This window comes from Thamnophis sirtalis, unplaced genomic scaffold, assembly GCF_051295495.1.
Source record: "Thamnophis sirtalis isolate CommonGarterSnake01/CBP01778 unplaced genomic scaffold, rThaSir2_p1.2 scaffold_14, whole genome shotgun sequence".
In the NCBI taxonomy this organism is placed as follows: domain Eukaryota; kingdom Metazoa; phylum Chordata; class Lepidosauria; order Squamata; family Natricidae; genus Thamnophis; species Thamnophis sirtalis.
The window spans coordinates 29,258,288-29,533,287 of NW_028261394.1; the positions used below are offsets into that span (position 1 = coordinate 29,258,288).

General features: G+C 42.4%; 7 protein-coding genes across 14 annotated transcripts in view; 5 read left to right on the forward strand and 2 right to left on the reverse strand.

Moving 5' to 3' along the window:
- Positions 1 to 14,503, forward strand: part of LOC106555210 (cytochrome P450 2J4) — a 15,047-nt gene extending 544 nt beyond the window's left edge. Inside the window, exons 1-11 of one of the 4 annotated variants that reach the window (XR_015698486.1) lie at positions 1 to 1,170; positions 1,489 to 1,689; positions 5,396 to 5,558; positions 6,862 to 7,014; positions 7,364 to 7,524; positions 10,418 to 10,591; positions 11,864 to 12,002; positions 12,224 to 12,411; positions 13,178 to 13,258; positions 13,292 to 13,455; positions 14,179 to 14,317. The exon at positions 1 to 1,170 is cut by the window's left edge and continues 544 nt beyond it. Coding sequence is in view for 3 of the 4 variants with exons in the window: in XM_087729447.1 (XP_087585573.1) it covers positions 1,531 to 1,689; positions 5,396 to 5,558; positions 6,862 to 7,014; positions 7,364 to 7,524; positions 10,418 to 10,591; positions 11,864 to 12,002; positions 12,224 to 12,411; positions 13,314 to 13,455; positions 14,179 to 14,357 (1,458 nt within the window). In the remaining variant the exon portion in view is untranslated. Of the gene's footprint in view, positions 1,171 to 1,488; positions 1,690 to 5,395; positions 5,559 to 6,861; positions 7,015 to 7,363; positions 7,525 to 10,417; positions 10,592 to 11,863; positions 12,003 to 12,223; positions 12,412 to 13,177; positions 13,259 to 13,291; positions 13,456 to 14,178 lie in introns of those variants that run through there. The other 3 variants (XM_087729447.1, XM_087729448.1, XM_087729449.1) reach the window with 3 other exon arrangements.
- A 6,276-nt stretch (positions 14,504 to 20,779) lies between these two features.
- On the forward strand, positions 20,780 to 33,102 carry LOC148042764 (cytochrome P450 2J5-like). The gene is made up of 9 exons (XM_087729446.1): positions 20,780 to 21,129; positions 22,388 to 22,550; positions 23,115 to 23,267; positions 24,109 to 24,269; positions 24,644 to 24,817; positions 30,403 to 30,541; positions 30,767 to 30,954; positions 31,164 to 31,305; positions 32,638 to 33,102. The coding sequence occupies exons 1-9, from the start codon at positions 20,971 to 20,973 to the stop codon at positions 32,826 to 32,828; spliced, it is 1,470 nt and encodes a 489-aa protein (XP_087585572.1). The 5' UTR covers positions 20,780 to 20,970; the 3' UTR covers positions 32,829 to 33,102.
- Positions 33,103 to 53,693: 20,591 nt separating this feature from the next.
- On the forward strand, positions 53,694 to 92,988 carry LOC106541579 (receptor-interacting serine/threonine-protein kinase 2). Of its 2 annotated transcripts, XM_087728454.1 has the most exons (13): positions 53,702 to 53,798; positions 57,364 to 57,528; positions 71,046 to 71,219; positions 74,524 to 74,677; positions 75,432 to 75,587; positions 76,167 to 76,315; positions 78,521 to 78,570; positions 79,638 to 79,799; positions 80,710 to 80,795; positions 81,733 to 81,801; positions 84,044 to 84,191; positions 90,235 to 90,429; positions 91,994 to 92,988. In XM_087728454.1, exons 3-13 carry the CDS (start codon positions 71,068 to 71,070, stop codon positions 92,284 to 92,286), a joined length of 1,614 nt encoding a protein of 537 aa, XP_087584580.1. In that variant the 5' UTR covers positions 53,702 to 53,798; positions 57,364 to 57,528; positions 71,046 to 71,067; the 3' UTR covers positions 92,287 to 92,988. The 2 variants fall into 2 exon arrangements, with proteins under 2 accessions (XP_013912546.2, XP_087584580.1); XM_014057071.2 differs by lacking the exon at positions 57,364 to 57,528 and having other exon boundaries at positions 53,694 to 53,798.
- A 17,641-nt stretch (positions 92,989 to 110,629) lies between these two features.
- SLC7A6 (solute carrier family 7 member 6) lies at positions 110,630 to 165,242 on the forward strand. Of its 2 annotated transcripts, none has more exons than XM_087729083.1 (11): positions 110,630 to 110,839; positions 120,644 to 120,742; positions 126,639 to 127,209; positions 135,532 to 135,657; positions 144,709 to 144,853; positions 148,389 to 148,512; positions 156,298 to 156,401; positions 157,143 to 157,239; positions 158,302 to 158,451; positions 160,488 to 160,671; positions 163,107 to 165,242. In XM_087729083.1, the coding sequence occupies exons 3-11, from the start codon at positions 126,681 to 126,683 to the stop codon at positions 163,196 to 163,198; spliced, it is 1,551 nt and encodes a 516-aa protein (XP_087585209.1). In that variant the 5' UTR covers positions 110,630 to 110,839; positions 120,644 to 120,742; positions 126,639 to 126,680; the 3' UTR covers positions 163,199 to 165,242. The 2 variants fall into 2 exon arrangements, with proteins under 2 accessions (XP_087585209.1, XP_087585210.1); XM_087729084.1 differs by having other exon boundaries at positions 120,644 to 120,717.
- On the reverse strand, positions 163,008 to 176,779 carry SLC7A6OS (solute carrier family 7 member 6 opposite strand). Of its 3 annotated transcripts, XR_015698467.1 has the most exons (6): positions 176,484 to 176,779; positions 173,013 to 173,366; positions 169,408 to 169,608; positions 168,718 to 168,832; positions 166,983 to 167,469; positions 163,008 to 163,163 (listed from the first exon to the last, which is right to left on the reverse strand). XR_015698467.1 is itself a non-coding variant. In XM_087729085.1 (5 exons), exons 1-5 carry the CDS (start codon positions 176,772 to 176,774, stop codon positions 167,339 to 167,341), a joined length of 1,092 nt encoding a protein of 363 aa, XP_087585211.1. In that variant the 5' UTR covers positions 176,775 to 176,779; the 3' UTR covers positions 166,819 to 167,338. The 3 variants fall into 3 exon arrangements, 2 of the variants coding, with proteins under 2 accessions (XP_087585211.1, XP_013910126.2); XM_087729085.1 differs by lacking the exon at positions 163,008 to 163,163 and having other exon boundaries at positions 166,819 to 167,469; XM_014054651.2 differs by lacking the exon at positions 163,008 to 163,163 and having other exon boundaries at positions 166,819 to 167,469; positions 168,724 to 168,832; positions 176,484 to 176,773.
- A 1,672-nt stretch (positions 176,780 to 178,451) lies between these two features.
- Positions 178,452 to 220,693, forward strand: PRMT7 (protein arginine methyltransferase 7). The gene is made up of 18 exons (XM_087728664.1): positions 178,452 to 178,537; positions 185,667 to 185,840; positions 188,144 to 188,180; positions 188,579 to 188,728; positions 194,453 to 194,561; positions 198,517 to 198,629; positions 200,780 to 201,021; positions 202,357 to 202,537; positions 202,975 to 203,102; positions 203,651 to 203,795; positions 205,331 to 205,414; positions 208,302 to 208,349; positions 208,713 to 208,802; positions 209,371 to 209,532; positions 210,221 to 210,295; positions 214,795 to 214,955; positions 219,451 to 219,547; positions 220,443 to 220,693. The coding sequence occupies exons 2-18, from the start codon at positions 185,677 to 185,679 to the stop codon at positions 220,602 to 220,604; spliced, it is 2,148 nt and encodes a 715-aa protein (XP_087584790.1). The 5' UTR covers positions 178,452 to 178,537; positions 185,667 to 185,676; the 3' UTR covers positions 220,605 to 220,693.
- Positions 220,694 to 247,599: 26,906 nt separating this feature from the next.
- Positions 247,600 to 275,000, reverse strand: part of SMPD3 (sphingomyelin phosphodiesterase 3) — a 191,279-nt gene continuing 163,878 nt past the window's right edge. The window contains exons 5-9 of the mRNA XM_087728656.1: positions 266,512 to 266,667; positions 261,782 to 261,871; positions 260,944 to 261,007; positions 249,979 to 250,141; positions 247,600 to 247,837 (exon numbers count right to left, since the gene is read on the reverse strand). Of these exons, the coding sequence (XP_087584782.1) occupies positions 247,736 to 247,837; positions 249,979 to 250,141; positions 260,944 to 261,007; positions 261,782 to 261,871; positions 266,512 to 266,667 (575 nt within the window). The 3' untranslated portion in view covers positions 247,600 to 247,735. The remainder of the gene's footprint in view (positions 247,838 to 249,978; positions 250,142 to 260,943; positions 261,008 to 261,781; positions 261,872 to 266,511; positions 266,668 to 275,000) is intronic.

Below are 275,000 nucleotides of genomic sequence, written 5' to 3' on the forward strand. Positions count from 1 at the left end.
TCAGTGCTATTGCTATATTTTATATTCTGATGTGAATTTTACGTTTATAATATTTTAGGTTTTATATCTCATAATGATGCGGATTTTCATCTCATGGGTTTTTATCAAAATATGAATGTGAATGGCCATACGATAAACAACAAATAATAATTTTCTTTAAGCCTCAGAGTCTTCCTTCGTTGGGGGTGTTGCATGGTACCCTGACATTAACCCATTCACCTCTGTCACCTTCTCAAGACCAGATTCTAATCCTTTTACCTTGCATCAAAGGAGAACTAATGTTCTCCAAGAATCTTCAGCTCTTCTTGTAGTCAGTTGTTGGGTAAAAGAGTTCTTTTCCCACAGCTGAGTCTCCACACACTTAAAAGTTGGGCTTATAATCTGTCTTTTATCTCTCAGGTATCTAATCTGTAGTTTTGTCTCCCGAGTTGATTCTTACATTCTTTAAGAGACCAACTGGAAGAAAAGGTTTTCCATCCTCCTTTATGAGGAAAGAACTGGGGAAAATGACTCAGGATTTAAACTCATAAACAAATATATGGATAGGATAGATTCTTATCTAGGTAGTCCTCGATTTACAACCATAATCGTGGCCAACATTTCTGTTGATATGTGAGACATTTGTTAAGTAAATTTAGCCCCATTTTACCACCTTTCTTGCCATAGTGATTGAGTGAACCGCTGCAGTCGTTAAGTTAGTCACATGGTTGTTAAGTGAATCTGGCATTGACTTTGCTTGTCAGAAGTTTGCGGAAGGGGATCATGTGACCCCAGGCCACTACAGCCATCATAAATATGAGGCATCTGTGTTTTGATCACATGACCATGGAGATGTTGTGAGGGTCGTAAGTGTGATAAACGGTCATAAGTCACTTTTTCCCATGCTGTTGTAACTTTGAGCGATGACATAATGAACGGTTGTAAGATGAGTTGTACCTGTGCTTTGATAAAAAGCTGATATTGTGTGGCCACGACATGTCTGTACTGTCTTTTGGCTTTGATTGTTGTGCAACCTTTGTGTAATTAACTCAAAGCTGGATTAAAGTCATGATTGCTTCAACTGATCTATTCTTTGGCTGATTACACTCTAGAACATGAAGCATCGTAGCATGAAACATTCTATATTCCAAACTAGCCTGAAAGTCGCAGCCAGAGCTCAAAACAAATAAGGTAAAACTTTGTACTCTGACATTGTAGATGTCAAGCCTTCCTATAGAATCTCGCAAGTATAACTTACCGTATTTTTGGAGTATAAGATGCACCCTTTCCTCCCCTAAAAGAGGGTGAAAATTTGGGTGCATCTTATACACTGAATGTATACTTAATTGTGGTGCCATCTTTCTCCAGATTCGTAGATGAAATATTTTCTGACATTTTAGACAAGTATGTAATGCAAAAACCGATTTTGCCTGAGGTTCCTGTTGCTGATTTGCTGCTTGCCAAAGTACAAAATGTAACTTGGCAACAACTCTCATCTTGATTTTAAAGTTTAGGAGAACAACATAGAACAAAGTGTTCCTGCCTGTCAACATGACTGCTTTCGGCTGGCTGATCGTTCTTTCTCTCCTATTCCTCTGGTTCTGGAAGAACCAACGTCCCAAAGGTTTCCCCCCTGGGCCATGGAGGCTGCCCCTGCTTGGGAACCTGCTTCAATTGATTAAGAGGTTCCCTCTGAAGGAGTTAGACCAGGTAAAGCTCTTTATCTTCTCTGATGTTAAACTGGACAAGGTGACTCCGTCAACATTTTTTGCTGCTGAGGAAGCAGACTGAAAAGGCAGAGGTGTGTTTGTTAACTTTGCTAGGCGAGGTCTGAACTTGGCTTGGCTCAGGATTTAGAGAAAAACATTTAGAATCTTTGGGACTAGTGAACAATGCCTGCCATTTGATGTAGTGGAATCCTAATTCCCTTTTTCCTTGATTTTTCCCCCTTGTTACATTCCACTTGTCATTAATTAGAGTTGCTTAAGATATGTTAGTTAGAAGAAACCCGAAGGAAGCAAATCTCTTCAGTATGTTTTTAGTTTCCATTTCACCCTTGTAATCTCTTTCAAAGGGACAATCTTTTGAAACCAAAATCCAAATTCAAAGTGTGTGTTTGAATGGGTTCATCACTTCTCTGCTTTCTCCTTTGTCTCCAAGTTGTTTAAAGCAAATGGCTTTTGGGGGGCTTGTGATTTGACCCTCCATTTTCCCCTTTCTTTCTACCAAAATCCTGATCTGTCCATCAATATTATTTATGCTCTCAAGGTTCTTTGCCTTTTCCAAATTCTGATTTGTGACTGTGGGTTCATTAAATCTGTTAAACCAGCGTACCATACAATTGTACAGTATGTAAGGATATGTTCTCTTGTAGACCGGTAGAAAGAGGTAATCACCCATTGTTCCACCTGATCCTTTCACAGGACTCTGAGGAAATGAAGTCCCTGTTGAGCTTCACTAATCACCAGGGACGTGTTGTTTTTCCAGATGAGGTCTTGACTAATAAGCACTATACACTATAGGGCAGTGATGGCTACTTTTTCCCCATCACGTGCCAAAATCAGGGAGAGTTTAGGGGGGTTGTCCGCAGGCGTGCCCACAGCCAGAATTCTATGTGCGCAACACCCTCCATGCGCATGCATGCGTGACCTCCCATGCATATGAGCGGGACTCCTGCCCTTCCCCCACTTTTGGCATGCGATGGACCCATTTTTCATCTTCCCCAGGCTCCAGAGGCTTTCCCGGACAGGCTCCTAGGGAGGGCGAAAATGGACATGGAGGACAGGGAGAGTGAAAATGGTCTCCCCTGCCCCAGAGGCCTCATGAAGACTCTGGAGGGTGAAAAACGGCCTTACGGGCAACCCAGAAGTTCGGGAACAGACTTTTGGGTTGACCGTAGGGCCGTTTTTTACCCTCCGGAGTGAAAAACAGGTATGTGCTCAAAGGGCGTGCACTCAAACCCTTCTGATTTGTGCATTGGGTTGTTTTTTGTCCTCTGGAGCCTTCAGGAGGCTTCCCTGAAGCCTCCGGAGGGAGAAAAATGGCTGAAAATGAAGGCTGAAGTCACCTGGCCAGCACGCACATGCGGGCTGGAGCTGACAGGGCAATGTGTCTTGTGCTTCGTGTTTAAGGTTCTTTGCCTTTCCCAAATTCTGATTTATGACTGTGAGTTCATTAAATCTTCTTACAAAGCTTTTCATCCCGTCTCCTACACACTCCTGCTCAGTTGCTTTGGCCAGAAGACAGCTTCTTGTGCAGCCATGTTGCCATGCTACCTCCCTGACGTCGATTCAGAGAGCAAATTTCCGACCTATGAAGGGCCTGTTGCACTCCCTCTGGGTTTGATGAGATGCTGCCTCTTCTTCACCCCCCTTATGGTTTACGGTTTATTAGGATTTGCATGCCGCCCACTCTCGAGAGACTCAGGGCAGCTTACAGATAAAGGCAGGAAGGGGAAACATATAAAAATTAAAAGAACAGACATTAAAATTTCACAACATTCATATAGCTTAGAATGGGGCTGGATAAATCAACAGCCCCAGGCCTGCCGGAACAGCCAGGTCTTAATCGTGTTGCGGAAGGCCGGAAGAGTAGTAAGGGTCCGGATCTCCATGGGGAGATCATTATATAGGGCTGGAGCAGCTACAGAGAAGGCCCTCCCCCGGGGAGTCACCAGTCAACATTGAGAGGCGGATGGAATCCGGAGGAGGCCTAGTCTGTGTGATCTTATAGGTATCTGGGAGGTAAATGGCAGGAGGCGGTCTCTCAGGTAGCCAGGTCCTAAACCATGTAGGGCTTTAAAAGTAATGACTAGCACCTTGAAACGTGTCCGGAGACCAATGGGAAGACAGTGCAGCTCGCGGAGGATAGGTGTAACGTGGGTGTACCTAGGTACACCCACTATCGCTTGCGCGGCTGCATTCTGGACTAACGGAAGTCTTTGAACACTCTTCAAGGGCAGCCCCATGTAGACCCCTCGCTGCAAGGAGGTTCTGATCCAAAAGGATCTCGGCATTGGTTTGTCAGACAGAGTTCATGTGAGGCTCTGAAGAGTTCACACCTCCTTCCTCTGTCCAGCTGAAGAACATCCGGTCGAATGGAATCCAAATTCCTAATTGAATCAAACTTGTGAAAGATTGACCAGCTGATAGAGGGGGAATTAGGTTTACCTTTGAAGTTTTCAAGCAAAACACTCGCTTTCCAAAACCTGCTGGAGAAATTTAGCAATCTAGAAGGTTAAAGTAGGCCATTGTTCATCTGCATCAATCAATAATGTATGATTCAGGTAATTGCCAACCAAGTCAATGTGAATTACCAACCAAGTCAACCATAAGTGAAGGGATTTATGACATTCCTTGAGATTGCAGTCACATATTCACAATTCAACATTCAACAAGTGCCTCATAATTATGAGAGCCACGTGGTTCTGTGGTCACATGTTCAACCTTCACTGCCAACTTCCAACAAGCAAAATCAATGTGGGAAGATAGCAGGAGATTGCAAATGGCAGTAACGCTTAAGGGTTGCTTCAGTATTATTTGCTTAACAACCACAACTGGAATTGCTGAAACTGATGTTGTAAATCAGTCCAGACACCTGAAATTATATTTTGTGTCAGTTTTGCTAGGCGATGGAATTTCTGCTCTCAATTGCCATTCGATCTAAAAATGTCAGTACGTTTTTCAGTGTCGTCCTTGATGACATACAGCTAGTCCTCAACTTACAACTGTTCATTTACTGACCGATTAATGTTATAACAGCACTGAAAAAAGTGATTCATGAAGGTTTTGTGACTATTGCATCATCCCCATGGTCGTGCGGTCAAAATTCAAATGCTTGGCAACTGACTTATATATATGATGGTCACAGTGTCCTAGGCAAGTATGCGCACCCATAATATAATGCCTGTGCAACCCCCGCCCTGGCACTCCCACCTCCTGTGCACTCCGCCCTCATGCATGCACACACACCCTGCATGCACCCCGCACATACGCAAGTGACCCCCCCTCACTTCCCCTGCCCCATGCATGCATGCGCAACACTCCAAATGCATCCCACCCCCTGTGCATGTGTGCGCAACCCCTCACCCACATGCATGCATGAGCAACCCCCTATATGCCCCCCCTGCCCCCATTCATGCACATGCATCTCCCATATGCATCCCGCCCCTTGTGCATGCGCGGCAGAGATCTGAAAACCAGCTGGCCCATGGGAGGTGTGCGTGCATGTGCAATGGAGCTGAGCTGGGGCGACTGAGAGAGGGCTCTGCGTGCGTGCCTGTGTGTGTCATAGGTTCACCATCACAGTCCTAGGGTCATGGGATCACTTTTTGTAACCTTCTCACAAGCGAAGTCAATGGAGGAGGCAGACCACTTAACAAATGTCTAGGCTAACGATCCTCGCTCCTCCGTTTCAGCTAGGAAAAAAATATGGCCCTGTCTTCAGTCTTTATGTTGGAAGGACCCCTCTGGTCTTGATTTATGGGTTTCCTTCAGTCGAGGAGGTTCTCGTGATACAAGGCATAGAATTTGCTGGGAGAGCATCCTTTCCAATAACGGATGTCCATACTAGGAATAAAGGTAATTGAATATAATTTCCAATCCCCATCTCCTACTCTGTTTATTCTTGGTATTCTAATTTTCTGCAATCTGGAGGGTTGATCAAAGTTTCCAGCAAGAGAAAGAAGAATCTCTTGAAATTTTAGAACTAGCTCTCTTCTCCTTTCTTTTGTAATATTTATTATTATTATCCTATCGCCAATGTGGAGTTTTGTTTAGCATGTGGCCAGAGAGAGAAATATCTGCCTTTACCTAGGATTGAACTCTCAGCCTCCTGATTGCAAGGCAAGAATTCCACCTCTAGGCCACCACACCACTCAAATTGTGGTCCAGTCTCTTCTTAAAAAATCCCAATGTTGGAGCACCCAAAATATCTGGGGCAAGTCATTCCATTGATTAACAGTTCTGTCAGGAAATTTCTCCTTGGTTCTAAGTTCCTTCTCTCCTTGATTAGTTTCCACCCATTGCATCTTGTTCTGCCCTCAGATGCTTTGGGGAATAGCTTGACTCCCTTTTCTTTGTGGTAACCCCTGAGATATCGTGAAACTGCTATCTTGTCTCCCCTAGTCCTTCTTTTCATTAAACTAGACATACCCAGTTCCTGCAACCGTTCTTCATATGTTTTACATGAGCCGAGGTGGCGCAGTGGTTAAAATGCAGCACTGCAGTTCAGCAGTTTGGCTGTTCAAATCCCACTAGGCTCAAGGTTGACTCAGCCTTCCATCCTTCCGAGGTGGGTAAAATGAGGACCCAGATTGTTGTTGGGGGCAATATGCTGACTCTGTAAACCGCTTAGAGAGGGCTGAAAGCCCTATGAAGTGGTATATAAGCCTAACTATTGCTATTGCTATTAGCCTCCAGTCCCTTAATTATCTTTGTTGCTCTTCTCTGCACTCTTTCTAGAGTCTCAACATCTTTTTTACATTGTGGTGACAAAACTAGATGCAATATTCCAAGTGTGGCCTTACCAAGGCATTATAAATTGTAATTTACATTTCTCGTGATTGTCTCATGAAAGAAAGAAGGATCTCTTGAAATGATAGAATTATCTTCCTTCTTTCTTTTATAACATTTACAATAACAATATAGGATAAATGTGGACATTCAGCTGAAAAAAAGAATCATAATTTGTTCATGTACCAGAAAAACAACTCAATGTATTTTTCTTGGCATGATAACCGTTCATTAGTTTAGCATTGGTGGTATAATTTTAGTAATTCTTGGTTTATTTACTGATTTTTGTCATATTTGAAAGTACACTTTTGCTTTAGAAATAAGTAAGTAAATAAATAAATCATGTGAATGATTGTTGGATTTTTTTCAGGTTTGCTGGCATTAAAATATGGTGAAATATGGAAGGGGCAAAGAAAGTTTTCACAGATGCTTTTCAGAAACTTTAGATCGAGCAAAAAATCAGTGGAAGAAAAGATCCTGGAAGAAACATCTTATTTGATTCAAGCATTCACTGATAACAGAGGTAGGTTCTCCTGGGATGGGATGGTTGGGAACAGTGGAGGGATTAAAAAAATTTACTACTAGTTCTGTGGGCATGGCTTAGTAGGCGTGGCATGGCTTGGTGGGCGTAGCAGGGGAAGGATACTGTAAAATCTCAATTCCCTGCCCACTCCAGGGGGCAAGCACAAAGGCCAGCTGATTGTCATGTGCTCATGTGTGCCAGAAACCTGGAAACGGAATGGATGCTGCTGCATGTGCCAGGCCACATGGCTCCGGGCACCACTTTGGGCATGCATGCCATCACGGGCTTAGAGGATTGCATCTTTATGACTCTCCTAAATAAACAAGCAGGGAAATGTTGTATTTCACAGGCGTTCCTCTCGATACTTATGAGTTTCTGGACACTGCAGTCGCCAATATAATTTGCGCCATCATATTTGGGAAACGTTGGGAATATGGCAACGGCTTCTTCAGGACTTTCCTGGATCAGATACATCTAGGTTCCAAAATGGCGACAGGACCCTGGGCCTTGGTATGCTTATCAAGAAGCGTGATGAATAAACTGCTTTAAAATAAACTTAGGAAAAACCAAAATATTAGCTATAAATATGAATATTAAACAAAAGGAAGAATTAGGAGTGATGCTAGGATGTGAGGTAGTTAAAAAAGTTAAATATCTTGGAGTTAACATTTTAACTTCAAATGGGAAATTATATAAGCATAATTATGAACCACTTTGGCATAGCATACAGACAGAGATGAAAAAATGGGAGAAACTGCACTTATCTTTGCTGGGTAGGATAGCGGCAGTGAAAATGAACATTTTACCAAAATTTTTATTTCTCTTCCAAATGTTACCTATACTTAAAAAAGATGCGAACCTTTTAGAATGGCAGAAGGGTATCAACAAATTTGTGTGGGCAGGAAAGAAGCCGAGGGTAAAGATGAAAATAATGCAAGATGTACGTGAGAGAGGAGGATTGAAACTACCTAATTTAAAAATATATTATGATGCAGTGGTATTATCTGTAATTAGTGACTGGATTCACTTAACCAATGATAGAATATTGAACATTGAGGGACACGATCTGGTATTTGGTTGGCATGCTTACCTGTTATTCAACAAAAAATTGGATAAGAACTTTAAAAGTCATATTTTAAGAAATGCTTTATTGCGGGTCTGGAAGAAATATCAATATAAATTAAATGACAAGATACCCATGTGGGCAATTCCTAGACACGCAATTGAAAATATGAATACAGCACAAAAACAGGACAGAATTACCTACAGACAGCTTCTTACCTCGGAAAGGGGGGTATTACAATTAAAATCTTTAGAGGTATTAAAAGAGGAGAAGGTAGTTCAAACATGGTTCCAGTATGGGCAATTACAGGCTAGGTGGAAAATAGATCAAAAAATTGGTTTTATTCAAGTTGAGGATAACTTGTTTAAACAAATAAGAGATCAAAGCTTAATGCATATAAAGAGGATATATAATGTATTAATACAGATGGATTCGGAAACAGAATTAGTTAAAGATTGTATGATAAAATGGGTTCAAAATATTGAGGAACCAATAATGTTGGATACATGGGAAAGAATCTGGGTAAGAAATGTGAAATTTACACAAGCTCAAAATCTGAGAGAAAATTTTTACAAGATGTTCTATAGATGGCATTTAGATCCTAAAAAGTTGGCTTCTATGTATCCGAATGTACAGCCTAAATGTTGGAGATGTGGTTCTCTCGATGCTACATATTATCATATATGGTGGACCTGCCAAAAGGTTAAAGCATTTTGGATAAAAATATGGTGGGTCATGCAAAATGTTTTTAAAAGAAGGATAAAGTTTAGTCCTCAGCTATTTTTACTAGGTATATGTACTGACTTTACAGTGGTAGAGACCAACTTGACTCTTCACCTGATAACTGCAGCAAGACTGTTGGTGGCGCAATATTGGAAGAAGGAAGACTTGCCTACAATTCAAGAATGGACATTGAAAGTAACAAACTTAGCTGAAATGGCTAAAATATCGGCATATCTCAAAGATCATTCAAATGAGAGATATAAACGAGACTGGAAAAAATGGATTGACTATATACAAAATAAATACGGGACTAAGAAATTCCAGTTAGCCTATGCTTAAGATCAGGAATGATTTAAATTGTTTAAAGTTAGTTCAGTAAGAAGAAGCTAAGGTCAATCTAGAATGTCATTAATTTCTTTATTTCTTTTTTCTCAATAGATTTTAGACTGTGTTAGTTAAAATTCTATACCGTGTACGGGTTCTGGGAAGTCGGGGGGGGGGAAGGAGGAGGGGGGGTGGGGGGGTGGAGGGAGGGAGGGGTACACACACAAAAAAAAAATTGTACTTCAATGTTTTAATGATTGACAAATGATGACATATTTGTGTTTTTTTTAAAGAAAAAAAAATAAAAAAGTTCTGTTAAAAAAAAAAAAAAAAAAAAAAAGAAGCGTGATGAAAGATTCACATCAATGCACAAGTGGCCATTTAACGTTCCATAGTTCACACATTTTGGAAACTCTGTGAGTTTCCTGAAATTAGAACAGCATCTCAGCAGAGACCAAGGATACAGTGGGTGAAACAACTTGTGTGAGTGATTTGGTGGAAACCTGCAATTATCTCAGTTTCATTAAGGGCCAGTTTTTGTAGTGAAATTTAACTTTAGTTTAGAATAACAGATTTAGAAGGGACCTTGGAGGTCTTCTAGTCCAACCCCCTGCTTAGGCAGAATATCTTACACTACTTCAGACAAATGATTGTCCAACATCTTCTTAAAAACTTTCAGTGTTGGGGCATTCACGACCTCTGGAGGCAAGTTGTTCCACTGATTGATTGTTCGAACTGTCAGGAAATTTCTCCTTAGTTCTAGGTTGCTTCTCTCCTTGATTAGTTTCCACTTATTGGGACATTTGATTCTCAATCAGTTTGGGAATGAGAGATGTTACCAGGGATTATTTTTCCTTCTGTGAGGAGGGTTTGGGCCCTAGACCTATCCTCAGGTGTCTGCAACCAGCTCCCCACCAAATCGTGGGGCCCCACTTATTCAACCACGCTAACCCAAGTACCACTTGCTTGGTGGTAAAAAACCAAAAGCAAAAGTTAGAATATTTTGCACATGTTGTGCAACACCCAGAAAAAATACGGCATCCTTCACTTAATCCTCCAGGGGAAGATTGAAGGCAAAGGAGACAGAAGAAGGACATCATGGCTTCAAAATCTAAGGGGCCGGTTTGGACAAAACTCAACAGCACTTTTTCATGTGGCTGTTCACAAAAATAGGATTGCCAACATGATCTCCAACGTCCGATGATGGACAGGGCACAAGAAGAAGAAGAATTGTATAAATTGATTACCATGATCGAATTCATCAATGTTGGTTTTTCTTCTGTTTGCTGGCAGCTTTACAACGAGGTGCCCTTGGTAAGAAGTCTCCCCTTGCCCCACCAGACAATACTAAGAACTGCAGAGAAAATATATGTTTTTATTCAAAAGGAGGTGGAAGAACACAAGGCGACCTTGACTCCAGGAGAACCTCGTGATTTCACTGATGCCTACTTAGAAGAAATACAGAAGGTAGATGGTTCAATTTGCAGGCCTTTCTTTTCCTGTGGTTTTGACATTGTCCCTTATGAAAGTGCCACAGACACATCGATGCAGTGACTTTTCTAGAGATCTACTTTCTCCCTGGTGCTTTGCACGTTGTATAGCCCCAACTAACTAGGACAGGGGCCCCAACCTTTTGCACACCAGGGATTGGTTCCGTGGAGAAAGGTTTTTCCATGGACAGGAGTGGGTGCAGCTTTCCATGCTGCCTGTATCCCATGGATGGCCCTTCCCTTATCTGTGCGGCCCAGTGCTGGTCCACAGACTGAGGATTGAAGCAAGGGTGAATTGCTCTGAAGTCTGCTACCGGTCATTAGAACTACTAGTTTGCCCAGTAGTTCTAATGACCAGTAGATTGTAGTTCCGACAATCAGCTCTGTGACAATCAGCTATTCTGTGCAATTTCCCATGGCACAGCTGATTGTTGCACAGCTGATTGTTGGAACTACCAGTTCACCCAAATCGGTACCATTTTTTAATTACCGGTACGGGCGAACCTGTCCAAACCAGTAGAATTTCACCCCTGGATTGGAAATCCTGAAGTAGATCTTTAGACCAGGACTGGGAGGAAAGTTCCTATTGCCAGCTGTGCAGGATCTTCATTATCTTCCTGAACTCTTTCTATCATAATTGGTTTGTAGAGATTCTCAGTCCTACAGGTGTTGGTTCTTTTTTAGGAGGCAACTGGACTTTCTTGTTTGAAGACATTTCACTTCTCACCCAAGAAGCTTCTTCAGCTCTGACCTGAAGAGCTGAAGAGCTATACAATTTGGGATGAACACCCCTTGAATGATGTGGGAGTAGGAATGGATTTCCAGAGGAAAAAATTGCAGACTACAGGAACCATTTGCACCACTCAGGTCACCCTGAAGACACAGTCAAACCTCCCAGTGCTTCAATGACCCTCTAAAGGAACACAAATGACCAGCTGCCTGCAAGGAATATAAATCCTTCCATTCCCCACCCTCCAGTCAGAGCTGAAGAAGCTTCTTGGATGAGAAGTGAAACGTCTGCAAAAGAAAAAAGAAGGAAGTCCAGTTGCCTCCTGAAAAAGCAGCTTTGGAACAATCATATTGGGTTGTTACTGGAAGAAGTTACTGTTACCCTTTTAGCCACAGTTTTCTGAGTGAATTCCAGTTTTTAAACTGATGTTATCAACTCTATTAAAAAGGATGCACAAACTGGGAGGAAATCCGTTCTTTCTATTTGATATTCATCTTTGTTGTTTTCACTGACAAAAAGCCAGAGAAGAAAAGTTCAGGCTTTGAAGAAGAGCAATTACGAGTCTTACTGGCTGATCTATTTCTGGCTGGAACAGAGACAATGGCCGCAACACTTCAGTGGACAATGCTCTATTTGGTGGCCTTTCCAGAGATTCAAGGTACGGAATTACGAAACAGTTTACTTGTCCTAGTCATAATATCTGCTCTTATTGTGGAAAGTAAAAAAGGGATCCTGAATTCCTTTTCACGGCTGAGAATTCAGTCAACTGCACTCTGCTCACATCTGATGGGCACCTGGTTGGGTAGTACACCAGATAGTAAATCTATAGGAAGCCGGAGAAAGGCTTTCCAGAAGGTAACTGAACTGTTTGTTCCTCAGAGAAATGCTGGAAGGAAATAGACACGGTGGTGGGAAACAAGGCAATCTTGGAGTATGCAGACAGAAAAAAGTTGCCCTACACCAACGCCGTCATTCATGAAATCCAACGCATTTCAAATGTTGTTCCTTTTGCAGTTCCTCATGTCCCCATAAAAGATGTGCAGCTTTTTGGATATAAAATTCCCAAGGTAATAAAAGCCCTGGCAGAAATCTTTAATTGTTTCCCATAAAGTGAAGTGTTGATGGATCTGCATGTGTCTTCCTGACCTGAATCTCAGTGGTGGGATTCAAAATTTTTAACTACTGGTTCTGTGGTTGTGGCTTGGTGGGTATGGCAGGGGAAGGATACTGCAACATCTCCATTCCCTCCCCACTCCAGGGGAGGATACCCCTTCTGATGTTTCTATGTAAGAGCAAGAGAAAGCAAGAATTGCGATCAATTCTGTTCTCTCTTTCTTTGGAGCCTGCCTTTATAAAATCAAGGTAAAGGTTCCCCCACCATATGTGTGCTAGTCATTTTCTGGCTCTAAGGACACCTCCGGGGTCATGTGGCCAGCATGACTAAATGCCAAAGGCACACAGAGCGCTGTTACCTTCCCACCAAAGGTGGTCCCTATTTTTCTATTAGCATTTTTTATGGACTAGATTGGCAGAAGCTGGGACAAGTAACAGGAGCTCACTCCAATACGCAGCGCTAGGGATTCGAACTGCCAACTGCAGACCTTTCTGATCGACAAGCTCAGCGTCTTAGCCAGCTTTGTATAAAAGTACCATAGACCTATTTACCCTTTTTTCTGTGGGGTGCTTTGCAAGTTGACACCGTTTCAAGGTTTTCTAAAGTCCTTGCAGCAAATATGTTTCTTAAATCTCTGCCATTCTCATTTAGGAATGGAGTACTTGGGAATAGAAATATTTTTTTCCTATTTCTGAGTTCTGCTCTGCTTGATCCAACAGTGCTCCTCACACTTTTTGACCTGCATCTGCCATTCTCCAACCACATCTCAATCGGGTCTATCTGGAAGCTCATCCAGAGCCCTGTCCAACCACAAGGACTTTCCTCAATATGGCCTATTTGTTTTGACTTCTGCAGGACACCATGGTTTATGTCAACTTGCAGTCTGCCCATCATGATGAATCCCAGTGGAAGTTTCCCAATGAGTTCAACCCCTCCAACTTCCTGAATGAAGAGGGAGAGTTTGTGAAGCCAGAAGCCTTTTTGGCATTTTCAGCAGGTGAATTTGTCTCTGTCTCCCTGTGCCTGTCTGTCTGTCTGTCTCTCTCTCTCCCTGTCTCCCCCCTCTCTCTGTCTCTCTATCTTTCTCTGTCTCTCTCTGTCTCTCGGTGTCTCTCTGTTTCTCTCTCTTTGTCTCTCTCTCTGTCTCTCTATATCCCTGTCTCTCTTTCCCTCTGTCCTATCTGTCTCCGTCTGTCTCTGTCTGTCTCCGTCTGTCTCTGTCTGTCTGTCTGTCTGTCTCCCTCTCTCTGTGAGTCTCTTTATCTCCCTGTCTCCCTCTCTCCCCCTCTCTCTGTCTGTTTCTCTGCCTGTCTGCCTGTCTATTTCTGTCTGTCTGTCTGTCTGTCTGTCTCTCTCTCTCTTTGTCTCTGTCTCTGTCTCTCTCTCTCTCTGTTTGTCTCTCTGTCTCTCTCTCTCTCTCTCTCTGTGTTTGTCTCTCTGTCTCTCTCCCTCTCCCTCTCTGTGATGGAGAAAGAATGAGACAGATAAGTACCTGATTTCTAAGGTCAGAATGAGAGACAAAAAGAGGAACTGAAGTGAGAGATGAAAGAAGTGAAGATTGATTTGAGAAGGTGAGTCTTTTCAAGAATAAAGCGAAGCAAAAAAAACCTCTTTAGGATCATTTTGTGAAGGTCCAAGATGGGTCCAGTGGTTGGAATAATTTGTCAGTCTTCAGCTGTCTGAATGGCTTCTCTCTTTCTCATTCCCTTTGTTGTTTCAGGACCGAGAGTCTGTGTAGGGGAAAACCTGGCTCGGATGGAGCTCTTCCTCTTCTTCACCAGCATTCTCAGGAACTTCCAGCTATTGTGGCCAGATAAATCTCAAGCTCCAGATTTCACACCACACTTTGGGGTTGCACAATTCCCATCGCGCTTTAAGGTGTTGCTGAAAAGTCGCTAGCCCTGTGAGTAGGTGTAAGGGAGGATCTACAAAACAATTGATTCAAGACGATTCCATTCTCTCCAACAGCCAATGGCCACCTCTACTTCAAATTCAGCACAAGATCATTTTCTAAAAACATAAATAAAATGCTATCCCATGCAAAACTATGATGATGAATTTCATTTTCCAAGTCTCTTCTCAATTTCTTTAAGATTACTGTCGCAAAGGTGCTTTTTTCAAGAGGCAACTGGACTTTCTGGTTTTTCTTTGAAGATGTTTCGCTTCTCATCCAAGAATCTTCTTCAGCTTCTTCTTCTGACAAATTAGAGACTAACAGAGTTGGAAGGGATCTTGTAGGTCATCTAGTCCAACCCCCTGCCCAAGCAGGAGACCCTACACCCTTTCTGACAGATGGCAGTCCAGTCTCTTCTTGAAGGCCTCCAGTGATGAGTGATTCTCTTGGATGAGAAGGGAAACATCTTCAAAGAAAAAACAGTTGCCTTGAAAAAGCACATTTTGGACAACCAGTACCTGGATGATGGAGACTCTCCATAGATGTTTAAGATTACTGGAAGGCAGAATGGAGAAGGGAAGGGAAGAGAAGAGAAGAGAAGAGAAGAGAAGAGAAGAGAGGAGAAAATAGAGAATAGAATAGAGAATGGAATGGAGTGGAATGGAAGGGAGGTGAATATAGAAGAGAAGAGAAAATAGAGAATAGAATAGAATAGAATAGAATAGAATAGAGTAGAGTAGAGAATAGAAGGGAAGGGAGGTGAATACAGAAGAGAAGAGAAGGAAGAGAAGAGAAGGGAAGGGAAGTCAGATGAATACAGAAGAGAAGAGAAGGAAGAGAAGGGAAGGGAAGGGAGGTGAATACAGAAGAGAAAAGAAGAGAAGGAAGAGAAGAGAAAATAGAGAATAGAAGGGAAAGGAAGGGAAGGGAGGAGAAAAGAATTAAGAAGAGAAAATAAAGAATATAATAGAATAGGGTAGAATAGATTAGAGAATAGAAGGGAAGGGGGGTGAATACAGAAGAGAAGAGAAAAGAAGAGAAGGAAGAGAAGAGAAGAGCACATTGCTTGTTTATCAACTGGCTCTTCCTGGCATGAGAATCTGAGGCCCACACAAAGTGGGTGAGCTGTGCAGGGGAGATTGTCAAAGGGGCTCTTGATTTCTGAGGGCCCACCTGGCTTGGTCTTTGCCAGTCAACCAGACAAATAAGGCCAGGACAAGTAGAAGACAGCAGTGGGATTATTGAAAGTCTCTTGAAACCCTTCATTTTCTCTTCTGAGGCACAACAAAGAGTCATTCCCACACACTTTCTCTTTTCTCTGATTTACAATAACCGTTCACGTCTTCTATCGCCTTCTCAAGGCTGGAGCCAAATTCTTCTGCCTTGCTCCAGAAGAGAACTGAAGATGTCCAAGAATCTCCAGATCTTCTTCTACAGAACTGCTGGATAAACGGAGTCCTTTTCCTGCATGCAAAGTATTCCAAAAGTGGGATTTACATGCTGTCTTTCAGGGGATCGTAGAAGTTCAGGCAGATGTGATTCTAGCTGTTTATCTTCCAATTGTTTCTGAGTTTTTGTGCCACTAAAGGCATAAGTCTGGGCAAGAACCTTCTTGTATTATTGGTAACCGTTATTGTGCAATCAGAACCTGAGGGAATTCTGCTTTTTTTCTTTTAGTCAAAGGGAGAGGAACTCTTAAGTCGAAAGAACCAGGAATTTCCATCTCGCCAAAATAGGTTTAAGCAGGGCTCAGCAACTTGTGGCTCTGGAGCCACATATGGCTCCTTCATTCCTCTTCTGCGGCTCTCTGTTGCCGGTCAGCACCACAATTTTGACAGGAGCTTTCGGTTAGAGGGAGGGAGCACAGCAAGCCAAGAGAAGACTCTATGGCAAGGGGTGGGTTTTCTGCAAATAGAAAAACCTTTGGTGGGAAAGTAATAGCATTCTGTGTCCCTTCGGTGTTTAGTCATGCTGGCCACATGACCACAGAGATGTCTTCGGACCGCGCTGGCTCTTCGGCTTTGAAATGGAGATGAGCACCGCCCCCTAGAGTCAGGAACAACTAGCACATACATGCGAGGGGAACTTTTACCATCATTTCTTTCACTTGTTCATCTTCCATCTTAATACTTAGCAAATAACTATATAATAATTTTATTAATTTTCATCCTTTCCCAAGAGTATAAATGAACTGTTGCAAGTCAAGAACTATCTGTATTTTTGTACGCTCTTATCTGATTGCTGCATTGCTGCAGGGCAATGAATTTCTTTCAATTCAAGTCAAAGAAATGTACTGCGGTAGAGATAGGTCCCTACCAGTTTGGCTCGGTTCAGCCGAACCAGTAGTGGCATGCTGGCTGGGTTGCAGAACCAGCAGCGACCCAGACTGGCCACGCCCTTGAACCAGTTCCCCTGGTCACCACTATCTTTTTTTTTCAGTTCTGCAAATGCGCAGAACAATTTTTATTGAACTGCGCATGCATGTACGAGAGTGAACCAGCAGTAACACCAGCTGAAACCCACCCCTGTACTGCAGCCATAAGGCCAAGAAAGATAATAAAACTTAAAAAACATTTTTTTTAAAAAAAATGCGTGTATGGACACACAAACTCAAACAGTCAAACAGATATGCAATAATTCACAAGTATGTATTGTAAGGTTTAAGAATACGTTGAGACCCATAGAAGTTTGAGAATACATCCAAGTCACAATGAGTCAAAAATGAGACCATCACTGGTCTATGAGAAAATGTTGGTGGTTCGCAGAAAAATTATTTGCAATTTTTATATTGCACTAAATATTATTTATCTTTTTAAAAAAATCATATTAGTGGTCCACGAGATTTAAAATTATGAATTTAGTCTCCCTGAGGTCTGAAAGGTTGCGAACACCCTTTGTGAGGCTTTGACAAGCCAAGTCAACAGGGAAACCAGATTAATTTAACAACTGTGCCAATTTAACAACTGCAATGATTCACTTTACAAAATGGGGCAAAACTCACTTAACAAATTTCGCACTTAGCAACCTACATTTTGGTCTCAGGCATGGCCGTGCATTGAGGACTACCTGTATAATATGCGTAAAAAGAAATAAAAATGAAAGGTAGAATATAAATATGTAAGTGCAGGAAGAGCAACGCAATAATAATGGTAGAATAACTAGAGCATTCTGCTTTTCTGCTAGGGAGCTGAGGTGGCACAGTGGTTAAATGCAGCACTGCAGGCTACTTCAGCTGACTGCAGTTCTGCAGTTCAGCTGTTCAAATCTCACCGGCTCAGAGTTGACTCAGCCTTCCATCCTTCCGAGGTGGGTAAAATGAGGACCCAGATTGTTCTTGGGGGCAATATGCTGATTCTGTAAACCATTTAGAGAGGGCTGAAAGCCCTATGAAGCGGTATATAAGTCTAACTGCTATTGCTATTGCTATTTTCAATCTCAAGAAAGTAGTAGGAAAAATTTGAAATGGGGTTAAATCTGATGTCATCTTTGGTAACACTGGAGTAGCAGAGAAGACCAACAAAGTTGATTTGGTGAAGTGGGGGAGTGCTGACGGCTAAAATATATGAAGAACGGTTGCAGGAATTGGGAATGGCTAATCTGGTAAAAAGAAGTGATATGGGGTGACATGCTAGCAATGTTCCAAATTTTTTTTATATAAAGTTTTTTATTTTTTCATTTTCATAACATATAATCACATGTATACTATTGTATACAACATCGTATTGTATTATTGCATGTTTACATCAATTCATCTTACCATCAGCTCCCAAAAACAATTATTGGTTCTTCTGCTCTCCATGCACCATATTTGTCACTTTCTTCTCCCTCTCTCCTCCTACTCCCTACCTCCTTTCTTCCCTCTGTCATCCTTCTCTTCTCTAGTTTCCCTTCCTCTCTCCTTCTCCTCTTTCCCCTTTCCACTCCTCCTTTCTCTCCTCCTCTCCCCTCCCCCTGCCCTCTCTCCTATCCCTCTCTTCTTCCCTTATCTCTCTCCTCTCTTCTACACTCTTCCTCTCATTTACTTGGTGTATTTCAGCTTCTGAGCAAACTCCATTTTTTGTTGATGGTATTTATAATTCCTTTTCGATATACATATTTAATTTTAACATATATCTTCCTTCTTTTTAAAAAAAGAACAAAGAAGTATACATATATAGTCATTGTGCTTTTAAACACCACTCCCCCCCCCCCCCCCGCAGCCTAATTTTGGCCGAGATGTAGACCTGGTTACAATTCCCAGCTATTTTTATCATTATATTTATATAATTATACATCCTTCCATGTCCCCAATTTGTGATTGTCTTTAAATCTCAATAATTTCCCATTATAAGTATATTTCATGTTCCCTCTCCATTTTTCCATATCTTAGATTAGATTACCCTTAATTATCTATAAATTGCAATCCTTACTGTTCGATGTTCACTACAATTCCTTTAATCTACTATATAGAATACCAAGCCGTAAACATCTCACTTTGTTCATCATCTTAAAAGTTCTATATATGTCCATGTTTCATATATTTTAACCCATGCTTAATTGTCCTTCTATTGTCATATTCAATCAATTAGCAACTCAGTTTAATTATCATGTATAAAAGTGAATCACAAACCTCTACTTTACAGTCTAGCGCCTTAGCACCTTGGAGCCATACAGTGGTAGGAAGGGACTGTGATAATAGTTGAATTCTATTTTAATCCACTCACACTTTATAATTCTATGCCTAATGTTAATCTTTATTTATTCTCAATAACACATTAAAACCTTTAAAATGCTTTTGTATGAAATCATGCTAGAAAGAATCATGTGTCTCTAACAATTTTATTGACATTATAAAACAGGCAGTGACATTTTAATAATTTGAGACACAGTTTACAGAAAGCAAAATTGATTGGGGTTATTATAATTCCGCATTTGTTACCAGAGTTTACTTCTGACAAAAAACAGGACGAAGCCCTAGGAAGGGCTATTTTACACATTCCTTGAGGGGCTTAATAGTTAAGGCGCTGGACTAGGATTTAAGAGACCTGGTTCAAAACTATCCTCAAGACACAGCCACTTTTTTTCGCAGGAAGGGGGAGTTGAGCTGGTGCTCTGCAGATTTTGATTTTAGAAAAAGAAAATAAAGGCTTCTTGGTCCACCTGGACCGGAAAGTCAAAATCCAGAAAATTAACCTTGTTTAGGAAAGTTTTGCACTGATGGAAAAATAGTGTTTTCCAGTGAAAGTTTTTTCCCTACTTTTCCTTGTTTGCTTTTTTGGCCTCTATTCCTTCTCTTCTCTTCTCTCCTCTCCTCTCTTCTTTTCTTTCTTCCTTTTTTCTTTCCTTCCTTCCTTCTTTCTTCCTTCCTCTTTCTCTCTCTTTCTTTTTTCTGCCTCTTTTTCTTATCCTCCCACCCTCCTCTCCCTTTTCTTTTTCTCTTTCTCCTCTTTCCTTTTTTGTCTCTCCCTCTGTCTCTGTCTCTCTCTCCCTCTCCCTTCTTTCCTTCCTCCCTCCCTTCCTCTCCCCTCTTTGTTTGCTTCTTTAAGTGCTCCAATTGCTAATCTACATCAGTTGGTAATTTATTCATAACTTGCTAATATCACTGCAGACTATTGGATAGTAAGGGGGAAAGTATAGTCCTCAACTTACAACAGTTCACTTAATGACTAAAGCTACATCAGCACTGAAAAAAGTGAATTACAGCTGTTCTTCACACATGATCATTGCAGCATCCCCATGGTCATAGGATCAAAATTTGGATCTTTGGCAACTGCCTCATATTTATGATGGTTGCAGTGTCCTGGGGTCACCTTTTGCAACCATCTGCCAAGGAAAGTCAGTAGGAAAGTCAGACTGACTTAACAATCAGGTTACTGATTTAACCGCAGTGATTCACTTAACTGTAGCAAGAAAGGTTGTAAAATGGGGCAAAACTCACTTAACAAATGTCTCCCTTAGCAATAGAAACTTTGGGCTCAATGATGGTCGTAGATTGAGGACTACCTACCTGTATAGGGAGATTTCGTTACTTAATGGATATTTACATGGTAGAATTGAGTTTCAAATAACACTAAGTTCGTTGTCTTGGGTGACATCTATGGAAAAAATCCAGGTGCTCAGGTATGAAAATGTGCTGCTCAAACACTATACTTTTCCGCTCACACGGAAAAAAAATTAGAGGGAACATTGCCAATGAGTATAATGGGAGCCAACAGAAAAGCTTGCAAAATTGGCTTACAAACATTATGAGAAAAGTTCGTTGTGTATCCGGGTTTTCTATCACAGTTTTGTGGGGGAGTGGTAGGAAAAGGAGCCTAGCTATATTTTTGCAGCCCCACTGGGGACGCGATCAGGAATTTTTTCCCCCTTTGTTTTTCTTTCAATAATTTTTGCCTTTCGTTGGCTAATTGCATCTTCTCCAGATTCATGGATGAAACATTTCCCGACATTTTAAACAAGAACATAATGCTGTAATTTGGCAACAATTTCAAATGGGGCTAATGTTAATTTTCTGCTTATGAAATTTGACTTAGGAACACCGTGTGCCCTTTATCCTAACTTTAAAGGGTTTATCTTTGGCTGGTCTCCGAGGTACAATAGCCAGAGAGAGAGGCAGAACAAGATATTCCTGCTAACAACATGGCTGCTTTCGGCTGGCTGATGGTTCTTTCTCTCCTATTCCTCTGGTTCTGGATGAACCAGCGTCCCAAAGGTTTCCCCCCTGGGCCATGGAGGCTGCCCCTGCTTGGGAATCTGCTTCAGTTCATTAAGAAGAAACCCCTCAAGGTTTTTAACCAGGTAAGGCTTTTTATTCATTCTTCAGAGAGTGAATCTGCGGACATTTTTGTTCCTGCAAAAAGAAACTAAAAGGATTGGTGTATGTTTCTGTTAACTTGTCTACATGAGACACAATGCTTGTTTCATCTAGAATTGGAGTAAAATATTTAGAATCTTATGAAGATATGAAAATATTCGTCATTTGATATAGAAGAATCCTAATTCCTAATTGCATTAAACTTCCTCTGAACGCTTCATGAGCTCTTTACCAATCACATTTGGTTTCCCTTCCAAGTTTCAAAAATGAAACATTCGTCCTCTGTAGATTCCTGGAGAAATTTGATATTTTAAAAGTCTAAAGGATGGTGTTGTTTATCTTCATGAATGAATAGTTTATTACTCTGGTTTTGTGGAATTCCAAATCAGTCCAACTTTTTTCTTGTCCTTCCCCTGCTTTTAAGTTTTATACTTAGAGAGAATATACCATTTTTCTTGGAGTATAAGACTATACCTACCTTTTGGGGGGAGGAAAACAAGAAAAAAAATCTGCCTCCCAGCATCCATCTGGTATTCATCTGGCCCGTTTGGCATGGCCCCTTCACCACTGCGGCTGTTTGAGATCACTGGAATAAAGGGATTTCTGTCTCTTAGGCAGGCTTGAAAGAGTTATTTGTTGGAGACTGTCATTGCAACACGGAGTTGCTTGGACTCTTGCCAAAAGGTGAGACATAGCAAAGGGAATAATTTGCTTCCATGTTCTCCTTTCTTGGAGAAGATGTTGGGAAAGATGGAAGGTGAAAGAAGAAGGGGACGCAGAGGATGAGATGGTTAGATTGTGTCTTCAATGCATTGAACATGAATTTGGGCAAATTATGGGCTGGCCTGCTGTAGTCTTTGAGATTGCAAGACCTACTTAGTGACTGAACAGCAACCGTGGACATGTTTGAGAAATATAAATTGGCCAACTAGTCTCGGTGTCTGCTAGTGACCCATTTACCAGTACATTGATAAAATTGGGTCAAAGTCACTGAACTCTTGGAATCCTTGACAATCCTGACAACTGAGCCACAGTGGCAGTATTACAGGTTAATTCTTCTGACTGCCATCAGTACGATCATGACTGGCTCAAGGTTGACTCAACCTTCCATCCTTCCAAGATCGGTAAAATGAGGACCCAGATTGTTGGGGACAATAGTCTGATTCTGTAAATCGCTTAGAGAGGGCTGTGAAGGACTGTGAAGCGGTATATAGGTCTAATGCTATTGCTACTTCATTTCAGCTGGGGGAAAAATATGGTCCTGTCTTCAGTCTTTATCTTGGAAGAACCCCTGTGGTTTTCACTCATGGGTTTCCTTCAACCAAGGAGGTTCTTGTGGTAAAAGGCACAGAATTTGCTGGGAGAGCATCATTTCCTATAACGGATGTCCTCGCTAGGAAGAAAGGTAATTGTATATAATTTACTTTTGTCTTTTTCAAATTCTTGTTTGTTCTTGGTAGGGCTCTAAGTTACCCAGCTACCAATAATCTTTTTTCTCTACATTCTGGATTTCTGACCCAAATTTTCTACTAAGAGAAGGAACAATCTCTTTAAATGTTAGAATTAGCTGTAATAAAGCCTACTCAATGTAGGTCCTTGGCATAGTTATATTTTATTGTCTGAACATGAATTATATAATTATAATTATATAATTTCATAATTCTCTGTTCATGCTGAAGGTTGACTCACCCTTCCATCCTTCCCAGGTGGGTAAAATGGGGACCCAAATTGTTGGGGGCCAGAGGCTGACTCTGTAAACTGCTTAGAGAGAGCTGTAAAGCCCTGTGAAGCGGTATATAAGTGCTAAGTGCTATTAAAGTGCTATAAAATAAGTAAATTGCTATTTACTTATATTACTTATATTGCTGTTTATGAAAATACACTTTTATTTTTTTAAAAAAATAAACAAATAGTTTCTGATAAGCAAGGTAAGGGTAAATAAGTCCAGGATGTTTTTGTTTTGTTTTAGGTTTACTGACATTAACATATGGTGAAGAATGGAAGGAGCAAAGAAGGTTTTCTTCAATGCATCTCAGAAACTTTGGAGTGGGCAGAAAATCCATGGAAGAAAAGATCCTGGAGGAGGCAACTTGTTTGATTCAAGCATTCACTAAAAACATGAGTAAGTTCTCCTGGGACAGGAAGGGATGGTTGAGGGATTGTCATTCCAAAGTTGGTTTTGGTTTCCATAGGGCCCAATTGAGTTGGTCTGTCAGGTAATGAGAATTTAATAGCTGCCAGCTGATGTAAGGTTGTAAATTGTAATCTGTAAGCTGATGCAATGAGGATGATTCAGCAATACAGGTATCACCTCTTTGAGACTCTGGTAGGGTCCACACAAGTCATTTACCTTTTTAAGAGGTGTCTATATAAGTGTAGCCAATAGGGGACGTTTCTCTCTCTCTCTCTCGACGTGTACCTCATTTCTCTCCTTGTGTTCGTAGGTGAGTGATAAGGGATTTATTTCCATGTATATGTCTGTATATATTTGTATATAAACAACTGTTAATCGTCGTTGTCAAACTATTCACTAAGGCTTTATTACTATTACTATTAGTCTTCTCATCATTCCTATCACCCATCTCCTCCCACTGACGACTGCAGGACTATAACTTTGTTGCTTGTATCCTTACGATTTATATTGATATTGCTTGTTTTCTGATTGCTTATTTGTATCTAACGACTATCTTCAAATGTTGTACCTTATGATTCTTGGCGAATGTATCTTGTCTTTTTATGTACACTGAGAACATATTATGCACCCAAGACAAATTTCTTGTGTATCCAATCACACTTGGCTAATAAAGAATTCTATTCTATTCTATTCTGTTCTGTTCTGTTCTGTTCTACTCTACTCTACTCTACTCTACTCTACTCTACTCTACTCTACTCTACTCTACTCTACTCTAAAGGAACATAAAGGCAAATGATTTGATAGGGATCTAATTTCTTTTCTTTGACAGATGAGCCTTTTGATCCTTATGAATTGCTGGATGCTGCAGTTGCCAACATAATGTCTACCATATTATTTGGAAAACATTTTGAATATGATGACAGCTTCCTCAAAACTTTGCTACATATGATACATCAAAATTCCCGAATACTAGCAGGACCCTGGGCCTTGGTATCCTTAACAAAAATCCAAAAGACTATTCAAAATTAATGCGCAATTTGGTGGTGGGAATTTGAGTTTTCATGTCTCACCTATTTTAGAAACAGTCCGGTTTTCTTAGCACCTAGAAAAGCCAATTTTCCTTGTAATTAGAATATTATCTCATCAGAGTTATGGGAAGTGTAGGTGAAGCTTCTGTGTGAGTTATTTGTTGCTATCCAAATTTAATCAGGGTGAATTTTACCGCACTGGGACATTTTTTGAAATTTATTGGGCTATTTGACTCCCTACCAAATTCTTTCTTTTCCTGCTCCATTTATCCCATAAAGGAAGATATATTAATCATGACCAAGTTAATTAATTAATTTCTTTCTCTTTGCTGGTAGCTTTACAATGAGGTGCCCTTAGTGAGAAGTCTTCCCCTGCCCCATCAGGAATTATTCAGAGTGACGAAGAAAATACAAGCTTTCCATCAACAAGAGATTGACGAGCACAAGGCAACCATGATTCCAGGAGAACCTCGAGATTTCACTGATGCATATTTAGAAGAAATGCAGAAGGTAGATTCCTCAGACTTTTCCTGTTGAATTTGCAGTGATTTCTCTTCCTCTCATCTTGGATCTATTTTTCTGACATTAGCCTCTTGAAAATGTCGCCAAAACCTTGATAGTGATTTTTCTAGATTTTGTTTAAAATCCACTTTCTGCCTGGGTGACACATTTTGTGAGTGAAGCAATGTCCCTTTGCTTTCTTTGCATGTTGTAGAGACCCCACCACTTTGTTGTTGTTAGTTGCAAAGTCATGTCCAACCCATCCCAACCCCATGGACAACTGCCTCCAGGCCTTCCTGTCCTCTACCATCTCCCAGAGTCCATTTAAGCTCACGCCGACTGTTTTGGTAACTTTATCCAGCCACCTCATTCTCTGTCATCCCCTTCTTCTTTTGCCTTCAGTCTTTCCCAGCATGAGGCTCTTCTCCAGGGAGTCCTTCCTTCTCATTAGGGGGGCAAAGTACTTGAGTTTCCTCTTCAGGATCTGGCCTTCTAAAGATCTCCTCAGGGTTGATCTCTCAAGGACTGACCGGTTGGATCACCTTGAAGTAGCACTGCAGGCTACCTCAGCTGACTGCAGTTCTGCTGTTCAAATCTCACCGGCTCAGGGTTGACTCAGCCTTCCATCCTTCCGAGGTGGGTAAAATGAGGACCCGGATTGTTGTTGGGGGCAATATGCTGACTCTGTAAACCGCTTAGAGAGGGCTGAAAGCCCTATGAAGCGGTATATAAGTCTAACTGCTATTGCTAGCATGCCAGAAACCAGGCTATGCAAACTAGCAAAGCCCCATCTGTGGAATGCAGGCAGCAGATGAAACCACACCTCCTCTGGACCATGGAGAAACCACCCTCTGACTCAGACGGAAAACGCTGGAGACCTCAAAAAAAATCGATTCGAATTTCCCGTGAGGGGGTCCTTGGGGATGTCCGGAGTCTGGGGGATCCGAGGAAGCCAGACCTCTGCGGGGGCCGCCGTTCTCGGGCGCCCCCGGCTCGTTCAAACATCGGAGGTCTGTGTGCTGCCTGGCGGTGGGGGAGGCGAGGCCACGCTGAGAACAGCGGTGGTGGACTTCGGCGTCTTTCGCTGGCGGCGACGTCCCTCGGCGTTTTTTGAAGGTTTTGGTGCCCTCGTGTTGCTAGCTGCACCTCCTGGGGACTTTCTCTGGTTGCCATCACCCCGGAGCGTGGGCGGACGGACGGAGGAATTGTTGGAACTGTCGGCGGCGCTTTTTGGGGGCTTTGCTCGGCCGCCATTACTTCGGAGAGAGAGCGGACTGATAAGAACACTGCTGAGGGTGAGCGTGTTGGCTGTGTCTCCTGGGGGCTTTGCCGGACTATTGCTGCTTCGGAGGGAGAGTGGACGATCACTACTTTTGGGACTGAGGAAGCTGGGCGGCTGGCTCTGCCTGGTGCCGCGGCAGTCCCTCTGGATGGCTCTCCCCCCCGTACGGCCTCGTCTTCGCCCCGTTTTTGCCCCCCCCTCCTCCGCTCTTGTCTGGTCAGGTGGCCCCATAGAAGCGATTCCATCTTTGCCTGCCCCCACTGTTGTGAGGTTTCCCCCTGTGTTCTCTGTTTGGCACTGGACTATCTTTTATTGTGGCACTTCAACTTCCGGCCTTTTTTTGCCACGGCCTCCGGATTCCTAGGCTTGTTGGCACATTTCCATCTGGCCTGGACTATTGTCACTATTATTACCTTCTGTGGCTACCTTGTGGCATCGCCCTAGACAGTGCCTGTACAAGAAAACCCTTTACCATCTTGGACTGTTCCGGCCAGTTGAACTTTTATAAATTTACAGAAGAAGAGAGGGGTTATAAGACACTCCCCCATATATTCTACCTGAACTGTAACTGGTCTCCAGCCACTTCAACCTTGAACACTGAGAGCCAGTTATGTTATCTGATCTCGCATTTTAATTTTTAATCAACTGCGCAATTTATTCTCCTTTCCTCCTTTTCTTTCATCTTTTTTCTTCTCTTTGTATGGGATATGCATGGGATACGTATGAGATGAATGAATGTCCCACTTTTTACTATTATATTGTTGTAATTTTTTGTGTTTTAACTTTTACGTGGGGATTGCTTGGGGGAGTGCATGGGTATGTATGATTCGGAGGACCTGCCGGGGGATGCGGGGGCCATGGGGGTGGTTGAGGGGACCAGAGACACGGGAGAGGGTCGGAGTATCACGGTCGTAACAGGGAGGGGCAGATATGGCGGGGACTTTAGGGCAGGCCATTACCGGGGAAAGAGGATTCGCTACATTACAGAGATCCCTCCTTCCGGCCCTATGAGTCCCACTCCGAGACCAGATGGCGCAAGTAATCAGGACCCTGGACTCAGGCTGCTGTCGCTAAATGCCAGGTCTGTGGTACATAAAGCTCCTCTCGTCCGGGACTTAATTTTAGACGAGAGGGCAGACCTGGCATGTATTACTGAAACCTGGCTGGGCCCAGAGGGAGGAGTCCCCCTCGTAGAGATGTGCCCAGAAGGATTTCAGGTGCTGCACCAGCCGAGAGCCCAGAGAAGGGGTGGGGGTGTGGCTATTGTTATCCGGGAGTCATTAGCTCCTCGTAGGGTCCCTGCTCCGGAGCTTCTCGGGTGTGAGTCTCTGCTGGTAAAGTTGGACCTCAAGGGTCAAGTGGGTCTGCTGTTAACGTACCTGCCTCCCAACAGCGTTGCAGCAGCCCTCCCCTCGCTCCTCGAGTCGGTAGTCGAGCTGGCAATTGAGTTCCCTAGGCTGATGGTCCTGGGGGACTTCAATTTGCCATCGCTCGGTGAACACTCTGATGGGGCGCAGGAGTTCATGGCTTCCATGATGGCCATGGGCTTGACCCAAGTAATCCGGGGCCCAACCCATTCAGCGGGTCACATGCTCGACCTCGTATTCCTCTCGGAGGAGTGGATTTGTGATCTTGGTCTGAGGGGTAACGACATCATACCCCTGTCGTGGTCAGTCCCCTGCCTACTGAGGCTTTACTTCCGGAGACCAAACCCCCACTGTAGGGAGGAGGAACCGACCAGGTGGTTCCGCCCCAGGCGACTTATGGAGCCATTAAGGTTCCAGACGGAGCTTGGGGTCATTCCTGATACTTTCGCCCACAGTCCGGTAGAGTCTCTGGTTGCTGCCTGGCACTTGGCAGCATCGGAGACCCTTGACCGGATTGCGCCACTACGGCTCCTCCGAGGCGGCGGATCCCGGAGACCTCCTTGGTTCACCGAGGAACTCCGGGAGATGAAGCGCCGGAGGAGACGCCTAGAGCACCTATGGAGGTCCGATAAGTCCGAATCGAACCGAGCAATGGTAACCATCAGCACCAAGGAATACACCAGGGCACTTAGGGCAGCGAAAAGATCTTATATAGCCACCTTGGTTGCATCCGCTGAGTCCCGCCCAGCCACCCTGTTTAGGATAACCCGCTCCCAACTAAATAGGAGGGAAGCGGGGGAACCCTTGCAGGGCAGAGCTGAGGACTATGCCCAATTCTTAGTGGACAAAATTGCTCGGTTTCGGTCGGACTTCGACTCCATTCCTGCAGTTCCAGCCGAGGCACAAGAGGATGAAGTAGACCACCTCTGGGTTGAGTTTCAGGATGTTGCCCCTGGGGATGTGGACAAGGCCATGAGGGCAGTAAGTGCCTCCACCTGTGTACTGGACCCGTGTCCCTCATGGCTGGTTGCTAACAGCAGTGAGGTGACACGAGGCTGGATCCAGGCGGTTGTTACCGCCTCTCTTCGGGAGGGGAACTTCCCCACTGCGCTAAAAGCGGCGGTGGTAAGACCCCTCCTGAAGAAGCCATCCTTGGATCCAGCTGTTCTTAATAACTACCGTCCAGTCTCCAACCTTCCCTTTCTTGGGAAGGTTGTTGAGAAGGTGGTGGCCTTCCAGCTCCAGCGGTCCTTGGAGGAAGCAAGTTATCTTGACCCCTTCCAGTCAGGCTTCAGACCCGGTTACAGCACAGAAACCGCTTTGGTCGCATTGACCGATGATCTTTGGAGAGCCAGAGATGGAGGACATCCCTCCATCCTGGTTCTCCTTGACCTCTCAGCGGCTTTCGATACCATCGACCATGGTATCCTTCTGCGACGACTGCGGGAGGTGGGAGTGGGAGGCACCGTGCTGCGGTGGTTCTCCTCCTACCTCTCGGACAGGTCGCAGTCGGTGTTAGTGGGGGGGCAGAGATCGACCCCTAGGCCCCTAACATATGGGGTGCCTCAGGGTTCGGTCTTATCCCCCCTACTATTCAACATCTACATGAAACCGCTGGGAGAGATCATTCGCAGGCACGGGATAAGATACCATCAATATGCGGACGATACCCAGTTGTATCTGTCCGCCCCGTGCCAACTCAATGAAGCGGCGGACGTGATGAACCGAGGCCTTGAGGCCGTTATGGACTGGATGAGGGCTTGTACTCAACCCGGAAAAGACCGAGTGGCTGTTGTGCTTCCCTCCCAACAATTCGACCAGTACTCCATCGCTCAGGCTGGGGGGTCAAATTCTATACCCCTCAGAGAGGGTTCGCAACTTGGGAGTCCTCCTGGATCCACAGCTGTCCTTTGACCACCATTTGACGGCTGTGACCAGGGGGGCATTTTCCCAGGTTCGCCTGGTGCACCAGTTGCGACCCTACCTGAATCGGGAGGCTCTCACAACAGTCACTCGGGCCCTTGTGACCTCTAGGCTGGAATACTGCAATGTGCTCTACATGGGGCTGCCCTTGAAGAGCATCCGGCGACTTCAGCTAGTCCAGAATGCGGCCGCGCGAGTGATCGTGGGTGCACCTCGGTTCACCCACATAACACCTATCCTCCGCGAGCTGCGCTGGCTACCTGTCAATCTCTGGGTGCGCTTCAAGGTGCTACTAGTCACCCATAAAGCCCTCCATGTTAGTGGATCTGCGTACTTGAGAGACCGCCTTCTGCCAATTACCTCCCTGCGACCAATTAGATCTCACAGATTGGGCCTCCTCCGAGTTCCATCTGCCAGCCAGTGCCGGCTGGCAACTACAAGGAGGAGAGCCTTTTCAGTTGTAGCTCCGACCCTTTGGAACGATCTCCCCGTGGAGATTCGTACTCTCACCACCGTCCAGGCCTTCCACATAGCCCTTAAGACCTGGCTAGCCCGTCAGGCCTGGGGACAAAGATAATTGCCCCTCCCGAATGATGAATGAATGTTGCTCATTATTTTACTTTATGTTTGTCTACGTTACTGCTTGTATTTCCCTCCCCTGATTTTATGTAAGCCTCCCTGAGTCCCCTCAGGGAAAAGGGCGGCCTATAAATGTTAATAAACCTATAACCTATAAACCCTCTAAAGAACCAATTCCTGGTGCCCAAAAGATTGGGGGCCACTGCTCTAGAGGACCCCCGCATCCCCTTCCCCAACTTTATTATGATATGTGATGTGATGTGTGATCACCAGAAGTTACTTGTTTCCAATCTCCCTACTTTCTTTCTCTTTTTAGTCCTATTTACCAGAATGAATTCCTGCTTTCAAATTGGAGTTATCAACTGAATTAAAGAGTGTGAGAAGGTCCTTTTTCCATTGGATTGTAATTGTAATAATATTCTTTGTTTTTTAACTATGAAAAGCCCGAGAGGAAAGGTTCATATTTTGAGGAAGAGCAGCTACTGATCTTACTGTCTAACCTGTTTGTGGCTGGAACAGAGACGATGGCATCAACACTGCAGTGGGCATTGCTCTATTTGATGGCCTTTCCAGAGATCCAAGGTAAACAATTGCGAAATAGGACTCTTGACCTGTAATAGTAATAACTTTATTTATTATGTAATTAAAGAAGGATCCTGAATTATCATGGCTGGAAACTCAATCAGCTTCATTCTCCTCACTTCGGGGGGGGGGGGGGGGAGGACACCTGCTTGGAAAACAAACCATTGTCTACTTAAAGTCAATGAAAATATTTCCCAAAAGGTAACCAACCCATTTGTTCCTCAGAGAAATGCTGGAAGGAAATAGACACGGTGGTGGGAAACAAGGCAATCTTGAAGTACAAAGACAGAGCAAAGTTGCCCTACACCAACGCCGTCATTCATGAAATCCAACGCGTTTCAAATGTTGCTTCTTTTGGAATACCTCATGCCCCCATAAAAGATATGCAGCTTTTTGGGTATGAAATCCCCAAGGTAAAAGCAGAAACCTTTAATTGTTTTACATGAAGTGGAGGTTTGGTGAATCGTCAGATGTCTACCTGTGTCTTCCTCACCTGAGGCGGCTGTGTTTGTATATGAGAGCAAGAGGAAGCAAGAGATTGAGATCAATGGGAGGTTTCCTTTTTGAATCTCATTTTATGCCATAAGGTTGTATGCCTTTGTTGTGTGCTTCTCTTTTGCAGGACACCATGGTTTTTGTCAACATCCAGTCTGCCCATCGTGATGAATCCCAGTGGAAGTTTCCCAATGAGTTCAACCCCTCCAACTTCCTGAATGAAGAGGGAGAGTTTGTGAAGCCAGAAGCCTTTTTGGCATTTTCAGCAGGTGAATTTGTCTCTGTCTCCCTATGCCTGCCTGCCTGCCTGCCTGCCTGCCTGTCTGTCTGTCTGTCTGTCTGTCTCTCTCTCTCTCTCTCTCTCCCTGTCACCTCCCCACTCTCTGTCTCTCTATCTGTCTCTGTCTCTCGGTGTCTCTCTGTTTCTCTCTCTATCTCTATCTGTCTGTCTGTCTCTCCCTCCGTCTGTCTCTTTCCCTCCATCTGTCTCTCTCTCTCTCCGTCTGTCTCTCTCTCTGTCTCTCTCTCTCTCTGTCTCTCTCTCTATCTCTCTCTCTGTCTCTCACTCTCCCTCCGTCTCTCTCTCTCTCCGTCTGTCTCTCTCTCTCCGTCTGTCTCTCTCTCTCTGTCTCTCTCTCTGTCTCTCTCTGTCTCTCGCTGTCTCTGTCTCTCTGTCTCTCACTCTCCCTCTGTCTCTCTCTCTTTCTCTCTCTGTCTCTCTCTCTCTCTCTCTGTCTCTCTCTCTTTCTCTCTCTGTCTCTCTCTCTCTCTCTCTGTCTCTCTCTCTCTGTCTCTCTCTCTCACACACACACACACGGACACACTCACACAAACATATACTTTTAGTGGAAGCCTTTCTTTAGGGTCTTGTGAAGGTCAGCTCTTGGGCTCAGTTTATAATTCAGCATCCTATAGGAAAATCAGGTTTAAAAGAAGCACAGGTAATCATGTTGAATGCGGTCAGTCCAGAACACCTGGTCCTGGACCATAAAAGGTGTGCTCAAGCAGGAGACCCTACACCATTCCAGAGAAGTGGTTGTCCAGTCTCTTCTTAAGAACCTCCAGTGATGGAGCACCCACAATGTCTGAAGGCCAGTTGTTCCACTGGTTAATTGGCCTCACCGTTAGGAAATTTCTCCTAGGTTCCAGCTTACTTTTCTCCTTGATTAGTTTCCACCCATTGCTTCTTGTCCTGCCCTCAGGGGCTTTGGAGAACAGGTTGACGAAGGCAGCCCTTCAAATTTTGGAACACAGCTATCATGTCCACCCTAGTCCTTCTTTTCACTAGACTAGACCTACCCATTTCCTGCAACCATTCTTCATTTATTTTAGCCTCTAATAATCTTTGTTGCTCTTTTCTGCGCTGTTTCCAGAGTCTCAACATCTTTTTAAAGTTTAAACAATATGAGGTGTGTTGCATAGAGTCTTAGAAGATAAATCTTTTGGCGAAGCGAAGAATGCAAAAGAACTGTTACCAACTTTGGAAATCTCATGAGATTTGGGGTCGTAGTTTCAAGAAAGAAACAGATCCGGCATTTGCAATTGGTTGCCAGCCTTCAGCTGCCTGAATTCTCTCTTTCTCCTTCCCTTTGTCTTTTTAGGACCGAGAGTCTGCTTAGGAGAAAACCTGGCTCGGATGGAGCTCTTCCTCTTCTTCACCAGCATTCTCAGGACCTTCCAGCTATTGTGGCCAGATAAAGCCCAAGCTCCAGATTTCACACCACACTTTGGGGTTACACAATCCCCATCTCGCTTTACGGTGTTGCTGAAATATCGCCAGCCAAGTGGGTAGATCAAAGTGAGGATCTGCAAAGTAACCCATTCAAGACAACCTCGTTCTCCCCAAAAAGCCAACAGCCATTTCTACTTCAAATTCACCGCTTGGAATATGTCTACAAGTACAATACAATTTAAGGCCAAATCATTTAGATATTATAACAAAGAAATGATCAGATGATCTTATACACACACACACATACAAACACACACACACACTGCCACATTTGTCTCCAGAGTTACAAGCTATGATTTAGAAGAAATAAATTTATTATTTAAGTCCTCCGAGATTGGGCGGCCTATAAATTTATTAAACAGTTAAACAGTTAAGTGTCACATATTTTGTCCTGCATTTAGAGATCAAATTTTTCTGGATTGCTGAACAATTTGAGGGACAAATTCTCAGATTTGTAATCCAATTTAATAGGACCATTTTTTAAACTAACTAAGGAAGGAGAGAAACAACCTAGAACTAAGGAGAAATTTCCTAAAAATTAAAGCAATCAATTCATGGAATAGCTTGCCTTCAGAAGTTGTGGGTGTTTCATCACTGGAGGCTTTCAAAAAGATACTGGACAATCTATTTGTTGGAAATGGAATAGGGCAGTGATGGTGAACCTTTTCGGCGGCAAGTGCTGAAAAGGGAGGACATGCGTGCATGGAGCACGCTCGTTGGGGCTGCAACCTGGAAGGGGAGCTGCCAATGGGGCCCTGCATGCACCAGAAAATGAACTTCCACTTTCCGGCGTGCGCATGAGCACCTGAAAGTTAGTTTTCCGGTTACTGATGTGCATGTGTGTGCAACGATCAGCTGGCTCATGCCAGAAAACAGGAGACCAGCTCTTCCCATTTCCAGCACTGTTGCAGGCACGGTCCAGCTGATCATCATGCGTGCATGTGCCCCAGAAACCCGGAAGAGGAACGGGCGATGCCACAGGTGTCAGGCAACATGGTTCCACCTGCCACTTCGGGCACGCGTGCTATTGCTTCACCATCACAGGTAGAGGGTCTCCTGCTTGAGCAGGATGTTGGACTAGAAGGCCTCCAAGGTCCCTTCCAGCCTGTGACTGCCGAGGTAGAATTGTAAGCGAAGGTACTTTCTCTTCCATAAAGATGAAGTCAGCGCTCCATGCTGCATGTGGCCATTTATCTTTCATCACCTCCAAGGGCAGGTGAACAAAGGTCACCACGCGATGGCCTCGTGGTGGACCTCTGGGAAAACAAACAATGCAGAGAGAGACAAGAAAAATATTCCCTCCCCCTTCAGGCTGGGCTACTTCAACTGGGGAAGACAGTTGCTTCAAAGAAACGTTGGGGTTTCCGTTTGAACATTAACTTTTAAATACTGTTTGCTTCAATCATTGAGAAACTGAAAGTAAGTTTGAAGCAGTTTATTCTGGGAATTCCAGTGGTGTAGACATATTAATCTGTTGAAGCAACAGAGCTTGGTGAGTGACCTGCAATCCAAATCCCACCCTTTTTAATAATTTATTATGACATCACCAATGGGTGGGAAATCTGAAAACGTCTCAATCAGAGGTGCCCAACCTTAGCAACTTTAAGACTTGTGGACTTCAACTCCTAGGATTCCCTAGACTGCATGGCTTATATATTTATATATAGAGACTTATATATGTAGACTTATATACTGCTTCGCAGCAGGGACATGCAGGCAGGGAAGGCAGAGCCTCACCACTATCATGAAAAGAAAAGAAATGTAAAAGGAAAAAGGCAAGAGCTGAGGTCAGGCTAAGCTAGTTGCTGCCAGAATCACCGTGGATGACTCTGCTTAGTGCTTAACTGTTTAAAAAAGCCTCTAAAAAGCGCCCTGTACAGGAGAAGGCAGGAGAACGACGTGCCTCATCTAGTCTGACTTTGGGCATTTTATGATCACTCAAGCAGAGTTAAGCAAGGGTTAAAAGCCGAAAAATTCCTGACGCAGTTGAGGCACATCGTTCTCCTGCCTTCTGTAGACGGCACTTTTTTAGAGGCTTTTTAAAACAGTTAAGCAGAATCATCCACGGTGAGGCAGCAACTAGCTCAGCCTGACCTCAGCTCTTGCCTTTTTCCTTTTACATTTTTTTTCTTTTCATGATGACAGGCAAGAGCAGAGTTGAAATCCTCTCTGAAACAGCTGGAAAAGGAATTCAAACTTCATCCTCAAGTGTAGATCCCTCCCCAAGATTAGTTTGATTGCAGGCAGAGCCATGTTGCCTTTTCAAACACACACACACACACACACAGCTGGATACAACTATATAAGCCCAGCTTCACAGTTTACAAGTTTGAAAAGGCAACGTGGCTCCGCCTGCAATCAAAGGCTTGGATCGGCTACCCTCTGGCTTCTCTGCCTCTTCTCTCATCCCAGCCTGCAAGCGCATGTATCTGTTTGAGAGGGGGGGGGGAGGAAGGGAGAGAGGGAGGAAGGAGGGGAGGGAGAAGAAAAAGAATGAAGGAAACTTTTTTGCAAAGGAGAAAAACAAATGCTGTCGCTTTAAATCGGAACCGAGCATGTCTGGCTGTGGAAGTCTGGGAGTTGAAGTCCACAAGTCTAAAAGAATTTGAAACCCACCACATTGACACCACTGTGTCAATGCCTCACCAGCCATAAACCTCACCACATGTCACTGTTTCACAGTGCTTTAGAGCCCTCTCTAAGCAGTTTACAGAGTCAGCATATTGCCCCCAACAATCTGGGTACTCATTCTACCGACCACGGAAGGATGGAAGGCTAAGTCAACCTTGAGCCGCCCAGAATCGAATTCCTGGCCTTGAGCAGAGTTAGCCTGTAATGATGGATGGATGGATGTATGGGATGAAAGGGCAATAGCATTTAGTCTTATATACCACTTCACAGTGTTTTACAGCAGTTTACAGAGTCAGCCTATTTGCCCCCAACAATCCCTCATTTGACCCACTCGGAAGATCGGAAGGCTGAGTGAACCTTGAGCCTGGTGAGATTCAAACTGCCAAACTGCAGGCAGACGGCAGTCAGCAGAAGTAGCCTGCAATACTGAATTCTAATCACTGCACCCATCACGGCTCTTGCTAAATGTTGCTAAATTGCTATTGATATATTACAATTCCCAGCTGTCTCAACCAGCAGCTATTGGATGATTATTGTTCTTATTCATGTCTTTATTATTTCAACTGACATGTCTGCCCATCTCAAATTCATGATTCTAGCATTTAGCTACATTTCAATATTATGAGGTGGGTTAAATGAGGACCCAGATTGTTGGGGGCAATAGGTGACGCTGTAAAACTGCTTAGTGAAGTGGTATATAAGTCTAAGTGCTATTGCTATTGCTATTCACATTTTCACGGTGGTGACTGGAGTCTAAACCCTGGGATGAATGGTTGCAGGAATTGGGAATGTCTAGTCTAATGAAGAGAAGGACTAAGGGATCACACAACTGCTCTCCTGTCTTGCCTGGTCCTTCTCTTCACTAGACTAGCCATGCCTGGTTCCTGCAACCATTCACCACATGTCTTAGCCTCCAGGCCTTTGATCATCTTAGATAGATTCAGATTAACAGGGTTGGAAGGGACCTTGTGGGTCATCTAGTCCAATGTTCTGCCCAAGCAGGAGACCCTACATTATTTCTGACAAAGGGCTCTTGTTGAAAGCTTCCAATGAAGCTCCCACAACTTCTGAAGGCAACTTCTGTTCCAGCCATCCATTCTCTCCCTCCCTCCCTCCCTCTCTCTCTCTCTGTCTGTCTGTCTGTCTGTCTCTCTCTGTCTCTGTCTCTCTCTCTCCAGCAAGCCTCTCTCCAGCCAGCCATTATCTATCTGCCTTTCTCTCTCTCTCTCTCTCTCTGTCTGTCTCTGTGTCTCTGTCACTGTCTCTCTCTCTCTCTCTCTGTCTCTCTCTCTCTCCATTATCTATCTAGCCAGCCAGCCAGCCTGCCTCTATCTATCTATCTATCTATCTATCTATCTATCTATCTATCTATCTATCTATCTATCTATCTATCTATCTATCTATCTTTCATCTATCTAATTTATCTCTATCTATTCATCCATCCGTCTGAGAGAAGATTCTCAGTAACCGAAAATGGGATGGGAGTAATAATAAAGAAGAAACATGCGGGGGCTTCTGGGGGCGGAGCCTGTCGCTGAAGAGGGCTCAACGGAGCTCTTCTCAGAGATCTGGTCTGTATATCTAAATAAGATCATAGATATCACCCCTTTTTGGCTAGAAAGGGGCAGGGAGAAGCTCAGTGGCTAGGGTCTATTCGTAGTTCACAGCCTTTTTCTTTTTTTTTGGCTGTGGACGGAGATTAGATCCAGCGTAAGCTGAGCTCTTATCTCCAGGCAGTTCTTCTCAGCTGTTTTTTTTTTTGCAGCCCTAGACAGGTGACTCCCCCCTCAGGACAAAGCAAAGTTGTTTGAAGCTATGATTAATACGAGCGGGTCCCACCCCTGAGAGATTTTTGCTTTTATTACTATCTTAAACACCAGCCTCATTTGTCCTAGAGGCTTCTTTGTTTAAACGCACTTCAAAATGGCGATTTTTCTCCGTTGGTGACTGATAGGGGATGTACTTAGCCGGCTCTACCTTCCTGCAGACCATTCCTTATTAATTATCCAAAATCTATAAACAAAATATTTTTTTTGGGGAAACAGAGGGGAGCGAGAGCGCTGTTTATTTGTTTATTTATAATGGCTCCCAGGTTAAAGCCGAAGCGTTTCTCTATGAATGTGCTTAAAGAATCTGTTATGAAATCGCTGCCCTTGTCTCCTACGCCCTCTACTGGAGAATTCTTAAGACAGGAATTTCTCTTTCAAATGCTTAATGACTTTAAACAGGAAATTAAAGAATTTGTATTGGAGCTATATGATAATTTAGAGACTAAGATTGCCCAAATGAAGGCGAATACATTTGTAGCCGTGTCTGCTCTGACAGATTATACCGCTGAAATGGAGAATAAATTGGAAAGTTTGGAGGAGGCTAATTCTAATTTGACTACTAATATCCAAACATTACAACAAAAAATTAGAGATACTCAAGAACAGCTCGTTATGATAAATTTTAACAAGAAGGCATATGCAATAAGAGTCAGAGGATTGCGCGAAAAGGAGCGAGAGAATTTGAAACAGACCTTTGTTGAGGCCTTCAGCCATGCGGTGGGAAGCCCGGGATTTAATTTTGATTGGCAGATTCGGAAAATCTATCGCCAGAATTCGTTGGTAGCGGAACAGCGACAGCTCCCGAGGGACATAATTATATATTTCTCCACAAAAGAATCCAGAAATGCGATCATACAAAAGTTTTACAATAACAGGTTGCGAGTTGATGGGCAGGATTTGATTGTCTTCAAAGAAATACCATCCCAGATGTTAAAAGCAAGAAGAGACTATACTTTCTTAACTAAAGAGCTTAGAAACCACCAGATACAGTATAAATGGGAAGCACCAGCCGGCATTACGGTCACATTTGAAAATCAAAGATTTCGTCTTAATTCTGTTTCGGAGGCTCGAGATTTCTACTATAAGACTTTGAAGGCGGGACTTCCTGATTCACTTGGAAAAGAGGAAAGACAAGCCGAAGGAGAAGGCAAGCAGCAGACCACATGGCTGCAAGATGGAGGGGGTAGCTCTCCCTCTCTCGGAGAAGCAGAAGAGTGGAGATCGAGGATTTAGACATTCCAAAATATTCGTCAAAGTTGTGGATTGAATGGGGGTTTGCGATCTCTCTCCGGTAGAAAAAGCGGAATTGGATATTGGTGGTGTGATATTGGGACTGAATTATGTGGATGCTGAATGCATATTTCACGGGACTTGTATGTCTGAACTTTAATTTAAATTGTCCAGGACTCTAAAGTGAAGAGAGTGGAGATGGTAACTTTACTGAACTTTGGTTTGGGAGGAGGGAGCCGGGTAACGCGGGATAGGTGGAGGGGGAGCGAAAGCCTGATCAGAGTATTTCGAGTTAAAAGGTAAACTGACTCTTGTGTGAATTATTGTTCGAAAATAAGAAAGATTATTTGGAGGGACTATGGGAAATAGTGGTAAATATCAGAGAAGCAAGGGACGAGGGTAAAATGCATGCGGAATGATTTACGTTGTTTAAATCCTATTAGAAGGGAAAGCTTGATGAGATTATTTTAAGATAGAATGCAAACTGATTCTTGTGTAAAGTATTATTTGAATATGTGGAATGATCCACACTGCTTAAATCTTACTAGAAGGGAAAGTTTGGTGAGATTATTTTGAGCTAGATTGTAAACTGAGGTCTGCACAAATTTGTATAAATTTTTATTTGAATATAAGGTTAAGGAAGATGAACTGGAAAGTCTACAGGAGGTTGGGGTAAATAACAAAGAAGCAAGAGACGAGAATAAAATACATATAGAATGATTTATACTGTTTAAACATAAATAAAGATGGGGGGCTGAGCTTAATACAAAGAGTTCTTTTTTTCTTTTTTTCCCTTTTTTTCTTTTCTTTTCCTTTTTATAATTTGTAATTTCTTTTTATCTATTTTTTTATATTACTTTTATTTTTAATTCATACGATCATAAGATACTTTAGAAGGGGTTTGACAGAGGGCAGTGCCAGGTGTGGGCCCTGGGAAGTCGGGGGGACTAGGGATGGGGATCTACGGGGGGTGGGTGGGTGGGTGCTAATATAGTTTCAATAAGAAGAAGAATGCACTTGTATACTGTTGTTCTTTCTTTTTTTCTTTTCTTTCTTTATATTTTTTTTCCTTGGTTTATTTTATTTTTTATTTTTTATCATATTATAGTTCAATATTAATAAATAAGAGTTGAATAAAGGAACACACCAAGGGGAGAGGTAGAGGGAAAGAAGAGGGAGGAGTAAGGAAGGAGTAAGGGGAATGTAAGGAGGGCGTAAGGGGAATGCTAGGAGGAAGGGGAGAAAGGAAGGTTTGAGGGGAAAGGGAAGTAGGGAAGGGGAGTGTTAGAGGGAGGAAAGGAAAGTTGGAGGGGGAAGATGGGGTGTATGGAGGATGGAAGTGTCAGGTGGGGTTGTGAATGATGATGAGTTGTGTTTTCTTTTTTATTTTATTTTATTTCTTTTCTTATAGCAGATATCCAGTATATAAGTGACTGTAAAATGGAATGTGAAAATGAATAAAATATATATTTAAAATAAAAAAAAAGAAGAAGAAACATGCAACAATCCTGAATACAGCATTACAGAATTGACAGGGACCTTGGAGATCTTCTAGTCCAACCCCCTACTCAATCAGGAAACTCTATAGCATTCCAGACAAGGGGCTTTCCACTCTCTTCTTAAAAACCTCCAGTGTTGGAGGACCCCCACCTTCCAGAGGCACGCTGTTCTACTGATTAAGTATTCTCACTGTCATGAAATTTGTTCTTAATTCTAGGTTGAATCTCTCCTTGATAATGTTCCCCTCCTTACTTCTTATTCTGCCCTCAGGAGCAATGTTTTGTTTTAGCTCTCTAGAGTATTAAGAGTTCCTCCTTCTATGTTTTGCATTGTAATCTGCTACACACCCTTTTCCTACTTCTGTTCCCCCCCCCCCACCTCAGAGGTTTTCATTGTATTCTAAAATTAGCTAAGAATAGTCTTTGGGAAGTTCCTCTATTGAAACATATCCTGCTAGGAATGAAAGAATTAAATGGTAAACTGTTTTGGCAGAATATTTAGCATTACTGGGGAAACTCCCTTTCTCATATCTCCCTCTCAGCTGAGGTCATTTGAAAAAAATAAATAGAAGTCAGTTGCTTTGGGCCAAATCCATTTTATTTTGAATTTGAAATCCCCTTCGTTCCTTGCCTTTTTTTTTTTTAAATGTGGCTGAAGCAAAAAAAAAACCTATGACAGGCAGGATAGTAAGATTAATTTTTTAAAGATATGCAATGTAATGTCTTTTATCTTGTGCTATCTTTACGGGTCCCGCTAATCACCAGGGTAATATTTTCATTTTCATGTTGTGTTTTAAACAGCATTCAATAGTCCAGCATTCTCCCTCCCGAAGATCTCAGAGAGATTGCTCCCTCGAAGTCTTTTTTGCCCCTTTGCACAAGCCTTTGGGGCAGAGAACGGAAGCCTTTGGGGCAGAGAACGGAAGCCTTTGGGGCAGGGGTGGGTTTCCAATTTTTTTACTACTGGTTCTGTGGGTGTGGCTTATTTTGTGAGTGTGGCTTGGCAAATTTATGTTTCAGATTGGGGGATGGGAAATAAAATATGCCATACAACATTTTTTTTTTTTAAAAGGGCCAAAGAAAGTAGCAACCCGAGCCGCGCCAAGCTGAACGCAGGAGAGCTGGAGAGTCTGAAGAGTGTGTGGTTTTGTTCACTGCCTGTGAGCTCCAGGGGGCGGGCAGCAGCCGAGCAAGTAAGCCAGCAATTTGCCAGCTGCCGAGCACCCTGCTCATGAGTAAACTTGCTCCTGGGTAAACTGCAGATTAGAGGCAGGTGGCAGATCCTGGCATGCTCGCTTGGCTGCTGCCCGCCCCCGAGCTCGCAGGCAGCAAACAAAATTGGTGCCTCCTGCATCGTGCGTCAAGGAGGTTGGGAAGCTCAATCCCACTTAGGAGGAGGCGGTGGTCGCTCAATCTGTGCTCTCACCACTCCAATGTTGGAGCATTCGGAGCAGGTGGCTTGGCAGCCCGGCTGTTGGGAGAGAGGGGAACTGGGCCTCAGAAGCTGCATGCTGGTGGGCATGCATGAGTGCGCAGCTCCACTCACCCAGGCACAGTTTTGGTGGCCTAAAGGTGGAGTTCTTGCCTCGCAATCAGGAGGTTGTGAGTTTGATTCTAGGTAAGAGACAGCTGTAGGGTCTCCTGCTTGGGAAGGGGGTTAGACTAGATGACCTACAAGGTCCCTTCCAACTCTGTTAATCTGTTACACAAGGCATATGATAATCCTTTGGGGTGCTGCTCGTGCGAGTGGAGTTGTGCGTGTGTATCCACTGACCTGCCTCTTGCACGACCCGGTTCTCAGTAGGTCCGGATCTCAGTAGGCCGTGGCCCAGTAGGGATTGGGGACCCCTGGTGTACTGCATAGCTGTGGTCTTCACGTAACAACCAGTGCAAAAAACCACAAATAATGGGTCATGTCACCAACCCATTTTTGTGACTGTGATGACTTATGGAAACCCGCCATCCTGGGCCCAACGTTTGGGAAGCCAGGCTCTGCCTGTCACAAGCCAGGACGAAGGGTGAGTGATGGAGGAGTAACATCTCCTTAAAAAACCTTGGTCCAACTGGCCTGGCTGGTAGCACCTCATAAGGGCCCCTTTCCAGGGTTACAGGAGAAGATGGTCAACGGTTTTGAAGGCGGAGGAGGGCTCTACACCCCAACGGCACATAAAACGGCAGGACCATCTTCTAGGAGAAGGGAAACTCTAATTAAAAACCGCCACTGTCTTGTGGCTACATCCACTACTGGAAAAGGCTCCAGGAGTCAATCTGGAGGCAAAATCAGAGCCGGAGTCCCAGAAGCAGTTCGTGACTGTATACAACCACGTTCTGCTAACTCCTGTGACGTAGCTGGAACCCATCGTATCAGCTCTGCCGTTCCAGTGGATTATTTCAGCGATGTGGAGAGGGAGGATCTGCTGCTTGGGTAACGCTCTATCCCCCATATTCATCTACCCAGGCCTCGTGCCCTGGAGACGACACTCCAGCTTTATCTCTTCCCAGAGCATGATACCATCGTCTTTTGAGACTGAAGGATGCCAATGAATATGGCTTATGGCCCCAATAGGCAGGTTGTATCTCAAAGACTAACTTTAAGGCTAGTGTTCAAAGAAGGTCCCTGAAGCCAGTCCAAGATGGTATTTTTGGAAAAAGAAAAAGTATTAGACCCCTACAAAGAAATGGCAATTTACATCTGTGAATTGTTCAGCCTGTGACTGAATAATTAGACTTAATGAACAGGGAGAACCAATTTTTATCCTGGCCGTGAAAAATCCCATCCCTGTGTGACAATCCATGCCTAATTTAACAGATTAACTGAGTTGGAAGGTACTTGTAGGTCATCTAGTCCAACCCCCTGCCCAAGCAGGAGACTCTACACCATTTCTGACAGATGGCAGTCCAGTCTCTTCTTGAAAGCCTCCAGTGATGAAGCTCCCACAACTTCTGAAGGCAACTTCTGTTGATTTTTCTCACTGTCAGAAAATTTCTCCTTATTTCCAGGTTGAATGTCTCCTTGGTCATTGGTCTCCTTGGTTTTACTAGTGTAATATTCTAGATCATGAAGAATTTCCCTACAAGATCCTTCTGACCAAGTTCCAAACTACTATTGTGAGGAAAGAGATCCAAGAACTGACATAGAAGGAATATCCTGTAGCATAATTTAGCTGTCTGCATAGATATATTTATTTCCTTTACCATGAAAAGCCAAGTATGAATCTCAACCCATCTGCACCCCATGAATGGCCTGAAGATCTGTGATGTCTATAAAAGAGCAAGTTTGGTATAGTGGTGGACGCATCAGGTTAAAAACCAGGAGACTGGGAGTTCTAGACCCACCTTAGGCACAAAGCCAACTGGGTGACTTAAGGCAGTCCTTCTGTTTAAGCCCTAGGAAGGAAGCCCTGGCAAACCACTTCTGTGCCCAAATCTATTTGAACAAAAGCCTAACCCATGTTAGAAAGGCAGATTTGGTATAGTGGTAACAGGTTAAAAACCAGGAGACTGGGAGTTCTAGACCCACCTTAGGCATAAAGCCACCCTGCTGTCTCTTTTCCACACTAACTTCAGCCATGGCTTACAATCAGGTTTGCCTCTCCCTGTGAATAGCAATAGCAGTTAGATTTATATACCGCTTCATAGGGCTTTCAGCCCTCTCTAAGCGGTTTACAGAGTCAGCATATTGCCCCCAACAACAATCTGGGTCCTCATTTTACCCACCTCGGAAGGATGGAAGGCTGAGTCAACCCTGAGCCGGTGAGATTTGAACAGCCGAACTACAGAACTGCAGTCAGCTGAAGTAGCCTGCAGTGCTGCATTTAACCACTGCGCCACCTTGGCTTCGTGAAATACAAATACAAAATACAATACAAAATACAAATACAAAAGTGAAAGTCAGAAACCACTGCCTGCGAATTGTGTTCAGCCAACCGAGAAGGCTGTTATTATGATCCACAGAGGAATAACAAGCTCATTGTGCTCGTGCAAAACTTTTTTCAGACTTCGTGGGATTTTCCAGCTGCATCACGAGCAGCGTTTCCAAAAAGGAAAAAAACAACTTGTCAATGAGGGAGAGGAAAGGAGGGGAAATCAGAATAATAAAATTGGGGAGAAACCCGGATCAACCGCCCTGCCTGACCCATGCTTGGCCAGTCACAAGATTCTGGGGGAGTTGAAGATGAGAAGTAACAAAACGGAAGTAGAAGACAGGAGGAGGAAAATATGTGTATGTGGGGGTCCTCGGTAGTGCTCGCTGGGTTTGTTTTTTTTCTTACAGATGTTTCAATACCAAACTAGTTAACACCAGCAGTGCACTGGGTTTATTTATCTGGAAAATGTATATGGTTGTGCAACTTAAGTGAATTATCTCTGGTTGAGGAGGAAGAATATAAGCTATTTATATAATAATAATAATATATATAATAATATTTATATAATAATATAAGCTATATTTAGCAAGCAATAGAATCAGTTTCTGAGTTTCTAAGAAGCTGAGCTTGTCAGTCGAAAGGTTGGCAGTTCAGCGGTTCGTATCCCTAGCACCGCATAATGGAGTGAGCTCCCATTACTTGTCCCAGCTTCTGCCAACCTAGCAGTTTGAAAGCATGTAAAAATGCAAGTAGAAAAATAGGAACCACCTTTGGTGGGAAGGCAACAGCGTTCCATGAGCCTTCAGCGTTTAGTCATGCCAGCCACATGACCACGGAGATGTCTTTGGCTCTTTGGCTTTGAAATGGAGCACTGCCCCCTAGAGTTGGGAACGACAAGCACATATGTGCGAGAGGAACCTTTACTTTTAGAATCGGTATATAAGAATGGTTTCTGCGTTGTATGTCCTTGAATTTGAATCATCTGAAGAGTCTAACCTGGGACTGGATGACTCTCTTTTAAGGATAACAGAATAACAGAGTTGGATGGGACCATGGACATCATCTAGTCCAACGTCCTGTTCAAGCAGAAGACTCTATATTATTCTGGACAAATGGGTGTCCAATCTCTTCTTAAAAACCTCCGGTGATGGAGCATCTACAACTTCTGAAGGCAATTTGTTCCACTGGTTAAATGTTCTCAATGTGAGGAAAATTCTCCTAGGTTCTAGGTTGGATCTCTCCTTGATTCGTTTCCATCCGTTGCTTCTAGTCCTGCCTTCTGGTGCTTTGGTAAATAGGTTGCCCCTCTCTTCTTTGTGGCAGCCCCTCATGTATCAGATGTACCCATTTCCTGCAACCATTTTTCATGTGTTTTAGTCTCCAGGCCTTTAATCATCACTGCATGGTGGCACAGTGGTTAGTGTGCAGTGCTGCAGGCTATTTCTGCTGACTTCTGGCTGTCTGCAATTCGGCAGTTCAAATCTCACCAGGCGCAAGCTTAACTCAGCCTTCCATCCTTCCCAGGTCGGTAAAATGAGGACCCAGATTGCTGGGGAAAATATGCTTTGAGAGAGTTGTAGAGCACTGTGAAGCGGTATATAAGTCTAAGTGCTATTGCTAGTTGCTCTTTCTGCACTCTTTCCAGAGTCTCACTGTCTGCTGGTATTCTTTTGAATTGTTTTGGTATTATATGCTGGTATTATTTTGCATTTCTTCAAGCATCTTAGAGGGCTTGAAGAATATTGTGCATCTAAAGAACAATCCTGAAAGAAACAGCCGCTGTTGGATTATAAGGGGTATCTGCAGTGACTGCTTGATCCAAGCTCTTCCCCTTTTTACCTGCATTGCATGGATGATGCAATGAAAAAAAGGAAACAGCAGGTGGCCCCTGCAGGTTGCTTTAGCTTTTAACATTCCCCGATTATTACGATTATTGTTGCTTTACCTCTTGTTTTGCAGACGGGAAGAAAGTACAGTTTGACTATATCCTCCTAATATGAAAATAAAGGTACGTTTTGAACTGGGAATATTTTGTTCTACAAAACCATTCGTAGTCTGGCTTTCCAGCTTCTAACAAGTCACCTGCAGTTCACACACTGTGCAAAGCAATAAATCATTTAGACACCCCAATTGCTGGGTTTCTACCGTAGCCTCAGCAAGACATTTCTGGAAAAGGCATCCTGATTTGTGCTGTTCAATCACAGGTGAAAAACCCAGGTACAGGTGTCTGAAAACCTTGGCAACGTTTTGGGACGGTGTTTGGTCCTTGGCATCTTCTCCTAGGGTTAGAGAGAGAACGACTGGCCCAACACCACCTAGTTGGCTTCGAGCCTAAGGCAGAACTGAAACTCCCAGCCTCCCAGTTTGATGCCTTAACCACTACATTTTCCCCAAGGGCAAACAGTTTTCCTTGTTGACTTAAGGACTAAGTTGCCGATCTTAGGTTAGGTTTTATTATTTATAGGCCACCCTTTTCCCTGAGGGGACTCAGGGCGGCTTACAATATATAGGGAGGGGAGTACAAGACAGTAAGACATAAAACAATACATAAGTAAAAATAGTACACAACATTCATCATTCGGGTGGGGACGGATTACGATCTTTATCCCCAGGCCTGACGGGATAGCCAGGTCTTGAGGGCTGTGCGGAAGGTCTGGACGGTGGTGAGGGTACGAATCTCCACGGGGAGATCGTTCCAAAGGGTCGGAGCTACTACTGAAAAGGCTCTCCTCCGTGTAGTTGCCAGTCGACACTGACTGGCGGATGGAACTCGGAGGAGGCCTAATCTGTGCGATCTAATAGGTTGCAAGGAGGTAATTGGCAGGAGGCGGTCTCTCAAGTACGCAGATCCACTACCATGAAGGGCTTTATGGGTGGTAAGTAGCACCTTGAAGCACACCCGGAGATCAACAGGTAGCCAGCGCAGCTCGCGGAGGATAGGTGTTATGTGGGCGAACCGAGGTGCACCCACGATCACTTGCGCGGCCGCATTCTGGACTAGCTGAAGTCGCCGGATGCTCTTCAAGGGCAGCCCCATGTAGAGCACGTTGCAGTATTCCAGCCTAGAGGTCACAAGGGCCCGGGTGACTGTTGTGAGGGCCTCCCGGTTCAGGTAGGGTCGCAACTGGCGCACCAGGTGAACCTGGGCAAATGCGCCCCTGGTCACAGCCGTCAGATGGTGATCGAAGGTCAGCTGTGGGTCCAGGAGGACTCCCAAGTTGCGAACCCTGTCTGAGGGGTATAAAGTTTGGCCCCCCAGCCTGAGTGATGGAACACTAGCCAAATTATTGGGAGGGAAACACAACAGCCACTCGGTCTTCTCCGGGTTGAGTACAAGCTTGTTAGCCCTCATCCAGTCCCTAACGGCTTCAAGACCCCGGTTCATCACGTCCACCGCTTCATTGAGTTGGCACGGGGCGGTCAGATACAACTGGGTATCGTCCGTGTATTGGTGGTATCTTATCCCATGCCTCCGAATGATCTCGCCCAGCATTCATGTAGATGTTAAATAGTAGGGGGGATAAGACCGAACCCTGCGGCACCCCATATGTTAGGGGCCTAGGGGTCGATCTCTGCCCCCCAACTAACACCGACTGCGACCTGTCCGAGAGGTAGGAGGAGAACCACTGCAAAACAGTGCCTCCCACCCCCACCTCCCGCAGTCTTCGCAGAAGGATACCATGGTCGATGGTATCGAAAGCCGCCGAGAGGTCAAGGAGAACCAGGATGGAGGCATGGCCTCCATCCCTGGCTCTCCAGAGATCATCTGTCAATGCGACCAAAGCGGTTTCTGTGCTGTAACCAGGTCTGAAGCCGGACTGGAAGGGGTCTAGGTAACTGGCTTCCTCCAAGGACCGTTGAAGCTGGAAGGCCACCACCTTCTCAACAACCTTCCCTACAAAGGGGAGGTTGGAGACTGGACAATAGTTGTTGAGAACAGCTGGATCCAAGGATGGTTTCTTCAGGAGGGGTCTCACCACCGCCGCTTTAAGTGCGGAGGGGAAGTACCCCTCCCGAAGGGAGGCGGTAACAACCGCCTGGATCCAGCCTCGTGTCACCTCACTGCTGTTGGCGACCAACCAGGAGGGACACGGGTCCAGTACACAGGTGGAGGCACTCACAGCTCTCATGGCCTTGTCCACATCCTCAGGGGCAACATCCTGAAACTCAACCCAGGGATGGTCTGCCAATTTATCCTCTTGTGCCTCGGCTGGATCTGCAGAGGTGGAGTCCAAATCTGACCGAAACCGAGCAACTTTGTCTGCTAAGAACTGGACATAATCCTCAGCCCTACCCTGCAAGGGGTCCCCCGTATCCCTCCTATGTAGGAGGGAGCGGGTTATCCTAAACAGGGTAGCTGGGCGGGACTCAGCGGATGCAACCAAGGTGGCAATATATGATCTTTTTGCTGTCCTAAGTGCCCTGATGTACTCCTTGGTGCAAGTTGTTAAGAGTGCTCGGTTCGATTCAGACTTATCGGACCTCCATAGGTGCTCTAGGCATCTCCTCCGGCGCTTCCTCTCCCGGAGCTCCTCGGTGAACCAAGGAGGCCTCCGGGATCCGCCGCCTCGGAGGGGCCGTAGTGGCGCAATCCGGTCAAGGGTCTCCGATGCTGCCGAATGCCAGGCAGCAACCAGAGTCTCCACCGGACTGTGGGCGAGAGTATCAGGAATAACCCCAAGCTCCGTCTGGAACCTCAAGGGGTCCATAAGTCGCCTGGGGCGGAACCACTTGGTCGGTTCCTCCTCCCTACAGTGGGGGTTTGGCCTCCGAAAGTCAAGCCTCAGTAGGCAGTGGTCTGACCACGACAGGGGTATGATCTCATTGCCCCTCAGACCAAGATCACAAGTCCACTGCTCCGAGAGAAATACGAGGTCGAGCATGTGACCCGCTGAGTGGGTTGGGCCCCGGATTACCTGGGTCAAGCCCATGGCCGTCATGGAAGCCATGAACTCCTGCGCCCCATCAGAGTGTTCACCGAGCGAAGGCAAATTGAAGTCCCCCAGGACCATAAGTCTGGATAACTCAATTGCTAGCTCGGCAATAAATAAATAAATAAATATTGATTTATAATAATAAAGCAATAAATCATTTAAATAATAATAAAGCAATAAATCATTTAGACACTCCAATTGCTGGGTTTCTACCGTAGCCTCAGCAAGACATTTCTGGAAAAGGCATCCTGATTTGTGCTGTTCAACCACAGGTGAAAAACCCAGGTACGGGAGTCTGAAAACCTTGGCAATGTTTTGGGACAGTGTTTGGTCCTTGGCATCTTCTCCTAGGGTTAGAGAGAGAACGACTGGCCCAACACCACCTAGTTGGCTTCAAGCCTAAGGCAGAACTGAAACTCCCAGCCTCCCAGTTTGATGCCTTAACCACTACATTTTCCCCAAGGGCAAACAGTTTTCCTTGTTGACTTAAGGACTAAGTTGCCGATCTTCTTGGAGTTGTGGCAGAAAGCAAGAAAAAATAAAGCTGTATAGTTTGATCTCTTGGTCAGATGCTGCCAAAGAAACATGTCCAACCTGATTAACTAGACTGGTGTCCCAGTTGTTCATCGACTCATTAGTCTAGGCCTTGCTTTCTGGATATTGTAATGTTTCTGGTATGTAGGTAACCAGCATGCCTTTTATTAGTGTGTTTTTCCATCTGATACTCTGACTCAGTTATTGCAATTACTCAGTCTGCATTGCTGTGAGCAACACCATATCTCATCTTTGAAGGATTGGGATAGGGCAGCATTAATCGAGCACACATGGGACACTTTTGTGATATTAACTGACCCACATTTGGTACACTTCGTTGCTCTCAGTGCAGATGTGATCCCAGATACTGTAGTTTGCAAAGCATGGTATAGGGCACCATGTTGAAGTGCCATGCCTTCAACAAAGGTGCCATTTTATACCGCTTTCACCAAAGACTTCTACTATGCCCACTTTCCACCATCGGCTGGTGCGCATGCGCACACTGGAAACTGGAAGATCATCTTCCTGGCGTGCGCATAACTCCTTGAGGGTTACCAATTTGGAAGAGATTAGAATGAAATGGATAAGAAATCTGCCTGTTTCTTCCCCTCCCCATTCAAGTGGCAGGTCACAGGCCCAGTCAGGAGACAGTGAGTGATATACTGTAGGAAGGACTGCCCTCCCATCCTCATCATAATTTCTTGGTGCCAATGTCCAGCAACCCAGATTATCGTTTTTGTCAATTTTTTTCTCCAAAGCACCTGAAGGTAGGACAAGAAATAATGGATGAAAGTTCATTAAACAGAGATCCAACCTAGAGCTAAGGAAAAATTCCCTGACAGTGAGGACAATTAATCGGTGGAATGGCTTGCATCTGGAAGTTATGGGTACCCCACCACTGGAGGTTTTCAAAAAGGGACTGGACAGCCATTGTTCTGGAATGATAGAAGGCAGTGTCGACAAACCTTTTTGGCTGAGTGCCGAAATGGGAGCGCACGCTGGAAACTGGAAGAGCAGCCCCCAGGTGCACATGTGCATGCTAGGCGGTTGCTCTTCCGATTTCCTGTGCATGCATGCACTCTGGCCACCTGGTCTTCTGGTTTTTGGTGCCCATGTGCATGCAGAGACCAGCTGGCTGGTGCGCATGCGTGCACTGGAAACTGGAAGATCATCTTCCTGGCGTGCGCATGCACCTGGGCGGCTGCTTTTCCAGTTTCCGGTGCTCCCGTGTGTGTGAAGACCAGGTGGGCAGTGTCCCGGAACATGGAAGAGGTGACTTTGTGTGCCACTTCTGGCACGCATGCCATAGGTTTTCCATCAAGGCTATAAGGTCTCTTCGGTACTTTCAACGTTCCTTCCCACACTATTATTCTACTTTCTATATTCTATTTTTAACACGCATCTAGCATGCTTCTGTGATAGAGCTCAACCCATGTCCAAAAATAGTGTATTAGGTCAGGAGGGTGGAGGCCTGAAAAGCATGAAAAGTTGTTGAGAAGCATCAGGAGATTCCCTCTTGCTTCACTCACCACACTTCCTCTAATTGGGCTATTTGTGGACATAGATTTAGCATATTTCCAAAACAGTGCTCAATTCTACCTTCCAAAATAACCTGAGTCACTAAGCACAAGATATCTCTACAAGTCGGTCTCAAGGGGCAGAAAAACTGCCATGCAAGCAACTTTAAAGCTGGCTAAACTTTCTACCCAAGGATACACACGTTGTGTGTGCCCAAGGAAAATGAACAATGGTTGGGTTTCCCTCTCGCTAATGAGGTTGGCAAGAAATGCAACTGGAAAACCATTGACCGTATTATTGTTCTTAACTTGTCCCAAACAGAATATTCATCTATCCTCATCTTTCCCATTTTCATCTGGACTTCCAGGGGCTCCCCAAAATCATACAAAGGCTGGGTTTGCCCATCCCTCTTAAGTATCTTGAAGAGCATTTGTACAACATGCCAACCTGGATTAGTTTTTGAGTGGTTCAGTGTGTTGTGTGAACATGGATGATATTTACAAGGGTGGGACTCAGCCGATTCGGACAGGTTTTAGCAAACTGGATGCTAATTTTACATCTGGTTCTCTGAACTGGTTGTTGCAAGGACTGGCTGGCCCCATCCCATCCCTCCCAAGAGTCTCTGTGTTGCCTGCTTTGGGTGCCAGGTAAGTTCAGGGCTCATACAGAAGCTCTGGGAGGGTGGAAAACAGGCTTCCCAGAAATTCCAGAAGTCTGGAAATGCGCCTGTTTCCAGCCTCCGGAAGGCCTACAGAGTCTGGGGGAGACTGTTTTCACCCTCCCAGAGGCTCTAAGAAAACCTGGGGAGGGCAAAAACACCCCCCTAGTGCCGGAGGCTGAGTAGGCCACGCCCACCATGGCCACACCCACCTAGCAACTGGGCAGATAACGGTTGCTAACATTTTTGAACCCACCCCTGAAAATATAGTTAGTTTGCCATTCCCTAAAACTCTGAGAATGAGTCAGTTTCATAACTAAGTTAATATACTAATGGTAAAACCAGATAAGGAAAACACAATTATTGTGTATGTGTAGCATGTATTTGTATACATACTTCAACACAATTGTCTGCTTCTGTCAACATGACGATCTATTTCACCTAACACACTAAAACGAACATCTTGTCCAGAACACACTGATCCCTAAATTAGTCAACCCAACAATCTAACATCCCAACTAAAGCAAGTCAATGCATTATCTACCACCATATAAATATTAAATTCCATCTGGAACAAATGCACAATTTGTTGCGCATAAACAACAATGAACGAAAGCATCCATTTTTGACATTCTTTGCTTGGAAAAGATGCTCTACATGAGGCAGCCCTTGAAGAGTATTCGGAGACTTCAGCTTGTCCAGAATGCAGCCGCGCGAGCGATCGTGGGTGCACCTCGGTTCACCCACGTAACACCTATCCTCCGCAAGCTGCACTGACTGCCTATTGGTCTCCGGATACGCTTCAAGGCGCTAGTCGTCATTTATAAAGCCCTTCATGGTATTGGACCTGGGTACTTGAGAGACCACCTGCTGCCAATCACCTCCACTAGACCGATTAGATCCCACAGATTAGGCCTCCTCCGAATTCCATCCGCCGGCTAGTGTCGACTGGTGACTACCCGGAGGAGAGCCTTCTCTGTGGCTGCTCCGACTCTCTGGAACGAACTCCCTGTGGAGATTCGAACCCTCACCACCCTCCAGGCCTTCCGCAAAGCCCTTAAAACCTGGCTGTTCCGACAGGCCTGGGGCTAAAGAACTGTTGCCCCCGTCTCGAATGGTACGACTGTTGTGAGTTTTAAATTATACATTCTCATGCTTGTTTTTTTAAAAAAAATTGTCTGTATCCCCCTCCCCCAGTTCGAGTTGTGAGCCGCCCTGAGTCCCCTTCGGGGGAAAAGGACAGCATATAAATATAATAAACTGAACTGAACTGAAGGCTGCGCCCTTTTGCTTCACTCACTGCACGAGAGAAACACTTTATCTTCTTGATATCAAAAGATAGATATCAAAAGATTGAACGGCAGGTAAGATGATTAAAGGCCTGGAGATTAAAACATATGAAGAACAGTTGCAGGAATTGGGTATGGCTAGTCTAGTGAAAAAGAAGGAGTTGGAGGTGACATGATGGCAGCATTCCAGCATTTAAGAGGCTACCACAAAGGAGTGAGTGTCAACTAATTTTCCAAAGCACCAGAAGGCAGGACAAGAAACAATGGATGAAAACTAATCAAGGAGAGAAGCAACCTGGAATTAAGGAGAAATTTCCTAACAGTGGGAACAATTCACCAGTGGAACAGCTTGCCTCCAGAAGTTGTGGGTGCCTCAATACTGGTAGTTTTCAAGAAGAGACTGGACAGTCACTTGTCTTAAATGGTATAAGGTCTCCTGGTTGAGCAGGGGACTGGACTAGAAGACCTCCAAGGTCCCTTCTGGTTAGGTTAGGTTACAGGAGTGAAATACAGCGGAAATTTTGAGTACTTCGGAGAACTGGCAAACACCACCTCTGGCTGGCACCAGAGTAGGGTGGGAATGGGGATTTTGCAGTATCCTTCCCCTGCCACTCCCACAGAACCTGTAGTAAAACTTTTTGAAGTTCACCTCTGTTAGGTTAGGTCAGGTTACGTTAGATTAGATTTTATCCAATTTTGAGAACAATTGTAGATGTTTGGGACATCATACGCTCCCTCCAAGTTTTCAGAAATTACTGAAAGTAGTAATTGAGCTAAGCAGGGATGTTACTGGATTTTTCATTCATTGATGTTCTGGAGACTTTTACAACCTTGGTGGAAAATGAGCTGCAATCTTCTTAGGCATGAAAGAGTTACAATGAGAACTCGAATTATTGCCTGGGGAAATTTTGGGCCTCGGTCAGCTGAACAAGGAGGAGGAGTTTTACTGTGCAACTGACTCATTGCTGTTTTGCTGAACGGCTGCTAGAAATCCCGTCCGCAAACTTTGGTTAAGACCATTCCTCTGCTTGGATTCTTGGAGGTAAGTCCAGATTTTTCCTGCAAGGAGTTTCCTCTGCATTCCACAATTCTAAAAGCGGCTTGGTCTGCCTTGTTTTACGATCAGCCATCCGACTGTTGCAAGGGGCAAAATATACGTTTGGGTGTTTTATTGCTCAGAAAAGTAAATATTTTTGCAAACTCTGATAAGGGAAAAAGAGACGTAAACGAGGAGCAGAAAGAATGACGTGCAGTTGGAAAACTTTTTGGGTTGATTAGTTGAGAATGAGAGATGGAAAGTTATTATTGTCACATCAGGACAAATTATATCATCTATCTATCTATCTGTCTATCTATCTATCTGTCATCTATCTATCTATCATCTATCTATCTTTTTTTCTCTTTCTCTCTCCCTTCTTCTTTCCCTCTTTCCCTCTCCTTTTTTCTCTCCAAGGTATCTGTGCCACTTCATTTCAAAGTGGTTTGTGTAATGGTCCAATCCCTTTTATGGTTATTACTCTGACATATATTGTTGTATGATTTTTCATGGATTTTTTTAAAAATGTTCAGGAGAAAAAAATCACCTGATAAAAAGATTCTTTTAAGGTTTCCCTTTTATTCCCCTAAAGGATCCCCCCACCCAATTCTTCTTTACAGTTAGATTTGAAATGGAATGTAATCTTTTCAATCCTTTCATTTTCTGCAAAATAATAACGACAGCAACCACAACAACAATAATACTGCAAATGGTTCATCCCGAACTACATTTAAGAAACCATTATGTGGCCATTTACAAGTTGGTTTTACAAGTAAAAGTAAGTCCTATAGAATAGGGTGGCTTTACTTACAAGCAGGCATGTTTACTCTCTGGTGTCAGATAATAATTTTCTTGAGATTAGTAGTATAAACTGTCCGGGTGTTTTGGTTTTTGTTTTTTTGCACAAAAGGAAATCAGGAATGACTTTTACAATTGTCACCAAACACATTTCCTTTCCTGTTGAGAAACTCTGCCAATTCATGACTTGTTAGAAAATGGTTTGGATATTTTAAGCCATCTTTGGTCAGGAGCGATGGGGTCTGAGGTCACAGATTGGAGGAGTTCCTGGTTCTATTTGAGGGAGGAAAGTGAATTTGCTTCCAGTTGGTTTTGATTCTGCTTTTTGTTTCACTGATTTGTGGAGCTTCCTATTGCTTCTTCGATGCCCAGTTGATGCATCATAAGGCTGTGGTTTTGTCATGCCTTCTGTGATAATGATACTACTGCAATGCGCTCTACATGGGGCAGCCCTTGAAGAGTATTCAGAGACTTCAACTCGTCCAGAACCCAGCCGCGCGAGCGATTGTGGGTGCACCTCGGTACACCCACGTTACACCTATCCTCCGCGAGCTGCACTGGTTACCGATCAGTCTCCGGATACGCTTCAAGGTGCTAGTCGTAACTTATAAACCCCTTCATGGTATTGGACCTGGGTACTTGAGAGACCGCCTACTGCCAATTACCTCCCACAGACCCATTAGATCTCACAGGGTTGGCCTCCTCCAGGTGCCATCTACCAGCCAATGCCACCTGGCTATTACCCGGGGGAGGGCCTTCTCTGTGGCAGCTCCGGCCCTCTGGAATGAACTCCCCGCAGAGATTCGGACCCTCACCTCTCTCCAGGCCTTCCGAAAAGCCGTCAAAACCTGGCTTTGCCGGCAGGCCTGGGGATGATGAGTTCCCTCCCCTCTCGACATGTATGGTTGTGCGACTGTTGTCTACTTTTATTATCTGTATTTTGTCTTTTATGTTTCCCTTTTTTCCCCCCTTGAATTGTTCGCCGCCCTGAATCCTCCCGGAGAAGGGCAGCATACAAATAATAAAATACAAATACAAATACAAATACAAATGATGATGATTGCTAGTCTGCCATCACTCAACAGCTGAATAGCCGGGCCTTCAGGAATTTAAAATCTGCCGTTTAACACAAGGAAAGCAATAGAGGAAATGTCAAGCATGGCCGAGGAGTAGAATAAAACAAGTTCAAGACATTGGACATAATGATGCAATGGAAGGGTTTGTTCATTCTTTGTGTGTCTCAAGTGCAGTGCACATAAAAAAAAGAAGGGTTGCACCCACCATCTTCATGGTTTTTTTTATTATCATGTCCTGCAGATGGAGATAGAAAGTACATAGAGATGAGATGTTTAGTGGGCAACTAGATAGCCTTTGCCACTCTGATTTTATTCTGACCCAGCTCCCCAAGCATGACAAACCCTGTGAAGTGAACTCAAAGATTCCTTTATTAGAAGCGCCAGCAGCCCCGGCAAAAAGTTTCTCTCTCACCGCAGGCTAACAAGTCCATCTGGCAGGGAGATGAATAGTTGTCTGCCGCATTTATTCCTCTCTGCCCACTGCCTTCTATCCCCAGAGCTAGGGTAGGGCTTTGCTAGCAGCGGTGGCTCTTCTGTCCCTAGGACCAGCCCACACATTTCCACTGCTCTCCTCTCCTCTTCCACATCTATTCATCTCCGGCCCCTGCCTTTTATCCCCAGAGCTAGGGTAGGGCTTTGCTAGCAGCGGTGACTCTTCCATCCCAAGGACCAGTCCACACATTTCCACTGCTCTCCTCTCCTCTTCCACATCTATTCATCTCTGCCCCCTGCCTTTTATCCCCAGAGCTAAGGTAGGGCTTTGCTAGCAGCGGTGACTCTTCCATCCCAAGGACCGGCCCATGGGTTTCCACTGCTCTCCTCTCCTCTGCCTTCTGCAGTCACATATCAGGCACTGGACCCAGCTGTTCCTCCTCCTTCTCATCAGCCACCACAAGACCTGGGGGCTGTTGACTCCATCTGAGGGCTGATGGACGGCCCAGACACCGCCTCTGTCTCTCTCTCTCTGACAGCTCCATTCCCTCTTTCCCCTCGGAGCTCTCATGTTGCCTTGATACTGACCCTGACTCCCACGCCTTCTCCTTCACCTCTGATTCGTCTGCTGGAGGGCCAGCAGCTGACAGGCCACAACAGATTTACTGGGAACACAGATGGCTGAGGAGACAGAGGTCAAATGATGAAGTGGTCATGATGGTGTCTATCACAATGTAGGCTTCGTAGAACACAGAATCATAGAGCTGGAAGAGATCTTGGATGTCTTCTAGTCCAACCCTCTGTTCAAAGCCTTAGACCAGCAATGGTGAACCTTTTTTGGCTCAGGTGCCATAAGCCGGGGGGGGGAGTCCGGGGGGGGTCATGAGTGGGTGTGCCGCACCTATAATGCAATGCGGATCTCGCATGTCCTGACAAATGTCATAGGTTCGTATCCCGGCCTTGGACCATCCAATTAAAATGGTTGTCCAGTCTATTTTTGAAGATCTTCAGTGATGGAGCACCCAAAACTGTTACATTGATTAGTTGATGTCACTGTCATATTTTTTTCACCTCCAACTAGGTTGGCTCTCTCTTTGACAAGCTTCCACCCATTCTTGTTTTGCCCTCTGGTGAGAATAAGTCAATCCCTTGTTCTCTGTGAATCCTGCTATCATGTCCTCCCTAATCTTTCCCTTCAATAGCTGGATATACTATAAAAGACTGGATATACCTATATAGAAGGTGACGTGATGGCACTATTCCAGTATTTCAGGGGCTGCCATAAAGAAGAGGAGGTCAACTTATTTTTCAAAGCACCGGAGGGCAGGACAAGAAACAATGGATGGATACTAATCAAGGAGAGAAGCAACCTGGAGTTAAAGAGAAATTCTTAAGATAATTAACCATGGAACAGTTTGCCTTCAGAAGTTGTAAGTACTTCATCACTGCAGGTTTTTAAGAAGAGACTGGACAGCCACTTATCTAAAATGGTATAGGGCAGTGGTCTCCAACCTTGGCAACTTTAAGACTTGTGGAGTTTTGCTGGCTGAGGAACTCTGGGGGTTGAAGTCCACAGGTCTTAAAGTTGCCAAGGTTGGAGACCACTGGACTATAGGGTATCCTGCTTGAGCAGGGGGCTGGACTAGAAGACCTCCAAGACCTTCAGACAAGACCTTCCAGTTCTATTTTGAATTAGCTCATCCTATAGATTAGCCTTTAGATCCTATATTGTCTTTGCTGCTCTTTTCTGCACACTTTCATTGCTTCAGTTGTGGGTTAGGTATGGATACTTATGATTGTGGATGTTGGTAAAATGGAGTAGCTAAGAGATGGGCTACTTGTGCCTTGAAGTGTGGCCCCCATGCACCTTCAAATATTTTTGCAGCTCACTCCGCTGCTAGATGTCGCAAGAGATGTAGGGATAACAACAATTTTTTTCTTGACAATTCAACACCTCCCAGGGATTTCCCCTATTTCTGAAATTGCTCCATAGCTGGAGGTTTTCAAGAAAGATTGACAACCCTTGGTCGAAAATACCTTGGGGGAGGGAATTGGATCATAACTTCTAAGATCCCGTCCAATCTTATGATTCTATGGTTTCTTTTTTGGGGTGTGGGTTTTGTCCTCCCACTTCTCATTTTTTTAAAATGTTGTAGTGCCTATTGTGACTTCTTCCACAAACTTTGCTTAAGTTCGTGAAGTTTGCCAAGCCAGTCAGGAATGGTCCAAAGATATCTTGGCTGAATAGGGTTTGAATCTGGACCTTCTCAGTTATGGTTCCATGCTTTAATTGTTGCATTGCGACAATTGTGTTTCTGGTTGGAACATTTTCAAGGTTTGTGCTGGCAGCTGGATCAGCCAAGTCAACGAGAGCTTTTTTAGTACCAATAGAGAATTCTCTCCTCCTCCTTCTCCTCTTTCTCCCTTTTCTTTTCCTCCTTCTTGTCCTTGTCCTTCTCTTTCTTCTCCTTTTCCTTCTCCACTTCTCCTTCTCCTCCTGCTTCTCCTTCTCCTTTTCCTTCTCCTCCTCCCTCCTCCCCTCTGTGTGTGCCTTTGGATCTGTTGATTGGCCAAATCCCTTGATAAGATATCAAAGATAGTTGGCCATTGCCTGCTTCCTAGGGCGAGCAAAGAGGAAGTGCCCCAAAGACACTCAGCTGGCTTTTAAAATCTGTGCAGGAAATCCTCGATTTACAGCCATTCATTTAGCCACTGTTTGAAGTTACAACAACACTGGAAAAAGTGACTTATGATTAGTCCTCGCACCATCATAATATCCCAATGGTCACATGATTAAAACTCAGGTGCTTGGCAACTGCCAAGAGTATTTATGATGGGTGCAGCATGCCAGGGTCATGTGATCACCCTCTGTGACCTCCCCAGGGGAAATTCTGACCAGCAAAATCCAATAGGAGAAGCCTGATTTCCTGTATGTTCATGTGAATTGCTTAACAACTGTGACGAGCCACTTAACAACCAGGGCAAAAAGATAATAAAAGCAGGTGTGACTCACTTAACAACTGCCTTGCTTGACAACAAATTCTGGTCCCCATTATGGTCGTACGTTAAGGACTACCTGTACTTTTTTCCACAAAGCAACTAAAATGGTTTCCAACATTTTATTTTAAAATAATTGACTTCCAAATACCCCATTCCTGGATTTGTGTAGAAAGACCATACAAAACTCTTTCAGGGTAGTCCTTGACTTACAACTGTTTATTTAGTGACCATTCAAAGTTACAACAGCAGTTAAAATGTGACTTATTTATGACCATTTTTCACACTTATGACTGTTGCAGCATCCCTACAGCCACAACTCAACTCACCTAGTTAACTGACTCATAGTTATGACGGCCGCAGTGTCCTGGGGTCCCATGATTCCCTTTTGCGACCTTCTCACAAAGTCAATGGGGAAGCCAGATTTAATTAACAACTATGTTACTAGCTTAACAACTGCAAGAATGGTTGCAAAAATGAGACAAAACTCACTTAACAACTGTTTTGCTTAGCAACTGAACTTTTGGACTCCATTGTGGTCGTAGGTTGAGGATTACCTATGTATGCATGGCATAACTCTCATATCCATAAATGAACCTTAACTCAATACATAAAAGTGGTTGCGTTGTTCTCAGTTGCTTTCTTTGAAATTCATTGAATTTGGTACTTAATGCATTTTGATGTGAAAGGTTTGTCCTGGTACTTATTGTTTGTTTGGTACTCAATGCACAAGCCATTGTGGTCGGCCAGTGGAGCTGGCAGCAGAGTCGGACAGTGAGGAGGTTGGGGATGAGGATGGGCCAGTCCTGGAGGTTGGGGAAGGCTCAGACGAGGGCTCTGCGTCAGAGGCAGAGAGGGGGCCAAGGCCGTATTGCAGTGATCATATCCCTATGGAGCTAGACAGCAGTGAGGCAGAGGAACAGCTGGAGCCTGTTCCCAGTGTGCGCATATGCAGAGCTGCCAGAAGAAAAGAACAGCTAAGAAATCAGGGTCAACTTGGGACTAAAGCCACAGGTGGACAGTGAATGGCCCCTCCCATAGGAAATAAAAGAGGAGCGAAAGGGGAGGGGGCTTTTCCAGGAAACAATTCATTCGTTTGTTCATTCATTTCAGGAGTGTGAAGATCTGTCTGTGAATCTCAGAGACTCTGTGCCAAGTCTTTCCAAAGACTTTGGAAAATATTTACATGGCAGCTTTCCAAGATAGAGAAGGTCTGTGGTCATAAATATCCCTTTAAAAGACTGTATGCCAGGCCTTTCTGAATGTGAATGAGAGGGGTTCACATTCATTTAATAAAAGGGGTTTTGTCGGGACCAGGACTCTGCTTCGTGCTTTTTGGGGAAGCCTAGGTCAGAACACAAGCTAGTTGGTGCTGGCTTGTCTTGTGACTCACCATTCCTTACAGGAAAAATGTGTTTGGTGCTCATCATTTATGGTACCCGTCGTGCCTCCCAGAACTTAGGTACCACTGTAGTCCAGGTCCTTGCCTGCAGATTCAGTCTTAATTGATGTGATAGGAAAGGAAAAGTGAAAGTGTGGAGATGGAGGAAACAAGCATTGAAGCAACAGGAAGGGTAGGGAACAGTGTGACTCTGTTTACATTGCTTTGTAGTCTACACCACCGTTAGCTTCCTGGTACGAGATAAGAGTTAACAGTAAACCGTGCTGACCTTCAGTTCATTAGTCCCAAGACAACAATTTTTAAAAATCCCCTGACATAAATACTTAACTACCTGTGATTTACTTTGCTAATTCCGCTCCCTTTGTAAACTAAACAAAAAGAGCTTTGAATTCCCCACATTCTAGACAAACAAGGAAATAATGCATTGTCTCAAGTTTAGCTCTAAAATGTGACAAAGGAGCAGCTGTTTCGTTGAGTCCGTTGGACTGGCTGTTCGGTGCTTTAGCTGGTCTTTCACAAAACTCTTTGGTGATATATAAACTCAGGGTTAGGTTTCCAAGTAATGCACCCTAAGGAAATACAACTCTGACGCAGGTAGGTTCCTCAAAGAACAATTTTATTGGATACATCATATATTGGCACAAATGGTGAAAGCCGACGTTGAAAGTTCCTGCAGCTTTCACCTCATTAAAAATAAAATTTTCCCTGTCTCCCAAGTCACTAGCCATGCTGCCCAATCAAGCTGCTTGCTGCTTGCTTGCTTACTTTACTCCTCCTCTGGCCAGCCACCTGTTAGAATGTCCTTGGTTCCCACAGGGAAAGTTTTTGTTTTGACTACAAAACCCTGTCTAACTATTTTCCCCCTCCCTGTCCCTTCTTCTGCCTTGTGGCAACCCTGAAGCCTTCAAGATGGCCTCAGCCAGGCTCACTTCAGGGTTGACATTCAGATTGTTCTTTCAAATCACAGAATCACAGATTTATGTAGTTGGAAGAAGGTATGTAGACCATTGATTCAAATCCCTCTCAGTTCAGGAAATCACCATGAAGCCTCCTTGCAAATCATATCACCTTGATTTGTGGAACCATAGCAATAGCACTTAGACTGATATACCAGTTCACAGTGCTTTACAGCCCTCTCTAAGCAGTTTACAGAGTCAACCTCTTGCCCCCAACAATCTGGGTCCTCATTTTACCCACCCTGGAAGGATGGAAGGCTGAGTCACCCTTGAGTCTGGTAAGATTAGAACTGCCAAATTGCAAGCAGTTGGTAGTCAGCAGAAGTAGCCTGCAGTCCTGCACTCTAACCACTGCACCACCACAGCTCAACAAGACATCATATCTTGGTTCACACAGGATTCTAAAACTCAGAAGCCACCACGTGGGTTGTAATGTAGCTGAGGCCAATCATTTCGACCTTTTAGGAGAGAGTTTAAAGAGTGAAAATGAAGAGAGTGAAATGTTATCTCCCCCCTCCAAAAAACATATAAGGAAACTGAAAAAAAAAACCATCATCCTGGATGTAGTGTGGAGACAATATCAAGAGATCTGAGGTGGTCCATAATTAAACTCTACTATGGATTATTGAGTAGCTCACATTTAACATGCTTAACACACGGTGGAAAGCAGATCAATAATCCTCCTCCTCCTCCTCCTCTTCCATATCCATCATTGGACGTTGGCAATCCTATTTTTACCAAGAGCTGCATGAAAAAGTGCTGCTGAATTTTGTCCAAACCGGTCCCTTAATTTTCAAAGCCATGATGATGTTCTTCTTCTGTCTGGACCTTGTTTGTTTTCAATCTTTCCCTGGAGGATTAAGTGGAGTATGGCATATTTTTCCTGGTATCGCCTTCCATGTCCGAAATATTCTAACTTTTTAAATGGTTTTGATGATTTCCCTTGGCTTTCCCAGACGGCTCACCACCTCATTTGTGATTTTTGTCAAAAAAAAGAGTTCAATCCTGGTTTGCACTGTAATATACAAAGTCGGTTAATCCATACATCAATAAGAGTTTAGACTGAAATCTTATACTATAACAGGGCCAGCATAAACGTGGCAACTTTAAGACCTGTTCGAATTCAACTCCAGAATTCAAGGACCAACCTTTATAGCCTTTATAGTTTAATATATAAAACATCATAATATCAGTTATGAGTCTATAAGATAATATATAACATTTTTCATTCTGTTGTTGTCCAAGGGGTCAGGCAGGCAGGGAAGAAGGGAGAGGCAGAAAAGCAGGAGAGGAAAGTACGTAAATATTGCAGAAAAAAACTGGTCCAAAACAGAAGTGGATTACAGCGGTTTGCAGGGAACTGGTAGTGGAGTGTTGGCCTGGCTTGCAGAACTGGCAGCGACCCAAGCTGGCCGCGCCTCCAAACCAGTTCCCTGGTCACCGCGGCTATTGCCAGCATAGGTTTTTTTTGTCCTTTTTAAATGTTCTACTTACAGGCAACTATGCACGAAGCGCCCACAAAGCAAACGCCAACAACAACCCACCCCAGTTCCAAAAGCTTTTCATAGAAGCTTATCTGACTCTGTTAATCAATTCCCATATCTAAACTTTTGGTCCCTGGGACTTTCCCCGATGCAGACAGAGAAGATAAGAATAAATCTATTTTTCCGCCCAGTTTCCTTTGCCAGGAAGCTCTTCATAGAGCCAATTCAAATGATGGAAAACAGTTCAGCTCTGGAGGGAAAGGGTCCAAACTTCTCTGCTTAGGCAATACCAAAGCACCCTTCTGTTGGTTTTAAATTACAGGTTTACAACAATTCACTTAGTGACCATTTGAAGTTACACCAGCACTGGGAAAAGTGAATTACGACCATTTGCACACTTACAACCGTTGCAGCATCCCCATGGTCACACAATCAAAATTTAGACTGCTTGGCACCTGACTCATGTTTACAATGGTTGCAGTGTCCCAGGATCATGGGATCCCCTTTTGATCCCTGTATGACCCAGGGTGGCGCAGTGGTTAGAGTGCAGTACTTGCAGGCGACTTCTGCTGATCACCGACTGCCAGCAAATTAGTAGATTGAATCTAACCGGGCTCAAGGTTGACTCAGACTTCCATCCTTCTGAGGTGGGTAAAATGAGGACCCAGATTGTTGGGGACAATGGGCTGACACTCTAAACTGCTTAGAGAGGGCTGTAAAAGCACTGTGAAGCTGTAAATAAGTCTAAGTGCTATTGCTATTTTCCCTCCTTCCTTCCCCTTCCCTTCCCTCCCTTCCTCTGCACAATGCTTAGAATGCAGTATTGCAGGCTAACTCTACCCACTGCCAATAGTTCGAATGTCAGCAGGCTCAAGGCTGACTCAACCTTCCATCCTTGAGGACTCAGATTATTGGGAGCAATAGGCTGACTCTGTAAACCGCTTAAAGACATCTGTAAAAGCCCTGTGAAGTGGTATATAAGTCTAAGTGCTGTTGCTATTGTCCTTCCTTCCTTCCTTCCAGTTGACTCAGCCTTCCATCCTTCCGAGGTGGGTAAAATGAGGACCCAGATTTTGGGGGGCAAGAGGCTGACTCTGTAAACCGCTTAGAGAGGGCTGTAAAGCACTGTGAAGCGGTATATAAGTCTAAGGGCTATTGCTATTTTGCAACTATCTGACAAGCAAAATCAATGGGGAAGCCAGATTCACTTAACAACCATGTTCCTAACTTAACAGCTATAGCGATCCCATTAATGACAACAGCAAGAAAGGTTGTAAAATGGGGCAAAACTCACTGAACAACAGTCTCGCTTAGCATCAGAAATTTGGGGAACCCTTATAATTTCTTCTTTTTAAACATATGTTCTAAAGATTAAATTCATATATATGCTAACTATCTGTTACATCATTGTAAATCTATAAAGTAATAACATATCTTTATGGTATCATCTATCTTATTTTAATATTTCTTGCAGTATGTATGTATGTATGTGTGTGTGTGTGTGTGTGTGTGTATATATATATAAATGATTTTGTATATCATTACTTTCAATTATATTATAAAATCATGAAATACCTATCAAATATATATAAATACATCTTTATCATCGTATCTCATAAAATCAACTATAATTATTTCTTCATTTTAAACAAGATATTCTAAATATTCAATTCATATATATACCAATATTCCACTACTTTGTTATAAATCTATAGAATATATATATTCAATTCATATATATACCAATATTCCATTACATTGTTATAAATCTATAATAAATCTATATAAATTGAATATATAATTTACAATGATAATCAATGTATTAACGTATAGTGGATTGATAACTACTGATTTTATATGCAATTGAAAGCGGTGATGCACAAATGTTTGTGACCAAACAACATCCTAAATAGACATGTAATTGATGATATATTTTTATGTATGGTTTTGTTTGTTTTAAAATAAAAAAAAATTAATAAAAAAATTTTTGGGCACCCTTGCAGATGTAAGTCAAGGACTACTGCATTGCTTCAAATTCTTCTTGTTTGTCGGCTTCTGGGAGTGATGTGCTTAAATGATGCTTCAGTTCTTTCTATTTTTAGAATGTCTTTGATTCCCTTTAATTCCCAGCGTGGGAGTTTCCTTCCTCTCTTCTTTATCTACAACAGTGAGCAAACTTTCATAATTAGGTCTTCAGTTTCACTGAGATCCAGTGCCAGGTCTGTGTTGCAATTCAGAGATTCATGCTGGGTAAAAGCAGTTGTCTTATGAGATACAGAGGCAGGGATAAGTGTTCTGACCCAGCCTTAGCAGAAACAAGAAACAGACTGCTTGTCCCGAGAAATCCCTCTTTATTTATCTCCTGTGAACTAATGGCATTCACACAATGGCATTCAAAGAGTTAACCGCAGTAACAGGCCTTAATCAGTTCCTGGGGATAATGCCAGGCTGGGAGCTTCCAGCTGCAAATGCTGTAAATTAAGTTCTGGCAAGCAGTCTTTGTGGCACAAAACACATTGAGCAAAATCTTCAGAAATACGAACTGTTGTCTCCTACAATAACTATTCCCCTTTACTTATATTTATTCCCTCAGTATGTAGGGGCCATTCTGCATTCACGTGTGCCTTACTTCCCAAGTCGGCCCTTGGTCCTCAGTTGTTCTCCTCTCCCAACATCTCTGCACATTTGTGCATCTGGAACAGGCCCCAGCTGTTCTTCCTCCCCACTTATCTCAGCCTCCGAAGGCAGCTGCCTCTCCGAGGGCTGGGAAATGTTGAATGGCCCTGGCTCTATCTCTGCTTTTAATGCAGATCATCTGTCAGAGCCTTCCCCAGACTCCATCACTAGCCCAAGTTCCTCCCCAACTTCCTCCCCAACTTCCTCATCGTCCAAGTCTGCCACCAGCTCTGCGGGCCACAACAATAAGGAACTGTAGGATTTGTGTGATTCTGCTGTGCTACTACTGTAGCTACAGACTGGGGAGTTCTTAGAGGGTTGAAGTCCATCCTTGGACTTAAGGAGAAATTTCCTGACAGTGAGAACCATTAATTAGTGGAATGGCTTGCCTGCCAAGCACCAAGGGAAATCGGAAGGACCAGGCTGTTCAAATGAATATATGGATTTTTTGCAAGAATCTCAACTACTCACAGCCAAAGGAAATTGGCGGTAGATAAGAATGAAAGTCTAGGGAGATTCCCAGTCATCCAGATCATGGTTGTCCCAAAGGTGCTATTTTTTTTTCAAGAGGCAACTGGGCTTTCTGTTTTTTCTTTGAAGATGTTTTGCAAAAAGTGGCATGCGTGCTATAGGTTCACCATCATGGGTATAGAGTTTCCTGCTTGAGCAGGGGGCTGGACTAGAAGACCTCCATGTCCCCTCCCAACCCTGTTATTCCTTATTCTATGTTCTAAGTCCAGCCAACTTCCCATCTTAACTGCATCTGAGGTGCTTATTACATTATATAAACTTAATTTCATTATTGAGTTGACCCATTTTGGGAACTGGCATTGAACAGCACCTCATAAAAACTAACCAGTCAGGCTGGATTCATGCAACATGCTAAGCCAATCCTTACATAACATACAGGCCTGGATTAAAACTATCCATCCTTTGGCTCAGGAACAAGGAAACATTGGGAATGTGTTAGAAACTCCTCAATTTATGACCAGAGTTGACCCCAGAATTTTGGTCATTAAGTGGGCCTTCATGTGACCAAATTTGATTTATTTTTAGATGGCTGTAAAATGAGAACCATTAATATATGATAATATAATAGTTAATATTTCATAGATCATCATGTTGCTTTAGTGAATCCAGCATATCTAATGGGAATTTGTCAGCTTTCTCTTTCCTGCTGTTTATCTGAAACAAAATAAACTAAGAAAGATTAAGATTAAGCATAATTGAAGCTTCTGAGTGTGAGCTCATTTTCTCTGAAGTCTTCCTTAAATGCTCTTCCTCCCGGCATCCCTTAGATAATATTAAGCCATGGACAGTCCTTGAAATGTCTTTTTTTTTTTAGTTTCTTGGCCCTTGTGAAAACAACCAGGCTGGGAATGATGGGTTGCCCATCGTTGATGATGGATCTGGGTTGCCTTGTCAATACCTCCATAGTTGCAATATTCAATATTATCCAAGTGTTGTTTCTTTTAAAAATCCAAAGAAACAGACGTTCTTTTTCTTTAAACAGTTTATTTATATATTTTTCCTTAACATACATAAGTGTTTTATGAACAGCGTATTGTCTTACATACAGTAATAGCAGATAATATAATACTATATTGAAGGAATATATGAATCAATATGGACTTCTGCTTATATTATTGTACACTGTCCAAAATCAGTTGTTTTCTACCCCAGCAAATTGGAACCTTAATACCGGATGGCATTACTGCAAATGTTATCTCACTGCTGCGTCTCGCTTCTATTCCTGGCTTCAAAGCTAGGGACATTCTTGAAAACATAGAGGAAAATTGTTACCCAGGAATATGAGGTCCTATACATAAAGGAACCAAACTAGAGAGTTTTCCTGGCTCATAAATCCTTAAAGCATTCTGCCGAAAATCAACTTTGCAAAGCGGGGGTTGGTACCCCCTACACAAGGCTATACAAATTCTCCATAGATAAGGTAAACAGAGACAGGAGCTTGAACAAAAGGACACATTAAAGATCATGTTGGTAACGAATCTTTGTCTCTGATTGGATAAACTTTGTTTCTATCTGCCTAAAATGTATTTAATACTCTGAGTCGCTCTTGCAGGGTGTGACTATTCCTTACATGCATTTATTTTTATGTTTTGGAGATAGTTTTGTCACCCAGCTTTTGCTATGGCCATAAATAAAAGCTAATATTTTTTGCAAGCCTCGTCTTGAGTCTCACTCTCTTTGGCATTTCAGTGGCTCGGGAAAACTGCTGGAACCTTACATTAATATTAAACATAAGACAAGCCTACTATTGTTTTTCCAATTTCTATTTCTATTGGCTTGCCATTGGTAAAGTAAGTCCCATGTTTGAAAATATTCTGTATCTTCTTTATCTTTTATCTTTAATGCCAACCTATCTATTTCTGCACAATCTAGCATTTTTTAAAAAAAATACATCATCTTCTATGGGTAGTTCCTCATTTTTCCAGTACTGTGCATATACAATTCTTGCTGCCGTCAAGACATGTAATATTAAATATATATTCCCTTTATTGTATTTTTCTGGTACTATGTCTAACAGAAATATTTCCAGTTTATAATCTATATGTTGTCAAAGTTCCAAATAGCATCCAAAATTAAATCAGAGTCCAAGGCAAAGTATTGCTCAAAGTTCCAATTTGTTAAGAAAGCCAAATTGGCACATCTGGGAAAACCCAAATCTGAAAGCTTCCTGGTTTTCCCCACCCAGTTGAAAGTTCAAGATCTTGCCCCCGCACCCATCAGCCCATCACATGATCAATCTCCCACTGCCATGCTGGCAGTTCCACCCATCCAATTCCGGTCAGGTGTAGAGGTGCCAAGACAAAGGATGACCTTGGCTTTCTAGAAAGAATTTTGTTATGGCTACATTGCATTTAACTCCATACAATCCCCCCTTCCCATTTTCCCACAATAGAAAATGTATAGTATAATAATAGAAAGTGTGGCAGGCCAAAGATCCAAAAGACAAGATGGCTGCAGGCCTGACAGATGTTGCTTTAGCATTTTTTCTAAAAACAAAAGTTCTGATATAGGTAGTCCTTCACTTGCAATAGTTCATTTAGTGACTGTCTGAAATTTCAACAGTGCTGAAAAGAGTGACATATGACCGGTTTCCACACTGAGGACCATCATAGCATCTCCACAGATATGGGATCAGAATTTGGATGCTTGGCAACTGGCCCATAGTTATGATGGTTGCCGTATCCCAGGGTCATGTGGTCACCTTTTGTGACCTTTTGACGAGTCAGATTCACAACTGCAGTGATTCACTTAACGGTTATCGCCAGAAAGGTCATAAAATGGGGCAAAACTCTTGCTAAGCAACGGAAATTTAGGGTTCAGATGAAGTCATCAGGCGAGGACTACTATAATGGTTTGGGACTTCATGCACATGTACAAAATAGATGGAGTTGGGATCACAATAGTGACACTTTTTTTGTCAGAGTTTGTTGCAGAAAAATCAAATCCAGAAAGCACACACAAATAACTGATTCAGCTGGATTCATTTCATTAGCTCCTTTATGTCCATAATAACAGATGAATAAATGTTCAGTACCAATAGTAGATTCTTTCAACGTGGTAGAAGTTACAAGCAGAACACAAGCAGGAGAGAACAGTTTCATTTCAGAATTCAGAAAAGACAGTGTAGTTTCAGTTTCGATTATCAGCACAGACTCAGATCTGTTTAAGCTCCCATTGGCTAACTTAGTTGTTATGCCTATTCATTGGCTGACCTTGTTACATTGTCTCTCCCAGTCATGAATATTCTAACATCTTTGGATGAATGCCTCTAATCTGATGGACCTTTTCTGCTCTGATCCTTCTCTTAAATTTGAATGGATTTTATTTACTTATTTAATTTATTGCATAAGCTGCCATCTCACTATCAAGCCACTCTGTCAAACATTTTAGAAAATCCACTTCTTTGTTTAGAATCTTGTGCAAGTTATACTCATAAGATTTTTCACCAATGCCCCTAAGCATGTGCAAATTTTGCAATGCGTTGGTTCTGCTTTTTTTTTTTTTTTTTTAAAAATCAGCTGCAGGAAGTGACAATCTTCAGTAAGCAGGATGACAAAAAAAAAGCTTTCTCCATCACTCCAGAAGAAAAAGACCCAAATTCTGAAAGGAAGGAAAGGAAGAAAGAGGAGAAAGAGAAAAAGGAAGGAAGAAAGGAAGGAAGAAAAAAAGAATAAAAAGAAAGAAAGAAGGAAAGAAAGAAAGAAAGAAAGAAAGAAAGAAAGAAAGAAAGAAAGAAAGAAAGAAAGAAAGAAAGAAAAGATTTAATCATTCATGTATTAACCACAGCTAGAATTGTATTTGCACAACATTGGAAAAGTGTAGAGATTCCTATTGATGAGAAGGTGATAAGCAAAATATTAGAATGTGCAGAAATGAACAGATTAACATTAGCAATTAAGGAGAAATAACAAATTGAATATTATATGATTTGGGAAGTATTTTACCAATGGTTGGAGAATAAAAAAGGAGTTTGGAAATGAAGAAAGCTAAAAAATAAGTCGATAATACATTTCTATCTAAATCTCTCTGAAAAATAAGATGAAAACTATTAGTATATGTATGATGAGAATAAGGATGTTTAATGTTGATATGATATTATTACTAGACGTTATTAAGAAGAAAAATGGAGAGTTCCATAATGTTTAAATGCTCAATATATTATAATACTAAACTTAGGGAAATAATGTTAATATGAATGTGAAAGATGGGGCAAAATGATGGAACGATGTTGCACAGAGATGTTTGTACCCAGACGACACACTGCAGAAGGAAAGATGGAATGTTTATTTTTGTAAGTAAAAATTAATAAAACTCTATAAGAAAGAAAGAAAGAAAGAAAGAAAGAAAGAAAGAAAGAAAGAAAGAAAGAAAGGCATTCAATGGTCTTTCAATTTTGTTTTGATGCTTTTCCAATGAACTTTTCAACCTTCTGTGGCTGCATTCCAATTTTGAAAAGCAAGCTCTTACATTTCCACCGCCCTCCAACACATGATTGTAAGACATCCCGATTTTCACTAATACAGGATTATTTTGAACTTAAAAGATATCTTTCATGGCCCTTTTTTGATGTGGCAAATTAGGAAGATTTGCAGTCACGACTAAACCTTGTGCCTGTTTGTGGTTTTTGTTGCTGTGTCTTGAGTTTTAAGATCTTAACGTCACATAAATAGTTCAGTTCCTGTTTTGCTATCTATGCCAACTTCTTATCATCCTACTATCACCCTATACTTGTACTTCATTTACTATCACTTTATATAAACCTTTCATATTTGGCTTTATTGTTGAGTTGCAAAATTGTAGGTTTTGCAGGTGAGTGTCCACAATAAAGGCTATTCGTTTAATGCAAATTTAGTTCTCCTCTGTTTCCATTTCTGTAACAGCTTCACTTACTTCTTTTTCAGTTATCCTGACAAACATCCTAAAATGTCCAAGCTGGTGCCCATCATTTCCCAGAAAGATCTGGAGAACATTTCCCTGAGTCACACAGGCTTTGGCATCTCGCTGAAAGCCTTCCACGTGGCATGGAACACAGATGTCTCTGTGAAGCTGTTGAGCAACCAGAGAGCAGGAGAAAGGTTGGTTGATTTATTTTATTATGATTCATTGTATAGTCAGCCAGATATTCAGACTGAATCTGGCATTGTTATCCACCTATCGAGTCTTTCCCAAGCACCTGCCAAAGGCAGATGTTGATGCTTTAGGTGTTAGAGCCGTGACGCGTGCCACAAGGGGCATGTGGAGCCATATTTGCTGGCACGCCAATTGTCAGTTCCGGCGTCTATGCGTGCACTGGCCAGCTGATTTTCGGCCTTCTGGAGGGCCAGGGGAGGCTGATTCTCACCCTCCGCAGGCTTCAAGAAAGCCTCTGGAGGTTGGAGAGGGCAATAAGCAGCCCCAACGGGCCAACCAGAAGTTTGGGAATGAACTTCCAGTTGTGGCCGTTTTTTACCCTCCCCAGTGTCTGGATGCTTTCCTGAAGCCTGAGGAGGGCAAAAAATGGTCCCAGTGGGCCAACTGGGAGTTCAGAAACAATCCGTTTCCGTATTCCAGAGGGCCTCCGGGGGGCGTGGGGTGGGGCCATTTTCACCCTCCCCAGGCTTCAGGAAAGCCTCTGGAGCTTGGAGGGCTCATGCGGGCATGTGCGGGGGGAGGGTGTCACATACACATGAGCAGGTGGGCGGGGAGGATTGAATTGGTGTGGGCACTCGTTCGAACGTGATAGTGCGCATACCCACGCAATTTTCGCGCACCATAAGAAAAAGGTTCACCGTTACTATGTTAGAGTATTCCTTGTGGGATGCAAGCTGTTCCGAGTAAAGCTGCCGTTTGTAATTGACTAATGGTGAATTTGTCAATGCCAGTAATGTTCATGCCTTGCATTGCGCTCAAGGCACCTATGACTATTGGAACTACCTTTGTTTTCTCTTGCCACAGTCGTTCCATTTCTATTTACAGGTCTTTGCATTTGGTTATGTCCTCCAGTTCCTTTTCTTCTATTCTGCTGTCTCCGGGTATTGCCACATCGATTACCCAGACTTTTTTCCCCTCTTTCTTATTGACAGTTGTTAAGTCTGGGGTCTTAAGTGGCAGGTGCCTGTCTGTTTGAATTCTAAAACCCCAGAGCATTTTAGCTTCTTTGTTTTCTATTACCGTATCTAGTTTCTGGTCCCACCAGTTCTTGCTTGCAGGCAAACGGTATTTCTTGCCACGTAGGATTGTTGCTACTTTATTATGCCGTTGTTGCACAGTCAGTCTGTGCGATCTTCCTGCAACAGCTAAACAGGTGATCCACTGTTTCTTCAGCTTCTTTGCAGAGGCGGCCTTTGCTAATCTGTTGCTGTCTTCACAATTCTGTATGCCTTTGTTCTTAAGGTTCCTGTGCAAAATTAGCTCCTCCATCTCTTTCTTCAATTTTCCTACTCTTAGCCATTGCCAGGTCTTGTTCTTATCTGTCTCCCCCCCACCCCCGCTGTTGTTTTTTAAAAAAATATGCTGGTTGTGTAATGCTTTGTCTTCCCATGGTTTATTTATGTTATTTATTTATTTTATTTATCATATTTCTCTACCAACGATCAAACCTGTGTGCTTGGGTGTGGTTTCCTGATTGTTGAATGGGGAAGGCTCCTAATGATCACAAGCTGAGCTCACTTTAGCAAGAATTTAGAAAGTTTCTGAATGCTCACCATTTCTCTGCTCTTCTCTGAAACTCCCTTTTTTCACACTTCCCCAGAAAGTGATGTGTGTGTGTGTGTAACTAGCATATTTAACAAGGAAGTGACTTTGATCATGAAGTAGAGTTTACCAGGGTGCTGTCAGGCACAAGGAATCAGGACCATACATTAAGTTAAAGTTCAGAAGATTTATTCCTCATGCCGATACACAAGAATCTAGCCAACCAACATTCAATACTAAATTGGCATCAGATAAGGGTTAATGGAATTCAAGGGGGACTTGGACCGTTTGTGGCAACCTAACAACTCTAGGCTGATGACACATTTAACTCCGCCTCCCAGCTTTGCTTGTTCAGGTGAAGCTCATTCATTGTACTGTGCTGATCCCTGCTATTTTCCCAAACTCAACTGCATAATTGGTGGTAGTCAGAGAGTCCATTCATGCTTTCCTCATCAAAAGTGTTTTTTTTAAAGACAATTAAAGAAGAAAACTCAAGATGTTGTCCACAATGTGATTGATTATAGCTGTCATGACAGGAGGGCCGCTGTGACTGTCCCCCTTTTGTGTGCACTGTTTTGTAGCTACCATCTTGTTTGGATAAAACCTTATGCAGACCCTCCTTCCAAGGAACCTGAAAAAAAAGTTACTATAGTTAGTCCTTGGTTAAGGACCACTCATTCATTATCAGTTATGAAGGCACTGTGTTGTGGCCTGTCAGCGGCCTGCAGAACTGGCAACAGATTCGGACAGTGAGGAGGCTGGGGAGGAACATGGGCCAGTCCTGGAGTCTGGGGAAGGCTCTGATGAGGGCTCTGTGTTGGAGGCAGAGAGGGGGCCAGAGTTATCCGACAGTTATCAGCGGCCTTCAGAGCCAGACATCAGTGAAGCAGACGAACAGCTGGAGCCTGTTCCCAGTGTGCACATGCATAGAGTTGCCAGAGGAAGGGAACAGCTAAAGAGCCGAGGTGGCGCAGTGGTTAGGGTGCAGTACTGCAGGCCACTTCAGCTGACTGTTATCTGCAGTTCAGCGGTTCAAATCTCACCGGCTCAAGGTTGACTCAGCCTTCCATCTTTCCAAGGTGAGTGAAATGAGGACCCAGACTGTGGGGGCAATGTGCTGGCTCTGTAAACCGCTTAGAGAGGGCTGAAAGCCCTATGAAGCGGTATATAAGTCTAACTGCTAACTGCTAAAGAACAGGGGTCAACTTGGGAGTAAGGCCACAGGTGGATGATGAATGGCCCCTCCCAGAGGAAATAAAAGGAGTGAAAGAGGAGTGGAGTTTGCAGGAGACAATTAATTTGCTTAATTGGTTCCTGACTCTCCGAGACTCCTTGCCAACTTTTGCAGATATCAGCCTGGCAGCTGTCCAAGCCAGATAAGGTCTGTGACCATAAATCTTCCCTTGAAAGACTTTGCTGGATGTGAATGAGCAGAATTCACAGTCAATTAATAAAAGGGTTTTTTTGTCCAGACCAGGAGTTTGCTTCATGCTCTTGGGAAGCCTCCGTCAGAACACACTAAACAAGGAGACTTACAATTGATGCACAAAATTGCAGCTGTCACAGCGGCCCTCCTGTCACGACAGCTGTAATCAAAGTGGGGGAGGGAATGGAAGCGCACACTGATAGTTCATTTTGCAGTAACAAATGATGCTGTCTTGTTCTGTTGAAACAGTCTGACATGCAGATATTTTTTTCCTCTTGCAGAGACTTCAAGACTCTGCTTCAAGAAGCTGCAAACACACAACGTTTACAGTGCAACCATCTCTTGCCGCTTTTGGGTATCTGCCAGTTTCAAGGTTTCCTTGGGGTTGCAACGACATGGATGCAGAATGGATCTCTCTCTTTGTTCATTCACGATGTAAGTCACAGAAGGCTAGAGAAAAATCCCCTTGGCTGGCTGTCCTTTGGAGGGGTGCAATGGAATATAGTAGGGAGCTGGATTCCTAGGAGGAGTGTGGGACTGATTGCAGAGAAGTAAGAGGCAACTCAGTTCCGATAATTTGTGTGAGAGATAGAGGGTGAAGACCAGGGGTGAAATCCAGCAGGTTCTGACAGGTTCTGGAGAACCGGTAGCGGAAACTTTGAGTAGTTTGAAGAACCAGCAAATGCTACCTATGGCTGTCCCCAGAGTGGGGTGGGAATGGAGATTTTGCAGTATCCTTTCCCTGCCACGCCCACCAAGGGCAGGTATTAGAGAACTCCAATAACAGATCGGGTATGTAGATGTGGTAAAGGGGAAGTTTTTTGAACTACCAGTTCTTAAAGAAATGCTAAAAAAAAGTTTTTAAAACTTCCGACCATCGCATGGCACAGCTGACTGGCACAGCTGATCATCGGTACATTTTATAAAAAAAATTTAAAGCATTCTTTTACTACCAGTTTGGGCAAATAGATAGTAAAACTGTTAAAAAAAAGTTTTAAAAAAGGTTCCAATGATCATGTGGCATAGCTGATTGTCGCACAGCTGATCGTCGGAACTTTTTAAAGCATTTTTTTTTAAACTATCAGTTCGGGCGAACCAGCCCAAACTGGTAGCATTTCACCCTTGGTCCACATATTAAATCAATGTTTTGAAAAACAGTGTATTCAATAAACACTATTTTTTGCCCCAGGGTGAACTCTACCCAGATCTTCCTGTTCCTTTGAGCCTAAGGATCCTGTCAGATGTTGCCACCGGTCTAAGTTATCTTCACAGTTTGGAGCCTCCTATCCTTCACCACCATCTCAAACCTTCCAATGTGCTGTTAGATCTTGAATACAGAGCTAAGGTAGGTTTTTCAAACATTTCCCCGCTTCCTTTTGACTGGCTGTCAGAACAAAACTTTAGTTGTTCAGGAATTCTAGATAGTCCTCAACTTATAGGTAGTCCTCAACTTTCAACAATTCCTTTAGTGACTGTGTGAAGTTGCAACCGTACTGGAAAATATAACTTACGCCCATTTTTCACACTTACGACTCTTGCAGCCTCTCCAGGGTCACGTGATTTACATTTGGATGTTTGATAACCGGTTCATATTTATGACGGGCTCCTCAGCTCCATTTTCAGTTGCAACGGCCTCCTGCAGCCCTCCGCCAGCGAAAACGGAGCTCAGGAGGGCTGCACGCCACCCTCCTGAGCGCTGTTTTTGCTGACAGAGCACTGCAGGCCAGTCCTTCGCTGCTACCAGGGGCCAGATCCTGTCCCCTGGCATTGAGTTTGACACCCTTGGTCTAGGGTTCCCTGCCTGAGCAGGGGGTTGGACTAGAAGACCTCCAAGGTCTCTTCCTACTCTGCCATTCTATTCTATTCTGCTCCCTTCTGTTCTGCTCCGCACCATTCCCATTCCTAATCTAATCCTATTTTGCAGATCTCAGATTTTGGCCAACCCACTTGGAGAAAACAGCAGCTGAGGGCAGCTTTGCAGAACTGTAATGAGGCGAGTTGCTGGGATTTGCTCTACCTTTCTCCTGAAATACTTCAGGGAGGTCAATTCTCACAAAAAGGAGATGTTTATAGGTGAGTCTTTAAAAGAAAGAATTAAAAAAAAACATAACCAAGATAGATTTGAGAAGGAAAGGGAACAAGAAATGATATTCAACTATTTTTGGGTCTGCTGAAATACCACCCCAAGAAAATAAAAAGTAAGAGCTGGAAGAGACACCTTCAACAATAGAAAAAGAAAGGAAGAGAGGAGGAGAGGAGAGGAAGAATAGGGAAGGAAGATAGAGGAGAGGAGAGGAAGAATGAGAGAAGGAGAGAGGGTAGGAAGGGGAAGAGAGGAGTAGGGGAGAGGAAAGGGGAGAAGGAAGGGAAAGGAGAGAGGAAGGAAGAAAGGAGAAAAGAGAGGGATGGAGAAAAGAAAGGGAAAAAGAAGGTGGTGTCAAAACAGGCGAGGGATGGTAAACAAAGCAACCCAAACGGTGGTTTATAACCCTGTAAATGGAATGACAAATGTATAAGAACGACAAATGTAAAAAAAGAATAACAACTATGTGACTATATACCTATAATTGTATATAGAGAACAAAAAATAAAAAATAACTTTTCAAAATAAAAATTAAGAAAAAGAAAGAATCTCAGGGCATTGTTTTGTCAATGTGAGGCAATGGCTCAACTCTATGGCAGGTTTAACTAACCTGGAACCTTCCAGAAATGGTGGATTGTCTGACCAGGAGCCCAACCAAGTTGCTTCTTTACTTTTCATAGAAAGCTTGCATTAGATTTCAAAACTGGAGGAAGAAGGAAGTCATAAATTTTACCACTGGCCCTTAGCATTAGAGTAATGAGTATTTTTGGAGCTGATTCTTCCTCATCAAGATGCTGCTACTTCTTGCTGGGTTCCAACTGTGAGGAAAACTGGGTCTGGGGGTGTTGGGAGTATGTTAGCACAATGGAATTACAAAAGGAATTTGTTATTATCCCGAATGCCATTGCTCTGCTCAACAAATAATTCCTTCAATACTCTGAAATCATTTACCGTATATACTCGAGTATAGGCCGACCCGAATATAAGCCGAGGCACCTAATTTTACCACAAAAAACTGGAAAAGTTATTGACTCGAGTATAAGCCTAGGGTGGGAAATGCAGCAGCTACCGGTAAATTTCAAAAATAAAAATAGATACCAATAATGTTTTTGAATATTTATTTCAAAGAAAAACAGTAAACTAGCGGTGTATTCAATGAAATACTTCACTCACCTCATGATGCTGATGTCCCGCTGTGATGATGATGTCCCGTGCAGCCACGGGAGCGATGTCCCGCCTCCTATGACACACGGCACAGTGATTCCTATCATTGGATCACTGTACCAGAGGAGGTGGGACATCGCTATGTGGCTGCTTGCCATAACAAGGAGGAGGTGGGACATCGTTGCAGAGCGGCAGGAGGGGGAGGAAGGGGAATCGTAAGACAGCCCTGCATTACATTAGAACGTGAGGAGGGGGGATGGTGCAGTGCGCGCTGCGCGGCAAACTGACACAGAGGGAGGGGAAACTCACAGGGGCACTGGGCCATTCACGAGTGTCACCCAGCGGCATGGCCCCGCCCCTTTTTCTCCTCCATTTCGGGCAAATTTTTCACTGACTCGAGTATAAGCCGAGGCAGCTTTTTTCAGCCCAAAAAGTGGGCTGAAAAACTAGGCTTATACTCGAGTATATACAGTACTAAGTCTGCACTACTTCTAATCTTCTAATTGTTCCTATCACCCATCTCCTCCCACTTACGACTGTATGACTGTAACATTGTGCTTGTATCCTTATGTTTCCTAGTTGATTTGATTGCATATTTGTACCCTACGACTATCATTAAGTGTTGTACCTTATGATTCTTGATGAATGTATCTTGTCTTTTTATGTACACTGAGAGTATACGCACCAAGACAAATTCCTTGTGTGTCACTTGGCCAATAAAGAATTCTATTCTATTCCATTCCATTCTATTATTAGTTGTGGAATAACACAAGCAGGAAAGTCATTGTTGTGTTCTACTTTTGGCTTCTTCAGAAGCAACAGATTGGCCAAGAATTTCATCTTGGATGGGGGTCCCATTTCATATTTTTTAATTCATTGTACACTTTTGGTGCTCACTGAAGTCAAGAGATGCTGAGGAGTCATTTGAATTTGGACTTCCAATATAGCAAGTGTATCGGTCTGGGGAAACTGTTTAGATGAGAGATGTTACCAAATAACACCTGGTTTTCCTTTTGATTGTTTGTGCCTAGTTTTGGGATGATGTGTTGGGAACTCCTAAGTCGACAAAAGCCACTGACAGGTAAGCAATCTAATAAAATGCTCAATCTCAGGTAATCTTCCTTTGATGGGTCATTTCCATCCGTCTGTCTGTCTGTCTGTCTGTCTGTCTCTCTCTCTCTCTCTCTCTCTCTCTGTCTATCTATCTATCGCTATATCTATCTATCTATCTATCTATCTATCTATCTATCTATCTATCTATCTATCTATCTATCTATCTATCTATCTATCTATCTATCTATCTATGGCTCTGTGTGCGTGTGTTTGTGTGTATTTTCCGGCATAACTCTGGTAACAGCAGGAGTTACCTTCTGCTCTTCTTTAACTTGGAGCTGAGACAAAAAATATTCTTTGCTACAAGTCTTTTGGGCCACACATTTGCTTTGCCAGCATCTGACAATGAAGACCTTCCTGGATAATAAGCCCAATCGGGCTTTTGAGAGCATGTGCTAAAATAAACCCTCCCTCAAAAATAAGCCCTCCCCGAAAATATTGCAACACAGCAGCAGCCATGAAGTGACTATGCTCGCCGCCTCCTGCACCTCAAAAATAATAAGACCTCCCCCCCAAAAAAGCCAAGTGCTTATTTCAGGGATCAAAAGAAAATAAGATACTGTCTTATTTGGGGGGAAACACAGTATCTGTGGTTGCAACTTGTACCAGTTCTGCGAAGAACTGCTAGAAAGAAAGGGAGGGAGGGGGAGAGAGAGAGAGGGAGGGAGGGAGGAAGGAAGAGAAAGAAAGGAAGGAAGAAAGAAAGAAAGAAAGAAAGAAAGAAAGAAAGAAAGAAAGAAAGAAAGAAAGAAAGGTCTGACTTTTGGTTTAATGCTGCCCTCTAGTGTTTTTTCTTTTAACTTCCTTTCATGTCATTTACAGTATATACCAGTGCTCCAGTATAAATGTGTACACTAGGGGTGTCCATCCATGGCAAGTTTAAGACCCATGGACTTCAACTGCCAGAATTCCCCAGCCAGCCATGGGAATTCTGGGGGTTGAAGTCCACAGGTCTTAAAGTTGCTAAATTGGGCATCCCTGGTATAGGCTGTTAATAGCAGTGTTCTCTTCAGGACTTTTTTTGTCTTATTATAGGAAAAAAGACTTTGATTCAAGCTATAACCGGGGTCTGCAATGGTTTGCGCCCAGGGATCGAAGCAGCATTCATACCAAATGCCTTGCCTCATCGGAACAAGCTGATTCAGCTCATGCTTCTCTGCTGGCACCAAGAACTTCACTTCAGACCCAATGCCACAGGTAATATTGTTGGCTTTTTTACACCTGATTTAGAAGTGGGGAATTCCCTACTCCCCCCCCCCCAAAAAAAAACCAGTGATGGCTGGCTGGGGAATTCTGGGAGTTGAAGTCCATCAATCTTAAAGTGGGCAAGATTGAGAAACACTGCTCTAGAGAAATACTATGTTATTCTGAGGCATCACTGTGAAAGCCTTGCCGGCTGCAATATGCATAAATAAAGCCACACTCAAGCCAGGATTGTATGAAAAGGATGGATGGAGAGAAGGATGGATGGAGGGAAGCTTTTAAAATGTGAACATGATTAGGGGACTGGAAGCTAAAATTTATGAAGAACGGTTGCTGGTATTGGGTATGTTTAGTTTGATGAAAAGAAGGACTAGGGGAGACATGATAGCAGTGTTCCAATATCTCAGGGGCACTTGATGGTAGGACAAGAAGCAATGGGTGGAAACTAGTCAAGGAGAGAAGCAACCTAGAGAACTAAGAAGAAATTTCCTGACAGTTAGAATAATTAACCAGTGGAATAACTCCAGAAGTTGTAAATGCTCCAACATTGGAAGTTTTAAAAAGAGATTGGATAACCATTTGTCTGAAGTGGTGTAGGGTTTCCTGCCTAAGCAGAGGATTGGACTAGAAGACCTCCAATGTCCCTTCCTTTTCTATTCTATTCTATTCTATTCCATTCCTTCTCCTTCTCCTTCTTCTCCTCCTCCTTCTCCTTCTCTGTCTAGTCCAGTCCAGTCCCCTTCTCATTCTAGTCTATTCTATTCCATTCCCATTCCCATTCCCATTTTAGTCCATTCCATCCTGCCTAAGCAGGGGGCTGGACTAGAAGACCTCCAATGTCCCTTTCAAGCATTCCATTCCAATTAACAAATGAAATATCCTTCCTGCCTTTTTCTGTTGACAGAGTGTGCAGCATTTCTAAAGGATATCCTCAGTACATTTCCAAAGGAGGTGATTTCTGATGCAATCTACAACTTGATTTGTGCCAAGGTGAGTCAAAAGAATTGTTTGACTCTGGATCATTTCTTTCTTTGTTTTTGTTTTTTTTAAAAACCACCATTTTAAAAAAGACTTGGTTACAAAATCCTCTAATTATGAATAGGATAATCATGGCCTCCCCTATTGTACTTGAAATGCATCGTACTATACCACCTACTTTAGCCAGGCTGGCATATTGCCCTCTTTTTTCAGCATGAGAAATTAAATCAAGCTCTTTTTAAAAGTAGAGATAATTCTCAGTTTACAAACAGAAGGAAGCACCAAATTTCTATCGCTTCTTCTTCTTGTGCCATGGATGTTGATGATCATGGTGGCAATCCTATTTTTGTCAACAGTCGCATGAAAAAGTGCTGCTGAGTTTTGTCCAAACAGGTCCCTTAGACTTTGAAGCCACAATGTTCTTCTTCTGCCTGGACTTCCTTTGCCTTCAATCTTTCCCTGGAGGATTAAGTGAAGGATGGCGTATTTTTCTGGGTGTCGCATCCCATGTTCAAAATATTCTAATTTTCACTTTTTAATGGCTTTGATGATTTCCCTTGGCTTCCCCAGGCAGCTCATCACCTCCACATTTGTGATTTTGTCAACCCAGCTTATATGTAACAACCGTCTGTAAATCCACATTTCAAATGCTTCTAGTTTCTTCAAGTGGCTTGCTGTCAGAGACCAACTCTCTACTCCGTAGAGCAGGATAGAAAAGATGTAGCATCTAACAAGCCTGATTTTCAGTCTTAGGCTTATGTTGTGGCTGCAGAAGACCTTTTTCATTTGGAAGAATGCAGTTCGAGCTTTCCTTATCCTTGTCTTTACTTCACTGATCATGTCTATCATGATCATTTCTATCGCTCAGCGATGACATTGAACAGAAGATGTTTTCTCAGAAGCAGAAGTCTAAGAAGCTTGATCTCACGGCGTCCGTTGTGTCTTTCAGGAATGTGCAATCAATGCTGCCAAAGGTCCAGTTTCTCACCTGCTTGAAACAGGGATGCGCAATTTAGAGGTGAGTAGAAGACGGCTTGGGGGGTCTTGCATTCAATTTAGCTATTGTCCTTTATGTCCCAAAGGTGCTTTTTTCAGGAGGCAACTGGACTTTCTTGTTTTTTCCTTTTGAAGATGTTTCACTTCTCATCTAAGAAGCTTCTTCAGCTCCGACAGGATAGTGGGGAATGGAAGGATTTATATTCCTTGCAGACAGCTGGTCATTTGCATCCTTTTTGAAGGTCATTGAAGCACTTGGAGGATTATCTGTGTTCTTAGGGTCACTTGAATAGTAATCCTGGTTTCTTTGGGATAACCATGACCTGGATGTCTGAGAATCTCTACAGACGTTTAGCTATACAATTTGGGATGAAAACCCTTGGAATGGTGTGGGAGTAGGAATGGATTTCCAGAGGGAAAAAATGGCAGATGACAGGAACCAAGAGCACCACTCAGGTGACCCTGAGGACACAGGTATACCTCCCAGTGGCCTCACCGACCCTCTAAAAGGATGCAAATGATGAGCTGTCTGCCAGGAGTATCAGTCCTTCCATTCCCCACCATCCAGACGGAGCTGAAGAAGCTTCTTGGATGAGAAGCGAAAGGAAAAGGAAAAATCTTCAAAAGTCTTCAAAAGGAAAAATCAAGGAAGTCCAGTCGCCTCCTGAAATAGCATCTTTGGGACAACCATGACCTGGATGACTGAGAATCTCTACAAACGATTGTCCTTTATATTTGATTACCGATAATCCTATCCATGCAACCATAACTGAGTACACAATTTTGGTCGTAGGTCATGAAGGTCATAAAGCAGGTCACCACATGACCACACCTAATTTTATGACTGTTTTTTGCAGTCATCATTAAATAGACTTTCCTACAGAGAGATTTTTCTAAAAACCAGAAGTAAACTCCAGTTTCTGGCAAAACTTTCACCAATTGTGGTCACCTGACTGCAGGATTCCCTAAAAGTTGTAAATGTGGACTAGTTGCCAAGCATGTAAAATGCAATCATGTGACAACCCCCCCCCCACCCCCGAGGGTGACTGGGATGTCAAACTTTGAATTCAGCCCTAAGTCCCCTTTTCAGGGTTTGATTTTAACTTTGAAAGGTCAATAAGCAACCGGTCATAAGTCAAAGAATACACATAGCAGGGGCATCTTCAAGACGAATCAGAAGTCAAAATGGCACCTGCAGTTGCTATATGTGAATTGAGTTTGGGTGAATACCAATAGTTTTCCAATGTGATAGAATCTTTTTCTTTATCTGTGACTTCCTTTAAATGTTGGTTTTCCCCCTTACCAGAGGGAGCCCCTTTGTGGAGTGCTGTGAAGCTGTTACCATGGCAACTCCATTGTGTTGTACAGTAGAAGCCATTTTACGGCAGTACAGTAGAAGCCATTTTAAGACACAACAGGCTGTAGCTTAACAGAACATATACCCCGAAGGGTGGTAGGAGTGTCTTAACCCCACAATATTTTTCTCCAGAGATTAAGGCATCTGTGTACCAAGTTTGGTTGAGATTGCTCAAAGCGTTCCGGAGTTATGCTGAAACATACATACACACACAAACACACACACACACAAACACACACACAGCCATTTTTATATATACAGAAGAAGATAGTAAAATTATCTATGATGCCAATTCAGCCCAAATAACTACAAATATACCCACAATTCTGAGGATTAAATATTTTGGAAAATACCAGAATATTTATCTTTTTGGGGGTGTAGAACATGGCAATGTGGATATTTTCAGAGAAGCCAGGAGTTTGCTAGAAGTAAATCTTCATGGCGAGGAAGTGGTTCATAGTGTGGAGCATTTCTCACACTTACAACCATTGTGGCATCTCCATGTTCATGTGATCAAAATTCAACTGCTTGGCAACTGACTCATATTTATGATGGTCATAGTGTCCCGGGGTCATCTAATCCCATTTTTACGACCTTCTCACAAGCAAAGTCAGTGAGGAAGCCAAGTTCACTTAACAACTATAACTTAACAACTGCAGTGATTCACTTAACAGCTGTGGCAAGAAAGATCATAAAATGGGGCAAAATTTACTTAACCGCTGTGTTATTTAGCAACAAAAATTGTCATCTCAATTGGGCTGCTAAGTTAAGGCCCCCCTATAGCATGTTTTCTTTAATCTTCTCATTGGAATTCATACAACTTTCTAAAAATGTGCAGCTCTAAAAAGATAAATGTTTGGTTAATGTTGTTATTGCAAATGATGTCATTTCTCGTTGCTTGGTTTAGCTCATCTGTCCTCAGAACAACAATGTGCCCAACAAGGAAATTGTGTTAAAGCCGCAGAGCTTATCATGTGAAACAGGAAATCCAGGGAATAAATTGAACCAGACTGTCCTTGTCAGCAATACACCTCGAGGGACAGCCTTAGGAAGAGGTAACGTTTCTGTTAGCTCTTTTGTTGTTGTTAGTTGCGAAGTCATGTCCGACCCATCGCGACCCCATGGACAACGTTCCTCCAGGCCTTCCTGTCCTCCAGAGTCCATTTAAACTCACGCCGACTGCTTCAATGACTCCATCCAGCCACCTCATTCTCTGTCATCCCCTCCTCCTCCTCCTCCTCCTCCTCCTCCTCCTCCTCCTCCTCCTCCTCCTCCTCCTCCTCCTTCTTCTTCTTCTTCTTCTTCTTCTTCTTCTTCCCTCAATCTTTCCCAGCATGAGCCTCTTCTCCAGTGAGTCCTTCCTTCTCATTAGCTGGCCAAAGTATTTGAGTTTCCTCTTCAGGATCTGCCTTCTAAAGAGCAATCAGGGTTGATGTCCTCTAGGACTGACCGGTTGGATGGCCTTGCAGTCCAAGGGACTTGCAGGAGACTTTTCCAGCACCAAAGTTCAAAGGCTTCAATTCTTTGGTGCTCAGCCTTCCTTATGATCCAACCTTCACAGCCATCCATTGCAACTGGGAAAACCAGAGCCTTGACTGTACGCACTTTTGTTGGCAGGGTGATGTCTCTGCTTTTTAGTATGCTTTTTAGGGTTGTTAGCTCTTAAATCAATTTAAATGGGAGATGTTGATTCCGAACAAGAGTGCAGTGAGACTGGGGGAAAATGTCAGAGACATGTACAGTCCTAATTCAGCAAGATATTGGCTGTTATATGAAAAGACCATGTGAAAAGAATATGAGTGTATATTTGTGTGAATTCTCCTTGTGGAGTGCAATTTCTCCTTGAGAAATGCAACCAGGCAGAACGTTGCGATTAATTGTATTGGGAAATAGAAAATGAATCATTATCGAATACTAACAATGCGCCTAAAATAGTGTTGATTGTGAACCAGAAGTGTTAAGGGTGAAACAGACATTAGAAGATTATCTAGAAATATAAAAAAGGCACAGCGGGAACGAAAAGCAAGCCGTGTTCTTAGGGCATTTGGCTAACCAGTTTTGCAGGCCAGACGAGTGGTTTTAAAGAACATGCAATCCAACTGCAATGATTACACCATGGCTACCCTGGCTTGACTTGGTCATCAAAGAATTGTGTTCAAAATGTCATTGGCAGAAGCCCAACAGAAGATATCTATTCCACCCTTCAATTCTCCCGGTAAACCCATAAACAGACCCTTTTTGAATTGAAGAAAATGGAGCCGGTGTCCCAAAGGTGCTTTTTCCAAAAAGGCAATTAGACTTACTTGTTGGCGATTCCTCTTCGTTGATTCTCCATGCATCTAAGATTCTTAGGTGACAAGTGAAATGTTTTCAAAGGAAAAAAGCCCAAGAAAGTCCTGTTGACTTTTGGAAAAAGCACCTTTGGGACAACAGTGACCTGGTATTGTGGCATGGGCCAGTCCTGGAGGGTGGGGAAGGCTCGGATGAGGGCTCTGCGTCAGAGGCAGAAAGGGGGCCAAGGCTGTCACGCAGTTCTCAGCTCCTTTGGAGCTAGACAGCAGTGAAGCAGAGGAACAGCTGGAGCCTGTTCCCAGTGTGCGCATGCGCAGCTACCAGAAGAAAAGAACAGCTCAGAAATCAGGGTCGACTTGAGACTAAAGTCACAGATGGAAGGTGATTCTCCCCTCCCATAGGAAATAAAAGAGGAGCGAAAGGGGAGGGGGGCTTTTGCAGGAAACCATTAGTTCATTTGGTCATTAGATTCGTTTCAGGAGTGTGAAGATCTGTCTGTGAATCTCAGAGACTCTCTGCCCAATCTTTCTTTGCATTGCACCACGTTTGGGAAAATATTTACATGGCCGCTTTCCAAGATAGATAAGATCTGTGGTCATAAATATTCCTTTGAAAGGCTGCTTGCCAGGTCTTGGCTGAATGTGAATGAGAGGAATTCACATTTGTTTAACAAAAGGGGTTTTGTCTGGACCAGGAATCTGCCTCTTGCTTTTGGGGAAGCCAAGGTCAGAACACCTGGCTATTTGAGAGTCTCCATAAAGACATACCCAGAAATCAAGATCCCCAAAAGTATAATGTTTCATTCTCTGAAGAATAATCATGATCTACCACATCCTTCCTTTGGGGGTTAATACTTAATGTTCTTCTTTAGTTGGCTGTGCTGCTGTTGAACTTAAGTGAGTTCAGCTGATCCACAGGTGGATAGTTGAAGCTTGTCTGCCTGTCCTATAAGTTATTTTTCTAACAAGGTTGTCACATGTCAGCAGGATGTAAAACAAGTCTGAACAAACAAAACTGGGGTTTGAAGGTCATCCCAGAGTGGCTTTCCGTCTGATTTCTCCTCTACTCTGTTTTTAAGATTAGATCGGAAACACCTCATTTTTGTGTATATAGGTGTAGAAAAGCACACTCAGGAAATCTCCTCAACACTTGTTAAAAAAACACTTTGCTGATTCCATGTGCATGTATGGGTTGGACTGCTGCTTCCAAGACATTAGAAAATCTGATGAAAATAAAAATTCAAAGAACTTAATCTGAAACCTCAAGGTATTTTTCTAATGTTACGTATAGGGGGAAATAGATTTGAGAATTAAGCTATGCGTGTATGAGGAGTTTTCCGAAACAGAACAGAAAAGGGGGAAAAATGATTAAAAAAGGAAAAACAACAAAGATATGGGAGCTTTTAATACCTATACATATAGCAATAGCACTTAGACTTATATACTACTTCACAGTGTCTTACAGTCCTCTCTAAACAGTTTACAGAGTCAGTCTCTTTTCCCCAACAATCTGGGTCCTCATTTTACCCACCTCGGAAGGATAGAAGGCTGAGTCAACCTTGAGCCTGGTGAGATTTGATTTACCAAATTACAGGCAGCCAGCAGTCAGCAGAAGTAGCCGTAATGCACTCTGACCACTGCGCCACAAAGGGTCATAGAAGTACGTTCGTATGTATGTATGTATGTATGTATGTATGTATGTATGTATGTATGTATAGGGGAGAAATAGATTTGAGAATTAAGTTGTGCGTGTATGTGGATTTTTCTGAAACAGAACAGAAAAGGGAAAAAAATAATTGAAAAATGAAAAACAAAGATATGGGAGCTTTTTGTACACACACTATATGTCGGGGTTCCAAATAGCATCCAATATAAAATCAGAGTCCGAGGCAAAGGATTCCTCAAAGTTCCAATTTATTAAGAGAGCCATGTTGGCACATCTGGGAAAACCCAAATCTGAAAGCTTCCCGGTTTTCCCCACCCAGTTGAAAGTTCACAATCCTGCTCCAACACCCACAATTTCATCACATGGTCCAGTCTGTTCACTGCCACGAAGACAGATTCCTCCCATACAGATCCGGCCAGGTGCAGAGACAAAGTCGACCTTGACTTTCAGAGAAAAACGTTATTATGGCTACACATTACCCAACTCCACGTAATCCTCCCTCCCAGTTTCCCACGATAGAAAGTGTGGCAGGCCTGAAGTCAAACTAGAATGAAAGGTCAATTGGTTAGGCCTTGATTTAATAGACTTGGACAACCAGTTCTCCAGAATGGTGTAGAGTCTCCTGCTTGAGTAGGGTTGGGACTAGACCTCTTAGATTTCCACCTTCCAACTCTGTTATTCTGCATTCAACAGACCAAGTTTCATGCTGATTTAAGTCCTCTATGTCCATTAACTGTCTTCCTGAGTATGATATCAATTATCCAACTGATGTAAACATCACCCTACCAATGATGCAAATTGGCACAAGTGACGTCAGTTGTACAATGATACCATAATACTTAGAGAATAAAGTGCCCTCGTTTTGTTCTTTTGCATTTAATGGATATTTGTGAATAATAGACATGCCTCACATCCAGTTAAAATGAGGTTTCCAATACCCATCCAGGTCCCTGCCTAGAACTGGTTCTCTGCAGAAGAACAGGGGATAGTGATATAATCTTGTAGGTTCCTTTTGTCTTCTTTTTGCAAAAATGCAACTCTGTTTATCCAGCTTTCCCCCTTCAGGGCTTGAATAGTAGGTAAAAGTTCAGGAGTTTGGCGGAGAAGTTTCCTACAGAATGCAAATAGATTGCCTGCCAGATTTGTTGAAGCTGAACATCTTGTTTTGAGTGGTTTCTTCTGTCCAGCCCGTGAGCTGGAAGGAAATTGGCTCAGGTGCTGAAGAGAAAGAATGGAATATACCAGGAGTGGGCAATTTTATGCTCTGTGGACTTCAATTCCCAGAATTCCTGAGCCACCATGGAATTCTGGGAGTTAAAGTCCACAGGTCGTAAAGTTGGCATAGTAGCCTACCCCTGGAATAAACAATTTTAATCTAGTTGTGGATTAATATTATATGGATTTAAAAAAAACATGTTAGATTTAGTTGTAGAACTTTATCGCTATTGTCATAATTCGTTACAAATTCATCAGTTCTGCCAAGGGTCAGACAGTGATCAGGGGCCCAGGGAATTGGCTCTTTTATATCTAGAGACAATAAGTATATCAGCGAAGAAAGAGACTTTAGCTTTGGTATAAACTCAAGCAAACAGATTTAAAAGCATAAAAACATACATACAGCTAGATGACACCCAAATCTCTTACAAGCAGAGATACCCCAAGGGCAAACAGTTTCTATAGTACAAGGGCTAGGTTCTGCACAGAAATTCCCTGCCAATGGCAACAACCAATTTTTATCACAATCTGGCATCATAATATTATGGCCCTACGATGGTCAGGAGACTATAAGAACTGACCTTCACTGGGTAGCATATGATTCTGGGACGAGAATCAAAAGTTTGAGACTTTCACATTGAGAAAAGTTTTGAAGCTGCATCAACATTCCTCCTCTTCCTCCTTTATTTAGTAAACTAATTTCATCTGTATTTTATCACTATTCCTTCATCCCTTTCTTGATTTTTATTTTCTCAATTGTGATTCTGATGTTATGATCTTTTCATTATGATGTTGTTAGTTGTGAAGCCGCGACCCCATGGAGAACATTCCTCCAGACCTTCCTGTCCCCTATCAACCTCTGGAGTCCATTTAAGCTCACACCAACTGCTTCGGTGACTCCATCCAGCCACCTCATTCTTTGTCGTCTCCTGCTTCTTTTGCCCTCAATCTTTCCCAGCATTAGGCTCTTCTCTAGTGAGTTTTTCCTTCTCATTAGGTGGCTAGAGCATTTGAGTTTCCTCTTCAGGATCTGGCCTTCTAAAGAGGAGTCAGGATTGATCTCTAAGACTGACCAGTTGGATCGCCTTGCAGTCCAAAGGTCTCACAGGAATCGTCTCCAGCACCAGAGTTCAAAGGCCTCCATTCTTTGGCACTCAGCCTTCCTTATGGTCCAACTTTCACAGCCATACATTGCAACTGGGAAAACCAGAGCCTTCACTATACGCACTTTTGTTGGCAGGGTGATATCACTGCTTTTTAGTATGCTGTCTATCTTGGAGCCCAGGAAAATAAAATCTGTCACTACCTCCATTTCTTCCTCATCTATTTGCCAGGAATTGAGAGGGATGGATGCCGTGATCTTAGTTTTCCTAATGTTGAGTTTCAAGCCAACTTTTGCACTCTCCTTCTTCACCCGCATTGAGGCCTTTAGTTCCTCTTCACTTTCTGCCATTAGAGTGATATCATCTGCATATCTGAAGTTATTGTTATTTGTTTCGGCAATCTTAATTCCAACTCGTGATTCATCTAGCTCCGCCTTTCTTGTGTTCTCTGCATATGTTAAAAAGGCAGGGCAACAGTATACAGCCTTGCCAGACTCCTTTCCCAATTTTGAACCAATCAGTGATTCTGTGTCCAGTTCTCACTGTTGCTTCTTGAACTGCATCAAGAGACAAATAAGATGGTCTGGTACTCCCATCTTTTAGTTATACCATGAATGTTCCAATTGTTCGGTCACATATTGTGGAAGCCGACGATCTTTGATCGATTGTAAATCTAAACAAACAAACAAAACTCTATGCAATGTATTTCTTATTTGGTATGGACTGAACTGAATGGATGTTCTACCATTTATGATATGACCAATAAAACAATTTGTGTGTCCGTCTCAACACTTCATTTGTTGTTTGGCATTCTTTCATGCAGATCCATCTATAAGTGCCAGCAATGGATCAAGTCTTCCATCCATTGTTCTTCCACCCCATTCAAAGATAAGCAACAATAAAACTAGGCCCTTCAACGATGAGTCCAAACGTTATCAGCCTCCGTTTCCACAAACAGTGGGAGAACCAACTTGTTGCAAAAACTGTCCACACAATTGGCCCAACAGCACATTAACAGGTGAGAATTAAAATTAAACCAGGATTGTGGATAGGAACAGTTGTGCATTCCACTTTAATTCATTCATTAAGAGAAACACCGGCAGCGTAATACTTATTTTATTTTGCTTGCTTTCCAGTGTGCTAAATCATAATAGTTGTGACTTAAACATATTGCACAACCTCAGGGTGATTTATAAATCATAATTTATAGCTCAATGTGTGTAAAGCCCAGGCAGGTGTGATCTATTCAACAAATTTTGGATAAAAGCCCAGCTTAGAATCCCATATAAAAGAGCTGCGTACATACAAAATATTGTAGGAGGAAGACTCAAAGGTGCTTTTCCAAAAGGCAACTGGACTTTCTTGTTTTTTTCCTTGAAAGAGTTTCTCTTCTCATCCAAGAAGCTTCTTCAGTTTGGAACTGAAGAAACGTCTTTGATGAGAAGCAAAATGTTTTGGAAAAACACCTCTGGCCCAACCATGACCTGGATGATTGAGAATCTCCATAGCAGAGGTGGTATTCAGCAGGTTCTGACCAGTTCTGGAGAACCAATAGCGGAAATTTTGAGTAGTTTAGCAAACTGGTAAATACCACCTCGGACTGGCCCTGCCCCCATTTATTCTCTGTCCTCGAGTCCCAGCTGATTGGGAGGGAATGGGCATTTTGCAGTATCCTTCCCCTGGAGTGGGGAGGAAATGGGGATTTTGCAGTAACCTTCCCCTACCATGCCCACCAAGCCACACCCACCAAGCCATGCAAACCAAGCCACACCCACAGAGCCGGTAGTAAAAAAAAAAAAGAATCCCACCACTGCTCCATAGACATGTATGAGGCAAGGCTATTAGGGTTGTTTGCTTTTATATGAAAAGATGTGATTAAAATGTTATCATCGTCTCTTTATTTTGAGGGGGGGGGGTGTCTTTCAGTGATGAACTGTCCAGGGAAGAGATGTTCCTTCCCAGTTGCCAATTCCAGTTGCAACAAACAGCAAATGGTTTATGAATGAACCAGGAAAAAGCAAAAGCAATAGCATAAATCTATACCGCTTCATAGTGCTTTACAGCCCTCTTAAGCGATTTACAGTCAGCATATTATCTCCCACAATCTGGAAGGTTGGAAGACTGAGTCAACCTTGAACTTGGTCAGAATTGAACTCCTGGCAGTGGGCAAAGTCAGCCTGCAGTACTGCATTCTGACCACTGTGTCTCATGGAGGGATGGATGGATGGATGGATGGATGGATGGATGGATGGATGGAAGGAAGGAAGGAAGGAAGGAAGGAAGGAAGGAAGGAAGGAAGGAAGGAAGGAAGGAAGGAAGGAAGGAAGGGCAATAGCAATTAGACTTATATCAGTATAAGGCTTTACAGCCCTCTCTAAGTGGTTTACAGAGTCAGCATATAGCCCCCAACAATCTGGAAGGCTGAGTCAATCTTGAGCTGGTGAGAATCGAACTGCCAAACTGCTGGCAGTCAGCAGAAGTAGCCTGCAAGACCGCACTCTTAACTACTGAGCCACCGCGGCTCAGACCTCAGAAATGTCTCATGTTTGCATTCTCACAATCTTTGCTCCCCTGCCTTTTAGGTCCTACCTGCAAAACAAAGAACTGCTCCATCCTCACCTTGGGCCGAGAAACCATCTTAAGTTCAATGACCGAAGGGCGCTTGAACCACCTCCTGGACGTCCTGCGTGCCCAACAGCTCTTACCCAGGCCAGATTACGAAATGATCAGGTCATACCCGACTTTGACTGGACGCACCCGGGCTTTGATTGACACTTGTCTGAATTTGGGGGAACAGGCTGCTGAGGCCGTGGTGACTGTATTATCCAGCAGTAAAGGCAGCCTTTTGCTGAGAAAGCTCCAGCAAACCCGGTGAATTAAACCTAAATCTCAATTCGGTTTTACACCGTGGCCTTATCCGTCCAAGGGATGCCTTGCGTTACTTTTTAGAGATGCTCATCCTCTTAAATAAATAGGTCAATAAATGCCTGGATTGGATGAAAAAGAACAAGCTGAAGGAAAAGGATCAAGATTTGCTGTTTTGGGCATGATATCGGGATGAGTAGGCTCTAAGCTCTCTTGTTTTTCCTCAAAGGCAGAAGAGCACAAGGTTTTAAATTTTCACGTTGTGCCAAAGCGGCTTATGGAGCTGTGGGGAATTAAAAAGTCATTTAAGGACAGGGCTTTGCCAGTAAACCACTGGGAGTAAAAGTGAGGTTGCTAATGGCTTCAAGCAAGAAGCAAGGCAGTTGGTCCACCTTCCAGAGCAAATTACACCTTTGGTTCTCCGCACCTGAAATCAAGGTGGCACAAAGGCGAGAGAGATTCAGAATCCAGGTTTTTCTCAGATACGAGGAATGTGGAAGCTGGGTTTATTCGTCGGCAATGGCTCAGAGAATAAGGGAAAACACTGAAAATGAAGGCAGGTTTGGTACTAGGAGATCTCCTGCAAGTTATATCAGAAGCAATTAAAACTGTCTGGGTTAATTTTCAAGAAATGTAAATGTGCATGTGTCAATCTGGTGTCTGTCTTTCATTTCAAAAATCATTCGGTTAAAAAAAATAAAGTCTAGACTGCCTTCATGCATTTTATTCATCCAACTTTCTTTAACCAGGCTTTTTTTTCTAAATAAACTACAATAAACCATGTCTGTTTAGATCAGGGGTCGGCAACCCTAAACACTCAAAGAGCCACAAAGGTCCTAATCGGAAGCCCCCCGTTCAATTCTGGAGCCGACCGGAAGTCTGGTTTCCCCACCATAGAGTCTCCGCCTAGTGTGACATCCTTTTTCCTCTACCTGTCCTAACTGAAAGCCCTATCAACTGTGAAGCTGACATGTGACAGGGAGCCACAGCAGAGGGATGAAAGACCCACATGCAGCTCCAGAGCTGCAGGTTGCTGGCCCCAATTTAGATTTAGACTATATTGGGAAAAATCCTACACCATAAACTACAGCTAAATGCTATTGAGCCAATCCAAACTAACTGCATTGTATCCTAATGTGTTGGGTTTTAATTTAGTTTAAGGCTTATTGATTAAATAACTATATCAAATATAATGTGTTGTGCGAACCAGATCCAATAAGTGGATCCAAACTAGGTTAATTGCACTGTGGTTCTTTTAGAACCCCCCAGCAAAATTTAAGCATGCTGAAAATGAAACTTAATAATTGAAATGAGATTAAATGCCAACTGGTTCTGAAATCTATTAATAACTAATTAAAAGGTCTTAAAATTAAAAGAAAACTCCTAAAAAGAAATTCATTAAAAAGAAAACTTCAGGATAAAAAATATTGTGTATGATCACTGGGGAATTTGATAAAATACAGTTAGTCTTTAATTTGCCACTGCAATTGAGCCTGGAATTTTGGTCATAGATCCCCGTGGTCGTGTCTAAAAGTTACAACCATTTCTTACAACAGTCATTAAGCAAACACCACGGTCATTGGTAGAATGCAGCTGTCATTAAGCAAACCCATTTACCTCCAATGAGTGTTTTCTTGTGAGAAGCAAGATGTAAATGCTAGAAACCAAAAAAATGTCATAAATCATGCTTGCACAACCACAGGCTGCTGCAGATGGCGATGAATGTTGAACTGGTTGCCAAGTGTCCAAAATGCGATCACATAATCACAGGAGGGGTCTGTCATAATTTTGAACAATCGTTAAGCAGCTGGTTGTAGGCCAAGGACTACCTGTAAAATTGTATAAAAGGGGCAGTATCATTGCACAATAATTTGTCTGGAAATATCCTGGTATGGAATGGGACAATTTGCTGCAGCCAAGTCACTATGGCCAACTAGCCATGGTCAACTCACCAAAATAATTTTTAAAATATTTTAATGTTTGTCATTCACATTTCATTTTTCATCCTTTGGCGTCCTTTTTGCAATAGCACTTAGACTTATATACCGCTTTACAGTGCTTTTACAGCCCTCTTTAAGCAGTTTGCAGAGTCAGCCTCTTGCCCCCAACAATCTGGGTCCTCATTTTACCCACCTCAGAAGGATGGAAGGCTGAGCCTGGTGAGAATTGAATTGCCAAATTGCAGGTAGCCAGCAGTCAGCAGAAGTAGCCTGCAGTACTGCACTCTAACCACTGCGCCACCGTGGTTCATGATTCTGTTCCACCTTTTCTTCAATAGAAATAGAGGAACAGAATAGTTCGAACCTGGGGAGGAAAGCTATGGCAAATCTAGACAGCATACTAAAAAGCAGAGACGTCCCCCTGCCAACAAATGTGTGCATAGTCAAGGCTATGGTTTTCCCAGTTGCAATATAAAGCTGTGAAAGTTGGACCCTAAGAAAGGCTGAGCGCCAAAGAATTGAGACCTTTGAACTGTGGTGCTGGAGAAGACTCCTGTGAGTCCCTTGGACTGCAAGGTGATCCAACCGGTCAGTCGGAGAGGAGATCCACCCTGACTGCTCTTTAGAAGGCCAGATCCTGAAGAGGAAACTCAAAGACTTTGGCCACCTAATGAGAAGGAAGGACTCCCTGGAGAAGAGCCTCATGCTGGGAACGATGGAGGGCAAAAGAAGAAGGGGACGACAGAGAATGATGTGGCTGGTTGGAGTCACCAAAGCAGTCGGTGTGAGCTGAAATGGACTCTAGAGGATGGTAGAGGACAGGAAGGCCTGGAGGAACATTGTCAATGGGATCGTGAAGGGTCAGCCACGACTTCGCAACTAACAACAACACTTTCTTTGATATTAGTGTAATTCTTGTCCCTCAGCAAGTTGTCCTGTGGCAAGCTGACATAGACCCATTCTGGTATGCTACTATGATAGCCTAAGAGTCATTGCGGTATACTGGGGAAAGGCTAGCAATGATGATCCTAGGCTCTAGTCTCATTTCAAGCATACCAACTTCTTGGTTAACTTTGGGCCAGGCCCTCCCCCGTAGCCCAAGGGCCAATCAGGTATACCGAGGAAGGTCCCCACAATGCCATGGAATTCAAAGGATGACAGACGAAATAAGAAAAGAAAGGAGAATTATACAAGAAAAGGATCCTGAGAAAGAAGGCAGTTGGTGCAAACATGTTTCTATGATCAAAGCTAGCTTGGTGTCTAATTATTGGAAACAAATCATCTTAGATTAATTTATTTCATTTACTTTCTTAGTAGACTGTGGGTATGGTATGGACATAATAGATCTTGGTCTCAGGAAAGCATTGACCCATAGGAATATTAAGCATGGATGGCCTGTTTAAGAGGTGGATCCTCAAATGGCTCAGAAATGTTTAGGAATTGTTCATTAATACGCATTAGCAAATAAAGCCCTCCATCGTTGGAGGTTTTCGAGAAAGAGTGGGAAAATATTTGTGATTCTATAAGAAAGAAGGAAGGAACAAGTGTCAAGGGCAAGAAATCAAGAGCTTGGATAGAGTTCAAAAGTACTACAAGTTTATTTCATGCTATGCACAAGGATTTGATCTACTAACAGTCAAGGTGAATTGGCACCAGATAAGAGTCAATGGACTTCAAAGGGGACTGGACTCAGGTTTCTTGTGGGAATGTAGTGACTTCAAAGGGATGTAGTGGTACAGCTTGTCGATCAAAAAGGTCAGCAGTTGGACAGTTCGAATCCCTAGCACCGCATAAAGGAGTAAGCTGCCACTACTTGTTCCAGCTTCTGCCAACCTAGCAGTTCGAAAGCACGGAAAAATGCAAGTACAAAAATAGGAACTACCTTTGGTGGGAAGATAGCAGCATTCCGTGCACCTTCAGTGTTTAGTCATGCCGGCCACATGACCACAGAGATATCTTCGGACAGTGCTGGCTCTTCGGCTTTGAAATGGAGATGAGCACTTCCCCCTAGAGTCAGGAACAACTAGCACATATGTGCGAGGGGAGACTTTACCTTTACCTTACTAGTGACTTCAAACTGATGACACATTTGATTCCGCCTTCAGGCTCTGCCTGGTAAACTCCTACAAGAACATTACCACCGTCTGCACCACTCTGGGATCCTGGATGAAAGGAGGATACAAATTTAACAAGTGAGTAAATCAGGGGTAAATGTCAAAAATGCTGAGAAGGATGGTGAGCCGGAGAGGGTGTGTATTATTACAGGACACAGAAACAGTAATGCTTTACCTACCTCATAAAGTATTAAACTGAGAAAAATAAAGTTCCGACGATTTGCCTTCCATTTCAAAGTCATGTTTTAAAAATACATTTTATTACTGTTCAAAAATACAAAGATGACAAACCCCCATAAAGATGTTTTTAAAAAAATAAAAGGACAGAGAAAAATATAATGAAAAAGGAAATCTAAAGAAAGGGCTTCCTCCTCCATCAAGACAAGTACAAACAATTTCAGTATCACTGCCTATTGACATTTCAGTCAAAAACCTCTTCAATGCCATTAGCAAATAATAAAGTGCTTTTAAAACCTTTTAATGGCTTTGAGTCATACCAATATTCTATCTTGGTTTCTAAACTTGTGTTTATTTTTATAAACGAAGACTGCCTCATACAGTTCATTACAGAACTGGTTTGTATTATATTAATGGGCGCTATCAATACCTGTGGTTTTGTATTATTTCTCTTTTATTGGTAGATTCATGTATTTAACTTTCTTTTTCTTAACAATGCTGTAATCCCTTAATTTCAGGTAGAATTGGGGTGACAATAGATCTGGACGTTTGCTGACTGGATGCCCTTCCTGACACCTATGCCGAGTTCGCAGCAAATATTTTCTCTTTGCGCCCTGGGAGAAAAACATCTGCCACTGCCTAGGATCAAACTCTCACCTTCCCAAGTGGGAGGCAAGCTTCTTCACCATTAGGTCAACACACACACACACACACACACACACACACACACACACACACACACACACACACACACTGAATTCCAAATTAAAATCAGCAGATGTCTGGAAATTAAAAAAATACCTAGCGAGGGGAGGGACCCATTGCTGGCACAGGGAGAACCATGTTTGCACAAAGCAAGTTGGTTAAACGGTGTTTCTAAAACAGCTGTGCCACATCTGGTGTCCTCCAGATGTGGAATTTCCAATTCCCGCCTTTCTGCCTGTAGGTGGAACTGATCTCTGCAGATACTTGTAGGAGATCAGACTGTAGAGTCCAGCAAATAAATTGTTTGTTTGTTAACTATTTATTTACTTATTATTTTGTTTGTCAAATATGTACAAGATAACAGGTAATAAGTATGAACATGGGCATGAACAAAGGAAATGAATACAAGTAAATGGGGATAGTAGGACAAGTATGGTAGGCACGCTTATGCACGCCCCCTTTACGGACCTCCTAGGAATGGGATGAGGTCCAAGGCAGACAATTTAAGGTTGAAGCTGTGGAGGTTTGAGGAACTAACAAGGGAGTCAGGTAGAGCATTCCAGGCGTCGACCACGCTGTTGCTGAAATCGTATTTTCTGCAATCGAGTTTGGAGTGGTTAACCTTGACTTTGTATCGATTGTTGGCCCATGTATTACTGTGGTTGAAGCTGAAGTAGTCATTTACAGGTAGGACGTTGTAGCAAACAATTTTGTGTAAATATTATTTGAGGCAATATTATGTGGCTGAGTGCAGATGTGTAAGTCTTGTTTTCGTGCCAGGGCAGGTAAGCAGGATTGTGTCCAATTTTCTTAAACCACCTTGTTCCTGTCAAGATGGAATTTCTTAGATTACTGCGAGCTAAATTTCCATATGCAAAAGGATGGGCCTTTGGTTGCAACACCAAACCCCTTCATCTTGCAGATTTTGACACCCACCCACACCCCAGCTGGTCTGTAGTGTGTGGAGCAGGTGTACAAGGGAGGGAAGGAGTAATGTATAACGAAAGATTTTTAGCTCTGATATTCTCTGGTTAGATTTAGGAATGCTGGGATCATTTGATCAAAGGGACTTTCCAAGGAGAATCGCCCTTGGCATATCTGGCCAACTCTCGTATCCTTTCGGCATGGCTTGTGATCGCCCACATCCATCAGATGCAGAGAACGCCATCTTCTTTCCAGCTGACTAATCACCAATGAGAAAGCATAAAAAAAATGAAGAAGTTAGCCTAGCTTGTTTTCATTCTCAACTCATGTTGGCTGGGTTTTCCCAAACTGGAAGGAGATTGTTCTGACCCAGCTCCCCAAGCATCTCTGAAGCAGGGGAGGTGTTTCCTACCGGCGTTGGTACCGGTTCGCCTCATGCATGGGGCATGCGCATGCGCAGTTCACTGTCGATTGTTCTGTGCCTGCACAAAGAACATGAAAAATGACTTTAAAAAATGCTGGCAATGGGAGGGGAGACCGTGGGATCATCCTGGGTCGCTGTCGGTTCTGTGACCCATGCCAAATTACCACTACCTGTTCACACGAACCAGTGCGAGCAACCTCTGCTCTGAAGTGAAGTCAAAGATTCCTTTAATTAGGAGTGCCAGCAGGCCAGCAAAAAAGTTTCTCTCATCACAGGCTAACAGGTCTGGCTGGAAGATGAATTGTCTGCCACATCTATTCATCTCTGCCCGGTGTCTTTTATCCCCAGAGCTAGGGTGCAGCTTCACTAGCAGTGGTGGCTCTTCCGTCCCAAGGACTAGTGCATAGATTTCCACTGCCCTCCTCTCCACTGCCTTCTGTGCATCTGCGTGTCAGGCACTGGACTCAGCTGTTCCTCCACTTCCTCATCAACCACCTCCAGACCTGGGGGCTGTTGACTCTCCATCTGAGGGCTGATGGGTGGCCCAGGCTCCACCTCTTTCTCTCACTCTCTGCCAGCTCCATTCCCTCTTCCCCCTCAGAAGTCTCAGATTGCATTGATCCTGGCTCTGACTCCCACGCCGCCTCCTCCTCTGATTCGGCTGCTGGAGGGGCCGGTAACCAACTTGCTGCAAGATAACACACTGTAGCCAACTCGCTGATGAACAATCAACCATTCAATTGAAAAACACACACACACACACACACACACACACACATATATACACAAACCCTCGGTGTGGGTGTGTTCCAGCATAACTCCGGAATCCTGGGACACTGAAATGAAAACGACAGAATTATATCTATATATCAAGTCACAGTACTTTTGACTGTGATAGTGTGCATTTTGGATTCAAGTTCTGTTAAGATACAGCCTGTTGTGCCTTAAAATGACTTCTACTGTACAGCACGGTGGAGTTGCCACGGTAACGGCTTCGCAGTACTCCAGAAGGAGTACTAATACAGGATTGGGATAAATACATACCCAGGCTATGCTGGGTTATCAGCTAGTTTCAAATAATTTTAAAAATATTTTAGTTTTGACATCGACATTTCATTTTGTCCTTTTGCATCCTTTCCAGGTTCCACTTATTCTATACCTGTGCATTTACTTTTTCTTGCCTATGTGAAGGGAGCTTACTTTTCTCATCACTGAATTGCATTGTTTCCCCAGCTTCGCTAGCACGAGTTTTGAAATTTGGAATTCATCATTGTAGATGACTGTGGTTTGAGTGCCCGGTCTATTTTACCTCAGACAAGGTGATGGCGTGTACTTTCTTTGCAATGTGTTTATGCATAGACTATGCAAAATGCATAGAGTATGAAGTCTATGCATTTTGTGAGTTCCAGCTTCAGAGCAAGTTAAATATGGTAGCAGTGATTCCCAGAACATCTCTGAGCTTGGAGACTGAGAGATACACCTACTCGGTCGTGATCATTGTTGGGTTTTTGAGGACAAGATTGAGAAGAAGGAAAAGGCCATTCTTTTCAGAAGAATTGGATCTTTACAAAACTCAAAATATAGAACCTTTCCTTATCTAGAGTGGTTGTGAATTTCTGGGGAAACTAAAAAAGCTACTTTTGTAATTTATATCCTGTGGGATGGCATAAGAAAATTGATTTTAAAAGTTCAGGGGTTCCCTTTTAAAGCTACTGTTTTGGTGTGGGTTAAGAAGACATAAATTAACATTATCTCCAGCCCAAAGCAAACATATTTTTCCATTTCTCCATTTCCTTTCCCCTCCTCTGAAGTTGGTGCAACATGATACAAAGTTCATATCAGGATACAGTTGTTGTTGTTTTTTAAAATATTTCTTCCAACTCTTAAATTGGAAACTTCTTAATATGCTTACTTAGGTGAAGAGGCTTTTTTTTTCTTTTTCTTTTTCTTTGCAAACAATTGCCTTGCCAGTTTGCATTTATATCTCGAGCAAGATAAGAATGTTTGTTAAAAGACCTCATTTGAAATTCTTTTGACCTCTTCTTGAAATACAGTTATAGTTGCTCCAGCTTTTAAGAAGAGATTGGACAACCATTGGTCTGAAATGGTATGGGATCTCCTGCTTCAGCAAGAAAAAATGGTTGGAAAGTAATCAAAGAGAGAAGCAACCTGGAATTAAGGAGAAACTTTCTAACAGTGAGGACAATTAACCAGTGGAACAGCTTGCCACCAGAAGTTGTAGCTGCTCCATCACTGGAGGCTTTTAAGAAGAGACTGAGCTATCACTTGTTTGAAATGGTATAGGATCTCCAGCTTGGGGTTGGTCTAGAGGACCTCCAAGGTCCTTTCCAGGTCCATTCTGATTGATATTTAGGACTCAACATCTCCTAGGTTCTCTTGATTGAGCAGGAGGCTGGACTAGAAGATCTCCAAGGTTCCTTCCAGACTTCTCTTCTCTTCTCTTCTCTTCTCTTCTCTTCTCTTCTCTTCTCTTCTCTTCTCTTCTCTTCTCTTCTCTTCTCTTCTCTTCTCTTCTCTTCTCCTCTCCTCTCCTCTACTCTACTCTACTCTACTCTACTCTACTCTACTCTACTCTACTCTACTCTACTCTACTCTACTCTACTCTACTCTTAAGTGGGTTGGATTAGAAGATCTCCAAGGTACCTTCCAACTCTGTTATTCTGTTATTCCATTTTGTGGGGGGAAATATTCAATCCCTTGTAGATTTTCTTTTTTAAATTTCTCTGTCACGGGCCATGAGCAGAACTTTCTTAGTTTTGGGTGATATATAAAAGCAGTCTATGAACCAACAGCTAGTTGCTATTAGACGCTGGTTTCCCTTAAATACTTCAACATATGACGTGCAAATTCAGTCCATTCAGTTCACAAGATCATTAAGGCCCATTAATTAAACAATCGGGGCATGCATATCTCAAAAGTTTGCTTCTTTTATTATACTAACATTCTCTCTAAGTAGATTCTACAAAAATGTCATTTCCTATTCAATTACCCCCACCCCCCCCGTCAAATAGTTGCTGGTGCCCATCCAGTTGGAAACTATTATAAAACTACATCTAAATCATTGGGAATGTATCACTCCAGAGATTTGAAATGGAAAAGATTTTGGAGAATATTGAATCTTGTGAACTGTAGCTATTATTGAAGGAAAATTTTTAATATTCAATAAGATCAGGTGGGTTATTAGAGACTCTGGAAAGTCAACTTTTTTTAATTTAGGAAGATCTTTTCTGAGATTTAAATTTTGTTGGATGGGTAGGTTTTTTTTTATTCATTTCAGCTGTCTTTAAGCACATATAAATATTTGTACATGCATTCTGCTTGGATTCACTCTTCTTGCTGCTGAGCCATAATGTTTGTTCATTCTGTATTGAAGAAACCCATCAGCTGTATTTAGACACCAGAGTTAGTAAATTGCAATGATTTGGTGTACTGAATATATTAAGCCACTGTTTCTTAAAATATGGTCCAAGTCCCTCTGGGAATAACTGGAGAACTTCTCAGGGGTCTTCAAAATCAAAAAGATTTTCAGCCTATTAATAATACAAGATAAAAATCCCACCAAACAACCCTGAGATGTGACAGCAATTTTAATTTTCAATATGGTAAATACTGATATGCAAACAAAAGCTGTTTTGAGATCCTCAATATTTTTTTTAAAAAAGGAAGCAGTCCTGGGTGATTTTTTTTTAAAGAAAAATGCATTAAAGCAGGGATGTCAAACTCAATTTCATTGAGGGGCGCATCAGGGTTGTGTTTGAACTTGGGTGGGGTGGGTGTGGCCAGCTTTACATCACTCATATCGGGGGCACCTGTGGTGGCCCAAGCACTTTGCTAGAGAAAATGTTCTTCCGAACTCTGTTTTCTCCCGACAGCCTCCTGCAACCCTCTGCCAGCAAAAGTGGAGCTCAGGAGGGCCACGTGTGCCCTCCCCAACTCCTTTACACCACGGGCCACTCCTTTACTTTTTTCCAGGATGGCCCCACGGGCCAGATCTAAGCACCCCGTGAGCCATATCCGGCCTCCAGGCCTAAAGTGATACCCCTGCATTTAAGCAATAGTGTATTACTTCAATACTAACCCAACAATAAACCATGTAGCAGGTTAGTAGTCTAGGTCCGTGATGGCAAACCTATGGTATGCATACTTGAGAGACCGCCTGCTGCCAATTACCTCCCACAGACACATTAGATCTCACAGGGTTGGCCTCCTCCGGGTGCCATCTACCAGCCAATGCCATCTGGCTATTACCCGGGGGAGGGCCTTCTCTGTGGCAGCTCCGGCCCTCTGGAATGAACTCCCCGCAGGGATTCGGACCCTCACCTCTCTCCAGGCCTTCTGAAAAGCCGTCAAAACCTGGCTTTGCCGGCAGGCCTGGGAGTGATGAGTTCCCTCCCCTCTCGACATGTATGGTTGTGCGGCTGTTGCCTATTTTTATTATTTGTATTTCGTTTTTATGTTCCCCTTTTCTCCCTTTTGAATTGTTCGCCACCCTGAGTCCTCCCGGAGAAGGGCGGCATACAAATAATAAAATTCAATTCTATTCTAAATTCTATTCTATTCACACGGAGCCATATTTGCTGGTATGCGAGCCATCAGATCCTGTGCGCCAGCATGGGCCGGCCAGTTCATTTTCGGCCTTCTGGAGGTCCGGGGGTGGCTGTTTTCAGCCTCCCCAGGCTTCAGGAAAACCACCAGAGCCTGGAGATGGTGAAAAATGGCCTCAATGGGCGAACCGGAAGTTCGGAAACGATTAGTTTCCAGCTTCCGGAGAGCCTCCAGAGGACTGGGGGAGGCCATTTTCATTCTCCCCAGGCTTCGGGAAAGCCTCCAGAGCCTAGAGAGGGCGAAAACTCCCCCCTGGGTGGCCAGTTTGTGTGTCATGCCCACATGTGCGAGGTGGGGGTTTTGTGCCCATGTGCAGGTGGGCAGGTCCCATTGAATTGTGGGCACACACATGCCATAGCACACAATTTTGGCACGCCTTTACAAAAAGGTTCGCCGTCACTAGACTAGGTGAAGGCAACACAACTAAATCGCTTTGTGAAAATAACCTTGGAATGAAAATGCAGACAGTTCTCAACTTACCATTTAGTGACTAGTTACCACAGTGCTGAAAAAAGCGGCTTGCAACGTCCTCACCCTTATGACTGTTGCAATGAGTCCTCACCCTTATGACTGTTGCAGCATTCCCCCTGGGGGCTTAATCAAGATTTGAGTGCTTGGCAACTGGCCTTACCTATGATGATTGCAGCATCCCAAGGTCATTTGATGGCTGTTTATGACCTTCCCAGGATGCAGGATGCATTTCACAATTGCATAATTGACTTGATGCCCCCCCCCAAAAAAGTTTTGTCAAACTGGGCATGATTCGCTGAACGACTGCCTTACTTAGTGACAGGAATTCTGGGCCCAGTTTGTGGTCTTAAATCAAGGATTACCTTGCACAGGAGGTGAACATGGAGTCAGCCTGAATCATGCTCTTTTTAAAAAAACATTGTTTACCTGTCTTCGGGTATTTTTAGCAACTAAAACCGGTTTTAGGTATGGATTGGTCTCATAATTTTCTTTCTTTGCTTTGCTCTCTTCCGTGTGACAAATACTTGGCAGGTTCATTCCTTTCTCCAACTTGGAGCCCTTCTGGAGGTTGTTTTCTCTGCCTGTGACTGTTATTGCTTCTTTTCTTTGGCCCTGACTCTTCATATCTTTGGCCCTTCCTAAACATCCAAAGCTGGACATAATGTTCTAGATGAGATCTGACCGGTGACATTTCTTATTCATTTCAACATATGCCTTGATCAGGCTCCGTGCAAGTACAGTATTTTGTGTTCTTTTTGATCCCTTGGTATATTCATTCGTAGTCACTTTGTGCTTTGTAGGTGAGCCAATTTTAAGGATAATTTGTAGATAAGTCACAAATGCTTGCTTTCACATCCTGTGCTAAGGTACCAACTACGGCTTACAAAGGCTGGGTTTAGAATAGAATAGAGCTGGAAGGGACCTTGGAGGTCTTCCAGTCCAGCCCCCTGCTCAAGCAGGAGACCCTATTCCATCTCAGACAAGTGACTGCCCAGTCTCTTCTTAAAAGCCTCCAGTGATGAAGCACCTACAATTTCTGGAGGCAAGCTGTTCCACTAGTTAATTGTTCTCATTGTAAGGAGATTTCTCTTTAATTCCAGGTTGCTTCTTTCCATGATTAGTTTCTGTCCATTGCTTCTTAGCTTGCCTTCTGGTGCTTTGGAAAATAGGTGGACTCCCTCTTCTTTGTATAAAAGAACTAGGGGTGACATGATAGTAGAGTTCCAATATTTGAGGGGCTGCCACCAAGAAGAGGGGGTCCACTATTCTCCAAAGCACCAGAAGTCAGATCAAGAAGTAATGGATGGAAACTAATCAAGGAGAGAACCAACTGAGAAATTAGGAGGCATTTCCTGAGCGAACAGTTAATCAGTGGAATGCTTAGACGTTGCTCCATCACTGGAGGTTTTCAAGAAGAGACTGAATGGTATGGGAGTCTCCTGCTTGTGCAGGGGGTTGGACTAGAAGACCTCCAAGGTCCCTTCCAACTCTGTTGTTCTGTTTGGTTATAAAGTAGCTGAGCTGGAGGCCATCCCATCTGCAGCAAAGAATGTCTTCCTATTGTGAGAAGAGTTGTTTTTGTCCCAGTGTGCAATGTTTCTTTTATCTAAGATTTCGAGAGTTCACAGCAGGGTCTAAAATAAAGGCCTCTCATTGAGAATGATTTAATACACAGACTTCTTAGGCAATTCAGCCAAACAAAGATCCCATCACATTCAATTTAGCCGACGTCTGGAAGCAAAAATTAAACAGCAAAGGAAAACAACAATATTGCGAATGCCAAGGAAGGACCAATGGTTATCAAAAGCCCTCCTCCCAATATTGCTGCAGTATTCAGGGCTATTAATTGCTCCCCAAAATACATCACACAGAGGAATTCAAAGGAATGTTATAAATGTAAGCAGGAAAAGAGGGAAAATAACAGAACAACAGAGTTGGAAGGGACCTTGGAGGTCTTCTAGTTCAACCCCCTGCTCAAGCAGGAGACTCTAGACTACTTCAGACAAATGGTTGTCAAGTCCCTACTTAAAAGCCCCTAGTGTTGGAGCATCACAACTTCTGAAGTCAAGCTGTTCCATGGGTTGGTTGTTCTTACTATCCGGAAATATCTCCTTAGTTCTCAGTTGCTTCTCTCTGTTCTGTTTTCAACCATCGTTTCATCTCTTGCCTTCTGGTGCTTTGGGAAATAGGTGAATCTCCTCTTTTTTGTGGCAACCCCTCAGATATTGGAACATTGCTATCATGTCACCCCATAGTTCTTTTCACCTTTGGTCTTAAAGGTAAAGGTTCTCCTTGCACATAGGTGCTAGTTGTTCCTGACTCTAGGGGGCGGTGCTCATCTCGTTTCAAAGCCGAAGAGCCAGCGCTGTCCGAAGACGTCTCCGTGGTCATGTGGCCGGCATGACTAAATGCCGAAGGTGCACGGAACGCTGTTCCCTTCCCACCAAAGGTGGTTCCTATTTTTCTACTTCATTTTTTACGTGCTTTCGAACTGCTAGGTTGGCAGAAGCTGGGACAAGTAATGGGAGCTCCTTCTGTTACGCGGCGCTAGGGATTCAAACCACTGAACTGCCAACCTTTCTGATCGACAAGCTCAGCGTCTTAGCCACTGAGCCACCCTGTCCCCCCTTCACTAGACTAGACATACCCAATTTCTGCAAACCTTCATATGTTTTAGCCTTCAGCCCGCCAATCATCTTTTTCGCCTTTCTCTGCATTCTTGCCAGCATCATGATGGATAGGAAATTAAAAATAAAATACTTTGAGCATGCTGGGAAATTGTGAGCTGCACATGTGGAGGGTGTAATGAGAGAACGATTGTAGCATGGATGTTTTTTCCTTATGCAGAGGCTCTATGGCTTGATAAAATGCATGGATGGAGGTGGGCTTCTTTGCCAAGCAATAAGAATTCCCTCATTTTTTACTTCACCACAGAGAAAACAAGGAGAGCAGATCCAGAATTTACGGAGGGAAGACTTTATTAATTGTGGCTCAAAAGTCATTTGGCAGAATTCCAAGAGGATACAAGAGGAGAAAGGGGGAAAAATTAGAAAGTCCTTTAGGCAAAAAATATTTCAAATGCAAATATGAATGAAACTGGAAGCTTTTCTTTTCGGTATGATTGGCAAGACAATTTTATAACAATTTGGAATGATATCTGTTTGCACGGTGATAGCTGTGGGGATTGTACTTGAAAAGAAAAAGGGATGCCGACTGGATTTTAAAATTGACTGAATTAGCAGAGATGAGAAAATTAAATGCTTTGATTAGAGATAATGGACTAGACAGCTTTATAAGATATTGGAAACCATTTGTGGACTTTCTGCAAGCTAAATACAATAACAGATGGTTAACAGAGGGATTTGAATATTAGTGTAATGTTTAGCTCAACCTGCTCAATTACATATAGTTGTTAGTTGCGAAGTCGTGTCTGACTCGTGACCCCATGGACAACGTTCCTCCAGGCCTTCCTGTCCTCTACCATCCTCTGGAGTCCATTTAAGCTCACGCCGGCTGCTTCAGTGACTCCATCCAGCCACCTCCTTCTCTGTCATCTCCTTCTTCTTTTGCCCTCAATCTTTCCCAGCATTAGGCTTTTCTCCAGGGAGTCTTTCAGTGAGGAAATTCAATTTCTTTTACTACCAGTTTGGTGAGCGTGTCAGGGGAAGGGTACTGGAAAACCCCTATTCCCACCCTACTCTGGGGCCATTATATTTGAGGGATACAAAATATAAGTCCTTGATGGTTTAGAAAAAATAGAATATAATTCTTTATTGGCCAAGTGTATTTGGCCAATACACACAAGGAATTTGTCTTTGGTGCATATGTTCTCATTGTACATAAAGAGAAATAAAATAGAATACATTCATCAAGAATCATAAGATACAACACAGTGATAGTCATAGGTTACTAATAAGCAATCAAATTATACTTGGAAACAAATAAAACAATATAAATGTTAAAAATACAAGCAACATGGTTATAGTCATAAGTGGGAGGAGATAGGTACTAGGAAGGATGAAAAGAATAATAGTAATACAGTCTTAATAAATAATTTGACAGTGTTGTGGGAATTAGTTGTTAAGCAGAGTGATGGCATTGAGAAAAAAAAAACTGTCCTTGTGTCTTGTTGTTCTGGTGTGCTGTGCCCTATGGCATCCTTTTGAGTGTAGGAGTTGAAACAATTTATGTCCAGGATGTGAGGGGTCTTGTAGATATTTTCACAGCCCTCTTTTTGACTCGTGCAGTGGACAGGTCCCCAATGGAAGGCAGGGTGGCACCCATTGTTTTTTCTGCAGTTCTAATTATCCTCTGAAGTCTGTGTCTGCCTTGTTGGGTTGCAGAGCCAAACCAGACAGATATGGTGATGCAGATGACATGAAGGTGATATTACAAATGACCCTGGAGGAATATTTCTCTCTCAACGAATCAGAATATATTTTATTTTCTGCATTGATAAGATTGTGGAATTCTGTTGCTGAGATCTGAGATCGAGCAACAAGAATTCAGGTACATAATTAAGAACATGAAACTATAGAAACATACATTAAAATGAAACATACCCCTAATGACAACATAGCAAGATCTGTAGATAGCAGATTAAATAACATGAATACTTTAGAATTTTTATTTTTCCAAATTGCCTATTCTTATTTATGGTATAGGAAGGATAAATACAACAGCATTAGATGTATTGTAGTAAGGGCTATAAATAGTTAATCTCCTAATAAAAATAATAATTGCACTGATGAAATTGGCTATCTTCCTAGATATTCCAGGATTTGTGTCAGCTAAGAGAATTTAAGTGAAGGGTGTCCAATTTTGGCAATTTTAAGACCTGTGAACTTCAATTCCCAGAATTTCCTTAGCCAACAATACTGAATGGGGAATTTGGGGAACTGACGTCCACAGGTGCATGGGGAATTCCACATGCTGGATGGGGAATTTCTAGGAGTTGAAGTCCACAGGTCTTAAAGTTGCCAAGGTTGGACTTAATGTTTGCTCCTGATCAGTTATAACACTTTAACTACCAAGTCTTTATCAAACCAGAAAGTGTGGCGTCTGTTTCGTCTAAATTCTGAGATCCTTTCATTCTTTTCATTATCTCCTTAAATCTAACTACTTCCTCAACAGGGATTCAATGGAACGATCACGTGTTTATTGCCTTGTTTTAAACCATCCTAGCTTGGAATGATTTCCACTGACTGTATTTACTGCTACCCAGCATTGCAGTTCTATCTGGTTTCTTCCCAGTTCCTTCCGACTGTCAAATGTCATGGAGGAGTCTGTGAAGTTAGCCGATTAATCCATGCTGGTTTGCTTTGTTGGTCAATGAGTAACTATACCGGTTCAGAGAGATGCCCCTTTGAAGGTGTCTAGCATCTAAGGCAGAAAGCAAACACAGAGCAGTAATCCTCACCAACAGACATACGACTAAAGGAGGAAGAAGGCCCATTACAAAATGTGACATGCAGTATTATGTAGCAAAGAGGGAATCATTCACCAGCTTAAGTTAATATTAATAGAAAATGGCTGGACCTGATGACCACAGTCACTCGTGGTCTGCTCCCTTCAATGACTGCTTGAAAATGTCAGTTAATTCCAGTAGCTATTACAACAGGTTGATTCCTTCCAGGTAAGTAGCATTTACTGCTTTGAGTGTTTTTCTGAGCAAGGATTTGTCCTAAAAGTCTATGTGGCCAGTGACATCAATACAATACAATACAACAGCAGAGTTGGAAGGGACCTTGGAGGTCTTCCAGTCCAACCCCCTGCCTAGGCAGGAAACCCTACAGCGTTTCAGACATCATCATTGGAGGCTTCCTTCCAAGGCCTTTAAGAAAAAAAAGAGAGGAGGTGACCATGAAAGGCAGTCCTCGATTTACATCCAGAATTGGGTGCAGAATTTCCATTGCTGGGCAAGTCACATTTACAAGACTGTTTTACACACTTTATGACCATTGCAGCATTACATGACCAAAATTCGAATGCTTGGCAACTGACTCACATTTCTTTTGAGACTTTCTTGATCAGCAAAGTCAAGAGGCCTTTAAGGGGTGCGCATAAGCGCACCAGCATGCCTACCTTCCCTGTCCTAATGTTCCTTTTTTTATTCGTATCCATTTTATGTATCCAAAATCATGTTTATACTTATATCTGTTATCTAATTCATGCTGGATGAATAAATACATAAAAATGAAAGGAGGTTTATTATACCATTATTATAAACCCTTATTATAAATTAATGATTTATTGCCCAAACCAACCCGAAGGATGCATTCGCCTGGAATCCATCTATTCAGTATGGGACTTCTGGTATAATTGGCTAGAGGAAAGAGGAAAAAAAAATAGGAAAGTAATAAAGGAAAGAAAAAAAGAGCAAGAAACTACAAAAGAAATACAAAACCACAGGATTAACAAGAGGATTGATTGTAGATTAAACATAGTATGGAAATAGGAAATATAAGAAAATCGAATGTATATAAAAATATGTAATGTATAGAAGTATTGTAATGTATTGAATTAGTGGAGGAAAAAAAAGATGTAAAACGTATATAGATATAGACATATTGGATATATACGTACAGAGAAGAGAAACACAATGGATATGTAAAAGATGTAGAAGTGCTGCAGAGATGACATAAATGTGTAAATAAAATAAAATAAAAAATGAAATAAAAAATGAAAAAAAATGAAATAAAAAATAAAATAAAATAAAATAATAAAATAAAATAATGAAATAAAATAACAAAATAATAAATAATAAAATAAAATAAAATATCCCTTCCCTCCCGCTGCTGCCAGACGGTCTGAAGCCCGTCGGAGGCTTCAGCGCCCCACGCGGCTACAGTCCTCTATTCCCGGTCAGACGACTCGCGATCAGCGTCCGGAGGAGACAAAGCGCTTCCCCGCCGCAAGGAGGGACGGGGGCGGGGCTCAAGGGACACGCCCCCACAGGGGCGGAGTCAGCGGGTGTCCAGCTGCGGAGGGGAAAAAAAAGAAGCCAGCGGGCCTGGCCAGGCTGTTTTGCCGCCCGGAGTCGGTGGCGGCAGGTCGGAGGCGGATTAGCCGGCCGGCCGTCCTTGGAGGGCGGCTGGCTGGCTGGAGGGAGAAAGGAAGGAGCAGACGCCGCCGGAGCATCATCATCATCATCATCCCCCGGGAGGGGAGGGGACCGACCAGGTGGGTGAATGGATGGCTAGATGGATGGATTCCGGGCTAAGGGTTGGCTTGGCCAACAAACCTGGCTTGCTTCTTTAAGCCCCGAATGATGGTTTCTGCCGCAGCCGGGTGCAACGCAGTTGCCTGCGCTTTGCAAAGAGACAACAGCCAAGGAGCCCTCGCAGCTTGCCTTCCTCGCTCCCAACCGGGCGGCTCGGCTCCGTCCCTGGCTCCAGAGAGGGGTGAGCCGGCCCGGCCTTGGGCAGGACGAGGGGCGAGCGGCCGGATGATTTGGGGGTCCCCTAAGCCATCAGCCGGCGGTGGGCGGAACGCGGGGTGGTCGTCTTGGAGCAAGGAGGGGCCTCCGGGGGTCGCCGGTCCTGCTGGAAGGGGATTCCAGCTTCTGCCTTTTGGGGGCTCTTCAGACAGTTGAAGCCCCCCCCAGGTCTCTGTGAGTTGGGGATAGGGGTGCAAGAGAGCCCTGACTGATTTTGGGGGTCCCTGCAGTCCAGAGCATCGCCTTGCAAAGGGGGAGCAGGTAAGGACTGCCCTGATTTTTCTCCCTCTCTCGGGAGGCCAAATTTTTTTTGCCTTCTCTTCCTGCTGGGATACGGTGCTTATTTTTTTCTTTTTGCACCACAATGCCCATCCTCCCCTGCCCAGGCCCAGACTTCGCTCTTCCCTCCCCTCACCTTGGAGAGGAAGGCTTGAGAGGTTTTTGAAGAGGTCCTCTCTTCTTGTTGAGGGAACGGCGTCCCGGCGTCCCTTGTTGTTTGTGATGGGGAAAAAACAAAGTTCGGGGATTTATTTTTCCCCCTCCCCAGACTGCCCTTTGAAATCATCTCTTGTGTTTTGATGGCTGTGACTTTTCATTTTGGAAAGGTGGTTTTATGGCTGGCTAAGGGCTGGGTGGTTTTGTTTTTTTGTTTTTAATTGTGCATGGCTTTGTCAACCCTATAAGTCGGTAGAAAATATTAGTAATAAATAAAAGGGCTTTGAGAGAGTAGAAAGACAGGGTTATAGAATGGTCAGCCTTCGACTTTTAGTAGCTTTGTTTCGAGCTGAGGACTTGCCTTATAAAGGTAAAGGTAAAGGTTCCCCTTGCACATAAATGCTAGTCGTTCCTGACTCTAGGGGGCGGTGCTCATCTTCGTTTCAAAGCCGAAGAGTCAGCGCTGTCCGAAGACGTCTCTGTAGTCATGTAGCCGGCATGACTAAATGCCGAAGGCGCACGAAACGCTGTTCCCTTCCCACCAAAGGTGGTCCCTATTTTTCTACTTGCATTTTTTACATGCTTTCAAACTGCTAGGTTGGCAGAAGCTGGGACAAGTAATGGGAGCTCACTCTGTTACGCGGTGCTAGGGATTCAAAACACCGAACTGCCGACTTTTCTGATCGACAAGCTGAGCGTCTTAGCCACTGAGCCACTGTCTCCCTCGAACTTGCATTATACCTTTGACTATTTCCAGTGGATAAGGGAAAAGTCTTTTGTGTGGGATGTGAAGTGGAAATTGATTCTCTTAGAGCAGTTTAGTCAAGTGCAGGAGTGTCAAACTTGATTTCATTGAGGGCCGCATCAGGGTTGTGTTTGACCTTGGGTGAGCGGGGTTGGCATGGCCAGGGTGGGCGTGGTCAGCTCGATGTCACTCATGTTGGGGGTGCCAGTTGTTGCCTGAGCACTGCCAGCGAAAACAGGCTCCTAAGCTCCGTTTCCGGCTGCCACGTCCTCCTGCAACCCTCTGTCAGCGAAAATGGAGCTTGGGAGGTCTGTGTGTGGCCATTTTCACCAGCAGGGACATGTGGGACGGTCCTTCGCTGTTCCAGGGAGGTCCCATAGGCCAGATCTAAGGCCCCCGTGGGCTGGATCTGGCCCCTGGGCCTTGAGTTTGACACCCCTGGTCTAGTGGTTATAGCACCAGGCTATAAACCAGGATTTTGTGTGTTCTAGTCTTCCAGTATTTGACGAGCTGCCCCACAGAGAGGAAGGCGTTGACCTATTCTCTAAGGCACCTGAAGGCAGGAGAAGAAGTAATGGCTGGAAGATCATTAATGAGAGATCCAATCTAGAACTAAGGAGAAATTTCCTGATGGTGAGACAATTAATCCATGGAACAGCTTGCCTTCAGAAGTTGTGGATGCTCCAACACTCACAAGAAGAAGACTAGACACCCATTTGTCTTGAATGGTCTAGGATCTCCTGCTTGAGCAGGGGTTGGACTAGAAGACCTCTTAGGTCCTTTCCAACCCTCTTGGGCTAGTCATTCTCTCAGCCTTAGGAAGATGGTTACGGCAAAGTGCTTCTGAACTCTTGCCAAGAACTGGCAGTTGCCAGGAATTGACAATGATTCAAAGCCGCTAAAAAGTTGCCTTTTACTAAATCAGCATTTCAATCTCTCTTGCTTGGCTGTGTCATGCTTTGGGGAATGGCAGATGAGAATTTTCTCAGCTATTTAAAGGTCCTGGTATCCTTCATTTGCAAAATGTCTAGACCAGGTTTTTTTTGGGGGGGAGGGGGAAGGGTGTTTTAGAGACCTTGGCAGCTTTAAAATGGAAGGATGTCAACTCCCAGAATCCCCCTGCCAGCGTGAGTGAAACGGAAATTCTGGGCATTGAGGTCTACACCCCTCTTAATCAAGGCTAAGAATCACTGGCCTAAGTCGTGGTTTGCATCACCAGACTTGTTAACATAAAACCCAACTGGTTGGGTTCACACATAACCTATTAAAACAAACCTTGCTCAGAGTTTATTTATTTATGAAATATTTGGGCATATATATCTGCCCAACTCACTCCCAATGCCTCTGGACGGCTTTCAATTAATAAATGCCTTATTAAGCATCGTTAAGAATCGCCTTATTAATTATTAATGGTTCAGCACACAGGCAGATGTTCAGATTTTTTTTATCCACCTCTCAAGTGCTTCCCAAGGAGCTGGGATAGGCAGATGTTGATTTGGTATGGTGTTGGAGGTAGTGTTGGGAGAGGTAAGCTAGGGGTGTCAAACTCATCACGGTGTCGTCACGTGACATATCAGGAATTTCGCTAACCTGGGCGTGGGCCGGGAGTTTGACAGCCGGGTTATAAGCTGTTCTGAATAAAGCTTACCTTTTTGCAATAACACGAAGGGAATTCTGGGAGTTGAAGTCCGCACTTCGACTTTATCAGTCTTTAAGATTTAAACGTTGCCAAGTTTGAGAAGCACGGATGGTCTCAAGTCTCTCTCGCTCTTTTCAGAACAAGTATAGCATTGCTGGGTGCCCATAGGTGCCCTTTTCAAATGAGTTGCATGAGTTTGTCGGGAATTCTGGGAGTTGAAGTTCCATAGCCCTTAAAGCTGCCAAGGTTAAGATTGGTCTAGATTGGCTGTAGCTAATGGTGACCTTAGTCTCTTTGTAACTGAGTTACAAAGTGGCTCAGTGGCTAAGACGCTGAACTTGTTGATCAGAAGGTCGGCAGTTCAGCGGTTCGAATCCCTAGCGCTGCGTAATGGAGGGAGCTCCTGTTACTTGTCCCAGCTTCTGACAGCCTAGCAGTTCGAAAGCATGTAAAAATGCTAGTAGAAAAAATAGGGACCACCTTTGTTTGGAAGGTAATAGAACTCTGTGCCCCTTCGCCGTTTACCGTAGTCATGCCGGCCACATGACCATGGAGACATCTTCGGACAGCACTGGCTCTTCGGCTTTGAAACGGAGATGAGCACTGCCCCCTAGAGTCGGGAACAAGCACTGCCCCCTAGAGTTGGGAACAAGCAGCGCCCCCTAGAGTCAGGAACAACTAGCACATATGTGCAAGGGTAACCTTTACCTTTAATGCTTATATTAGTCTCTTTGTAACTAAGTTTTAGAACAGGTTAACCAAGCTTGCTGAGGAAAAAGATGATTTGGATCCGATGGGATGTGTTTTGAGTTCTTGGAAGAGGAAGCTGTGTGTGTGATGTCATAATCGCTCTTAATGCAGGTAGTTCTCGACTTATGACCCCAATAGAGCCCAAAATGTCTGTCTTTAAATGAGAGATTTGTTGTGAGTTTTGCCCCATTTTACGACTTTTCTTGCCAAAGTTAAACCATTCAGTGTAGCCGCTAAGTTAGTGTTTCTCAACCTTGTCAACTTGAAGATGTCTGGACTTCAACTCCCAGAATTCCCCAGCCAGCGAATGCTGGCTGGGGAATTCTGGGAGTTGAAGTCCAGACATTTTCAAGTTGACAAGGTTGAGAAACACTGATGTCATTCGGTTGTTAAGTGAACCTGGCTTCCTCCTTGACTTTGCTTGTTAGGAGGTCGCAAAAGGGGATCACATAACCCCCGGGACGCTGCAACCATCGTAAGTATGAAGCAGTTGCCAAGCATCTGAATTTCGATCATCTGATCGCGGGGGATACTTGCAACCATCATAAGTGTGAAAAACGATCGTAAGCTTTTTTTTTCAGTGCTGTCGTCACTTTGAATGGTCATTAAATGAACTGAGGGCCTGTTTCTTTAAAGCTCACCTAGGATCCTTATTTTCAGGTTTTGCTCCTGTTATCTCTTAACTGTCTCCTGGCCTATTTTTCTTTTAAATATTTTTTTAAAAAAGGAATATGAGAATTCCTGTAATTCTGGTCCTTTGCAAAAAGTTATATGGATTGGTAGAGGACGAAGGCTAAGTAATCAGCTGAGCTCTGGTTACTTAAAAGACAAACACTTCCTTAAACAAGCAAATACTTTCTTACCCTCCAGCATTTCCTTTTGCATGACTGGTATAAAAAAAGAAGGAACAATGCGGTGTTAACTTATTTGTCTGGAACTGCTGTTTGTTATTGTTAACAAAGCCATTTTTAAAAAAAACAAGCAGTCAAAAACAATTTTTCTTAAGCTACGCCCAGAAAAAGAGCTTTAAGTTGTTTCCAATTTGTTGCAAAATTTCTGGGAAACTGAAGAACTGAAGTTTATAGAATGCACTTAAAATTAAACACGGTGTATAGGTAATTCTTGATTTACCACAGTTCAGTTAGTTGACTGTTCTGATGTTATGACGGCACTGAAAACTGTGACTTATGACTATTTTTCATAGTTACGACTTTTGCTGCATCCCCGTGATCATGTGATCAAAATTCAGATGCTAGGCAACAGGTTCATAGCTATGACCTTTGCTGTGTCCTGGGGTCTCGTGATCCCCTTTTGCGACCTTCTGACAAGCGAAGTCAGTGGGGGAAACCGGATTCACTTAACAACCAGGCTACTGACTTATTAATTGCAGTGATTCACTTAACAACTGAGGTGAGAAAATGGGGCCAAACTCATTTAGCAAATGACTCAAGTGAACAACAGAAATTTCGGGCTCCATCATGGTCGTAACTCAAGGACTATCTTGGTTGTAATAAAGGAAAGATAAACAGTGAACTAGCAACTGACTTCGTTGTTGTTGTTGTTAGTTGCGAAGTCGTGTCCGACCCATCGTGACCCCATGGACAACGTTCCTCCAGGCTTTCCTGTCTTCTACCATCCTCTGGAGTCCATTCAAGCTCATGCCGACTGCTTTGGTGACTCCATCCAGCCACCTCCTTCTCTGCCATCCCCTTCTTTTTTTGCCCTCCATCGTTCCCAGCATGAGGCTCTTCTCCAGTGAATCCTTCCTTCTCATTAGGTGGCCAAAGTCTTTGAGTTTCCTCTTCAGGATCTGGCCTTCTAAAGAGCAGTCAGAGTTGATCTCCTCTAGGACTGACCGGTTGGATCGCCTTGCAGTCCAAGGGACTCACAACTGACTTCAGCAGGGCTTAAAAACCAGATCCTCTGTTCCTCCCCTGATTAGGTTAAGAACCGATTTGACTCTTGAAGCAACTGCCAGCCTGAGATGCTACAGGTTGTCCCAGCACAACAAACCGTCATTTAATGGCCATTCAAAGTTACAATGGACCTCCCAGAACTACTTACGACCAGTTTTTCAAGTTCCCACAGACACTCCCCCCCCCCTTTCCAGTTGTGTGATCACATTTTGGGTCCTTGTAAACCAGCTTCACATTCATCATGGCTGTTTGAAGCATCCCATGGTCCCGTGACCACAATTTTAAGTGGTGGTTTTTTTTGGGGGGGGGCTGCTTTCTGGCATTTTACTGCCATTGTCCAGCAAAACAAAAAACAAGAACAAATGCCCATTGCGTATAAAGGATTCCCTTAATGACCGCTGCAGTCACTTAACAATTGCCACAGTCACTCAACATCCACGGTAAAAAGATCATTAAATTGGGTACACTCGCAGGGTGACCCGTTTAATGATCACGACTTGCAACCATTACTCTGGGCTGAAATATGGTTGTACGTCAAGGACTTCTTTTAACATTGGTTACCGCCCTGCTTCCTAACCACAGGACCCCTTTTTAAAATAAGGGATAGTTCTCATTTTATGGTTGGGATGGAGTTGTGTCATGTTGTGTTCCAGGGGAGGGAAACCCCCATAAGATTTTATGAATGTTGATTGAAGTTGAGTCCTATTTCTCCTAAAATAAGACCCTCTGGATAATAAGCTCAATCGGACTTTTGAGTACATGTGCTAAAATAAGCCCTCCCTTGAAAATAAGCCCTCCCCTGAAAATAAGCCCTCTCAGAAAATATTGCAACACAGCAGCAGCCATGAAGTGACCATGCTCACCGCCTCCTTCACCTCAAAAATAATAAGACCTCCCTGAAAATAAGGCCAAACACTTATTTCGGGGGGAATAAGACCCTGTCTTATTTTCAGGGAAACAAGGTAGAATAGACTGGCTCAGGCCTTAATGGCCCATTGACAAAGGTGGAGGTGAGTTTCTGCCTCTCTTTTAGGGGAAATATTCTGTCCTTTTAATATTTCCTAAAAATATCTCATTTTCCAAGGAGAGGGGTGAGTGCTAACTTCTGACACCAGGGACAGGAGATCTGTGTGTATTGTGCAAGAGCCACAGGTGTCCTGTCCTATTCAATCTAGCTCTTCACACACTTGGTTCCTTGGCACTCACAAATCCCGTCTGATCTATCCGTGATGAGGATTGTCTTGGTACGGCGGTACCAAGCTTGCCGGCGTGGTTTTGCACATCAACAGTTATGATTCATGCAGTGGACTTAGCCAGCTGTATTCCAAAATTACGACCAAGTAAATCCCAGCTTAGCATGATATTTTGGCAAGCAGTTGCCTCCCTGGAGATTAAGTGAGAGTTGATTATTTCCTACTGTTTAAGAAAAGGGCCAAACCGCAATAGCTGCCCAATTGCTTGTCCAGAAAAATAAAAATAATAACTTCTGTTGTTGCTAACTGTGTAGGCATTGTTGACACTTTGGGACATGATTTGGTGATCTCTAGATCTGTTGGATTAAAACAGTGTCATCCTTCCTAAACTCTTTGCCCAGTGGAAGTTTTACACCAGGGTCTCCAAACTTGACAACTTTAAGATTTGTGGAATTCAACTCCCAAAATTGGGAGCTGGACTGGCTGAGGAATTCTGGGAGTTGAATTCCACAAGTCTTAAAACTGACAAGTTTGGAGATCGCTGTTTCACACCGAGACATCCCCAGATCAAAGTAGGCAATGATAGAGTTTGCTACACCATGACCACTGCAAACTCTGCTTGCACTAAAATAAACTGATTTTTGTTTATGTATCCATACACAGCATTTGCTGAATATGAGTTATTCTCTCTGTTGGCATCTTTGAACCTAACAGTATCTCCTCTGTGTTTTTGACAAATTGTGCTTTAGGGCTCAATTATGCTTGACTGCATCTGCAGACATTAAACTGTAAACTATGTTTACAAGATACAGCATTTATGTAATACAAAAAAGCCGGAGCTTTTGTGGTTTGTGATTTATGGGATGTGTATGACTTCAGTCAACAATGTTATGAAGCTAAATTCAGGATTGCTTTCGCTCTCTTTTTAAACTTAAGTAGAAGGCTGACCCATTTCCAAGAAACTCAAGATGCTATAAATGGAATATTGTGTTTTTCTTGTAGTTTTACTTATATAATAACACTGTGTAGGTTAAGACGAGGGACACGGTGGCTCGGTGGCTCAGATGCTGAGCTTGTCGATCGGAAAGGTCGGCAGTTTGGCGGTTTGAATCCCTAGCGCTGCATAACAGAGTGAGTTCCTGTTACATGTCCCAACTTCTGCCAACCTAGCAGTTCGAAAGCATGTAAAAATGCGAGTAGAAAAATAGGAACCACCTTTAGTGGGAAGATAACAACGCTCCGTCCACCTTCGGCATTTAGTCATGCAGGTCACATTACCACGGAAATGTCTTCAGACAGCGCTGGCTCTTTGGCTTTGAAACGGAGTTTGAGTAGCGCCCCCTAGAGTCAGGAACAAGCGCCGCCCCCTAAAGTCAGGAACAACTAGCACATATGTGCAAGGGGAACCTTTACCCTTTAGGTAAAGGCGGAGAGTGAACTGCTTGTTCAAAATCATGTGATCAGTTTCACTGCAAGGTGCAGGCAGTGGAAAAGTTCTCAAGAAAAAGGCTGGCATTAAATAATTGATGTACAGTACATGAAGTTCCACTGAGTTAGGTTGGTGCTTCTGGGAATGGACCGGGAGTCCCAAGTCTTCTGAGAAATCAGCCTTAAAATATTCCTGTAAAGAAAAAAAACACGTTTGAGCACTGAATAGTTTTGGCTTAGGCTTGAATTTTTGCAAAATACAAAATATTTGGCTATAAAATAGTGAAAACCCTTGGAAAAACATAGACAACATAAATTTTAGATTTGCTGAGTGATCATTCAGGATAAAGCTGTATTTGAAAATAGTTCTGACTTCTTCTATGTTTAATAACCTAATGATTCTTTCAGTCAGTATGATTATTTGGCTCCCAAAGGAAGTACAGATTTTAATATAGATATTTGTCTTCCCTCCCCCAGTTTCTGAGCCTCGGATGCTGTAGATTTACTCCTACAGCCATTAAACGACCTCATGGCTAAAGTCTGAAAAATAAGAAGGAAGCCAGAAGTAAAAGAAACTGTAACAAGAAACAGATGAATTGTCAATTATTATTACTTAGTATTGGGGAGTGGGTTATTTATTTATATTCAGCAGAGGGTTTAACCTCTATTATTACTGCTATATTTTAAACAAGCTTAATTAAATTGTTCCTAGTGAAGACGTTTTTTGCTATTTAATAACAGAATAACAGAGTTGGAAGGGAGCTTGGAGGTCTTCTAGTCCAGCCCACTGCTCAAGCAGGAAACCCTACACCAGTGATGGGTAACCTTTTTGGTGCTAAGTGCCCAAAGTGTGTGTGCGTGTGTGCATGCCCCAATCCCCAAAATGCAGTGCGATCACCCCCTCCGCACATGCGCCCTGGCCTGTCCATGCCCTCTTTTGGTTTTCAGGTTGGTGTGGGTGGCAGAAATGGAGGAGAAAGGTAGGGAGCACTGGCGGGGGGGGGGGACATCTCTGGAGATCGGGGAAGGCTTCGCCCACTACACATGTGCGGGAGAGACCCGAAGACCAGCTGGCCGGCAGGAGGCATGCACGGTAGAACTGGGCTGGGGCAACGGCCGGAGTGCCCGCAGAGAGGGCACTGTGTGCCACGGCCCTATATCATTCCCTATACCATCCCCTCCTTCGTGCCTTGCGTTTTGGGCTACATTTGGAGTATAAGACGCACCCAAATTTTTTCACCCTCTTTTAGAAAAAGTGTGTCTCATACTCCAAAAAATACGGTAAATAGTAAAGTTTGAAGTGCCAACTGGGCTAAAGGTAAAGATAAATACACCCTTGGGGTTAAGTTTGTGACTGCATGCCTGGATCTATGCAAGTTCCTTGGCAGCATGGGAGGCATGAGCTATTGTTTTTAACTTCGATTTCCTTGTTTACTCTTTAGGCTGAGCTTACCTGCTCCTGTTCCTGTTCAAACCTGGCACTGCTTAGCTTTGCAACACAACTAAACTCACCCAGGTATTGTTTCCTGTTGGAGACCTAGGTAAACCTCTTGCTCTAATGAACTTGTTTTTGTTGCAATAGAAATATCCATGGCCACCACCCCATGGTGACAGGTTATCAATCTGCAGAATTTATTGTGTTTGTAGACAGCAGGGCTTTGGTTGTCTGGAATGTAGCAAGAAGGAAAATAACAAGGTAGGCATTCTTGCCCTGACTATTTACTGTGGAGTCCTTGGTGCTCTCTGAGCTTTGTCGATTGCTTGCAGACATTTTATGACCCAACTAGGGAACGTCATCAGTGCAAATGAGTGGAAGTAGAGGACTGTGAAAATATTTACAGACCCCTCGCATCAAGGACATAAATTGTTTCAACTCCTACCCTCAAAATGATGCTATAAAGCACTGTACCCCAGAACAACTATATACAAGAACAGTTTCCCCCCTGAAAGCTATCAGTCCCTAAACAAATAATTCTCTCAACATTGTCAAACTATTTACCAAGTCTGCATTACTATTACTATTAATCTTCTCATCGTTCCTGTCTCTTCCCACTTATGACTGTATGACTGTAACTTTCCTGCTTGTACCCTTACGATTTATATTGGTTGTTTCCTAGTATGATTTGATGCTTATTTGTACCCTATGACTATCATTAAGTGTTGTACCTTATGATTCTTGAGGAATGTATCTTGTCTTTTTATATACACTGAGAGCATAGGCACCAAAGATGCACAAATTTCTTGTGTGTCCAGTCACACTTGGCCAATAAAGGATTCTGTTCTGTTCTGTTCTATTCTATTCTATTCTATAGAATGTATCTTGTCTTTTTATATACACTGAAAGCATATGCACCAAAGATGCACAAATTCCTTGTGTGTCCAGTCACATTTGGCCAATTAAGAATTCTGTTCAGTTCTATTCTATTCCATTGCATTGCATTGCATTGCATTCTATTCTATAGAATTATCTTGTCTTTTTATATACACTGAAAGCATATGCACCAAAGATGTACAAATCCCTTGTGTGTCCAGTCACACTTGGCCAATAAAGAATTCTGTTCTGTTCTATTCTATTCTATTCTATTCTATTTCTCAATGTATGACTGTAATTGAACCTAGAATTACAGTTGTAGGTTGTACTGGTTATTAAACAGTTTATCTTTTGACTGACCCAATTTTACAACATTTTTTTTTTGCAGCAATTGTTAAGTAAATCAAGTGAGCCCATTGTCCATAATGGGTGTTTCTGCCAGAAAGAGGAAGTAAATGCCATTTTCCAGCAAAAAATAAATAAATTAATCATAAATTGCAGTCCTATGATTGCTGGACTCTGCACACAGTTTTAAATGTGAACCAGTTTCTGAGTCCTCAAAAAGCAATTACACAGCTGTATGGGCATTGTTGGAACTTCAAATCTGGGTCATATAAGAATCTTTTTTCCGGTCCGTTGTAACTTTGAATTGTTACTAACCAACCGGTCACAAGTCGAGGACTTATCAACCCTGCCAGTGTTGGTGGGTGTATGGTTTTCTCCTTCTCTTTATTTAATGTAGCCTGAAATGAACAGAGATTGCAAAAGAACCTACGTTTTAGTCAGTGCTGTCAAACTGCAAAGGAACATTCTTAAAATATGTGAAATATAATTAAATAGGTTGTTCGATATGCTTTTTTCCCCCCCTGCTGCCTTTTGCTACTCCACAACATAGCAACTGTGCAGATATGACCAGGTAAATTAATTCCTCCCCTGTTGTTTTGTGCATGCATGCTACTAAGATTAAGTAAATGTGTTTTTTTTCTTAAATGACAATATTGGCAATGACATCCCCCCCCTCCCGGAGATGATGACTAAGTCAGAAGGAGTTATGTAGTTGCTACTGTTAACATGGTGTTCATAGGTTTTTTACGTCCCCATTAATGTCTGTTCTGATTAGCAATGACTTTACATGTTGCTGGATTATAAATCTTGACATTCATTAACAAAGCATCTCTGAATGAAACTAGTACAGGAATTAAATTCAAATAGCAGCTTTCTAACTAACTAATTAACTAATTAACTAATTAACTAACTAACTAACTAACATCAACTGTGGTCTTGGCCAAGTCTTACCTTGAAGCAAGCTTTTGCTTAATATAGACGTTACTCTACTAAAACAATTTATTCAGTTCAATCATGTCCAATTCTCAGAGACTACCTGGAAAAATCCCTGCGGTTTTCTTGGCAAGGCTTTTCAGAAGTGATTTGTCATTGCCTTCTTCCTAGGGCTGAGAGAAAGTGACTGGCTCAAGGTCACCCAGCTGGCTTTATGCTGTGGGAATCATCCCCCCGCCCCCCAAGAATGAAATACTTTGGGAAATATTAAAAATAGGCAGGATAAAATGTTTCCCCTAAAGGAGAAATGAAAAAAAAAAATGTTAAGGGAGGCAGCAACCAGCCCCGGTTTCCCTGCCCCAAGCAGAAACTGAGGAGGCCAGTTTTCAAAAATGCAGATTTGGTAATCCATTCAGAAAGACTGGGTCAAACAGAAACGCCAGACAAGTAACACAATTAGGCAAAGGAAAGGTTAACAAGATTAGTTCAGACAAACACCTAGGATTTGCATTTCCTCCTTTTCTATAAAGCCAGCTATGATCCCAACTTATCCCCTACATGACCCACATAGGAATCCAGAAGGTATAAAAACCCACCCACGCTAAACTCCATTTTGTGAGCGGCACCAAACCACAAACCTTGGTGGTTCTATTCATCAATAAATAGACCTTTCTTTCCAATCAGCTTTCAGCCTCTATTTTGTTTCCAGCATCTTTCTCCGAGCTTGGAACTGAACCAGATGCATTTTTCTTCCAACAGTTCCTTAGGTGGGACTAGAACTCACAGTCTCCCAGTTTCTAGTCAGATATCTTCACTTCCATACTAAAGCTGGCTCTTCTACTAAGATGGGCTATGACTTGTTGTAATTATAATATTTTTCTAATACAAAATTGTACTTATTTTTCCAAAACGTAAACGCTCACAAAATACAGCAATACATCATTAATAGTCAGGTCAGATCCTGAGTAACACCTAAAGATTTTTGGAAATATTCCCAAATGCATCCGCCTATCAACATACATTCCAAAGAAACAACATGCATTCGTAAGATCCATTCAATCTGCTGGAGATTATCTATGGAGGTTCTCAGTCATCCAGGTCATGGTTGTCCCAAAGGTGCTTTTTCAAGAGGCAAGTGGACTTTCTGGTTTTTTTTCTTTCTTTGAAGATGTTTCGCTTCTCATCCAAGAAGCTTCTTCAGCTCTGACTGGATGGTGTGGAATGGAAGAGCTGAAGACGTTTCTTGGATCAGAAGCAATACTGAGGTACTAATACCACTCTATAAAGCCTTAGTAAGACCACACCTAGAGTACTGCATCCAGGTTTGGTCACCACACTATAAAAAAGATATTGAGACTCTAGAAAAAGTTTAGAGAAGAGCAACCAGGATAATTAGGAGACTGGGGGCTAAAACATATGAAGAACGGTTACAGAAACTGGGCATGGCTAATCTAGTGAAGAGAAGGGCCAGGGAAGACATGATAGCAATGTTCCAATATTTGTAGGGCTACCACAGAGAGGAAGAGGTCAAGCTATTTTCCAAAGCATCTGAAGACAAGGAATAATGGATGGAAACTGACTAAGGAGAGATTCAACCTAGAAATAAGGAGACATTTTCTGATAGTGAGAACGATCAACCAGTGGAACAGAAGTTGCCTTCGGAAGTTGTGGGAGCTTCATCACTGGAGGCTTTCAAGAAGAAATTGGACTGGCATTTGTCAGAAATGGTGTAGGGTCTCCTGCTTAGGTGAAGGGTTGGACTAGATGACCTACAAAGTCGCTTCCAACTCTTGTTAATCTATTTCTATTTCTAAAGAAGAACTAGAAAGTCCAGGTGCAAAGTCTTTGAAAAGCACCTTTGGGTCAACCATGACCTGTATGACCGAGAATCTCCATAGATACTCTCCACCACCATAATTTTAAGTCAAAAACTTTATTTCAGTCCTTACTGGAAACTATAGATGAACACACACACATGTGAGGTTCCTAGCTTACTTGCTCATGCTTCTTAACTATGTCATATTAGAGCTTTATAGCTCTATCTCTGCACTAGCTGAGTTCGCACATTATACAAAGTCATAATGGGATAAGTGAGCCCATTGCTTGCAGAAACTGTTTGTATGAACACAGCTGATCCTGCCTTACTTCACAAACTGGGGCTTTCAACTTGTTTAGTGTGACAAGAGAACCTATTCTGCATGCCTTGTAGTAAGCCTGGATTCTAACATCAAGTAATCTCTGTGTAGAGACGATCCATTTTAACTCTGGACGCCTCCATGCCAACCAGATTCTCAGAATGTTCTACACTATAAGTGGGAAATCAAAGGAAAAGTTATTAACATGTATTTAAATCAGAGCTCACTAGCCAGATCCCACTCATGTATTTATTATTAACTTTAATCCAGGAATAGATCTGTTGAAATGGTTGTTTTTTTTTCCCAGCAGAGAAATCTTTAAGTACCACCTTCATTAAAACTCATAAAAACTGAACAGCTTTAAGGCTCCCTTAACATTTATGTAGCTTTTAGATAAAAGCTAAAGGTTCCCCTCGTACATATGTGCTAGTCGTTCCTGACTCTAGGGGGCGGTGCTCATGTCCGTTTCAAAGCCAAAGAGACAGCGCTGTCCAAAGAAGTCTCCGTGGTAATGTGGCCGGCATGACTAAATGCCGAAGGTGCACAGAAAGCTATTACCTTCCCACCAAAGATGGTTCCTATTTTTCTACTTGCATTTTTACATGCTTTCGAACGGCTAGGTTGGCAGAAGCTGGGACAAGTAACGGGAACTCAGTCCTTTACGTGATGCTAGGGATTTGAACCACTGACAAGCTCAGCATCTTAGCCACTGAGCCACCGCATTCCCTATGTAGCTTTTAGACATCTTGAAAATTGATGCAACCCTTGGTGTGAAGATTTCCTAAATAACTACAAGAGTTAATGCACACAATAATTATTCCATTTTGTTCCATTTCTTACGTTTAAAATATCATAGGAAAAATTAGTCACCTTCTAATTCAATATTTGTTAACTTTGGCAGCTTTAAGATGTATAGTCTTCAACTCCCTGAATGAGTTATGCTAACTGGAAAATTCTGGGAGTTGAAATCCACATGAGAAACATGGCTGTGGTCAATACTTCATTGGAATACTTGGCCAATGTTTTAGTCACAGCTGAATTTCACCTTTAGGAACCTGTGGGCTGAAAGGAGGAGTCAAGCAGGGAATTAGCCTTGACTCCTTGCGCAGCCATGAGAGATGACTTCAGCTCTGCCACCCCCGAGATCCATGAACATTTATCTGCTTACTCCCTGGAGAAGGAAAGCGGTCTTGGGAGATTCTTATAGTACAGGAAGAGGTCAATAAAGTTGCTGATTCAAGCTATTCCCGAGAGGCTCTAGTTCAGGAGTGTTAAACTTAAGGCCTGTGGGCCAAATCTAGCCTGCAGGGTGCTTAGATCTGGCCCACACTGGTAACAGTGAGGGAGTGGCCCATGGTACCTCTGCCAATGAAAATGGGCTCCCAAGCTCCATTTCCAGCTGCAACAGCCTCCTGCAACCGTATGCCAGCAAAAATAGACTCCTGAGCTCTGTTTCCTGCTGCAATGGCCTCCTGCAACCCTCTGCCAGCAAAAATAGAGCTCGGGAAGGCCCATTTTTGCTGATAGAGCACTTGGGCTGCCACAGGAGCCCCCGAAAGGAGTGACATCAAGCAGGCCACACCCACTCTGCCCCCCTGAGGTCAAACACAACCCTGGTGGCATCCTCAGTGAAATCAAGTTTGACATCTCTGCTCTAGTTGCTCGAACCTGACATCGTATCCCTTCTTAATCCTGCTTTCTTTTTGACTTTAGTTGGGTATCGGCATTGGCAGAGGGCACCTTGTGGATGTCACCATGGAGAAGAAGGAGAACTTTCCAGCTCTTAATTCCCTGAACGAGTACCAGCCGATTGGGACAGCGGATAAAATTGGGCAGAGTGGCAACACTCAAAGGAATGGTGGAAACCAAAGAACCATGCAACTGAAAAAGGAAATCTCTCTCCTTAACGGCATCTGCCTTATTGTAGGGAATATGATTGGGTCCGGGATATTTGTTTCTCCCAAAGGAGTGCTGAACTACAGTTTGTCCTATGGATTATCCCTAGTCATCTGGGCCCTGGGAGGCATGTTCTCCGTGATCGGAGCGCTCTGCTACGCTGAACTGGGCACAACGATCACCAAGTCGGGAGCCAGTTATGCATATATCTTGGAGGCCTTTGGAGGCTTCATTGCCTTTATACGTCTGTGGACATCGCTGTTGATCATTGAGCCCACCAGCCAGGCCATCATCGCAATAACCTTCGCCAACTATATTGTGCAGCCAGTCTTCCCTTCTTGTCAGCCTCCGTACATTGCTTGTCGTCTTATCGCTGCGGCTTGTGTATGTGAGTATTCCCCACAGGTCTTCGGGCCTGAATTTGCTTCCTCCAGAGGTGGGGGTAGGTGGGAAAGGAGGGCCAGAAGCAGTGGTGGGTTCCTAACGAGTTTACTACCGGTTCACTGAGATGGCATTTTGCACGCACGCTGCTCATTTCCCTCACTTGTATGCCCACTGCGCATTGCGCAGTTGACTGAAAACTGTTCTCCACATGCACAGAAACATGATGGCGACGTTAGAAGAGACCAGGGAACCGGTTCAGGGGCGTGGCAGACCTGGGTTGCTGCTGGTTCCAGCGACCCAGGCCGCCATATCACTCCCAGTTCAGCTGAACCAGTCCGAACTGCTGGTCAGAAGTGAACCTGCTGTGGTGTGGTCTGCCATGCCTTTAAAAATGGGATTTGCTTAGCTAGTGCAGAAGCAGAGTTCAAATGGTGGCGATACAAGAGATACCCTTCTTTTTGCGCAGAAAAGGGTGAAAAGCTAGTGTGCACTATGGGTCTAGTGAACTGAGGGACAAGTCAATCCTTCAGAAGCTTAAGGTGGCATCCATAGCAGCCCCGACCTTCTGGAGTAAACTCAAACCAGGGTCAACCAGAAAGTTCCAAGATTGATTATGGACTTCAACTTGGGCCTCCTAAGTGCTTGTCCAATGCCTTAAACCAACACACCAATGTTGCCTCTCTAAGATTCAGTTGTTATGGCTTGAAAAGACCGATTTAACATGAATTCTGTTTTGTTTTGTTTTTCTGGAGAAGCATGCTCACAGATAGCTGTCTACACAGTGTAAATGCACAGATAGTCCTTGGCTTATGACCGTAATTGAAACCAACATTTCTGTTGCTAAGCGAGATATTAGTTAAGTGAATTTCACCCCATTTTACGATCTTTCTGGCCACAGCTGCTAAGTGAATAACTGCCGTTGTTAAGCTAGTCACACGGTTGTTAAGAGAATCCGACTTTCCCATTGATTTTGTTTGTCAGAAGGTTTCGCAAAAGGGGATCACGTGATTGTGGGACACTGCAATGGTCATAAATATGATGTCAGGCTTCCCAAAATAGCATCCAAAAGTAAAACAGAGTCCAAGGCAAAGTATTGCTCAAAGTTCCAATTTATGAAGAGAGCCATGTTGGCACATCTGGGAAAACCCGAATCTGAAAGCTTCCTGGTTTTCCCCACCCAGTTGAAAGTTCAAGATCTTGCCTCCACACCCACAAGTCCATCACATGGTCCAATCTCCCACTGCCATGCTTGCAGGTGCACCCTTCCAGTTCCGGTCAGGTGCAGAGGTGCAGAGACAAAGGATGACCTTGGCTTTCTAGAAAGAATGTTGTTATGGCTACATAGTATGTGACTCCTCACAATCCCCTTTCCCATTTTCATAGTAGAATAATAGAAAGTGTAGCAGGCCACGGATCCAAAATGAACCAGTTGTCAAGTGATCAAACTTTGATCATGTGCCATGGTCATAAGTATGGAAAAAGGTCAGTGCTGTTGTAACTTCGAACAGTCACTAAAGAAAGGTTGTAAATTGAGGACTTTCTTGTGTAACAGTGTATGGCTTAATAGAGGATTTTGGAGCACAGAAGATAAATGGACACTCTGGGTGTTTTGTTTGAGAATGCCTTGATGTTTCCACTTTCTATCCATCCTTGGAAAAGATGCAGGATGAAAAGGTGTCACAGACATGGAATTGCACACTCCAAAGCTTCAAGATTAAAAAGAAGGCATCATGGAGCCCTAGTCCATTTCCTGTTGTTACAAACTTGACGGAACACAGGATAATCGGAGGTAGCCGAAGGCTACGTATCCAGACTGATAAGATTCATCTGGTGGCCATCCAATAGAAGCCTTTCTTTGCGACAGTATTTCTCAACCTTAGCTACTTGGAAATGCGTGAACTTCAAATACCAGAGGGTTACGATAAAGGGACCACATATTTAGTTTTACGTATACTGATGGCACCAAGGAGTATTTGCCAAATACTGGAAAAATGAAAACACTGCCAGATAAAGTAATTCGGAAAATTTTAGAATGTGCTGAAACAGATAGGTTTACTTTTCAAATTAAGGATAAAGAAGATTCAGAATATTACCTGACATGGAACAGTTTCTGTGAGTGGCTAGAGACAATGGGTAGGAATTAGAGGAAAAAAAGATTATGAATGTTTGTATTAAAATAGAGATGGTTTTCAACTATAAGTATGATAATCTATAAAATATATATGGGCCAAGATATAAGAAAACCTAGTTTAAACTATTTGGTTATACGATTATATTTAATACAAGTGTCATCATATTATAGTTACTGTTATGAGTTCATGTGTTAATATGTACCAAGATTTTTTTATTATTATTCTGGTCTTTGTGTAACTATATCTCTCACTATATCTATATCTCTCTACATCTATCTATCTATCTATCTATCTATCTATCTATCTATCTATCTATCTATCTATCTATCTATCTATCTATCTATCTATCTATCTATCTATCTATCTATCTATCTATCTATCTACCGTATCTCTGTCTGTCTATATCTATCTATCTATCTATCTATCTATCTATCTATCTATCTATCTATCTATCTATCTATCTATCTCTATCTATCTATCTATCTATCTATCTATCTATCTATCTATCTATCTATCTATCATCTATCTATCTATCTATCTATCTATCTATCTATCTATCTATCTATCTATCTATCTATCTATCTATCTATCTATCTATCATCTATCTCTATCTCTATCTGTTTAGCTATCCTATCCTATCTGTCAGCCTGTCTGTCTGTCTGTCTGTCTGTCTGTCTCTATCTGTCTGTCTGTCTGTCTATCTATATCTATCTATCTATCTATCTATCTATCTATCTATCTATCTATCTATCTATCTATATCTGTCTTTCTGTCTGTCTGTCTGTCTGTCTGTCTCTCTCTCTAACTCTCTCTCTCTCTCTCTCTCTATGTATAACAAAACTCAGTGTCCTCTCTCTCTCTCCTCTCTCCCTCCCTCTCCCTCCCTCTCCCTCCCTCTCCTCCCCCAAACCGAGAATGTGTCACTGTTTTGATTTATTGTTTCCATGATTGCATTGGAATAGCTGTTGTTTTTATTCAACATTTCGCAATTCAACTATATGGGAATCATATGGAAATGTATTAATGAAGCTGGTGCTTCTCAGTAGGGATCAAAGGAAAAGAGAGACTTATTAATTGGAAACTTAAGAAAAAATTATTGAGACATTCTAGAGAGAGGGTGAAGCTTATTTATGACTGTGTCAAGCCAAGAGATCTGCTTCTCATAGATGGGTACAGCAATATGCCAGAGTATTAATCATCATGGGTGGATACTCTTAGGGTGTGTAAAGGACCTTTTCTTTCAGGATAATGAGTGATCTCAAATCTCAGCTTGGGTTACAGCTGTGATAGATGGAAACTTTGCACAACAGCCACCAGACAAAATACCCTGTGAGTCTACACAGGAGAAGGGATTCCGTCACATTTCTGTTTACCGAGTAGTTTCATAAACTATTTGGCCTCTTCTGACAAGATACTGAGTTGAGTTGGGCAGGTTGAATTGCCCTTGGCGGAAGAGAAGCGACTTCTGCATGATGGAAGGGTCATCATTAAGTCGCTTTTGAAAAGGTTACTAAGTTGGGCTGCCCTTTGAAAGGGCTGAAAAGCAAACTGGAAAGCATGCCAGGGTGGTGTTGGTGGTGTCAAATTATTCTCCAAAGTACCAGAGGGTGGGACAAGAAACAATAACCAAAGAGAGAAGCAACCTGGAATTAAGGAGAAACTTCCTAACAGTGAGGACAATAGCAATAGCACAATACGTCCTCATTAAATCTCATCCTAGAGCTGTAAAATATATCTAACCTCTAGCAGTTTCCTTCTAATGCCTCATCTTTTATTAACATCCAGGAGATCACATTTAGCTTCCATAAATGTGTGTATCTTTTAACTGCTTCCCAATGTATTACAGCAATAGCACTTATACATTACAGCTGTCTCTAAGCGGTTTACAGAGTCAGCATTTTGCCCCCAACAATCTGGCTCCACATTTTACCCACCTCTGAAGGATGGAAGGCTGAGTCAACCTTGAGTCTGGTGAGATTTGAACTGCTAAACTGCAGCTAGCAGTTGGCTGGAGTAGCCTTCAGTACTGCACTCTAACCACTGTACCACCTCAGCTCGACAATGAACCAGTAGAATGGCTGCCTCTGGAAGTTGTAGGTGCCCCATCACTGGAGGTTTTCAAGAAGAAACTGGACAGATATTTGTCTGAAATGGTATATGTTCTCCTGCTTGAGCAGGGGGCTGGACTAGAAGACCTCTGAGGTCCCTTCCAGCTCTATTCTATTCTAAATTCTACACATGGAGGAGAGGAAGACACAGAGCCTGGGTGCGGAGTCAAGAGAGGAATCAGTATGGAGTCATTATGTTCCCACAAGTGATCCCAAATCCAGCTTCTCCCCCCATGAAGTCAAGGATGCCAAACTCGTGACGACACATCATCACATAACGTATCACAATTTTCCCCGCTTCACTAAAATGGGTGGGCGTGGCCAGTGCATGACATATCCAGCCCATGTGCGCGAGTTTGACACCCCTGCATTCAGTCTTATTTGGTGCCAATCTAGTTCTGAGCTTTAGTTGACTAGATGCTTGTGAATAGGATTGAGAAATGCATCTTCTTAACTGGAACTTAAGGGATGCAGTGGCTCAGTGGCTAAGACGCTGAGCTTGTCAATCAGAAAGGTTGGCAGTTCGGCCGTTTGAATTCCTAGCGCTGTGTAATGGAGTGAGCTCCCGTTACTTGTCTCAGCTTCTCCCAACCTAGCAGTTCGAAAGCACGTAAAAAATGCAAGTAGAAAAATAGGAAGCACCTTTGGTGGGAAGGTAACAGCGATCTGTGCGCCTTCGGTGTTTAGTCATGCCGGCTACATGACCACGGAGACATCTTCGGACAGCGCTGGCTCTTTGGCTTTGAAATAGAGATGAGCACCGCCCCCTAGAGCTGGAAACAACTAGCACCCATGTGCAGGGGAACCTTTACTTTTATCTTTAACTGTAACTTAACATCTCCTGATTCCTCGTGTCTGACAATAAACTACTAAGTCTTATTCCCATAACCTTTAACTGAGCAAAACAGTGCATCACAGGAAAACAATTCTTAAAACCATATGCGTCAAATGGACTAACTTACGGAATGTGTCCCAAATCCAGGATCCCTGATTCCGTGAGGTTGACATTTGGCAAGTTTTCATAAAACATTTTACGAGATAAACATTACCATAACACACTTCATGACGCAATACATAATGCCTCCTGTGCTGTTGTTTGACTACTATGCTATACAATTCAATATGGGCTGTTTTTAAGGCAGAGACTTGGTTTCCAAGTGAGGTCAGGATAGCAGAAATGCTGGCATTGTTGAAGGCTTTGAGGAATCCGGTAAAGAAATACCTTTCGACAGGGTATCGGTGGTCTAGTACTAAGAACTAAGTATTTGTTCCGACCGAGACTTCCCAAGAGCACCAAGCAAACTCCTTGTCCTGACAAAAACCCCTCTTCTTAATTGAGTGTGAATTCTGCTCATTCACATCCAGCAACATCTTTCAAGGGAGGATTTACAGTCATCGACCTTATCTGGCTTGGAGAGCTGCCAGGCCGATATCGGCAAAACTTGGCAAGGAGTCTCGGAGAGTCACGAACCAATGAAGCAAACTAATTGTCTCCTGCAAACGCCACTCCCCTTTCGCTCCTCTTTTATTTCCTCTGGGAGGGGCCATTCATCATCCACCTGTGGCTTTATTCCCAGGTTGACCCTTGTTCTTTAGCTGTTCCCTTCGTCTGGCAACTCTGTGCATGCACACACTGGGAACAGACTCCAGTTGTTCATCTGCCTCACTTATGTCTGACTCTGAAGGCAGCTGAAAACTGGCATACGGCCCTGGCCCCCACTCTGCCTCCGACATAGAGCCCTCATCAGAGCCTTCCCCAGACTCCAGGACTCCTGGCCCATGTTCCTCCCCAACCTCCTCGCTGTCTGAATCTGCTGCCAGCTCCGCTGGTGAGCCACAACAGTACTAAGAACTAAAACTAAGGAGAAATTTGGAGACAGTGAGAACAATTAATCAGTGGAAGAGCTTGCCTTCAGAAGTTTTGGGTGCTCCAATCACTGGAGGCTTTCAAGAAGAGACTGGACAGCCATTTCTCTGAAAAGGTGTAGACTCTTCTGCTTGAGCAGTGGGTTAGATTAGATGATCTTCAAGGTCCCTTCTGACTTTGTTATTCCAACACACTGTATGTTAAAGTTACTAAGGTTGAGAAACACTGAATGACAGCATGAAGAAATCTGGGAAAAAAGAAGAGAAAACGAAGATATATTCAGAAGGAGCTAGGAGCACATTTCCCAACCAGCAAATTTTATAAAAAGGCACGAGTTTTCATGAGCTACAAACCATTTCATCAAAGCCATCAGTTTGTTGGTCAGAAAAGATGCTCCTAGATTCCTTCTGATTTTTGGCTATCACAGACTAACATGGCTGCCCTTCTATAATGCCAGAAATAGTCCTGATTTTTCACACAGGTAGTCCTTGACTAACAACAGTTCATTTAGCGACCGTCCAAATTTACAACGGCACTGAAAAAGTGACTGGACCATTTTTTCCCCCAGTTATGACCTTTTCACTATGGTCACATGATCAAAATTTGGACGCTTGGCAACCAGTTCATCCTGATGATGGTTGAGTGTCCCAAGGTCATGTGATCACTTTTTGCAACTTTCTGACTAGCAAAATCAATGGGGAGGCCAGATTCACTGAATAACTGGGTTACTAACTTAACAGCAGTGATTCACGTAATGACCGTGGCAAGAAAGGTTATAAAATGGCACAAAAATCACTTAAATGTCTCAGCAACAGAAATTTTGGGCTCAATTGTGATTGTAGGTTGAGTACTGCCTGTAATGTTGTTCAGGCCCAAACATCAAAAAAATAAATAAATCACACTTTACTGGATTTTGGCCTAAAGTGATGCATGAATCTACTATCGTTATCTCCGAATCATGTTTTATTGCATATAGATGTGACAAAGGCTACTATGATACTTAGCAACCTATGGATTTTGCACTGCAGGTTTTGTATAAGTGTGTGTGTGTACATATACATACATACATACATACATATACATATATATATATACACACACACATACATACACACATACATACACATACATACATACATACATACATATATATATGTATAATACACGGGAAAAGACCGAATACAACAAGGCCAGCATATATAGATGGTAGAGCTGAGCACCTTTGAAAATTATTTGGTAACATTTAGAATATCACTCTCTGATTATGCATTATTTCTGTAGAAATTAGTTTCACATAAAATGTTTATGGAGATTCTCAGTCATCCAGGTCATGGTTGTCCAAAGGTGCTTTTTTCAGGAGGCAACTGGACTTTCTTGTTTTTTTTCTTTGAAGACGTTTCGCTTCTCATCCAAGAAGCTTCTTCAGCTCTAACGGATGATGAGAAAGGGAAAGATTCATTCATCCAGTCAGAGCTGCAGAAGCTTCTTGGATGAGAAGCGAAACCCCTTCAAAGAAAAATCAGTTGCCTCTTGAGAAAGCACCTTTAGGTTTTACCTAAAAGTCATTGTTTAGTAGGAAGTTTCAATAACTGAAATCAACTTTTTTTTTAAAAAAAATTACTACTGTATGTTTTTTAAAGTGAGCCATGCATCTAATTGTAACTTTGCTTTCAAAATCAACCCTACAGCTGTGGAAACAAGAAAAAGAAATAGTCCCCGTTAAAACGATTCAGAAATACGTTGGAACTAATTCTATCTTTTCCTGTCCTTCAGATACCACAATTTTCTTTAAAATTAAAACCCTCCAAGTGTTTTCATTGCCAAGTGACAGCCTTGAGGTGGCATTTCCTATTTCCAACAAGAATTTGTTAGTTAAAAAGAAACTGTTAATAAGATGTGGATTGCAAACCAGAATCCGAAAACTAACGATTATTTTTCCCGTTTTTCGGTACTCTTGCCATAATGTTTGCCTGATGAGGTCCTTCCTGTTTTGCCAGTAGAAGTGTTAAAGAGCAACCAAATTGGCTGTCTGCCCCCTTTTTAAACCTCGTGGTTCTCTTTTAACACAACCTTCTTTAGCTTGTTTACTAATATGCCGTTTTGACGGTTAACTCTGACATGGTAAAGAACTTCACCCCAGGGCTGGCTTTAAAACAATCAACGTTACCATCGCTTTCTAATGCCTTCCTTTGCTTCCCCCCTTGTTTTTTGTCTTGTAGGTCTTCTAACATTTATAAATTGTGCCTATGTTAAGTGGGGAACAAGGGTGCAGGATGCATTCACCTATGCCAAAGTCATTGCTCTAATTGTCATCATCGTTACAGGAATTGTTAAACTATGCCAGGGTAAGACGAATAGCTGATCATATGGAGGTTTGTATCGATTGTTTTGCATTGAGGGACAGATGGGTGGTAGTGGTTAAAGGCACGAGGTCTGGGAGTTCTAGTACTGTCTTGGGCAGGAGGGTGACCTTGTGCCAGTATTTCTTTCTCAGCCTTGGGAAGAAGAAGAAAGGGGGGACCAACCACTTCCAACCTTATAGCAACTTATCTAGGTAGTCCACCAGGAGTCAAGAGAATTACTAAATAAGAGAATAACTAAAATAAGGGAATTAGTTTGATGTAGCGATGAAGGAATCAGGACAGAAACCAGGAGACCGGGAATTGTAGTCTTGCCTTAGATGGAAAGCCAGGTGAGCAATGGTGGGATTCATTTTTTTTTACTACTGGTTCTATGGGTGTGGCTTGGTGGCCGTGGCATGGCTTGGTGGGCTTAGCAGGGAAAGGATACTGTAAAATCTCCATTCTCACCCCACTCCAGGGGAAGATTACTGCAAAATCCCCATTCCCTCCCGATCAGCTGGGACTCGGGAGGCAGAGAATAGAGAGGGGCGTGGCCAGCCAAAGCTGGTATTTACTGGTTCTCTGAACTACTCAAATTTTCCACTACCGGTTCTCCAGAACTGGTCAGAACCTGTTGAATACCAACTCTTCAGGTGAGTGACCTTGGGCTACTGGTCCTTCTCTCTCAGCCCTAAGAAGCTGACAATGGCAGACCATTCTGAAAATCCTTGCCAAGAAAACTGCAGGAGTTAGTCTAGGCAAACACCAGGAGTCAACACCGCACGAAGCACAAAGCAATAAAGATTAAAAAATGAGCAACACAATCATATGTTGTGTTGAGCAAGCACCTATTTGGGTTACTTGGGTTACTTTTCATCAGAAGGTATAACACGCATTGGTCCCCTTAGTAGTTAGGCTGACCCAAGAGGATATGTCAAAGCAGTGGTCCCAGAGGGGGACTGCCAAGGGTTCGCCCGAGTTTGGGAGAACCCGTAGCTAACATTATGGCCAGTTTGGAGAACCTCCAAATCCCACCTCTGGCTGGCCCCACCCTTCCTTCGCAGGAGTCTCCACGTGGCCCGTTTTGGATGTGGGGTAAGTTCAGGGCCCACGTGGAGGCTCAGGAAGGGGAAAAATGGGTCTCCCGGAAGTTCCGGAAGTGAACCCGTTTCTACCTCCGGAGTACGGCAGAGGCAGTTTTCACCCTCCCAGAAACTTGACAAAAGCCCCCCTGCCATGATGCAGAAGCCTGGGGAAGGTGAAAATGCCCCCTGCCATGGTGCAGGAGGCCAACTAGGCCACACCGACCATGGCCATGCCTACCTAGCAACTGGACAGAGAAGCCGTTGCTGACATTTTTGAAGCCCACCCCTGAATGTTTCCCAAACCTTGGTAGCCCTGCTGGGTGGGTGGGGGAGGGGAATTGGCCTGCGGGAATGTCAGGCTGACATGCACACACATACGCAACTCAATTTGCACAAGTTGAACTGTGTGCGCATTCGTGCCAGCGCAATGCTTGTGTGAGTTGAGTGACATGGCCCAGGTTACAAAAAGACCAGGCCCAGTAGTGGGTCGCGGCCCAGAGATTGGAGACCCCGTGTTAAGGTGTTCCCTAATGCGGACACTTTCTCTTTATGAAAAATAGATCTTTTCATCTGAATGAATTTCTGGGTAGGTGTGAATGAGAAATTGTGATATAAGCTGAACTGGGACTAAAAAGGTCCAACTATATTTTCAATTGCTTTAGCGGAGAGAAAAGCTCTGACTGAATTAAGCTCTGATAGCATTAATCCGTTTAGCAATGCATGGATTTATGCTATACCCAACAAATATTTCAAGAACGTTCAGTACTTAGCACTGCCAAGCTCTTCCAGAATTCATTTTCCTCTTATCCCCTTTTTAAACATTGTTGTAGTTGCGTGTATCCTGTTCTTTTGGGGAAATGCTCCCTGCACCTGTAATCCACAAAGGCTTACAGTATTCCATAGTAAATTGGTTACCTTTAACCCTTGATTGATGACCATAATGGAACCCAGAATAGCTGTCATGTGTAAGTCAGTGCACCTGTTAGCCTCTGCTTCGCTTGCTTACTATTGGCTGCCATGGAAACGGGGAGGGTGGGGGCATAGTATTGCTTAAGGCAGTGTTTCCCAACCTTGGCAACTTGAGGATGTCCGGACTTCAACTCCCAGAATTCCCCAGCCAGCCAGCTGGCTGGGGAATTCTGGGAGTTGAAGTCCGGACATCCTCAAGTTGCCAAGGTTGGGAAACACTGCCTTAAGGGAATTATATGGAACTGGAGGAGTTATGTAGGAGGGAGTTTTGTTCTCATCATCTTCTGCGCATTCTGATGGCTTCGCATACCAACCTGATGAGGCCTTCTGAAGATGCACCCCACATGACACCTTAGGGCAGCGATGGCGAACCCTTTTTGGCTTACGTGCCATAAGTGGGGGGAGCGCAGGGGGGGTTGTGTACAGGCGTGCTGCACCCGTAATGCAATGCACGATCCCCCCCAATATGCATGCACGCACTACAGGTACGACCCCCCCCATTTTTGCATGCTTTTTTCACCCTCCCTAGGCTCCAGAGGCTTTATAGGAGCCTGGGGAGGGCAAAAACAGCCTCCCCGCCCCCGGAAGCCCCCCGGAGGCTTCAGGGACCTTCAGGAGGCTTCCCTGAAGCCTCCGAAGCAGTCAAAATGACCCCCCAAGCAAACCGGAAGTTCATTCCGGTTTGTTCATAGGACCGATTTTTTGCGCTCCGAAGGCTTCAGGGAAGCTCATGAAGCCTCTGGAGGGCCTCGGGGGGGGGGGGAGGCTCTTTTCGCCCTCCCCAGGCTCCGATAAAGCCTCTGGAGCCTGGGGAGGGCAAAAAATGGCTTTAAAAAGGGTGAACTCAGCTGGCAGTGCGTGCATGCGTGTTGGCCAGCTGACAGGGCAGTGCCTTGCGTGCCCTGACAAATGGCTCCGTGTGCCCCCTGTGGCACGCGTGCCATAGGTTCGCCATCACTGCCTTAGGGAGTTGCAGATTGGACACTGGGCTGGGGTAATTGGAGGGCGGGGGCTGGGCAATCATTTGATACGTACTTGGTTGCACCTTTTTGGCTCAGATCTTGCTTTCCTTTTTGCTGCTTTCAATTCATATCTAGTAAAAGTACTTTATCTCTATTCAAATGGAGGTGAGGTTTTTCTTTCTTGGCTATTGAAGGAGGCATGCCTGACATTAAGCAAGATCTGAGCCAAATAGGCACTAACAAGTACATATCAACCGATGTTACAGATCCAATTTTATGACATTGTTTTGTGGTGGTCTTAAAAGATGCTGCAGTCATTAAGCAAACCTCATAGACTGCAATGGCTTTTTTTTTGGCCAGGAACTGGAAGTAAATGATGGTCCCTTGCCAAAACAAAATCACAAAAAAATGGTCATTTGGCTATAGAATGCTGCAAACAGCTGTAAAGCCAGTCTGTTCCCAAACACCCCAAATTCACTCATGTAGCCAGGAGGGTAGCTGTCAGAATTTTGAATCGGGGTTGTTTGGGGGAGGTCCGTCACAACTTTGGATGGTTGCTAAGCAACCAGTCCTAAATCAAAGAATACCTGCACAACTTTGTCTTCCTGCACACAATATATTTAGTTTAGTTTAGCTTATTGTCATTGCATCTCGTACAACGAAATTAAATGCCATCTTCAGTGTACGTTATAACTATAAAAATAAAACACAAACACACATCCTTCACATTCTATACAATTGAATTGAAAACCCCTGATATTAAGATTGCACTACACCGTAGAATTCAATATAGTTACTGCTCTGGGATAGAAACTGTTTTTCAGCCTATTTGCTCTTGTTTTTATTTCCCTGTACCGTCTGCCAGATGATAATAGTTAAAAAAAAATGGTGCCCAGGATGAGATGGATCTTTAAGAATGTTTTGAACTTTCTTAAGGCATCGGGAGCTATGAAGCTCTTCCAAAGAGAGGAGAGGGCAACCCATGATCCTCTGGGCAATGGCGTTGACCCTCTGGAGCACTGTCCTATCTGCCACTGTGCAATTGGCAAACCATACACAGGTGCAGTAAGTTAAAATACTCTCTACAGTGCAGCAGTAGAAGGTCACCAGCAGTTTTTCATTCAGTTGTTATTTCAGGTCATATCATCTCTGCTGGGCCCTTTTGACCAGGGCGGCAATGTTAGTGCCCCAGGTCAGGTCCTCTTTTAGGACAACACCCAGAAACTTAAAGCTGGCCCCTTGCTCCACCTGGTCTCCATTGATAAACAAGGGCTGGATGTCTGATCTCTTCCTTCTAAAGTCCACAGGGCTTGTTAGTTTACAACCTTACTTGAATCTGTGAAGAAAGTATATGTTGTCACTAACGTCTAGATACATTTATTTAAAAAAAACACCTCGTGAAAGTGTCATCTTGAGATCAACTTTTCTGGGGGGGGAGGGGGAAATAAGGCTTTCTGAGGGACCAGTTTAACTTGGGGGGATTAGCCCACCCCACCCATGCGGCAGAAGGGGCCTTATGTAGACTCTTTAAATTTAAGATCTTTATAGTTTTAATGTTTTATACTGCATTTTATTTAATGTCTGTAAACTAGATAATCTCTCCCTTCCTTCCTTCCTTCCTTCCTTCCTTCCTTCCTTCCTTCCTTCCTTCCCTGTCCTTTCCTCCCTCTCTCCACCTCTTCCTTCTTTGCTTCCTTCTTTGCTTCCTTCCCCTTCCCTCCCTCTCTCCACTTCTTCCTTCCTTCCTTCCCTGTCCTTTGCTCCCTCTCTCCACCCCTTCCTTCCTTCCCCTTTCCTCCCTCTCTTTCTTCCTTCCTTCTTTCCTTCCCTGTCCTTTGCTCCCTCTCTCCACCCCTTCCTTCCTTCTCTCCCTCCTTCCTTTTTTCCTTCTTCCCTCCCTCCCTCTTTCCTTTCTTCCCTGTCCTTTCCTTTCTCCAGCCCTTCCTTCCTTCCTTCCTTCCTTCCTTCCTTCCTTCCTTCCTTCCTTCCCCTTTCCTCTCTCTCTCCACTTCTTCCTTATTCCTTCCTTCCTTCCTCCCCTCTCACTATGAAGCAGCTCTGAGCGATTATTAAATTTCTCAGAGTCTAAATGAAGGCTTCACATATATCTGGATCAGCAAATCAGTTTCCTTCAAGTTTGGGAAGAAAGCCGTGACTTCCACCTTGTGTTTCAAACCTTGTAGAGTCACTTATGGATTTACTTTAATATATACGGTAGATTGTATCTTGTTCAAAATTGTCTGCAATAGGTGAGAGGATGTTATTAACTCATCCACATTTAATTTGATCCAGAAATTTGTAATGCACTTAAATGATATCACTGTTTGAACACACTTTGGTCTATAAACCAGTAATGGGAATGACCATAAAAAAGCTGTTTTGCTAACCTTTGTATGCATATTGCTGACAAGATGGTTCTTATTTTGAAGCCAAGCTCTCCAAGTCTCTTTCCTTTAGTCATACTTGTGTTTTCCCTTTGTTATTTGTCTATTGTTCAGTTTCAGCCACCTGGGCTTGCTAATCTGTTTTTCTTATGAGCTGCAGTATCTGAGCTGTGGTAGGTTTATCACGACACTCTTTTTAAAAAATACATTTCTTTATTCCTGTTTGGCTTGTAAATTTCAATCACATGCTAGGACGAGAAAATAGGAAGTCGGTACTTCCGTTGTGCTGAAAATGCGTTTATACCTTCAGTATATTGTTTATTCACCAGTGGGGCCTATGAAGAATCATGCATTAGCATAATAAGGCACGTGTATCCTTTCTCACGTTACGTTAGCCACCATCCTTTCTTCCTTAAGAGGCAAGAAATTGTGGAAAGGGTTTTAAGGTGATTTACATTGTTTTGTATTCATCCCGTTAAATATTGCAGAGAATTCTAGACAGACTCCTAGGAAGCAACTTCACAGTTTGTTTTCTAAGTTGAATAAAAACAACTACTGGTTGTAATTTGATTCTTTTTTTAAAAAAAAATATTACATTTTATCCACTGTTCAAAAAAGAAAAAAACAACAATCAAAAACCACAACCCAGCAACTTGGAAAAAGGGTGTGTGTGTGCTGAAACATGAAGAATGGGCATAGGCTAAGTAAAATGACTCTCCTTGCAGCATACCTGAAATTAAAGCTGGATTTACAGTTCTAACATCAAGCCAGTGTCCCTTTCTTTATTCAACATCCAACTGGATGAAACTTCAAGAGCAGTGATGGCTAACCTTTTTCTAAAGGTGTGTCAAAACCTGTGACCACCCCCATTGCGCATGCGCAAGCGACCCCAGTATCTGTCACACTATGATTATGAAAAGCCTTCCGGAGGAATAGGAGAGGCCGTTCTTTCAACCTCCCCAGGCTTCAGGAAAGCCTCTGGAGCCTGGGGAGGTTGAAAAACAGGTCCAATGGGCCAATCAGAAGTTTGGTTGGCCCATTGGCCCTGTTTTTTGTCCTCTCTAGTCTCCGGAGCCTTTCCTGAAGCCTGGGGAGGGTAAAAATGGCCTCCCTCAGCCCTCTGGAAGGCCGAAAATCAGCTGGCCAGCACGTGCATGCGTGCCAGAGATGAGGGCTGCTGAGGGTACTGCCATGGAAGCAAATATTGCTCCGCTTGCCACCTGTGGCATGCATGCCATAGGTTCACCATCGCGGTTCAAGAGAGATTTTAAGTCAGTATTGTAAGTGTTTTGCTGAACAATTGAGGGAACACAGTATGTCCAGTCTAACAAAGAGAAGTACTAGGGGAAGTGGTGGGTTGCAGGCAGAGAAGTACTAGGGGCAGTGGTGGGCATACCGGAGCCTGCCCGGAGCACTGGGTATCGTGCTCTGGAGGCCCCCCCCCTGCCCTACCGAGCTCCTTACCTGTATTTGAGCTCTTTGGTGCTTAAGCACACAGAGTGCACAGCCCCTACGCGATGCTCCGCTGAGCAGCTGGGGCATCACGGAGACTCGCGGAAGCGTCGCAAGAGGTAAGGATGCATGCACACGCTGTGCACTTGTGCGCATGTGCTACATGCATGCATGTGGTGGATCCGGAACCCACCACTGACTAGGGGTTATGTGATAACAGTCTTCCAGTAGTTGCAGGGCTGCCACAAAGAAGAGGGAGTCAACCTGTTCTCCAAAGCACCTGAAGGCAGGACAAAACGAATGATAATGGGTGATTGCTAAAGAGAGATCCGACCTAGATCTAATGAGAAATTTCCTGACAGTGAGGACAATTAACCAGTGGAACAGCTTGTGGGTATTCCATCACTGGAGGTTTTTAAGAAAAGGTTGGACAACTATTTGCCCAGAATGGTGTAGTAGGCTCTCCTGCTAGAGCAGGGACTAGACGACCTCCAAAGTCCATTCCAATCTGTATTCTATCTGCTAAATGTATTGCCTGACTATGAATTGGGAATGTTTACCATTCATTATCATCTAATAAGGCAAAAACAGTGATAGCTGCTCTAGTAAGGGGCATTTTGATCTCATTGGAGTAGCTTCAGAATTATTTCCCATGGGCTGAGGCTAAATAAGGAAATAAGAGTAAACCTTGATAGCCACATGTGCTTCTTCCCTAAATAGTGTCTATTGAGTGAGTGGTTTAATATGTGTGTCAGCTCCTCTCCATTAATTAATTAGGAAAGAAAGACCACGAGACTCCATGTGTAGAAATCAAGTGTACTTTTACTAATTAAGAATGGTTAAAGGCAAAGCGTAGCGAAGTCTGATTATTTAGGAGCGAAAGCGATTGATATATAGAATAGCCCATTCCCCACCCCTTGGCATCATAGTCCCAGTCCAATCATAATTCTTTCAAGTGTCAGGTGTGAGATAACTTCAAAAGGCATCACGAAGATGGAATGTCAGTGCCTTTAGTCCTGGCGGGAAACACCCACGCATGCGTAGTCCGATCAGTCGGTGAACTCCAGAACCTTCCTCCAGCACAATGAGTAACCCCTCCCAAATACCATGCCCTCCCTCCCCGTTTCATGGCAGCTGAAGCGACAGCAAAGCAGAAGCTGACAATGTGCTTGATCTAAAAAGTTAGATTATTTCAGGAGAGACCCCAAATAAGGGAATTAGCATCTGAAGGAAGAAGACATCTACAATCCTAGCATTGATAGGGACGTTTAAAACATGGATCTGAAATTAAGACATTGACTCCAAACTCCCCTGCACCAAATTAAAGCAAAAATGATTTTTTTTTGCATCCCCCCCACTCCCGCAAAAAGATGATTTTTTAAAAAAATGGGTGTTTAAACAATGGGCATATTGAATTTCTTGGGATTGCTGAGAGCATAGATATCTTTGAGTTGACATTTTATGGAATCGAGTTTTGACAGCAATCAGTTTTTGCTTATTGCTATTGTAGTATAAATCTTTATTATTATGATCAAAGACCAGCAATACACATTACTTTTTACAATATATTTAAAAAAGTACTGACATTAAAATATATTTTAAAAGTATTGACATTAAAAGTGGATAATAACATACATATTCTCAAACTGTTTGGCTCACTCTCTGGTTTACGTGGGTGAAAAGCCGATAAGTATGGGAGTAAATACAATGGTCCAGAAATTGTTAGAGATATGTCCAAAGAATTGGTACAAGATGACAACTATAATTCTGTAACCAATTTTTTTCTTGTGGACATTGGAGCAACACAGAATTTTGCCACTGCGTACGTGGTAGCTGGGTTTGTGTCCTGGAGGAGAAAGCCTACATAAAAATTGTCTATTATTTAATATGGAATCTTGCTACATTTCTGGTGGGATTATACCTCACCTATCCTATAACACAGTGTTTTTCAACCTTGGCAACTTGAAGATGTCTGGACTTCAACTCCCAGAATTCCCCAGCCAGCATTCGCTGGCTGGGGAATTCTGGGAGTTGAAGTCCAGACATCTTCAAGTTGCCAAGGTTGAAAAACACTGCTATAACAGATATCAGAGGTTCTGTACAGTGGATGTTTTTCTTACTAAGGTATTCTAAAAAAACCAATCACTTCGTTTTGTATGTTCCAAGGTTGCATTTATTTCTGCGTTTTTCTTTCATATCCAGGATACTCAGAACATTTTCAGGACTCTTTTGAGGGGTCATCTTGGAACCTCGGAGGAATTTCTCTTGCACTTTATTCTGCCTTGTTCTCATACTCAGGTTGGGACACCCTGAATTTTGTAACTGAAGAAATTAAAAATCCAGAAAGGTAAGAGAACTTCTTGGAGCTTTTATTTTTAACAGCAAATAAAAAAACCTCACAAAGTTTAAAGACCTTCACCTAGTTTTCAACTGACGTTAGTTAGCAGCATCTTGATGTTCTTGACATAGATGAAGCCAACTGTTTTGGGACTGGATCATATCCAGAGCACCCCAAACTTCCAGTCAATAGGAGTAAAGCATGAGGAAGCACTGGTTTGAACCAATGTAAGAGCCAAGGTGGTGCAGTGGTTAAATGCAGCACTGCAGGCTACTGCTAGATCAGCAGGTCAGCGGTTCAAATCTCACCGGCTCAGGGTTGACTCAGCCTTCCATCCTTCCGAGGTGGGTAAAATGAGGACCCAGATTGTTGGGGGCAATATGCTGACTCTCTGTAAACCGCTTAGAGAGGCCTGAAAGGCCTATGAAGCGGTATATAAGTCTACTGCTATTGCTATAAGTCTGGAGGAGAGATGGAATGTTCTAAAATTCTGAGAAGTTCCATTTCTTTAAATAGTTAGGGTCTGGACCTCCCTAGTAGACTTCAGTTTGAGTTTCATGCTTTGGAACTATAGAATCATGGATTTGGAAAGGGGTCATTGGAGGCTATGTAATCAACTCCCTACTCAGAGCAGGATCTACTAGAACATTTCTGACAGATGAGCCTCCATCTGCTGAAGATGTCTAAGAGAAGGAAAGCTTATTACTTCATGAGCTGATAGCTCATACAATACAAGAGTTTCTCCTGGATCGGGGTGAAATCCAGCAGGTTCTGACAGATTCTGGAGAACCAGTAGTGGAAATTTTGAGTAGTTCAGAGAACTGGCAAATGCCACCTCTGGCTGGCCCCAGAGAGGGGTGGGAATGGAGATTTTGCAGTATCTTTCCCCTGCCATGCCCATCAAGCCACACAATGCCCACCAATCCATGCCCACAGAACTGGTAGTAAATAAAATTGAATTTCATCACTATCTTGGATGGAGTTGGACAATTTGGACAGAAAAACAGGGAAGCTTATGACAATGAATCATGCTTTGCACCCTAAAAGTGATCTTGACCGATTATATCTACCAAGAGCAGAGGGTGGTAGAGGACTCCTACAAGTAAAACAGATTGTGGAAGAAGAAAAACATAGCTTGAATGATTACATTCAGAAAAGTGAAGAACCAATGATTAAGGAAGTAAATAAAGGAGGCTTGAAAAGTATTGAAGGCAAAGCTGACCAAAAGCTAACTTGGAACTGGTTAAGATCAGGAGCACTGAAAAAAGAAACAGAAGGCTTTATTTTGGCAGCTCAAGAACAAGCTTTAGCAACAAACCACATGAAGGTAACAATTCAACATGTTACCACCAACAGCAAATGTCGCCTCTGTAATGAGAAAGACGAGACAGTCGACCACTTGATCAGTGGGTGCAGCAAAATTTCACAAACTGACTACCTACAATGCCATGACCATGTTGCTAAGATCTTTCACTGGAAATTGTGCCAAAAGTTTGGATTTGTGTATAGCAAAAACCACTGGGAACATCAGGTTCAGAAGGTTTTAGAGAATGAGAAAGTCAAGATCTTGTGGGACTTCAGAATTCAGACTAACGGGCACCTGGCCCACAACACACCTGACATAACAATAGTTGAAAAGAAAAAAAGTATGGTTCATTGACATTGCAATACCTGGAGATGCACAAATTGAAGATAAACAGCAAGAAAAAATCACAAAGTACCAGGACTTGCAAATTGAAGTTGAGCGACTGTGGAAAAAGAAATTGTATGTTGTCCCGATTGTAATTGGAGCCCTTGGAGCAATGCCTAAAGGTCTACCTCGCTATTTGGAAATTTTAAATTTATCAGACTTGAACATTCTGATTCTACAAAAAACCACCCTACTTGGAACAGCTTATATCCTCCGATGTTACCTTAACAGTTCCTAGGTCCTTGGTTAGGACTCGAGCTGTTGAGCTACCAACCAGCCCCAAAGGCTGTGAATCTCACCAAAGATTAACCAGATAATAATAATAATAATAATAATAATAATAATAATAATAATAATAATAATAATAATTTAATAATAATTAATCAAGGCCATAAATACCTGGGCAATACCAGTTATAAGATACACAGCTGGTATCGTTAACTGGACACAAGCTGATTTGGACCTTTTGGACCGAAAAACCAGGAAACTAATGACAATGCACTACAGTTTACATCCACGTGGTGATACTGATAGACTGTACCTGCCCCGAAAATCAGGTGGCAGAGGATTATTACAAGTGAAGCAAACAGTTGAAGAAGAAAAACATGCACTGGCTGATTATTTAAAAGAAAGTCAAGAACATCTATTAATCGAAGTAAAGAACAAAAATCTACTGAAGGCCCAACAGACGAAACAAGAATACAGAAAAGATGTGATAAAATCAAGAATGGAGAGTTGGCAGAACAAAGCACTGCATGGCCAATTTCTGGAAAAAATAAAAGATAAAGTGGACAGTGAACAAACTTGGTTATGATTAACAACAGGTACATTAAAGAAAGAAACAGAGTCACTAATCCTGGCTGCGCAAGAACAAGCTATCCGCACAAATGCCATTAAGGCCAAAATCGAAAAATCCTCTGATGATGCCAAATGCAGACTTTGCAAAGAAGCTGATGAAACTGTTGATCACATACTCAGCTGCTGTAAAAAAATCGCGCAGACTGATTATAAATTGCGGCACAATTCAGTAGCACAAATGATCCATTGGAATTTGTGCAAAAATTATAATATTAAAACAGCAACAAACTGGTGGGAACATCAGCCTGAAAAAGTCACCGAAAATCAGATGGTCAAGATCTTGTGGGATTTTCGCATACAAACAGACAAAATACTGGCGCATAATACACCAGACATCACATTGGTTGAGAAAAATAAGGTCACAATCATAGACATCGCAATACCAGGTGATAGCAGGGTCGCTGAGAAGGAACATGAAAAAATCGCAAAATACCAGGACTTAAAAATTGAAATTCAACGACTATGGCACAAACCAGCAGTGGTAATTCCAGTGGTAATTGGCACACTGGGTGCTATTCCAAAAGCACTGGAATTACATTTAAAACAGTTAAAAATTGACAAAATCACCATCAGTCAAATGCAAAAAGCCGCACTGCTTGGATCTGCACGCATATTACGAAAATACGTTACAACGTCCTAGGCCCCTGGGTGGGGCCCGACTAGTAACCAATGCCAACTCCGCTGAAACAACTGGCCGCTGTGATACAATTGTATAAAAATAATAATAATAATAATAGAAGAATGTGAGTTTCTGATCTGATCCTCCCATCATGTGAGTCTCTGGTGTGCTGTAATCAGTACACATTTACAGTCTCTGGAACAGATGGGGTACCAGGATAATGTAAATAAAGCACTTTTTTGAAAAACCTAATGTGTTTTAATGCATTTATCACTGCAAATATGAACAGACGATATTCCAGGTTTCAAACAGGTGATTGTCAGGGGGAAAAAAGGTGACTCATACTGAAGTATTTTCTTTTCGTTTGATTTGACCAGGAATTTGCCTCTCGCTATCGCGATTTCTATGCCGATCGTGACGATTATCTACATCTTGACCAATATAGCTTACTATACAGTGCTTGATATTAATGCTATCCTTTCTAGTGATGCTGTTGCCGTGGTAAGTCTGGCCTTACTATTTTATCTTATTTATTTATTGTTAGATTGGGCTCTCGAGTCCCTGCTTCTGCCTGAAAAATTTCTGTATTGGAGTATAGCACTTAGACTTATATGGTTGCAATGACCTCATTTCTATTTTTCCCCCCAGTTCTTAATAGCTCGATAACTGTTTAACTTTTCCGCTTGAAAGAAAAGAGAAAGCCGAGTTAGGCCTTTTATCCCCAAGTGATTTGGCAGCCGTTCAGGTTTAGAAATATTGTTGGAGCTTCATGTACCTGGTGACTAATCGGCAAAATTGCATTTCCTCTGGATTTGATGTTAATCAGGAGGCTGAGTTGAAATTTGTACTAAACTAAATGAAGATTGATTGGATTAAATCCTCAGTTATCCTTAGCTGTGATTTTAATATAAAGCCGTTTTGATTTCAAAAGGAGGGAAATGCAATTAATGTACTTTGGATGTTATCCTCCCCACAGGTGATTCCGCCGGAGAGACTGGTGAACTGGTCCTAACTTTCCTAACACCTCAGGGTAGCTTAGCTATGCGAGGAGGTTAAAATGTGACTAAAATTGCAGTGAAATGAGGAGTATTTCTGCCTTTAGCAGTTTGGAAGTGATCTCTGTGGGTTCGTTGTTGTTGGGCCCTTGTACGGAGAAAAAACGAACATTTCATGTTTCCTCTTGGACTCATGGGGCTAGAAAGGACCCTGGAGGTCTTCTAGCCTGACCCCATGATTGAGCACAAAGTAAAGCAGTACATAATAACAATTACAGGTAGACTTCACTTAGCAACCATTTTAAAGTGATGTTGAATGCCAAAAGGGGACATGACCCAATTTTGAAATTCTGATGGCTGACATTTGCATGGGTACACACACACCCACACAGAGAGGGAGGGAGGGGGAGGGAGGGAGAGAGAGAGAGAGAGGGAGGGAGAGAGAGAGAGATGTGATTGTATTTGGGTGCTTGGCAACTGGGTGACCTTTACAGTCACTTAAGGACCGAAATGATTTACAACAGCAATTCCCAGCTGAGTTACTGTTGTAAAGCAAGGACTACCTGTAAAACGGGTATTGCACACGCTTGTTAAAAGCTGGAGACAGTTCAAGAGAAATTTAGTGAGGATCTTTAGAATAAACTGCAATGTCTCATTTTCTATATTGGCTGCATTATTTTTCACACTCACACATTAACAGAGTTAGAAGGGACCTTGTAGGTCATCTAGCCCAAGCACGAGACCCTACACCGGTGATGGTGAACCTTTTCGGCACCGAGTGCCATAAAGGTCATGCGGAAATGTCACTTGCGCGCTTGTCGGAGCCACGGTCCAGAAAAGCCAAACTTCTGAGTTCTGGAACACATGCACATCCGACAATCAGGTTTCAGCACTGCTGCGTGCACAAAGGACAGCTGATTGTCGTGTCCGAATGCGTGCCAGAAACCCGGAAGACATACAGGCAAGGCCATGTGTGCCAGGCGACATGGCTTCGTGTGCCATAGGTTTGCCATCATAGCCATTTCTGACATACAGGGCACTCATTCCACCAGTGGACTATCCTTTTCCTGTTCTTATTTTGACTTCTGAATTTCTTCTGTTTTTAAGGATAAAACTCTGTAGAAGCCGGCTTGTTTTTCTCTGTTCAAAAATATGTAAATAAAGATTATTTTTATTGCACTGTTAAATTACAAGCTGAAACTGGAAATGAGATGAGCAAGATTCCACTTGTTTACTTTGTGTTTATTAGGCTGAGAAACCTTACCCAAGCTTAGAGCAGAAACAAATAAGCCAAGCAATTTCAGTGTATAAGTTACAATCTGATAAACAATTGCTTTGCTTAATCATGTAAGTTTGCTTCACTAGGCAAGCCTGTAGTTGTGATATATTAATACATGTAAGATTCTGCAATAACAGTTCTGTTTAATCTGTTTCTTAATGTCGTGGCTTCCTCTGAGCTACACCTTTAAATTCCAGTTGAGGTATTAATGTACTGAGACGTATTCATTTCTATTTTGAGTGCCCCATTTTTTTCTTCTGGTCAGGAGCAAAGAGGCTTTGGTAACGGTCAAAAATTAGAATTTGTATTTCAATAAGATAGGGAGAATATATAAATTTCTTCTTAAGTATAAAATGGAAGAAGAAATTGTGAAGGAACAAATGGCACAGAACATTGGCTACAATATTGAATTAGATAAATGGGAAAAATTTGGGGGGACAAATTTTAAAATGACATTATCGGTTGCATACAAGGAAAATCAGTATAAAATGTTTTTTTTCAGATGGCACCTTGTACCAGCAAGGTTAGCAAATATCTCAGCAAATATTTCACCAAAATGTTGGCAATGTGAAATAGCACACGGAACATATTATCACTATGGTGGACGTGTAAGGAAGCCAAAAAGTATTGGAAAAAGATTAAAAATTGGCTAGAATCAGTAACAGGAGTCAAAATTGATTGGAAACCAGAAGTATTTTTACTAGGAATAATGACAACGAAATATAAAAAAGAGATTCAGTATTTAATTCTACACATAATTATGGTGGCGAGGATTGCCTTCACTCAGAAATGGAAAAATAAATTGATGTGAAGATGAAATATTAAGAAAGATTATGGACTGTGCCAAAATGGACAAATTAACAAAAAAAATTCAAGGAAAAGAAGAGACAGAATATTATTAGATATGGGAAAAATGGTATAGGTGGATGGAGGAAAGAAACAAGGATCAATGAGAGAAGCCAATAAAACCCAAATATAGAAGTTAAGAAGAATTAACATATATATACTGGAAGACCACTATCGTATGACCCCTTAGTCCTTCTCTTCATTAGACTAGACATTCCCAGTTCCTGCAACCGTTCATCCTAGGGTTTAGCCTCTAGTCACCACCATGAAAATGTGAATAGCAATAGCACTTGGACTTATATACTGCTTTACAGTGCTTTACAGCCCTCTCTAAGCGGTTTACAGAGTCAGCCTATCGCCCCCAACAATCTTGGTCTTCATTTTACCCACCTCAAAAGGATGGAAGGTGGAATCAACTTTGAGCCAGTCAGGATTGAACTACTGGCAGTTGGCAGAATTAGTCTGCAATACTGCATTCTAACAGGAAGGAAGGAAAGAAAGAAGGAAGGAAGGGTACTAGCACTTACAATTATATACTGCTTCAGAGTGTGTTACAGCACTCTCTAAGTGGTTTACAGTCAGCATCTTGCCCCCAACAATCTGGGTCCTCATTTTACCCACCTCGGAAGGACGGGAGGCTGAGTCAAGCTTGAGCCTGCTGAGAATTGAACTGCCAGATTGCAAGCAGCCGGCAGTCAGCAGAAGTAGCCTGCAGTACTGCACTCTAACCACAGATCCTACAGATATGGAGACCCATCTGTCATACTGCCAACGGATAGGCCTGTGTTTGGCACCAACGTATTATTTACCGCACCCAGGAATTCTTCACGGGTTAATCAGTGATTCATCTATCTGCAGGAAAGAAAATAAAATAAAGACTGTGTGGGTGGACCATCTGTGGGAGAGATGGCCAGGTGTTTATCATGAGCTCAGAAAGGTTTAGATCACGGATGGTAGCCTTCATCTCCTCCCTTTGGCAGCTCCTAGTTCTGAACATAGTTCTGCGAATGTAATGATTTCAGCAGTTCTCGACTTCTGACTAGAATTGAGCCTAGCAATTATAGTTGTAAGCCGTGACGATTTTAAAGCATGTACCCAGACCTGATTTTATGTGTTGTTGTTGTTTTGCAGCGGTCATTAAGTGAATGCTGCAGTGAAGCGAACCCCACAGTTGTTAAGCGAACCCATTGTTTGCTACAGGCTGGGGTTTTGCTGGAAACCCACTCACCAAAGGCTGATTTCTGACAAAAACATCATAAATCGTGGTCACATGACCACAAATGGCTGCAAATGGTCACATGATAGCATGTGGGGGGGGAGGTGACCTTGGGAATTTTGAAATCAGGTTATAAATTCCATTTGTAGGATCCATTGTAACTTCAAACAGATATTTACCAATGTAGTAGGACTGAATTACTATTATCCTTCTCAGCTTTCCTAAAACTAAGGAGAAATTTCCTGTCATTGTCAACAATGAATCAGTGGAATGACTTGCCTCAAGAAGTTGTGCTCCAACACTGGAGGCTTTTAAGAAGAGACTGGATAGCCATTTGCCTGAAATGGTATAGGGTATAGGTAGATGTCCTGCCTAAACAGGAGGCTGGGCTACATGACCTCCAAGATCCTTTCCAACTCTGTCATTCTGTTTTTCTGTTTGGCTACTACCTTCTCCTATTGGTATCTTATGATTATATTGCTTCGTTGTTTGTATATACACTGAGAGCTTATGCACCAGAGACAAATTCCTTGTGTATTTAATCACATTTGGCCAATAAAGAATTCTAATTCTATTCTATTCTCATTCCATTATTCTATTCTATTCTATTCTATCTTCTAATTCTGTTCCAGTTCTATTTCTGTTCTATTTCTATTCTATTCTATTCTAAATTCTATTCTTATTCTAATTCATTCCTCATTCTCATTCTTTCTCATTCTCATTCTTTCTCATTCTCATTCTATTCTATTCTATTCTATTCTATCTTCTATTCTATATTCTAATTCTGTTGTGTTCTGTTCCAGTTCTATTTCTGTTCTATTCTAAATTCTATTCTTATTCTAATTCATTCATTCTCTTCTCTTCTATTCTCATTCCATTATCCTATCCTATCCTATCCTATCCTATCCTATCCTATCCTATCCTATCCTATCCTATCCTATCCTATCCTATCCTATCCTATCCTATCTTCTAATTCTGCTGTGTTCTGTTCCAGTTCTGTTTCTATTCTATTTTAAATTCTGTTCTTATTCTAATTCATTCTCATTCTCTTCTCTTATGAGTCCTTATCTCCTGCTGTGAAAAGCAGGTTTATTTGCCAAAACTTTGCCAGGTTTGTTGACATACTAAAGTTACAGTTAGTCCCATTTATCATTTGTGCTCTATTCTGTTTTAAAGAATGAGCAGGTTTAAGCAATTGAAGGCAATTAACTTTGGCAATCCTCCCCATGCTGTAAGCATTTTAAGTTTTTCAACGTTTCCCCCCCCCCATAACTGCACCTTGTGTGCCAGCTAAATTAAGTGAAATTAATCACTCTGCAAGGGTGATTTCCACCTTTGAAGGGTGGTTGAACTACTCTTTTTTCCAAAGTTCTGGAAACCAGATCTTTCATCCGTGCAACATTGGGACATGAAACTTTTAGCTTTCTTTCTTGACATACCTTCTTTCTCAAGTGGCAATAATCAGATGGATGTTTGCAATTTACTTTTTCTTACCGTGTTTGCCAAAAAATAAGACAGGGTCTTATTTTCTTTTGTCCCCTGAAATAAGCACTTGGCCTTATTTTCGGGGAGGTCTTATTATTTTTGAGGTGCAGGAGGCAGTGAGCATGGTCACCTCATGGCTGCTGCTGTGCTGCAATATTTTCAGGGAGTGCTTATTTTCAGGGGGAGGGCTTACTTTAGCGCATGCACTTAAAAGCCTGACTGGGCTTATTATCTGGGGAGGTCTTATTTTCAGGGAACGGTAATTTTGATATACCTTCATTTTTGGTCTTTTGCGCAGCAAACCCCGAATCTTACTCTCAAATACCTAAAATTACAAAATCTCTAAGGGAAAATTCTTAGTTCTTCTAATTCTGGGGGGTTCTGGAGATTGCAGAAAGCAAAAGTTATTGGGCATGAGTTGTTTGTGTAGTTTGCTAGTCTTTGCATTATGGATAAGGTGTATACGTTGGATGGTAATCATGGGATGACAATATATTTGCATAAATTGGAATTTAAAGTCTGTTAGGTCTAGGAGAGACATAAAAAAAATCAGACCTGCAGTCATAGATACCAAATACTGCTGCTATAGTAAAGGAATGCATTTGTGAGAGACTGGGAACAGTCTACTTTTCAGCTGATCATGATGGGGAAAACTTTCAAGATATGTTTTGAGTAGGGTTAAGAAAGATAGAACAAAATAAGAAAGAGGGTTAGGAAAGCATAATATGTCTGTCTGTCTGTCTATATCTCTATCACTGTCTGTCTCTATTTCTATTGCTAATCTCTGTCTGTCTGTCTATTTTATATCTATCTGTCTACATCTATCACTGTCTCTTGGTCACTGTCTATATTTCTGTCTCTATCTCTGTCGCTAATATCTGTCTGTCTATCTATCTATCTATCTATCTATCTATCTATCTATCTATCTATCTATCTATCTATCTATCTATCTATCTATCTATCTATCTATCTCTTCTACCTACCTACCTTCCTACCTACCTTCCTACCTACCTACCTACCTACCTACCTACCTACCTACCTACCTACCTACCTACCTATATATCTATTTATTTATCTATCTATCTATCTATCTATCTATCTATCTATCTATCTATCTATCATCTATCTATCTTATATCTATCAGTCTCTATCACTAATCTCTCTTTCTCTCTCTTTCTCTCTCTTATGTCTATCACTAATCAATCTCTCTCTGTATATCTATCTATCTCTATCTATCTAATATCTATCTGTCACTATCAATAATCTCTCTCTCTCTATCTTATGTCTATATCACTAATCAATCAATCTCTCTCTCTCTCTCTGTCTGCCTATCTATCTATCTATCTATCTATCTATCTATCTATCTATCTATCTATCTATTTATCTATCTAATATCTATCTGTCTCTATCACTAATCTCTCTCTCTCTCTCTATCTTATGTCTATCTATCACTAATCAATCAATCTCTCTGTATATCTATGTATCTATCTGTCTATCTGTCTGTCTGTCTGTCTATCTATCTATCTATCTATCTATCTATCTATCTATCTATCTATCTATCTATCTATCTATCTATCATCGTCTATATCTATATATATTATACAGAGTACTGTATATCATAGTGTGGTAGTCTAGGCGTGAAGGTGCTCACCTCCCACTCCGAAGCTGGAGAGTTCGATCCTACTGGTAGATTCAGTAGAACCTCTGTTCACAAACACTTCTGACCAAATCGGGTTCCGACCAAAAAAAAATCACATGGGGTTTTTTTTGCGGCCGATTTCCCTTTCCACACCATTTTTTGGGGGTAAGCGCCAAATTTCCAAAATTAGGTTCAAGTCATCACCAAATTGGTTTGTGACCAAAGTTGTGGAACAAATTGTGGTTATGACCAGAGGTTCTATTGTATTTCTCTCCTAGGGCATAATAATAAAATCTGCTGTGAACTTCACATGGCATCAGGAAGGGTATCCGGGCAGTAAAGGCTCAGCTCCATCCAGTCACTCCGACTCTACCATGATTTAAGAGATTACATGACAGGGTTGTAAAAAGAGAGTAAATCTATCTGAAAAAGATTAACTGTTCTCTCTCTCTCTCCAAGCAAGGAAAATTATTCTATATATTATTTAACTTAGTGTGTTTCGAGGGCAAATGGATAGTTTAAAATATTGCTAAAGAACAAAGGGAAGTTGAATAGTATAGCAATCTAATCTGCCCAGGATGGGTGCAATGATTTTATGCATCAGGCGTTCCCAACAATAAATTCAGATTGAAATTCGCTTCTGAAGTTGTTTAACCGCAGCTGAACTTCAGTGCCAGACATACCCAGACAAGAGAAACATTCGATATTTGTTTACCTGCGGAGACTGGCTGTGAACTTCCTGAACTTTTAACATTTTGAAATCACTGTTCTAGTGCATGTTAAATGCCTTCTAATTTTCCCACTCTTTTCTCTTCTATCTTGTTAGACGTTTGCTGACCAGGTATTTGGGGTTTTCAGCTGGACCATTCCAATAGCTGTCGCCTTGTCCTGTTTTGGGGGGCTGAATGCCTCCATTTTAGCATCATCCAGGTAAAAGAACAACAATTAATTTTGCTTTATCGTACTTAAAAGCTGTGTACCCCTAACCACAAGAATGTTCTATGTCTAAGCTTATTGAAGAGATGATTTAGTTTAAAATTTGATTTCTGTTTATAGGAAAGCACCATTTCTGTTTATATGAAAGGGGAAGTAAGATTAAGATAAGATAAGTTACAAGATAAGATAACCATTATTGCCACTTTTTTTCTGTAAACACACTGGCATATATTATACAAAATGCAATTCTGATGCCCTCTCTCAAAAGTATATATGTATCTCTCTCTCTCTCTCTCTCACACACACACACACACAAACACACACACACTGTTTTTTTTCTTCTGTCAAAGCAGTTGGTCTGCCCAAATATGGGAGGGAGCATGCTGCTTCCCTTTTGCCTTTCAGACCCACTTCAGGAGCCTTCTAGGCCGTCTCTTGCACAGCAAATCATTTTGTGTTACATTTTTGCTGATAAATAAATGAAGGGAGACTAGTACAGATCTATTTCAAGCTATTTAGCTCCCATCAGCTAGCCATACCCTCACTGGGATTCAAACCTGGGCTGCTTACATATTGTGTTAACCTTTAAGCTACAAGTTCTCCTCCCGTTATCAGGTGAGCCAGGGGAGTGATTAAGTTTGTAAGATTACTTAATTACTCCCCTGGCTCAAATGTAATATACGTTCTTAGATTTATACTGCCTGGGGTATTAAGTGTGCTGTCTCTTTTATTCAGGCTCTTCTTTGTAGGATCTCGGGAAGGTCATCTGCCAGACCTCTTATCCATGATCCACATTGGAAGGTTTACACCCGTCCCAGCTCTTCTCTTCAATGTAAGCCAATTTACTGTGATTGTTCAGGTAGAGATCTCACTTCACAATCAGGAGGCTGTGAGTTCGATCCTAGGCAGTGGCAGATATTTATCTCTGGGTGCAATGAGTTCTTGTCTGCTGTGAACTCCACATAGGCTTCAGGAAGGGCATCCGACCAATAAATGCTGCTGCTCTGTTCAGTCACCCCGACTCCATCCCGATGCATGGGACTACAAGGTTGTTAAAAAAACAAAAAAATCAGTCCATTATGCTCATTCTGCCCTGCAGATCTATCCACTGAGAAGAGACATAGACTTTTAAGCAACAAAGCTTGATCCCAGGAAACTACTAAAGCTTGTTTTCTCTGCAGTCATCAAACCCCTTTTGTGTGGATAATGGGCAGAGTTGGTAGGGATTTTCTAAACCTGGGGAAAGCATGGCAGAGGCCGTTGCAAAGTTTTGCAACCTAACCCTTCTGAAACGTGTTGGGGAGATCATTATTGTGTCCCGCCAGTGGCTTGTTGCTGTTATTTTCTCCATTACAGGTAGTCCTCGACTTACACCAGTTGATTTAGTGACCGTTCAAAGTCACAACGGCACTGAAAAAAAGTAAATTATAACCCCTTTTCACATTTACGATTTTTGTAGCATCCCTACAATCATGTGATCAAAATTCAAATGCTTGGTGATTGATTCATACATATGACTGTTGCGGTGTCTGGGGGGGGGGTAGCGGGTGTCATGCAATTACCTTTTGCAACCATCTGACAAGCAAAGCCAATGGGGAAGTCAGATTCACTTAACAACCACATTTACTAACTTACCAACTGCAACGACTCACTTAACCATTGTGGCATAAAATGGGACAAAGCTCATTTAACAAATGTCTCACGGAACAACAGACATTTTGGGCTCAATTGTGGTCATAAGTCAAGGACTACCTGTACGAATGATGTTTTAACATCAAAGTGACCCGACTTGCCAAGAGAGTAAGTCAGTCAAAGTGTTGCTGTTATATACCGTAGAATTCAGAAAATGCTGTGCTTGGAATTTTTCATGCCTTTGTCTTATTTTCTCTAACAGTGTACTATGAGCCTCATCTACTTGACTGTGGAAGATGTCTTTCTCCTTATTAACTACTTCAGTTTCAGCTATTGGTTCTTTGTCGGGTTGTCCATTGCTGGACAGCTCTACCTCCGCTGGAAACAACCAGATCGGCATCGACCACTCAAGGTAGGAATGTATATTGTATTCTACCAGAGAAATATACTAAAGAAGACTCATATCTCATTGTACAAATAATAACAGCAGCTAGAATTGTATTTGCACAAAACTGGAAAGCGGACAAAATCCCATCGGAAGGAGAGGTAATAAAGAAGATATTAGACTGTGCAGAAATGAATAGGTTGACATTCAGAATAAAGGACAAGGAGGAATCGGTGTACTACAGGACATGGGGGCAATTTTATGCTTGGCTTGAAAAAAGATACAAATAGAAAAACAAAGCACAAAAAATAACTCAGATGATACACATTATTAAATCAGGGGGAGGGGAAATAAGAAAGTATGAAAATGTAAATATACAGGCGGAAAAATGATATGAATTAACAAATGTTAAATAACAATTATAAGAATGTATATTTAAAAATGAATTTGAAAGCAAAAATAAAAAACTTTTTAAAAAAAGGTAGGAATGTATATAAGATTAAACCCATCATTTATATAAAAGCAATCATTGGGGTTTTTTTTTGCAAAGAGATTAAGACTACAGTGGTACTTTGATACTCATCATTAATTGGTTCTGAGAGATGCATTGAGTACCAAAAATGTTGAGTATCAAACAAACTGGAAAGGGCAGCGAGCCACGAAGCAGCCGACGCTAACAAGTTCTAGCTTGTGCGTTGAGTACCAAACAAACAACGAGTACCGGGACAAAATTTCTGCATTCAAATGCATCGAGTACCAAATTCAATGACTTTCAAAGCAGACAGGAAAAACCAAAAGGACACATACAGACTGGGTGAAACCAGCCTTGATAGCTGTAACTATGAAAGGGCTCTTGGAGTCTTAGTGGACAACCAGTTAAATATGAGCCAGCAGTGTGTGAATGGCAGCCAAAAAAACCAATGCAATCCTAAATTGTATTAACAGAGGGATACAATCAAGATCAAGCGAGATACTAATACCACTCTCTAAAGCCTCAGTAAGACCACACCTAGAATACTGGATCCACACTATAAAAAAGATGTTGAGACTCTAGAAAGAGTGCAGAGAAGAGCAACCAGGATGATTAGTGAACTGGAGGCTAAAACATGATGAACCGTTACAGGAACTGGGCATGGCTAGTCTAGTGAAGAGAAGGACCAGGGGAGACACGATAGCAGTCTTCCAATATTTGAGGGGCTGCCACAGAGAAGAAGGGGTCAAGGCCAGACAAGGAATAATGGATGGAAACTGATCAAGGAGAGATTGCTTGAACCTGGAAATAAGGAAGAATTTTCTGACAGTGAGAACAATCAACCATGGAACAGAAGTTGCCTTCAGAGGTTGTGGGGGCTTCATTGTTGGAAGCTTTCAAGAAGAGACTGAACTTCCATCCGTTAGAAATGGTGTAGGGTCTCCTGCTTAGGTGAGGGGTTGGACTAGATGACCTACAAGGTCCCTTCCATCTCTGTTAATCTGTTAAACAGTGGAGTACTGAGATTCCACTGTACTTTGGTGTGTTACGGATCATCCTGGTTTTTTCTGTGGATCTATTTGCAATTTCTGGGTGGATGAAAGGTAGTTTCCAGCGACATAACAGCTAGTCCTTGACTTACAACCACAACCTGTGACCAGAATTTCTATTCCTAAACAAGATTATTGTTAAGTGAGTCAGGACTGATTTTATTACCTTTTTGGGTGCAGTTGTTAAGTAGATCATTGCAGTTGTTAAGTGAATCGTGTGATCATTAAGCAAAATCTGGCTTCCCCTATTGGCTTTTTTGTCAGAAGCTGGCTGGGAAGCTTGCAAATGGCAATCACATGTCCCTGGGAAGCTACAACCTTCATAAACGTTTGATCCCATGACTACGGGGATGCTGCAATGGTTGTGAATGCAAGGACCACTTTTTTCAGTGCCATTGCAACTTCAAGTGGTTGCACCATGAACTGTTGTACACCGGGGGGGGGGGGGCTATCTCTAATGACAATGGGAAAAAAATGTGAATTGGAACATGACTTCATCCTCTTCCTCCTCCTTATTCAGTGCTGTATTTTCTGTTTTCCAGCTGAGCCTGTTTTTCCCCATCGTCTTCTGTATGTGCTCGATTTTTTTAGTGGTTGTGCCACTCTACAGTGACACCGTTAATTCTCTGATTGGCATTGGAATTGCACTCTCTGGGATTCCAGTCTACTTCATGGGGGTCTACTTGCCTGTATCCAAAAGGCCACCTTTGGTCAGCAAAGTCTTAGGTAAGGATCATTTTCATAAGAGCGTAGAATAATTGGCTGGAGTAGTACCATAAAATGATATATTAATGGAAAGATAATTTAATCAAGAATGTAATGCAATAACCTATATGAAGGATTTGCTATTAGAATAGCAGTTATAAAGAAGAAAAGTGAAATGAGATATACAAAAATTATCACCATGTCAGTTAATACTTAGTTGGCTAACCTTTAGCATGAATTATGGCCTTAAAACCTTTTCCCATTGAGTGAACCAAGTCTTTTAGTACTGCTGCTGTTACAATGTGAAAACAAGATTGAATGTTTGCTTCTATTAACAGGGTTTTATTGCTGGCTATATTTGGCTTTAACTTTTCATAGGATACAGATACTTGAACAAACTATGTTGTGCAACATTCTTGATTAAATTATCTCTCCATTGATATATAATTTTATGGTGGTACTACAAAGAAATGTGGTGTTATTAGTCACCAACCTCAAAAATACACTTTCCTCAAAAGGTTTCCACAATTTTGGCCGCTACTGTATGTTACAAGAATCTTCTCCAGGCTACTTGCCTAACCCTGGGAATGACCAGATCCTTTCATGGAACTTGTGGGAGGTCAAGCTTATTACACTTGCAACTGTATCACAATTCAAAGCTACTGTATTTTTCGGACTATAAGACGCACCAAGGTTTTGAAGAGGCAGATTTAAAAAAAGTAGGTAGGTAGAGGGGTAGAGAGGGAGAGAAAGAGAAATACAGTAGATAGGGAGGGAGAGAGAATAGTTAGGTAGGTAGGTAGATAAAGGGATAGAGAGAGAGAAATAGAAAGAGAGGGAGAGAAATACAGTAGATAGGTAGGGAGAGAGAGAGTAGGTAGGTTGGTAGGTAGCGGGATAGAGAGAGAAATAGAGAGAGGGAGAGAAATACAGTAGATTGGTAGGTAGAGGGATAGAGAGAGAGAAAGAAAGAAAGAGAGAAATACAGTAGATATGTAGAGAAAGAGGGTAGGTAGGTAGGTAGATAGAGGGGGAGGAGAGAGAGAATAGGTAGGTAGGTAGGTAGATAGGTAGATAGAGGGATAGAGAGACAGAGAGACAGACAGAGAAATACAATAGGTAGGGAGGGAGAGAGAGAGTAGGTAGGTAGGTAGATGTTTCCAGATGCATTTATCCATGTGCTGGAGAAGGAAATTGCTGACAATCTGCAGCACCTAAGACTTTGTTTTCTGCTGGCACAGCACTTGATCAATGTAATTCTCATCTATCAGTTAAAGAGCTTTCCAAAAGGAAAAAAAAGTTTTTGCACTGCAAACCTCCCCAAAATAATCCATTTTTTGCAAAAATCCCCCCTTTAAAAAAGGCATGAATACCCTTGGGGGGGGGGCTTGCAGAATGCTCCTGGAGGGGGGTGGGGGGCAAAAATGAGCAAAAAATGACCTGTTCTCGTGAAAACAGGCCCGTTTTTTGTCAAAAAAAGTGCATGCATAGCCTTATGGAGGCTTATAGAGTGCTGGGGGCTGGGGGGGGGGGAAAGGCTCATTTTTTGCTCATTACTGCCCTCCCCAGTCCCTAGTAGCTCTCTGAAAGCCTCCATAAGGGTATGCACAGTCATTTTGGTGAAGGGGATGGCGCTTCGGGAGGCAAAAAATGCTGTATTCGGTGTATAAAACGCACCCAGATTTTCAGCCTCTTTTTGAGGGAAAAATGTGTAAATAGAAGTAAATAAGAAGCAGTATCGTTGGGTCCATAGGTTTTTGTGCAGATGGAAACATCATGTCCACTGTTAAATTTAGTGTCAGCGGAGGAAGGAATAATGTTCATCTCAGGAAAAACTTGTGTTGGTGGTGGATTACAGAGAAATCCTGCCCTTTTTGCAAGTTAGTATAGTATAGTATAGCCTTTATTGTCATTGTATATCACGTATACAACGAAATTGGTTTTAGACTCACTGGTGCAATCCATGACAATTAATACAAACATAAATAGTATAAAGCAGTGTTTTTCAACCTTGGCAACTTGAAGATGTCCGGACTTCAACTCCCAGAATTCCCCAGCCAGCGAATGCTGGCTGGGGAATTCTGGGAGTTGAAGTCCGGACATCTTCAAGTTGCCAAGGTTGAAAAACACTGGTATAAAGAATAATCCCTATCCAAGTAATTAGGAAAAAAAGAAAAGAAAAAGAAAAACTAGTCATATGTTTCTGTCTGTGCATGGAGTGATTGTGGCTATTGTAATATCTGCTCAACAGATTGTTACTAAAGAAAAAAATTACATAAATTTTTACAATTTATGTAAAAATTAAACTGGATGATTGGATTTGCAGCAAATGCATAAAAACAGAAGCATCCTCTGTTCTGAGGCATACGAGGCCCCTCTTGGTTTAGCAAGCAACTCGGCTTTGAAGTAATCGTTCATAATTCCATGGCTGAATCTCCAATCTGCTCCTTCTCCAGGTGCTGTCACTCGATCCACTCAGTTACTTTGTGATTGTGTTCTGACGGAAATGGATGCTGTTGAAGAAAAAGAAGAAAGCAAATCTAATTAAACATGGGGGAAAAAGAATAGTTCAACCAGCTGCTCGGATGAAAGTCTGGACATGACAGTGCAGCCCAGATCTTCTTTCTGGATTTGGAGATTTTACCCGGTTGATATAATTTGGTTGCCTTTTTGCTTGTTAGTTTTGTAAAAATGAGAACGCTCACCAAGATTCTCAGGCATAAATCACCACGGTTTTTTTATTCCGATGTTTTTAAGCAGCAAAATCAAAGGTCTTTAAGGAAAGTGCCCGAAGATGGACATTAGACAATTAGTCTAATGAAAAAGAAAATCTTGTCCAACTTACTAAAATTGGAAAGTTTCATCAGGTCTACCAAGCAATCAGTTGTTTAATCCTGCACTAATGATTGTGACCAGCTATTCCACCCAAGTGATTGAATATGCTAGGAAGGTTTATCTGCCTTCTTGATCTTTAGAAGTAGTTTAACTCCATTCTTCATCCTTCATATCCTCAAGATGTTCAGAAGCTGCTGGTCATCTCTTCCTGACTTCAATTGCTTTGATCAAATTAGAGGTTTAGATGGAAGTGTATTAGGAGTCAATCAAATTGGAATCAACTCAACACAGTAGGGTACAAGTCTAGGGCTTGGAAGCCAACATTTTTAACCAGGATAATAAGTACCACAACTGTTCATTTGGCTCTCTCCCAACATTGGGCATTGAACATGTCAAATTCATGCTGCTTCAGCTCCCTGATATTTTTAAGGATTTTATACAGAACCATTCTTAATGAAAAAGTTGGACTTGGCTTGAGGAGCTATCAAAACTTTTATTACTGAGTTAATAGGGTTCATAGTTTTAAAAAATGCACATTTTTAAGGCACTTTCTTTAATGCAAGTAGAAAAAAGTTTGTGTAAAGTGGTATAGGGAGAAACTGTGAAGCTATTTTGGGGGCAAAGACAGTTTCTCACTTGATTATGCTAGTTTTTAGTCTAAACAAGAGAAAGGTTAAGAACAGGGATTCAGGCCCAATGTAGTCCGACAGTCCACTTGATTTTATCAACGTCTTGATTGTCCATTTATATCTTCTCACTCTGGGATCACGTTTCCACCCTTATCAGCTGCAAATCAATATCAATGATTTTATTTTATTAGAAAAGGTTGCTTGGACCTCATTAGGAAAAGCACCCTCAATTCTGAACATGCATTTTGTTAGCTTCCCAAGCAGACTCTCTCTTCAAAAATGTGTCATGTTGTGTCTTTCTGTGCCTCTTGGTTGTTTCTAGAGGCACAGAAGCAAAAAGGTAGAAATATCCCTCCGCCCCTCTGCTTCTCCTTTGTATGCAATTGGATAAACTGATGGGTGCTAAAGAATAAAAGTTTAAGTACTCTCACAATGGATTACACCTGAGAAGAGGCTCCTTGATCAGTTGTGAGCTTTGCTCACTTTTAATTATGTGCATGTGTAAATTTCCACAGCTTAATTGTCAAAATCATTGGTACTGTGTTCTTAAGTACTTATTATAAATGGAAGGTAGTTAAAAAAACAGCAACCAATCTATACATGTAATTATTCATTTTTTTTATTCAAACAAAAATTGGATTTGCTTTCAGATTTGAATCCAGTTATAATCAACTCTAATAAGAGGAGTGCTATTTATTGTATTGCTGAAGAACCCAGAAAGGAACAGTTTTTGAAGCTTTGTCTCTCTGTTCTTATGAAAACCAAATGATTTGAATCGACCGCATTAGATCAAAAATGTCTTTGAAAACGTACTACATCCATTTATCTTGGTGCTTTTTAATTAGGTTTCAGTCTCATAGTGCAATAGAAATGTGGCCAATAAACATTTTATTTAGTTTAACAGGATGGCATTAAAATTTTAAACTATACCCGGGATTGTTTTTATACTCCATTCTGCTGTTAAAATGCATTTTATTGTTTTATAGAAAGACTGAACTGTTTTATCTCCTGACCAGATCAGTTAGTTGTCACAACAGCAAATTTTGTAGTTCCTGTATGTACAAGAACTTTGGAGAGGGGGAAATTAAAATTCCACCATGTGGAAATAAAAAAAAAAGAGCACATGAATCAGCTTGTGAAGGAAAACTCGTTTTTCATTAATGTGTGAGACTCTTGACCTTATTTGGAAGCTAAGCCAGACACCCCATTGAAGCACTCTTGTAAGAAAATTGTGCAGATGTATCCAGGTCACCCAAGGTAAACTCAAATTGAAAGAGAGTAGAGCATCCGTACTGCTTTACCTGCAATAATTGCAGAGTCCAAGTACCATTCTATGAGAGACATTGTAGAGTTTGGACCCATAATTCTGTGATGGTAAAGCCAACGAGGGGCTGGCACAGATCAGCTTCTCTAGTTTGCTTCTGCCAAAATGCCAGTTAAACTGTTGAAGCGAAGATGATAGTTACAGCTAGTTCTTGGATTACAAGGTCATGTGATTGCATAGCGTAACCACAACCATCTCTGCAGTCCCAGCTGTGACTCCGAGACAGTAAGAAGGGGCGAGAGTAAGAACACAGGGGAATGGGGTAAGGCCCTACGTCCAGATCAGTGGTCAGCAACCCACGGCTCTGGAGCCGCATGCGGCTCTTTCATCCTTCTGCTGTGGCTCCCTGTTGTTGGTCAGCTCCACAACTGATAGGGCTTTTGGTTAGGATAGGTAGAGGAAAAAGAATGCCGCACTAGGAGGAGACTCTATGGTGGGGGGTGGGGTGGGGGAAACAGGACTTCCGATCAGCAAAGGATGCTGCGCTAGGAGGAGACTCTGATAGGGGAACCAGACTTCCGGGCGACTCCAGAATTGAACAGTTAGGATCTTTGTGGCTCTTTGGGTGTTTAAGGCTACTGACCCCTGGTCCAGATCATTACAATTAGGTAAACAACAATCCAATGAAGGAACTATCAAGACCATGCCCACCAACATTGACAGGGCAATGAGAGCAAATCCCACTTCCTACTAGCATTGATGATGTTACCTAGTTGGGCAATGAAAGGTCTGCAAGAAAACAATCAAGCTTGGAGAATACCAAAGATCCCACAATTAGGTTTTGCAAAATAAGGGATGGAGATAATATTCTATGCTTGATAGTTTATATTTAAAAAATTGTTACGTGAAGGTACTATTTTGTTGGCATTGTCCTTTCCCGTATAATGGAGCAAAAGCTATGGTTTTCTATTTTCTCCCCATATAGGATTAGTACAAGGGGTGGACTAGAGATGTTTATCTATGAACTGTAAGCACTTCACTCGGAACTCATTGTCTACATTGATAAACTAATAGATTATAGAAAAATAGGGTTGGAGATCTTGGAGGTCTTCTAGTCCAACTCCCTGCTCAAGCAAGAAACACTACATCATTCCAAATAAATGTTTATCTGGTCTCTTCTTGAAAACCTTCAATGATGGAGCACCGCAATAAACACCTAAGGAATACAAGAAAGCATCAACTAAATAATAATGACTAAAAAAAGAATATTTTCCTTCAGAGGACTTCTACAGGGAAAACAAGGTCAGGCAAACTTCAAATTCTATACATTTTAACAACTACATTTGTAAACGATGCAAAGAAAAACAAGAATTATCATATATCACTAACTCCTAAAAGGACACATCAAGGCTGATATCTTAATGAAGGTATACAACAATAAAAAGGGATAAATTACTGTTTTTAATATGTAATCAACTATATATACGCGGCAACTAGGAATATTAAGGTGCAGAAATTTCCAATCTGAACAATCATTTTCAAGTACTAATCTCTCTACAGGCAGTGATCCAATAAGACTTGCAAAAGAAAAAAAAACTATTTACTTCAATAAGGTAACAGCAACATTTCCAATCTTGTAGTAAAAGTGATCTTTTTAGAATACTTTTTTGTGGAAACTTCAGCCTTTCATGCCAAAGGGATTTGTCAGGCATCCCAAAATGGCAGAATCTACCTGTCAATTTCAGGCTTTTTTGCACCATGCCATGGTTGAGGTCCAAAAATAGCAAACGTCACTTGGATCACTTCATTTTAGAAGATGCTGCGCACTAAGGCAATCTGCTCTCTCTTGACTTGAAGATGCTCTGGCCAAAAACAGGGTGAGAAGTTAGGGCTGTGGTGCCACGATTTGCTAAGGCCACATCGTACACGGGGGTTTCACAAATACAAAAGATCCTGCAAGCTACTCGGAATCCAGTTCTTTGACTCCATCGTAGTCAAACTCCTGCAGGACTTTAGATTCATACTCCTCCCATGATCGTCTGATGTATCCACAGTCTTCATCACTGGTGTCCCCACTCTTTTTTTCTGATTCTGGAAGAAAACACAAAACCAAATTGATGCCGGATGCCAGAATGATTTTGGAGGCATTTTTTCCCCCTGGTTATTTGTTGACATCTCTTTAACATGGTTTCTCAAACCCTTTCTTCTACTTGCTCCAAAACAACTTTAAGATTCTTACTTTTTCATTCATTTTAAGGATCTTTGTTTAACCTTCCCATAGAATGACTTATGGCAGAAATTAAAACTGGGAAATATTCTGTGCTCTTAACAGATTTTATTGGATCGATTTACCGTATTTTTCAGAGTGTAAGTTGAACCAAGATTTTGAAGAGGCAAATTAAAAAAAAAGTTTTTGCACTCTGCAGACCTCCCAAAAGGAGTTTTTCGTGAAAACGGGCCCATTAGTTTGTCAAAAAAAGGGCATGAATAGCCTTTAGGAGGCTTATAGAGTGCTCCTGGGGGCTGGGGACGGCAGAAATGAGCAAAAAACAGGCCGTTTTTTTGCTCAATTTCCCCCCCCCTCCAGCCCCCAGGAGCTCTCTGAAAGCCTCCTAAAAGCTATGCAAGGCCATTTTGGTGAAGGGGGCGGAGTTTCTGGAGGCCAAAAATGCTGTATTCAGTGTATAAGACACACCCAGATTTTCAGCCTCTCTTTTGAGGGAAAAAGGTGCGTCTTACACTCCGAAAAATACAGTAAGTTTTTCCTACTTTCGAGTGGTGCAGTGGCCTACAGGTGGAGCTGTTGCCTCACAATCAGGAGGCTGTGAGTTCAATACTGAGTAGAGGCAGATATTTCTCTTTCTGGGCACAATGAGAATATATCTGCTGAAAGAAACTCCGCATTGACGACAGGAAGGGCATCCAGCCAGTAAGCACTCCATTTGGTTGCCCAGACTCCACCCTGCAAGGGATTATGAGGTCGTTAAGAGAGGAGGAGGAGGATTCAAGTTTTTCCTACTGATTGTTCTCTAGGTAAAACACCACTGAGATAAAACTGGGCCATACATGACCACTTCTGGCATGTTGCAAAAGGAATTTTCCTCATTAAAATTTCCTTGCTGGAAGCTAGAAATGACATGACAAAGATGCTACAATCTTCATTGGTTGGCAAGCACACAAATTTTGATAACATGTCTGGAGATGATGCAGTAGTTTTAAGAGTGAGGACTGGTTGTAAGTCATTTGTTTCAGTGCAGTTGTAACTTTGAACTGCCACTAAACGAATGGTTCTAAGTCAAGGACTACCTGTGTACGAATATGATCATCAACAAATAGCACCTTCACCTTCATCAAGAAACTCATCTTCATCTGGATAGTCATTACGCCAGTTGTTCTCGTTATTCTCATCATCTTCATCGTCATAGATTTCTTCGGCGAAGTGCTCTTCATCCATCTGCATGTGAACACACAACACTACTGTCACTTAAGAAGAAATGCACTACAGGGGAAAGCAATTAGCAATAGTAATCTTGAAGGCAGAGGCATAAGTGTAAGCTTGTAAGGCAATGAGATACACGAACCACTTGTATTTTATAGGTTGAATCACTTCTAAGTTACGAAATACAGCATGTTGTACAAGGAGGAAAGAAACAAGCCTCACTATATTTTATAATCTCTTAGAGCAGGGGTCAGTAACCTTAAACACTCAAAGAGTCACAAAGGTCCTAACCAGAAGCCCCCTGTTCAATCCTGGAGCTCCACTGGATGGGGGACGTCCAGTTACCCTTTCATAGTCTCCAGCACGGCGTCCTTTTTCCTCTGCTGATCGGAAGTCCGGTCCCGCCACCATAGTGTCTCCTCCTAGTGCGGCATCCTTTTTCCTCTACCTGTCCTAACCGAAAGCCCTTTCAATTGTGGAGCCGACCAGCGACAGGGAGCCACAGCAGAGGGATGAAAGAGCCACATACGGCTCCAGAGCCGTGGGTTGCTGACCCCTGCCTTAGAAGATGCTGTTTTTGATTTACTTACCAAGTCAAACTCTTGAGTGTAAGGCTGTACAGAGAGAATGTTCTCAATCCACCCCGGTGTAGCTGTTTCCGTACAGTAGATATCATAAACGTATTCTTCTTTATTTAAGCAATCCTCTGCTTCTTTACTGTTGTCAGATACTGTTAAACGTTCACGAATCATCTCTACGGCATTGCAAAGGATGACATCCGGATCTGATTTCTGTTAAGATTTACATATTTTTTTTAGCCAATAGAGAACTTTTTTTAAAAAAGAGAGAGAACTTACTTATTATTAGAATGTTATCTTGCCTTTATTTTTGGTCAACTCTAAAGAACATGCATATCTTATCCAATATCTCAGCCTGTTAACTCCCACTCCCCCCTCTCTCTACCTCTCTCTTTCTATCATATAAACACAATGTATATGGAATCATATATACAACATCAATCTTGTTAATACAAGCTTTCCAAATTATTAAATCCTTCTCTCTAAATTAGCCTTTTCACACTTAATTGCAGAAAAGTGTGTTTAAATATTTAATGTTTAAAGTACACTATATTTCTTGACTTAAAAGTAAGTTGGACAAAACATTAAAAGTAAACTATTTGTTTCTTTCCCTATTTATGAGCAAATATTTAATAGAACACTGTTTAATTGGGCAACACAGTTTCTTTCTTGTTATTGAATCTCATAACAAAAAGTTACAAAGTTCAATGTTCTTGTGAGTTCTCAAGAATTCACTTGTTACCATTTTGTGTTAAGTGAAGCCAATTTTGATAAAAGGACCGGAGAGAACACAATGCTTCATTTTTAATGTTAGATTTAATGCCAATGTAGGTACAGTTTGCAATTCACAAGAATTGGAGATGAGGGGAAGGGACAGAGAAACTTGGGGTACCAAAAGCTCCAATCCTTGTATTACTTGATCTTTCAATCTCATATTTATTATATTTTTGTCATCTCCAGATATGAGCTTGCCAAGAAGGAGCCTTTTTATAACATTTCTTCGCTCTATTTGACTGCTATTATTTAGTGATATTTAAGGGACACGGTGGCTGAGTGGCTAAGGTGTTGAGCTTCTCAATCAGAAGGTCGGCAGTTCAAATCCAAAGCGCTGCGTAACGGAGTGAGCCCCCGTTACTTAGCCCAGCTTCTGCCAACCTAGCAGTTTGAAAGCACATAAAAAATGCAAGTAGAAAAATAGGAACCACCTTTGGTGGGAAGGGAACAGCGCTCCATGTGCCTTTGGCGTTGAGCCATGCCGGCCATATGACCACAGAGACATATTTGGCTTTTCAGCTTAGAAATTGAGATGAACACCGCCCCCTAGAGCTGGAAAACAATTAGCACACACGTTCGGGGGAACCTTTACCTTTAAGGGTAGAAATGCATAATTTTAAGGGCCAACAATCAGATGTCCACTAACTACAGTATTTGATCTTTCAATAACACCAGAAGTTCCAAAAAATGCCCTTTTAAAAAACGGAACACAGAGATATTTTGAGTCACTGATCAACGAAACGTTTCCGTATCTTGTCCAGATTACCAGGCATATTGTGGTCCAACTCTATGGTTTAGAAAGTTTAAATACCAGGGTTTGTGGATGACATCTAAATTAATGTCACAATTATAACAGCTTCTTTCTCCTTGAGGTCACTGCATGAACAGAAATGAGTCCACAGATGCTGTAGAGTTGTAGCCGGGTTTTTCCTGTGTTGATGCGCTCTAGATAATGTGGAACTGTCCCTTTGCTTGCTTTCCAAGTTGCTGAAGAGGCTATTGTGGCTAGAGGTGGCGTAATGTCAGAAGGTATTTTAGCCCAGGGCTATCTGAACTCAAAGGGCAGTAGACGGTTACAACACAACCACTGCCTGGTTCACACATTGCACTTTGTTCTGAGTTACTCTTGCTGTTTTTAGAACTTGCTTCTAAACCATAAAGTCTGATCTTGTTGTGAAAATGTGGACAATCTATGGCAACTTCTTTCGCCGATCAGTTACTGGAAATATTAGCTGTGACTTTTGTAATAGCTGGATTCACAATGGAGCCCAAACCAAACAAACCATATTATTCATTGATAATATTTGTATAGTGTCCGCTCCCTTAAACAGCTCAGGAAAGCTTATTAAATGCAGTTAAAATAGAATGCAATTAAACCAACACTTAAAATATTATTAATACATGAAGCATATTTTTAACTAATGGAATTAAAAAAAAACCATAAATAAACAGAAAGAAAAAGAAAGGAATAGAATACATACATGGATATATAAAACAACGGAATCCCTAATACGGTTTTGTTATTTATAATTAATGTTATTGCTAGCACAAAGGTTTTACACAGAGGTTAGGGTTGAAGTAAAAAAATTAAAAATGAGATTTGATTTGGTGATAGAAATAAAGGACAAAATAAAACAAAAAAGTAAAAAAAAATCAAATATCCCTTTTTTCTTCCCTTTCTTCCCAACTGCTACTGAAATATTTTACATTATACTTTAATTTTCTGCAATTATTCTCCATTTCTGTTTAAATTATTTTTTAATGTTTTTAAAAAATTGTATTTTTCAAAATACAATTAAAACATTAATGCAATGAAAACCATTAAAACAGGGGTTCCCAACCTTTTTTTGGCCATGCCCCACCTGAGTATCTCTAAAATCCTGATGCCCCCCTGGGGCATATAATTCTTACTTTACTCAGAAAGTGAACTCTACTCAAGCAGAGGAAGCCTAAAAGGCCATTAACTTGGTTTAAACAAGGTTCAAATTGCCCCCATTAAAAATCAAATTGCCCCCCTGTGGGGAACTATTGCATTAAAAGGAGTGTTTGAATAATATTTTGAATCTCATCCTCCACTGTAATGAAAAAATTGGCTTCAACTCTTTACGGCAAATATTCCAGAATCTGAGTCCCGTTATAAAAACAGGTGTGACCACATAATGTCCATGCATTTACGGTTCCACCACAAAAGCGCGTAGGACAAAATCGCGCTCGACAAAAGCGCGCTGTGATGTCATCACAGCGCGACGAAAAAGTTCGAAAAATGTAAAAATAAAGCGAAAACCTTACCCTAAGCCCCCCAAACCTAACCCTAAACCTAACCCTAAACCTAACTCTTAACCTAACCCTAAACCTAACCCTAAACCTAACCGTTAAAGTAACGAAAAACCTAACGCTAACCCTTAACCTAACCCTAACGCTAACGCTAACGCTCTAAAGCTAACCCTAACCCTTAACCTAACCCTAACCCTAAACCTAACCCTTACCTTTATGTGAATCGGCTTGCTTTAATTTAATTTTTATTAATTTTTATTTGAATTTTTCGATCTTTTTCGTCGCGCTGTGATGACGTCAAAGGCGCGATTTTGTCGATCGCGCTTTTGCCGTCCGCGCTTTTGACGGGTCACGGCATTTACAGTAGGACTCACAAACAAACTCCAAAAACAATCTAAGTTTATGAGATGAGACTGTACATGAGTAAGAGGCCCTAGTGAAAAACATTATTCTAAACCTAAGATACATTATGGGCCAGCTTGTAGTTGCGATGGCATCAATGTGTTTGCATCAGTGGCTCTTATCCCATTTTAATTTAGGTTTTTGGTGGTCCCTGACTTAGTACTAACCTGTAAATGGGAAGCAGATGTATCATTTTCCACCTGCTCCTCCTGTATAATATCAAAGAACTGAAAGTCTCTATAGCAGCCAGACGTGCTGTCATTTTTGTCTTTCTCAGACACGGAAGACTGTTTCTTTTCATCAGATTCTTTCTCATTTGCTCCAAGAGCAGCATTTGCTCCATTGCTGATATTTGGACGGAGGCTACTGATCAGGCGGTAGCGGCTTTCCTGCCTTTTGGCGTGCTTTGAAGAACGAAGATCCTGAATTATTCTTTGAGCACTCCCTAGAGCAGGTCGCAGGATCTGGCCTCCTTTCTGATGGGTAAAAGCTTCTTGTACATATTTGTCAACAGGTTCGGCCTAAAAGACATTTTAAAGAAGTTCAGTTAGCAGTTGGGATTAGAGCAGTGTTTCTCAACCTTGGCAATTTATAGGTGTGTGGACTTCAACTCCCAGAATTCCCTACTCAGTATAATGTCTTATGGAGATTCTCAGTCATCCAGGTCATGGTTGTCTCAAAGGTGCTTTTTCAAGAGATAACTGGACATTCCTGGTTTTTCTTTGAAGGTGTTTTACTTCTCATCCAGGAGGCTTCTTCAGCTAACGTCTTCAAAGCTGAAGAAGCTTCTTGGATGAGAAGCGAAACATCTTCAAAGAAAAACCAGGAATGTCCAATTGCCTCTTGAAAAAAGCACCCTTGGGATATGCAGAATAATCTCTCCTCTCTCACCCCTATGGGGTTTTTCAATAGAAAAAGACATCCAGACAAGACCGAGTGGCTGTTGTGTTTTCCTCCCAATAATTTGACCACCGTACCATCAATCAGGCTGGGGGGGCAAAGCTTATACCCCTCAGATAGGGTCCGCAACTTGGGAGTCCTCCTGGATCCACAGCTGAGTTTTGATCACCATCTATCGGCTGTGACCAGGGGGGCATTTGCCCAGGTTCGCCTGGTGCGCCAGTTGCGGCCCTACCTGAATCGGGAGGCTCTCACGACAGTCACTCGAGCCCTTGTGATCTCTAAGCTGGAATACTGCAATGTGCTCTACATGGGGCTGCCCTTGAAGAGCACCCGGAGACTTCAGCTAGTACAGAACGCGGCCGCGCGAGTGATAGTGGGCGCACCTCGGTTTGCCCACATAACACCTATCCTCCGCGAGCTGCGCTGGCTGCCTGTAGATCTCCGGGTGCAATTCAAGGTCTTACTTACCACCCATAAAGCGCTCCATGGTAGTGGATCTGACTATCTGAGAGACCGCCTCCTGCCAATAACCTCCCTGCGTCCCATCAGATCGCATAGAGCGGGCCTCCTCCGTATTCCATCCGCCAGTCAGTGCCGACTGGCGACCACCCGGAGGAGAGCCTTCTCTGTTGCTGCTCCGACGCTATGGAACAATCTCCCCGTGGAGATCCGTACCCTGACCACAGTCCAGGCCTTCCGCACAGCCCTCAAGATCTGGCTAGCCCGTCAGGCCTGGGGATAAATTTTCTTGCCCCTCCCGAATGCTGAGTGAATGTTGTGTTTTAGTACTTTTTGTTATCTCACATTTTTTTTTTCTGTATTTTGTCTTTCACTCCCCTTCCCTTACTATTGTAAGCCGCCCTGAGTCCCCTCAGGGAAAAGGGCGGCCTATAAATGTTAAATAAAATCATTAAAAAAATCATCTATTCAAGATTAAAAATATATATTAAATCTTGATACATAATTCCTGGGTGTGTAAAATAGGTGCATTTGGAACGGGGCAGGTGTCCCAGGGCAAGATCCCTGCAGGGGGACAACATTCTGAAGCTGAATGTTCTACAATTTATTATTTGTTATATCAAACTTACTTTCAACTTCCACCCTAAAACAAAGAAGGATGTTTAAAGGCAGTCCAAGATACTGTAATGACCTCCCCCCTCCCCATTTGGGACAGTATACAGGCCAATTTGGTCCAGTCTTGTGTAAAATCAGCATAGAACATAGAATAATAGGGTTAGAAGGGACCTTGGAGGTCTTCTAGTCCAACCCTCTGCCCAAGCAGGAAACTCTGTAACATTTCAGGCAAATGGTTGTCCAATCTCTCCTTATAAACTTCCATAACTTCTAGAGGCAAGACGTTCTATTGATTAATTGTCCTCACTGTCAGGAAGTTTCTCCTTAGTTCTAGGTTGGATCTCTCTTTGATGATCTTCCACCCATTACTTCTTATCCTGCCCTCAGGTGCAGAAATACATTCAGCAATATTTCTCCATGATCTTTAACAATGTCAGAGCTTCTGATGTCCTCCTTTCATTGGAAAAGTTGAGATACAGAGATGTTAATCTTCCTTGGAAGTAGCTTGTGTTGAATCATATGTTGCTGTCAAACAACAGCACAGGAGATCTTTTATGACATTTTGTATAATGTCACACCCTGCTTTATGGTAATGTTTACGTCATACACTGTTTCATACTAGGGAGAGGCAGTTATTTCTCTCTCTGGGCACACTGAGAATATATCTGCTAGAAAAAAAACCCCTCCGCATTGCCAACAGGAAGGGCATCTGACCCTTCAGTTCCATTCAGTTGCCCAAACTCCACCCCACAAGGGATCATGGCATTCTTAAAAGAGGATGATGATACACTGTTTTATACAATTTACAACATGTCAATTCCACCTGAGTCATAGGTCCCAGATTTTGGACACATTCTGTAAGTTCACCCATCTGAAGTCCCTCGGTTCAAAGATTGTTACCCTTTGATGTACCATTTTGCCCAGTGAAAGATTACAAGAATCAAAAATTGTTCATAGTACAAGATAGTCCTCGACTTATGACCTCAGTCAAGCCCACAATTGATGCTGCTGAGAAATTTGTGAAGTGAGCTTTGTCCCATTGAACCACCTTTCTTGCCACCTTGGTGAAGCGAATCGCTGCAGTTGTTGGAATTAGTAACAGCGTTGTTAAGTGAATCTGGCTTCCCCCTTGACTTTGCTTGTCAGAAGGACGCAAAAGGGGATCATATGACCACAGGGACGCTGCAACTGTCATAAATATGACAATTTTGATCACGTGACCACGGGGATGCTGCAAACGGCTGTAGGTGTGAAAAACGGTCGTAAATCACTTTTTTCCAGTGCCGTGGAAACTTCGAATGGTCACTAAATGAACTGTTGTAAATCGAGGACCATTACCTGTGTTTAGATCAGTGTCACATCAACCTTTGCCCTTTGAAGACGATAGACACTGAGCTTGTTGATCAGAAAGGTTGGCAGTTCGGCGGTTTGAATCCCTACTACAGGTCCCCTGCGTGAGCAGGGAGGTCGGACTAGATGACCTTCAAGATCCCTTCCAACTCTGTTACTGTGTACTGTTTTAAGACGTGTGGACTTCAACACCCAGAATCCCGCAGCCAGCCGCGCTTAAACACACCGCGTATTAACTAACGGTATCTAAATAATAGACATTTAATTCTCCTGGCTGACGATCCCAGCCAAAACACGCGAAGAAGCCTCACCTCCGAGCTTACAGTGGCTACCAACTTGAAGAGAGTCTTCTCCACCTCGCCCTCTCCGGGCGAGGAGGCGGCCTCGGCTGCAGCCCCAGCCTCACTGCGGAAGCGCTTGCTGGCAAGGACCAGCGCTTCGGCCGGCAAAGACCCTCCGCGCTTTCTCTTCACGCGCAGCACGGCGGCTGTCTCCATGGCAACCGGACCAGGCCGCTCTGAGAGGGACGATGGGAACTTCTGTCGTCTGGCTTGCCGTCCCGCCCAGTCCCTCGGCGTATTCGCAGCTGATATCGGCCCCATTTGATGACGCCATCGCCGTTTCCTCGAAGGGGCCGAGGTCTAAATGATTCCTTAGCACGATATCCGGTTCTTCCAAGGAGCAGTAGTTTTTAAATGTTATTCATTTCAATGGGGCGGCTTTTTCGCCCTGCCTTCTTGGAGGACTTCGACGCAGTTAACAAAAAAAATAAAATAATAATAATAACCCTCATTAGTTACTTACGAAGAAACAACAAAAACCAGTTGGCCCGCTTTGTCTACACTTGGAAGTCAAAAGAAGTTATCTAAAGCAGTGGTCTCCAACCTTGGCAACTTTAAGACCTGTGGACTTCAACTCCCAGAGTTCCTCAGCCAGCTCAGCCAGCTTGCTGGCTGAGGAACTCTGGGAGTTGAAGTCCACAGGTCTTAAAAGTTGCCAAGGTTGGAGACCACTGATCGAAAGTATAGAAAATGTATTAATAGTCAATATAACGAATAGAATCAAACAAATTACAATGGGATTGTTATAATATTAGATGCTTACGGTATTGGAAATTAAGCTAAAATGAGATTAAATTATGAATAAGGTTGTATATTTTAATGCTGGCACAAAATATTTATACCCAGATGCTACACTGATCAATGGAAAATGGATTGTTTCTATAAAAATAAAATACAAAAAATACATTTTTTTAAAAAAAAGCAGGGTCAGTCCTAGTTAGCAAAAGCAGAAAATCCCAGGGCTAAAGACTGGAAGGAAAAGCTGAAAAGCATTCCAGAAGAAGGCGATGAACTCTTGGGGGGCTGCCACAAAGAAGAGGGGGTCCACCTATTCTCCAAAGCAGGGCAAGAAGCAACGGATGGAAACTAATCAAGGAGAGAAACAACTTAGAACCAAGGAGAAATTTCATGGTAGTGAGAACAGTCAATCAGTGGGACAGATGGCTCTAGAAGTTGATGCTCCAACACTGGAGGTCATTAGGAAGAGATGGGATAACTATTTGCCTGAAATGCTTTAGGGCTTCCTGCCTGAGCAGAGGGGTTGGACTAGAAGATCTTCAAGGTTCCTTCCAACTATTCATCTACTCTATTCTATTCTGTAATTCTATTCTGTAATTTTATTCTGTAATTCTATTCTATTTTGTAATTCTATTCTATTCTGTAATTCTATTCTATTCTGTAATTCTATTCTATTCTGTAATTTTATTCTATTCTATTCTGTAATTCTATTCTATTCTGTAATTCTATTCTATTCTGTAATTCTATTCTATTCTGTAATTCTATTCTGTAATTTTATTCTATTCTATTCTGTAATTCTATAATTCTATTCTGTAATTCTATTCTATTCTGTAATTCTATTCTGTAATTTTATTCTATTCTATTCTGTAATTCTGTTCTATACTATAATTCTATTCTATTCTGTAAATTCTATTCCATTCTGTAATTTTATTCTATTCCTATTTCTACTCTAAAAGGGGTTGGACTAGAAGACTTCCAATGTCCCTTCCAATTCTGTCATTCTATTATTCTTTGCACCAGACTAGGGCTCCTATAATTCATCTCTGGCTTTAGTGCTGACAATCACTTTCCCCTCCAGAGCATCAGCCACAGGAAGGCAACTGTGCCACGATTTCCACCCCTCTTGCCCCGCTTGGACAAAGGCCCACCTCTAACCGGAACTGTGATGGAACCGGCGTCGTTATACCTCTTGGGGTCTTACAACTCTCCAGCTTCGGCGAGGAGATTCGTTTCCCAACCGGAAAGGAAACTCCGCGCGTTGCATCCTGGGAAGATGGCGGCGGCCGGTGAGTGAAACGCGGCCGGTTGAGCGAGTGGGTCTAGCGAGTGGAGGAGGGGGGTCTCCCGTGGGAAATGTTACGCCCCCATTTGTCTTCCCCCCCATCCCGTCCTGGGCAGGGCAGTTACGATTTCGGTTCACCAGGGGAAGAGAAGGAAGCTCGGTACGCCTGTCCCATTTCTGCTAGCCCTCGTGCCTCTGAGCATGTGTGGAGTTCATGCCTCAAGTTTCCTGACCTAGAAAAGCAAGGTTCGTAGGCATGGGCAGAATTCCTCACCCTCAAAGGAGTTTAAATTAAGGTGACCAGATTTTCAGATTGGTAAAGAGGGACACCATTGACCGGGGGGGGGGGGGGGGGGGGCTTGATTAAAAATTTTATATTTTGTCAAACATGACCCCAGGACACTGAAACCATCATAAATACGAATCTGTTGCAAACATCAAAATTTTGATCACGTGACCATGAGGATGCTGCAACGGTCGCTAAGTGTGAAAATGGTCGCTAAGTGTGAAAATGGTGATCAGACACTTTTTTCAATGCCATTGTAACTTTGGTCACTAAATGAACTGTTTGAGACTTGCATTATAATGCCTTATGCCAGCTTACATTTTCAAGAGAGAGAAGCTAAACTCCTTGTTAGAATTGAAATAGAAATGAATAGAGTAGAGTAAAATAGAATATAATAGTTTATTAGCCAAGTGTGATTGGACACACAAGGAATTTGTCTTTGGTGAATATGCTCTCAGTGTACATAAAGAAAAATAAAATGGTAAGATAGTGGGATCCTTGCTGCACCAAGCCTTCCCTAATCCTCTCACTTTCATCAAAAACAGTAAAAATCACTCATGCTTTTTTATTTCTATTTATTATTTTGCTATGGCCACATATGAATATATATGCACATTCCAAACAGATTTTCTTACTAAACAGCCACCATTCTCATCCATAGGCCACTAAATGCCTCACCAACCTTTTCTGTATTCTTTCATTTCCTTCCATCCATTTATTTATTTAATACAGAGTAGATTAGGCTGTCAGCCTTAGTCATTCTTCTAACATGACAACAATTCTTACCAACAAGGATGGTATTGGCACATTTTAGCTAATGCAACCTAAACATAACCAAAGCCTATTTCACTTCAAGTATGCTAACTTTATTCTATGCCTTCCCACGCATTACATGGCTTGAACGTTCGCGGATCGCCACCAAATTGCACAGGTGGTTGTTCTACCAGATGGACATCCTTACTTTTTCTCGAAAACGGGAGAGAGGCTGCCTTTCCTAGTCTAGCCCCGTAACAACAACCCTACGAGGTAGGCTGGGTTTTTTAAAAAAGCGAGTGTCGGGGAATTCTGCAACTGCATCACCTCTTCGCTGCTCTCGCTTCCCAGGGAGCTCCCTTTCCTCTCACCAAGCAGCCCGTTCTCGGAACAAAACGGAGAGGCTCAGAGGCGGATACGCCTGGCAGTCGATGGGGACGGTGCTGAGAGGGGCGTGCGCTGGGAAAGGAAGCTTGCGCGGTCTGCCTCTGAGCCTCTCCGCGCAGTCACCCCCTTCCCCGTCACGCCCCCCACTCCAAAAACAAACCACCAGCGCTCCTCACGCTCCCCCACTCCCCAGGCCTGCAGCGCCTTTTCTTCCCGTTCTGCTCCGAGCCACCGTCACGGACCTCTTTTGGCTCCGCTCTAGGCACGGGCCGCCGCGCCGCCGTCCTCCCCTCCATCATTCCCCCTCCTCCCAGAGCACCACCGGAAACATGCCAACCTCAATACGGATGCAAAGGCATCACATCGCCGCTACCCATGTTCACGAGGCGCCGGGCATTGCAGGGCACAGAGGAAGCCAGCAGACAGAGGGGAGACTTGGGGAGGGGGGAAGGAAGAGATCCCGTCCAGGGTGAAAAGAGGGAAAAGCGGAGAGCCTACCCTGGATGGGATCTTTTCCTCCCTCTCCCCTCCCCCCCCCGGTCTCCCGTCTGTCTGCTGGATTCCTCTGCGCCCTGCGATGCCTGTCTGGGTTGGCTTCCTTGGACACTCAGCCTCCACCCCCACCCCCACCTTCCCTCCGACCAACTGTCAGTTTATTGTTTCTGCACGTGAAAGCGCTTTAGTCAGTGGAGTGTGTGCTGGGAGGAATCTCTCTTCTCCTCCCTGCACAGACCCCACGGTGCCTGCATCAGAGCTCGGGCGGGATTCAGGTGAAGGAAAGGACTTTTCTTTTGCCGGCATCAGAGCTCGGGCGAGCAAAAGCAAGTACTTTAATCAGTGGACTATGCGCAGGAACGAATATATCCCCTCCTCCCTGCATGCATCCACTGAATAAAGTGCTTCCTCTGGCCCGCCTGATCTCTGCTGCGGGCGAAAGGGAGCTGGGGGGACAGGAGATTCCTCCCTCCATGTGAAAGCTCTTTAGTCAGTGGAGTTTGTGCTGGGAGGAATCTTTCTTCTCCTCCCTGCACGGACCCCACGGACCCCAATTCCACTTATGGCCTCAGGTCTATTTACCAGTTAGAGGGTCTGGAATTGATCGTTGCCAGTTGGGGGGCGCAGAGGAAGCCAGCAGACAGAGGGGAGACTTGGGGAGGGGGGAAGGAAGACATCCCGTCCAGGGTGAAAAGAGGGAAAAGCGGAGAGCCTACCCTGGATGGGATCTTTTCCTCCCTCTTCCCCCCCCCCCGTCTCCCGTCTATCTGCTGGATTCCTCTGCGCCCTGCGATGCCTGTCTGGGTTGGCTTCCTTGGACACTCAGCTGCCATCCCACCCCCACCTTCCCTCCGACCAACTGTCAGTTTATTGTTTCTGCACGTGAAAGCGCTTTAGTCAGTGGAGTGTGTGCTGGGAGGAATCTCTCTTCTCCTCCCTGCACGGACCCCACGGTGCCTGCATCAGAGCTCGGGCGGGATTCAGGTGAAGGAAAGGACTTTTCTTTTGCCGGCATCAGAGCTCGGGCGAGCAAAAGCAAGTACCTTAATCAGTGGACTATGCGCAGGAACGAATATATCCCCTCCTCCCTGCATGCATCCACTGAATAAAGTGCTTCCTCTGGCCCGCCTGATCTCTGCTGCGGGCGAAAGGGAGCTGGGGGGACAGGAGATTCCTCCCTCCATGTGAAAGCTCTTTAGTCAGTGGAGTTCGTGCTGGGAGGAATCTCTCTTCTCCTCCCTGCACGGACCCCACGGACCCCAATTCCACTTATGGCCTCAGGTCTATTTACCAGTTAGAGGGTCTGGAATTGATCGTTGCCAGTTGGGGGGCGCAGAGGAACCCAGCAGAGAGACGGAGACTGGGGGAGGGGGGAAGGAAGAGATCCCATCCAGGGTAAAAAGAGGGAAAAGCGGAGAGCCTACCCTGGACGGGATCTCTTCCTCCCCCACCCCCCGGTCTCCCGTCTGTCTGCTGAGTTCCTCTGTGCCCTGCGATGCCTGGCGCCTCGTGAACATGGGTGGTGGCGATGTGATGCCTTTGCTTTGCAGGTGCCTCAGTTGATCGTGGGCGGATCTCAATTGATGAGGAACTCAATAATGGTGGCACATAAAGCTTTTTCCCCCCCTTGGAAACTGAAGCTCGTTTAAAGAAAAAGGGAAGGGCGGGCAGCTTCACGTAAGTGAGTAACTCCGGCGGTGGGAATTGGGAGGCTTTGGGTGGGCAGCGGCGCTTCCCTTGCAAACGGGGATCAGCGCACTCGCTGCCTCCCCCTCCCCTGGGAGGAGCTCTGCAGCGGGACAGACGAATGGAGGGGGAGATCACCCCTTCCTTTTCCGAGCGCCCAAACCCCGTCATCCCTGGCCTGCACCCCTGCGCCCAGGCTCCTTTGGGTTTGGGGCTAATCTGAATGGGTGGAGCAGGGGATCCCCAGGGCGGAGGCCTCCCGGTGCAACGGTCTTCCGCAGCTCCGGAGCTAACCTTCGCCTTCCCGCCCAGGATTGCAAGGCTGGAGGCCTCGGCAGCAGCCACCCCCACCCCCAGCCGGCCAACCCTCGCCCGTACCATGAGTTTACCGGCCAGGTATCCATTGAGCTGGAGGGCAGGCACCGTGGCTTCCTCGCGGCTAGTCTCCCTGCTTTCCCCGGGCTCGGCTCCATTTCCTCCCCACCCATTTTCACTCCCTTGACTGAGGCCTTCGCCCTGCCCAAACCTACCTGCCAGCGGACCCTTGCTACGAACCTCCACAAGGAGAACCGATACACGTGGCCGCCTCTTTTCCCTTCCGCGGCCACTTCCAGCCTGCCTTCTCACATGCTGGTCAAGCGCTACCCGCCCGTCCTTCGCTTTGGGGATCCTTCGCTTGCTCTCTTCGGCGCGCTTTGCATTTTTAGCCCTCACTTCTCATCTCTGCCTCCCCGGCTCAGCTGCGCCCTCGCTTCCCCCACCCGCCAACGATCATCCCAGAGACTGCAAGCAGAGACTAAAGGAAGACCGCATTTCAGTTAGCGCACCTCGGAGTCACCGATGCCGGCTTCCCCGCTGCGACTGGCGGGAACGGCAATGAAAGCTCGGGCTTCACTCCTCCGTCTGGGGCTGCGGCTAACAGGGATGGCCAAGCGCTTTCCTCAAAAACCCCGCCTTCCACACACACCCGGCTTCCAAAATCTGGGGAGTTGCGGGGAGGGACGATCTTCTTCCCCTCTCTCAGGTTGCCCGGTTCCCCCCCCCCAGTTCCTCTCATGAGTAGCTCGCAAGGGAAGGCCTTCCCTTCCCTTGCTAAAGGCCACCGCCGCCCACCCGAAGCGGCGAAGCCTCCCGATTCCCACCGGCACCGGAGTTACTCACCAGGGCAGTGCAGCAAAAACAAACAGCGGAGGCGAAATGAAATGGAGACTCGTGAGAGTCACAACTTGCGCGGCGTGCTTAAGCGGACTCCAGCCAATCAGTGAGCTGGCTGGGATGGAAAATTTTAAGCACCCTCGTGCGTGCTTAAAGTTTTCCATCCTAGCCAGCTCACTGATTGGCTGGAGTCCAGGCCAATTAAATCAATGAGCGGCAGGCTGGGCTGGCTTAAATTTGTAGGTAGCATAGAACAGAACGATGAGCCAGCCCAGCAGCTGATGGGCGGGAGCTGCGAGCGCCAAAAAAAGCGTGCCTTTTAAAAAGGCGGGCGGGACGCGGGAAAATGCGTTGGAAGGCGGGTGTGTCCCGCCAAAAGCGGGACGTCTGGTCACCTTAGTTTAAATGAAAGTACTGAATAGGCAAAGTTTAGTCTCTCTCTCTCTCTGTGTCTCTCCTTCCCCCCTCCCCACCTACCTACCTAAATGTAAAGAGAAATTAAACTTTACAGATTCAGTACTTTCATTTAAGCTTGTTTGAGGGTATGTGTGTTTAGCAACAAAATAAAATACAAAGCAGAAAATGAAAAAGACATCCTAATAATAACAACAATAGTGACATATGACCGTTTTTCATACTTATGACCGTTGCAGTATCCCCATGGTCAACAACAACAATAACAAAAAAGCTTGGTGTAGAGAAAAGGCGGCGGCATGACCCATGTATCAAATAAATTTAACATTAAACATAAACATTAAGCATAAATATTAAACATGAAACCTAAAAAAACTTTAAACATAAACATACGATAAAAAATAAACAAGCATTAAGTATAAACATAAACATTAAACAAACATTAAATAAACAAACATTAAACATAAACATTAAATAAACATTAAACAAACATTAAACATAAACATTAAACAAACATTAAACATAAACACTAAACATAAACACTAAACATAAACACTAAACAAACATTAAACATAAACATTAAACTTAAACATAAACTTAAACATTAAACATCAACATTAAGCATAAACATTAAACATCAACATTGAACATAAACATTAAACATCAACATTGAACATAAACATTAAACATCAACATTGAACATAAACATTAAACATCAACATTAAATAAACATTAAATAAATATAAACATTAAATATAAACATTAAACTTAAACATTAAACATAAACATTAAACTTAAACAATAAACATTAAACATAAACATTAAACATAAACATTAAAAACATTAAACATAAACATTAAACATAAACATTAAATATAAACATTAAACATTAAACATTAAACATTAAACATAAACATTAAACATAAACATTAAACATAAACATTAAACATTAAGCATAAACATTAAGCATAAACATTAAGCATAAACATTAAACAAACATTAAACATAAACATTAAACATAAATATTAAACATAAACATTAAACATGAATACTGCAGCTGGAGCTAGAAAAGAAAAGATCGATAAATTCTCTGCTTTACAGAGAGGGTCTACCAATAGGTATAAGCTTTCCCATCCCTACTTAATAAGAATATAATATTAAATAAACAAATACAGGTTGTCCTTGACTTACAACAGTTCATTTAGTGACCATTGGAAGTTATAACATCACTGAAAAAAGTGATTTTATGACCATTTGTCACACTTATGACCATTGCAGCATCCTCATGGTCATGTGACCTAGATTTGATACTTGGCAACTAGTTGATAGTTATGACAGTTGCAGAATCCCCCGGGGAACAACCTTCTGACAAGCAAAGTCAATGGGGAAGCCAGATTCACTTAACAACTGGCTTATTCATTTAACAACTGCAATGATTCACTTAACTGTAGCAAGAAAAGTCATAAAGTGGGGCAAAACTCAACAAATGTCTCATTTAGCAACAAAAAATTGGACTCAATTACAGTCATAAGCTGAGGGCTACCTGTATTCCAGGGGAGGGGATTTCTGTCTGATAATGAAATCGACCCAAGTTTTGGTTTTCTTTTTTATTCATTTATCAAATTGAGATAGCTGCCCATTTCATAGGTTTTAGATGCATTGTTCTGGATCATGTAATCATGGGGTTGCTGCAGTGGTTGTAAGTGTAAAAAAATGGTCATATGTCACTTTTTCTAGTGCTGTTATAACTTCCAATGGTCATTAACGAACTGTTGTAAGTTGAGGACTACCTGTAAAAGGCAGCCACACCCTATATGTGTATGTGTGGTTACCAGGCCATTCTTTTCAGTTCTTGGAGTAAATCTCAGAAGATTGAAAGGCTTTGTTGTGACGTGACAGTGGCATTACAGTTGTACACATCATTTCCTAAACTGCAATTTCTTTTCTGTTGCAATAGGTTTTAGCTTATGTATCCAAAGATAGGATTTGTGTTAAACAGAACTTTCCTCACAAATAACAAAACAAGACAGACGGGGATGAAGGTTTTCTGTGGAAGAGCCAATCCGACTACTGGAGCCATGGAGTGGTTAGAGGAAGATGAGAATTATGATTACCACCAGGAAATAGCAAGGTCTGTTGGGATATATATATATATTAAAACAATCTCTCTCTCTATAAAAATGTGTGTGTGTTTGTTCCAGCATAACTCTGGAACACCTTGAGCAATGTCAAACAAAGTTGATACACAGATGACTTACTCTCTGGGAAAAAAGACTGTGGTGGTAAGACACCTCTAACACTGTTCTGTTAAGCTGCAGCCTTTCGTGCCTTAAAATGGCTTCTACTGTACAAGTGCAGTGGAGTTGCCATGGTAGCGGCTTCACAGTACTCCACAAGGGGCCTCCCTCTGATAAGGGGGAAAATCCAACATTAGAAATTACGTTTGGTCTGCATGTTTCCCCCCTATAAATACATAAATACCCGGGCAACGCCAGGTTATCACCTAGTGTTACTATATAAAATCAACATAGCACAGTTGCATCTTTGTTTCAGGCCAGGATATAACAGAGAAACAGTGGTGAACTTCTTGACAACTTTTGGAGAGACAGATTTGACAATACATAATTTTACTAGTCCTCCTGGACTTCTCAACAACTTCTGATATCTTCATTCATGGTATTCTTCTAGTTCAGAGTGTCCAGCCTTGGCAATTTGAAGACTTGTGGAAGTCAATTGCCAGAATTCCCCAGTCAGCGTGACCTGGGAATCTTCCAAGTTGCCAAGGTTTTTGCACAAATTGCAACCATTCCTGAATAAACAGTGTTTTACTGATGATCATTGAAGACTTGACTTATCTCTCGTCTGGACTTCTGTAATACAGTTTATACACACTGCTCTTGAAAACCATTCAGATGCAAATTGAGGTGGTATAAGGCAAGGCCTCTCCTCCTTATTCAAGAAAGTAAAGACTCTTGATATCAAGGGTAAAATCAAAGCAGGCTCTGAGGGCCTCAGGCCATACAATTAGAATAAAAGGAATTAGAAACCCTCCCAACAGTCCAGTGTGGGTTCAGGCAGTCCACAGGTATGAAGATGTTATTGTACCGGCCACTCTGAGAAAATGATAAGGGAACTGATAAGGTCATCCTCTGCTGGATTTCGAGTGATACAACCAGTGGTGGGATTCACCGATCCGCACCTATTCGGGAGAACCGGTTGTTAACTTTCTAAGCAGTTGGGAGAACCGGTTGTTGGAAGAAATCTCATTTTGTTTTTTTCCATTTTACAAGGCTAATCCTGTAAGGAAGGCAGGAAGGAAACATTGTTGTTTCTAGCCTAATCTTTATTGCCCTGCTTACAGAAACTGCCTCTCCGGTTAACCCCCTGTTACATTGTCACAGCTAAGGCGAAACACCCATCCACATGAGTGACATTGTGTTGGCCACGCCTACCCAGTCACATGACCACCGAGCCCCGCCTACCCAGGTGGTCATTAGGGCACAGAACCAGTTGTTAAATTATTTGAATCCCACCACTGGATACAACCCACATGGCCCTCCCTTCCCTTACATTCCCCAAAAGCTGAGAAAATGCCTAGGCATCAGGCTAAGGTTATAAATCAATGGTTACAGGATGCAGGATATATAGGAGAGAGAGTAATGAAATATAAAAGTATATAAAGTACAATAAAGATGCATAATGAATCAGGGTCCCCCCACTTCCCCTGAAGAATGGCAGATTCATGGATCTGATAGGTGGTTTAGAAAATGGTGGGTACATCTAGATAATAGTGGGTGACCTGTTTTTGGAACTGTGTGAGTCACTAGTTTTCTTGTCGGTGCAATTCAGGGTGCTTGTTGAGGCTCTATAGAGCTTTGAACCAAGTTATCTCAAGGATACATCCACTCCCACTCTTGATTTCGATCCAATTTTGCTTTCTTTTTGAGCATGAGTCCCATTTCCTGTGCGTTACTGCACAGGTTTCTGTGCATAAATGTGATATTTTCTTTCTGTCATTTTATAAGCAGCAGTGCAATCATTGTGCGTTCATGTTTGGTGCGTTCATATACTTTGTTTCGCTGAAAATAAGACCTCCCTGGATAATAAGCCCAATCGGGCTTTTGAGTGCATGCGCTGAAATAAGCACACTCCCCCAAATAAGCCCTTCCCGAAAGTATTGCAACACAGCAGCAGCCATGAAGTGACCACGCTCGCCACCTCCTGCACCACAAAAATAATAAAGACCTCCCTGAAAATAAGGCTAGGAGCTTATTTCGGGGGTCAAAAGAAAATAAGACTGTCTTATTTTCGGGAAAACATGGTATATGTCATAATAGGAATTGTTCATCCTGTCTGTTTTCTGATAATGTTGGCACTCCTTGGCAGCTTTCTGAATCTATTGTGTTTGATCTGAAAACTGAATTTTCTTTACAGGTCCTGCTATGCAGACATGTTGAATGACAAGGACCGAGTAAGTTATTTATTTATTTTAGCTGTGTTTTATTAGGTGTTGAAATTCCTTATGTGGCTCCATGAACTTCCATTCTGTTGTGCCTTAAATTGTGAGGCAGAAACCAAAACATTGATAATTTCTAATGAAAAAGTATTGAGTATTTTTGCCTTCTTATTTTCAGATTGTCTGTATGCAATTATTCAAACTGAATTTTAGATGCTTAGGGTAGTTTTTCTCCTGTAGGACTTGGTAAGGTCACATCTGGAATTATATAGAACATCTTTCAGAAAGTTTATCTTTTAATTCATTGTTTTGCAAATGATCACAGGTCCCCAAACTCTCACGGTAGGGTGCATTTGTCCAGGCCTAAGAAATAGGAACACAGTGGAATAATGGGTCCTTCTTTCTTTTAACAGAACATGAAGTATTTTCAAGGTATTCGTGCTGCAGTTAGAAGAGTGAAAGAGAGAGGGGAAAAAGCCATTGTCCTGGATATTGGGACTGGCACTGGACTCTTGTCCATGATGGCAGTGACAGCAGGGGCTGACTTCTGCTATGGCATTGAGGTGAGCATCTTTCTCCCTTATCTGTGAGTAACGCATGTGGATCAATTGAGTGGGAGACAGTTCTTGACTCTGAATGAAAAATAAAAGTTCTGTCCTGTTCAGAAAGCTCAAAAAGGTTCTTTTCTCTGGTGATTCCATATTCTTGAATGTTTCTTGAAGTATGAGTGTTAACAAGGTTTACATCCCTGCTTTATTGTTGCTTGTATAGTGCTTGAGAATCTTTTGCCGTGTTTCCACATTGAGCAAAACCCTTGCAAATTCTGAGCATATTGAACTCTTTAGTTCTAATTCAAAGGAAGCCATCAGTATCCTCTCTTTTTTGCCATTCAAACCTCAGATTGTAGCCTTCCTATTAGTTGATAGTCATAAATTGAGATACCTGTATAGGAGTATCATTTTCTCAGTCTGAACTATTCAGAAGACAACTCTCCTATAGAGGCCTTCCTCAATTTATGACCATTTAATGATATTTTTCTAGTCCAACGGTAGTACAAATGTGTGTATAAATATATATATAAAAATGTAGGACTAAGCTAAAAGCATCTACTGTTCCTGCCAGCCTTCTAAAAACCCAGCTGGTTCCAAAAAACGCTGAAATACCCTTTTTAATTGAGAGACTACCCAATCAATAACTTCCTCTAGTGAGCTCTCCAAGGTCCTGAAGATGCTTTCTTAATGCTCTCTTTTTCCAGAGTATTTTTTGTGAATCCCAGCGTTTAATTTATTTTCTTGAGGTCCTTGACTAGGACAGTCTCACTTCAGATGTGAATTGATTTTCAAACTTGAAAGGCAGAATGTTAATGGATGTGTACCAGCTTTTGAAGAATCACATTGCAGTCTGAAAAATGTGATTCATCAGATATGCTACCCTTGTAAACAGTAAAGAGGACACAATGTTGGAGATACTGTCTGTAGTAGATGAGAAAGGCCTACCGTTCAGGAGCTCTGGCCAATCAGGATATAAAAGAAATATGTGGGATAGTGAAAGCTGCTGTAGCTTCTAATTTCTTTGTCATTGCAGTCTTTCTCATCCAGTAAATCAAACTGACATTTTAATATATAGATGCACATTTAAAAAATCAACATTTTTTTCTTGGGTCCAAGGCCACAATCTAACTGTATGCTGGGGATTATGCTGAAAAGTAGTGAGTGGGACCAGGTTCCAAACTCAACTTGTTTTGATTTGGTTTACATATAAATGTTGTTAAAATTAAATATGGCTGGTATGATCATTTTCTAGTCATGTAATAATAATTCCTTATTCTTTAAAAATAATAATCTGGTTGTTCCATTGGCTGGCTAAGCCCCAGGTTTTCGAAGGCCTCATTCTGCTTTGCTTACTGCTCCTATTTTAAAATAATAGCAATAGCCCAAAGACCTATATATTGCTTCATAGTGCTTTACAGCCCTTTATAAGCAGTTTTGCAGAGTCAGCCTCTTGCCCCCAACAATCTGGATCCTCATTTTACCGACCTTAGAAGACTGAGTCAAACTTGAGCTGGTGAACATCAAACTGCAGAACTGCTGGCAGTCAGCAGAAGTAGCCTGCACTACTGAATTCTAACCACTGCACCACTACAGCTGAATTTGATGTTTTCTGCTGTCCTAACCAAACTCTGCACAGCCTTCCTGTCCAAAATAGTATTACTTCCAAACCACACAGTAATAGTAGAGGGGGGGGGGGTTGTAGAAGTGCACTAATGTGCCTATCATCCCTGTCATTGTATTTTTATTCTCTTATTCTTGTTCTCGAGTCAGAGTCAGCCTATTGCCCCCAACAATCTGGGTCCTCATTTTACCGACCTTGGAAGGCTGGAAGGCTTAGTCAACCTTGAGCCGGTCAGGATCTGCTGGCAGGGGGCAGAGTTGGCCTGCAAAACTGCATTCTAACCCCTGTGCCACCAATAGCTTTGGTGATTTTATTTTTGAGGAGTTGATTTAAGCACTTCACCTAACTTGCATCCCTTGCCATTGCCCAGAGGGAAGGTGTTGCATAAGGATCCATTTTAAGCAGGAGATTAGTTAAGGAGTTTAGTTCCTTAACTAAGAACATAGATAGGTTAAAAATAGAAAGCACTTCTCTCCTTCCCAATATTTTCTTGAGCAATCTTTATCCATGATGGCGAACCTATGGTACATGTTCCAGAGGTGGCACGCAGGGCCCTCTTGGCTGGCATGCATGCCATTGCCCCAGCTCAGCTCTCCGTGGCATTTCTTTCGTGAGCTCCTGTTTCCCTGCAAACGACGAAACAAAGGCTCACAAAAGAAAAAGCTCTCACCTCTGGCAGAGCTGCCGGTATTGGGATGCCCTGCCTCCTGCTGTCTAGCTGGTCTTCATGTCTCCGCTGCACATGTGTGCATGTTTGCACATGCATGTGCCTTGCAGTTTGGGCACATGCAGAGTTTGGGCGCTCGGTGCATAAAAGGTTTGCCATCACTGGTATAGAATTATTTATTTTTTTTACAAAATCCATGCCAGGGTTTTTATGCCTGAGTTTGCACAATGGGATCAGAGAATATCTAAATTAAGACTTCTTGTGTGTGAACTTCAGTATCTCAAAGATCTTCTGTTTTTGCAGCTGATAATTGCATGTATTTAGCTGAATCTCCTATGTAGAGCCTGCTTTGTCTTATGGTTAACAAAGATATTACACATGCAAGAAATCTGTATTTGCATCCAGCAGAATGGATTGTAAACTTTATGATAGATGTTTGTTGTGAAACACCAGCTTTTTCCTCCTTCATGTAAAAATGTAAAAAAAAAAAGGTTTTATAGAGTTTCAAAAAGTGGATTTGTCTACAGATGCCTGAAACTGTACAAATTGTTTTCCCACTTTAGAGTCTGCTTATTAGCATGCAGACACTTAATTTTCACTTGGGTAGCTTCCAATAAAACCTCTGTGTTTTGATGATTCTGAAATAATAATAATAATAATAATAATAATAATAATAATAATAATAATAATAATAATAATAATAATAATTACAAGTGAAGCAAACAGTTGAAGAGGAAAAACATGCACTGGCTGATTATTTAAAAGACACTCAAGAACATCTATTAATCGAAGTAAAGAACAAAAATCTACTGAAGGCCCAACAGACGAAACAAGAATACAGAAAAGATGTGATAAAATCAAGAATGGAGAGTTGGCAGAACAAAGCACTGCATGGCCAATTTCTGGAAAAAATAAAAGATAAAGTGGACAGTGAACAAACTTGGTTATGGTTAAAAACAGGTACATTAAAGAAAGAAACAGAGTCACTAATCCTGGCTGCGCAAGAACAAGCTATCCGCACAAATGCCATTAAGGCCAAAATCGAAAAATCCTCTGATGATGCCAAATGCAGACTTTGCAAAGAAGCTGATGAAACTGTTGATCACATACTCAGCTGCTGTAAAAAAATTGCGCAGACTGATTATAAATTGCGGCACAATTCAGTAGCACAAATGATCCATTGGAATTTGTGCAAAAATTATAATATTAAAACAGCAACAAACTGGTGGGAACATCAGCCTGAAAAAGTCACCGAAAATCAGATGGTCAAGATCTTGTGGGATTTTCGCATACAAACAGACAAAATACTGGCGCATAATACACCAGACATCACACTGGTTGAGAAAAATAAGGTCACAATCATAGACATCGCAATACCAGGTGATAGCAGGGTCGCCGAGAAGGAACATGAAAAAATCGCAAGATATCAGGACTTAAAAATCGAAATTCAACAACTATGGCACAAACCAGCAGTGGTAATTCCAGTGGTAATTGGCACACTGGGTGCTATTCCAAAAGCACTGGAATTACATTTAAAACAGTTAAAAATTGACAAAATCACCATCAGTCAAATGCAAAAAGCCGCACTGCTTGGATCTGCACGCATATTACGAAAATACGTTACGACGTCCTAGGCCCCTGGGTGGGGCCCGACTAGTAACCAATGCCAAATCCGGCGAAACAACTGGCCGCTGTGATACAATTGTACAACAACAACAACAACAACAACAACAACAACAACAACAATAATAATAATAATAATAATAATGCTCTGATTAGATAGGAAATTTTGTATTTTGAGGAGATAGGTTTGGTTAGTTTTTATATTAAACCATTGACAAATTAAAGACTTTTTGGCCAGCAGTGGTCTGTAGCCATCTGTGCTTTTCCTCAACTTTTAGTCTCACATTTACATTTTGGCAGGAAAGAAAAGCATTTTTGACAGCTTGCAATGTGGCAGGCATTTTATTTTTGTCAGGATTCATTCATTAATTAGATGCATGTTTTAATATAAACAGAAGCTCTGCAGCCGTGAGAACACAAAGTCAGAACACTTTGCTAAATTGTTATAATTTGCCTTGTTTGGACTGCCCAGGTCAGTGCAAAAATTTAACCCAGCTTTTGCCAGTTGGCAAAGAGGAATAAGTGGTCAACCCTTTCCAATGTAAAAAAGAACTGGAATGATTTGTTTTTAAGGTGGCATCAAGTTAATTTGAAAAAGCTGGCTCTTTATTGGAAGTTGTACAGCAGATACACTGTTTGTGCTTAGCTACGGTGCATTGTGATAACTGATGTTCAAAACTGGCTGTAGTAATTTTCTGATGGTATTTTGAACCCGGAAAGTAGATCTTATTGATTTCTTTTTTCGGGGGAGAGTTTGGTATAGTGCAGGGGTCTCTCTATAAGACTTGTAGACCTCAACTCCCAGAATTCCCCAGCCAGGATGGCTGACTGAAGAATTCTGGGAGTTGAAATCTACAAGTCTTAAAGTTGCTAAGTTTGGAGACATTGGTATGATGACATGAGTATATAATGGGAACTGTTTCAAAGAAGATTCTGGTTCCATTCTGAGCAATGGATTTGTAAGATGTTCTTAAAAGCAGAAACTCGCCCATTTTTTTTAAGTTAACCTAGATTCTGTTCTGCTCAATGAAGGTTCTTCTGTAATAAGGAATGTAACAAAAGAAATCATAGAATTTCTACTAGGATCAAAATTTATGGTCTTAGGACCAATCAAATGCAGTTTCCCCTGTGTCTCCTTCCTCTTTGGCTATCCCAAGAATGAAAGTAATGAAAACAATGTAAGGCCTCTAAGTTTTGGGGCTAGATAGGCAACTTCCTGTTCATCCAGCTCAGCCTTTTCCAGCTGGATGCCCTCCAGATTTATTGGACCTCTGTGCAGCTCTCAAATCCTCATCTAGCTTGGTCTTTAGTGGTCTGGTGGGAATTTGGGAGTTGTAGTCTGAGTCAGGAATGAGAAAGGCTGAAGTGAAGCTCAGGAGCTAGAAATGAAAAGCAATTGCATTAGAACTGGGTTCTTCAAACTTGGCAACTGTTTAAGGGTTGTGGACTTCAACTCCCAGAATTCTTGAAGTCCACAAGTCTTAAAGTTGCCAAATTTGGAGACCCCTGCATTAGAGCAACGAACTTCGAAGGTGTTCAGAGGAAAGCAAGCAGCAAAATCCTGTCCTTGTCTAAAAACTTGGGGATTTGCATGATAAAAACTACTTCCTCCTGCCCTCGATTTTTGTCATGGACAATTCAACTCCAAGTGACAGGTCTACACTGGAGAGCTTTTAAAAATTAATGAGGTAATATAGATGGCATATTTAAATGTATTCTGGATGCCCAGAGTCTACTGAAGCAGGCGGCCTTGACAGATTTAAATAAATAGTGTTTTGAATTGTTGAAATGCACTGTACAAATACCAAGGATGATTACGTTGCAGGTCTTTAAACCAATGGCCAATACAGCTATGGAGATAGTGGAAAAGAATGGCTTTGGTGACAAAATAAAGATAATTAACAAGCATTCCACCGAAGTTACTGTGGGATCAGGTAAGGTTACTCCCTTGATTTACAGAGAACGGAATATTTTTTATGTACAGGTAATCCTCAACTCATAACCACAATTAAGCCAAAAATTTTCCTTGCTAAACAAGGCAGTTGATAAGTGAGTTTTTGGTCCATTTTACAACCTTTCTCGCCACAAATGTTAACTGAGTCACTGCAGTTGTTAGGATTGTAACATGGTTGTTGAGTGAATCTGGGTTCCCCATTGACTTTGCTTGTCAGAAAGTCACAAAACTGGGATCACATGACCCCCATGATGGCAACCATCATAAGTATGAGTCAGTTAGCAAACATCTGAACCATGGCAATGCTGCAATGTTCATAAGTCCCCCCCCCCCCCCCCGAAGTGTTGCAACTTTGTAATGGTCACTTTATGGATGGTTGCATGGCAAGAACTACTTCTTCTCTTTTTAAAAAGAAAGGATGTGTATAAAGCAGAATGTAATTATACAAATGTCGACTACAATCCAAGAAAATATTTTTTAAAAACGCAAGTAAATTAGAGGATTACTTAATCGAAATGTTCAGGGAGAAGATAAATCTCTCATCCTAGCACTAATAAGATTGCTGTGTTGGCACTGTGCACCTCAGTGGAGTGCCATACCTAAGAAATATTTCACTTTCTCTCTCTCTCTCTCTGATTGCCATTTGCTGATTGACAGAATTGCATCTTTTCTTTCTGGGCCTTCTGCTGCAAAAATGCACAACATTATGTTATATCTGCATTTTAGCTCATAATCTGGTAGCTGTGAAGGAAACTTTTTAAATTTGTCTAAAGGAGAGGAAGTTACAGGATTATAGTTTAGCATTTCATAGCCCTTTTCCAAGGAAAGCATTTTCTGCTTAGGAACTTCTCAACAAAGTTAATCAAGTTTTGGTTTCTTCATTGCTGTGTGCTCCAAAACCTGTTGTGTGTTTCTCTCCATCCATCCATCCATCCATCCATCCATCCATCCATCCATCTATCTATCATCTATCTAGAAAAAACTTTATTCTGATGTTTTCAAACATCCCATGCAAAAACAATTTTATTAACCATGGTTTACTTGAGGTGTGTGAAATTTTGTTGTAAGTGCATAGAATATTCACAGTTCTGCTTAGTTTCACCTTTGCTCTTGCTCATTTGTGAATAAATTTAGCTGCTTTTTTAGCTCTGCACCAGTATTCTCGCTTAAGGTATGCTGAAAACTAGCATTTAGTGATATACATAGAACAGCTGTTCCCTTTTTGAAATGTATCCCAGTGTATTTTGGGGGATAGGAATATTATTTTCCCCTACCAGTCTATTTTTTCCTCCTGAGCCTTCCAGGAACAAGAAGACAACTTCTTGTAAAATTGCAAATTCTGTGAAAAACGAATAGGTTCATTGGAAAAAAAAGTTATGTTAGAACCCCTCTGTTCCAACAGGGAGAATTATCACCATGCTTATATTATACCCGCCCTGTGTTGTAACATTTAGGCTAGGATCACATACCATTGCTCATTTACCATGATTTGTTGAAGATGCTAAAATTGGCTGGATTCAGACTTAACCACATCACAGTGTAACAGATGGTGCAGGTCCAGCCTCTGTTTGCTCTTTGGAGAGAGTGCACAATATGTTGGAAAAACTGGGTCTTTCTTTCTCCCAAACCCAATATTTTGTGGTGTTCTGTATGTGCAGTGAGAACATCATGAGACTCTGGTCTTAGTCATACACTAACAGAGTTGGAAGGGAGTTTGGAAGTCCTCTAGTCCCCTTCTCTAGCACATCAGACAAATGATTGTCCAGTCTCTTCTTAAAAGCCTCCAGTGATGGAGCACCCACAACCTCTGAAGGCAAGTTGTTCCATTGGTTGATTGTTCTCACCGTCAGGAAATTCGTTCTTAGTTCTAAATTCTTAGTACTTAGTAAGTAGTGACAGATTTTATTTTCCTGGGCGCCAAGATCACTGCAGATGGGGATTGCAACCAAGAAATTAAAAGATGCTTGTTCCTGGGGAGGAAAGCTCTGGCAAATTTAGACAGCATACTAAAAAGCCGAGACATCAGCCTGCCAACAAAAGGGTGTATAGTCAAGGTTATGGTTTTCCCAGTTGCAATGAATGGCTGTGACAGTAGGAGCATAAGGAAGGCTGAGCGCCAAAGAATGGAGGCCTTTGAACTCTGGTGCTGGAGAAGGCTCCTGCGAGTCCCTTGGACTGCAAGGCGATCAAACCAGTCAATCCTAGAGGAGAGCAGCACTGACTGCTCTTTAGAAGGCCAGATCCTGAAGAGGAAACTCAAATATTTTGACCAAGGAAGGACTCACTGGAGAAGAGCCTAATGCTTAGAAAGATGGAGGGCAAAAGAAGAAGGGAACGACAGAGAATGAGGTGGCTGGATGGAATCACTGAAGCAGTCGACGTAAGCTTAAATGGACTCTAGGGGATGGTAGAGGACAGGAAGGCCTGGAGAAACGTTGTCCATGGGGTCGCGATGGGTCGGACACGACTTCACTACTAACAGCAACAAAGTTCTTAGTACTAGACAACCCATGATCTCTTGAAAGATTTTGCTTTACCAGATTCCTCAAGGCCTTCAACAATGCCAGGGCTTCTGTTGTTCTGCCTTCACTTGGAAAGTTGGGATACATTTGAAGATGTCTTTTCCTTGTAAATAACCCATAGTCAAACAACAGCACATGAGAAGTTTTGCGACATTTTGTATTGTTTGTATTAGTTCTAAGTTGCTTCTGTCTTTGATTAGTTTCCATCCATTATTTCTTATCTTGCCTTCTGGTGCTTTGGAGAATAGCTTGGCTCCCTCTTCTTTGTGGCAGCCCCTGAGATATTGGAAGACTGCCATCATCTCTCCCCTATTCCTTCTTTTCACTAGACTAGATCCACCTAATTTCCTGCAACCATTTTGTTCTTCCCTTTGGATTTAACAGAAACTAGTGGCCAGAGTTGAAAGATCTGTGAGAGGAGGGAAATGGAAAAGGAACAGGAGACAGTTTCATGAAAGATAAAATAAATAATTGTCATTGCATCTCCTTCTCCTAGCCCTATTTCCTATGATTCAGTGGCAGTGGGACTGTTCTATCTCTTAAGAAGAAGATGCTGCCCATATGGGTAGTCCTCAACTTACAACTATAATTGAGCCACAACTGTGACTGATTTTACAATCTCCCCCCCCCCCCCCAGCAGCAGTTAAGTGAATGCTGCAGTTGTTAAGCAAACCCATTGTTTGCTATGAGGTGGTTGTTGACAAAAACTGGAAGTAAGCACCAATTTCCAGGAAAAAATGTTGTAAATGTCAATTGCATGACTATAGGATGTTGCAAACAGCTGTAAATTGATTAGGGGAGGCTAAAACATACGATGAATGGTTGCAGGAACTGGGCATGGCCAGTCTAGTGAAGGACCAGGGGAGACATGATAGCAGTCTTCCAATATTTGAGGATAGGGTCAAGCTATTTTCCAAAGCCCCTGAAGGCCAGACAAGGAGTAATGGATGGAAACTGACCAAGGAGAGATTCAACCTAGAAATAAGGAGAAAGTTTATGACAGTGAGAACAATTAAAAAATGGAACAGAAGTTGCCTTCAGAAGTTGTGGGAGCTTCATCACTGGAGGCTTTCAAGAAGAGACTGGACTGCCATCTGACAGAAATGGTGTAGGGTCTCCTGCTTGGGTGGGTGGGGGGTTGGGCTAGAAAACTTACAAGGTCCCTTCCAACTCTATTAATCTGTTAAATCTGTAAATGTGGGCCAGGTTCCGAGTGGCCGAAATGGGGGACAAATTTCAAAAGTTGAAATCTTGGCCTCAACCAGTACCATTTTTTCAGGGTCTGTCTTTAAATGGTTGCTAATCGACTGTATGCTTTGAGATCAAACAAATTTAGTAGAAAAGTCTAAATAAAACAGGTTTATTTGGGAACATTCCAAGCAGAATTCCAGAGTTTTGTATGATGCTTTCCAGACGGAGACATGGAATCTCGTGCAAACATCCTGATCACGGAGCTGTTTGACACTGAACTCATTGGGGAAGGGGCCTTGCCATCTTACGAACATGCTCACAAGCATCTTGTACAGGTAAGAAGTGAACTATGTCAGAGAAGACAAATTCACCTGTGTTTTATGTTGGGTAGAAAGACAGTCAACTTCCAAATTTCTCACGAAGAAAGATTTTCCAATTCCTAGCTGATCAGTTTTCTTCACTAGCTTACAACTTTCAAAATGATGAAATGAATAGGTGGGTGAAATGAGGACCCAGATTGTTGGGGGCAAAAGGCTGACTCTGTAAACTGCTTAGAGAGGGCTGGAAAGCACTACCAAGTGGTATATAAGTCTAAGTCCTATTGCTATTATCCTCTCTCCCTCCCTCCCTTCCTTTCCTTCCTTTTTTCCCAGTGGTTAGAATGTTGGGGGAAAGAAGGAAGGAAGGAAGGGTGGGTAATAGCAATAGCGTTTAGACTTCTGTACCGCTTCACAGTACTTTTACAGCCCTCTCTAAGTGGTTTACTGAGTCAACCTATTTACCCCCAAACATTCTGGGTCCTCATTTTACAAACCTCGGAAGCATGGAAGGCTGAGTCAACCTACTGTGAAGCGTGACCCGTCAAAAGCGCGGACGGCAAAAGCGCGATCGACAAAATCGCGCCTTTGACGTCATCACAGCGCGACGAAAAAGATCGAAAAATTCAAATAAAAATTAATAAAAATTAAATTAAAGCAAGCTGATTCACATAAAGGTAAGGGTTAGGGTTAGGGTTAGGGTTAGGTTAAGGGTTAGGGTTAGCTTTAGAGCGTTAGCGTTAGCGTTAGGGTTAGGATAAGGGTTAGCGTTACGTTTTTCGTTACTTTAACGGTTAGGTTTAGGGTTAGGTTTAGGGTTAGGTTAAGAGTTAGGGTTAGGGTTAGGTTTAGGGTTAGGTTTGGGGGGGTTAGGGGAAGGTTTTAGCTTTATTTTTACATTTTTTCGATCTTTTTCGTCGCGCTGTGATGACGTCACAGCGCGCTTTTGTCGAGCGCGATTTTGTCCTACGCGCTTTTGTGGTGGAACCCTGTGAAGCAGTATAGAAGTCTAAGCGCTATTGCTATTATCCTTCCTTCCTTCCTTCCTTCCTTCCTTCCTTCCTTCTTTCCTTCCTCCCTCCCTCCCTCCCTCCCTCCCTCCCTCCCTCCCTCCCTCCTTCCTTCCTTCTTTCCCAGTGGTTAGAATGCAGTATGTCAGGCTATCTCTGCCCACAACCAGCAATTCAATCCTGACCAGCTCATGGTTGACTCAGCGTCCTGTACTTCCGTGGTGAGTAAAATGAGGACCCAGATTGTTGGGGGCAAATAGGCTGACTCGGTAAACTGCTTAAGAGAGGGCTATAAAAGCACCATGAAGTCTTAAGTGCTATTACTATTATTTCCATTTGCAAAAATGGAGGTAATGTTGAAAAAACAGTGGTGGATAACATTTGTCATGCTCAGTTATTTCCGCATGGATTGTCCTGTGGTTAGTTGGCAGCGGCAAGATGGCCACGGGAAAATGTCTGTGCTGGGTTGGCCATGGCAGGATGGTTGGGACGAGTTGGCCGCAGTGAGATGGTCGTGGCGAGGTAGCCACAGCGAGTTGTCCTAGACCTGATTCTCAAATCCCTGAAAGTACGTTTTTTTGCCTAGCTGTTATTTTAAAGATAGAACCATGGTGGCCCAGTGGTTAGAATGCAGGACTGCAGGCTACTTCTGCTGACTGCCAGCTGTCTGCAATTTGGCAGTTCAAATCTCACCAAACTCGAGGTTGACTCAGCCTTTCATCCTTCCCAAGGTGGGTAAAATGAGGACCCAGATTGTTGGGGTGATAGGCTGACTCTGTAAATCACTTAGAGAGGACTGTCTCTATGTCTGTCTATTTATTATCTATCCATCCATCCATCCATCCACCCATCCAATCTTTATATTTAAGAGCTGTGGTGGCACAGTAGTTAAGAATGCAGTACTGCAGGGCTAACTCACTGCTCACTCCAGGAGTTCGATCCCCACTGACTCAAGGTTGACTCAGCCTTCCATCCTTCTGAGGTGGGTAAAATGAGGACCCAGATTGTTGGAGGCAATAGGCTGACTCTGTAAAACCTTAGAGAGGACTGTAAAGTGGTATATAAATCTTAAGTGCTATTGCATGTCATTGTTCTTTTCCCCTCCCAAAGCACATGAACCATGTTTGATTTCTTTCCTATTCATCCTTTAATGAGCAGGAGGGATGTGAGGCAGTGCCTCACAGAGCCACCGTTTATGCCCAGTTGGTGGAGTCCAAACGCATGTGGTCATGGAACAAGCTGTCTCCCATTCATATCCAAGCAGAAGGTGTCCAGAAGACCATTATCTTCCCACCAGAAATGGACGTTTGCCCTGGTGCGCCTTCCGTCTATGACATCCAATTGAATCAGGTGCCCACCCGTGACTTTGTGCCTCTCAGTGAAGTCGTCCCTATGTTCAGGTGAGTGCTATCCTGTGGTGCTTCTTTTTAGGGATGTGTCTCAGGCCTGTAGCCATCTTTTCTTTTGGGTCTTTGCCTGCCATACTTTCTATTATTCTCCTATGCATTTTCTCTTGTGGGAAAATGGGAGAGGGGATTGTATGGAGGTAGATGATATGTCGCCATAACCAAATTCTTTCGAGAAAGCCAAGGTCATCCTCTGTACCTGACCGGAACTGGATGGGTGCAACTGCGAGCATGGCAGTGGGAGATTGGACCATGTGATGGACTTGTGGGTGTGGGGGAAAGATCTTGAACTTTCAACTGGGTGGGGAAAACCGGGAAGCTTTCAGATCCAGGTTTTCCCAGATGGGCCAACGTGGCTCTCTTAATAAATTGGAACTTTGAGCAATACTTTGCCTTGGACTCTGATTTACTTTTGGATGCTATTTTGGGAACCCTGACAATGTGTGTATTTTTCCTGATGCAGGTAATCTGCGACTTACGACCAAAGTTGGGTCCAAAATTTATTGTTGCTAAGAGAGAAATTTGTTAACCTAAGCTTTGCCCCAATTTATGACTTTCCTTGCCATGTTTGTTAAACGAATGGCTGCAGTTGTTAAATTAATAACCCAGTTGTTAAGTGAATCTGGATTCTCCATTGACTTTCCTTGTCAGAAGGTTGCAAAAAAGTGACCATGTAACCCTGCAACTGTCATAAATATGAAGCAGTTGTCAGGCATCTGAATGTAAATCACATGACCATGGGGATGCTGAAATGGTCATCTGCGTGAAAAAGGGTCATAATTCACTTTTTCAGTGCTGATCTAACTTTGAATGGTCACTAAATGAATGGTTGTAAGTTGAGGACCATCTGTATATCTTGTAAGTTTATGTGTCTGCATACATAAATGCAGACAGGGACATGGTGGCTCAGTGGCTAAGGCACTGAATTTACCAATCAAAAAGGTTGGAAGTTCAGCAGTTTGAATCCCTAGCACCACGTAACGGAGTGAGCTCCCATTACTTGTCCCAGCTTCTGCCAACCTAGCAGTTTAAAAGCATGTAAAAATGCAAGTAGAAAAATAGGGACCACCTTTGATGGGAAGGGAACAGCATTCTGTCCACCTTTGGCATTGAGTCATGCTGGCCACATGACCACAGAGACGTCTTCGGACAGCGCTGGCTCTTTGGCTTTGAAACGGAGATGAGCACTGTCCTCTAGAGTTGGGAACAACTAGCACATATGTGTGAGGGGAGCCTTTACCTTATACATAAATGCTGCTTAACACTTAACCACCCAGGTGAAAATCTGCCATTTAAAAGGAGCTGATTTCACTTCGCTGTTTTCCACAGTATAGATTTCAGTAAGCCTGTCAGCAGAGCTTCTGCGTCCTACACAGTGAAACTGAAACCCGTCAAGTCTGGCAAAGCTCAAGTGGTCCTTTCCTGGTGGGAGATTGACATGGACCCTGGTGGGTCCATCAAATGCTCGTTGGCCCCGTATTGGGTACAAAGCACTTTTGAAGAGAACCCGGTAAGCTTTCTAACACTTTGTTGCCTCACCAAGTATTTCATGGTAATAAGGATACCTTACGTGAAACCAATGAGTGAGGTCATCTGCCTGTTTTGGTTCTGATATCATCAATATGCTGATGAAAGACAACTCATGTCCTTCAACTCTGGGCCAGCCAGCTAAAGCTTTGAGCTTCTGTCCCAGTCCCTGGAGGTTGTACGGATTTGGATGGGGGAGATCTGCCACAATGGCACTTCTGTAGCAAATGCAAAATGGCAACTGGAAAACGAATGCTAAAGCAGTGGTCTTGCCAACCAAGAGTAATCTTGCTGTTTGCTGCTGGAGTCCATGTTTTCTGCTCAATTCCCCAACGAAAGTCGCCTGCGACATTGCGGAAGTAATTGGCAATTCATTCGCTCTGCTTTTTTCAAACGACTCTTTTCTCCCATTGTTTTCAGTGGAGGGACCACTGGATGCAGTGTGTATATTTCCTTCCAAATGAGGAAGCTGTGACCCAAGGCCGGAGCGTCGACTTGACAGCTTTTCGTGATGATTATTCTGTGTGGTTTAAGCTTCAAAAAAGCAGGTAACTCAAGGTGGGGAATAGAAAGAGGAGCCGTTGATCAAATGAAGTGTGTCAAACTTTTCTTGACCTCTGAAAGTTGGGAGATTGTTAGGGAACATCGGACAACGGTCTAGAAATTCTGAGCGTCCTGTAAAACATCCCTTTGTTCCATAATTTTGGCTCGAGTAAGAACTGATTTAAGGGATTCAGTGGCTAAGACACTGAGTTTGGCAATCAAAAAGGTCGGTTTGAATCCCTAGCACCATGTAATGGAGTGAGCTCCTGTTCCTTGTCTCAGCTTCTGCCAACCTAACAGTTCGAAAGCACGTAAAAAATGCAAGTAGAAAAATAGGAACCACTTTTGGTGGGAAGGGAACAGTGTTCCGTGCGCCTTCAGGGTTTAGTCATGCCGGTCACATGACCACAGAGACAGCTTTGAAACGGAGATGAGCACCGCCCCCTAGTGTCAGCAACAACTAGCACATATGTGCGAGGGGAACCTTTACCTTTACCTTAGGAGCTGATGTGAGAGGTAGGGGTCATTTTGCTAATAATAGCCAATCCTGCAGTTTTAGAAATGAAGGATCAAAGACTTCTGAACTCATCGAGAGGCCAGTGTGTGTGTGTCAAGCCCACCTGTTGTGGAACCGGCCACGTTTCGGAGAACTAGGTGACGGGGACCGCACATCGTGCTATTTTCAAGCTCTGAAGAAGGTAAGATTTAGAGAATCACCTGTGATGACTTCCTGGCTTGATGTCTGGGTTGCTTTGTTCACTGGGGAAATTATCCCTATAACTCTATTTAGCTTTCCATTGCGAACAATACTAGTATTTCCTTTTTCTATGTCTCTGCAAAGCATTGTTTCCCAAGCTGGCATCTTTCAAATGTGTTAAGACTGCAAGTCTTCGGAATCTTCAGCTCATATGACAGATCCTAAAAGCCTTTGACGTACAGTAGAATAAAAATTAAGAAATGAAAGGTTATGAATCTACATGCTTATTACAACAATTAGAGTTTTGCAAACCACTAACCTTATTAAACATGTATTTAAATACTGTATGATTGTTAAGTTTAGTCTGAACCAAAACAGTAACTTCTATAATGTTGACAAACTAGATTAAATTCTCTGATTGAATTCTGTAATGCTAATTCCGTGTTACACTTTTTACTAAGGAACTGTAATCAGATTTGTCTTGTCTTTAGACCTGTACCCCCTAACTTCTGAGATTTAAGTAAAGCTTACTCAGATATTTTTGAGACTACATTATTTCTGAATTTCTAAGGTCTGAAGTTTGGTGATTCATTAATGCAACTTCATAGTCATACTACTCAGCCGTATTTATTGTTGTGATTTTGCACATTACCTTGCTAAGACAATAAGCTATTATTCATGCAGATATGAAAATAGAAAGATCTCATATTTTTATGACAAAATGTTTCTTGTATGACACCAGAGGTAGAAGCAAAGAAATTTGAAAGTTTATTCATTGAAAATTGATCCTAATTTGTCAAGCAACAAGCATCATATGAAGAAAAATATCATAAGAACTTACTGGATAGAGTTTTCCTTGTTAGGGTATCCTGAAAGGATTCCCCAGAAATAGAAGGAAGACTAGATATGTTTTAAAGAAATCTTTTAGTTTTTGTGCCTTTGAGTCAGGGTTGACTCCCGGAGATTGCCTAAAATGGTCCTTGCAAATTTCTTGGCAAGATTTCAGAAGTGGTTTCCCATTGCCACCTTCCTAGGGCTGAGAGAGAGTGACTGGCCCAAGGTTAGGCTTTGTGCCTAAGGGAGGACTAGAACTCATGGTCTCCCAATTTCTAGCTTGATGCCAATCTGCTGCTTCTTCTAAGAAATCTACCAACTTATTTATTTGGGAGGGGCAGTTGTTTGAATGAATGCCCATATTGTCAATCAATCTTATTTTGCAAAAAGTTAATGGGTTAAATCCTCAAGCAAAAAAAAAACGTTTCTGAAGAAAACTATGATTTTGCTGCAGAAAATCATAGTGAGCTGGATATTTTCTCAGGAGCTGATCACTTGAAGATATGGATTTCTTTTGCAGGTCGTTGTCTGCTTACTGTAAGTTATGTATCTATTTGTTTCCTTGAAATACGTTAAGTGCTGCTTGATTGATGAGAGTTTTAGACAGCCATCAAATAGGAGCTACCTGTGGTCTTTACAAATCAATGCTGCAGTCTTTTCCTTGTGTTGAAACTACTAAGATGTTTTCTGTTTTCTTGGAAGGTTCTTAAGCCAAACAGCGTCTGCTTGAGCATGAGTGATGGTAGCCTTCTCCCGGTCTTAGCTCATCACCTTGGAGCAGAAAAGGTACCAAGTTGTCCTGTTTAATTTTTTCTTTTTACAGTATCAATATAGTATACAGGTAGTCCTCGACTTACAACAGTTCTTTTAGTGACTCCTAGATGTTACAATGGCACTGAAAAAAGTGAGTTAGGACAGTTTTTCGTGACTTAGGTATAGATGGATATAGATATAGGTATAGATAGATAGGATAGATAGATAGATAGATAGATAGATAGATAGATAGATAGATAGATAGATAGATAGATAGATAGATAGATAGATAGATAGATAGATAGATAGATATGTGGATGGATGGATGGATGGATGGATGGATGGATGGATGGAGAGAGATAGATACACATACATATCTTAGATAGACAGACAGACAGATAGAGGTATAGATATAGATCATTGATAGATAAATAGATAGTTAGACAGACAGACATATCATAGATAGATAGAGAGATAGACAGACAGATAGAGGTATAGATATAGATCATTGATAGATAAATAGATAGACATATCATGATTGATAGAGAGATAGAGATATAGATAGATAGATAGATAGATAGATAGATAGATAGATAGATAGATAGATAGATAGATAGATAGATAGATAGATATGTGGATGGATGGATGGATGGATGGATGGATGTAGAGAGATAGATACACATACGTATCTTAGATAGATAGACAGACAGACAGATATAGATATAGATCATTGATAGATAGATAAATAGATAGATAGTTAGACAGACATATCATAGAGAGATAGAGAGATAGACAGACAGTTAGAGGTATAGATGTAGATCATTGATAGATAGATAGATAGTTAGACAGACAGACATATCATAGATAGATGATAGATAGATAGATAGATAGATAGATAGATAGATAGATAGATAGATAGATAGATGATAGATAATAGATAGATAGATAGATAGATAGATAGATAGATAGATAGATAGATAGATAGATAGATGATGGATGGATGGATGGATGGATGGATGGATGGATAGATAGATAGATAGATAGATATAGTGATAAAGATAGATAGATAGATAGATAGATAGATAGATAGATAGATAGATAGATAGATAGCTATAGATACACACACACGACTCTATACATATTATTTATGTGTGCGTGCGTGCGTGCATGCCAACGATGATGCACAAAGTCACAGCTATCCAGAGAGCATCTTTCTCTACGTTCTCAGTCTGAATGCAGGGACACAGTCTTACTGGTTTAATGAATCAGCTCCTGTGAAGCAGATGCCTGTGCCTGAACGGGGCGAGCTCACAGCTGGTGTTCTTTTGTGAGGTTTCTCAGAGGACATGGCAATCTTGGAAAATGTGTCCCAGCCCACAAACAGCCGTTTTGCTTTACGCAAGACTCAGAATGTCCCGAAAGATGTTCTCTGGGGAGCTGTGACTTTGTGTGTCATGCTTGGTTCCCAACCTGAGGGCACTGTTCTTTGCAAGCAGTGAAAAGACTTGTTGGAACACGGGAAACCTCTAGGAAGAATATCAGAATGGCTCCAACATAATGTAGAAGGGAATAAATCGTTTCTGTTCTGTTCATTTGTGATCACCCTGTGTTTTTTCAAACTTGGCAACTTTGAGATGTGTGGACTTCAACTCCCAGAATTCCCTAAGCCAGCATGGTGGGCTTTAATCCCACCCCAGGCCTTCTAAACTGGTTTAGAATAATGAAGCCAACCAGTGGGGGGATTTAAAAATGTTTTACTGCTGGTTCTGTGGGTGTGGCTTGGTGGGCATGGCAGGGGAAGGCTACTGCAAAATCCCCATTCCCTCTGTACTCCAGAGGAAGGATACTGCAAAATCCTCATTCCCTCTCCACTCCAGAGGAAGGATACTGCAAAATCCCCATTCCCTCTCCACGCCAGAGGAAGGCTACTGCAAAATCCCCATTCCCTCCCCAATCCAGAGGAAGGATACTGCAAAATCCCCATTCCATCCCCACTCCAGAGGAAGGATACTGCAAAATCCCCATTCCCTCTCCACTCCAGAGGAAGGATACGGCAAAATCCCCATTCCCTCTCCACTCCAGAGGAAGGATACGGCAAAATCCCCATTCCCTCTCCACTCCAGAGGAAGGATACTGCAAAATCCCCATTCCCTCTCCACGCCAGAGGAAGGCTACTGCAAAATCCCCATTCCCTCCCCACTCCAGAGGAAGGATACTGCAAAATCCCCATTCCCTCCCCACTCCAGAGGAAGGATACTGCAAAATCCCCATTCCCTCTCCACTCCAGAGGAAGGATACGGCAAAATCCCCATTCCCTCTCCACTCCAGAGGAAGGATACGGCAAAATCCCCATTCCCTCTCCACTCCAGAGGAAGGATACGGCAAAATCCCCATTCCCTCTCCACTCCAGAGGAAGGATACGGCAAAATCCCCATTCCCTCTCCACTCCAGAGGAAGGATACTGCAAAATCCCCATTCCCTCCCCACTCCAGAGGAAGGATACTGCAAAATCCCCATTCCCTCTCCACTCCAGAGGAAGGATACGGCAAAATCCCCATTCCCTCTCCACTCCAGAGGAAGGATACGGCAAAATCCCCATTCCCTCTCCACTCCAGAGGAAGGATACGGCAAAATCCCCATTCCCTCTCCACTCCAGAGGAAGGATACTGCAAAATCCCCATTCCCTCCCCACCCCACTAACCTGCTTTCCAGCTCCATTCTTCTGTGCAGGGCAACAAAAGAAGGCCCAGCCAATCAGCTGGGATTCGGGAGGCAGTGAATAGATGGGGGCAGGGCCAGCCAGATGTGGTATTTGCCGATTTTCTGAACTACTCAAAATTTCCGCTACCAGTTCGCCTGAACTGGTCAGAAATGGCTGAATACCACCTGTGAAGCCAATTTCACATTCTTCTTCTTTTAGGTGTTTACGCTGGAGTGTTCTTCGCTTTCTCGCTCACTCATGCAGAAAGTAAGTAATAAGTATTTTTTGTCAAGATTTTGCAAACATAAAGCATTGTTTTTCAAAGTCACTGTGTCTTCAGTGTAGTGTTCTCTCCCAGGTGAACTCCCATAGACTCATTATTTCCCCACCAAGGCTTGGTTATGAAACATTAGCAGCCTATACTTATCTTACATGCTGGGCTTTATCTATATAGATATGTATATTTTATAAAAATCAAAAGTAAGTGTCTGAGAGCATAGTGGGCGGTATCAACATTTGATAAGTGTCATATTTATTGTGAATGCTTTTCCCGCCCCAACTATTTTTTTAAAAATTATTCAAAAGAGCATTCACAGTTTTTCTTTCATTTTTCTTCCCTTTCCCCTAAAGATTTTTATGGCCAACCATTTGGAAGATAAAATTACAATCCTAGAGAAACCCCCGGAATTGTTAACCCCCTCTGATTTTGAAGACAGAAAGGTAAGACATCTGAGCAGGCAATTCCAGTTGGGTGATGGATGTGCTACTGACATGCTTTCCCTCCACTTGAAGCCGGGGTGGTGAAGCCACGGATGTAAAGAGGAACCAGGGTGGGAGAGGATCCTTTCAATCTTCAGCCAGTCTTGCCCAGCAATTTAGGGAATTTTCCTAAATTTGGATTTCCCAGACTTGGAAAATGTGAGCCAAGAAGGCTTTCTGGGAGAATTGGTTAAAATCTCGCTCTCCGGTTGCATTTCCTTCCCCTGAAGATCATTTCTGCGTTCTGCAAGAAATGATTGCAGGGGCCATTAATTCAATTCAAGACAATGAGTGAAATGAAAGAGTAAATTAATGAATGAATGAATGAATGAACAAGACTGCAGCCATACCTCTCCTTTTAGCCACAAGGAGAATATAATTGTGCTGCTTTGCAGGATAGGAAGAGATTGACCAAGTAGTAGTTGAAAGATTGTTGGGGTTGTTGATGAAATTTTTTTCTGGGATTTCTACCCACATAGGCCTGGTTCAAATATTCATGTCCTCCCCCACCCCCTTCTCTTTCCCTGAGATATCCCTTTTGATCGCTGAGCCCTTTTTCTCTACGAGCCTGCTGCCATGGCATAATCTATTTTTCTGGTATGCCCGGACGGCATTGGAGAGTCATCTCAGCAGTGATGTGACTGTCCTTCCCCAATCGGCTTCTCTCCACCTGATGACTGTGGAATTCAAGGTAAGGATATGTAATAATTTGTTTTAGTTTCAAAGTTCTTTTGTCTAAAATAAGTTATTTTATACCTTTATACCTTCCATTTCTGTGTGTAGAGTAGTCTTGGTGTCGCCAACATGTATAACATCAAAGTTCCAATTTTTCCCCCAAATCTTTTTCCATCAAAACCAAAAGAAAAGTCTCTGGTTTTCTTTCTATAATCAAACAGGGTTGTGTTTGACCTTGAGGGGTGAGGTGGGTGGGCAGAGCCAGCTTGACATCACTCATGTTGGAGGTACCTGTATGGCCAAGTGCTAAGGCAGGACTTCCCTCAGACCCACCCTTCCTTCCTTCCTTCCTTCCTTCCTTCCTTCCTTCCTTCCTTCCTTCCTTCCTTCCTTCCTTCACCAGCTTACTAGAAGTTTTCCCTAAATAAATTGCCTCGTCTTGAAGTATCCGAAGTCATTTCATCACAGTCTTCTTCACTCTGTTTACATGTGTTCTATAATTATAGAGATCTTTGAATGTCTATGCAAACCTATTCTCTTCCTCAGTTATATAATTAGCCACACTGTGGCCAAGAACTTCTGCCAAATATAAAGTTTCTAGTATACAATTTGACACTGCAGACTTCTAATACTGTGAACCAATTTTTGCATTTTAATAGAATTTACAATGCTGAGAAAAGCTATTTGTTTTTTTCCTCCACCAGGATTTGTGGCGAATCCGAAGCCCTTGTGGTACCTGTGAAGGTTTTGATATGCGCATTATGGATGATATGATAAAGGTGAGTTATCACCCGGTGAAAGGCCAAATGAATCATGACATGGTGAGATTAGTCCTTTACATGGTAGTAGCTAGAATGTGCATGAAACATTAAATTGTTGTTGTTAGTTGCAAAGTCATCTCCAACCCATTTGTGACCCCAAGGACCCCATTCTTCCAGGACTTCCAGTCCTCTACCATTCTGTGGAGTCCATTGAAGCTCATGCCGACTGCTTCGGTGACTCCATCTAGCCACCTCATTCTCTGTCGTCCCCTTCTTCTTTTGCCCTCAATCGTTCCCAGCACGACACTCTTCTCCAGGGAGTCCTTCCTTCTCATTAGGTGGTCAAAGTATTTGAGTTTCCTCTTCAGGATCTGGCCTTCTAAAGAGCAGTCAGGATTGATCTCCTCTAGGACCGACCGGTTGGATTCGCAGGAGTCTTCTCCAGCACCAGAGTTCAAAGGCCTCAATTCTTTTATGCTCAGCCTTTCTTATTGTCCAACTTTCACAGCCATCCATTACAACTGGGAAAACCAGAGCCTTGACTATACACCCTTTAGTTGGCAGGGTGATGTCTCTGCTTTTTAGTATGCTGTCTAGATTTGCCATAGCTTTCCTCCCCATTTGCGGTGATCTTGGAGCCCAGCAAAATAAAATCTGTCACTAAGGAGAGTGCAAAAGTTGCTTGAAACTCAACATTAAGAAAACTAAGATCATGGCATCCGGCCCTCCCAATTTCTAGCAATAAGATGGGAAAACATTAAATACATGTATTTTAAATGAAATCCATGATGTAAAACTTGATGAATTTTGATTACAATAATAAAATCTAATACAAACTAAACTTTAAAAAGGAAAAAGAGGTAAAAAGTGCAAGGAAAAAGGAAAAAAGAGAAAGAGAAAAATAATACAGAAAGAGAAATGTGTAAATGACTTCCAACCTTCCACATAACAAATATAAACAAGTTTAGTAACTCTCCATCCCCCTGGCAAAGTGTCTATAAAGGTTTTTTGTTTTTTAAAGTCATCACATAAACCTCCTTTTACTTTTAAAAGTCTTAATTCATTCAAATATTGCTATATAATTTGATTTATCTTCATCTCTTCTGGGTCCCATTCTCATTGCAGAGTCTTCCTCAAGCCTATTTTTTTTTAAAAATCCAATAAGAAAGAATTATATAGGGTAAATACATAGTTTATCACTTGTATTTTCCCTGTTGATTTTTAAAACATCAGCCATTTCTTTTGGTATATCCAGTGAGACATTTTTTTGCAAGTCAATCCAATTAAACAAGGCATACCCAGTTCTAGCAACCGTTCATCATATGTTTTAGCCGCCAGTCCCCTAATCATCTTTGTTGCTCTTCTCTGTATGCTTTCTAGAGTCTCAACCACAATAAAACACAAAAAGCCTAATAATGTAAGAACAGCAACACTTCCATGCCTTTAAAAATAGTGCTACCATATTTTTTGGAGTACAAGACACACTTTTTTCCCTCAAAAAAGAGGGTGAAAATCTGGGTGTGTCATACACTGAATACAAGATTTTTTGTCTCCCGAAATCCTGCCCCCTTCACCAAAATATCCGTGCATAGCCTTTGGGAGGCTTCCGGACTGCTCCTGGGGGATGGGGAGGGCAGAAATGAGTAAAAAACAGGCCATTTTTTGCTCAATTTTGCCCCCCCAGAAACACTCTATAAACCTCCTAAAGGCTATGCATGCCCCCTTTTTTTTTTGGCAAAAAAGGGGCCCATTTTTGTGAAAAATGGGCCGTTTTTGGGAGGTCTGCAGAGTGCAAAAACTATTTTTTTAAAAATGTGCCTCCCCAAAATCTTGGTGCGTCTTATACTCTGAAAAATATGGTAATCCATTAAAAATAATTACAAAACTGCAGTGGGGCAATTGTGTAACAATTCTAAGGAAACAATACAAAACAGTCGTGGTGATCAAAATCTTCACCGCAGCCAAAACTAAGCCGAGAAACGAAAGTTCAACGATGTTGCTTAAAATACCGAGTTCCTCCCACGAGGACCTTTGTGCCACATCCTTTTCGCGATAATAAGGGGTTTGCAGGTCCTCAACCCTCATTGTTGGAGAGCGTAGGGCTAATTAACTTAATTGCAAAAATGTGTAGTTATTGGAAAGTACTACTTAGAAATGTCTGGGATGATGGCTTTAATGAGTCACATTAGCAGCTGTGAGGTTGCAGCAAAATCTGCTGTGAAAAGGGCACAAACACGGAGCCCTTCCCCAATTAAGGAAGACAGATCCTCTCCCGGTTTTCTCGTCATGCCCTCTGCTTTGGACCTGTGCATATGCCACAGGTTCACTTGGGTTGCACATTAGGTCAAACCTGGGTTGTATGTTTTTGTTAAGGTTGCATTCGACCAAAATGAAACAAACCACAGGATCCCTGAGGACTGACGCAATGTGTCAACCCAGACATGATGGGTTACTTTTGTCTTCCTGGCTTTAGAGGAGCAGCAGGTAATGTAAACCTGTCCTGTTGGCATGCACCGCAAAAGAATAAAGTAGAATAGAATAAGAATTGAGAAAGAATAAGAATAGAGACAGAATAGAATAAGAAGAGCAAAAGAATAAGAAGAGCAAAAGAATAGAGCAGAACAGAATAGAATAGAAAATAGTATAGAATAGAATAAAATAGAATAGAGAATAGAATAGAGAACAGAAAGAATAGAATAATAATAATAGAATAAAATAGAGAACAGAAAGAATAGAATAATAATAGAATAGAAAATCAAAGAGAAGAGAAGAGACCTTGGAGGTCTTCTAGTCCAACCCCCTGCCTAGGCAGGAAACCCTACACCACTTCAGACAAATGGTTATCCAATCTCTTCTTAAAACCTTCAGTGTTGGAGCATTCACAAGTTCTGGACGCAAGTTGTTCCACTGGTTAATTGTTCTCAGTGTCAGGAAATTTCTCCTTAGTTCTAGGTTGCTTCTCTCCTTCATTCGTTTCCACCCATTGCTTCTTGCCCTGCCCTGAGAACAAGAAACTCCTGGGACATTTTTATTACCAAGAGTAAAACTTAATGACAGATCCATACAGGCACAGAAGAAGCAAAGCCAGTTTTGAGGTTTTGTCGCAAGCACATTATGACAAAAACCCCTTTTTCCTTTTCCCAGGCCGCCCAGTGTCCATTGTCCACCAATCCAGATGAAGCATTTTATTTTTGGGAAAACAGTCTGCATCTTTTGAAAGCCTTCAGCTCTTGAACTGGGGGGGAGGGGGTTGCAAGATTTTCTCAAGCTGAAAACAGCTTCCGTGTGTCTTTGGCGATTAGTCATGCCAGCCACATGACCATGGAGGCATCTTTGGACCGCGCTGGATTTGAAACGGAGATGAGCACCGCCCCCTAGAGTTAGGAACGACTAGCACATATGTGCAAGGGGAACCTTCACCTTATTTCTCTCTTCATTTAGTTTCCATCCATGGCTTCTTCTCTTACCTTTTAGTGCTTTGGAGAATAGGTTGACCTCCTCTCCTTTGTGGCAACCCATTGCTATCATGTCACCCCTAGTCCTTCCTTTCACCAGACTAGCCACTCCCAATTCCTGCAACCATTCTTCTTGTTTTCTTGCATGTTCTTTGACTTTCCTGTCCAGCCTAGAGGTGTGGGATCTCTTAGTGGTCTCCTATCCATGTAGTAGCCAATAAAAGCTGCTTAGCCATTTTACATCGACCCAGGAAGAGGCTCTTGCTTTCCTGTTCTGGTGGACATCTGACTGATTACTATTGTACTGGGTTTCTCAACCTTGAAAACTTCAAAATCTGTGGATTTCAACTCCTAGAATTCCCCAGCCAGCATGGGCTGATGCAAGAGAGATGGAAACTAAACTTACAAATACTGTAGCCTTTTTGCTTTTGAATAGGGCTGGTATTTTGCATATATTTTATAGGTTGGGAAGGACCACTTTTAATGGCTAGATCTACATTTTAAGTATTATGGATCTGTTGTGTTATGTGCTATCATTTCAAAACGATTGCAAACTAGTAAAGATAAAGGTAAAGGTTCCCCTCATACATATGTGCTAGTCGTTCCCGACTCTGGGTGTGTGTGTGTGCTAATGGGAGCTCACTCCATTACACGGCGCTAGGGATTCAAACCGCAGAACTGCCGACCTTTCTGATCGACAAGCTCAGCATCTGAGCCACCACATCCCTATTGCAAGGTTGTAGAACATTCAATAATGGTGGTCAGGCCACTTGAAGTCTCACATTGTCCAAACTAGAATGGTTCCCTTCGTGGCTTTTTAAGAGTGATTTGGGATTTACTGTAACCAATCCATAAATTCAGAATCTGAAACAAAAACTTTAGAATCTGAAACTATTCTCATTCTTTCTGTTTTATAAAAAACATTTCACAGTCTTGAGTCATTAATCGTTCGCCTTAGTAAGCCACCTATTGGTCTACTCCCTCAATACTGTGCAATTTCAAAGGAGTTCTTCTTTCTAAATTCTGCGGCACTGACCCAGTTTTCTTTGCCATGTCCTTTAGAATTCCTTAGACTTCCGAGAATCGCGGGAAGCCGAGCCCCATCCGCTTTGGGAATACCCTTGTAGATCCACCTCGGATCCCCTCACGGTTCTGACATTTGACTTCCAACAAGCTATACCACAACATCCTCTCACAGAAGAAGGCATCCTAAACCTGTCAAGGTCAGTATCCGGGGGAAGGGGTGGGGGAACTAAACTGCAATATTGAATGTTTTATAGGATGCTCCAAGACACTGTTTCCAAACTGGGAGGACTTCCACCAATGCGGACTTCAACTTTTGGAGTTCCTCGCTCAGGGTGGCCTTTGCTGAGAATTCTGGGAGCTGAAGTCCAGCCAGCTGGGATTTTCACAGTCCGGGAAACCCTGCTCTTAAGTTGTATCCCGAGTTTATAGCCCTGTCTTTTATTAGCCGTTTGTTCCTTGTATCTGTCATTGATTATAGTAAGCTTATCGTAACATAGAATAACTGGTTTGGAAAGGACCTGGGGGATCTTCTAGTCCACAACACCCATCCCCCTCAAGCAGGAAACCTTATTCCAGACAAATGGTTGTCCAGTCTATTATTGAAAACCTTCCTTGATGGACCTCCAAGTTCCCTTCCAACTCTGTTACTCTACTCTACTACTCTACTCTATTCTATTGTATTTTACTCTACTCTACTCTATTCTATTTTACTCTATTCTTTGTTTGCCCTTTGTTTTAAAACAGATTTTTATGTACATTTGAGTTACAAATACTTCTTGACTTATAACAGTTCATTTAGTGACCGTTTGAAGTTACAATGGCACTGTAAAAAAAGTGACTTAGGACCCTTTGTCACATTTACAGTCGTTGCAGCATCCCCGTGGTCACGTGATCAAAATTCAGACGCTTGGCAGCTGCCTCATCTTCATGTCCCGGGGTCATGTGATCCCTTTTGCACACTTCCAATAAGCAAAGTCAATGGGGAAGTCAGATTCACTTAACAACCGTGTTATTAGCCTGATGACTACCGTGGTTCACTTAGCAACTAAGTGAACCAGCAACTAAGTCAGGAAAGGTCATAAAATGGGAGAAAACTCACTTAACAACGCTCTCGCTTAGTAACAAGAAATTTTGGGCTCCATTGTGGTAGTAAGTTGAAAGCTACCTGTAATAATCTTTTTCTGTATCCTGCTAAGTACGGTACCTACTAGGTCCATGATGGTGAACCTGTGGCACGCGTGCCATCACCAGCGGCTTTTCTGCTTTAAAAAACAGACCGTTTTTCGGGTCCTTTTCAGGCTGTTTTATAGGCCATTTTTTAGCCAAAAAAGAGTCTGAAAATGGCCCAGAAACGACAGCCTGAAAACAGTCCCCAAATGTCCTGTAAAATGGCCCCCAAAACAGCCATGTGCGCACTGGAAAGCTGATCTTTGGATTTCTAGTGCACCGGCATGTATGTGCGTGCATGCGCATTCCTCCTTAAGCACTCTGTGTCGAAAAGGTTCGCCATCACTTACTAGGTAGAGGACACAATGTTTGGGAGCTGAAATAAAAGGGACTTTGATCCTTTAGAAGGAACTCTTCCTTAAAAGTAAGCTCCTTTTGCAGTGTCATAGCTTAATGAAAACAATCTCTCACATATGAGGTGACATATTGTTCTGAATGAATAATGTATAAATTATCTGGTACCATATGAATGGTTTGATTTATAACGATGTTTATTTCTCCTTTCCAAATACGAGCCATCTGTTGCCTGGCTGAACATGCCTTTCTGAAACATATACAGAGTCTGGGGTTATCATTGCACCCAATTATGGTGTTATTGCTGCACCAGCTGTAAAATGCTGGAATATGCCGTAAAAATCAATATTTGTCTGCAGCGTGATCCTTATTTAAACATCCAATGTAGTTTTCTGAGAAAATATCGCGTGATTCATCGTGGCAAGAAGTTGGGAGTTTTAATATTCTTTTTGAGATTCTTTTCCCTGAAATCAAATGAGGAAGGATTTCCTTCTGGTAATTAAACCACTTTATCTGGAAATAACCAAGCATTTAATGCAAAGTAGACAGAGTCTAAATGTCTCTGGAGATTCTCAGTCATCCAGGTCATGGTTTTCCTAAACGTGCTTTTACAAAAAGCATTTGGACTTTCTTGGGATTGGTTGGTTTGTTTTGCGACAAGGAATGTCAATGTTTTAGAAAATCCCAAATCATCCTAACACTATTAAAACCAGAAACAACAAAATGTCTTATGGAGATTCTCAGTTATCCAGGTCATGGTTGTCCCAAAGGTACTCTTTTCAAGAAGCAGCTGGATTTTTTCCTTGAAGACTTTTCACTTCTCATCCAAGAAGCTTCTTCAGTTCTGACTGAAGGAACCATTCAATCAGAATTGAAGAAGCTGCTTGGATGAGAAGTGAAATGTCTTCAAGGGAAAACAAAGATCAAAGTTATCTTTTAGTAAAAAAAATATATTTGGGATAGTACTTTTGATTTCTTTCACAAAACCTTTTCCTTTTGAAAAATATTCCAGTCCTTGTATTTTGGGAGGGAATGTGCCAGGTAGCATGTGCCAAACTTACAGTTTAAACATTGTTAACGCAAAGATCTTGATTTTCTTTTTTCCTGGATCTGCCTATCGACGCGAGGTGGACCGGTTTCTTTCGTGGTGTGGAGACAATAACTTGGTCCTTAACACCAATACGACCAAGGAACTTATAGTGAACTTTAGAAGGAAGCGATCAGACATCCAGCCCTTGTTTATCAATGGAGACCGAGTGGAGCAAGTGGCCAGTTTTAAGTTTCTGGGTGTTGTCCTAAAAGAGGAGCTGACCTGGGGCACTAACATTGCTGCCCTGGTCTAAAGGGACCAGCAGAAATGATACTACCTGAAACAACAACTGAATGAAAAACTGCTGGTGACCACCTACTGCTGCACCATATAGAATATTTTAACTTACTGCGCCTGTGTATGGTTATCAATTGCACAGTGGCAGATAGGAGAGCGCTCCAGAGAGTCAACGCCATTGCCCAGAGGATCATGGGTTCCCCTCTTTGGAAGAGCTTTATAGCTCCTGATGCCTTGAGAAAGTTCAAAACATTCTTAAAAATCCATCTCATCCTGGGCACCATTTCTTTTTGAACTATTACCATCTGGCAGACGGTACAGGGAAATAAAAACAAGGGCAAATAGCCTGAAAAACAGTTTCTATCCCAGAGCACTAACTATATTGCTGCAATATCAGAGCAATATTACTGCAATATCAGGGGGTTTTCAATTGAAGGATTTGTGTTTGTGTTTTATTTTTATAGTTATAACATACACTGAAAATGGCATTTAATTTCATTGTATGAGGTACAATGACAATAAAGTAAACTACTAACTACACTATATTCATCCTCAAATTCCTTGACTTTTAGCTTGCTGAAATGCCTTATTCTTAGTTATTTTGCATCATCTAATAATCCTTAAACTTTTCAGTCCCTAGATGGTGGACCTGGTTTTTTGTTTTTTAAATCATCACATTGTAGTGTGATTGCAGTATCTTCCCAATGTTACGAAAGCCTTTGGACACTATTTTAGGATGCAATGAGTGCCCGACTATGGAGAAGTATCACTTTGCTAAGTCCGGGAAATGGATAGCTTTTGCTGTTGAAGGGTCTGTAATGTAAAATGTGTACTTGTACTGTCTTTCTGTCTGTCTTGTCTGTCTATCTATCTATCATCTATCTATATCTATCATCTATCTATCTATCTATCTATCTATCTATCTATCTATCTATCTATCTATCTATCTATCTATCTATTTATCTATCTAACTATCTATCTGGACAAATAGAAGATGTAATGAAAACGTTGCATTCCGAGAACTGGCAGAAAACATGCTTTTAAGCAAGGAGAATATGGACTTACAATCAGTCTTCTTGGTAACACCTCCTGAAGGCATTATGAAGTCAAACTTTGAAGTAATAATTTGAATTCTTCTCTCTCTCTTCAAACATATATTCTGAAAATATGAAACAGACATATGAAAGCTCTGGTACCTTTGCAATTTTTAAGAAAAGTAATGAAGAAGACACAATATATATTAGTTTCTGGGGCTGGCTGATAGATTATTTCCTATTCTTTCCTCCTGAGCTGTTGTTTTCCAGCAATACTTCATTTTCCAAAAAGCGATTATTTACAGTAGATCGGATTGTCCTGAAGTATTAACAGAAACAGCATTGTTTTGAGAACTATATTCCTATCCATCCCGGGAAACAGAACTTTCTAATGTTAATTATCCTTGCCTTGTTCCTTTCCATGCTTTTTTTTCTACCTGATTATTTTAAAACCCCTGTATCAAGATTTCTCTGGAACTTTCTCTTCAGTTCTGAAAAATAGACAGTGTTTTTGGCAGACAGTGCTTGATCTTGATTAAGACTTAGGTTTTAACATAATGGGAAAGTAAACCATCAGTCCTTTTAAATAATTCTTTTAGCATAGGTTTGCCCTCAAAATAGGCTCATCTTTGTCCTTTTAACTAGATTTCTGATAAAGGAAAATACTGTTCATATTTCAAAAGGAGTTTGTACACTGCATAATGCATGCGTTGGTCTATCGGTGTTCTTCAGCGTTTGCAGGAAATCAATATTTAAGGAGCTATATATATATGCGTGTGTGTGTGTATATACATGTATATATATTTGCAGGTGTGCGAAGAGTCACGGAGCCGTTCTGTGGATGGAATACCATCTGGCACCTAACATTTCCATCAGCACAGGACTTGTGCAGGATTCCAATGAAAAGGTTGGTTATGTTTTATTTCAACTCTGCTGCACAAGGAGTTGGGACAGCCGTCATATTAAATTGCTCTATAGAAAAGAAAAGACCATCAATTCTACTCCGTTCCAGTGAGTAATTTTGAGCACATTTGGAACGAATTCAATTGTAGTAGTTGGCGGAAATAACGCAGGAGACAGATTAATGGTGGTGAATCTGCCGTTGTAATTAAACAGAGTGTGTGTGATTGGAAGCTTCTGCAGAACGTATTGTGCAGCGTGGTTAGGATGGACAGGCTTACTAAGGACCTACAACAGAGAACAGGATTTACTACAGATGTAGATTGGAGTTGATGGAACGTAAAGTTGAATTGGGACTCATTTCGATCGAGATGCTTGGAGGCTTCCAGGAGCAGTTGTTGGGTTTAGAGTGAACTAAAAATACCTTTGTGTTGTAAAACATAGTAAGTTGCAATACAATCATGGCATTTAAAATATAATGCAAAGAAAAAAGCTGAATTAATACTATAGTAGACCAAAAAACCCCGATAATATGAGTAGATTTTTAATTACAAATATAATTACAAATACAACCAGAATTTTGGCTGTAAGTCATTGCAGTCAACAGGCCTTGTCATAATGTCTTCAACCTACAATCATTCATTTAGCCATTGTTCAATGAATGATAGCACTGAACAAACTCTTCTAGTCTGTTCAGTTCTATTCTATTTTATTCCATATTATCCTATTCCATATTTTCTTTTCTATCCTATTCTATTTTATTCTTTATTCTAATATTTATTCTGTTCTTTTCTGTTCTGTTCTATTCTTTATTCCAATATTCTAAGAAAAATGACATCTGTGGATGTTTGGCACCTTCACTTACTTTCCCACCTGATTGTTCTTGGTTCTTTTCTACACAGGATTATTGTCAATGGACTCCTCACTGCAAGCAGGCCGTCTATTTCTTCAACGCGGCTCTTGAACCAAATTCTCCTGTCAGTGCTGCCTCAGCAGTTGCATACGCTGTGAGCTTCAACCCAGCAACAGGGGAGGTTAACATGGACTTTAAACTTTTAGTTTAATATAGTAGCCCTTTGGGGGGGGATATGAAAAACCATTTGTTTCCCTTTTAGCTTGATCAATAAATACATCCACAGACAGATTTAATAAATCAGCAGCTTTGTGAAGGGATGGGCTCCAGGGGTCAGTGGTGGGATTCAAATAATTCAACAACCGGTTCTCTGCCCTAAGGACCAGCTGGGTAGGTGTGGCTCGGTGGTCATTTGACTGAGTGGGCGTGGCCAACTCAACATCACTCAGATCAATGGGCGCTTAGCTGTTACAATGGAATAAGGATTAACCGGGGACGCAGTTTCTGTTAGCAGGGCAGTAAAGATTAGGTTAGAAACACCACCAGAATGTTCCCTTCCTGCCTTCCTTACAGGATTTAGCCCTGTAAAGTAGAAAAACACAAAAGGAGATTTCTTCCAACAACCAGTTCTCCGAACTGCTTAGAAAGTTAACTGGTTCTCCCAAATAGGTACGAACTGGCTGAATCCCACCACTGCCAGGAGTATACTTAGTCTCAGGAAGTGAGCCACCATTGAGTTAGTCGACTCGAGCCCCTTCAGAGTTTTAGATTGAAACTTCCCAAACTCCTTTGCTCATCAGCCGTTTAGTTTAAAGGTCAGTCAGAATTGATTTAAGGCATTCGACACACCAGTCTTGTTGGAAATGATCTCACTAGGCTCTGCCGGATGCCAGTGTAAGAGAAATCAGACCAACTAAGCTGCCCAATTTCAGAACCAGAGAGAAAGAAAAGATAGGCATACTCCATCAGACTTATGGGTTTATTTCATACATTTCAAGCACAACTTGGTGAAGACAATTATTTAACATTTAATTTGTCCCAAACCTGAAAGATTCTGGGTGGCAGAAAATGAATAGTGCATGGAGTCATAAATAGCAATAGCACTTAGACTTATACTATTTCACAGTGCTTTTACAGCCTTCTCTGAGCAGTTTACAGAGTCGGCCTCTTGCCCCCAACAATCTGGGTCCCCATTTTACCCACCTCGGAAGGATGGAAGTCTGAATCAACCTTGAGCCTGCTGAGATTCAAACTATTGGCAGTGGGTAGAGTTAGCCTGCAATACTGCATTCTAATCATTGTGCAGAGGAAGGGAAGCAGGCAGGGAGGAAGGAAAATAGCAATATCACTTAGACTTATATACTGCTTCACAATACTTTACAGCCCTCTCTAAGCGGTCTACAGAGTCAGCCTCTTTTCCCCGACAATCTGGGTCCTCATCTTATCCACCTCGGAAGGATAGAAGGCTGAGTCAACCTTGATCCTGGTGAGATTTGAATGCCTGGCTGTGGGCAGAGTTAGCATGCAGTACTGCGTTCTAATAGGAAGGAAGGAAAGGAAGGGCAATAGCACTTAGACCTATATACTGCTTCACAGTATTTTATAGCCCTCTCTAAGCGGTTTATAGAGTCAGCCTCTTGCCCCCAACAATCTGGATCCTCATTTTACCCACCTTGGAAGGATGGAAGGCGGAGTCATCCTTGAACCTGGTGAGATTCGAACTGCCAAATTGCAGGTAGCTGGCAGTCAGAAGTAGCCTACATTACTGCATTCTAACCACTGCGCCCCCGAGGCTCATTTTCAAAAGAAGGTCATTTTCAAAATTCCTGGGATGGTTCCTAAGAATCAATCAACCAGAGCTAAGATGCTGGAATCCTTCCCATTTTATTGTGTACCGAACACAAGGAAGATTGTGTTTGAATTGCCTCAAGGTGGAAGGTGTTACAAAGAGAGGGTGCCACTACTGAGAAGGTTTATCATCAGGTCTACACTCCATGTATCTCTTGAGGGAGAACACTCTTCAACACCCACCCACCCCTCTGGTAATCAGGAATGGAAAGCTGGACTGAAGGTTGCTACTTATCACAAAAACATCCATTTATTAGAAGGCAAACTTGGGATATGGTTCACCATCCTTGTTTATTAGCAATAGCACTCAGAACCGAAGAAGCTTCTTGGATGAGAAGCGAAACGTCTTCAAGGAAAAACAAAGAAGATCCAAAAGTCGCTTCGGGACAATAGCACTTAGACTTATATACCGCTTCACAGTGCTTTTACATCCCTCTCTAAACAGCTTACAAAATCAGCCAACAATCTGGGTCCTCATTTTACCAACTTGAGGAAGAATGAGAGGCTGAGTCATCCCGTCAGGATCAAACTCCAGGCTGTGGACAGAGTTAGCCTGCAATGCTGCATCCCAACCACTGTGCTACCAGGACTAGTAGATTTTTTTTAAGCTCAGCAGAATGTTTGAAAGAAATTACATAAAGGGGCTTAGGGCTCTTATCTGTCTTTTCACATCATCAGATATGAATAACTCTCCAAAATCTGAAAGGGATGAAATCTGACCCAGTGAGAATAGCCAGCAAAAGAAAAATTGAATTGATTCAGAAAAAAGAGAGAGAAGTCAACTACCAATGGGACCTAGGTTCATATCTGCTCCATTCCAGGTTTGTGACCCTTTTTGTGATAGGAATTATAGCTCTCTCCCAATATTTCAATATGTGTTGTGGCCTGCCAGCGGATCTGGCAGCAGATTCGGAGAGTGAGGAGGTTGGGGAGGAACATGGGCCAGTCCTGGAGTCTGGGGAAGGCTCTGATGAGGGCTCGGTGTCAGAGGCAGAGAGGGGGACAGAGCCGTCTGGCAGTTATCAGCTGCCTTTGGAGTTGGATATCAGTAAGGCAGAAGAACAGCTGGAGCCTGTTCCCAGTATGCACATGCACAGAACTGCCAGACGAAGGGAAGAGCTAAAGAACACAGGAGGGGAGTTTGCAGGAGACAATGAGTTCAATTCATTAGGGTGAAGATCTGTTCCTGACTTCTTGCCAAGTAATTGCCACTACAGCATGGCATTTGGAAGATATCGGCCTGGCAGCTCTCCAAGTCTGATAAAGGTCTGTAGCTGTGAAATCTCTTGAAAGACTGTTGGCCTGGACTTTGCTCGAGAGGAATTCCCTTGAAACTAAATAAAAGGGGTTTTATCTGGATGAGGAATCTGCTTCATGCTTTTGGGAAGCCTAGGTCAGAACAATATGCTTCTTATCCCAAAAGGCTTACCCGTCCCTAATAAAGAATCCTTTTCTACCCTTCCAGTATTGGTTTACAAAGTGTATGACAATACAGCATCTGGCAAACATCCTGCTTTTGCCTTCACACAGCCCCAAACTATGTCCTTAGCATGTTCAGGGGACATGGACGCATGTTACAAAGAAGCGAAGACTCCCTGCAAGCAGAGAGATATTGGGATGGTTGAAATGCAATAGGAGACCAAGGAATGCAAAACTTCCTTGGAGGTTCCTCTTGCAGAAAGAGATAATATAGGATGATAGGTTATTTTCCCCAAGATGCCTGAGAAATCATTAGCTAGGCTGGGACTGGAACCGGAACCATACATGACAGCAGCTAAGAGACGAGAGTGTTGAGCTGGAAAATCCACAAGGGTACTGAAGTTTTTTTCCCCCTCCTTGGCATTTCAGCAATTTTGTAATCAGCTGGCTAAGAAATGCCCAAGAGGCAGTTGGGGGCAACTTTCTGCATAGAAACACAAGCATGTCATTTTGCCCCGTCTGCTAAGAACGAATGCATTTTCTGAGCATCTTCCTGCATTCCTACCGTGCATTGCCAAATTACAGGATCGTCAGATTTTGGCAGAACACATTATTATTTTAAGCATGCAGGTAGTCCTCGACTTGTGACCGCAATTGAGCCCAAAATGTCTGTTGCTAAGAGAGATTCGTTAAGTGAATTTTGCCCCATTTTACGACCTTCCTTGCCCCAGTTGTTAAGCAAATCATTGCAGTTGTTAAGTTAGTGGTGCAGTTGTTAAGTGGATCTGGCTTCCCCACTGACTGCTTGTCAGAAGGTTGCAAAAGGGGATCACGTCCCCCTGGGACACAGCAACCGTCATAAATACGAACCCGTTGCCAAGTGTCATAGGGATGCTACAAGTGTGGAATATGGTCATCAGCCACTTTTTCCGTACTGTTGTAACTTTGAATGGTCACTAAATGAATGTAAGAGGAGGACTACCTGTAATTGATGCCTACAGCTGGGGAAACCTGAACAATTCTTTAGTGATTTTTAGATATTTTACTTGTTATAGGTCCCATCTTGAATAGAATAGAATAGAATAGAATACAGTAGAATACAATAGAAATGAAAATATGGAATAGAATAGAATAGGAATAGGAAATAATAGAAAAATATGGAATAGAATACAGTAGAATACAATAGAAATGAAAATATGGAATGGAATGGAACAGAATGCAATAGAATAGAAGAATAGAATAGAATAGGAATAGAAAACAATAGAAAAATATGGAATAGAATAGGAATGGAATAGAATATCAGAGGGAATAGGATTAGGAATAGAATAGAAAACAATAGAAAAATATGGAATAGAATAGAATAGAAAACAAAAGAAAATATAGAATAGAATAGAGTAGAATTCTTTGTTGCCCCAGTGTGTCTTTAATGCATAAAATAATAACTTGGCAATTTATGAGGTTTGAACAGGCAGACTTTCGAAAAATGCAGCTGTCTGCATTGATCGTCACTTCCAAAAGTTACTAACACCTTGGTCAATTCAATATGTTCAAACTGCAAGTGTCAAAATCCACAGTGCATTTCTGTGTGAGCTTTTATTGAATGACATACATTTGGTCATTGTTTGAGGATGATTGGATCGCTGCTGGCAAGCCGGCATTTGTGCAGCTGGGGGCGGGAGGGGGGGGGGACATCTACCAGACGAAGATAGAAGCCAATAATCCCATAGCAGAGAAACGTGATGAAATGGCCTCACAAAACCCAAAGCAACATTAAAATTGCATACATCTATGTAAATTTCTACGGTACCACATTTTTTGGTTTCAGACCAAAAGGAAGGTTTGAAATGGAGGTGATGGAAATCTTCAATATCTCAAAAGTTCAAAGCTGGTGCTCTTTTGACTTCCAGACAGTTTTGGGGGTCATCTTCCCAGCATGCCAAATCCTTAAGTGTTTGTGGAGAGCTGTGGACAGTGACAACTCGGCTTTGAAACGGAGATGAGCACCACCTCCTAGAGTCAGGAACGACTAGCAGATATGTGCGAGGGGAAGCTTTACCTTTAACATGTTCCTGAATGAGTGATACAATGGCCGTCTTCCAATGATTGATGGGTTGTCACAGAGAAGATGGGATTGACCTATTCTTAAAGCACCTAAGGTATGTCTAGTTTAATGAAAAGAAGGATTAGGGGAAACGTGATAGCATGGTCCAATATCTAAAGGGCTGCCACAAAGAAGCGGTGGTGGAGGGCAACCTATTCTCCAAAGCACCCCAAGGCAGAACAAGAAGCAATAGATGTAAACTAATCAAGAAGAGAATCAACCTAGAAGTAAGGAGGAATTTCCTAACAGGACAATTAACCAGTGGAACAGCTTGACATTAGAAGTTGTGGGTGCTCCATCATTGGAAGTTTTTTAAGAAGAGATTGGCCATCCGTTAATCTGAAATGGTATAGAATTTTCTGCTAGGGAAGGGGGTTGGACTAGAAGACCTCCAGGGTCTCTTCCAACTCTTGTTATTCTGTAATGCTGGTTTAGCCTACATCGTAACTGTTTTAAAACCACTTTATTGCCGAATGACGAAAACAAACAGGATGAGACTTCAGAAGGCTACAATCCAACACTCCCTTTAGAGAGTACACCATGTTGAACTCTGTAGTAGGACATACAGAGCAAAGAGAGCTAAGATTGAATGTCAGTCTCCATACATCAAAACCAATACTTTGAAATAAAACACATTTTCCAAGAAATTGGTAAGCTGTTTGTGCTGCCTTGCTAAACAGTTTCCAAGCCAATGTCCCCAGGAGTCATGAATGCTTGAGAGAATGGAACAGAACTGTTCAGAACAGTACCATTGTCTTTTCTCATTATTTTGAAACAACAAGAGATGCTGCCCAGCCTGCGCACGCATGTGTGACCTTGTCCCTTGGCTAGTCATGCACAAGTTCCAAATTCCTGCAACAAATGCTAGCTAGGTTTTAATATGTATATCTATGCCAGAAACCCAATTCCATTTCAGTGGAACAGAAAAAAGTGCTTAAGACATCACCATTAGCTATGTTGACTGCTCTTTAGAAGGCCAGATCCTGGCCTAATTACAGCAGCCCTTCCTGCTCCCTTCTAACATTGCCCTGGGCACTCATTTGGAGCCAAACTACTGTATATTCAATAGTACCGTAACAATGAATGTGTATCTCTGAATGTGTATCACTGATGTGGTATCAAAGTGGAGCCTTGACCCTCGTATCACAGCCTTATAAGCATCCCAAACTGTTGTCTGATTGGTTTCCTTATCTAAATATATAAATGGCTTTCTGTGTGTGTTTCTCTGTGTGTGTTCCAGCATAACTCTGGAACGCCTGGAACAATTTCAGCCAAACTTGGTACACAGGTGACTTACTCTCTTGAAATAAATACTGTGGAGGTAAGACACCCCTGTGTTCTGTTAAGATACAGCCTGTTGTGCCTTAAAAATAGCTTCTGGCTTCTACTGTACAGCCAGTGGTGTGTTCCTACTGGTTCAGGCTGGTTCTGCTGAACCGGTAGTAGCTTGGCGGCCTGGGTTGCTGGAACCGGCAGTGACCCAGGCCAGCCACAAACCCAAACCGGTTCTCCCGGTGGCGCTGTAGGTACCGCAATCTTGTTTTTGCTTCTGCGTACGCGCAGAGCAGTTTTAATTCTTCTGCGCATGGCGCTCCCCTGAGCAAACCGGCAGTAGTCTGCCACAACCCACCCCTTTGTACAGTGTAGTGGAGTTGCCATGGTAACGGCTTCACAGTACTCCACAAGGGGGCTCCCTCTGGTAAGGGAGAAAATCCAACATTAGAAATTATGCTTGGTCCCAGACATTTCCCCCCTATCAATAAATACCTGGGCAATGCTGTCTTATCAGCTAGTTATTATTAAAATAGTATTAAAGTACCTGTTTAAATTCTTTAACCATCTGTGGTCCCTGCAAAAGAGACTCATTTAATCTCCATTTAAAAGACTTGAGGACCAAATTTAAGATGTGAAGATACTGGATTGTGATCAGAAAAAAAAAGTTTTTGGAAGAATAATAACTAGATGCACTAAATACAGTAACAGATGGTTAACAGAGGGATTTGAAGATTAGAGTAATGGGCGAGGGGAATGTATTTTTTTTTCTTTTTTCAGCACCCAGCACTGTGGATCCTGTGTGTTAAATATTAAATTTATTTGATTTCTTTTTCCTCTTTTTTTGTACACATTTCCCCCCCCCCCCTTTTATTGTTGTTGTTGCTGGTGTTGAATGCATGTTTTTGTTTTGTTTCCTTTGGTTGTTTTTCTGGTTTTTTTTTTACTTTTTATGATCAAACTAATATTTTAAAAAAGGTGGAGCCTTGACCCTTTGGTATAGCAGACAACTTCCCCAGAACAGACAAAAACAAAAAATCTGCATCTGGCCCCCATTCTTGTTTCATATTTTAATTCCACCATTCATTACAAGACACGATCATTAATCGCTCCACTCTGTTTTATTTCAAGGTTTTCGTTTTTGTTCTGGTCTGTGATCAGAATAAAAGATTGAGTTTGAATCTTACATGCAAACCATTTTAAAAGGGCTTCCATCCCACCGTTGGCCTCCTTTGTGATTTTCATGAGTGTCTCACCCCTGCCCAAAATGTCCTTGTTTGCACCCCATCAGGAATGCACAATAATATGTCCTGCCCATCATTTCCAATCACGCAAGAACCGTAATTATGAGTATAATTGAAACTTTTATGTAGTGGCCTGCCATTGGAGTAGCAGCTGATTCAGACAGTGAGGAGGTTGGGGAGGAACATGGGCCAGTCCTGGAATCTGGGAAAGGCTCTGATGAGGGCTCTGTGTCGGAGACAGAGATGCAGCCACAGCCGTCTGGTAGTTATCAGCAGCCTTCAGAGTCAAGACATCAGTGAGGCAGAGGAACAGCTGGAGCCTGTTCCCAGTGTGTGCATGCACAGAGTTGCCAGACAAAGGGAACAGCTAAAGAACGGGTTGACTTGGGAGTAAGCCACAGATGGATGGTGAATGGCCCCTCCCAGAGGGAATAAAAGAGGAGCGAAAGGGGAGTGGAGTTTGCAGGAGACAATTAGTTTACTTAATTGGTTTGTGACCTTCTAAGACTCCCTGACAAGTTTTGCAGATATCGGCCTGGCAGCTCTCTATGCCAGATAAGGTGTGTGACACTAAATCCTCCCTTGAAAGACTTTGCTGGATGTGAATGAGCAGAATTCACAGGAAGTTAAGAAAAGGAGTTTTTAGTCTGGACAATGAGTTTGCTTCATGCTCTTGGGAAGCCTCAGTCAGAATATTTTAAGAGTCTGTACCCTGTATGAGCTCATTAAAAGTAAACTAGATTTTTTTTTAATTTCCTTGGTTCAATTAGCCAGGGTTGTATTGATTTCTTCCTCATTTTAAAGAATCGGGGGTTGAGAGGATGTTGGGTCAACCTATTTCCAAGGCTTCGTATTGGCGGCCTGTGAAAAATACAGCCATAGGGAGAGAACTGTGAAACAGAATCGTTGGTTTGGGTAGCTGTTTTGCCATTGATCAAAGCGGCCTGCCTGCCAGCTTTCAGGAGATTCGATTATTCTCAACAGTCTCGGCCGCTTGCAGCTCTTCTGAATCTATGCTAACTTGTTCAAGAGCTGACCTCTAAACCACAGAGCAGTCAGGCTTTCATCTATTAAGGAAGAAATGTCAGCTTAATGAGATTTTGCTGCAATAATTAGCCTCGAAAAGAGGGGTGAAGAAAGTGTCTTGGAAGGTCCCAGTGGACTTCAGACGCTTGGCTGTGCGATTGATCCTTATTCGTTTCAGCAGAAGTTAGATAAAATCTGCGTCTCTGGGATGCATCTCAAGAAGAGGGCCATTGAATTGTTTCTCTGCCTTTTATTTCAAAGACCGCATCAGGGTTGGCCTCAAGAGCAGGGATAGACAACTGCGGCAGTTTTACAACCTGTGGACTTCAAGTCCCAGAATTCCTGAGTTGACCATGTTGGCCTAGCAAGAGAATATAGAACAGTGATGGTTCACCTTTTTGGCACCGAGTGCCAAAACTGGAGCGTGTGCGCATGCATGCATGCACATGTGTCCCAGAGCACCGGAACCCAGAAGAGAGCAGCTAGCCGGTGTGCATACAACCCGGAAGAACAGCTGGCAATGGTGCATGTACCGACAGAGATGCCACCTCTGGCACGTGTGACATAGGTTCTCCATCATAGATATAAAACATATTTGTAATATAGATTACCAGCCAGAACTATTTTTGTTCGCCTTAAGACCAGAAAAAAAAAACATGATAAAGGAAACGTATATTTGATATTGAATGTTTTGACAGCAGCAAGAATCGTACTTGCACAATAGTGGAAAAACAAGGAAAACACCTACAGAAGATGATGTAATTTTTAAAAAATTAGACTGTGCAGAAATGGGCAGATTAACATTGAGGATAAAAGAAAAAAAGGAAAGACAAAGTATTTTCGAACCTGGGATTTGTTTTATCAATGGTTGGATAACAGAGGTAGAAACTAGAGTGTTAAAAAGCATTAGTATGTAAGCCAATTGACTCAGACAGTATGCTAGTCACCAATCACTTATTGTATGTAAAGAGAAAATATATAAATAAACTGGAAAAAGAGAGAGAGGATATAGAATATAGAATAATAGGGTTGGAAGGGACCTTGGAGGTCTTCTAGTCCAATCCCCTGCTCAGGAAGCAGACCCTATACCATTCCAGTCAAATGGTGGTCCAAACTCTTCTTGAAAGCCTCCAGTGATAAGAGCATCCACAACCTCCAGAGGCAAGGCATTCCATTGATTAAATGTTCTCACTGTTGGAAAATTTCTTCTTGAAATACCTGCTTGTAAATCTAGGATGGACTTCTCATGATGAAGTGGGAACAAGTTTTGTTTTTAAATAGCTACTGTATATTGGTCTATGAAAATAATATTGGTTAATATCCAGACAAATGGCTGTCCAATGTCTTCTTAAAGACCTCCAGTGTTGGAGCGCCCACAGTGTCTGGAGGCAAGGCATTCCATTGATTAAATGTTCTCTCTGTCAGGAAATTTCTCCTTAGTTCTAGGTAGCTTCTGTCCATGATTACTTTCCACCCGATGCTTCTTGTCCTGCCTTCAGGTGCTTTGCAGAGTAGGTTGACTCTCTCTTCTCTTTGACAGACCCTTAAGTACTGCAAGACTGCTGCCATATCACCCCTAGTCCTTCTCTTTGTTAGACTAGCCATACCACTTATATAGAAAGACTATAGAGCCATGGTGGCGCAGTGGTTAGAATGCAGGACTGCAGGCTATTTCTGCTGACTGCTGGCTGCCTGCAATTTTGTAGATCGAATCTCATCAGGCTCAAGGTTGACTCAGCCTTCCGTCCTGGGTAAAATGATAATCCAGATTGTTGGGGGCAAATAGGTTGGCTCTGTAAACCACTTAGACAGGGCTGTAAAAGCACTATGAAGCGGTATATAAGTAAGTGCTATTGCTATTGCTATAGGCTTCGGATAAACTTTGTCTAGCAGCTGAAACTGCCAATTGGCTTAGTGAACGACCTATTTTAAATTGCTGACTGTCAATCAAAATTCAGATGCTTGGCAAATGATTCATATTTATGAAGGTTGCAGTGTCCCAGGGTTTTGTTTATGACTACCGACAAGCAAAGTTAATGGGGAAGCCAGATTCGTTTAACAACTGTGTTACTAACTTAACCAGTGCAATGATTCACTTACCGTAACAACAGTGGTAAGAAAGGTTATCAAATGGGGAAAACTCACTTAACTGTCTCACTTAGCAACAGAAAATTGGGGATCAATTGTGGTCATAAGTCAAGGACTACTGTACTGTTTGTCAAGTGCCTTGTTGTTGTTTTTTGCAGAAAATTGGAAATCATTATGAATTTGATGATTGTTAAATTTTTTAAATTATTTTTTCTTAAATTATTTTTTGGGGGGAAATGGACACTATATTATAGTGTTAAATTAAGAGATGAATATCGTATTTCTCACATCCTTGGAAGAAGAGATCAGAATTCGTGGTTTTGAATATCTTTTTCTTTTAAAAAATATTTTTCTGCACATCTCTATTTTTTTATCTTTCTTTCTTACTGTTAGTTTCCTCTAGTTTTCATTTGTATGTTTTATAAAAGTAATAAAATCATTAATGTGGCCAAATTCCTTATTCTTCCTTGTCATTGGAAGATCTGCAGGTTGCATTCCTTTCAAGACCCACAAAGAAACGGATGAAACTTTTTTTTCATTTGGCTTTCTTTAATATAGATATAATAATAATAATATAATATAATATATTAATAATAACCAAAATGCCAGAAGGTTTGTATGTGCTTACCATATAAAAACATTAATTTTTCAGAAGGATACAATACAGAAAAATCATTGAAATTAAAAAAAAGGTTTTTTTAGGCTTTCTAAACCTATCAATACAATAGTTTAAAAGACAAAGATTTTTAGTTAAAATATGTGCAGGTTATGGATGGAGGAATATGAGTTCTTCAGTAATACCAGTTTTTATTTTGTCTGTGTTATCAATGAGAACAATTAATGTGGGCATTTTATATTACATGCTTGAAGTCTACATAATCTCTCTCCCTCCCTGAATGGAAACCAGTTGCATGCTCGAACTTAAAACTGGGCTGAGATGGGTCATCTTTGTTGGAATGAATAAACCCAGGCTAAACCCAGATCAACATGTCCTAACCAAACATAGCTTGAAGACTACGTTTCAAGCCACCAGAGAGACTGGGTTAATATGACCATGGAAGAGAGGGGCAGATAAAAAGAAGAGAAGATTGCATTGTCTAATAAAAAATAAATGGCATATCTCTAAGGTAGCCGAGGAGAAAGAGGAGTTGATTTCAGGAGAGCATCTTCTAAAAATGGTGGAATTATCTAAACAAAGATAATCTCTAAACTCTGCCTTCCAATCTCAGAATAAAGTTTCATCTCATTAGACTTTTTTGTCCCCCTCCCCCAATCAGATGATCTGGGTAACTTACATACAGGCATGAAATAATCACCCTCACCAAACTGGCTTGTGCTGGCATTTGGACTACCTCAAAGTAGGATGAGGTATGAAGGGATTGTGGCTAGTCACTGCTAACCTAGATCATCACTGAGAATTTCTTGAGATAATAATTGTTCAGGTTTTTTAGAATGGATGTACTCGTAGTTGGAGTTCTTTGGGCTTAGAAAGATCAATACCAAGGCAGAGGTCACATTTTATTTTATTTTTGCAGATGGTTGGACATTTAATTTTCAGAGAAATTTCCTCAGCACAACAGTTGGGATCACGTTGTGGTATTCATACTTTATGTGTGCTTTGAAATTTGAATTTGCCTTCATTGGTGGAATCTGAAATCTTTGGGATCGGTTGATAATGGGAAAGGGGTTTGGGGGGGAAATCTTAGTTGAGTGTTGGCTGAGAATGGTGCTACTCTATTTTGATTGGCCAGGCTCATATTAATCCTGCCAAGTGATCTAAAACTTTTGCACTGGAAAAAGTCTTATTGGAACACAAAGCACTGGCAAACATCTGCAAAAACACGATTTTTACTTAGCATTGACCTATCTAAACCCAGAATACCAATTAAAAGATTGTCTAATTTCCGAGACTCCTTCTAAAACAGCTCCTTCAGGCTTCACAAACTTCTGATTAGCTGGACTTCAGTCTGCAGAAATCACTTGCTATGAAGGATCTTCGGTTGAGAGAAAGATTTGGGTTAGATGATGCCAGCACAATTTGGCTATATGATAATCTCAGTCTGGTAAACCATGGTTTGCCTCTGCGCAAACCATGGTTTGAGAGTAAGGATGTGCCATAAGCCTCTCTTTCTTATTCTCATCTGCTTCAAAGCACCCCACTCCGACTTGATGTTCCCCAGTTATTCGGCCCATTGTAATCCTCACTGGCATGGCTGGGTTGAATTAGAAATTTGGAGAATTGACATCCAGGCAACCTGCCAATAAACTTATACTGGTACACCTTTTAAACCTGCTGGATACATACAAACCTAGACTTAGAGCAGGGTCGGCAGCCCATGGCTCTGCAGCCACATGTGGCTCTTTCATCCCTCTGCTGCGGCTCCCTGTCACCGGTCGGCTCCACAATTGATAGGGCTTTCGTTTAGGACAGGTAGAGGAAAAAGGACGCCGCGCTAAGAGGAGACTCTATGGTAGAATCAGATTTCTGGTCAGCTCCAGAATTGAATGGGGGGCTTCTGGTTAGGACCTTTGTGGCTCTTCGAGTGTTTAAGGTTGCCGATCCCTGATCTAAATTGTAGCCCCCCTGGGAAATTTGTCACTCTACAACAGTCTACAACAGCAGTTCTCAACCTGTGGGTCGGGACCCCTTTGGGGGTCGAACGATTCTTTCACAGAGGTTCCCTAAGGCCATTGGAAAACACATATTTTATGGTTGGGGGTCACCACAACATGAGGAACTGCATTAAAGGGCCGCAGCATTGGGAAGGTTGAGAACCACTGATCTACAAAGTCTTTCAAATTTACTACTTGTCGTTAACCATTTTGTAAGATATGCACTAAAAGTCTTTGGGGGAGATACCAAGAAAAAAAAAATCTAGAATTCAGCTAAGAATTGAGGGTGGGTGGGGGGAAATGTAGAGATCTACAGAAGAAATCTAGTAGTTTTGCTATTGTGGAGCTATTTCCTTTAGCTGGTAGAAACTTGCGGGTTAAAAAAAATGGTCCAATTAGGATTTGAATAAACGTGGCATGAATTAGGCAGTAAGAATTAAGTGCACTTTTCTGTAACTATACGGATGGTTTTTCCTTGGGAATGTTTACGGATCCAAAACATAGATAAATGTAGTTTAAGGGGAGATGGAAAAATCCACCACCCTCCAGTGAGTTGTTCTGTTAACAAATGTTTCATTTGCATCTGAAAAACAAGCTGTGATTTAAGAATTGACTGCAAAGAGAATTGTAATGCATGACCATGATTGAAATGTATAAATCAAGCAAATCGTTCTTAAATCACTGCCTCCCAGTGTAAATCAAATCCAAGACTGGCTCAAACAGCCAATGTACCATTAAGGTATGTGCAAGGGGGACGGATAACATTTTTGTTTTTGTTTTCATTAAGGTTACACGGTCTGGACTGGAGAATCCAGATAACTCTTAATATCTAGTGCCTACGCAGAGTTTTCAGCCTAGATGTAAATTTTCAGTCTGGTAAATCCTTGCTTTTCAACGCTGCTCGTTACACCCGAATCGAGTCAATTGTCATTTTGGTCCCGTAACTTAGGGTAGATTTTGGACATCACCGTAAACACACAGTGATACTCTTCTGTCTCTCTCTTTCTTGTCTCACTTTTTGAGCACAGCACTCTTACATAATCCTACCACAATGTCATTCTGCTGTGTGTTTTCCTACTATCTCATCTTGCAATTGTTGCCCTGTTGCTGGACATGCAATGCAGTTTTATTCACAGATTTTTTGGGGTGGGGTGGGCAGGGAAGAGAAGAAGAAAAGATAAAGGAGGGGATACCCTTTGATTCTTCTTCTTAGAATAAGAGACTTTGGAGGCCGCCTAGTCTAAGTCCCTGCTCAAGCAGGAAACCCTCTACCATTTCAGACAACCGGTTGTCCAATCTCTTCTTAAAAACGTTCAGTTTTTTGGAGCGTCCACAACTTCTGATTTAATTTAAGGGCTGGCTGTTCCATATGAAAGGAAATTAAGATGCAGATCAACCTCTTTTCTTCAAAAGAGGTCTCCATGTGATATGGAGCCCCAGTGGTGCAGTGGTTAGAGTGCAGTACTGCAGGCTACTTCTGCTGACTGCCAGCTGCCGGCAAATTGGCAGGCTCAAGATTGACTCAGCCTTCCATCTTTCCGAGGTGGGTAAAATGAGGACCTGGATTGTTGGGGGCAAGAAGCCGACTCTGTAAACTACTTAAGAAAGGGCTGTAAAGCACTGTGAAGTAGTATATAAGTGCTATTGCCTTTCCTTCCTTCCTATTAGAATGCAGTACTGCAATTTGGCAGTTCGAATCTCAGCAGGCTCAAGGTTGACTCAGCCTTCCATCCTTCCGAGGTGGGTAAAATGAGGACCCGAATTGTTGGGGCCAATATGCTAACTCCTTAAGCTGCTTAGAGAGGGCTGTTAAGCACTGTGAAGCAGTATATAAGTCTAAGTGCTATTGCTATCTTTCCAACTTGTTACTTACTCTTCAAGTCAACCCCTTAAACTGCCTTTCAAAAATCTCCAAAATAAGACCCAGCATGAGTCCGGTGAAATAAAAAGGGCATTTGAGGGTTCTCTCATTTGGCCCAATTCCCACGTGTTGAAGCAAGAAGACATTTGGGGCGGGTGGCGCTTCGTGAGAAAGGAGCCCAGATTCCTTCAACATCATTACGATATTGGGACAGCCCTTCAGGTCACACAAGTCTATTGAGAAGCAGATGATGAGAGACGTCAAGACATTGTAGCCTGCTTGAACCTTGCAGCATGGAATAGATTTAGGGATTTGATTGTTCTAAAAAAATGGTTTGAAAAAGAAAGCCAAGTACAAAGAACATAGACTAGTTTCATATATTTTTTAAAGCCAATTCCTCAATCCTGAATAGAAGAGAGATAATTAAAAGAATAAAGAAAACCCTTCATGGGCAGAAATATCAATAAGTACCTTGAAATGAACTCATGGATTCATTTGTTAGTTTTCAAAGGTCCTGGCATCCTGTCCAACTGTCCTTCAGTGTCAACACTGAAGGGACATCATCACCACAACCTCTTCAATGGAATGCTTTGACGCAGAGTTTTGTCTTCAGTGTGCATCAATCAGGGCAAAATACAATTGGGAGAAGAACTGAATCTCCCTGGCATGGATGTTGAAGGGTAAAGCTTGACCCTTAGGACATGGAACTAATGGAAATTTAGGGGTCCTAGAAAGTAGTAAGAAACTTGACTTTTGAGTTCCTGTGAGAAACATGCAGTAATGGAAGAGATGGATGAAGGTTTTAGGCTATACTGTGTACAGTCTCTTCATTCAGCTACCCAGCAGTGCAAGTCTAGGAAATTCAGGAGTCCGTCCTAGTGAATTACTTTAGGATTATTTCTACACAAATGCCTAAGGATTGCAGCCTGAGGGTCACGGAGGATCTCGTTGAAAACTTGAACAGGTTAAACATCTCTGGAGATTCTCAGTCGTCCAGGTCATACTTGTCTCAAAGGTGCTTCTTCAAAAGGCAGCTGAAATCTTTATTCTTTGAGGGAGAAGAAGTTATTTTGCTCCTCATCCAACTGTTGTGGCTGGCAGCAGATTCAGATAGTGAGGAGGTTGGGGAGGAACATGGGCCAGTCCTGGAGTCTGCGGAAGGCTCTGATAAGGGCTCTGTGTTGTAGGCAGAGAGGGGGCCAGGGCCGTATGCCAGTTATCAGCTGCCTTCAAAGTCAGACATCAGTGAGGCAGATGAACAGCTGGAGCCTGTTCCCAGTTTGCTCATGCGCAGAGTTGCCAGACGAAGGGAACAGCTAAAGAACAGGGGTCAACTTGGGACTAAGGCCACAGGTGGATGGTGAATGGCCCCTCCCATAGGAAATAAAAGAGGAGCGAAAGGGGAGGGGAGTTTGCAGGAGACAATTAGTTCATTTCATTGGTTCATGGCTCTCCGAGACTCTTTGCCAAGTTTTGCAGATATCGGCCTGGCAGCTCTCTATGCCAGATAAGGTCTGTGACTGTAAATCCTCCCTTGAAAGACTTTGCTGGATGTGAATGAGCAGAATTCACAGTCAATAAAAAGGTTTTTGTCAGGACAAGGAGTTTGCTTCCTGCTCTTGGGAAGCCTTGGCCAGAACACCAAGAAGCTTCATCAGTTGTTACTGCAAATCAGTCACAACTGATGAAGCTCCTTGGTTGAGAAGCAAAACACCATCTATTTCTTCCTCAAGGAAAAAAAAAACCTAGTCCAGTTGCCTTTTGAAGAAGCACCTTTGTTGTTGTTTTCATTTAGTAGCCTATGAGGTGAGCAAACAGAAAGAAAGTGTGTCATTCCGTGACTGCTAACACTCCCTCCAACCTTTACGTTCTCTTGGAAATCCTGCCTTTTTTAACCGTGGGAAAGATAGGACAATTTTCCTTTCCTACCTTCCTGCCTCACACCTTATATACAAGTTTCGCCTGGATCTTTGGATATCTAAATTTTAGGGAAGGAGCCTGCAACAGTTGATTCCAATAATAATGAAATAGACAAGGGAGGAAGAACGGGGAATGACAAAATTGAGTGGTACAAACTCTACTTTGTATGGATGGCCTCTTTTCTAGTCATTCAAGTTGGGATACCAGCTCTACCTTTTCATAATATGTCAATTCCTTAACTTTCTCCTGATGTTTCTCCCGAGGACCACACACCAAACCCAGCTGAAAACCTCTGATCACATTAGATGGCAACTTTAACTAGCACTTTGCCTTAACAGAAATTGCTAGCAGGGCTACATATAGGGGTATCTACATATTATTAAGAGGGACGCGGTGACTCAGTGGCTAAGATGCTGAGCTTGTTGATCAGAAGGTCAGCAGTTCAGCGGTTTGAATCCCTAGCACCGCGTAACGGAGTGAGCTCCCATTACTTGTCCCAGCTTCTGCCAACCTAGCAGTTCAAAAGCACATAAAAAATGCACGTAGAAAAATAGGGACCACCTTTCGTGGGAAGGTAACAGTGTTCCGGGCGCTTTCGGTGTTTAGTCATGCTGGCCACATGACCACGGAGACGTCTTCGGACAGCGCTGGCTCTTCGGCTTTGAAATGGAGATGAGCACCGCCCCCTAGAGTCAGGAACGACTAGCATATATGTGTGAGGGAAACCTTTACCTTATGTTTTTAAGAGAAGAACATGGCTCTGCTTATGGTTACACACTCTACCATCCCACTAGCTGGGGCTAGATCTCCAATAGCTGTCAAGCAATGATTCTCAATGTGGTCCCTCGAAGATGTCTGGACTTCAAAATGTGGAATTCTGGGAGTTGACATTCAGACATCTTCAAGTCACCAAGGCTGAGAAACATCGCTGTGTAGAGTTTTCCCTGGCTTTGATTCACATATTACATGATGCAGGCATGACACACCCTTGCTCTCATTCATTCAGAATGGCTTTGAGTGGATAACGATGGCTTTTAATTGCTTGGGAATTTAGTTGAGAAACATCTCATGGGGCTTATTCAAAAATGTCATTTTCATTGGGAAATGCAAGACTGAAGTCCGATTGATTTCCAGCTTCCATAGAAATAAATTGGGGGGCTTATACCTGAAACATCAATTTAATGAAACTGTTCCAAAACACAAGATACTTCTTCAAATGTCAACATTTTCATTTTCCTGGGTTTTCATGCCTTTCTTGTGAGAAAAGGTCACAAGCAACAATTGGGAGAGGAGGGTGGTGTGCCAAACACCAATCTATTCTGTCCTTCGTAACCAATTCCCAGTACAAAATACAGAAACAATAATAGTAAAATTACAGCCTTCTTCAGTCGCTCAAAAATCTGCATACCAAAGTGAGATGGGTGTCATTTGCTCTGTACCCCCAACCTCCCCAATGGAATGAGGAAGTCAACCTTACAATTGCTTGTAACTAAAGGGCTTACAAAAGGGGCTATGTCTTCACTAGATGCAGGTCAGTCAAGCCAAGTGCAACTGGGGAAGAATCAGATCCCTCCTTCACGAATCTTGAAGACCAAAACTCCACTTCATACAAATGGGTCTCCCTTACATAAAGAACACTTTGTGTATGAGTTGATCGCTTATACATGGAGCAAAACGTGTTGCAGTTCCTCTTAAGTTGGCCATGCCCACCACAAGGCAACGGGCTACAGATTATCCATTGTCCTTCAACCATCACTTCTGCTGTAGGGCAAAGCCAAGTCATTGGCCCCCAACTGGACTCATCAGGACAACCGCCTCCATGTATTGGACCAATCACACATTCAGGTTGAATTGTCCACATTCCGGAAATGAGTGGTTGAATGATTATTATTATTTTAAAAAATGTTCCTTGTTCACCATAATCTCATCAGATAGTGAATGGCAAACGAGGAGAAACAAAGCTCTTTTCCAGAGATATTTGAAACAGCTTCTTCTGCTTGTCTTTTTCCCATAGAATGGAGTTGGCTTCTGCTGGATTTATGCAGGATAACGCTCCAAAATCAGATGCCTTTCCAACTGGGCTTCCTTTCGCCTCCCAGAAATTAAAATTGGTCCCCGCGAAATGTACACGGTATGCATCGTACCACAGTTGTCAGAACAGAATGCAGATGTTGCCATTCAGGGAACAGATTGGATCCCCAGGGTTATTGTTAGCATTATTTTGGTCCTCTTCCTCAAACACCATTCTTTGAAGTGAGAAATATATTATTCTTCCATTTGCCTTCTAATAGGATTCGGACTTTTTCCCATAGGATATCAAGGCATCAGAAGGCACGATGTCAGTACACTAAAAAGGCCAAAGGTCTCTATGTTTTCCAAAAGTCTGTCCCACAAGACTATTCAGTGATAACAAACAACGTTAGTTATGGCTAATCCAAAAGTAATCAACATCTTTTTTTTTACAACTAGTTAGGTTTGTACAATTAAAAAGGGGAAATACAGTATCCATTGACTTATAAACTTCAAAACCGATACCCCACCAAATGTAAAAAGAGTTTCAGTTCATTTAAGTTGAGGGTGGGAGGGGAAAACGTTCTTGTAAATTTTTAAGAGGAAAAAATACTGCCAAATGAGACTTATGGATGGTGATCGATTTTGCTTCTTTCCCTGCTTAGCTTTTTAACTGCAGCTAAACGCAGCATTGTTTGGCAAGATAACCATACAGTCTACCATACAGTATAATCTACCATACAGTATATTCAGCTACTCAGAGAATGTGTATAAAAGTCTTGCACACTGTTAAGGAAGCTATTAAAATACTGCATCTTGTGTTAGTATTAATACTAGTGGCAGAAATTCTACATAGAGGTTGTGGATAACACACATTGTAATTTATACTTAAAAAAAAAAGCAGTAAAATACCAGTGAGATAGAAAATAAAATGAGAAGCAATGATCAGAAAAGCCAAAATGTTAACATTAACTTGGGCCTAAGAGCTAGTAAACTTTGCTTCACCTATGTAGAAGCAACATTGGCCTATATGGATAATTTCGTAAATTTTGTCTCCTGTTCTCCGAGTTGCTTGTTTCCTGTTTCTAGGTGTCTGGTGGGCATCAGCGTACTTGACAAACAAGCATTTTATTAGTCTCTCATTTTCCACAGGCTGGGTGGGGTTATGTTTGCTGAGATTCAAGAGGAATCAAATCAAACATGAATAAGATCAAATCAGGAGATCTGGGACACACACACACATACACACAGACAGACAGACACAGAGTCACACATGAAAGGCGGGATAAGAGTTAAAGTAGGGGAACAATTGATAGGATGGCTGTGTTTTTGAATCACCACCTTCTCTGAATAACACCAGCAGGCTCATGAGCCCACATGTGATTGTCATATATGGCAGAAATAATAGGCAAGGAAGGTTTAAACCAGGGGTGTCCAAACTTGGGAACTTTAAGACTTGTGGACTTCAACTCCAAGAATGCTAGCTGGGGAATTCTGGGAGTTGAAGTCCACAAGTCTTTATAAAGTTCCTAAGTTTGGACACCCCTGATTTAAAAGGTGGTGGTGGGGAGAGAAGATATGTTGGGATCGTCTCAAGCCTTCCTTTCTCTTCCCTCAAATATATGGCCGTTTTTTTCCAACTGCAACAGAGATTTAACTCTTCCTGACGCTTCTTATTTTTCCCATAAGCAAGATTTTATGAAGACATTTGTGGATATTCTCCATCATCCTAGCCGTGGTTTCCTTTTTCTCAATAGGCAACTGGGTTTTCTTTGTTTTCCCTCGAAGAGATTTCGCTCCTCATCCAAGCAGCTTCCTCAGTTCAGAATGCAGAAATGTTATCAAGGGGAAACAAAGACAGTCCAGTTGCCTCTTTGGAAAAAGAAAAGCATCTTTGGGAGAAGATTTTATGGCGTTTATGAGGATAAGGCTGCACCGAATCCATCAATCATTATGACAGTGTTTCTCAACCTTGGCAACTTGAAGATGTCCGGACTTCAACTCCCAGAAATCCCCAGCCAGCGAATGCTGGCTGGGGAATTCTGGGAGTTGAAGTCCGGACATCTTCAAGTTGCCAAGGTTGAGAAACACTGCATTATGAAATGGTAGCAGAATCCTAAAGAGTTTTATGCATCTTTCTTTGTTGCTGTTTTAACAGATTTTTGCAGCCCTCATTTTATGATTCTCATTTATGCAGGCTGGCTGGTTGTTTTTTTGTTTTTGTTTTTAATGTGCTTGGTGGCTTCTTGGTTGAAATCCTTCACCCAACAGAGTGGAAGAGTACCATCTGCAGAAAACTGTCACTTTTGATTCGGGTGATTTTCCAAGCACAGCCTGAATTGAGCTTCTATCTAACCTGTTTTCGTATATTCAATAAACAGAGTGGGGGAATGTCTGAGTTGCATTTCCTCATGTGAGATAGAGTGACAAGATCAGAAAGATCTGAGAAGGTTCTCAGTGCTGGAACAGCTCTTGAATTGCAAACCTTTTCTTTCCTCTAGAAATGAGGAAAAAGCCCACTTATGGATCTTATATATTCTCAGTTTCAGCTTGCTTGAAGTCTGCAAAGCAACCCTATGTCATATCCACTTAAAACAGGGTTCTTGGCAACTTTAAGACTTGTAAACAGTAAACAGAGTTGGAAGGTACCTTTGAGGTCATCTAGTCCAACCCCCTGCTCACTCAGGAGACCTGTACTAAGTATTCGAACCGCCGAATTGCCGACCTTTCTGATTGACAAGCTCAGTGTCTTAGCCACTGAGCCACCTAGTTGGGCTTTCACATACTTGTGGACTTCAGCTCCCACAATGGGGAATTGTGGGAGTTGAAGTCCACAAGTCTTAAAATGTCCACATTTGGAGACCTCTCTGCTAGGGATCGACAACTATTTTGACACCCAATGGAAGATGTATACTTCCCAAATCTGCCAGGAAAGCCTATCTGCAAAACATCCATTGACCAGAAGATAAACCAACCCTTCTCAGAAGCTACTAGTTGTGTATGTTTGTGCATGTGTGTGTGTGTGTGCAAGCCCCTTCAAATCACTGTGGACTCTTGGCACCTGCCTGGATAATCCCCTGCAGTTTTCTTGTCAAGATTTCAAAAGTAGTTTGCCATTGTCTGCTTCCTAGGGTTGTCTTCATGCCTAAGGTGGGGCCAGAACTCACAGTCACCCAGTTTCTAATCTGATGCCTTAACCACTCCAGCGGTGTTTGCCAAGTTTGGATCTTTCTGGATTTCTGGATTTGATCTTCCTCACCTAACACAGTAAAGGAGGTGTGGCGGAGCAAGTCAAACATGTTTCCTTACAGGTGTGTAGGCTGTGTCTACGTAGATTCTTGGTGATCCAGGTCATGGATGCTTTCTTAGAAGATGCCTAGGGATTGTTTTCCCTTGAAGACACTTTGCTTCTCATCCAAAAAGGTTCTTCCATTTTGAGCTGAAGAAGCTTCTTGGACGAGAAGCAAAACATCCAGTTGCCTTTTGAAAATGCACCTTTGGGACGTGCATAGGTTTACTCTCAAGGGAGAGGGGCATTTGGCCGTTTTGAAATCACATTCAGTTGTAAAAGCTGCCCACGGTTATTCATACAGTGCCATTGACACCGAGATCTATCGAGACTGGTCACAATCCCAACCTTTGGACACCCCGTTTTAAGATCTGCAGGGGTCTCTTCCAATTTATACCTGAGCCTCGGTGGTGCAGTGGTTAGAATGCAGTACTGCAAGGCTATTTCGGCTGACTGCCAGCTGGCTGCAAATTTGGCAGTTCAAATCCCAGAAGGCTCAAGATTGACAGCCTTCCATCCTTCTATGGTGGGTAAAATGAGGACCCAGATTATTGAGGGTGATAGGCTGACTCTGTAAACTGCTTAGAGGGGGCTATAAAAGCACTGTGAAGCAGTATATAAGTCTAAGTGCTATTGCCCTTCCTTTCCTTCCTTCCTATTAGAATGCAGTACTGCATGCTAACTCTGCCCATAGCCAGGCATTCAAATCTCACCAGGCTCAAGGTTGACTCAGCCTTCTATCCTTCCCAGGTGGGTAAGATGAGGACCCAGATTGTTGGGGGCAAGAGGCTGACTCTGTAAACCGCTTAGAGAGGGCTATAAAAGCACTGTGAAGCGGAATATAAGTCTAAGGGCTATTGCTATTGCTATTCTTTTACCTGGCAGATTATTTCTTTCTTCTAAGGCGCCCTTCCCCAACTGACTATCTTTCAGGTGCACTGGGCTATAACTCCCAGAATTCCTATCCGGTGCCATTGTAACTCGGAATGGTCACTGAATGAACTGTTGTAAGTCTAGGACTTACAGTGAGAATATTTCTTTCCAATGGGAATATTTCACAATGATGTGATACAAGTTAGCATTGCCCAGTGAAAATCAGACTCACAGGGGAGAACAATTCCTGTAACATCAGAAATCTGTCGTGCTACCACTTTACTACACTGTAGGCTACCAATTACTTAATTAGTAGTCAGGGGTTTCTGCTCTGTGCTCTGCTTTCTTACTCACAGCTCTTCAGCTAGATCTCCTCCCAAAATAGGCATCAAATCTTTGACTCAACCCTTTTTCCTTATTCTTGTCTTGCAGCGTGACTCGACAAATGTGTGCCCAACAACAGCGCATCGACAAAACCACGATGTTGACAGCACGCCCACAAAAGAGCACCGACAGAAGCGCGATTACGGTTAAGGTAAGGGTTAGAGTAAGAGTTAGGGTTAGGTTTAGGGTTAGGTTTAGGGTTAGGTTTAGGATTACCTTTAGGGTTAGGTTAAGAGCGTGCTGTTGTCGGCGCGCTTCTACGCTCATTTGTCACCACGATTTCAAACTTGCGTTTTATGCCCACGGTTTCGTCGGCGCGCTTTTGTCGAGCGTGCATTTGTCGGTGAACCGTCTTGCAGTATAGGTAGAATTTTGTGAAGTTTCAACAGGAAAATCTATCTGCTTTGCTTTGAAGTTTGCCTTGATTTTTGATTCTCCTCATTGGAATCAAAACCATCCTCCATTTTACAGCACTTGGTCACTTCCCTTAAGTGGATCTCCGATTGCTCTGATAATCTTGATAAAATACCAGAGAAATTAATTACTGTATCACAACAGTATGGGAAGTAGTGCGGTGGCCTAAAGGTGGCGCTCTCGCCTCACAAGCAGGCAGCTGGGAGTTCAATTCTAGGTATACAGGCAGATATTTCTCTCTCTGGCCACTCTGAGAATATATCTGCGGAACAAAATTCCGCATTGGCAACAGGGAAGGGCACCCAGCCATTAAAACACTCTGCTAGCTCCAGTCAGTTGCCCAAACTCCACCCAGCAAGTGATTATGGAGTCTAACTGAAGATGATGGTGATCACAGCAGTACCTTCTCAGTTTGGTGGTGTTGGCCTTGTAGCCCCATTCTACTTCAGGGTTTCTCAACCTTGGTGACTTGAAGATGTCTGGACTTCAACTTCCAGAATTCCCTAGCCGGGGAATTCTGGAAGTTGAAGTTCAGACATCTTCAAGTCATCAAGGTGGAGAAACACTGTTCTATCTTATCCAAAGCCCCTTCCCCTTGACATTACTAGGAGCTGGATAGGAGCAGTGGTGAAATTCATTTTTTTTTTACTACCGGTTCTGTGGGCATGGCATGGCGGGCATGGCAGGGGAAGGATATTGCAAAATCTCCATTCCCACCCAACTCTGGGGCCAGCCAGAGGCGATATTTGCCAGTTCTCAGAACTACTCAAAATTTCCACTTCCCAGTTCTCCAGATCCTGTTAGAACCTGTTGAATTTCACCCTGGATAGAAGTCTATGCTGTGGATGTAGTAATCCATATCAGTTTGCTCTGCAGAATCTAACAGTGCTGTTGACGGTGGAAATATTGCTTCATACAGAAGGTGGGTATTATTATTATTATTATTATTATTATTATTATTATTATTATTATTATTATTATTAAATCTCAGTTCTTTCTCACCGTTTCCTTTCCTTAAAAAATGAACATGTTCAGGGGAAAGGATGAACTAGCTTTCTCCCGACACAATGGTCCTCTGTCTTAGGACAGCGCTATTCGGCTTTTGAGGTGAGATACAGGAACCTTGGACAATGCCCATTATCAGTGGAGCTTCTTGGTCAAGGGATGGCCCCTGGAATTCTGTAGCTGAAGTCTCAGATCTGCTCCCCTCAATTCAAAAGGGTTTCTGGGATTGGAGCAGGGGTCGGCTTCAAAAAATCTAGCAAGGCGTTCTCTGCCCGGTTGCTGGGTGGGTGTGGCCTAGTTGGCCTCCTGCACCACAGCAGGGGGCAGTTTTGCCCTCCCCAGGCTTTGGAGGCTTTCCTTGTGCCTCTGTGAGGGTGAAACAAACTTCCAGTAGGGCCATTTTTCATCCTCCCCAAGGCTCCGCATGCGCCCCGCACTTATCTGCATCCAAAACAGAACTCCTGGGAGGGCTGGGGTGGGTGGGGCCAGCCAGGAGTGGGATTTGGGGGTTCTCCAAACTGCACAGAATCTTAGCTAGAGGTTCTCCCTAACCAGGGGTGGATTCCTGCCGCCATTACTATTGGTTCGGTATCTGAAAAATTTTGTGCATGCGCACATTTAAAAAGGGGAAAAATACATTTTTTTTCAATGAAGATTGTTCTGCGCATGTGCAGAACATAAAATCAAGATGGTGCTGCCGAGGATAGAACTGGTACGGTCATGTGTCCTCTGGAGTTACCACCTATTCGGCTGAACCATACCATACCGGTAGGAACCCACTTCTGTCCCAAACCCCTGCGAACCTCCAGCAACCCACCTCTGGATGGGAATGACCTCAGATCCGAAGTTTAGTCTATCGGTTCAGAAAGACCAGCTGGATGGGGGGAATCTTTGTACAGCCCTCTCTCTAATCCTCTGCCTTGCACACTTTGGGGACACACTTCAAAGAAAGAAGTGCCACTTCAGAGTGTCTGGTGAATCAATTGGTCCTTGTTGGTTATTATCTTCTTTAAAGTGGGAATTGCATGAAGACATGAATTGGGATTCTGCATTTTTTCATTCATCCAAGGTCCATGCTGAATTGACCTGGTTGCCTTCTTCTGTTCACCCATGAACCCAAATAGGGGTTCACTCTCTAAAAATGCTTTCCCTTGGCCTCTTTTGATTTTGAGTCACCATTGGGGTGGTCACATTTTCCCCGCCCCACCCCGCCCCCACCCTCCAAACTCACTGGTCACCTTTACAACCATTTCATTTCAAAGTGATGCCATGCAATGTAAACACATGCTTCCAATCCAGGCATGCTGCTACAACTTTACAAGGCTAAAAAAAAAAAAACTTGAGCAAAAGGGAGAAAGAGAGAGGGAAAGAAAGGAAGGAAGGAAGGAAGAAAAAGAAAGAAAGAATTAGCATTTTAAGAATATCTAAAGAAATAAAGCAAAAACTCACTTCTGGAGCAGAACAAACACAGACCAATTATAACCTAAATTGTGCTATATATCCGTATATACCTATATATATTTCTACCTCTATATATAGATATATATGTAGGTGGGCATATGTGCGGATGTGGGTGTACGTAGGTTAAGTAAGAATGGCACTGATTGAAAGGAATTGGGATGTCTGTCTCGGTTTCTTTAAGTCCACAGTGAAAGTATAGAAATATAGGCCTGCCTGGTTGCTGGGGCAACATGTGACACTTGTCAATTGAGTCGCCTTTCGTCTCATCGAACTCCCCACAAATGTTCACATCCGCCTCTCTGTGTTTCCTTTTCCAACAGCCTCCAAAGTGGGTTTTGAACGTAGAAAAGATCAATGGGAAACCAGCCTGGTCCGTCCTGAGGGGGTTTAAGAGGCATGGGGGGTGGGGCACCAGAAAAGAACCACTCTTGTGTCTTGGTCACAACTGTGGAAGTTCCCTCTGCTAAGCTCTGGAGGAAAATGTGACAAACTTTTCCTTCCTTCCTTCCTTCCTTTAAGAGTCTTCTTCCCCCGTGGAAACCACCAGGCGCATGGCAACGGGAAGATGATCCGTCAGTCCTGCCAACTGGGTGATAAAACTGAATTCTTCTACTTCCTGCAAAGGGGATGACAAAAGAAGTGGGGTTTATTTATTTTTTTAAAAGAAAGAGCAAGCGAAGGTCTTCGCAATCTTCAGGAGCTGTGAGGCTCCTCTCCTGTTGAGTCTCACCAGCTCCTGAATGACGTCCGGCTGAAAGGGGAGCCTGCAAATTGGCTTCCTCATTATCGGACGGCGCAAGGCAATTTTTTTGTATTAAACAAAATTGATGCTGCAAGCCATCAAGGGGTTTAATTATATTGGATTTAGAAGAGAATATTTATAGCTCGGGGTTCAACTGGTGCGGGGGAGTCCTCAGTGCTCTCTGAGCTTGGTTGTTTTCTTGCAGACGTTTCATTACCAAAGCAAGAAATATAATCAGTGCTAGAAGAGAGTGGGGTTTGTTGGGGGAACAGCCAGAGGAGGAGGGGAAGGAGAGGGAGGGGAGAAGAAGGACTGTGGGGTCCTTGTGTTCTCTGAACTGTTGTTTTCTTGCTGAAATCTTTCAACCCAACTAAGTAACATCATCAGTTGTAGAAGAAACTACCAATTCAGACAAGCATTTTTTTTAAAAAAAGTATATTCATTTTCTTTTATCATAAAAGGTAAAATACAAAACAGAAAACTCAGACAATCAAACGTGAAATAAAAAGAACTACCACCAGCACTGCCAGGGCAAGCTACTGTATATAAAAAAGAGAGCAAGCCAATCCCCCTTCTAGCACTGATGGGGTTACCTAGTTGGGTAATGAAATGCATATGCAAGAAAACCACCAAGGTCAGACAACGCCAGGGACATTTGCATTGAATTTCTCTTCCAAAGCTTCAAGAACCACAAATATAGGTCCCAACTCATCTGCCCAACAGTTTAGTGAAGAAGGGGGAGGGGGAGATGGGGTCTGAAGAAAGGAAAAAGAGAATGAAACAACGATAACATCAATTAACTTGCTTTATACAGAAGTACACGGATGCTTCCAAAACTATTCACATTCATATTTGTCCCTAGATTCTGGAATTCAGAATATGCTATATATACCTGCTTTATAGCAATATACTCACACATATACACCCTGTCAGGCCTGGAAGCCATCTTTTGCATTGGGCCTTCAGGCCTGCCACATTTAATGCTGTGGGAAAATGGCGTATGGGAGAGATATATAGTCAAAATAACATTTCTTTCTCAGAGAGTCAAGGACATTCTGCCCTGCACCTTGAGGGGTGTGACTGGGAGGCATCTCCAGTTGGGATGGTGCCTGATTGGGCCATGTGACGGACATGTGGGTGCTGAGAAGGGACTTGAACTTTGGTATTGGTGGGGAAAACCTGGAAACTTTCAGATTTGGGTTTTCCCAGATGTGCCAACATGATATCGCTTCTTGTAGTTAGGGTTTTGATTTTAAACCCCTGTGTTTATCTTGTTACAGGACATGCTCTTCTGATCAGGGGGTGGCAGCCTGTCAGGCCTGGAAGCCACCTTTTGCATTGAGCCTTTAGGCCTGCCACATTCAATGCTGTGGGAAAAGTGGAGGAGGGATTATATGGAGTATGGGAGATATATAATCATAATAACATTCCTTTCTCAGAGAGTCAAGGACATCGTGCCCTGCACCTGGAGTGGTGTGACTGGGAGGCATGGAACTGATTGGGCCATGTGGGTGCTGGACAGGGGCTTGGATTTTCCTTTCCTGGAAACTTTCAGATTCAGGTTTTCCCAGATGTGCCAATATGACATCTCTAATAAAATGGAACTTTGAGGAAACTCAAGCATCGGAGTCTTCTTTCGTTGGGGGTTTTACTTGGGACCCTGACACACATGCTCATCCATACACATACACATGCATTTAAATGCATCGCTCTTCTCAAAATGTGCTCCTCTGTGCAGATTTCAAGAGGACAGCTGAAATCTGCAGGAGAACATTGGGGATGAAATAAAGCCTAACTGAGAATTAAAGTTAGATCTTTCCTTGAATTCAGGGCACATCGTGCAAGATCTATCGCTTCGGAAAGATTGGATTCTCCCTCCCACTTATACTGTGGAGCTATTAGAATGCAAATTTCTTACATGGTGTCCCTGCTGGGAAGAGACGTGTATTATGGAATACTTTTCCTTACAGCGGATCTGAAATTTTTAGCTTTAAATGGCATTAAAAGTAGCTTACTGTTTTCCACTCCAGGTAGAGTCCTTCCTTGCTGTAGAGCAGGTAGTCAATCCTCCTCCCGTTGCCTTTCAGAGCCCCCTTCCTCCCTTTTTGGCTCGAGGCCTGGCTCTTACTTGTGGGAAAGACAAGGAAGGCCTTCCGTCCGTCTTCGCTTTCCATCGTCCTGGTTTGCAAAGACACAGGTGGTTTTAAATCAGCTCAGTTCTAGCTCAATCTCATCCGCCACAGTTTTGCTCCTAAAGCAAGCAGCTTCCCATTACACGGAAGGGCAAGAAGCTTTTAAGAAGGGGAATGAAAATCACTCATTGATTGGGAAGGATGTTCGTGCAGCAACCCTTGTTTGGACAAAGTCACAATGGAATCATTGAAAGAATCATTGAATCATAGAATCACAGACTTATAGGATCAATCATCGACTCAATCATAGAATCATACTCATAGAATCAATTATAGAATCAGTCATAGAATCATAGAATCAATCAGAATTAATCATAGAATCAATCAGAATCATAGAACCAGTCATAGAATCAATCATAGAATCATAGAATCAAGCATAGTATCAATCATAGCATCATAATCAATCAGAATCAATCATAGAATCAGTCATAGAATCATAGAATCAAGCATAGAATCATAGAATCAAGCATAGAATCATAGAATCAATCAGAATCAACCATAATATCAATCATAGAATCATAGAACCAGTCATAGAATCATAGAATCAGTCAGAATCAATCATAATATCAATCATAGAATCAAGCATAGAATCATAGAATCATACTCATAGAATCAATTATAGAATCAGTCATAGAATCATAGCATCAATCAGAATTAATCATAGAATCATAGAACCAGTCATAGAATCAAGCATAGAATCATAGAACTAGTCAATAGAATCAATCATAGAATCAATCAGAATCAAGCATAGCATCATAGAATCAATCATAGAAAGTCATAGAATCATAAGATCAATCAGAATCAATCGGAATATCAATCATAGAATCATAGAACCAGTCATAAAACCAATCATAGAATCAGTCATAGAATCAATCATAAAATCATAGAATCAATCATAAAATCACAGACTCATAGAACCAATTATAGAATTAGTCATAGAATCAATCACAGAATCATAGTTGAATGGTATGGTTGAATCATAGAATCATAGAGCTGGAAGGGGTTTTGGAGGTCTTCTAGTCCAACCCCGTGCTTCAGGCAGGATACTTTATTATACCATCCCAGTTAAATGGTTGTCTGGTCTATTTTTGAAAACTCCAGTAATGGAGCACCCACAACTCCAGGAAGCAAGCGGTTCTATTGATTTCTTGTTCTCACTGTCAGGAAATTTCTCCTTACTTTTCACTTGGTTTTCTCTTTGAAACCTTCTTACTCCTGGTCCTGTCCTCTGGGGCTCTGGAGAATAAGCCAACTTCTCTGTGAGAGCCCCTCAAATACTGGAAGACAGTTATCATGTCCCCCACCCCAGCCTTTCTCTTTGTTAAGATAAACACACTTAGCTCCCTTAACCATTGTCTACCATGTAGCACCCAGGCCCTTTGTTGCTTTTCTCTGCACTCTTTCTAGGGTGCAGCATCCTTTTTGTGTCGTAGCAAGTAGATGCACTCTGAGCAGCAGCAGCTTTTACAATATTACAATTACAGCAGCTACACTTTTGCCAATGCTCCCTGCTATTTTGGAGGGTCAGGGGCAGAGATGGGAGCAGGCAACCTCTTTTTTGAGCTGGTGAACACGCTGGAATAAAGAAGATGCTACTTGCTGGCCCTTGACAGCAGCTCAGCTTTCCATTTATTTTCCGCTCAATTTAAACAAAACACAATTGAAAGGAGGACTCTAGAGGCATGTTGGGGTCACATTGCCTGGTTGGAGCAGGGAGAGCTAACACTTGATCGGCTAGCTGCTCTGTCTTCATGGAAAATAGAGCTGCAAAATAGACAGCTGTGTGAATTGATTTTTTTTAAATGAAATAAGTAAATGGTTCCTAGCCAGTCTACTTGACCCAATGCCCAATGCCCATTGTAAAACTGTTAGTTGACCAAGCTCATTCTATACACCAATGACTGCATCTCAAAAGATAGTGAAGTTTGCATATGATACAACAGTGATTGGTCTCATTCAAGACAACAATGAATCTGCATACAGAAGGGAGGTTGAACAACTAGCCTCATGGTGCAACCAGAACAATCTTGAACTAAATACACTCAAAACTGTAGAAATGGTGGTGGAATTTAGAAGAAACCCTCCCATACTACCGCCTCTTACAATACTAGACACAGTATCAATGGTAGAGACCTTCCAGTGTCTAGATTCTATGATATCTCAAGACTTAAAATGGACACCTAACATCAAAAATGTCATCAAAAAAACACAACAAATAATGTTCTTTCTGCACCAACTCAGAAAGCTCAAACTGCCCAAAGAGCTGCTGATTCAGTTCTACAGAGGAATGATTTAGTCTGTCATCTGCACCTCCATAACTGTCTGGTTTGGCTCTGCAACCCAACAAGACAGAAACAGATTTCAGAGGATAATTAGAACTGCAGAAAAAACAATGGCTACCAACCTGCCTTTCATTGAGGACCTGTCCACTGCACGAGTCAAAAAGAGGGCCGTGAAAATATCTACAGACCCCTCGCATCCTGGACATCGTTTCAATTTCTACCCTCAAAACGATGCTATAGGGCACTTCACACCAGAACAATAGACATATGGATAGTTTTTTTCCTGAATGCCATCACTCTGCTAAACAACTAATCCCCACAACACTGTCAAATTAGCTACTCAGTATTACTATTGTTCTTCTCTTCTTCCTAGTACCTATCTCTTCCCACATATGACTATAACCATGTTGCTTGTATCTTTCAATTTATATTGTTTTATTTGTTTCCTAGTATGATTTGATAGATTATTAGTAACCTTGACTATCACTGATAAGTGTTGCATCTTTTTATTTTTGATGAATGTATTTTATTCTCCTTATGTACACTGAGAGCATCTGCACCAAAGACAAATTCCTTGTTTGTCTAATCACACTTGGCTAATAAAGAATTCTATTCTATTCTATAAGAATTTGGGAGTCCTAATCTGCAGTATGGTGAACACACACCCACACACACACTTGTACAGACAGACTGACTGAATGACAGACAGACAGACAGATACACACACATATGAAGTCTGATGCCTGGATATTCATATATTTTTATATACATCTCCATATATAAATAAGGTCCTGGTGTCATTGGTTATAGCCAACCGTATATTTAATGGTGTCCTTTTTGACTGTCATTGCCACTTCATTCCTTCCTATAGGCTCATGTCCTACATAGTTCTAATCCACTTCAAATCCACTTAATCCTAAAGGATCTAATTGAATGTGCTTTGTTTCCACTTTGGTGATTTCAAATTACACTTCTCACCTTGCAAATTCCCATTGCAAGCGTCCTTGTAAAATAAGAAACTTTGATTTCAGTGCAGGCACCATCAGGGATGAGACTTCCTTGTGGCTTTTGTTTGACTGCAGCTTTCCTTTCAAAGCTACTTGTAAAAGTTTGCCATTTTCCTTCCATATGTATCTTGTCTTTTTGTGTACACTGAGAGCTTATGCACCAAAGACAAATTCCTTGTGTGTCCAATCACACTTGGCCAACAAAGAATTCTACTCTATTCTATTCTATATTTAGAGGACAGTCTTCCACATGGAAGGTGTTATCACCTGCTGAGAGTTATTACTCTATTCAAGACTAGAATAGGCAATCTGTTTTTTTTAAAAACATGATCTTAATATGTCTGGACCTTAAAAACTGCCAATATCTCCAAGGTATGACACACTTGCCATCCAAATGGGCCCAAAGAGAAGAACAATGATAAAACTCCCTCTTTCCAAATTATAGACATTACAATAAAAGCCTAATATATAGTTGAAAATCATGTAAGTTAAAGCCACTATCATAGTAAGGTGTCCTCAGTTTGGCCAAAGACATTAGAAATTGGAATACAAAATAACAAGTTTGGAAAAGACCTTGGAGATCTTCTAGTCCAACCCCCTGAGCAGGAGCCCCTATAAGATTCCTGACAAATGATTGTCCAATCTCTTCTTGAAAACCTCCAGTGATGGAGCACCACAACTTTTGGAGGAAAGTCAATTCACTGATTAATTGTTCTCATGATCAGGAAATTTCTCCTTAGTTTTAGGTTGGATCTCTCTTTGATAAACTTTCACCTGTTACTTCTTGTCCTGCCCTCTGGTGCTTGTAAGTTGACCCCCTCCTGTCTGTGGCAGCAGTTATCTTGTCACCCCCTAAATCTTTAATACCTAAGAGTTTATTGGATTCACTAAATAAGGGCACAGCATCCTTAGGTAGTTTTTGCCAATTCTTCATGTCATTCTGTGATTCATATTCTACTATTGTTAGTTGTGCACATTGACTTAATAATGTTTTGAAGTTTTGAAGATGCTTTCATATGTAGGATTAACCTGAGGTTACTTGGAAATTTGTATTCAGTCTCACGCTACTTGTACATCTTCCCGTCTTCCTCCTCCTCCTCCTCCTCTTCCATTCCTTCTCCTCCTCCCCACATCTCCTTCTCCTCCTTCCCTCATCTCCTCCCCCCCTTCTTCCTCCTTATCCTCCTCCATCTCCTGCCATAAGATGTACTAGAAATGAGCTTGGTTATAAACATTTTTCAAATAAATACATAACATGGGGAGAAAAAAATAAAATAAAATAAGCAGATAACACCCAGAAACTGACTTCACTAGAAAGAGAAATATGACCAACTCTCAAACACAGGTAGTCCTCGACATACGACCATAATATAAACTGCCAAATTACAGTTGTAAAATGGTTCAGTAGTATGACCAATCTGATTTTTGATGGGTTTTTTTGTAATGGTCATTAAGCAAAAGTGGCCCAAAAATGTGTGTGTTTTATCTGGTGACAAATTTAATGACCATCACAACTTTATAAACCATCATTCTGGAACCTATGACAGTTGTTATTTGAGGACTACCTGTAAGGGAATTAGAATGAAAAGACAGGATTGCAATAAAAGAGGGCTGAAATCAAAAGAGGTGACTGAAACAGTATCCGTCTGAGATGCGCAGGCTACACCAACCTGTTAGGCGAAGGTAAAAATTGAGGGGGAAAAAACCATTTAAAGAAAGTAAGAGCGGAGAGTGGAAAAACTTGAAATATTAAAAACCAAAGTGAGGTCAACGGGCATGCTAATGAACTGGCAGTTGACAAGAGAGGGTGATTGATCATTTTGTTTTCTCAGATTCAAGAATAGAAAAAGACGTACAATGTGCTGGAGAAGAAAAGCTACCCCCCTAAGGAGAAAAACTTTGGGAAAGTAGACACGATGAAGAAGAGGGACAAGGATATTTCAGGGACAACAAGTGATCAGAATAGTTAAAACTGGACTCTTTCCGGTCCTAAAACACAGCTCTTAAAACTGGATATTGCATAAAAGAGAGAGAGCAAGAGAGAAGAGAGAATTTAACATTTGGAGATTGCCACTAAGAATTCAGGGGCCTGAAAGGAGAATCAACCTATCAATTCTAAGGCAAATCAAGACAGACGGCTCTCTTGAAGTCAGGAGCATCTACAGGGTATGGGCAAAAAGTCAATTGGTAGTTGCAACAGTGCGATTTTGTCAACCTTGCAAGATAGTCCAGACAAAAAGAACACTCAGAAGTGCTAACCAGGGGTGAAATTCAGCAGGTTTTGACAGGTTCTGGAGAACTGGTAGCGGAAATTTTGAGTAGTTTGGAGAACTGGCAAATACCACATCTGGCTGCCCTCAGAGTGAGGTGGGAATGGAGATTTTGCAGTATCCTTCCCCTGCCACACCCACCAAGCCACGCCCACAGAACCGGTAGTAAAAACAATTGAATTTCACCACTGGTGCTAACTCTGTCTTTAGTGTAGGGTTACATTCACAGAATCTTGGAAGGCTGCAAGTCTATCCTTCTTCATTCACCTTAGCAGTTCAAGACTACTAGGGAAGGTTTCCTTCTGAGATATTGTGTACACTCCTGTTCCTTCCTCCTGTCTCCCAAGGCCATTCCCTTATGCCATTCTATGACTAAAGTATTGTTTATCTTTATCTTTATTACTATGTACGTGTATCTCTATCTAAATCTATCTATCTCTATCATCTCTATCTCTGTCTGTCTGTCTATCTAGCTATCATAGCTATCTATCTATCTATCTATCTATCTATCTATCTATCTATCTATCTATCTATCTATCTATCTATCATCTATCCATATCTATATCTAGTAGTTCAGCTGGATTTGAATCTTCACCACCCTATGAGCAAGCATCCAAGCTGTGCCTCCACTGTCTGCCAAATTCATATTCATTGCATCAATGACACTATCTGTCTCATCCTCCCTGTCTTCTTTTGCCTTCCACATTTCCCAATATCAGGATCTCATCTCTCTCTCCCTCTCTCCCTCTCCCCTCCCCCTCCCCCGTCTCCTTTAAATAACAAGCAAAGGACAGGAAAAAATAGTGCAATTTTCTTGGGAAAGTGATGGCCTTTACTGGAAGCAAGCAGAGCTGGTGGGCATTTCTCTATGTGCTCATCAAGTATCAGACCTAACTTGAAGGTATCTGCCTCAAGTGGGCTACCCATAGTGCTACCAGTTGGGTATGTGCATTATAGTTTTCAAGGGATGAGATGATTTACAGCCTGGTGAAGATGTAGAGTTGATGATAAGATTATTCCTGAAGAAATATGCTTGACATTGTTGGGAGCCAAATGGTCAATTATACTCTGAAAAATGAGAAAAAAAATTCCCCACCTCTTAGAAGCAAACCTCTGTAACATTTGAAAGTCTGCAGCTCCTTTTCTAGAAAGTTAGAAATACATAAAAATAATTGCTGCCATTTATTCCTATTACTCATTCATTATCAGTGCTTTTAAACGCAAAATCTCCTCTTAACATCTTCTGACGTTTATCTCTAGAGGCCTAATATATTAATGCCTGCTTGCCATTTCTGGTTAATTTAAGTTTCGTGGAATCAGTAATTTGCAATGGTTCACAGATGGGCATTTTTAATTGCCCAGTAGGAAGTTTATTTTGATACAAAGATGGTTCAGACTAAACCATTGTCTAATTAGTTGTCTTCAGTAGTACTCTTGGCAGACTACTCTTCTGCTCAGAGCGGTATGTGAAAGAATGAAATTTTCATTGCTTGAGTCAATGAATAATTTTGGTGGTGATGGAATCGACCTCTCTTGAAAGACCAGCCAATTATAGACACTTCGTAATGGGAAATTAAAAAAAAAGCTGAGAAATAGATGGAGTTAGGCTCATTGTAAGAATTTGTCTTACAGCATATCTTACATCAGAAGACATTTTCTAAACCCCCAACTTTCTAAGCACTCTTACATGTTGCAACCATTTCTCTATCAACTCTCTTTCTGTTCCACAGTTTATACATGTAGAAGGAGGACAGGCAGAACCTAGGGTGGAGTCAAGATGGGAATCAGCCTGGAATCCTCACATTCTCATAAACGGTCTAAGTCCTGCTCCTCTTGAATTCTGCTGACTCTTATTTAGCGCCAGTTTAGTGCTGACCATTAGTTGACTAGATTCTTGAACGTTCACTGAACGTTCACTGAATTGTGGTGCTGATCTGTGGTGGGATTCAACATTTTTTACTACCGGTTCTGTGGACGTGGCTTGGTGGGCATGGCTTGGTAGGCGTGGCTTGGCAGGCCTGGCAGAGAAAGGATACTGCAAAATCCTCATTTCCTCCTGATCATCTGGGACTCAGGAGGCAGAGAATAGATGGGGGCAGAGCTAGTCACAGGTGGTATGTACCGCTTCTCCTAACTACTCAAAATTTCTGCTACCGATTCTCCAGAACTGGTCAGAACCTGATGAATATCACTATTAGGTAAAAGTTGAAGTTTGATGTTAATGCCTTATTCTACTGCACCGAAGGGAGTCGGAAGTCAATGCCTTTTCTTTCTTTTCCTTCCTTCTCCCCCCTGTTGTTTCTCTTCCCTTTTTCCTTCTCTATTTTTCCTATTATTTACTTTCATGTTTTCTTTGTAGGCAACACTATAAGCTAATAAAATTCTTATAAAAATAAGTTCATTGTGCAAATGATGCAACAAGGTAATGTGATGACTTCATAACAGGGTTGCTGGACTAAGACTGTAATAATAAATTGTTGTTGTTGACTTCATAACACATTTGGTGTTATGAAAATTCAAAGGTGGCTGATGGAGATAACTGAAGAGGAAATAGAATTAACACCAGAACTATTTCTATTGGGAATCATAAACAATAAATATAACAAGGGGGTAATTTATTTAACAATACATATTATTACGGTAGCAAGAATGGTCTTTGCCCAAAACTGGGAAAACAGGGAAATTCCTCAAGAAGGGGAAATAATTAGGAAAATTCTGACTTGTGCCTGAAATGGATAAATCAACGTGGGAATTGAAAAATAAAGAGGAATCAGAATATTATAGGATCTGGCACAAATTTTATCGATGGTTGGAACAAAACACGAAAGACCCAAAATAAGCAATGATTAAGATTTATAGAATGGAGATTAGAATTATGCATGAAACTACAATAGTGAAAATATATAAGATAAGAACAAAGCAATATGGTTGGAAATATGATATTTTTATATTTATAAATACGGAATAGATCAAAGGTTAAAAAGCATGGCGGTTATAATGTGTAACTTTATATCTTAGTATATATGGCATTGATCTTGCCGGGATAGTTACACTGTGCTCAATATTTTAATTTGTGTTCAATTAAAAAAAACTTTTAAAAAACACCTGTGCTGCCATCCTGGTGTCATCACACAGCTTTGGGGAGACTCTTATGGACCTAAAAATTGTCAAAGACTTCCTTAATCATGAAAGCAATGAGAGAGGCATATACTGCAGAAGCAAAGGTGCTTATTGATCCTTTTTTTTCCCTAAAGAAGTAAATCTAGATTATTCTCAGTGATGTCTTTTTAAAACTGTGGCCTCCTTAACTTTATTAATAGGTTTTCTGAGGTTAGTGCTGGAGAGCTAACAGAAGTCTAATTTACTGTTCAGTTTCCAGATGTACTCGTGCCAGTATTAACTGGGTGATAAATTAGTTTTTTATGCCTTTGCCAAATTTTATTATTGAACAATTTCCGTGTGGCTCTGTTTTAAGCCTAATCTAGTTGGCCCATGACATTAGCCATTTCAGAGATGTAATTATTTCTCTCTCTGTGTGTGTGTTTTAATGATGATATAATGTCAGGGTTGCAATATGTCAGTTACTAAAGGTTTTCAAAATGAACTAAGATTTTGAATGACTAAGGGCAACATCTACACGCCCACTCTTTTGTGCTCCTTCAGGGCCAGTTGTGCATCTAATTTTGTGCATGCAATTATATCTTTTCCAGAGTTGAGTTATTTCTGATTCCACTCTGGTTCATTTCAAAGTATTACAAGATGGATACAAAAATGTTCCAGCTCTGCTGTTTTCTCATTAGTGGAAATTTTGGACTCTCCTTCCCTTCCTGGATCTGGTCTCAAGCCAGCTGTTAATGCTTCCACCAATCCCAAGAGAGACTCAACATCCTGTTGTTCTGCCCTAGGCTTTCCCCAAAAGCACGAAGCAGAGTCTTGGTCTCCACAAAAACCCCTTTTATTAAATGAATGTGAATTTCATTCACATTCAGCAAAGGCCTGGTAAACAGTCTTTCAAAGGTGAATTTATGACCACAGACCTTATCTAGCTTGGAAAGCTGCCATGTAAATATTTTCCAAACGCAGTGCTTGCAAGGCACAGAGTCTCCGAGATTCACGGACAGATCTTCACACTCCTGAAATGAATGAATGAATGGTTTCCCGCAAAAGCCCACTCCCCTTCCACTCCTCTTTTATTCCCTATAGGAGGGGCCATTCACCGTCCACCTGTGGCTTTACTCCCAAATCGACCCTGATTTCTGAGCTGTTATTTTTTTCTGGTAGCTCTATGCATGTGCACACTGGGAACAGGCTCCAGCTGTTCCTCTGCCTCACTGCTGTTTAGCTCTCTGTAGGCACCTGATCCCTGCCAGACCACCATCTCTGCCTCTGACACAGAGCCCTCATCGGATCCTTCCCCATCCTCCAGGACTAGCCCATGTTCCTCCCCAACCTCCACAAGGACAGTTTTTAGGAATTTTCAGTTACTTCGACTCTGCTGCCAACTCCACTGACCACTGGTGGGCCAGTAGCCATTGGTTAAAAAGGGGGCACAATGGTTCAGCGGTTAAAGACACTGAGTTTGTCAGCTGGAAAACTGACAGCCCAGGTTCGAAAACCAAGCACCACATGAATTAATCAAATTTGCAGGCGACACCAAGCTAGCAAGAGTAGCCAATACCCCAGAAGATAGGCTTAAGATGCAGAAGGATCTTGACAGACTTGAACATTGGGCTCTATCTAACAAAATGAAATGAAACCTTATTGGGTTATCCCCAAGGGAAGGCAAGCAGCCTGTGAGATACTTGTAACATAGGTGATAAACAATAATGTTAATTACTTCAGCTATTTACAATTGGCTCTGGTTCCTTGCCCCTGACAAATTGGGGGTGTAGGGACAACCATTACAAAGGCTGGATCTTTTTTACTCAACCCTACAGTAGGGTTTTACTAAAACACCACACCCTTCACACTTTTTCCTTTATTTGGCTTATATTTTAAGACTTTTGAGTAAGAAGCACATGTTGAGGATTTATTGCTTTAAATTTGCATCTCCTTTTTTTGTCGTGTGAGACTTAAGTCCCACCATGTAAAGCGCATACATAACATTCAAGAAATAAGTCAATAAAAATATCTGTGAGACATAAGTAAAATATCAAGTGAAGTGTTTAAGTTAGAGCAGCCCATTTGTACTGGTGATAGAAATAAGATGGAAAGCAAAATAATACGTACTTCTGTAAGTTATCTGGAGTGCACACTTCTTCATCATATAATCCTTTCGGATCTAACAAGGTTCCTGAGAGAAAAAGGAATATATACAGTAGTCTGCTATTATTCCAAAGCAAAGGGATCATAAAAGTTTGAATTAGATTTTGCCTGTATTTTAAAGTAAACTGGAATTCCTGAGCTTTTCCAATCCTGTATCCCCAGACAAAGCCCACAATTGTTGGCTCAAACCTCTGGGAAATTTTAGTCCAAGAGAACACCCTGTTGAGGAATAATGCTTCATTCCAGATGGATTGATGGATCCATAGTTGGGCAATAATTCTCCATTCTGGATGGATGGATGGATGGGAGGATGGATGGACAAAGTAATTTGCTGTGGGAATGTAGTCATTGACTTAATTTGTTGTGTGACACACACTTTCATGCAAAATTATCATGGTTTATTGAGGGGAGCACACACTGTACTTTGCAATTATGATTTGTTAATCCAGATTTCAGACTAAACATGTTGTGCAAATCCTAGCCGTGTGTTGACCCTATCTTTAATTTGGTATCTGTGGGGAGGGTAAGCAGCGATATCTTTAAAGACAGAGAGTGGTTCTCATGCCACTTTCTACCACAGGCTTTATGGTGCCCGTAACTGGTAACTTTTTAATTTCTCCTTCAAATCTCCTGATGACCAGTGTGTGGCTGATCGCAGATGTTTATCCTTGGCAACTTACTTACCTTGGCTAAAACCAAAGCACAAGCTAGCAAAAATGGGAGGCCTAGGCCCTTTAAACAGGCTCCTCCTCCTAGCTAAAGGACATCTGTCTCACTTCGGGGCCACAGCTGTCCATCTTACCAATTGCCCACGATTTGTCCTCCCCTGGGCCTTGGCGGCATGGGTCCTTGTAGCGGGTGAACAAGCAGTGCTGCTGTTCCAGCTTGTCATCTGCAACCAGAAGAAAGGCAGTGAAGGAGATCCATCACATGTCAAGGAAAGCCATGGGAGAGAGGTTGCAGAGTCAATGTTGATGACCAAATTCCAGAAAAATATGGACCTTTCAGGGTATATTGTGGGTATTCCTGCAAAATCCAGAAAGGCTTCGAAACCTTAAGTTGGGGGAATCCTATGGAAATGTGGAGCTCATGAAATAGAAACAAAGAAATATAGAAAGCTGCCAGCAGAGAAAGTCCTAGCGGTTCGTCGAGTCTGCCCTTTGAGTTAACTTTTTTGTTTTTTTTTAATTAGTTATTTTTAATCATTATTTAATTAATCATTAATTATTATTTAATCATGGTGCTGGAGAAGACTCCTGCGAGTACCTTGGACTGCAAGGCGATCCAACCAGTCAGTCCTAGAGGAGATCAACGCTGACTGCTCTTTAGAAGGCCAGATGCTGAAGAGAAAACTCAAAGACTTTGGCCACCTAATGAGAAGGAAGGACTCCCTGGAGAAGAGCCTCATGCTGGGAAAGATTGAGGGCAAAAGAAGAAGGGGACGACAGAGAAGGAGGTGGCTGGATAGAATCACTGAAGCAGTCAACGTGAGCTTAAATGGTCTCCAGAGAATGGTAGAGGACAGGAAGGCCTGGAGGAATGTTGTCCATTGGGTCACGATGAGTAAGACAACAACAACAACAAAAACCCCAACAACTATTATTGTTGTTATTATTACTACTACTACTATTATTATTACTATTATTATTATAAGCAACAGAATTGTATCACAGCAGCGAGTTGTTTTGCTGGATTTAGCATTGATTACTAGTCGGGCCCCAACCAGGGGCCTAGGATGTCGTAACGTATTTTCGTAATATGCGTGTGGATCCAAGCAGTGAAGCTTTTTGCATTTGACTGATGGTGATTTTGTCAATTTTTAACTGTTTTAAATGTAATTCCAGTGCTTTTGGAATAGCACCCAGTGTGCCAGTGTGCCTATTACCACTGGAATTACCACTGCTGGTTTGTGCCACTACTATATATATATATATATATATATATATATATATATATATATATATATATATATATATATATATATATATATATATATATATCTATATCTATATCTATATCTATATCTATATCTATATCTATATCTATATCTATATCTATATCTATATCTATATCTATATCTATATCTATATCTATATCTATATCTATATCTATATCTATATCTATATCTATATCTATATCTATATCTATATCTATATCTATCTATCTATCTATCTATCTATCTATCTCTATCTATCTATCTATCTATCTATCTATCTATCTATCTATCTATCTATCTCTATCTATCTATCTATCTATCTATCTATCTATCTATATCTATATCTATATCTATATCTATATCTATATCTATATCTATATCTATATCTATATCTCTATCTCTATATCTCTATATCTCTATATATCTATATATCTATATATACACACATATACACATATACACATATACACTTGTACACATATACACATATACACATATATACATACACATATATACACATATATACACATATATACACATACATACACACACACACACACACATATATATAATGTTATTTTTTTAGTTTTTGTTGGATGATGGACATGTATTTATCCCAAGCATGTTTGAATCAATACTGTCCCCTTTAAACTTTTCATAACTTTCCTTGTCAAAATCTTAAGATTTTTTGCTGTTGTCTTTTTAAAATATTATTTTCCTCTTTAGTTTTTACTCTCAATAATTGATAAGATAGGCTAACTCGCCAAGATGTATTTTTTTTGGATCTACTGTTTTTGAACTCTTTTCAGCTCTAAAATTGATCATATTCCAAAATGCTTTAGAAAGTGAGGATTGGTAAATTTGGCATTCACAACTATTCTAACTGGTAGATTGTAAATAATCCTGTAAGAATTTATCAGTGAGGATAAAAAGACAATGCCAATGGCTCTATATGTTTAAGTTTAATTTAAATGCACTCTCCCTGCCTTTTTGTTATTATAGTTTTTAACTCATTTTTCATGGTTGGGTTTCAATTACATTGATGGTTTAGCTTTGCATTTTAATTTAATTTAACCAAGAAAATGGAGTGGACGTGTACCTGTAATTCTTCAGCTAAGTCTTCAGGGAGGTAGATTGAGAGCGCTCATTTCATCACTCTTGCCAACTAACTGTTCGCCTGGCATAGCCCGGGTATGTATTTATCGCAATCCGGTATTAGAGGGAGCCCCCTTGTGGAGGACTGCAAAGCCATTACCATGGCAACTGCACTGTGCTGTATAGTAGAAGCCATTTTAAGGCACAACAGACTGTATCTTAAAAGAACCTGAATCCAAAATGCACACTCTCACTGTCAAAAGTTCTGTGACTTGACACATTGATATAATTTATTTCAGTGGCCTAGGTGTTCCAGAGTTATGCTGGAACACACACAGACACACAGACACAGACACAGACACAGACACACACACACACTGAGGGGTGTTAGGGGTGTCTTACCCTCACTGTTTCCAGAGAGTAAGTCATCTGTGTACGTGTGTGTGTGTGTGTGTGTGTGTGTGTGTGTATGTGTTGAATAGATATAAGGATCATTTCTTTCATGGATTGCTATGAGCCAACCAGAGTTGTTAAGAGTCAGGCAGTCTACAAGTTTAATAATTATTACAATTATTATTAGTCCCTAGGACTGAGCATGTCTAATTATCTTGCCAAGACAGAGTTTATCACAGAAGAGAAGGGAAAGAAAGACCTTTGAGCAATTGCAAACAGTCAATATTTTAATTTATTGTTTTGCAGGATATAGAAGGGGATTGATTCCCATTTAACTTTGCCGAGCATTATTTAGCACCAAATCTACCATTTATCTAACCCTGTGCAAATGCAGGTATCTAATAGCACCTCTTAATAATTTTTCCTTCCTGCGACTGGAGAAAAAGTTTGCTGTGTTTCCTTGCCTTCTCTCAAGGGAAGCCCAGACATAGCTCTTCCAGAAGCGCTAATGATGTCATTTATCATTGTCTACTGTCAAGGCAACACAATTCATAAATGGGAGGCTTTAGCAAAGGAGTGGGGGAAAGTGAGGGGGGAAATAGCCAACTTCGTCTGAAGCTAAAAATATACCCATGCATTGAAGGTAATGCCAATCGGATTGGCTAAAAAGGACTTGCATTTTGGACATATTCTTTTATCGGGTGGAGATCTAATTGCCTGCAAGTATCAATGAGCTCCCAGTTGCAATGTATGGCTGTGAAAATTGGACCATAAGAAAATTGGACCATAAGAAAATTGGACCATAAGAAAATTGGACCATAAGAAAATTGGACCATAAGAAAATTGGACCATAAGAAAATTGGACCATAAGAAAATTGGACCATAAGAAAATTGGACCATAAGAAAATTGGACCATAGGAAAGACTGAGTGCCTAAGAATGGAGGCCTTTGAGCTCTGGTGCTGGAGAAGACACCTGCGAGTCCCTTAAACTGCAAGGCGATCAGACCAGTCAGTCCTACAGGAGATGAACTCAGACTGCTCTTTAGAAGGATCCTGAAGATGAAACTCAAATACTTTGGCCACCTAATGAGAAGGAAGGACTCACTGGAAAAGAGCCTAATGCTGGGAAAGATGGAGGACAGAAGAAGAAGGGGATGACAGAGAATGAGGTGGCTGGATAGAGTCACTGAAGCAGTCGGCGTGAGCTTAAATGGACTCCGGGGGATGGTGGAGCATGGGATGGCCTGGAAGAACATTGTCCATGGGGTCGCGATGGGTCGGGCATGACTTTGCAACTAACAACAACAAATCAATGAATAGGGCAGGAAAATGCAATCTCACAGAATGACATGTCCCCCTGTGTTATAAATGACAGAGTTTGTGGCCATAGGAAAGAGAGAAATCTCCTATATCCTGGGATGGGGTAAAACAAGAGCACCTTGAGGACAGGAGAAGACGAAATGGAGGACTAATTAGAAGGACTTCATAAGAAATGAACTACAGGTACAGAAGAACCTTGGATTCAATTGAGTTCAATTGTTACATCGTAGGACACCTAATTCTTCAAAGAACTAGATTTAGGGTGGTTCTTAAAGAGGGCGGGATGGAGTGATAGATGGAAGATTATCAAGTAGAGATCCAAACTAGAACTAAAGAGGAATTTTATGAGATTGTTAACTGTTAAGCAGTGAAAGGACTCACCTCTAGAAGTTGTGGGTGCTCCATCACTGTAGGGTTTTAAAAAGAAACTGGATAGTCATTTGTCCAGAGTAGTACAAGGTCTTCTGCCTTGGGCAGTGAATTGGATTAGAAGATCTCCAAGGTCCCTTTCTAGCTTTATTAATCTATGTTCTAAGAATCCTCCACTGTTGTCAAGGAAGAAGCCATCTTTGGCTTTTTGAGCTTCCTGGAATGGGCCATTTTAGTTTCCATTTAACCCACAAAACGAGATTCTGAGGAAAATGCCAACATGCCTTTAAAACGTTTCCCCCTCTGTTATGTTGAAAATTGCAACCTCAATGGGAACTTCTCAAGGGGGGTCACACTCAATGCTCCCTGGGGTTTTAGGTGTGTTAGTTGTTTTGAGTTTTAGATGAAAAAGCCTCACCTGATGAGCAATTGTCAAAGTTCAGGTCACCACAGACCACATCAAATGCCACCAGCTCCTCTGGATTGGCTGTACTGGAAGAGGAGGTAGATTTTCTGAAATCAGCCAGCCAATCCTGAAGCAGATCCAGTTGTTCACATCGAACAGTTGTGTCCTCTGTAGAAAGGACAAAGCAAGCCATTCAAATTTAATCATTATTTTTAAAAATTATTTATTTATTAAATGTCTATGCCACCCGTCCTCTATAACAGTGTCAGAGTTTGTTGCAGCAATTACATCCAGAAAGCACGCACAGGTAACTGATTCAGCAGGATTCAAAATTTTATATATGTAGGCTAGTTTTTGAGCTCAGCCCAGACTCAGAGCTAAAGAGCTAAGCCACGCCCCGGCTCCTAGCTGTCTCCAGCAAATACTGTTTCAGTTTCCAAACAGCCCTCATTAGCTGACCTGTTGCCATGTCTATTCCAGTCTATGAATATTCATACTCTGACAAACAGGCCTGTCAAACTGGCGGCCCATGGGCCAGATGTGTCACGCACAGGCCACACCCATCCCAGCTCCACAAAGGCAAAAAAACATTGCAATATGTCATGTGATGCCATTGAGTTTGACACTCGTGCTCTACAAGATGTGTTTGGTTACCATTTCAGCAGCTGGGCACAATGGTTAAATGTGGAAGGTTAACCAAATTCCAGAACCCAAATACTGAATGAACAACAGTTCATTCAGTGACCATTCAAAGTTACAACATCACTGAAAAAATTGACTTATGACCGTTTCCCACACTTATGAGAGCCGAGGTGGCGCAGTGGGTAGAGTGCAGTACTGCAGGCCACTTCAGCTGACTGCTAGATCAGCAGTTCAGCGGTTCAAATCTCACCGGCTCAGGGTTGACTCAGCCTTCCATCCTTTCGAGGTGGGTAAAATGAGGACCCAGATTGTTGTTGGGGGCAATATGCTGACTCTGTAAACCGCTTAGAGAGGGCTGAAAGCCCTATGAAGCGGTATATAAAAATCTGCTATTGCTATTGCTATTGCTATTGCTATTATGAGCATTTCAGCCTTCCCACAGTCACACGATCAAAATCCAGACACTTGGCAATTGACTCGTATTTATGATGGCTGAAACGTCATGGGGTCATGTGATTCCCCTTTTGCAACCTTCTGAGTCAATGGAAAAGTCAGATTCACTTAACAACCCTGTTACTGTGGTGATTCACAAATTGCAACGATTCACTTAACAACTGTGGCAAGACAGGTTGCAAAATGGGGCAGAAATCATTTAACAAATGTTTCACTTAAGAACAGAAATTTTGGGCTCAGTTGTGCTTGTAAGGATTACCTGTGTTGCATATGACAAGGTTTTAGTAATATATAGATCATCAGTTTTCTGTAGACACCTGATCCAAACTAATAGATGATCTCAAGCATCCCAGGTTATCCCTCCCTATGCACAACTTCATGACCAATTGGTTAAGAATTACACAAATCATCTTCTTTTAATGACCCCATAATCCCTTGCGGGTTGGAGTCTGGGTAACTGAATGGAGTCTAGTGTCAACTTATAAAGCATTTGTATGTCTGTTATCAAGTTGCCATGGTGAGGAAAGGGTTTTCTTTTGAAACTTGGCTCGAGGCTCATGAATTAATTAGGGCATCTTTCAAAAACCTGACACTGAGTGTTTACTGGTTGGATGCTCTTCCTGTCACTAATGCGGAGATATTCAGCAGATATATTCTCATTGTGCCCAGAGAGAGAAATATCTGCCTCTACCTAGGGTTGAACTCACAGCCTCCTGATGTGAGGTGAGAGCTCCACTTCTAGGCCACTTGTTAAGAATTATGTAAATGATACTCTTAAAAAAACAATTTTCTTTTTTTCCGGACAAAATATTAATATGTATAATTCACAACCACATTTGAATAATGGCTGTTTTAAAAGCACGGAGGGGATAATGGATGTCATTTTTGGTATTCCGAAGCGAGCAGCTGCGGTTCTTATACTGAAACTGTCTTTCCAATTCCACCATTTAAACCAAGACACTGGAGAACATTTCTCTCCCCCCCCCCCACCCATTACGATATGTTAAATGGCTCGGATCGCAGCAGATAATTAATTAGCTCTAGGTTCTGATTTTCCACTGCAGATAAGCATTTGCCATTCAGCGAGATGAAACAAAGAGTTGCAAATACAGCTCTCATTGTATGGAAGTAAGATTCCCTGCCGGAAATTTGAAAAGCTGATTTTCCTTGGCTATGGGTATTTCAAGATAATTCAGAGGCAGAAGCAGTAATACAAAAAAAAGTACCTCTTAGATAGATAGATAGATAGATAGATAGATAGATAGATAGATAGATAGATGATAGATAGATAGACGATAGATAGATAGACAGACAGACAGACAGACAGACAGACAGACAGACAGACAGACAGACAGACAAACCGGCATCTACAAAAGGAAAGAAAGAAAGAAAGAAAGAAAGAAAGAAAGAAAGAAAGAAAGAAAAAGATAGAAAGAAAGAAAGAAAGAAAAAAAGAAAGAAAGAAAGAAAGAAGAAAGAAAAAAAAAAGACAGACCTATCCAGGCTTCCCTAGCTGACCTTTGATCAGAAAGCAAACAAGTATAAATTTTAGATGGGCACCTGGAGAAATCTAAGTATGAATAAGTGGGACTGGAACAAGAACCAGAGAGCCAATTACAGAGGAAAAAAATTCAAAGACTAAAGGTGATTAAATATTCATCGGAGAGCCGTGCATGGCTTCAAAAGGAAGATTTGCATATAAGAGCCCCAGCTGCAACTGCTAGATCTCCAGGAAAGGTCTTCTAAAAAGCTTGCATCTGAAATAACATTCAGTAGGGATTTCGCTGCACTTTGAGTTGTTTCCAAGCAGAAAAATAGGAGCAACCAAATTTAAGCAGAGAAATTGGGTGATAAGGGGATGCTGTGGCGATTCTCCCCCCACCCCCAAAAATTTAGGAATGGGGATTCACTACTCCAGGATAAGACCTTACATGCATCCTAGATGTTATTGGTACTGTTAGCCTTGAGATATACATATGTGGTTGATATATGGTTTTTCCAAGGCTAATGGTTTTTCCAGTTGCAATGTATGGCTGTGAAGGTTGGACCCTAAGAAAGGCTGAGTGCCAAAGAATGGAGGCCTTTGAACTCTGCAAAATGATCCAACTGGTCAGTCCTAGAGGAGATCAACCCTGACTGCTCTTTAGAAGGCCAGATCCTAAAGAGGAAACTCAAATCCTTTGGCCACCTAATGAGAAAGAAGGACTCACTGGAGAAGAGCCTCATGCTGGGAAAGACTGAGAGCAAAAGAAGAAGAAGGGGACAACAGAGAATGAGGTGGCTGGATGGAGTCACTGAAGCAGTAGGCGTGAGCTTCAATGGACTCCAAGGATGATAGAGGACAGGAAGGCCACAGGAGCCACAACATGAGTGACGTTGAGTTGGTCATGCTCACCCTGGCCACGCCTACCCCAGCCCACCAAGGTCAAACACAACTCTGATGTGGCCCCCAATGAAATCAAGTTTGACACCCCTGCTCTAGTGTATTCTCCAAATAGAACTTCCATGGAACAATCCTTTTTTATATGCCGTTTTATAATCTGGTTGTAAGATATCGAATAAACAATAGCTGCTTAGCTGCTGGCTTCAAGGAAAACTTGTTTCTATCCAAATCAAAATAACCTGGAAGCAAATTGGATTTGCCTCTCCTGTACTCTACGCTTACTGTTGGCTCTGGCACTTTTTAATACTATTGCCAAGAACACATGGCTGGTCTCCAGAAATCGCTTGTGCCTCTGTCTGCCCACCGTGACAAGTGGTCAGAAGAATATCCAAGAAGTGAGGCACGTTGTAGTTTGGCTCAATGCTGCTCTAATCTTCATCTTCAAAATTTCCCAGGTGCTCTTCCCCTCAGACTAGGTAGAAGCTCCACAGAATTTTTGGGTGCTTATTTTATCCCATTCAGACATCTCCCAGACATCTTATTATTTCTACAAATCACTCAGGGAGAGAGGGAGGGAGGGGAGGAGGAGAAAGAGAGAGGGAGGGAGGAGAAAGAGAAAGAGGGAGGGAGGAGAAAGAGAAAGAGGGAGGGAGGAGAAAGAGAGGATAAAAACACGATTCTCACTCAACCAGCAAAAAAAGATAGCTGTGCTTTCATTATTTATTTATTTGTATCCCATCTTTATTATTTCTAAAAATCACTCAGGGAGAGAAGGAGGGAAGGAAGGAGGAGAAAGAGAGAGGGAGGGAGGAGAAAGAGGGAGGGAGAAGAAAGAGAAAGAGGGAGGGAGGAGAAAGTGAGAGAGAGGAGAGAGAGAGGATAAAAACATGGTTCTCACTCAACCAGCAAAAAAAGATAGCTGTGCTTTCATTATTTATTTATTTGTATCCCATCTTTATTATTTCTAAAAATCACTCAGGGAGACGAATATATCCAACACATGTGCACCCTCCTATTTTCCCCACAACAACAACAACAACCCTGTGAGGTGAGTTGGACTTGAGAGAGGAAGGGATGGGTCCAAGGTCACCCAGATGGCTTTCATGACTAAGGAGGGACATGAACAAGATCTCCCCACTTTCTAGCCAGTCGATTGAACTGGCTCCCTTCCATCCTTGGAGTCTTGGACCTCTGCCTTAATGGCATTACTATAGACATGTTACCTTCTCCTCTACAAATGTTGATTGGGTGGATTGGGATCAAAGCAAAGATCAGACAAATAGGTCATCACAACAATGATGGTAAGAAAGGAGAAAAGAACCTCTTGAAGTCATCTTGACTGAGGCTCAGAATAACAGAGTTGGAAGGGACCTTGGAGGTCTTCTAGTCCAACCCTCTGCTCAAGCAGGAGACCCTGTACCATTTCAGATAAATGGCTGTCCAATCTCTTCTTCAAAGCCTCCAGTGATGGAGGACCCACAACTTCTGAAGGCAAGCCGTTCCACTGGTTGATTGTTCTCACTTTTACAAAATTTCTCCTTAGTTCTAGGTTGCTTCTCTCCTTGATTAGCTTCCATCCACATGAGTCATTTAACTGCAGTGAATCCCTGTGGCCAAAAAGGTCACAACCTGAGGTAAAAAATTGTTTAACAACGGCTTACTTTGCAATGTTAGGTTCAACATTTCTGGGGCTGCCCGTATTAGAATCAATACTATTATTGTAAGGCCATTATGCCATCTTTTGTGGCCTGCCACATTCAATGCTGTGGGAAAATGGGAGGGGAGATTATATGGAGTATGGGAGATATCTCGTCATAACGACATTCCTTTCTCAGAGAGTCAAGGACAACTTGGCCTGGACCTGGAAGGGGGTGACTGGGAGGCATCTCCAGTTGATATGGGGACTGATTGGGCCATGTGGGTGCTAGGCAGGGGCTTGGACTTTCCTTTGTGTGGGGAAAACCTGGAAACTTTCGGATTCGGCTTTTCTCAGATGTGCCAATATGACATCTCTTCTTGTAGTTTGTGTTTTGATTTTAAACCCCTGTGTTTATCTTGTTACAGGACACACTCTTCTGATCAGGGGGTGGCAGCCTGTCAGGGCTGGAAGCCACTTTTTGCATTGCGCCTTTAGGCCTGCCACATTCAATGCTGTGGGAAAAGGGGAAGAGGGATTATATGGAGTATGGGAGATATATAGTCATTATAACATTCCTTTCTCAGAGAGTCATGGACATCTTGCCCTGCACCTGGAGTGGTGTGACTGGGAGGCATCTCCAGTTGGGACGGGGATTGATTGGACCATGTGACGGACATGTGGATCAGTGGTGGGTTGCTCCGGGTTCAGTCTGGTTCAGCCGAACCGATAGTAATGGTGGCAGGAGGCCCCACCCACCTGCCTGGATGCTTCTGTGCATGCGCAGAAGTGTTGCTCAGGTGGGCTGGAGTGCACCTGAACCAGTAGTAAAAAAAATTGCAACCCACCATTGATGTGGGTTCTGGGCAGGGGCTTGGACTTTCATTTGGGTGGGGAAAACCTGGGCTTTCCCAGGTGTGACAATATGACACCTTTAATAAAATGGAACTTTGAGGAAATTAAAGCGTCGGAGTCTTCTTTCGTTGGGGGTTTTACTTGGGACCCTGACACACATGCTCATCCATACACATACACATGCATTTAAATGCATCGCTCTTCTCAAAATGTGCTCCTCTGTGCAGATTTCAAGAGGACAGCTGAAATCTGTAGGAGAACATTGGGGATAAAATAAAGCCTAACAGAGAATTAAAGTTAGATCTTTCCCTTGAATTCAGGGCACATGGTAGAAGATCTATCGCTTCTCGGAAAGATTGGATTCTCCCTCCCACTTATACTGTGGAGCCAGTAGAATGCAAAAGGGGCGATAAAGGAAGGGATTGGTGAGCTGCTTAAGGCAAAATGCTCATCTGTGCGATCTAACCAGGTGGTGGTGGTGGGGGGGCGGAAAAACTCCCTGGGTAGAAAATGCAACCTGAACATGGGCTCTTGACCCCCATGGCTTTGCAGGTGACAGATGCAGTGCAACTGTGTATTTGTCTAAGTGTGACTGTTCAAGGTCTCCACGCACAAGCAGGTTTGCATCATTATGGTGCCCCTCCTTACTTTGCAGAGTTTGATTTATTGCCGGCCAGCCAGTCAGAGGCGCTTGCGGTAAATGTCCTTGCCTGACTCCATTGACTCATCCATCATTCCAAGATAATGCGCTGTGGGTTGGAAGGCTTCCTTTGAAATTGCCAATAACAGCATATGAGAGCACTACATGCCCGGTGTATTTTCATTAGCTGATTGCTGAACTTTCTCTTGTGGAGGGCTGCTCAAAATCCATTGAGATGAAGTTTGGGGATGAGACAAATTGAGATCGGGGTGTCCAACCTTGGCCACTTGAAGACCTGTGGAAATTTTGTCAACTAATTTTTGTCTAGAATATGTTATAAAGGTTTAAGGCTATTGGACGAATCTGTATTAATTAATGAAATGCCGTTAGGTGGTTGTGTTTTTTAACTATGGATTATTCTAGGTGAAAGGACACTAAAATAATTTCAGTCAAATGAGAACTATGATATGTTGAAAGTAAGACTCATTAAGAACTTTGACATTTGATATGAATGTAAGTAATGACTATGGAAGAGATGCACGAAAGCTAATTATAACCAATTGACACACTTTCTACAAGATGTAATGTAAGATGATTATTTTTTGTGTGTGTTGTTTGTTTAATAAAAATAAAAATAAAATGTAAAAAAGAAAGACCTGTGGAATTCAACTCTTGAGCAGAGGGGTTTGGACTAGAAGACCAGCAGGGTCCCTTCCAACTCTGTTATTATTCTGTTACTGCATGAGTCTAGGATTTGCATGTTTTGTCAATAAGCTGCAACACATCCCCTAATAGGAAACCACTGATTAAGTTTTCACATTCATAACTTGCAGAGAAGAGAATGGCCAGCAGCAAGGGGAATGGGCCAGGTACCAAATAAAAAGCCCATCTTTGGAATTGTTGAAGGAATTGCTGCCCAGAATGGTATAGGCCCATGATGGCGAACCGATGGCACTAGTATCACAGGTGGCACCCAGAGCCATATCTGAGGGCATGCGAGGCATTGCCCTATGACAGCTCCAACACGCATGTATGCACTGGGCAGCTGGCTTTTGGCCTTCCAGAGGGCGGGGGAGGCCGTTTTCACCCTCCCCAGGAAAGCCTCCTGAACCTGTGGAGGGCAAAAAATGGTCCAATGGGCCTACCAGATGTCCGTAGGCTTCAGTGAGGCCTGCATGCATGCGTCACTGAAGCACAGGGGGAGTGCAGGGGATTGTGCATGAATGCACAGGTGGGGAGAGCATTGCTTTATGGGTGTGGGCGCACACACGCCCTTTTGGCACCAGAGCAGAAAAACGTTTGCCATCACTGGTGTAGGCTCTCCTGCTTGAGCAGGGGGTTGGAGTAGAACAGGAGTCCCCAACCTTTCAAACCTCAAGGACCACTAAATTCATAATTTTAAATCCCATGGACCACTAATATGATCTGCCTAATGACCGTCTGGGTGGGTGGGTGTGGCTAGGTGATCATGTGACTGTGTGGGCATGGCCAACTCGATGTCACATCAAGGGGTGCCTTGCCAGCCTCTACTTGCCCCTCCCCTCCCAGCCAATCCTTTCCTGCCTGCCAGGGCTCCTTAGGGCCCCAACAGGAAGCAGTTGCTGGAACTAAGCAGCCACCATGAGAAAAAGTTGGCAAAATTGCTCAGTTCAAACTGGATCTGACCGAGGAGGAGGCTCAGCAGAAGCACTCACTGAGGACTACGAGCATAGGCTTTCCAAGCAGAGGGAAGACCTGAGGGAGTGCAAGGCCAGGTACCGGCGCCTGGAGGCTCAGTGGGCTGAGATGCTCAGCCAGTTCTAGGCCATGATGCAGTCCCACTGGAACGAGGCCCTCCGGCCCTTTGCTCCCAGCAGCGCTTCCCTCCAGCCTTTGCCCAAAGCCCTGTTCCA

Excerpts from the sequence above, each read along its gene's own strand:
- PRMT7 (XM_087728664.1), top strand. The coding sequence starts at position 185,677 with ATGTATCCAAAGATAGGATTTGTGTTAAACAGAACTTTCCTCACAAAT. Across the intron at positions 185,841-188,143 it reads TACCACCAGGAAATAGCAAG|GTCCTGCTATGCAGACATGT; the intron begins GTCTGTTGGGAT and ends TTTTCTTTACAG. Across the intron at positions 201,022-202,356 it reads GAAGTCGTCCCTATGTTCAG|TATAGATTTCAGTAAGCCTG; the intron begins GTGAGTGCTATC and ends TGTTTTCCACAG.
- LOC148042764 (XM_087729446.1), top strand. The coding sequence starts at position 20,971 with ATGGCTGCTTTCGGCTGGCTGATGGTTCTTTCTCTCCTATTCCTCTGG. Across the intron at positions 22,551-23,114 it reads TGTCCTCGCTAGGAAGAAAG|GTTTACTGACATTAACATAT; the intron begins GTAATTGTATAT and ends GTTTTGTTTTAG. Across the intron at positions 23,268-24,108 it reads AGCATTCACTAAAAACATGA|ATGAGCCTTTTGATCCTTAT; the intron begins GTAAGTTCTCCT and ends TTTCTTTGACAG.
- SLC7A6 (XM_087729083.1), top strand. The coding sequence starts at position 126,681 with ATGGAGAAGAAGGAGAACTTTCCAGCTCTTAATTCCCTGAACGAGTAC. Across the intron at positions 135,658-144,708 it reads AATTGTTAAACTATGCCAGG|GATACTCAGAACATTTTCAG; the intron begins GTAAGACGAATA and ends TTTCATATCCAG. Across the intron at positions 158,452-160,487 it reads ATCGGCATCGACCACTCAAG|CTGAGCCTGTTTTTCCCCAT; the intron begins GTAGGAATGTAT and ends TCTGTTTTCCAG.
- SLC7A6OS (XM_087729085.1), bottom strand. The coding sequence starts at position 176,774 with ATGGGGCCGATATCAGCTGCGAATACGCCGAGGGACTGGGCGGGACGG. Across the intron at positions 173,367-176,483 it reads TAGCCACTGTAAGCTCGGAG|GCCGAACCTGTTGACAAATA; the intron begins GTGAGGCTTCTT and ends AATGTCTTTTAG. Across the intron at positions 169,609-173,012 it reads CATCTGCTTCCCATTTACAG|AAATCAGATCCGGATGTCAT; the intron begins GTTAGTACTAAG and ends AAATCTTAACAG.
- LOC106541579 (XM_014057071.2), top strand. The coding sequence starts at position 71,068 with ATGTCCAAGCTGGTGCCCATCATTTCCCAGAAAGATCTGGAGAACATT. Across the intron at positions 76,316-78,520 it reads CAAAAAGGAGATGTTTATAG|TTTTGGGATGATGTGTTGGG; the intron begins GTGAGTCTTTAA and ends GTTTGTGCCTAG. Across the intron at positions 78,571-79,637 it reads TCGACAAAAGCCACTGACAG|GAAAAAAGACTTTGATTCAA; the intron begins GTAAGCAATCTA and ends GTCTTATTATAG.